The sequence below is a fragment of the Vipera berus genome (genome assembly GCF_964194415.1).
Source record: "Vipera berus genome assembly, chromosome: 4".
Taxonomy (NCBI): domain Eukaryota; kingdom Metazoa; phylum Chordata; class Lepidosauria; order Squamata; family Viperidae; genus Vipera; species Vipera berus.
The window spans coordinates 9,721,445-10,009,802 of record NC_138206.1 but is presented as its reverse complement, the minus strand read 5'-3'; the positions used below and the strand labels follow the sequence as shown (position 1 = coordinate 10,009,802).

Sequence of the window (288,358 nt, the reverse complement as noted above, 5' to 3'; positions counted from 1 at the left end):
TGCTCCAACAATTAAGGTTCTTAAGAAGAGACTGGACAACCATTTGTCTGAAATGGTGTAGGGTTTCCTGCTTGAGCAGGGGATTGGACTAGGACAGTGATGGCGAACCTTTTAGAGACCGAGTGCCCAAACTGCAACCCAAAACCCACTTATGTATTGTCAGGTGCCGGGTGGGCATGGCCCATTGAGTGGGTGTGGCCAATTGGGTGGGCGTGGCTGCCGTGGTAACGGCAGACTGGGTGGGACTAAAAAGTTCAATCAATTCCAACTTACAAGGTCTTTTTTCCCCCGCGAGAAGTTGAAATTGATTGATTGATTGAACCTTTTTTTTTTGCATACGGTGGCGGAGGCCTAAAGCGAAAAGGTTTTATAAAACCCAGCTGAAGGCCTACGACTGGGGCAACGGTGCGGGTGCCCACAGAGAGGGCTGTGCGTGCCATCTATGGCACACGTACCATAGGTTCACCACCACAGGACTAGGACCTCCAAGGTCCCTTCCAACTCTGTTATTTCATTCTGTCCCTCCTTTTTATCCTTTCTTTAATGATTCTATTACATCATTTCTTTGTTATTAAGTATAACCTTTGGCTGGCAATGAGTTGTCCTGTGGCAAGTTAGCTGTGGCAAGCTGTCCCGCAGCAAGTTGGCCAAGGTGAGTTGGCCACAGCGAGTTAGCCATGGTGAGTTGGCTGAGGTGAGTTGGCCATGGTCAGTTGGCTGTGATGAGTTGGCCATGGTGAGTTGGCCACAGTGAGTTGGCAGTGGTGAGTTGGCCACGGCAAGTTGGCTGTGGCGAGCTGTGGTGAGTTGGCTGTGGTGAGTTGACCATGGCAAGTTGGCTGTGACAAGTTGGCTGTGGTAAGTTGGCCAAGGTGAATTAGCTGTGGTGAGTTAGCCGTGGTGAGTTGGCCGTAATGAGTTGGCCACGGCGAGTTGGCCATGGTGAGTTGGCCATGGCAAGTTGGCCGTGGTGAATTGGCCATAGTGAGTTGGCTGTGGCAAGTTGGCCATTGCGAGTTGGCCACAGCGAATTGTCAGAGACCCCAGAAGAAAAACTTGAAGGAGGGAGACTTTGTACTTTTCACCTTGAAATAGGAACACATCCTATCTCAGTGGCTGTGAATTCACAGCACCATATGCTATGACAGGGCTCACTGTGCAATTTCATTACTTCCATAAACACAAACCCAAATATTCCTTGACAAATGCATTAATGTACAAGGTTTTGAACTTGGCTTCGTCAGCCCTTCTCTCTTAACGAGCGCCTTTCTTACTGAAGTCATCTTGCTAGTGCCTTCTTTTTATTAGGAGCGCAGCTTGGTGTCATTTTGCCTTCTAATCTAATTTCCAGAGTCAATTATGATTCCATTATCTCCGTGATTGTACGGTGGTCGGCTTGCACACAATGTTTAATCGGCAACTTTCAGGCCTTATGGTGTAAGTGCTTCCCATTATTTAGAATTTATGTGGAAATGAAATGCTACGATTTTGCATGCTGAAAATTTATCTATCATGAAATCAACTTTATGACGGTTTTTAAAAAGCTATTCAGCTGCTGTTTCCCTTCTTCAACCACTCGTAGGGAGAAGATACGTATGTATGCATTTATGAACACATGTATACACCCATGTGAAGTGAAGAAGAACTAAAGAGCCTCTTGTTGCGGGTGAAGAAGGAGAGTGCAAAACTTGGGTTGAAACTAAACATTAAGAAAACCAAGATCATGGCATCCAACCCTCTCAATTCCTGGCAAATAGATGGGGAAGAAATGGAGGTAGTGACAGATTTTATTTTCCTGGGCTCCAAGATCACTGCAGATGGGGATTGTAGCCAAAAAATTAAAAGACGCTTGCTCCTCGGGAGGAAAGCCATGACAAATCTAGACAGCACACTAAAAAGCAGAGACATCACCCTGTCAACAAAAGTGCGTATAGTCAAGGCTATGGTCTTCCCAGTTGCAATGTATGGCAGTGAAAGCTGGACCATAAGAAAGGCTGAGCGCCAAAGAATTGAAGCCTTTGAACTATGGTGCTGGAGAAGACTCCTGCAAGTTCCTTGGACTGCAAGGCAATCAAACCGGTCAGTCCTAGAGGAGATCAACCCTGACTGCTCTTTAGAAGGCCAGATCCTGAAGCTAAAACTCAAATACTTTGGCCACCTAATGAGAAGGAAGGACTCACTGGAGAAGAGCCTAATGCTGGGAAAGATTGAGGGCAATAGAAGAAGGGGACGACAGAGAATGAGGTGGCTGGATGGAGTCATTGAAGCAGTAGGCGTGAGCTTAGATGGACTCCAGAAGATGGTAGAGGACAGGAAGGCTTGGAGGAACATTGTCCATAGGGTCGCGATGGGTCGGACACGACTTTGCAACTAACAACAAATACACCCGTGTATTTGTATTTCTGTGTGTATGTGTGTGTGTGTGTTTGTGTGTGTGTGCTATGAATGGTGCAAGCAGCCATGGAAAGATACACACTCGACATCAGAAGAAAAGATAGAAAGATCCACACATGGATTAGAGAGCAGACGAAAGTATACAATCTCTTCAAGAGAGTCAAAGAATTGAAATGGAAACGGGCTGGTCACATAGCAAGAAGAACGGATAGCAGTGGACCAAGGCAGGCATAGAATGGATCCCACTTGGTAAAAAGCATCTGAAAAAAGTGACTTATGACCATTTTCCACACTTACAACTGTTGCAGCATTCGCATGATCACCTAATCAAAATCTGGACACTTGGCAACTGGCATTATGATCGTTGCAGTGTCCCTGGGTCACGTGATCCCCTTTTGCAACCTTCTGAGCAAGCAAATTCAATGAGGAAGCCAGATTCACTTAACAACCCTGTTGCTAACTTAACAGCTGCAATGATTCACACAAGAAAGGTCATAAAATGGGGCAAAACTCACTTAACAACTGTCTCACTTAACAACAGATCTTTGGGGTTCAAAAAGGACTACCATTTTGTTGTGTTGATGAAGAGACAGAGATAAAGTGGTGAAGACTGGAAAATTATACTATTAATAAAACAGCTTCTAAGAATGAGGAATTACTTGAAAGTCTCCATAGCTCCTTGGCTGAAAAAACATCTAAGTCAAATGGAATTGGAAAGGAAGTCAGAACTCAATCTGTCTGGGCAAATTTCTCTCCAGAATTCAGTTTGAGCTTCAGTCTTGGCTGCTTTCATTTATTTAGCCGCTTTCATAAATATTATATTGCACAAACTTCAAAAATTCAATCAAACAAAACGCAGAGAGACTTTAATAATACAAAAGCAGAGCAAAGATACATATTCTGCACAGAACAATATTTATCCAGGCATTTGGGCCCATGAAAGCATCAAACATCAAATTAAACCGCAGAGCTAGTTAATCAATCGAGCCTTTATCATTAAAAAAAACAACACACATAAGACTGTATACCAACGTTTGGGAGGATAAAGATGCCCTATATAATTATTTCAAATATAGCCTTTTTTATACTTTTCCCAGGGATCTTGCATTATTTAAAAGCTACTCTTATCTCATATTGCTAGCCTAATTTGTTTGTTTGTTTGTTTGATAACAGTCCCACCTTTATTGCTTTATAAGTGACTTAAAGCAGTGAACACATCTAATACTCCTTCCTCTTCCTATTTTCCCCACAACAACAACCTTGTGAAGTGGGTTGGACCGAGAAAAAGAGACAGTCCCAAAGTCACCCAGTTAACTTTCATGTCCGGGATGGGACTCGAACTCACAGTCTTCCAGTTTAATCATTGGGCCAAACATGAATATTTGCTAAAATTGAAACAACAGTCACTCTGAGTTCTTTTACTCAAATGCTTGGAAAAGTTTTTGCTTAGCTACTTATTTTTCTTCATAACCTATCCCCTTGCCATTTCTAAATTAGCACCCAACATACAATTTACTGGCTATCATCTCTGCTGCAGGGATGGGCAAAGACTTCACTAGCATATCTAAAACATAAAGAGATTGGTTGTCCAGTCTCTTCTTAAAAACCTCCAATGATGGAGCACACACAACTTCTGGCAGCAAGCCTTTCCACTGATTAATTGTTCTCACTGTTAGGAAATTTCTCCTTAGTTCCATCATGTTTTCCCCAAAATAAGAAAATAAGTCCTACCATGATTTTTCAGGATGCTCGTAATATATCAATTGCTCATATATCAATTGCTCGTAATATATCAATTGCTAAGCACATTGATTTGTGCTTTAAATTGTAAGCTGCCCTGAGTCTTCGGAGAAGGGCGGGATATAAATGGGATTAAAATAAAAATAAATAAATAAGCCCTGCCCCCCAAAATAAGCCCCACTTAAGACTGTCAGCCAGATGGACACATTTTAGTAAAGTGTGCTAGTCGTTTCCAACTCTAGGGGCCGGTGCTCATCTCCGTTTCAAAGCCGAAGAGCCAGCGCTTGTCCGAGGACGTCTCCGTGGTCACGTGGCTGGCATGACTAGACGCCAAAGGCGCACGGAACGCTGTTACCTTCCCACCAGAGTGGTCCCTATTTTTCTACTTGCATTTTTACGTGCTTTCGAACTGCTAGGTTGGCAGAAGCTGGGACAAGTAACAGGCGCTCACTCTGCTACGCGGCACTCAGGATTCGACCCGCCATACTGCCGATCTTCTGATCGACAAGCTCAGTGTCCTAACCCACTGAGCCACCACATCCCTTTTTTAGTATCATATTTCCCCCAAAATAAGACCTAACTGGAAAATAAACTCTAATGCATCTTTTGGAGCAAAAATTAATATAAGACCTGGTTTTATTTCCGGGGAAACACGGTAGGTTGCATCTCTCCTTGGTTAGTTTCCATCCATTGCTTCTCATCCTGTCCTGTTCAGGTAGTCATCAGGAAAGCTAGGAGAGAGACTTGGTGGCAGATTTTGTCTTCTAAATTTGGAGATCTCTTTCCAAATCCAACAAGCAGACTCTAAAATATTCTGTGGGGGATGTGATGCCCTCTGTAGATAAGATAAGATGACCTTTATTGTCATTTTTTTACTGTGGGCACAATGGCACCCATCAAAAACAAAACTTAGTTGCCTGCTCTCAAAGTGAATGCATACATGACACACACCTAAACATACTACATACAACATATGTATAGACCCACACCCCTACATATACATAACAAATAAATATTAAACACTGTCCATCTTGAACATATAACGGAAGGAGGAAGCTTGAGAGTTCAAAGGTTAATGCTGTATGGAATGAAACTGTGACTGAATCTGGATGTTCTGCTACGGATAGCATGAAGCCCCCTCCTCCCAGAAGGCAACAAGGAAAACAGGTTGTGAAAAGGATGGGTAGTGTCCCAGATTATCTTGCGGACCCTGCTCAAGCAATGCTTCTGTGCTATGTCCTGGATGGGAGGGAGGGAACTGCCAATGATCTTTTCAGCCATCCTCACCACTCTCTGCACCGCCTTCCTGCCTGAAGCAGTGAAGCTTCCAAACCAGACTGTGATGCTGTATGGCAGGATGCTCTTGATCATCCCTCTGTAGAAAGTGGTCAGGACAGGGGAAGGAAGATGTGCTTTTCTCATGAGATGCAGAAAATGCAGGCGCTGCTGTGCCCGCTTCACCAGTGTCTTGCTGTTGAGCGACCAAGCCAGCCTACTTGTGAACTGCACACCCAGGAATTTGATGCTGGTAACCATCTCCACAGGTGAATCATTAATGCACAGAGAAATGTGGCTGTGCCTGCTTTTTCTGAAATCGACAATGATCTCTTTGGTTTTTCCGGTATTTAAAACTAGGTTGTTTTCCTTACACCAGTTCACCATATAATGAAATACTTAGAGCCTGGACATTCATGTACCTTTGTTTCCTATAAGACTGCCCAAAACTGGACCTCAGTTTTATACAGACATTTAATTCTGTAAATCTTTCCAAAGCTCTCTTTATCTCTCTAGCAGAAATCCCATGTGATATGATTATTATGCCAGGCATGTTTAAAGTTCATTGCATTATTTGATCTGAAAAATCCATCAGCCTAATTTAATGGGACAAACTGATGTTTAATTAAACCAGATGTCATAAATGGCAGCAAGTTGATTGAGCTAATGTAATTTATTTTTTGTAATTTGGTATGCTATGGATGTTTTCCAATGTAGACAGTGTTGATTGGGGAATTTTAATAATCTTTAACTACACATATTTGCATGACTATCAGATGCATAAATATTCTGTTCATGCTAATAATAATCAATAGGAGCCCTATAGCTCAGTTCTAATGACATTTCTATTGCACCATCATTTTTTCCCCCAACATATCACAAAACTCCATTGAAGATTTGCTACTGCAGGAAAATATAATTACTTCTAACATCTCAAAGAATTGTCTGCAATTTTGCTTAATTTTTTGTTCACATCAAAATGAACGGGATGGCCGCAGCTTAAGAAAATGTGTTTAGGCTTTGGCATCTTTACTGGTGCAATAGACATGCTTTAAATTTTAAAATGTTGTAGTTCAGCTTCATGGAATATTGCATAAATATAGCGGACTTTGAACCAAGTAAAGATAGGATGGAATTTTATCATTTTGACCCCGCAGGTTTTCAGAAAATGTCCCTGTAGTCCTTACAAATTTTACAGCTCTCTGAATAGGTCATCTGAAGGTGAAGCAGAAACTTCAGCATCTACAAATTCTGCTGATATTAATATAAAAATGATTATGTTTGATGAGTATGAATGGAATCCAGATGTCCACCAGGGAGAATATCTTTATTACATTGCAAATCATTAAAGTAAAAGCTCATAACATTTTTGTGGTCCTGTTACATTTCTAGAATTAATTGTGTCTTTGCCTAATTACCCTAGAAACTGTGGAATCCAGGATTTGAATCCTGCACTCCCTCTTGTAACTCATATTCCCCAAAAATGTATACAGTAGATAAATGGATGGGTAAGTACTTGAAATACCTTTTCCCCAACCTGGCATCCACAGCTTTTCTGGATTACGGTACTATTGTCATAATTACTTGAGTGTCGGGCGCAATTAGCCAAGAATGGGAATAAAGTAAAATTGTGTGAACTCAACGATTCTAAACTGATGACAAGTTTAACTCTGCCCTCGGGCTCAGCCTGCTCATCTCCTACACAGAAGGTATGCTGATGGGGCAGATACATTATGAACTTTGAAGAACAAATTTCAGTGAAGAAATAGTGTGGATTTTTGAATTGCTTCTTAAATGTCCAATCGGTTGTGTGTTTACATTCAGGAGAAAACTGAACAAATTCTTTTCTACCAAAAACCAAGAAGTGAGAAACTAAAAAAAAAGCTTAAGGAAAACCAGATCCTAAGCTCCCTAAAATAGATGCAATCAAGCAGTTTACCAACCTTGAATTCTTTCTTACTGTTGTCACTGTGCCCAAAAGTGTATAGATATTCCTTGACTGATTACCGTAATGGCTTCCCTTTCTCTTTCCCATCCCTTTTTCCCCTTCCCCTTTCCCCTTCCCTCTTTCCCTTCCCTTCCCTTTTGTCTTTTACTTGATGTATGTATGCAGTGGTGGGATTCAAATACCTGAACAACTGGTGCTCTGCATGGATGGAGGCCTGGGCCTCCAAGGCCTAGAACAGAATTCCAGAATGCCATCCATGCACTTCCGACAGGGCATTCTAGGCCTGGGAGGTGGTCCCTAGGTCTCCAAGGTCTAGAAAGGACTTCCGGAAATGGCATCCACACACTTCTGGTGGGCCATTCTAGGTCTGGGAGGCCTCCTCCAGGCCTCCCAGGCCTAGAACGGACTTCTGGAAGCAGTGTGCATTCAGCCAGTTCTCCAAACTCAACAAAATTTAGCTAGCAGTTCTTCCGAACCGCTGCAAACCGGCTTTAATCCCACCACTGTATGGATGTATGGATGTATGTTGTGTTCCTGTTACCTATATATATATATATAAAGACTTCATATCCATATCATTGCCAAGAGAACTGCATGGACAAAACATAGTTTTCAGAGTCGGTAGAGGGAATCTTTACCTTAATCCCTAAATCCTTTCTAATGCTTTAACACCCATCATACCAAATGTTCAAGAGCTGTAAAAAATGTGCCAACTGGCATGGATCTGTAAAGTGGGAGGGGACTTCTTGATCCATGTTAGAACATGCAAGAATGTGCAAACGACTTGATTCTAATGGACGGTGCCTTTCAAACTGACAGGTGTTCCTGCTCAACTCATTTAAATGAAAAGCAAGGGGATTTGCTCTGGCACTCTGGCTGAGGAATTTTGGAAGTTGAAGTCCACAAGTCATAAAAGGGCCAGGTTTGAAGACCCCTGGTGTAGCCCCATGATTGAAATGGCCCTGGGGAAGCCTGGGACCCAGAGGGCCTACCTGAAGTAAGGAAAATTGGGGAAGATGACTGTAAAAGGAAAGACAGAGCTTTTATCGCCATACAAGTTGTCCTCGGCTTACGACCACAATTGAGCCCAAAAATTATTGCGTCTATTTTTTATTTCATATTTTTTATTTTATTCAAGACAAAGTTAAAATACAAAATACGAAACTCACCGAGAAATCCAAAAAAGGACAAAAAATTTTAAAAACAAAAAACAAAACAGGCAGGATAAAATGTGTATGGGGAGAGGTTTTTTGATGCACCTTTTTCTTTTTCGATGTTTTCATTGTTTTGAATGTTTTGACCCCAACATTTCTGTTGCTAAGTGAAACGGTCGTTAAAGGAGTTTTGCCCCATTTTCCCCATTTTCCAGCCTTTCTTGCCACCGTTGTAAAGGCAATCACTGCACGGTGGGTAAAGCATCCAGTTTTTGATCGTGTGACCACGAGGACGCTGCCACGGTTGTAAGTGTGAAAAACGGTTATCAGTCACTTTTTCCAGTGTTCTTGTAACTTCAAATGACCACTAAACAAATGCTTATAAATCAAGGACTACCTATACTGGTAGTCCTCGACTTACAACAGTTCATTTAGTGACCGTTTGAAGATCCCCTATTTGTTCCCTGTAGTTGTGCCCGAACAGGTTTATTGTAGCAAACGTGTTTGTAAGTTAGAATCTGTTTAATCAGAGACACGAAATCTTCTGTTGTACGTAAAACCTACAGCTGTGCTCAAACTGGAGTTTATTCTTGCAGCTTATGACCACAAGGCCTAATCGCTGACACTTATTCCCTCCTTATTCCCAGAATTCCCTCCTCACTCGATCTTCGCTGAAATGTTTCTTCAAAGCTACCTTTCTCTAAAGCCACTTTGCTCTTCTCTCAGACTGAACAAAAGACTGTGCGTTGCCTTTTCATCTACTGAGGGAGTAGCTGCAGACATAAAGTCCCCCCCCCCGCCCCCCAGACTGGAGACCCAAAACAGAAAAAGGTTAGGAGGCCTTTGGCTATGCCTCAGCAATGAAGGAAGCATAATTGCATGAATGGTGTGTGTGTGTGGGGGGGGAGGGAAACCCAGAGTGATCTAGGAGAACTCTGGGACAGAAAGGAAGCGTTGTGGATTGAATGTGACATTGTGGGTATTATGTGGTGGGTTCTGGACCGCATGGAAGACAGCAGACAGATGAGTATGGCAACAGCTCTTTATTGTGGTAGGACTGTACTGAACAAAGGGGGTTACCTGTACCCCTTATATACCTTGCCAGGTACGCTCTCGGCCAATCCCTTCATCTAAATCTCCCGCCGAAGCTAACCAGCCAATCCGGTTACGGTACAGCGCCACCTGGTGGTATTTGCTGAGCTGCTGCTTAGACCCCATACATAAAACCGGGTTTTCAACCCTCTGTCCCTAATGGCAGGCACATGCAAGCAGCCCACTGATTTGTCACGTCAAGTTTGGAACTGCCCCAGTTCAAGCCTGAAATACAACAGCTGTCAACAGCCCCTGAACAATTTCCCTTTAATTAAAGGAAAGATCTTGAGTTGCAACACTGAAGCCAATCATAGCATATGCTTGGAGACTGGACATGTGTGGCTCATGGTAATAGGCAACAGGTTAGCTCGGCTTGAATATCCCAAAGTTGCTTTTCAAAAGGCAAGTGGGCGTTCTCTCGGGCTTTTGTTCTTTTCTTTGAAATCGTTTCGCTTCTCATCCAAGAAGCTTCTTCGGTTCTTGAATGAGAAGTGAAACATTTTCAAAGAAAAAAAAAAACAATGAAGTCCAGTTGCCTTTTGAAAAGAAGCTTTGGATGACTGAGAACCAGTGGTGGGATTCAGCCGGTTCGCACCGGTTCAGCAAAACCGGTAACTAAATTTTGCTGAGTTCGGAGAACAAGCTGAATGCACACTGCTTCCGGAAGTCCAGTTTAGGCTTTGGAGGCCTGGAGGAGGCCTCCCAAGCCTAGAACGGCCCACTGGAAGTCCGTGGATGCCACTTCCAGAAGTCCATTTTAGGCCTGGGAGCTGGAGGAGGCCTCCCAGGCAGGGGTGGGATCCAGCCAGTTTGCACCAGTTCGGCAGAACCAGTAGCTAATTTTTTGTTGCCTAGGCCCAGAATGGACTTCCGGAAGCGGCATCCACATAGAGAACCGGTTGTTCACATATTTGAATCCCACCACTGCTCCCAGGCCTAGAACGGCCCACCGGAAGTGCATGGATGCCACCTCCAGAAGTCCATTTTAGATCTTGGAGACCCAGGCCTGCATCCAATAAGAGAACCAGTTGTTCAGGTATTTGAATCCCACCTCCATAGGCATCTAAGCTTGATTAAGAATGCCTGCTGTTGTGCACTTGGGAGAAAGGATCACCCCTAGAGACAAAGCCCACTTTCCATTTTCATTCATGTTTTTCCTTCTAAAGCTGAAGATTCACACAAGATAAAGACAACCTTTAGAGATCTCTTTCCAAATCCAACAAGCGGACTCTAAAATATTCTGTGGGTGATGTGATGCCCTATGTAGATAAGATACGATAACCTTTATTGTCATTTTTTTACTGTGGGCACAATGGCACACATCAAAAATGAAATTTAGTTGCCCGCTCTCAAAGTGGAACACATACATGACACACTTGTGACACACTCATATATAGTATGGTTAGGTAACCATACTATATACACAGATGTAGACCCACACCCCTACATATACATACAAAATAAATATTGTATGAAATACTTAAGTTGAACTTAAGTGACGGTGACTCTATGGATAAAAGGTAAAGGTAAAGGTTCCCCCGCACATACGTGCTAGTCGTTTCCAACTCTAGGGGCCGGTGCTCATCTCCGTTTCAAAGCCAAAGAGCCAGCGCTTGTCCAAGAACGTTTCCATGGTCATGTGGCCGGCATGACTAGATGCCAAAGGCGCACAGAACGCTGTTACCTTCCCACCAGAGTGGTCCCTATTTTTCTACTTGCATTTTTACGTGCTTTCAAACTGCTAGGTTGGCAGAAGCTGGGACGAGTAACAGGCGCTCACTCTGTTACGTGGCACTTGGGATTCAACCCGCCAAACTGCCGACCTTCTGACTCTATGGATACTTCCATGCAAAAAAAAAGGCACCGGGTTTGTCACTGCTATTTTTAAAGATACTTTCTTGACTTCCATATCTACTGATAGTCCTGGCATTTCTTATTGGTCTTCCATCCAAAAATTAATCAGGTCTGATTCTGCTTAGCCACTGTGTCCCCCTACAGATAGTCCTCTGTGAACATTCAAAGTTACAACAGCATTGAAAAAAATGACTTGTGACCACACTTAACAACCGTTGCAGCAGCATCCTCATGGTCACAGGATCAATATTTGAATGCTTGGCAACTGACTCATCTTTATGACGGTTGCAACGTCCCGGGTTCATGTGATCAGCTTTTGAGACCTTCTCACAGGCCAAGTCAACGGGGAAGCCAGATTCAAATTAACAGCTGTGTTACTAATATAATAAGTGCAGCGATTCACTTAACAACTGTGGTGGTAAAATGGGGCAAAATTCACTTAACAGCTCTCTCGCTTAGCAACAGACATTTTCGGCTCAGTTGTGGTCGTAAGCCGAGGACACACCCTCGTGTTTCAATTGCTCCTGCTAATTAGTGAGGAGGGAATCAAATTCTTGAATCTTATTTCAGGTTTGTTTTTCCTCCTCTCCCTTCAAGCATGCTGGAGAGCTTGTTTATCGTTCGGTTTTGCTGGCCGAGTCCAATGTCTACCACCTCATTTTGCTTCTCTGAACCTGACATGTTGGGAGAATAATAGCCCGGGTGCCATCTGGGTAGCGATGATGCCTCTAAGGCATCTCAAAATCGGTCCCAATGGCACCATCTAAACACTGACTAAGAGAGGAAGGAAATTATTAATGGAGTTTAGTCTTACCAAATGCCTTGCTGGAATGGTGAAACTCTACAGCCCGAGGCAAGGAGACTGCTCAGATGGAAGGCTGTTGTGTCTCTTTTTTTATGTCATGGAAAGTACCAAAGACCCAGACAGAAACCTTGAGGCTTTCTACAGACGCTGGTTCGCTTAAATTGTCACTGCAAATTTGCTAATGGAAGCAGCAGCATCTCTTCCAAAAACAAAACGAGCTTCTGCTTCTTCTCAGTGCAATTCCATAACAACTGGAGATGAAATTCAACACCATCTATTAGTAAATCCTGAAGGAAATCGGCCCAAGTAGTCCTCGACGTACAGCAGTTCATTTAGTGACTGTTCAAAGTTACAACAGCACTGGGAAAAAAATGGACTGATGACCTGTTTTTCACACTTATGAGCATTACAGCATCCCCATGGTCATTGGATCAAAATCTGGACGCTCATATTTATGACGGTTGCAATGTCCCAGAGTTATGTGATTCCCTTTTTCTGACCTTCTGACAAGCAAAGTCAATGGGGAAGACAGATTCACTTAACAACCAGTGATTCGCTTAACAACTGTGGCAAGGAAGGTTGTAAAATGGGGCAAAATTCACTTAACAACTCTCTCGCTTAGCAACAGAAATTTTGCTAAACGATGATGATGATGATGATTGATGATGATGAATGATCATTATGATGATGACAATTCTACTACTCCATTCCAGCTCCTTTCCTCTCTGTTCTTCTACCTGTTTGGTTCTACCCACCACTAGCAGTCAAGACTCATTCTTGGCCAATAAGCGTTTTTGCATATTGCAGGATTCTCCCAAGCCATGCATTGTCTCTGTGTGCATGTGTGCACATGCATGCATGTGTGTAATTGGCACCACAGGCAGCTAAACACAAGGCAGGTGGTGAAAAATAAAAAGGAGAGGTGGAGATCACAGGAAAATTAATTAATCTTAATTATTAATGTCCTTTTCAGAACTTGCAAGATTGTGTCTCAGGAAAGACTTTCATTTCCTCTTGCTTAAAAAGGTTAAGCCATGAGTCATTTAAGAGACAGCTTATTGCGTTATAGATATAACCAAGGACAATACAACTGGGTTCCCTCTAAGTTGTTTGCTGAAGTGACCTCTTCTTATGAAGAACCAATAATAATATTGGATAAGTGGATTTGATGGGTGATGAAGACACCTTGAAGACACCTCTACAATTTAACACTGCAGAGTTTGTCCTTTTTCCTGTAATTCGTCTGATGAGATTATAGTAATACGTTGGCTTTTTTTATCTCACATAAATAACTATGCAGAGGATGAGGCAATCAAGCTGTTAATGAAATGCTGAGTGTAAAAATAAGGAAGTAAACAGTGAATCTGACTTTGTAACTGGGGTCACCATCATGCTAAATCAAAGCGTGGTGCATTGTTTAGACTGCATGTGGGGGATATGAACCTCACCTTTGATTACTAATCCATAAATATTAGATATTTGAGCTGATCTCTGCCTGGGAGACTTGGATCAGCCTGAACAGTAGAGACATAGCATCCTCTCCCTCTCTCCCTTTTTCCTTCTCTCATGCTTGAGGGCACAATCACCACCTCACATATTGTGCAGCTGCTTTTGAGCATGGTTTTAGCACATTTTCAGAATAACATTGTGTAGGGGTTTAAAAGAAAGCCCCCAGATAAATGACAAATAGAAAATAGAATAACACGATTGGAAGGGATCTTGGAGGTCTTCTAGTCCAACCCTCTGCTCAAGCAGGAGACCCTATATTATTCCAGACAGATAGCTGTCCCATCTCTTGAAAACCTCCAGTGTTGGAGCACCCACAACTTCTGGAGGCAAGATGTTCCACTGGTGGATTGTCCATTGACAGGCAATTTCTTCTTAGTTCCAGGTTGGTTCTCTATTTAATGTTCTTCCACCCATTACTTCTTGTCCTGTCCTCGGGTGCTTTGGAGAATAGGTCAAATGGCTGTCCAGTTGAAAACCTCCAATGATGGAGCACCCATAATTTCTCAAGACAAGCTGTTCCACTGAATAACTGTTCTCACAATCAGGAAATTTCTTCTTAGTTCCAGGTTGGATGTCTCTTTAATGGTCATCCATTCATACTTCTTCTCCTGCCCTCAGGAGCTTCCCCCTCTTCTCTGTGAGAGCCCCTCAAGTATTGGAAGACTGCTATCATGTGGCTCCTTGGTCTTTCATGCTTCTTGGAACTACCTTCCCCAGTACCTGTCAGTTGTTTCAGACTGGCTCCAGACAAGTCAATGCCTTTCTTCTTGAACTCTGGACACATCTAACCTGGTGGTAATTGTTGTGATTCCATGCCAGCCTGTGCTCCCAACAGCTGAGTCTGAGGGATTTGAGGAGGAGGAGGAAGAGGAGGAGGGGTTTGGAGAGCCTTCGGAGTCGGAGGGAGGCTCTGATGCATTACAGGACTCACAGTCAGAGGAAGAGCCAGGCCCCTCCAATCATGTTCTGTATGAGGCTCAGCTGTGTAGGGAGGATGATTTGGACTCTGAGGCTTCACAGATGAAAGTATTTATAGATGCTCGAAGTAGACGGCAGCTTAGCAGAGCAGGTCAGAGAAAGACTATGTGGCAACTCAGCGAAAAGAGGAGAAGGCATTGAGAAGCCACGCCTTGGGGCTGCTAATAAAAGGGAAGGTGTGGGCGGTGCTGGTTGCTGAAGGCAACCGTTTGTAGAACTCCAAAGGAAATCCTGGTCTCTTTGTGTTCTTGCTGAACTTCTTGTTTAACTAATGGATGAAGAGCGCTTTGAATTGACCGCGGAGAAAAATCCAAAGACTACATAGAAGGAGCTTTTTGCTTATTATTTGACCTCTTAACCTCCCTAGGGATCATAGTATAAAAGGTGCAAAAAGAGTCAAAGCTAATGGAGCTACAGGGGTGTGATGGCTCAGTGGTTAAAGACTCTGAGCTTATCAGCTGGAAAGTTGACAGCCTGGGTTCGAGAGCCGAGTGGCACACAACGGGGTAAGCTCCCATTACTGCCCACCTAGCATTTTAAAAGCGTGCAAATGAGAGTAGATAAATAGGCAGCATTTTGGTGGGAAGGGAATAGCGTTCCATGCGCTTCGACGTATACTCGTACTGGCAACATAACAGAATAACAGAACACCAGAGCTGGAAGGGACCTTGGAGACTTTCTAGTCCAACCCCCTGCTCAGGCAGGAAACCCTATATCATTTCAGACAAATAGTTATCCAGTCTCTTCTTTAAAACCTCTAGTGTTGGACCATTCACAACTGCTGGAGGCAGGTTGTTCCACTGATGAATTGTTCTCCGTGTCAGGAAATTTCTTCTTAGTTCTAGGTTGCTTTTCTCTTTGGTTAGTTTCCATCCGTTGTTTCTTGTTCTGCCTTCAGCCTCTTTGTAGAATAATTTGAATCCAGAACAGGATCACAGAAGTGTCTTCGTACAACGCTGGCTCCCTCGGCCAAGAAATGAACAACGCCCTCTACAACCGGACATGACTGGGCAGGGAAATCCTTATCTTTAACTTTACCGGGGTTACATCCTCAGCAATTGTTTCATTGGTCAAATTCACTTTAAACGAATTAGTTCCATCTTTCATCCAAAGTTTGATTTTTTTAAAAAAAAAATAATTAAGTCCTATTAGGATACTGAAAGAGCACAATGCTAATCTGATAGGTAAGCGGCTATAGTGTTGAGAATATAAAATGACTCTGAAGTCTGTTGTTCACTACTCATATTCAGAAAGATATGCTTTTTTTTCATGACTGGTTGATATATATTACACCATCTGGAGTGGCCAGCTGGGCTGGAATAATTATCAGAGACCATCTGGGGATTAACTCAGCCGATTGCATTTTGAACAGCATTTTGATTACAAGTAATGGATGGGTCAAGAGCCACCAGCATCTCCAGTCAAGGAAATGGTGGCATCTGCTGAAAATTGAGATTTTTATTTATTTATGTATTTATTTTTGTAGAAGATGATATATAGATCTTACAATGATCAGAAATGCTGGGGAGGAAGAGAGATGAAAAGACATCTGTGTGAGTTCCTACACCGATATTTATTTTTATTAAGCTTGTTGAGTTCGTACAAGATTCGGTCCACCAGGTTCAAAAGGCCATACATCTGTCTCAAAAATCAAAGCGGAAGAACATGCAGCATGAGCTTCATTTGCAATGAATGCTTGCTAATTCATATCTCTCTCTCTCTCTCTCTCTCTTTCGTTCTCATTCTCTCTCATTCTCTCTCTCTCTCTCTCTCTCTCTCTCTCTCTCTCTCTCTCTCTCTCTCTCTCTCTCTCTCTCTCTCTCTCTCTCTCTCTCTCTCTCTCTCTCTCTCTCTCTCTCTCTCTCTCTCTCTCTCTCTCTCTCTCTCTCTCTCTCTCTCTCTCTTTCTCTCTCTTTTGCTTTTGGGAAGTCAGGCAGGTGACAGTCACTACTCCAAGCTACTTATTTCAAATGTTGCAGCTTAGGATTCTGTGTCTCATTCTGCTTTGTAACCTTTGGGAGGGAACCTCAGTCTTGGTTTCACTTTTGATCATGCCGATGCTATGTAGCCAAATAAAGATGTTCTCCAAGGAAACCTTTTGCCTTAGAGTTCTGCTTTTACTGGTCTCATCTATCGGAACCATGACACAGTTCATATCAATGGTATTTCAACTCAATTGCAAATATCGTTTGCATAACACAGCTCACAAGTGACAAGAATAGAATAGAATAGAATAGAATAGAATAGAATAGAATAGAATAGAATAGAATAGAATAGAATAGAATAGAATAGAATAGAATAGAATAGAATAGAATAGAATAGAATAGAATAACAGAGTTGGAAGGGACCTTGGAGGTCTTCTAGTCCTAAAGGAAATCAGCCCTCACTGTCCTTTGGAAGGACAGGTACTGAAGATGAAGCTCAAATATTTTGGCCACCAAATGAGAAGAATGGACTCCTTGGAAAAGACCCTCCTATTGGGAACGATGGAAGGCGAAAGGAGCCAGGGACAGCACAGGAGGAAATGGGTAGTTAATGCCATTGATGCAAGGAATGTGAATTTGGGTTAACTCCGGAAGACGATGGAGGACGGGGGTGGGGCTGGGGGCTGGTGTGCTATGGTCCATGGAGTCACAAAGAGTCGGACACCACTTAGCGTCTGAACAACAACAATAACATGGTCTTCTATCTATTTCCACACTGAATTCCAACTCTCTCTTTCTCTCTATCCTCTCTATCACTGGCCCTTAGTGACAAATATGCTATTCTGGATTATTCCCCAAAGGACTTTACTTACTCTTCTGTATTCCAACATAGTGTTTGTGGTTATCCTGGTGCCGTTTCTTAATCGTTCATTTTAGACAAAAGAGTTAGATTGAATCGCAGAAGCAGAAAGGGCCTTTAATTTGGAAAGGGCAGATCGGAACAAATGAATTGCAAGGCTCTATTGATTGTTTGACTTCCTCTAAATGAATGAATGTGTGAATATCAATTTGATGAATTAATAAGTTTTGGAAAGATGGAGCCTGCCCAATATACCAAGAGCTTAACTTAGTGCTAATGAGTGATCTAAAATAGGCTTATTAAGATCAAAGATCAAAGATTCATATAATGCAGTGTGAAGATTCATCTGCAATTTTACCCATTAAAATGAAGATATGATGGGTGAGAGAGGAATGAACGGCTTAATATAGAGCTGCGTTTGATGATAATTTTTAGCCTAATGAATAAAATTAATTGCCATTTCCTCCAGATAAAATAAAAACAGGGTGAAAATGCACAACATATAGAAGTATATGAATTTAAGGAATTCTCTGCCAGGATTCAACGCTGACCCCTAAAATCAAAATCTGTCATGAGGTAAAAATTTATTATTTTGATATAGTGGCCTCATTCACAAAGGCCTTTCATCATATACCGTATTTTCCGGCGTCTAAGACAACTGGGCATATAAGACGACCCCCGACTTTTGAGAAGATTTTCAAGATTTTTCGTCTTATACACCGGAAAATACTTACATGCCAGTTGCCAAGTGTCCGACACAAGCCCGATTCAGCCCCGTCTGATGCAGATGGTACAAAGCCTCCATTTTGAAGCCCAAAGTGGCTTTTCCTTCCACCCACCCTTTGGAATAAACGCAAGAGCTGCGTTCACACGACGCACTCTTCCAGGCCAGACTCTGCAAACGGCACACCAGAAGCCGCAACCACCGCGGGAACTCCGAGTCCCCGCCTTTCGGCAGCCTGCACGACCGAGCGCAATCCGGCTTTGAGAGTACATTTGCAGACAGAGCAGCTGCCACGTCTGGAGCCAAGCCCCGCCCAGGAGGCGGTCAGCCAGGTGGGCCCGGAAGACGCGATGGAGAGCCAGGCTTGGGGCGGCCATGCCGAGGCCGGCTGGCGAGTCCCGCTGCTTGGTCTGTGGGCGAGAGGGGCGCCAGGCCGCCAAGTACCGCTGCAGACTGCCGGGAGAGATAGCGGGTAGCAGGGCGTCATCTGCTTATGCTCAGATGCCTCTTGGGGGAGGGGGAGGGGCTTCCTGCCACTCCCGGGGTCTGGCGTTTGCAAGGGGGAGGGGAAGGGGCTTAGAGGTTCTTGGGGGTGGGAAGGGAGAGTCACGTTGGAGGGGGGACTGGACTAAGGAGGCTTGAAGTTGCTTTGCAAGAACGGGGGCGCTCGATTGATTTATGTACTATTTTCCGGCATATGAGACGACTGGGCGTATAAGACGACCCTCCAACTTTTGAGAAGATTTTCATGGGTTAAAAAGTCGTCCTATACGCCGGAAAATACAGTATATAATCTGCCTATCCTTTTTGTTTGTATAGATCTCTTCATCAGAAAGGGAACAGATGTTGAAACCTTGGATCAGATTTGTCACTTGCTACTTTTGATTAATTTCCCTTCACTATTAATTTGTGTTTGTGGAAAATTGCCTGAGCAAAATGGGTTTTGGGTACTTTTTCCCTCCCAAGCCATTGAAGGATGGAATATGATGATATATTTTGCCTTTCAAAAAAAGGGACCGGCTCCAATCCAATCCAAGTATTTGTGTGAATGAAATGAAGTATATTCTTAAATAATATTGGACTCCAACGGTTTCTGTTAGTTACTCTTCAGCTTTGTGGGGGTGCTTCAGGGCTGAAATTCAAATGTCTATATTTCTAATACATTTCTAATATCTATATCAGTGTTTTTCAGCCTTAGCAGCTTTAAGATGTCTGGACTTCGACTCCCAGAATTCCCCAGCCAGCACGTTTCATTTAACAACTATGTTGTTAATAACCTTAACAACTGCAGTGATTCACTTAACAACTGTGGCAAGAAAAGTCATAAAATGAGGCAAAACTCACTTTAAAAATGTCTCACTTAGCAACAGAAATTTTGGGCTCAGTTTGGAGTCGTAAGTCAAGTATGACCTGTAATTCAAAGACGATCAAATCTAGCCAATAACAATTATAAATTCAACACAATCATAATATTGTCAGAAAATGTCATGGTTTCTTGCACCCAAGAAGTCAGAGGCAGTTACAATTTTTATCTGGCTAGATTTGATTATCTTTGAATTATAAATAGTCCACGATTTACAACCTTAACAGAGTCCCAAATTTCTGTTCCTAAGCAAGACAGCTGTTAAGTGAGTTTTGCCCCATTTTATTTTATTTTATTTTTTATTTTAATCCCATTTATATCCCGCCCTTCTCCGAAGACTCAGGGCGGCTTACAAGCTTAGCAGTAGCCTTCATTCTATGTATATGCCTGCTTATTAGGGTTTTCACACACACACCCCAAGCGGCATTATTACAAAGTCAGCTTAATTGCCCCCAACAATCTGGGTCCTCATTTTACCTACCTCGGAAGGATGGAAGGCTGAGTCAACCTTGCCACAGTTGTTAAATGCAGTTAAGTTAATGACATGGTTATTAAATGAAACTGGCTTCCCCACTGATTTTACTTGTCAGAAGGTCGCAAAAGGTTGATCACATGACTCTGGGAACACTGGAACCGTCGTAAATATGAATCAGTTGCCAAGCATCTGAATTTTGATCACGTGACCAGGGGGATGCTGCAAAGGCCGTCAGTGGGAAAAACAGTCATTTTTCTCAGTGCCATTGTAACTTTGAATGGTCGCTAAATGAACTGTAAATCGAGGACCAGCTGTATTCTAATGTACTGTATGTACGCTTCTGCTGTAAGCTACAACCGGAATAGGACAATTTGCACGGTCAACTCGTTGCAGTCAACTCGCCATGGCCAAGACGCCACAGCCAACTCGCTGCAGAACAACTCTATGGGGCAACTCGCTGCGGGATAATTTAACAATTCTACTTAATTATTTAAAATAAATAAAAAATAGTTTAATTTCTGCCACTCACTTTTCATTCTGCCCTCCTTTTGCTCCCTTTCTTCAATGATTCTATTCCACTATTTCTTTGAGATAGATAGATGATAGATAGATAGATAGATAGATAGATAGATAGATAGATAGAGATAGAGATAGATTAATAATAATAATAATAATAATAATAATAATAATAATAAGAAGAAGAAGAAGAAGAAGAAGAAGAAGAAGAAGAAGAAGAAGAAGAAGAAGAAGAAGAAGAAGAAGAAGAAGAAGAAGAAGAAGAAGAAGAAGAAGAAGAAGAAGAAGAAGTTGGAAGGGACCTTGGAGGTCATCTAGTCCAACCCCCTACTAAGGCAGGAAACCCTATACCATTTCAGACAAATGGACTTAAAAACTTCCAGTGTTGGACCATTCACCACTTCTGGAGGCAGGTTGTTCCACTGGTTAGTTGTTCTAACTGTCAGGAAGTTTCTCCTGAGTTCTAGGTTGCTTCTCTCCTTGACTAGTTTCCATCCATTGCTTCTTGTCCTGCTTTCAGGAGCTTTGGAGAATAGCTTGGCTCCCTCTTCTTTGTGGCAGCCCCTGAGATATTGGAACACTGCTATCATGTCAGATAGAGATAGAGATAGAGATAGAGATAGAGATAGAGATAGAGATAGAGATAGAGATAGAGATAGAGATAGAGATAGAGATAGAGATAGAGATAGAGATAGAGATAGAGATAGAGATAGAGATAGAGATAGAGATAGAGATAGAGATAGAGATAGAGATAGAGATAGAGATAGAGATAGAGATAGAGATGATAGAGATAGAGATAGAGATAGAGATAGAGATAGAGATAGAGATAGAGATAGAGATAGAGATAGAGATAGAGATAGAGATAGAGATAGAGATAGAGATAGAGATAGAGATAGAGATAGAGATAGAGATAGATAGAGATAGAGATAGAGATAGAGATAGAGATAGAGATAGAGATAGAGATAGAGATAGAGATATATATAATGTCACTCTTGTCCTGCAGGAGGTTGGCTGTGTCAAGTTGTCCTGCAATGAGTTGAGCATGGCAAGTTGGCTGTGGCTAGTTGGCCACGGTGAGTTGGCCACAGTGAGTTGGCGAATTATCATAGACCCGCTGAGAATGGACATAATGGTACCTTGATTGGGCCGCATTGTACTGTTAGCTGGTTTGTCTGAGTTGGTAGTTTCTTGGTTAGAATGTTGTTTGCTTCTTGATGGTTGATCTAATGTTCATCTTGGTGTGAATTTCTGCTCCTTTAGGTGTTGATAGCTGGTGAGGAGATTTTGGGGGCTTTTTTGTTTCCTTTTGGGCTTTTTGATTCTGTCTTTGAAGTGGTATGTAAATGTTACTTATGTGCCTGTTGATGGCCAATTTGCTGGGGTGGCAAGCTTCCAGGAATTTTCTAATGATTTTTGGAGTTGGCTTGTTCTGGGATGCTCACCTTTTTCCCAACATGTTTTGCCAAGGGAGCCCCCTCTTAGCCTGTGTTTTATTTGGTTAATTCATTTTTCTTTATGTCAAAGGATGAGAAATGAGGATGGGAAACAGCAGATCCAAGAAAAGGAAGATTGTTTAGGATATTCTCTGCAGTCCAAAGCCTCTCTTAGCCTTCTCAATGTGACAATTACTTATTTAATTCCTCTCTAGCTTCTGCAGTGATAACTGCACAGAAATCAAAGGGGAGCACATTTTGACATCTTAACATCTTCAGACAGCAGGTTGGCTAAGACTTTGAATAGCACTGAGTTGAAAAATCTCAAAAAAAAACCTATTTGTGATGTATTTTGCTTTATTTTTAGCTTTATCTTTTTTAAAAAAAATCATAAACGTTCCTCAGTTGACCAAGTACATTTTATCGGAGATCAGGCGGTTAATGACTGTGCTCATTTTCCTCTTGGGAAAATCAGCATAATAAATACTATTGACTCTGCTAATAAAGAAAAATGAGAAGAGTGGAGTTATTTGGAGTGGAATCGGTCTTCCCTTTCTTCAACCAATCGAATCTAAACCTCATGCTTGGATCTCTTTCTTTGCCTATGTATCCCATCAACATCAATCAATCAATCAGAAAAGAGCTGGGTAGGGACCTTGGAGGTCTTCTAGTCCAACCCCCTGCTCAAGCCCTGTTACAACACATTACAACTCATGCCATGTTACGTTACAGAAGGGATCTTCAAACTTGGCCCTTTTATGACTTGTGGACTTCAACTCCCAGAATTCCTCAGCCAGCATGACTGGCTGAGGAATTCTGGGAGTTGAAGTCCACAAGTCATAAAAGGGCCAAGTTTGAAGACCCCTGCGTTACAGCATTTGATTCTTGCTCGCTAAAATTAAAACACCTCTACCCAAAAGCTGAACATGAGTGAGACATGGCAGGAAAGGGGCTAGAGCTGCTGATTTCAAAGGAATCGGACTGATTAATTTTCAAACAGTGCTTCAAATAAATGATAGGAATCGCAACATTAAGTCATAAATAAAGTCACAGAGTAGGCATCCCTAGTTTTGCGGGGTTAATGAATACATTTGGAAATTTGGGAACCCACTTCTATCTTCAGTTTGTTATTTTCTGGAGAAAGAAGCACCCTCACAGAATAACAGAGAAGGAAATTTGGAGGTCTTCTAGTACAACCCCCTGGCTCAGGCAGGAAACCGTACAAAGTAAAATATTATTACCGCTTTATAAAGCCCTAGTAAGACCACACCTCAAATACTGCAGCCAATTTTGGTCACCATATCACAAAAAAAGAGGTTGAGAGTTTGGAAAAAAATCAGAGAAGAGCAACTAAGATGATCAAAGGCCTAGAGTCCAAAACCTATGAAGAACAGCTGCAGGACTTGGATTTGGCTAGTCTAAAGAAATGAAGAAAGAGGGGAGACATGCTAGCAGAGTTCCAGTATCTGAAGGGCCGCCACAAGGAAGAGGGGGTCACATTATTCACCAGAGCACCAGAGGGAAGGACAAGAAACAATGGTTGGAAGCTGATCAAGGAGAGAAGCAACCTGGAATTGAGGAGAAACTTCCTGACAGTAAGGACAATCAACCAGTGGAACAGCTTGCCACCAGAAATCGTGGGCGCTCCATCACTGGAGATTTTTAAGAAGAGACTGGACAGCCACTTGTCTGAGATGGCATAGGTTCTCCTGCTTGAGCTGGGGACTGGATTAGAAGACCTCCAAGGTCCCTTCCAAGGTCCCTATTCTTCTATTCTATTCTATTCTATTCTATTCTATTCTATTCTATTCTATTCTATTCTATTCTATTCTATTCTATTCTATTCTATTCTATTCTATTCTATTCTATTCTATTCTATTCTATTCTATTCTATTCCAGACAAATGGCTGTCCAGACTCTTCTTAAAAACTTCCAGTGTTGGAGCATTCACAACATCTGGAGGCAAGTCCTTCCACTGATTAATTGTTCTAACTCAGGAAATATCTCCTTAGTTCTAAGGTGGATCTCTCTTTGATAAGTTTCCATCCGTTATTACGTACAACTGAAGTCAAAGTGAACCTTCAGTTTCTAAGAAAGATTTGGGAGATAAGTAGATAGGCTGAGAAGTCTAATGGGTGCCAAGGAAAACATCACATCATTCAGCGATGGGTATAACAGAAACAGCTCAAGTGACAGATTTTATCTAATCGAATAATAACATTCATAATGTGTCCATACTTGATGTGATGGCTGCATATTCCATCACTTCTTACGTCAACAAGGAGGCGCATATCCACGGATAAGGCCTTTGTGTTCTAAGCTTTTCAGTGTATGCAGAGTTTCCAAAATTAGCAATTAAACCAAGGACTGAGCTTCTGTGTGAAGAAGCTCACAGATCTTGCTTGCACCTGATGGGGAGAAGATTACCTTGATCCCCCAAAACAAAATGAAAAATGTGTGGAAGGGTTCTTGGGATTATCTACGTATATGAAACCTTTTCAAGACAATTTTGATGATCAACCATAAATTGGAAAACTAGTTTAGAAGAATCGTAGAAGGTCTTCCTTGGTTTTCGGAACCTGACCTGCTCAGTGCATTGTGAAAACTCAGAAAAGGTCTACAGGTAGTTCTCGAGTTACAAGAGTTTGTTTGGTGGCCATTCAAAGTTACAACAGCCCTGAAAAAAAGTGACTGATGACCATTTTTCACACTTATGACCATTCCAGCATTCCCCCGTGGTCATGTGATCAAAATTCAGACACTTGGCAATTGACTCCTATTCATGACGGTTGCCGTGTCCCGGGGGTCATGTGATTTCCCCCTTTTGCAACCTTCTGACAAGCAAAGTCAATGGGGAAGCCAGATTCCCTTAACAACTGTGTCACTAATTTAATAACCGCACCGGTTAACTTAACAGCTGTAGCAAGAAAGGTCGTAAAATGGGGCAAAACTCGCTTTAAAAATGTCTCACTTAAGCATTGGGCTCAATTTTGGTCGTAAGTCCAGGACCACCGGTACTATCCTTGCTTATCTGGGTGAGTTGAACGAACATAACCCCTGACTGTGCAGTGGTTAGAATGCAGTATTGCAGGCTAATTCTGTTCTGTACCAGCCTGCTACCGGCCTTGCAGAAAAGGCAACCCCTTTACAGACGGCAAGAGGCTGGAATACGTCTGCCAAATTTATTACAAAAACAAACAAAACAAAACACAAACCAAGATACCGGAGCTTTGAAACACTATCTGAGCGGTTGCTTTCAGCAAACCAGCCCTCCCCACACAAGTCCTTTATAAAGAGTTCAGGGCGTGGCTTCTCTCTCCCTCCTTCCGAGAAGCCCCACAGCCTTCCTCTGTTTACTCCTACTTGACTGCCTCCTGCGTCGGGCGTCCTTGAACAGGGCCAGCTGTGGGTCATCTTCATCCACGCTGTCAGGCTCACACAGCTGGGTCTCCACCAGGTGGGAGGGGCCTGGCCGGGGGCTCTGCGGAGCCTCAAAGCCATCATCAGCAAGCTCTTCAACACCCCCCTCCTCCCCCTCATCTGAGTCATCCGACCCAACCGCCGAACCCACAGGCTGACCCCGAATCACAACAAATTCTGCCGACTGCCCGGAGTTCGATCCTGACCGGCTCAAGGTTGATTCAGCCCTTCCATCCTTCCGAGGTCGGTAAAATGAGGACCCAGATTGTTGTGGGCAGTAGGCTGACTCTGTAAACCAATTAGAGAGGGCTGTAAAGCACTGTGAAGCGGTATATAAGTCTAAGTGCTATTGCTATTGCTACTCATAATTCCAATGAAATCTAAAAACTCAAGGGTACCTTTTTTCCAGATAACCCTGTTCCAACAGCTCACTTTTGGTCTGGTTTTAAGAAGGGGATGGAATTTAAATGAAAGATCATGGCCACGCTCTGGGCTCATTTAAGACATTAATGGGATCCGTCCATGTTTGATACCAAGGAGAATTGAACCAGACAAAGGTCTAGAGCTTTAATTTCACCCGCTTTGTAGTTTGGGGTTTTATAATGGAACACGTGCCATAAGTTTGAAAGCTGATTAGAAGGTAATTTTAAATTGGAATTCAGTCTAGCATTTCATCTCAGACTGCTGTGATTGTTGTGCGTCTGTGATTGTTCAGTGAAAAGCATTGATGTGTGTAAAACCCAGTTGGAATATGCTTGGTCTCCAAGACGGTTTCCACAGTCAGCTGCAGTGAGGCATTTTGAATTTTTCCTCGCAGTTTCTCAGGCATGTTCTCGCCTTGTGAAAGAGTTTTTTTTAAAACAAAAACAAAAACAAACAAAACGATATTTTCAGGAGGCTTAAGACTTTCCTTGAAGTTTTCCCACGGATGTTTTTGAGCTTAGAACTAGCATAAATGCCATTGGGGATATCATTGATTCAACTGGCAAAAACCTCCATTGCAGCTAGTCCTCATGACCACAGCTGAGGCCAAAACTTCTGTTGATAAGTGAGACAGAGGTTAAGTGAGTCTTACTCCCATTTGATGTCCTTTCCTGCCACCACAGTTGTTAACTGAATCACTACAGTTGTTAAGTTAGTAACTGGGTTGTTAAGTGACTCTGGCTTCCACATTGAGTTTGCTCGTCAGGAGGCCACAAATGGAGATCACGTGATCCTAGGACCCTGCAACTGTCATAAATAGCTGATCATATGACTCTGGGAAAAGGTGATCATGTGACAAAAGGTGACCATGTAACTCTGGGACACTGCAGTGGTCATAAATGTGAACCAAAAAATCTGAATTTTGTTCATCGAGATGCTGCAATGGTCGTTAAGTGTGAGAAATGGTCATAAGTTACTTTTGTTGAAATTCTGCTTACGAAATGAAATTCAAAATTAATTTCTCTTTCATCAAATTGAGCGACAATTGGTAAGAAAAATGAGGAAGAATTTTTCTTGATTTATTCATTATGTGCCACCAACTTGTTGTTGACTCTCAGCAAGTACATAAATAGGTTTCCTCCATGAAGAGAACTCTACTATGTGACTCTAATTTGTATAATAACATAACTTAATATAGTAATTGTAAAAGAGAAAACCCGAAGTGCTGTAGTTGTTTGTTGATGGAATCCTGAAGAATGATTTGAGAACTTCTGGAAGTGGGGATGCAATTAAAGCATTATTTTTATTGGCGTTCAATCAACACTTTCTTGGAAAAGGCAAACCTAGGTCCAGTTCAAATGTCATGGGATAGAATTATCTCCTTCCTCTGGCATTCAGACTGTTGGCCAGATTGCAAGAGGTCCTTCTGCCTTAGAGAAAGAGAGTCTTGTGTTGTCTATGAAAAACCAGGAAACAGTCACCGTTTCTAGCATCAGATGGGCCATCACAAGATCTCAAGTGATGGACAAATTGATCCCAGCCTCCAACTGCACAATCCTCATGAGACCGCCAGGTCCTGCAAGTTCACCATGTGACTCTGGACTACATTCCAACAAACAAACACACACACACACACACCAGAAACACACTCATGTAGTATATGTTTATTTTGACTATTCTCATGGAAGCCTATAGTTAGGTGCTAGGCTTTCCTCATCTATATACAGTATCTATATCTATATCCAGGGCTTTTTTGTCATAGAACGCTCAGAACGGAGTTCCGGCACCTTTTTGGGATGGAACCTTGTAGGGTAGGCAAGGCGGGTTGTATGACATATGTGAGTTCTGGCACCTTTTTCTTTTACAAAAAAGCACTGTCTATATCTATATCTATATCTATATCTATATCTATATCTATATCTATATCTATATCTATATCTATATCTATATCTATATCTATATCTATATCTATATCTATATATCTATATCTATATCTATATCTATATCTATATCTATATCTATGTCTATCTATATATGCCAATATCATCTTTCTTTCTTTCTTTCTTTCTTTCTTTCTTTCTTTCTTTCTATCTCTCTTTCTTTCTTTCTTTCTTTCTTTCTTTCTTTCTTTCTTTCTTTCTTTCTTTCTTTCTTTCTTTCTTTCTTTCTTTCTTTCTTTCTCCATGGTGGTGCAGTGGTTAGAATGCAGCATTGCAGGCTAATTCTGCTGACTGCTGATTGCCAGCAATTCGGCAGTTCGATTCTCAAAGGCTCAAGGTTGACTTAGCTGTCCTGTACAGTGGTTAGAATGCAGTATTGCAGGCTAATTCTGCCGACTGCCAGGAGTTCAATCCTGACCGGCTCAAGGTTGATTCAGCCCTTCCATCCTTCCGAGGTCAGTATAATGAGGACCCAAATTGTTGGGGGCAAACAGGTTGACTCTATAAACTGCTCAGAGAGGGCTGTAAAGCACTGTGAAATGGTATATAAGTCTAAGTACTATTTCTATTGCTATTCCTATTTATTTATTATGAAATTGGTTTGCTGCCCATCTCATATCCAATGACCCTGGGTGCTTACAAAATAAAAGGTAGTAAGTTATTCACGTAGTCCTTGACTTACAACTACAAGTGAGCCCCTTATTTTCTGTCACTAAGCAAGACAGCTGTTAAGGGAGCTTTGCCCCATTTAATCACCTTTCTTGCCCCAGTTGTTCAGTGAATCACTTTAGTTGCTAAGTGAATCATTGGGTCATTAAGCAAACCTGGCTTCCCCCATTGACTTTGCTGGTCAGAAGCCAGCAGGGCAAGTTACAAACGGTGATCACATGACCCTGGGACATGCCATGAAGAAACTGGCATAAATACTTGCCAGTTGCCAAGCATCCAAATTTTAATCATGTGTCCATGTGGATGGTGCAATGGTCATCATCAAGGAGAGAAGCAGCCTAGAACTAAGGAGATATTTCCTGACAGTGAGAACAATTAACCAGTGGAACAGAAGTTGTGGGTGCTCCAACACTGGAGGTTTTTAAGAAGAGATTGGACAGCCTGAAATAATATAGGGTCCCCTGCCTGTGTAAGATAGGGACGCGGTGGCTCAGTGGGTTAGGACGTTGAGCTTGTCGATCAGATGGTCGGCAGTTTGGCGGGTCGAATCCCGAGTGCCGCGTAACCGAGTGAGCGCCTGTTACCCATCCCAGCTTCTGCCAACCTAGCAGTTCGAAAGCACTTAAAAATGCAAGTAGAAAAATAGGGACCACTCCGGTGGGAAGGTAACAGCGTTCCGTGCACCTTTGGCGTCTAGTCATGCTGGCCACATGACCACAGAGACGTCCTCGGACAAACACCGGCTCTTTGGCTTTGAAATGGAGATGAGCACCGGCCCCTAGAGTCGGAAACGACTAGCACGCATGTGCGGGGGAACCTTTACCTTTACCTTGCCTGTGTAAGGGGTTGGACCAGAAGACCTCCAAAGCCCCTTCCAGCTCTGTTATTGTGTTATTCTGAATTATGGGACTTCATGGAGGAATGCCAGGTTAATAGCCAGGTCAAGCGAGGTCAGCCACTTGTCTGAAATAATTTAGGGTCTCCTGCTCAAGCAGAGGTTTGGGCTTGAAGACCTCTAAGGTCCCTTCCAATTCCGTCATTCTATCTTCTAATCTGTTGTTTAGTTTAATTCAGGTTTTGCTGGATTTCCCAGTTTGAAATAAATCCTAAATACATATCTGCGTATTTTCTTTTGCCTCTTGATAGCGCTACACTTTTACTTTTTTCTGTATTTAGCTGTTCATCCTTTGGGATATAGCAGCTTTATTTGTTTAGTTTGTTTTCTTATGCTAGTATGCATTGAGAAATCTGTAATTTTTTATGGTGCTGCAGCCACAGGAATGCACTCAGCCTGTTTATTCATGTTCAGCTCACAACAGACAGAGATTTACGTGTTTGTGTGTGTGTGTGTGTGTGTGTGCACATGCATGTGCGTACAAAGGATGAAACGTGTCTGATGATATCACCTGAAGATGCTGCAACGTACAGATAGTCCTCAAGTTATGAACACAATCGTTGCTAAGTGAGACTGTGGTCGAGGACTACCTGTTCTTTAGTACTGTATTTTCCGGCGTATAAGACGACTTTTTAACCCATGAAAATCTTCTCAAAAGTCTTATACGCCCAGTCGTCTTATACGCTGGAAAATACGGGTACATAAATCAATCGAGCACCCCCGTTCTTGCAAAGCAGCTTCAAGCCTCCTTAGTCCAGTCCCCCCTCCAACGTGACCCTCCCTTCCCACCCCCAAGAGCCTCTAAGCCCCTTCCCCTCCCCCTTGCAAACGCCAGACCCCGGGAGTGGCAGGAAGCCCCTCCCCCTCGCCCAAGCGGCATCTGAGCAGAAGCAGAGTGCGCCCTGCTACCCACTATCTCTCCCGGCAGCCCGAACAGTGGTACTTGGCGGCCTGGCGCCCCTCTTGCCTGCAGACCACACAGCGGCCCTCAACAGCCGGCCTCGGCATGGCCGCCCCAAGCCCGGCTATCCAGCGCGTCTTCCGGGCCCGCCTGGCCAACCGCCTCCTGGGTGGGGCTTGGCTCCAGATGCGGCGGCTGCTCCGTCTGCAAATGCGCTCTCAAAGCCGGATCGCGCTCATGTGTGCAGGCTGCCGAAAGGCAGGGACTCGGAGTTCCCGTGGTGGTTGCGGCTTCTGGCATGCCGTTTGCAGACTCTAGCCTGGAAGAGCGCGTCATGTGAACGCAGCTCTTGCGTGTATTCCAAAGGGTGAGTGGAAGGAAAAGCCCCCTTTGGGCTTCAAAAGGGCAGCTTTGCACCATCTGCATCAGACGGGGCTGAATCGGGCTTGTGTTGCAGCCGGATTCAGCCGGAGGATAAAACATACAAAGAACAGTTGCTGGAATTGGGTATGTCTAGTCAAGGGGTAGGCAACCTTGGTTCTTTTATGGATCGTGGACTTCAACTCCCAGAATTCCTGAGCCAGCCAGGAATTCTGGGAGTTGAAGTCCACATAGCCGTGTTCCAATATCTCAGGGGCTGCCCCAAAGAAGAGGGAGTCAAGCTATTCTCCAGAAGCAGTTTTCCAAGTAGAAACAAAAGTACTTACGGTATATTCTTTTCTTTTATCAGAACAGTCAATTTAGTCATCTCTGATAGGATTGGCCCACTCCTAATCCTTTCCTCTAAACATTGCCATCTGGCAGGAGTTAGAAAGTGTGTGGGGGGGTGTGTGTTGGTGACAGCCCCTGCCCTATGCAACATTCTGCTCGGTGGTGGGATTCAAATAGGTGAACAACCGGTTCTCTGGGTGGACGCCACTTCCGGAAGTCCATTCTGGGCCTGAGCAGCAAAAAAATTAGCTAATCTTCTGTAAAGCTTTGAAGATCTGGCTTTCCCCCAAAAATGCTCAAAAGAAGATCGGACAATTGCACATGAGAAGGTGTGACCTGGCACCAACTCTTTGGGGTTGTTTTTTTTGAATGTTTCAATCTGTTTAGTTTTATGGTTTTAAAATGATTTCATACGTTCAGCCCCTTTTCTACCTGCAAGTGATGACAGGGAGAAAGTTTACATTGTTAATAGTGTGTTGCTGCTTTAGCTATTACACGTACACATACACATACACATACACGTACACATACACGTACACATACACATACACACAAACACACACTCTTTGCAGATCCCTCTGGTTTAAAGCATCTAAATTTCAAGTGTTTAGCAAACTAGGAAATTACCCTGCTGTGTTCCTGTTCCTCACAGTCACCTCCAGAGGTGTCCCCAGAGGCACCAACATCTCAAAATACCTCTTCACATCTGCAGCCAGATGTTTTCTTTGTTTCATCTTCAAAATTCTTCTTTTGTTCCTGAAAGAGCCCTTCTGGCACTGGCAAATGAGTCTGTGCTGACGTTTACGTCTCTTGTTTTTTTATTGTGGTCTTGTGTTCATATTCTTGACTTCTTTCATAGCTTTTTCCTATGTCTTTAGCTCTTTGTTCTTTTTCTGAGTTCCTCCCCAGTTCCAACAGCTGCCTTCTTCTGTTGCCAAGGCAACACCCTTCCTTTCCTCACTTTCTGCTTAGGCTGGTAACAATCCACAGAACCCCCCCAAGTTCTTGGCAGCCTTAAACTTTATTTCTTTTCAAGATTTATTGGTTGGCTTCCCTGATTTACATGCTGCCTTTTGGCTTGGAGGACACAATCAAGGTGGTTTAACCTTGAAAGCAACTCTCCCTCAACACACAAGCATGATTTTAATTATATCGAACTGAAGATTCCCTTCAGCCAAGCTCATGAGAACATAGAATAATAGAGTTGAAAGAGATCTTGGAGGTCTTCTAGTCCAACCCTCTGTTCAAACAAGAGACCCTATACCATTCTGGACAAATAGTTGTCCAGTTAAGAAAGCTCTAGTGATGGAGCACCCACAACTTCTCAAGACAAGCTGTTCCACTGAATAATTGTTCTAACCATCAGGAAAATTTCTTCTTAGTTCCAGGTTGGATGTCTCTTTAATGATCATCCATTCATACTTCTTCTCCTGCCCTCAGGAGCTTCCCCCTCTTCTCTGTGAGAGCCCCTCAAGTATTGGAAGACTGCTATCATGTCACCCCTAGTCCTTCTCTTTGTTAGAATAGACCAGGGCTCTTTTATGACTCGTGGACTTCAACTCCCAGAATTCCTGAGCCAGCATGGCTGACTGGAGAATTCTGGGAGTTGAAGTCCACGAGTCATAAAAGAGCCAAGGTTGCCTACCCCTGGACTAGACAAACCTAGTTCCCTCAATCATTCATTTGCCTACTTCTTATATTTACTGATTAAGGGGTAGAGGGAGTTCCTGATTTACAACCATTTGTTTCGTGACTCGGATGAACAGTTGAAGGAGCTAAGTATATCTAGCCTATCAAAGAGGAAGACCAAGGATGACATGATAACAGTCTTCCAATGTTTGAGGGGTTGTCACAGAGCAGAGGAGATTGACTTATTTTCCAAAGCATCTGAGGGCAACTTGTTAGTGAGGGATCCAACCGAGAAGTTAAGGAGAAATTTTCTGACACTGAGAGCAATTAATGGGTGGAATGGTTTGCCTCCTGGAGTTGTGGGTGCTCCATCACTGGAGGTTTTCAAGAAAACCAATAGGGTTTCCTGCTTGAGTGGGGATTTGGACTAGGAAGACCTCCAACATCCCTTCCAACTCTCTTATTCTGTTAAGTTGGCGACTACCTGGATATTTCTCAGAGGTCTACATTAGTGTTTCATATGGCTTCAGGAGTAAAAGATCACTTATCACACACTCACAGTCTATAGCAACATACGTAAGTGTGAGTTGAATAACTCTGGAGGGAGAACTGCCTAACAAGCTACCAATCTCATGCAGATTGGCCAAGTATTCCACAGATAACAGAATGTGCTCAGTCTCTTTCCAAAAACACAGCAAGTCTAAGAGCTGTTGACTGATTGGGAAATATGGAGAAAGCCATGGAGTTGAATCTACACCATCAGCTTGGAAGAATATATGGTGAGAAACAACACTGTTATCACTGCAGGTCCTGGCTACAGAGGTGAAAAGTTATATCAACCAGATCCCCATCTACAATCTCCACATAATCCAGTTTTGTTGGTTGGTTGGTTTAAAGTCTTCAATATGGCTGATAGTTTGGGTCCAGGTAGATCTGGAATAAACTTCTCCCCACTGAATTCCAGTGAGGACTTGTAACTCGAACAAAACATAGATAAGAATGTTATTTCCTCTCCCCATCCAATCTCTTGGGTCATTGAAATTTGGGAAGCCAAGAGTAGAAAATGCTCTCTAGCTATAAGGAAGGCATTGGCAGAAAAAGGGTGAGTCACTAGCCAGATCTTCCCAATTTCCACTGTCTATGATGAGCAATAACGACTCTGCATTATTTGTTATCTGTTGGGGGAAATGAGAAAAAACACCGGCTTGGTTCCAACTTCATAAATGAGGCATTTGGCATTTGGAAATGACCATTTGTCCATGTGGCACCTATGATCACAATCTGCCCGCCTGCAGGTTTTGGGGGAGAAAAAGATGAAATGAAATGAAATAAAATGAAGATGGAAATGGAGATGGAGATGGAAATGGAGATGGAGATGGAGATGGAGATGATGGAGATGAAGGTTAGCAAAGGGTAGAAGGTCTTTGGTCAGAATTGCTCAGAGTTCATTTCCTTTTTCCTCCAATTTAATTATGCACAGATTTTTGGACATCATGGTGGAAACTTTAGATATCTAATGAATGATAGGATTTGATTGCAACAGCCCTTTCATGATAGCATTCCAAGACACCACACACGTCATCAGTCAGAGCACTTGATCAAGATTGTATCCAGTTTTGGTCACCAAGATCTAAAAAAGATGTTGAGACTCTAAAAAGAGTGCAGAGAAGAGCAACAAAGATGATTAGGGGAGTTGAGGCGAAAACATATGAAGAACGGTTGCTGGAATTGGGTATGTCTAGTCTAATGAAGAGAAGGACCGGGGGTGACACGATAGCAGTCTTCCAATATCTCAGGGGCTGCCACAAAGAAGAGGGAGTCAAGCTATTCTCCAAAGCACCTGAAGGCAGGACAAGACACAACAGATGGAAACTAATCAAGGAGAGAAGCAACCTAGAACTGAGGAGAAATTTCCTGACAGTGAGAACAATTAACCAGTGGAACAACCTGCCTCCAGAAGCTGTGAATGCTCCAACACTGGAAGTTTTTAAGAAGAGAGTAGACAACCATTTCTCTGAAATGGTATAGGGTATCCTGCCTGAGCTGTTGGTTGGACTAGATGACCTCCAAGGTCCCTTCCAACTCTGTCATTCTGTTAACCTTATTCTAAGACTTCCTCAGATCGACATCATGACTGAATCATCCTTGGAGATTTTACTAGGCCTCATGTGATGTTGTGTCATGTCATTACTGTGATCCTAGCACAGAAACAGACAACCAAGGTACAGTTAGGTCTTGGCTTATGACTATAACTGAGACCAAAATTTCTTTTGCTAACTGAGACCTGTGGAAAAGTAATTTTGCCCCATTTTACAACCTTTCTTGCCACAGTTGTTGCAGTAAGTGAACCACTATAGTTGTTAAGTTCACAGCACGGTTGTTAAGTTAATGTGGCTTCCTCCGTTGACTTTGCTTGCCAGAAGGGCGCAAAAGGGGATCTCGTGACCTGGAGACACTGCAAATGTCATAAATGTGAGACTGTTGGCAAGTGTTTGAATTTGGATCATGTGACCAGGGGGATGGCGCAACGGTCATAAGTGTGGAAAAACGGTCATAAGTCACTGTTTTTCCACTGGCTACATCCACTGCAGGTGATCGAGAAAAGAATGATCCTATGCACATAACTGAGCAACAAAGTCTCCTCACGAGAAAATTCTCCTCACGAGAAAATTTCTCCTCAAAAGACAATAGCAAACCACTTCCAAAAATGTTGTCAAGAAAACCACAGGTACGTGTCGTCTGGAGTCGAGAACAAGCTGAAGGCACAAAATAAATAATATCCCACTTTTACTTGGGTCACTGGAGTTTGGTTTAGTTTGAGACTATATTCTTCGTAAGCTAATGAGAGGAGACATCAAGTGAATTGCGGAATGCCACCGGGAAGCAATTTTCCCTCAAATGCCAACTCTGAAGGAAGAATGTGATTATTTCCTTCTCAAGGTTCATCACGGTGAGGGCGCCGTCTTTGGGTCTGCACTCCCCTAACAAATGGCTGGGCCATGTCCAAAATTAAAATGAAGATACCTGAAGAAATTGAATTTAAGGTACAAAATATAAATCGCAAAGGGAAACACTTGACTTTTGTGACAAGGCAAAAGCTCGGTGCATCCACTCAGACTTCTTAATTGCTCCTTTTTGCACTTCCCGGTGATCAGACTTTTCGTATTTTACTAATCACGTCGACAATTCGATTCAGAAAGCAAAAGGGTTGTTTGATTTTGGCTAACTCTCCTCTTAGCTCCTCCTTCTATGTGCTGTGGCTGATATGAAAGTATTTGGACTTTCTCACGGATGCAAAATGATCCACTGGACTCTGTTTCAAAGTCTGCAGTCCTCATTTTGGATAGAGGGGACCATTGGTTTGAAAGAGGGCAAAAGAATCCATCTATGTTAGAGTTGAACATCCCTCCCTCAACAGAGGGCGAGGGATATGACACCACCTAACTCCAATTTACAATGCAGCCCTTGCAGCAATTCCAAGAAGATTCCACAACCAACTGCACCCTGATTCAGGTGACCCTGAAGGCAAAAATGAACCCCCAAGTGGCCCCGAGAGCCCTCAGGGAGAGTACTAATAACCAGGTGATTGCAAAGAAATGCAATCCTTCCATTCCCTGCTCGCATCCTATCAGAACCCATCCTTCCATCTCCCCACCATCCAGTCTCAACTGTCAGCATCTATTCTTCCATCCCTCCACCATCAGAACTGATGAAGCTTCTTAGATGAGAAGCAAAATGTTTTCTTCTTCCTCCTCAAAGAAAAAAAAATCCATCCAGTCACCTTTTGAAAAAGCACCTTTGGGACAACTACTGTCAAGGGTGGAAATTTGGAAGCTACATGCCTCTTTCAACTGGGTTCGTTAGAAAAATGAAACCTCTCCACTTCTTCGACAGTTTGTTGAGGGAAGGCTGTCTGGAAACCTTTCAAGGACATTTTAGCAGGTGTGAAGAAGATGGCAGACGGTTTTCATAAAAAAGAGAATTTGTTTACATGAGCTATGTGGACTTCTGGAGGGTTTGGCTGGAATGTCATTGTTATATGCTTTGGTTAGATATCTTTGGATTTTAGAGTTAGTTTTCCTTCACCTATACCAGGGGTAGGCAACCTTGGCTCTTTTATGACTCGTGGACTTCAACTCCCAGAATTCCTGAGCCAGCAATCACTGGCTCAGGAATTCTGGGAGTTGAAGTCCACAAGTCATAAAAGAATGAAGGTTGCCTACCCCTGACCTATACCATGCCATGTATTCAATAAATGAAATGAAAGTAATCCTGGACTTTATTTGAATATTCGAGCTGGAGATTGGCAACTACAACCTGGATGACTGAGAATCTCCGTAGACATCTGCAATCCCCAACACTGCCAAGAAGAAATAATTTTCTCTTTGAACACTTCACTAGCTCCTGAGTCTAGGACAACTCACTGTGGCCAACTCACCATAGCCCACTCACTGTGGGACAACTCGCCATGGCCATCTCGCCACAGGACGATATTAGAGTTACACTAATATCAAATTATTCCAAATGCTGGAATAGAATCATTACAGGAAGGATGCAAAAGGAGGGACAAAGTGAAATGCAAATAACAAAAAATAAAATATTTTTAAAATTATTTTAAAAAATGAAATTGTATTGTTGAATTGTCCCCTAGCGAATTGGCCCAGGGAGAATTGGCCACGAAAAGTTGGCCCATTCTGTGGCCGTGGTAGTTATAGGTCCAGATATGGTGGAGGTAAAAAGACATCCAGATCCTCAATAGCTCTGGTTTTTCTTGCACACCTTGTCCTCGACTTACAATTACAACTGAGATCAACATTTCTGTTGCTAAGCAAGACAAATTGTTAAGTCCGTTTTGCCCTATTTTGTCATCTTTCCGGCCGCAGTTGTTAAGTGAATCACTGCAGTTGTTAAGTTAGTAACATGGCTGGTAAGTGAATCTGGCTTCTCCATTAACTTTGCTTGTCAGGTGGTCGCAAAAAGGGATCACGTGACTCTAGGACACTGCAACCGTCATAAGTACATGCCAGTTGCCAAGTGTCCGAATTTTGATCATGTGACCATGGGGATGCTGCAACGATCATAAGTAGAAAAAACAGTCATAAGTCATTTTTTGTAGTGCTGTTGTAACTTCAAATGGTCACTAAATGAACAGTTGTAAGCTGAGGACTACCTGTAAAGACAGGACAGAAGTCAAGAAGTCTTGTTGCTATGAAGACATTGGGGGTACATTTGTGCTGGCTTTTGGCTCAGTAGCAAAGCAGAATTTCCCTTCTAAGCAGATTTAAAAATACCCCAAGTAGCTTTCTTTTTATTATCCCTTCACTCAATCCCTTCAGCGTTGGCTATTTTTATTTTTCTTCTACATCTGCATCAAACCTGCCAGTTGGATATTCCTATTTCTTAAGACTACTTTAGCTTCCCATTTTTCAAAAATGGAAGATGCATTATTCTCCGTATTATTATCTGCTAAACTTTTGCAAAAATAGGCTAATTCCTCTGTATCGGATGTGCCTAACTCAGCAAAAGTTGCAAATCTGTATTCTTACTGTCCAATTATAGGATGCTATTTTGATTAAAAGGGACGCAGTGGCTCAGTGGGTTAGGACACTGAGCTTGTCGATCAGAAGGTCGGCAGTTTGGCGGATCGAATCCCGAGTGCCATGTAACAGAGTGAGCGCCTGTTACTCGTCCCAGCTTCTGCCAACCTAGCAGTTCGAAAGCACGTAAAAAATGCAAGTAGAAAAATAGGGACCACTACAGTGGGAAGGTAACAGCGTTCCGTGCGCCTTTGGCATCTAGTCATGCCGGCCACATGACCACGGAGACATCCTCGGACAAGCGCTGGCTCTTCGGCTTTGAAACGGAGATGAGCACCGGCCCCTAGAGTTGGAAACGACTAGCACACACGTGCGGAGGAACCTTTACCTTTATTTTGATTAAAACTCCAGATCATCCTCTTGGTGATTTTCTGGCAGTGATTTCTTTAGAAAAGGGGTAAAGTCTTTTACTTTCTCTGATCCATCACCAGGCAGATTAATAAGGTATGGTCCATTTGTGGGAACAATTTTAATAATTGTGGAATGAATTTCAAGGAAGGAAGGAAGGAAGGAAGGAAGGAAGGAAGGAAGGAGAGAGAGAGAGAGAGAGAGAGAGAGAGAGAGAGAGAGAGAGAGAGAGAGAGAGAGAGAGAGAGAGAGATACCAGATAATATTGAGGAGACATACATATTAGTTAAAGTGTGAAGAAACCACAGTAGCATTCTTTGGAATTCAGCGCACAACTTTGATATAGGGGATGTCTCAGGACTAATTGTTATTCTAACACACCAATCTGGGGTTTCAATGGAGACAGGGAAAAAATCAGAAGGAAACTACTGCACTTGCTCAAATCTAGTGAGTCCCCCTGAAGACAAAATTACTTAAGAATCTGGGGGCCATTGGCACAGCTACCAAGAGCACAAAGATTTTTATTGCAAATCAAATGAACCACTGAAGAAGACTGAATATTCTAGATACACACTCAGATGTAAAGATCAGTATTGGAATGTGCATAATTTATTTTTCCCAGAGCAATCCGTTTCCATAGATGCCTCCAGTGTTTTGAAACAAAGGCAAGATGGTTGGTGGTCAACAATTGATCAATACAATTTCTAGGCAGTCCTTGATGTCAGTGCTGAGACTGAGCATGGCTACAGCCATTTTCCTGCTCATTCTGGTGTTGCCACATAGAACAGAAAGAGAGGGTTGTCCAGGTGCTTTGCTAGTCATAATAATCTTTTGTCCCATGGGAAACAAGATCATTGGTTGCTCCCAAGCCTGCAGGCTGGGGGTTGTCGAAAAAGCCTGCCAAATGATTGCATTGGGAAACGTAGTTGCTTGCAGAGTTTTACGGGTGGGATTTTAAACTTTATATTGGGGAACTGTTAATGTGTGTATCCAGACTTGGTTTCACTCTTGACCGTGCCGATAATTTGTAACCAATAAACTCATACTTTGAGGAATCTGCAAGCCTCGGAGTTCTGCTTTATTCATCTCTGTCTGTTGGAACCATCATACTTGACTTCAGATCACAATTAAGCCCAACATTTCTATTACTAAGCAAGACAGCTGTTAAGTGAGTTTTGCCCCATTTTATGATCTTTCTTGCCACAGTTGCTAAGTGGATCGGTGCATTTGTTAAATTAGTAAGTCAGTTGTTAGCTGACTCTGGCTTCCCGTTGACTTTGCTTGTCAGAAGGTTGCAAAAGGGGATCACATGATCCCAGGACACTGCAACCATCATTAATACGAGTCAATTGCCAAGCATCTGAATTTTGATCATGGGAGTACAAGGATGCTGCAATGGTCGTAAGTGTGGAAAAACGGTCATAAGCCACTATTTTCACTGCTGTTGTAACTTTGAATGGTTACTAAATGATCTGTTGTAAGTCGAGGAAAACCTGTATGCTGGTATAATATTCTGCCTAGAATGAATAGACAGCTTTTCAGCCTAGCAAAAAGGGTGGGCCTAAAAGCTATGTAGGCTTAGCATAAACATAGTTAGGGTCATGTGACAAAGCTCTATGAAAGGACAATATGGAACACAGAACTGGAAGGAAGATTTTATCTCATTGTCACAATGTTAGAATTCATTGAAAATTTAGAGCTTCAAGGGTTCAGGATGGATAAAAGGAAGCACTGTGGAAAATATTATCATCAGATATCATGGCCGCCAGCTTAGATCTTTTAAAAGTGGAGTGGGCATTTCATTGCTCTGGGGAAGATTTTGTAAATTTGTCACAAAATCATGGAGGCTCAGGCTATCCGTGACCATGAATAAATAATACTTATCATTTCTCATTCACCATCTTACATAAAAGAGCATATTTCTGCAAGTCAAAAGGCAGAAGCATTGCAACAGAGTCCAAAAAAAAAATTAAATAAGGAGTTGGAATTTAAAAAAGGCACCATCTAACTATGCTTGGGTAGCCAAAAGGCTAAACCGAACAGCAATTTGAATCCAATTAAGAACTCCTTAAAATGACTGAAAACTGGCCTCAGCTTAGAGCTAGCTGAGATCTAAAATTACCATATTTAAAACTGCACCCTACTCCTTGAGTTGTGAAAAATACCAGCCAACCTCAACTCCACTTGATTTGCTTTAAATAACAGAATCCTAAAGGTTCAAGATGTTTCAATAGCTTCTGTTTCATTAATCAATATAAAGATGCACTATAGCAGAGTCAAACTTGTGGTATACCACAACATTCTGATTTATTTTTTTTTGATCTTGCTGATTTTGATAATCCATTCATTTTCATTCTTTTTTTTAATGTCCCTGTTTTGTTGTTTGTAAAAGTCAGATATCTGTATGTCTATGGAGATTTTCAGTTCCCAAAGGTGCTTTTTCAAGAAGCAAACGCAGTGGCGGGATTCAAATATGTGAACAGCCGGTTCTCTGTGTGGATGTTGCTTCCGGAAGTCCGTTCTAGGCCTGGGCAACAAAAAATTAGCTACCGGTTCTCCCGAACTGGTGCAAACTGGCTGAATCCCACCACTGGGCAAACTTCATAAATGCATGGACAACATAGGAGAAGAGGACAAGTTTCAACGCACAGTCGTTAAGTGAAGCAATGGTCCACTATGGGTGAGTTTTGCAGAAAATGAGAAATCAGTGTGTCTTAGTAAAACCATGTGACTATACATGGCCGAAAATGCAGCCATGTTTCCAGGCGCCTTGAGTTTGGCCATGTGAACAGAAAGAGGGCTTAACCATTAGAATTTCAAATCCAGGTAATAAGTTCCCTTTTTCAGGTTGGTTGTAACTTTGAACAGTTGCTGAGCAACCGGTCATGAGTCAAGGACTACCTGTTTTCTGAGCCGTTCTGTGTTAGACCATTTGTGATAGAAGCACCCTTTCCAGTAAAAGTCCATCTTCTATTGGGCTTGCTCCAGTGGTGGGATTCAAATCCCTGAATAACTGGTTCTCTGCATGGATGCAGGCCTGGGCCTCCAAGGCCTAGAACGGACTTCCGGAAGTGGCATCCATGCACTCCGCTGGACCGTTCTAGGCCTGGGAGGGCTCTTCCAGGCCTTCCAGGCCTAGGACAGACTTCCGGAAGTGGCATCCCCACACTTCTGGCTGGCCATTCTAGGCCTGGGAGGCCTCCTCCAGGCCTCCCAGGCCTAGAACGGACTTCCAGAAGCGATGTGCATTCAGCTGGTTCTCCAAAGTCAACAAAATTTAGCTACCGGTTCTACCAAACTGGTGCGAACCGGCGGAATCCCACCACTGGCTTGCTCCTTTCATCTGGACATGTCCTTCAACAGATCCCAATTTTAAATGAGGTGTTGATAATTTGCTCATCATACTTTAAATAATAAATGTGCTATTTAAATGCTACCCTTAGTCCATTGAAATCCTGTCTAATTCTTGTGTCAGAGTGATAATGTCGTTCTTCTCCCCAAAGAGAACATGATGCCATGGAGAACAAACCTTGAACTTTCAAATCCACAGGAAAAGGGTCACTGGGTTCAGTGGACAGTGGATATAATTCTACATGCCTGCTAGCAAACAAGCCAATGTCCACACACACAACACAGTTGTGCCTGTACACTGGAATGTGGCGATCCGTGTGCTTGCTTTTCCAGCTATTATTATCTCCATTTAGAGCTGATAATTTGTATGGATTGTGATGTGTGAAATAATTGCAACTTGTGCTACAGCTTTCCAGAAGCTCATATGAATAGAAATGAATTAGCACTGAAAAATCTGCAGTGAGTTGTGTAAAAATATGGCGTTGGAATTGTTCATTGGCTCAAAATGCTAGATTGCTCAGTTGGAGAGGGGGGAGAAGGAAGGAGGAGGAAGAGGAGGAGGAGAAGAAGAAGAAGAAGAGGAGGAGGAGGAGGAGGAGGAAATAATAATAATATAATATCAGCAACACATGTTTGCCCAGTTTACCTATTTTTGCAAACCAGTGTTGCAACCTGTACCCATTTTAAACATTTGGAAAGGGGGGAACACTTAATGGAAATCTGTACCCCATATGTCAGCAGTGATTCTGCCTGTGATGAGACAGAACTAAGCCTGGATGCCAAATGGGAAGGAACTCTAATGGAAATGTATAGATCAGCCTTCTCCCATCTGATGCTGCAATAGATCTCTGAGACAACAATTCCCTCAATCCCCATCAGTGGCAGCCCATCGTAGCGGCAGCCCACGCAATACTTGAGCAACACTAGCATCTACACAATGCTGCAAGGCTAGTGCGAGTGGGGATGTTGCGCTTGCAGCGACAACAGCACCGGCATTATGCCTTGATGCTATCACGAGTGGGGGGGGTGAGTTCATGGCGATGCTAGTGCCCTCCTGATGCTCACGGCATTGCTTGCGCCTGCACGACACCACAATGCTAGCGCAAGTGGGGGAGTGTGAGTGTGCACCAGTCAGCCACTCATGCAGCCCAGTGGCCAACAGCCCACGGCCCAGTACTGGGACGTGGACCACAGGTTGGTGACCCTTGCTTTAGACATTAACTCAGCCTTCCATCCTTCCGCGTCTAAACTGTACAGTATGCTGACTTTAGATAAGGCTGTAAAGCACTATGAAGTAGTATATGTCAGGGGTCCTCAAACTTGGCCATTTTAAGACTTGTGGACTTCAACTCCCAGAATTCCCCTAATTCTGGGAGTTGGAGTCCACCAGTCTTAAAGTGGCCAAGTTTGAGGACCCCTGATATAAGTCTAAGAACTATTGCTGTCTAGTCCAACTCTTTGCCGAGTGCAGGACAGCATGTTTGGCTTATGTAAGATGGACTGAATTTGCTTCAGTAATGACTTTCAGGTGACCAGACTAATTGAATCACTCGCTGTCACTCCAGCTGTCCTCTCTAGCCTTTCCAGCACTTTACTGGAAAGGCAAAAGAGAGCTTCAAAATTACCAGAGATGCAAAGCAAATCAACATGACAACTTGGCATTATTCTGTAGAATAAAAGATTGGCAGAGCTTCACGAACATCAGGTTTAAACATCAGCTGAAGCATCTTCGAACCAAATACCCCTTGGAAACTTGGAAGCGTCCTTAATCACAAGTTTGATGTCATCATCAAAGGTTAAGGTGTTTTTTTTTAAGAAGAAATTTGTTTGTAATCGTATAGAGTCTCCTCCTTGAGTGAGGAGATCGACTAGAAGACCTCCAAGGTCCCTTCCAACTTGGTTACACTGTTACTGGTAGAGTCCATTCTTTGTCTAAGAGAGAATAAACGTTCTGATAACCCTTTCCTTCATTAAAACTGGTAGCAATTTCCTTTGCTTGGTTCTGCTTTTTGTACAGTTCTAATAAAAGCATTTATGCATGCTTTTAAGTCCATGCAATTTGTATCTTTTAAGTACATTTTTGCCCATTCAAATTTATGTCGATTCGGCCACTGGTTTTGCTAGAGTATGGATGGACCCCTTAGGAAAAGAAGGGAGGGAGTAGAATGTTTCAATAGTAACATATCAGGACTCAACAATCTGTGTTGAATAACCCCTGTAATGTACTGGCCTTTTGATATGCTGAAATTACTTGCTTGTCTGTACCGTTTGCTAACTGCTCTATTCACGTGTATGTTGTAACGGTTGCTGGGCTGGCCTAGACTGGCTGTCTCCAGCCGGCTAAGTAGGTCTTTGGGCGGGAAACCACTGCTTTAAACCTATTGGTCGCCACCTGTTGGCCAACCGTATAAATACCTGCATAGCAGCTCCTATGTTGCTTCTATTATGTTCTGACCTTCAATAAAGCCTGTTGTTGTTTGAACCTTCCGTCTCACACAATGCCTGCAAAAACCGACTACACAACAACCCCCTTAAGAGAAATTGTATTGAAGAGTAACAAAACACAGAAAGCAATTCATTTCATGTTCTTCTGACAGTCCAGTATGATCTTAAACATTTAGAATCTAGAGATGTGGGCAGGTTTGGGTTAGATCTCTGACTTAGAGCAAAGCTGGTGTAAATGGTGAAAAAAGTAAGGTTCTACATTTAGGAAAAAATAACCAAATGTACAGGTATAGTATAGTATAGGTGGTACCTTGCTCAATAGTAGTAACTGTGAGAGGGATCTTGGAGTCCTAGTGGACATTACTTAAATATGAGCCAGCAGTGTGCTGCAGCTGCCAAAAAAGCCAACATAGTGCTAGGCTGCATTTTCAGAGGGATAGAATCAAGAACACATAAAGTGTTAATACCACTTTGCAATGCCTTGGTAAGCCCACACCTGGAATACTGCATCCAGTTTTGGTCACCACGATGTAAAAAAGATGTTGAGACTCTAGAAAGAGTGCAGAGAAGAGCAACAAAGATGATTAGAGATCTGGAGGCTAAAACATATAAGGAACGGCTGCTGGAATTGGGCATGTCTAGTTTAATGAAGAGAAGGACGAGGGGGGATATGATAGCAATGTTCCGATATCTCAGGGGTTGCCACAAAGAAGAGGGAGTCAAGCTATTCTCCAAAGCGCCTGAAGGCAGGACAAGAAGCAACGGATGGAAACTAACCAAGGAGAGAAGCAACCTAGAACTAAGGAGAAATTTCCTGACACGGAGAACAATTCATCAGTGGAACAACCTGCCTCCAGCAGTTGTGAATGGTCCAATACTAGAAGTTTTTAAGAAGAGACTGGACAGCCATTTGTCTGAAATGGTATAGGGTTTCCTGCCTGAGCAAGGGATTGGACTAGATGACCTCCAAGATCCCTTCTAACTTTATTGTTGTTGTTGTTGTTGTTGTTGTTGTTGTTGTTGCTGCTGCTGCTGTTGCTGTTGTTGTTGTTGTTGTTGTTGTTGTTGTTGTTATTATTATTATTATTATTATTATTATTATTATTATTATTATTATTATTATTATTATTATTATTTGGGCTACTTGCTTGCAAGCGCTTCCAAGCATCTTCGGTTGTAGCTGGGTCTATGACAATTCGCCACGGCCAACTCACCTTGGCCAGCTCATCACAGAACAATTCGATGCCGAAAAGAGTAACACTAATATCAAAGAAACAGTGGGATAGAATCAGTGAAGAAAGGATGCCCAAGGAGGGACAGAATGAAATGTGAATAGCAAAAATGTAAATATTATTTTTTATTTATTTTAAATAATTCAATAAGAACTGTTAAATTGTCCCGCAGCGAATTGTCCCATGGCGAGTTGGCTGGAGTGAGTTAGCCGTGGCGAATCCATTCCCAGCGACGCTCACAAAGCAAGCCACTAGTATAAGGTTGACTCAGCCTCCCATCCTTCCGAGGTAGGTAAAATGAGGACCCAGATTGTTGGGGGCAATAAGCTGACTTTGTAATAATGCCGCTGGGGTGTGTGTGAAAGCCCTAATAAGCAGGCATATACATAGAATGAAGGCTACTGCTAAGCTTGTAAGCCGCCCTGAGTCTTCGGAGAAGGGCGGGATATAAATGGAATTAAAATAAAAATAAAAAATAAATAAAATAAGAGCAAACGCTCTTCCTCACTAGCACTGATTATGTCATCTAGTTTGGTAGTAAAACATCTGCAAGAAAACCAGCAAGCTCAGAGAGCACCAAGGATCCCACACAGCAGCAACAACCTATTTCCAAGGACCCAGGATTATGGTTACACCAGCTCCAAGTGATGGAACATAAAACAACACATAGGTTGGCTCCAGACTGCCAATTTAGCAGCTACCCAATACATCTGTCTGTATATCAGAGTATTGTTAAGAAAATGAGTAGCTAACTGTGAAGTGTAGCAACAAATCAGCTAGTCAATAATACTACCTAGGCAGACATTCTTTGTTTTCCTCTAAAACCTCTCTTTTGTTTTATTTACCTTTTCCTTCAACACTAACACAAACTTTCCCTTTTTCCTTTCCTCTCCCCTCTATTCAGACAGCTCTACTCTCTGCATTTTAAATAATAATAATCTTCCAGTTGATCCAACAGGGATCCATTTAGTCGATCAAGTCTTATCACCCCTGAGAATCAAAGGGAAACAAAACACCGTATCTTTCCAAACATGGAACTTATTTTATCAGTGGTTGGAAAAGCGAAATAGCGAGTAAGAATGTAATCTTTTTGACTAGGCAAAAATTAACCCAGATGACACATTGTTTATTAAGCACAAATAAATTGTAATGATAGAAAACTAATAAAATACTTTTTTAAAAAAGTCTTATCACCCTTAGAAGCTTGCTCCGATGCTACAATAATCAAAGCAATAGGTTGCTCTTAGGTACGTAGATCTAAGCCAGGAGTAGGCAACCTTGGCTCTTTTATGACTCGTGGACTTCAACTCCCAGAATTCCTGAGTCAGCCATGCTGAGGAGAAAGAGAGGTTTCCAAGCTGAGCCATGCTGGCTCAGGAATTCTGGGAGTTGACGTCCACGAGTTATAAAAGAGCCAAGGTTGCCTTCCCCTGACTAAGCAAATAGCAGTAGCAATAGGACTTAGACTTATATACCGCTTCACAGTGCTTTACAGCCCTCTCTAAGTAGTTTACAGAGTCAGCATATTGTCCCCGACAATCTGGGTCCTCATTTTACCAACCTCAGAAGGATTGAAGGGCTGAGTCAACCTTGAGCTCCATCAGGATCAAACTCCAGGTTGTGGGCAGAGTTATTCTGCAATACTGCATTCTAATCATCAACAAATGTTGTACAGCTTAATTCAATTTGCAAGGAAGGGAGGGGAGGGGAAGGGAAGGGAGAAGGAAGGGGAAAGGAAGAGAGGGAGGAAAGGAGGGGAGAGGGCACTCCAAGTATCACAGCCCTATGGAGCTGGGGATTCCTATCAGAAGGGGACTGAGCTCTGAAAAGAGCAGCAGATTAATTGAAGCTGGAGTACACAAGCTTGAAACGGGCTGGGAACATCAAACTTCGGTACTCCGGGAACGGTGAGTGGTCCACACCGGTAAAGGAGCTAAGCAGAAAGTATGGATTTGCCCCACAGCCTCTTATCCTTCAACAGAGAGGTGAAAGCTTCCTTAATCCTCCCTCCTGGAGGAATCAGCATAAATCTCTTCTTCTCAAAAAAAAAAAAAATGTGAATTCACCACAGGAGGCAATCCTTAGCCATGTATTCCATTTGCAGATGCTAACTAAAGCCTTTATACTCCACCTAGTGGTACCCCAAAGATATGGCAATGTTTTATGTACCTCAACTTCCTACTTCTTATTTTATTTTGAATCTCCTGCACTGAATCTTCTGATCTCTGTAGATACCATACATTAAATGAATGAATGGATAGATAGATAGATAGATAGATAGATAGATAGATAGATAGATAGATAGATAGATAGATAGATAGATAGATATAGATAGAATATGAATTGTATTTTCTCCAAATCCAAATACATGGATTATGTGCACTTAACTCCCAGGAGCAATAGGTAAAGGTAAAGGTTCCCCCGCACATGTGTGCTAGTTGTTTCCGACTCTAGGGGCCGGTGCTCATCTCTGTTTCAAAGCCGAAGAGCCAGCGCTTGTCCGAGGACGTCTCCATGGTCATGTGGCCGGCATGACTAGACGCCAAAGGCACACGGAACGCTGTTACCTTCCCACCGGAGTGGTCCCTATTTTTCTACTTGCATTTTTACGTGCTTTCGAACTGCTAGGTTGGCAGAAGCTGGGACGAGTAACAGGCGCTCACTCTGTTACGCGGCACTCGGGATTCGACCCGCCAAACTGCCGACCTTCTGATCGACAAGCTCAGCGTCCTACTAGGAGTTTATTTGCATCTGCAAATGGAATACACGGCTAAGGTTTCCCTCCTGTGCTGAGTTCACTTTTCTTTGAGAAGAAGGGATTTATGCTGATTCCTCCAGGAGGGAGGATTAAGGAACCTTTCACCTCTCTGTTGAAGGATAAGAGGCTGTGGGGCAGATCCATACTTTCTGCTTAGCTCCTTTACCCATGTGGAACACTCACCGTTCCCTGAGGTCATCCTCCATTCCTTCCCAGCCCGTTTCAAGCACCTCGTGCTTGTGTACTTCAGCTTCAGTTCCTTCCTTCAGAGTTTGGTCCCCTTCTGACAGGAACGGCCATGTTGCCTAGGGAATGCTGGAAGCTGAAATTCACACAGAGCTTTAGGCTACAGAAGGTCTACAACAGGGGTAGGCAACCTCGGCTCTTTTATGACTCGTGGACTTCAACTCCCAGAATTCCTGAGCCAGCCATGCTGAGGGGAGAGGTTTCCAATCTGAGCCAGGCTGGCTCAGGAATTCTGGGAGTTGAAGTCCACGAGTCATAAAAGAGCCGAGGTTGCCTACCCCTGGTCTACTACAACTCACTGCAGCCAACTCACCTCGGCTTACTCCCCGCAGCCAACTCTCTGCAGGACAACTCATCACGGAACAAGAGTTATGTGGAATGGAATAGAATCATTACGGAAAGGATGCCAAAGGAGTGATGAAATGAAATGTGAATGACGAAAATTAAAGTGCGGTTTTAACTGTTTTAAGTGATTAAATTGAATGGTTGAATTGTCCCGTAGCGAGTTGTCCCGTGTGGAACTGGTTGTGGCAAGATGGCCTGTGGCATGTTAGCTGCGACAAGTTGTACCATTCCAGGCTGCAAAAGATAAGCCCTGGGCTCAAACGGTTAGTGGAGAAGAAACATAAGTCGACACAACAATGAAATAACCAAAATAATGCTAAATATCTTTTTTATCAAGATAACATAGCATGTCTCCCACTATACAGGTAGCTCTCGATTTACAACAGTTCATTTAGTGACTGTTTGAAGTTACAATGGCACTGACCATTGTTCACACTTACGACCATTGCTGCATGGTCACCTGATCAAAATTCAGATGCTTAGCAATTGGTTCATGTTTATGAAGGTTCCAGTGTCCCAGGGTGGGTCACGCAGTCACCTTTTGCGACCATCTGACAAGCAAAGTCAAGCAGATTCAAGTAACAACCATGTTACTAACTTAACAATTGTAGTGATTCACTTAACAACCATGGAAAAAAGGTCATAAAATAGGGTAAAATTCACTCAACCAATGTTTCACTTAGCAAACAGAAAGTTTAGGCTCAATTGTGGTCGTAAGTTGAGGACCGTCTGTAGTGAAACGCTCCAGTCCTTCTAGTAAAGAAAAAAGGCTGCTCAAATGTGTTTGGTTTTCTTCTTCAATGAACAATAAAGTGATGAAGCATTGGACAAAGCAAAAAAAGTAATTAAACAATCTGGACCTTTGCCCATCAATCATCTAGATTTTCTGGGTACAAGACCTGCGCTGTGACGCTTTTGACTGCCAATTTTGCAGCAAAACATTAAAAAGCAGAGATGTGAGATAACGTGAGTCCTTGAAATCAATTCTCTACAATATCCGTTTCTATCTGAAATGAGCATTGTCCCTGCCAACGATGGGAATAAGAAGTGCCAGAAAAACAAATCCTATCACAGTTTTGTGGTGGGCTATTTGGATCCTGCCAAGTGTTTTGTCATCGTTCTTGTGATTCTAATTGGCGGTAATTAAGCTCCTTAGTCCGAATGAGAGCTGGTCAAAGGTGGGTCAACAGAGATTCAACCGGGTCATGGACTCAAACTGTTTTAAAAACAATCTAGGTCACCACTGCTGAGTAAAAATGGTAATGTCTGTGAAGGGGTCATGAGAACCACCATCTGCTGGAGAAGGTCTTGGCTTGTTTTTGGAGCGACACTGGGATTCGCGGAAAGAACTGCGGATGCAGCTAGTCCTCAATTTGCTGCCACGATTGAGCCCAAAATTTCTGTTGCTGAAGCAAGACAGTTATGATGTGAATTTTGCTCCATTTTTACAATCCTCCTTGCCACGGCTCAACTTTTGCAAGTTTTTTAACTTCTTGTTAGCTGGCATCACTTGAGCTTGATTTGGTTATAGGATTAGGGCATTTTGTGCAGCCCTGTATTAAGCACAGTGGACTAAATCACCCAAACCAAGACTGAGTACATCCAACGTGCGCACCCATTAGGAAAAGCTTCAAGATTAAATTCAGTCTAGGAAAACAGGCTGTGCAAATGTCACCGCTAAATCTTTAACCAGTCTAAACTCAGCGGTCTGAAACAAATATAAATATGGCGGAAAACTGAACGGTGGTTTTGCTAATTCGTTGGACTGGGCCTGATTGTCCCATTGTCTTTCTTCTATTCAGCTCTTCTGTGACATGTTCGCTCTGAGGCAGGAGACATTCTCCTTTCTACGTATAGCTCCCTTGGCACCTCAAAACCATAACAAAGTGACACCGACAAAGTTACAAACAATCTCATTAATGAGGATGTTGGAAGCTTGCATAATTTCTCTCCTAATTTTTGCAAAGGGTCCTGGCATCCGTCCGTCCATCTATCTATCTATCATCTATCTATCTATCTATCTATCTATCTATCTATCTATCTATCTATCTATCTATCTATCTATCTATCTATCTATCTATCTATCTATCTATCATCTGTCTTTCTTTCTTTCTTTCTTTCTTTCTTTCTTTCTTTCTTTCTTTCTTTCTTTCTTTCTTTCTTTCTTTCTTTCTTTCTTTCTTTCTTTCTTTCTTTCTTTCTTTCTTTCTTTCTCCATGGTGATGCAGTGGTTAGAATGCAGTACTGCAGATTAATTCTGCTGACTGCCGATTGCCAGCAATTCGGCAGTTCGATTCTCACCAGCTCAAGGTTGACTCAGCCTTCCACCCTTCCGAGGTTGGTAAAATGAGGACCCAGATTGTTGAGGGCAAAATGCTGACTCTGTAAAAGCTGCTTAGAGAGGGCTGTAAAGTACTGTGAAGTGGTAGGTGGCAATAGCACCTAGACTTATATACCACTTCACAGTGCTTTACAGCCCTAGGTGGTTTACAGCAGTGATGGCAAACCTTTTAGAGACCGAGTGCCGAAACTGCAACCCAAAACCCACTTATGTATCGTCCTGTGCCGGGTGAGCGTGGGCCATTGGCTGGGTGTGGCCAATTGGTGGGTGTGGCCAATTGGCTGGGCATGGCCCATTGGGTGGGCGTGGCTGTGGTGGTAACAGCCAACTGGGTCTAAACTCTTCAATCAATCAATGCCAACTTTGCGAGATCTTTTCTTTTCCCTGCAAGAAGTTGAAATTGATTGAACCTTTTTTTTTTTTGCACACGGCGGCAGAGGACTAAAGCGAAAAGGTTTTATAAAACCCAGCTGAAGGCCTAGGACCGGGTCAATGGCCCGTGTGCCCAGAGAGAGGGCTCTGCATGCCACCTGTAGCACGCGTGCCATAGGTTCGCCATCATGGGTTTACAGCGTCATCATATTTGCCCCTAACAATCTGGATCCTCATTTTACCGACCCCGGAAGAGTGGAAGGCTGAGTCAACCTTGAATCTATAAATAGAAATAGAAATGCTTCTGCTATTGCTGTTTGTTTGTTTGTTTATTATGAAATTGGTTTGCTGCCCATCTCACATCCAATGACTCTGGGTGGCTTACAGCATAAAAGGTAGTAAGTTATTCAGGTAGTCCTTGACTTATAACCACAAGTGAGACCCTTAATTTATGTAGCTTGTTGTTAAAACAATTGTTAAGGGAGCTTTGTTGTTCAGTGAATCACTTCAGTTAAGTGACTCATTTGGTCATTAAGCAAACCTGGCTTCTCCTGTCGACTTTGCTGGTCAGAAGCCATCAGGGAAGGTTACAAATGGTGGTCACATGACCCTGGGACATGAGTCATGAAGAAACCATCATAAATACCTGTCAGTTGCCGAGCATCCAAATTTTAATCATGTTTCCATGGGGATGATGCAATGGTCGTAAGTGTGAAAAACGGTCATAAGTCACAATATTTTAGTACCATTGTAACTTCAAACGGTTGTAGGTCCAGGTCTACCTATACTCTCATAAGTTGTTTGGCTTTGCTCTTTACAAAGTACTTGTGCTTTCATTGTTTCATTTGTCCTTCTCAACTTGGTAAGGCCACACTCTGAATGCTGCCTCCAGTTTTGGTCACCACGATATAAAAAAGATGTTGAGACTCTAGAAAGAGTGCAGAGAAGAGCAACAAAGATGATTGGGGGACTGGAGGCTAAAACATATAGGGAACGGTTGCTGGAATTGGGTATGTCTAGTTTAATGAAGAGAAGGACAAGGAGTGACATGATAGCAGTGTTACAATATCTCAGGGGCTGCCCCAAAGAAGAGGGAGTCAAGCTATTCTCCAAAGCGCCTGAAGGCAGGACAAGAAGCAACGGATGGAAACTAGTCAAGGAGAGAAGCAACCTAGAACTAAGGAGAAACTTCCTGACAGTTAGAACAATTAACCAGTGGAACAACCTGCCTCCAGAGGTGGTGAATGCTCCAACACTGGAGGTTTTTAAGAAGAGACTGGACAGCCATTTGCCTGAAATGGTATATTGTCTCCTGTCTGAGCAGGGGGTTGGACTAGATGACCTCCAAGGTCCCTTCCAACCGTTATTCTGTTATTCCAAATTATGGGACTTCCTGGAGGAATGATGTTTTAATATCCAAGTCAAGCAAGGTCATGCTTGCGTTTGAATAAACTTTCTTTTTATGGATCCAAAAGAAAAGAAACAAATGAGGGGGAAGCTGATGAATGCTTTCCTCATTGCCTCTGATTTTGAAAAGATTGAAAGCAAAATAAACTGAAGGCTTCTCAAAAGTGGTCAGACAACCACAGAGTGGTTTCATTAATTATTTCATGTCGATCCTTGCTTTGCCTCTGAGGTGGATGATTAATGGAAATTGATTGGCCTATTTAGAAGTAAAAGAGTGGCAGGATTTTAAAAAATCAGTGAGATGAGTATAAGCTTGCATGTTTTCCCTGTATTTTATTTTATAGTAATTTTATTAAAGATTGCAATTTCAATAAACTTGGATCCTAGTGCAAAAAAAATCAGTTTTCCCTATCCCTGAATGAGTCCTCTCTGTGGGCGCATGCACCATCGCCCCAGTCCTAGGGCTTCAGCTGGCTTTTATGAAACCTTTTCGCTTTAGGCCTCCGCTGCCGTGTACAAAAAAAAAGTGGTTCAATCAATCAATCAATTTCAACTTCTCGCAGGGAAAAAAAAAGATCTCACAAAGTTGGAATTGATTGATTGAACTTTTTTAGTCCCACCCAGTCTGCCGTTACCCAATGGGCTATGCCCACCCAATTGGCCACACCCACCCAATGGGCCACGCCCACGCAGCACACAATGATACATAAGTGGGTTTTGGGTTGCAGTTTAAGCATTCGGTCTCTAAGAGGTTGGCCATCACTGCCCTATATCATTTTTGAGAAATAGCTATATATTCTCTTCTTTAAACGGTTTGCCCACAACTTCTGAATGCAAGCTGCTCCTCTGATTAATTGTTCTCATTGTTAGGAAATTAGAATAGAATAGAATAGAATAGAATAGAATAGAATAGAATAGAATAGAATAGAATAGAATAGAATAGAATAGAATAGAATAGAATAGAATAGAATAGAATAGAATGGAATGGAATGGAATGGAATGGAATGGAATGGAATGGAATGGAATGGAATGGAACGGAACGGAACGGAACGGAACGGAGTGGAGTGGAGTGGAGTGGAATGGAATGGAATGGAATGGAATGGAATAGAATAGAATAGAATAGAATAGAATAGAATAGAATAGAATAGAATAGAATAGAATAGAATAGAATAGAATAGAATAGAATAGAATAGAATAGAATAGAATAGAATAGAATAGAATAGAATTCTTTATTGACCAAGTGTGATTGGACACACAAGGAATTTGTCTCAGGTGCAGAAGCTCTCAGGTACATACAAACAACAATATAATATAATCATAAGATACCAAAAGGAGAAGGTAGTAGGAAAGATGTTAAGGGTAATAGTAATACAGTCCTACTATAAGGGTACATATCCTGCCATAAGACAGTGTTGTGAGAATTATGTGCTCAGCAGAGTGATCGCACGGGAGGGAAAAAACTGTCTTTGTGTCTAGTTGTTTTGGCATGCAACACCCTGTAGCAGTCTCTTCAGAAGAGGAGTTGAAACAGGTTATGTCCAGGATATGAGGCCTCTGTAGATATTTTTTCAGCCCTTTTTCTAACTCGTGCAGTATAGAGTTCCTCAATGGAAGGTAGCCTGGATTACATTTAAATAAATTTCTGCTTATTTCTAAGTAGGGTCTCTCTTTGATAAGCTTCTGTCCACCCCGATGTATAACTGAACGCTAGTTCTCAAAACCATCCATAGTCATGTGTGTGAAAATATTTTTTTCTTTGCATAGGCATCTCCCAAGCAAAATGTCACGTAAAATTGGTAAGGTTGTGACAAGCGCCCCAAATACCCTATGCAACTAAAGAAACAACTTTGACAAAATTAGAACAACTTGATTCATTTGCTCACTGGAGTACTCAGGTAGACTCATAGCTAAAATCAATGACCAGCCCAATAGCCTGATCTAATATCAGAGGCTCTGGCATTTACCAAATGTTGTTTTCCTCCAAGAAAATTTGGGATAAAGACTAATATTTAATTCAGCAAAAGCCTGGGGTAGGAACTGACTTCTGAGCTATTGCAATTCAAGTGGATTGTGGCAGATGAAAAATATGATGCATTGCTCTGATAGTATTAAATTTATAAAGTGCATTGTCTGCCTAACCAGCCACTCAGGGCCAACCTGTAGCAATAATATTGATCAAACTTTAACATCAAACCGAGGATCACAGGATGTTGAAAAAGTACAAAACTTCAGAAAAGCATTAAAATTAGCGCTACCAGTTCACAAAATGTTATGGGGCAAGTCTTTTCTGACTCTTTAAGCACTGTATGAAAATACCGAAATTCATTTCCCTTCGAGGGAGTTTTATCCTTAAGGTGCAGCTACCGAAGGAATAGATGCCTTTCCACAAAGAAAATTTTATATACTGTTTTTGTGCTTTTGATATTTTATCGTACACCACCCCCAGTGAGGGAGATGGGTGGTTCTTATATATATGATAAATAAATAAAATAAACAGGAAATAAAAAAATGTAAATGAGCTTAAGTAGGAATTGGTTACATTAAGCTCTGATTATCAGAGGAAGGTTTGCTGAAGTTTCTGGGAACAGAAGCAATAAATAAAGATATTTACAATGGGGACATCATATGTCCTCCCAGCTCAGTTTTCTGCTGACTTTAAGGATGAATGGAGAACATTATAAGTTGATGGTGTAAGATCCATTGTGTATGATAAGATATAAACATAGGAGTCCAACTTTGACTCAGTCCAACTTTTGGTACCCCTAGCCAGTGGTGGGATTCAGCCGATTCACATGACTTTGGCAGAACTGGTAGCTAATTTTTTGTTGCCCAGGCCCAGAATGGACTTCCGGAAGCGGCATCCACACAGAGAACTGGTTGTTCACATATTTGAATCCCACCACTACCCCTAGCTCAGTTTCTGTAGAAGAGCAGGCAGAGCTGAGGGGGCAGGGTTAAATGTGTCATTAGCTCAGAGTCTTTACATTGTCACAAACGATTCAAGTGCTCACTGTTAGTTGACTAGATGCTTGTGTATAGGTTTGGGAATAAACCTTCTATGTTGCATTCTGACGAGTGGTCCTGATCCTTTGCACCTGACAGTTTTGTCAACTCCAACGAGATACGTGGTTTCAGGTAGGCATGTTGATGGCCTTGATTTGAGAAATGACAAACTGCATCTGGGCTCTTTGGAATGGCTTGCCTTCAGAGGTGGTGACTGCTGCAACACTGGAGGTTTTTAAGAAGAGATTGTGTAACCACTTGTCTGAAATGATATAGGGTCTCCGGCTTAAGCAGCGGGTTGGACAAGAAGACCCCCAAGGTCCTTCTAACTCTGTTATGTTGTTATTCTGCTAGATTTAATGGGACTACTTGTACCCACGCAGGAGAATTTCATGTTATACATATGTGTTATATTTTAAATTGTCCTTCCATGATAGAAGGACTCCGACTCCTCCTTCCTCCATTCCACAGACCCCAATCCCTTCTAGCACTGATGATGTTACCTAGTTTGGTAATGAAACACCTGCAAGAAAACAACCAAGCTTAGAGAGCACCAAGGACCCCACAGTCCCCTTCCTCCTCCTCCTCCTCCTCCTCCTCCTCCTCTTCCTCCTTTCCACAAACCCCACCCCTCATGTCAACCCTGAGCTACAAATATTCTTCTTTATTGGCAACTGGATATATTTCTACTCTCTTTCTTCCACAGCAGCAACTGGGTTTTAGCTAACTCCCATATGGTGATTAAGATGTTGGCCTTGGACTGCAGAATGAATCGGTGCTTTGGGAGAATGGAAGATATTAGGTCTCAACGCTGTGACAGTGGATGTTGTCGCTCTGACAACTGAGAACCAGCAGCCATTTTTACTTTTGCTTCTAGCCTGCCTTTTCTATTCTTTTAGAGTTCAGATGTAGAAGGGGGGATGGGGTGAACGCTTGAGGATTTAGCCAGCCATAACAATGTAGAAGTGTGGGAACTGAAGGACATGGTCTGATAAGGTTTTGGCAGGCGGAGGGGCCGGTGAGAAAAGCCCGCTTGCATTAATTGGGGAATGCGATTTATGACAGCATTTGTGAGGTGGGAATTGCAACTTGTTGCTTTGTATTTGCGGGGAGGAAATCTCAGTTTGGGGTTCGACCATGTAAGTGCCGATACTTTGTTTCCTAAAAAAAATGTTCTTTAAGGAAGAATTCTTGCCCTGAAGTTCTTTTACTGGATTCATCTATCGGAACCATGACATTAGGATAATTTGCTGAAATCTTCTGTTCTCTTTTGGTATCCGAACATGGTGTTCAGATATAAATAAAATACAGCTCATGAATTCTGAAAGGACAATGGGCAAGTGCGCGTTGAATCACTCATTGCTTCAACTTGAGATGTCAGGAAGCAATTATTTTGAATTACACCTAGTTTTCTACTCTGTCAAGTTTATAATTATCCCCAAATACAGTATTTTATCACTGCAATAAGGTTTCCAGGGATATCTAATCCTTTTTAAAGTAATTTCCTTGTTGCCCATCATGCCATAAAGTGATGAATTCCTTAAATTAATTAAATATTGCATGATCTTAGGTGTGCTTATTTGGCTCACCTTGGAGCAATTTGTTTGGTGGAAAATGATAGCATTCCCCACTGAAGGTCAATATTTTGTGGCATTTTTGAGAATGGAATGCTTCTCTCCCTTATAAACAGATGTGGAGACTCTGGAAAGAGTACAGAGAAGAGCAACAATGATAATCAGGGGACTGGAGGATAAAACATATAAGGAACGGTTGCTGGAATTGGGTATTTTATTTTATTTTTATTTTTATTCCATTTATATCCCGCCCTTTTCCGAAGACTCAGGGCGGCTTACAAGCTTAGCAGTAGCCTTCATTCTATGTATATGCCTGCTTATTAGGGCTTTCACACACACACACACACACAAGCGGCATTATTACAAAGTCAGCTTATTGCCCCCAACAATCTGGGTCCTCATTTTACCTACCTCGGAAGGATGGAAGGCTGAGTCAACCTTGAGCCTGGTGGGATGCGAACCTGCACTAATTGCAGGCAGCTGGTGTTACTTAAGGAGGCATTAGCCCACTGCTCCACCAAGGCTCTAGCTCAGGGGTGTCAAACTCAATTTCATTGAGGGCCGCATCAGCATTGCGGTTGCCCTCAGGGGGCCGGGTGGGTATCGCCAGGGTGGGCGTGGCCTACTGGGTGGGCGTGGCCAGAGTGCGTATGGCCTACTGGGTGGGCGTGGCCAGCTCTACATCGTTCGCATCAAGGGTGCCTATGGGGGCCTGGGCAGGAGTGGGACAGATCTGAGGGTCTCTGGAAGAAGGAGGGTCTCTGGGCCAGGGCCAAGGCAGTGGGAGCCGTTCCCTCACTGTTTCCAGGATGGCTTCGCAGGCCACATGAAACCACTTCGCGGGCCGGATCCGGCCCCCAGGCCTTGTGTTTGACATGTCTGCTCTAGCTTAATGAAGAGAAGGACGAGGGGGGACATGATAGCCGTGTTCCAATATCTCAGGGGCTGCCCCAAAGAAGAGGGAGTCAAGCTATCCTCCAAAGCACCTGAAGGCAGGACAGGTTTTTGGGCACTTGGTCTCTAAAAGGTTCGCCATCACTGCCCTATAAGCATTTCCAGATTTTTAAGAAGAAATTGGACAACCATTTATCTGAAATGGTGTGGGGTTTCCTGCTTGAGTAGGGGGTTGGACTAGAAGACCACCAAGGTCCCTTCCAAATATCAGTTATCCAAATCTGTTAAATTCTGAGCCAGACTTATGGTGGAGCAGTGGGCTAATGCCTCCTTAAGTAACACCAGCTGCCTGCAATTAGTGCAGGTTCTCATCCCACCAGGCTCAAGGTTGACTCAGCCTTCCATCCTTCCGAGGTAGGTAAAATGAGGACCCAGATTGTTGGGGGCAATTAAGCTGACTTTGTAATAATGCCGCTTGGGGGGGTGTGTGAAAGCCCTAATAAGCAGGCATATACATAGAATGAAGGCTACTGCTAAGCTTGTAAGCTGCCCTGAGTCTTCGGAGAAGGGCGGGATATAAATGGGATTAAAATAAAAAATAAAAATAAATAAATGTCTTATTTTCTCCTTCTCCTTCTTCCCAGTTCTTCATCTTTGCTTTTGCTTTTGTTTTAGTTTTCAGTTCCCTTTCCATCACTGATAATTCAACAGTTGAACTGACTCTAAGGGGAACTCATCATTTGGTGCCAGGCAATTCATTTGTATATCTGTAGTTTGCATGCTTTTTATATGCTGAAGTAAGTCAGCCCTGTGCGATAAGAGCTTTTAAAAGTAAAAGAAGGAAATAGTATTGTGGAGACACAGCGCCATCATGTGGACTGAATGGTTAATCACAATGTTCATTAAATTAATTAGATTATTTTTTTCACAGGTAGGGTAGTTCTCGACTTACAATAGTTCGTTTCAGAAGCATTCAAAGTTACAGCGGCACTGAAAAATGTGATTTATGATCTTTTTTAAACTTATGACCGTTGCAGCTTTCCCACGGTCACGTGATCAAAATTCAGACGCTTGGCAAGTGACTCACATTTATGACGGTTGCAGTGTCCCGGGAGTCATGTGATCCCCTTTTGCAACCCTTCTGAACAACCAAAGTCAATGGGGGAAGCCAGATTCACTTAACAACCGGGTTACTAACTCAACAACTGCAGTGATTCACTAAACACAACTCTGGCAAGAAAGGGTATAAAAAAACGGGGCAAAACTTTTTTTTAACAACCGTCTTATTTCGCAACAGAAATTTTGGGATCAATTATGGTCGTAAGTTGAGGACTACCTACACTTGCTTTCTAAGGTAGTCATCCGTGCATTCTGTGACCCTGGGGCACTGCAACCATCATAAATATGAGCCGGTTGCCAAGCATCTGAATTTCGATCACATGACCCAGGGGGAATGCTGCAATGGCTGAAAAGAGGGTGAGAAATGGTCCTGTCACTTTTTTCTGTGCCGCTGTCATTTCAAAACAGTCACTAAACAAATGGCCATAAGTCGAGGACTACCTGTTTACAATTCTTCAGGGGTTGGACTCAGCACCCCATTTTTTAAAAAAAATCTTAAGGATGCTGAGAGCTCATTCTTCAGCCAAGATTTTGCCAGTTGAGTTCCTGCAACAGTAGTGGTTTTGCCGAGACTTCCATTGTCGGTGTTGCATATAATAATAATAATAATAATAATAATAATAATAATAATAATAATAATAATAATAATAATAATAATAATAATAATAATAATAATAATAATAATAATAATAATAATAATAATAATAATAATAATAATAATATCTGGATAGTGGACATGGCAGTGCCTGGAGACAGCAGAATAGACGAGAAAGAACTGGAGAAGATAACAAAATACAAAGACCTACAAATAGAAATAGAAAGACTGTGGCAAAGGCAAGCAAGGGTAGTACCAATAGTAATTTTTTTTTAAATCCCATTTATATCCCACCCTTCTCCGAAGACTCAGGGCGGCTTACAATTTAAGCACAAACCAATGTGCTTAGCAATAGCCTTCATTCTATGTATATGCCTGCTTATTAGGGCTTTCGCCCCCCGCCCAAGCGGCATTATTACAAAGTCAGCTTATTGCCCCCAACAATCTGGGTCCTCATTTTACCTACCTTGGAAGGATGGAAGGCTGAGTCAACCTTGAGCCTGGTGGGATGCGAACCTGCACTAATTGCAGGCAGCTGGTGTTACTTAAGGAGGCATTAGCCCACTGCTCCACCAAGTAATAGGCGCCTTGGGTGCAATCCCAAAACAACTGGAGCACCTCTTGAACACCATTGGCATGGACAAATTCGCCATCAGTCAATTGCAAAAGGCGGCCTTACTAGGAACTGCTTCCATCCTGCGACGATATCTGCAGTGCCATCAAACACCCACATCTGCCTATCCCAGGTCCTTGGTAAGGACTCGATAGGTAGACAAAAATGCCAAATCCAGTCTCAACATCTGGCTGACTGTGCGATGATCAGTAACAACAATAACAATAAAGTTGGAAGGGACCTTGGAGGTCATCTAGTCCAACCCCCAGCTCAGGCAGGAAGCCCTATGCCATTTCAGACAAATGGCTGTCCAGTCTCTTCTTAAAAACTGCCAGTGTTGGAGCATTCACAGCTTCTGGAGGGAAGCTGTTCCACTGATTAATTATTCTAACTTTGTAATTTTTGATCACTAGAGAAGCAAGTGGCCCTTTTGTTGTCTGGATGTTTAAGGGCATAGTAATCCCTGAGGTTTGCTAGGCTGGCTTCCCCTTCTCGGCCTCCCAGGCTGTCAGTTCTCTGACGGACAACGTTCTCCGAGCCCAGCCAAAATTCCTCTAGTGAAACTTTCCCTTATATCTCTCTCTTCAGCCTGAGGGGGAAACAGCGTGACTCAGTTTCCTGCTTGGCTAGAAGCAGAAGGAAAAATGAGGAAGGTGGGGGACAGGGGGAGGGCTGGATCGAACACTTCCTGTAGACCCGAAGAAGTGGAGTGTTACTGTAGGAGTCTCTGCCAAGACTTAAAACTAGCTAAATTGCAGTGAAATTGTTGACTGGCATGGAGAAATGAACTTCGCCAGCTGTTGCGTGGCAAGCAGAAAAAAGAGAAAGAGAATTTGAGCTGCATCAGTGAAAAGTCCACGAAAACGGGAGAAAGGCTGCAAAACAAGCAGGAGAAAGAGCAAAAAATGTTGAAGGCAAAGTCTTTCGTGCACTTACACAGGCAGTTCTCAACTTACAACCATTTGTTTAGGGACTGTCTGAAGTTACACCACGCTGAAAAAAGTGACTGACAACCAGTCCTCACACTTAATGATCATCGAGGCATCTCCCCCAAATTCAAAATTTGGGTGGGTTGGCAACTGGCATGTATTTATGACAGTTGCAGCATCCCAGGGTCATGTGATCACCACGTGTGACAGTGGCGGGATTCAAATACCTGAATAACCGGGTCTCTGCGTGGATGCAGGCCTGGGCCTCCGAGGCCTAGAACGGACTTCTGGAAGTGGCATCCAGGCACTTCTGGTGGGCCGTTCTAGGCCTGGGAGGTCTCCTCCAGGTTCCCCAGGCCTAGAACGGACTTCTGGAAGTGGCATCCACGCACTTCTGGTGGACCGTTCTAGGCCTGGGAGGCCTCTTCCATGCCTCCGAGGTCTAGAACAGACTTCCAGAAGCAGCCTCCACACATGCATTCAGCTGGTTCTCTGAACTTAACAAAATTTAGCTACCGGTTCTGAATCCCACCACTGATATGTGACCTTCGCCGCTGGTTTTCAACAAGTAAAGTCAATTCAGGAAGCCGGATTGGCTTAATGATAGAATGATTCACTTAACAGCTGCAGTGATTTGCTTAACAACTGTGGCACGAAAGGCCATAACATTGGGCATGAGTTAAGCACTGCCTTCTTAGCCGTGGGAATTCAGATCCCAATCGTGGTCATAAGAGAGAGAGAGTGTGTGTGTGTGTGTGTGTGTGTGTGTGTGTGTGTGTGTGTGTGTGTGTGTGTGTGTGTGTGTGTGTGTGTGTGTGTGTGTGTGTGTGTGTGTGTGTGTGTGTGCATCTCTGAGTAAAAGCAAGGTGTCTGCTGATATTTATTGGATTAAAACAGTTATGCTTTTAAATTGAAGCAGAGCTCTGAAACATTGCAAAGTCTATTAATAAGTAAGAAGACAAATCAATAAGAGCAAACCTTAAAGTAGGCTCAGGGTTAGTACTTCAATGGCTGGATTTGAATAGTAAGAACTTACAGGTAGTCCTTATGACTTACGACCACAGCATTTCTGTTGTTAAGTGAGACATTTGTTAAGTGAGTTTTGCCCCATTTTATGACCTTTCTCGTTACAGCTGTTAAGTGAATCACTGTAGCTGATAAGTTAGTAACCCGGTTTTTAAGTGAATCTGGCTTCCCCCCATTGACTTTGTCAGAAGGTCGCAAACGGTGATCACGTGACTTGCAACGGTCATAAACATGAACCGGTTGTCAAGCATCTGTTGACTCTACAAATGAGCATGGCTGCAGCCATTTTTCCTACTCTTTTTCAGTTGCCACATAGAATGGATGGAGGGCGGTTGTCAGGTGCTTCGCGAGTCTAAATAATCTTTTGTCCTGTGGGAACCAAGGTCATCGACTGTTCCCACGAAAGCAGCCTGGGCTTTGCATAAAAAGCCCACCAAGATGTATTGGGGAATGTAGTTGCTTGCATAGTTTTAGGGGTGCGATTTTTAACTTTGTATTGGGGAATTGTTATGTGTGTATCCAGACTTGGTTTCACTCTTGACCGTGCCGATACTTTGTACCTAATAAACATGTTCTTTGAGGAATTTGCAAGCCTCAGAGTTCTGCTTTATTTGTCTCGTCTGTCAGAATCTTGACATGTGAATTTTGATCATGTGACCATGGGGACATTGCAATGTTCTTAAGTATGAAAAATGGCCATAGGTTACTTTTTTTGGTGCCATTATCACTTTGAATGGTCACTGACCGAACTGTTGTACATACCTGTAGTATGCTAAGGTAAAACTGTACCAACACTGGCCCATAATTGGTCATAGCCTTACCAAAGATATAATGAGATAAGGAGATACATTCATAAGAGGAACAATTCTGTATTGTGAAAACTGTGATGTCTTTAGTCTTGTGGTTTCAGATGAGTCAGCTTCATGTCTGGCCCTGATTAAATATCATTCTGGAGTGCAAGCTTGAACAAGTCCACCAAAAGTTGCTTCAGACCACCTGTTTGTTTTTTTCCAATTGCCCTGTGACTAGAACAAACCGATTCCTAGCAAGCATGTTTTTATCCCTTTATAATCAGTATCTTCCAAAAAGCAATTATTTCTGCAGAATTCCCCAGACTTGCCTTTCAAGGCAGGCAGGGAAACCACTAATAAAAATTGAGGGCCAGGGATCTTCAAAGAAAATGCAGTGTAGTGTACAACAGACTGCATTCTACAATGCAGTTTCTCCTGAAATTCTGAATGGTTGGACAAACTGTTGAAGTTCATTGAGAACGGAGTGGAGTGGAGTGGAGTGGAGTGGAGTGGAGTGGAGTAGAGTAGAGTAGAGTAGAGTAGAGTAGAGTAGAGTAGAGTAGAGTAGAGTAGAGTAGAGTAGAGTAGAGTAGAGTAGAGTAGAGTAGAGTAGAGTAGAGTAGAGTAGAGTAGAAGCTGGAAGGGACCTTGGAGGTCCAGCCCTCTGCTCAAGCAGGAGAACCTATACCATTTCAGACAAATGACTGTCCAGTCTCTTCTTAAAAACCTCCAGTGATGGAGCGCCCACAATTTCTGAAGGCAAGCTGTTCCACTGGTTAATTGTCCTCACTGTTAGGAAGTTTCTCCTCAGTTCCAGGTTGCTTCACTCTTTGGTCAGTTTCCAACCATTCCAATAAATAAATAAGCAAACATATGGTTTGGGAGAGTATCAGGAAAACAGGCCATCAAAAGACACAATGGCTGGACACCATCAAAGCTGACACCAGCCAGAGCACAGAACAACTCAAAGAAGAAGTGCAACTTTGTAAGATGTGGAGCAGGGGGTCTTCAAACTTGGCAGCTTTAAGACCTGTGGACTTCAACTCCCAGAATTCCTCAGCCAGCAATGGCTGGCTGAGAAATTCTAGGAGTTGAAATCCACAAGTCTTGAAGTCGCCAAGTTTGAAGACCCCTGATGTGGAGATACCTGGCTCGTAGGATCACCAAGAGTCAGACAAGATTGAATGGATAACATCAACATCATCATGTTGTTAATGTTGCCTCCTCCCATGTTTTATTGACTTCTTCAAAAACTGGACAGAAAATGGGACTTGAAAACTGCCTTAACAGGAATTGCTTTCCCCTTTCTAATCTCAGGGGTTCAACCGGAGTCCTTTTTAGATTCAAAGAAAGTGGAGGAAAAACACAACCCACCTAACTTTTAACATTTGCCCTTTGCTGCTGACTTTACAGAGGGGTGAACGCAATCCCCCTTGTCTTTGTTATATCAATATAAATATGTGGAGTTCCTTCACAGGTTCACGGCAAGGGGAAGGGTTTGTAGATGGAAAGAAAGGATCAGCAAAGCCATAGGGTTTCCTGCCTGAGCAGAGGGTTGGACTAGAAGACCTCCACGGTCCCTTCCAACTCTGTTATCCTGTCATTTCCTCACCACCAAAACTGTTTTCCAATGTAACCAGCAGAACAATCTTCTGGGCTATGTGATTTTCATAAGGAGTCCAACTAAACAGAGATTTCTTAAAAGAAGTGTCTCTTTATTAAATTAATTCAAGAGCAATCAGCAAATGTTTAAATAATCAGGATTGAGAGAACTGCAGGACTCGCTGTTTATTTCCAACTGTTCCAGTCAAAACAATAACTTCACTCCTTTTTTTAAAAGTCCTTTTATGTTACACAAAAATCCATCGTCGCTATGAAATTGATAGAAGTGCTTCCTGCACATACACACTACTTAAGGTTTTATGTGGGAAAAGTCCAAATGCCTGACCTATATGCTGCTAGCTCCTAACTCCTAAGTGTATTTATCTGGAAATTTAATGGTTGGAGTAAAGAGGGTGTCTTGTCTGTTTTTTTTTAAAGTGGAACTTTCTCTTTCCTCAGCTGATGGAGGAATTGTGCTCTCTCGTGAGGGAAATGAATACTTTTTATAAGAACTATCCCTTGCAGTCATATTTTAGTTCCACACAAGAAGCTTAAATCGGCCTGTTAAAAATCATATATAAATAAAAATAGTATTTTCAACTCCCACTCGGAAGTTTGCCACAATGTGCAAAGTTCAACATTTTTTTTTAATCCAGTGTTTTCCTCAGAGTAAGGCAAACTTCTTCTCGTGAAAGAAACACACCCAGAGAGTCCTCTGTTCTTTTAGACACAGGTGTCTCCTTAACAGTCAGTTTTCACTTACACATAATCCGACACAGCTTTATGAAACATCTATGATAGTGGATATAATCAATGGGTTATAGAAATCAATCTTCTGCGAGTTGCAATTGCAGATATTAAATTTCTGAAGTGATTCTATTTCAAAAAAGCTGAACAACATCTGCTATTGGCAATTTAAGCCTACCTGAAAAAGACAGTAGTAAGCTTCATTATGAAGAAATGTAAAAAAATAAAAATAAAGATCTAGGCTCAGTACAAAGATCTACCTTAAGCCAAAATGCAAAGAGACTATTAGTCCTTGCAAAGATTAAGTTCTTTATTTGCAACTCCCAAACTAATGTTTTCCAAATGAAGACAAATAGGAAATATATACTTCCACAGAACACCCGTGCATTTTCATATTTGTCTTCCCTTCTGCCATGTGACCCAAAATGACTCTTTTGGCTTGGCATCTGGGCATCTGAGGGAACCACCCTCTCCAACTGGAATCGGCACAACTGGCCAGATTATTTAGGGAGAAGCTCCTTGTTGGTCCTGAAACTGAAGCCAGTTTGGGCCAGCCCCTCCCTGAAGACTTTTAGAAAGACGTTTAAAAACCGAGGCAACTTTGGAGAGAGTTCTAGATGAGTTCACGACTTGCATCTTCTTTTATTCCTATTTTTATTCGTGGCCTTCATTATATTTTTGTGACTGTGGCCGAGAGGATCGTTATTGATTTATGGCTTTATGATTTAAATTTTTAATGTTTAACGTACCTTGGAGGTTTAAGTTATTATAATTATGACTATTATTGCATCATGGACGTTATGGAGAGCTTTGGGATATAAATGTGGTATCTAAACAAATAAATGTGGTATCTAAACAAATAAATCACACAACAACTATGAACGTTCAAAGAGCTTGGGGCTGTGGTACATCATAAACCTCTTCCTGCTCAGGTCGTCAACTGGAATTCTCTGCGCTTTGCCCCTTCCCCAAGTTCCCCATACAGGTAAGATCTCCCATGCTGTCCTGAGGTAAAAAAAATTTAAAAAGAGTAAGAAGAAAGTGCTCAAACACTTGGACATCCTTCTGGCTCTTTCACTCCCAATGCTGACTGCAGATGTCTCCATCCCATTCCATCTCACTTCTCCTGGCCCTCAAGTTAATCTATGGATGCCATAGACGTTTTTCCTTTCAGGAAATTAGGATATCCAGAGAAAAGAAATACTGATGTTTGGAGATAGGATTAAAAATAAATGCTGACCAGGCACTTGTTCTGTTTATTTACTCTTCTACCTAGCCCAACCGGCAGGCATCGGACTAGAAGAGCTGCAAGGTCCCTCCTAACTCTTGTTATTCTATGTACTTTGTTCTTCCAGGCATTAACAACTGCCCTACATTTTTATACCGTTTATATTTTGGGGTATTTGTATTGTACCAGCTTCTTCAAACTATTTCAGCAGACTTCAAAGTCACGGGCAAACACATGAGATGGGAGCTGGATAGACCCCTGAGTTCTAAGCTTACTTTTGTGAAGTACTTGCTCTACTGCAGAGGTCCCCAACCTTTTGGGCACCAGGGACCGGTTCCATGGAGAGGTGTTTCCGCAGACCAGAGGGGGCGTAGTTTTGTATGCCTGCCTGCATCCCACAGTTGGGGCTATGCTTGTCTGTGCTGACTGGTTGCTGGCATGCCGCAGCCCGGTAGCAATCCACAGACCGGAGGTTGGGGACCCCTGCTCTATTGCCTTTCATACGGAATATGAGGTTCACCATTCACCCCTACCTGGGACATTCAAACTTTCTGCTCATCTAGCAATTGACAATGCATCACTTCCACCACACAACTGGCAGTGACAAATTTTTAGGGCAGCCATCTGATTTAAACAACCTAAGATAACACTGAACAAGTATAATCAATAGTCTCTTAAAACAGCAGGCCCCAACCTTTTGGGCACCAGGGAACGGTTCCGTGGACGGAGGTTTTTCCGTGGGCTGGAGGGGGTGTGGTTTCGTGTGCTGCCTGCATCCCGCAGATGGGGCTTCCCTTGTTTGTGTACGCCAGTTTCTGATCCACAGACCAGGGGTTGGGGACCGCTTATCTTAAAAGATTGACATATGATTTCATTCCCCAACAAAGACAATAAACAGAGTGAGTCCTGTTAGTCCAAACAACAACTGGAACACAAGTGCAAACTTGGATTGAAATATTATCTCACACCAGAGAGAGATGCTCTACGGTATGATGTAATATAGATTTTTTTTCCCATTCCACTTTCCTTCCATTTCCATTCGTTCAGTCTGAATGACAATTCTGACAGGTTCTTTAGGATCAAAATTAAAAAAAAATATGCTCCTGTCCTGTGAATGCAGCATCATCGTTACAGAGAGTGAGATAAGAATACTAATTAATTTGTGTGCATGTTCAAATCATATAATAGATGGGGGGGGGGAAAATACATTTTTACAGAAATTAAATCTAGTTCCAAGTAATCTCTCTCCTTCTGATACTTTTGATAACAGGATCTTTCAGCTTTTAAGAAATCATACAGATCTAAGGTGGTTTTTTTCTTTTTCTTTTAATCTCTCACATGCTTTGAAAGTCCTTCTCTGCGGTTCATGTGCAACTATACTAAGGTGACTGATAAAAGCAGAAATCAGATAATCCATCAAGGGAAGCGACTTTGTGCAATGAACAACTTACATTGTCACAGGCTGGTCAGAAAAATCAGCTAACACAATCTGTAGATGTAGATATCACCAACATTCTCAACATGTTCCCTTTATCCACTAAATGTAAGGTCTTGGATTCACTTTGAACGTTACTGGAAACCAACATTAAAGTTTATAAAATCAAGACAGCTGTATGTTCAGCGGTGGCATATTCACTTTTCTGAAGAATGTTGTTAGAACAGTGTCAATTTTTTCCCCCTTCAATTTACCTGTGCAAAAAACTGTAAACTGCTACATTCCATCTGGCGCTGATGATTTTCTATTATTTTGCAAGACCTCTTAAAAAGTCCCAAGTGTCCAACTTTTTCCCCCTCTCTTACCTCTCCGTGTGCAACTGGGTTTGGAGAGCTGATGAAGTTGGATATAAACAGTGCAGTTGTATAAATAAAGTACCGATATTGCCAATTGTCAAGAGCCATAATAATCTTTTTTTTCTAAAAAAAAATCTATCTAAAGAAAATCATTTTCACTAGAATCTGATCTGCAAGTATAGCATACATATACATATATGTCTTACATATCTTTTACTTCTAAATGTAAAAATATCATTTTTTTTATATAAAAGGCTACCTACTGGAATGAGACAGAGTGAAACTGTGGATGGTATATCTTTTAAACCACATCTGGGCATTTTTTTTAAAAAAAATTTCTTTTTTCATATATTAATCCATCAATATATAATGTCATTTTTTAAAAAAAAAAATCTACCAGGTTGTGTCGACCAGCCACAGTGACCCAGAGCTTCTATCTAAGAAGGGAAGTGGAATTAAGCCACAACTTGCTAGGGTGTTTCAGTATTTTGATTTGTATAACATAACTCACTGAAACAATACTGATGTGGAACACAAGCACTCTTCCATCTATTTGACTGTTAACTTAATTAACTCTTTAGGACAGCCATTGATTGGCCAGACATAATCACAAACGGATATCTCAGTTCCAAAATTTTTCGACGGGTCTCTCTGGTGGAAAAATTGTGTATCTTGGGTCGAGTTCTGGATAGAAATCCTTAAAATGCTTAGACGCTTCAGTACCAAATGCGTCTAATATTTTTCTGTTCATGACACCAAATCTAGAAAAGGAAAAATCCAAAATTAATTTAACTATATAACTCAGGGAATAAAGCAACATAAAACAGGATTATGATCTCCGAGGTAACGAATTTAACTTTTCTCCAGCAAAGTTTAGGGATTAAAAACTATGTTCATCCCACTAAAAAAAACAATCAGGAAATAATATATATTGCTCAAAAAAAATAAAAGGAACCGAAAATAAGACATCCTACTATTAAATACAGTACATTGTGTTGTTTAAGTGTTCCCTTTATTTTTTTTTGAGCAGTATGTTTATTAAAAGAAGCATGCAGTGATCTATTAAGAGAAATATAATAAATATAATAAACGTACTACTATGTTTATACACTACAGTGGTAAAATGATAAGAAATGGCAAAAATATTTTCAAATAAACCCGACTAAAATTGTGTAAATTGGCCATCTCATCATTTAACACAAAATGCCTTCAAAATTCCTTTAAAAAAAAAAGCTGGTATCCACAATGTTTCTTACAGAAATGAACAATGGTAATCTGTGAGACCCAAAGGTGTGTTTTGTCAAAAAGCAAGTGGACTTTCTTCCTTCCTTTCCTTCCTTCCTTTCCTCCCTCCCTCCCTCCTATCCGTCCTTCCTTCCTTTCCTCCCTCCTCCTATCCGTCCTTCCTTCCTTCCTTCCCTTCCTTTCCTCCCTCCCTCCTATCCGTCCTTCCTTCCTTTCCCTCCTTCCTTCCTTTCCTCCCTCCCTCCTTCCTTTCCTCCCTGCCTCCTTCATTCCTTCCTTCCTTTCATCCCTCCTTCCTTTCCTCCCTCCTTCCTTCCTTTCCTCCCTCCCTCCTTCCTTTCCTCCCTCCCTCCTTCCTTTCCTCCCTCCCTTCCTTCCCTCCCTCCTTCCTTTCCTCCCTGCCTCCTTTCCTTCCTTCCTTTCCTCCCTCACTCCCTCCTTTCCTCCCTTCCTTCCTTCCTTTCCTCCCTCCCTCCTATCTCCTTCCTTCCTTTCCTCCCTCCCTCTTCCTTTCCTCCCTCCTTCTGTCCTTCCTTCCCTCCCTCCTTCCTTTCCTCCCTCCCTCCCTCCCTCCTTCCTTCCTTCCTTCCTTTCCTCCCTCCTTCCTTCCTTCCTCCCTTCCTCCCTTCCTTCCTTCCTTCCTTCCTTCCTTCCTTCCTTCCTTCCTTCCTTCCTTCCTTATGAAAGCATTTCATTTCTCAAGCTTCCAAGAAAGTTCAGTTGCCTTTTGGAAAAAAGCACCTTTGGGACAACCATGACCTGGGTAATAGACATGTAACCACTGGGAGTTACTCACCTTCCTTTTGTTAATCGCAATAGGAATTTCCAGTATGAAGGTCTCAAGTTCTGGACTTCCATCACAGCCTAAAAACAAAAATTCTGGCTTTAACTTGGGAATTCAACTGAACGTTTTGCTATAGTGAAACCCCACTCCATCAGACGCTGGGCAGCTTACAAATCCCCCTTCCCCCCAGCCCCAGCCCCCCACCCCCAATCAAAGCAGCCGGGGCTAAAACAATCAGAACAGTAAACACCACAAATATATGAACGTACGCATGAAACCCAGCTTGGGACCAGAGTCGGATCTTAAGGCTTCCTCGGAACCCAAGGAGAACGGGCACCATCCATACCTCAGGGGAGGCACGTTCCAGAAGGCAGTAAAAGCATGTTTCCTCAGTCCCTCAAGATAGCAACGTTTAATTGAAGGGAACTGGACTGCATTCACTTGTCCAAGTGTATCAGGCAGGCAGAAACATCGGGAGAGAGATGGATGCCCAGACAAGAAGGTCCTGTGCCACGAAGGACTTTCTAGGTCCCTGGTGGCGAACCTATGGCACGCGTGGCCACAGGTGGCACCCAGAGCCCTCTCTGTGGGCACACGTGCCGTTGCCCCAGTCCCAGGCCTTCAGCTGGGTTTTACAAAACCTTTTCGCTTTAGGCCTCCGCCGCCGTGTGCAAAAAAAAAAAAGAATCAATCAATCAATTTCAACTTCTCGCGGGGAAAAAAAAAGATCTCGCAAAGTTGGAATTGATTGATTGAACTTGTTAGTCCCACCCAGTCTGCCGTTACCACCGCAGCCACGCCTACCCAATGGCCCACGCCCGCCCAATGGGCCACACCCACCCAATGGGCCACACCCACCCAGCACCCGATGAAGGTTTGCCATCTCTGTTCTAGGTGCATCTTGAACTGCACTCAAAAGCCTACTGGCAACCACTAAATTGTGCAGCCGTGGTTGCCAGTGCACATGGGCATAACGTGAAGAGAGTCTACGAAAATGCACCATGGCCAACTTGCCACGGCCATCTCGCCGCTGCCAACTTGTTGAGGTCCAACTCAAAGTGGGGCAACTCGCCATGGCCAACTTGCCGCGGGACATTATTTACACGACTATCGAAGAAATAGTCAAATGGAATAATTAAAGAAAGGGTTCCAAAGGAGGGCCGAAATAAAATGTGTCTATGGAGTTGCTCAGTCGTCCCGGTCAGGGGTCCCCAACCACCGGTCCGTGGACCGGTACCGAGCCACGGCATGCCAGCAACCGGTCTGCACAAACAAAGAAAGCCCCATCCGTGGCATGCAGGCAGCACACAAAACCACGCCCTCTCCAGTCTGCGGAAAAGCCTCTCTCCACAGAACCAGTCCCTGGTGCCCAAAAGGTTGGGGACCCCTGCTCCAGGTCATGGTTATCCCAAAGATGCTTTTTCACGAGGCAACTGGACTTTCTTGATTTTCCTTTGAAGACATTTTGCTTCTCATCCACTGACACCAAACTGAGAGAGCAGCAAGTATCTCTCAATTCCATCCTGCACTACAAATATTTTCTTCTATCAATGCGGTTGTTTGGGCTGTTGGAACATGTCCCCAGCCAGGGCGGGTTTGATCATCACTTCTTCTCTAGCAACATGTAAATACTAACAAACCTCTTAAGGTGCAATAGAGTCAAGCAGCTATTGCATGAATGAATGTCCGGGACAAACTGCCCTACATCCTTTTGCTTTACTTAATGAGCAACCTTAGACATAAACAAAAAGAGTTTGAACCTAAAAAACAGAAACTTACAGCTTGGAAGCAGATGGCTGTGGATACAGCATAGATTATACTGTCCGCATGAGGGAAATAAGGAACCTTTCCAGCTTCAATGCCTTTGAAATACATGGTCTATAAAATTAAAAACAAAAAGATCAAGCAAGCAAGTGAATGAGTTTCCAAAAAGACCAGTGATGTAAGGCTGGGCACAAGAAAAATGACCCATACAGGGACTTAACCCTACCAGGCTTTTTAAAAAGCAGCTGTGGAATCAACAGACTATATCCTCCAGTGCAGGGGTGTCAAACTCCCGGCCCATGGGCCGGACGTGTCATCCGGAAGCCACGAATAGAATAGAATAGAATAGAATAGAATAGAATAGAATAGAATAGAATAGAATAGAATAGAATAGAATAGAATAGAATAGAATAGAATAGAATAGAATAGAATAGAATAGAATAGAATAGAATAGAATAGAATAGAATAGAATAGAATAGAATAGAATAGAATAGAATACGGAGTAAGAATAGAATAGAATAGAATAGAATAGAATAGAATAGAATAGAATAGAATAGAATAGAATAGAATAGAATAGAATAGAATAGAATAGAATAGAATAGAATAGAATAGAATAGAATACGGAGTAAGAATAAAATAGAATAGAATAGAATAGAATAGAATAGAATAGAATAGAATAGAATAGAATAGAATAGAATAGAATAGAATAGAATAGAATAGAATAGAATAGAATAGAATAGAATAGAATAGAATAGAATAGAATAGAATAGAATAGAATAGAATAGAATAGAATAGAATAGAATAGAATAGAATAGAATTCTTTATTGGCCAACTGTAATTAGACACAAGGAATTTGTCCCTGGTACATAAAGTCTCAGTGTCCATGCAAAACAACAAAGTAATAATAATCATAATAACAATAACAATGGACTTCAAACTCTCAAGAGTTCGTCAACAGCCTCTGTAAGAAGCAGGCCCGCCGACTAGCTAAGAAACGGGATCCTAATATTTCTGAATGGTGCTTTCTACTCATCTAGAAAATCCATGGTTGGGGAGCTTGACTCGGAGAATCAAGGGATGAAACCAATTCTGCCATTCCTGAGGAAAAGATATTCTGACTGCACAAAGAGGCTCACCTCTACCAGTTTGGAAGCCAGGTACATTGAAATAGATGTGCTTCTGTAAAACATCATTGACAATCCTGCTAGGGACCCTGTGTGGTTAAAGATATATATATATATAAAGTAAATTAGCCAAATTCTGAATACTGGACCACATGAAATTCTACTATAGCAGTTCCCAAATACATGGAGAGAAAGGGAGTCCCGCTGGATTGAATAAAAAAAGATTTATCTAGTTCAGCATCCTGTCTCACCCTTGTGGACAACCTGAGGCCACTGGGACATCTTTCCACCTTGAAGGTTTATAAAGAGCTCAGGTACTTGAGGTAAAACAGATCATCCTTCCCTTTCTGATTTGCTGCAGGGAATCATGTTGGAGAAGACTGCTCCCTTAGTGGAGCAGTGGGCTAATGCCTCCTTAAGTAACACCAGCTGCCTGCAATTAGTGCAGGTTCAAGTCCCACCAGGCTCAAGGTTGACTCAGCCTTCCACCCTTCCGAGGTAGGTAAAATGAGGACCCAGATTGTTGGGGGCAATAAGCTGACTTTGTAATAATGCCACTTGGGTGTGTGTGTGTGTGAAAGCCCTAACAAGCAGGCATATACATAGGATGAAGGCTACTGCTAAGCTTGTAAGCCGCCCTGAGTCTTCGGAGAAGGGCGGGATATAAATGGAATTAAAATAAAAATAAAAATAAAATAATACATCACTGTGAGGGCCAGGAGTCACTTAAAACTTGACGCTCTATCTGTCTACTCCTGTTTTGAAGCCACTGCGAATTAGGTATAATCACATCACTGGTAGAAAATGTTACACTTCCGCCAGGTGCTGCGTGAAGTGATTCCTTTGGTTTGTCCTAAAATTTTCACCATTCAGCTTCATTGGATGAATGCTGATTTTTAACACGAGAGAGAGAAAAAAAGTGGGGGGAGGTATCACAATCATCAACATATCCCCCCCCCATCTGTTAACTCATATATTCAAGACTTGCAAACCATTCTATCCTAGGCGCCTTTCTTTCTGTGTTTCTGACAATACTTCCTTTCTGTGCCTTTCCAAGTTCTGCTGGGGTTGCTTCTGTTCCTACAATCTGTTCTAACATTACTCTCGTGATGTTAAAGAAACTAACTTGATGTTGAACATGATAACAGCAGCACGGTTACTGGTGGGACAATATCGGAAGAAGGATAGTTTGCCCACTATAGAAGAATGGGTGTTTAAAGTTTCGAATCTTGCAGAAATGTCTAAGATTTCTGCTTATTTGAAAGATCATTCACAGGAAAGATATATTTCAGTTTGGAGGAGATGGATAAATTATATTCAGAACAAATATGGGACTAAAAAGTTCCATTTAGCTTATGAGTAGATTTTAGTGGGATATTGTTATTGGTATTTTGTTTGTAGTTATGTTAAAGGGGAGTTAAAGCACATTATGAATTTGGTTAATTGTATATTATGCATAATTTTTATTTAGAATATGATTATTGTAACTATAATCCTGTATTTAGCTCTGGGAAGTGGGGGGGGAAGTGGGCGGGTTTGGGGTGAGAGGGATTTGGGGATATATAGTAAAATTTTGTTTTTGTAAAACTCTTTAATAAAAAAAAAACATTACTCTCATCCCGAAACACCCACCCACCCTCATGATTTTTTCAATACTGCAAACGTTCTGTTCCAGACATGGTCTCCACACCACCTTTGTGTAATTATGGTAACTAGCTTTGTAATTTATCAAGGCTTCCTTGCAATCATTTATGGAGCTTCCACGCTATAAGATCATAATCGTAGTAGTAAAGTTGGAAGGGACCTTGGAGGCCATCTAGTCCAACCCCCTGCTTGGGCAGGAAACCCTATACCATTTCAGACAAATGGCTGTCCAGTCTCTTCTTAAAAACTTCCAGTGTTGGAGCATTCACAACTTCTGGAGGCAGGTTGTTCCACTGGTTAATCGTTCTAACTGTCAGGAAGTTTCTCCTTAGTTGCTTCTCTCCTTGACTAGTTTCCATCCGTTGCTTCTTGTCCTGCTTTCAGGTGCTTTGGAGAATAGCTTGACTCCCTTCTTTGGGGCAGCCCCTGAGATATTGGAAGACTGCTATCATGTCACCCCTCACCCTTCTCTTCGTTAAACTACACATACCCAATTCCAGCAACCGTTCCCTATATGTTTTAGCCTCCAGTCCCCCAATCATCTTTGTTGCTCTTCTCTGTACCCTTTCTAGAGTCTCGACATCTTTTTTACATCGTGGTGACATCATTGCATCGTGATGCACAACATTATTCTCCAGAAAGCATCAGAAAGCTTTTCACTCTTAGGGAGATGCATGGAAACTACTAACTTTGGGAATCTGAGAGAGGAAATGTACATTTACCTGCAATAAGTGCGTGTACTTCATCGTCCAGGTTCCGTACCCATCGCAGGAAACAGCTTGTACCCTGCATTTTAAAGGTAATCATGGCAACATTTTCGTCACTGCAACACAATAGATTATTGTTCCCATAATAGATCCCAATAATAGCCTTAAAATTTAATCAGGCAAAAAAACCCTGCTGATTATGGCTTCAGCTTTGATCACTATTTTATAGCTACCCTGTGCTATGACATATAAAATAAACTAAACACTGTATTTGGGGATATATTAAAAGATTGACAAAGCTTCAGCCAAATCCAAAGGGGTAGTAAGAGTCTTTGCACGCATGCAAATGTATGTGTTCGTCCCTTCTTATACAAACATTATTCAGTTATTTAATAATTAGCAACCTGTTATCTTAAATATCCTCCTCACACAAAGAAGCCTGTATATTTCTTATCTACTTTAAACTTCTATTATGGAGAATTTGCTTCACCATTGTGTACATTTAGAATACCTAAATGTACACAATGGTGAAGTAAATTCTCCATAATATATAAAAACTATACATAGTAACGCCTTACCTCTAAATTAGACTTTTTTAGTTTTAATCGTAATGTAACATGTGCGAGCAAGCGTTTTAAACTTAGTGTAAACTGCTTTAAACTTGACAGTAAAAATTTTGATTTTTGTAACAGAGTTGTCAAAGTCTGGAATATGTTACCTGATGCAGTTCTCTCAGCTACTAACTTTCACGGTTTTAATTCCAACTTAACTTCTGTGGACCTCACCCCATATTTAAGAGGTTCTTAAGGGGACATGCGTAAGTGCACTAACATGCCTATCGTCCCCCCAGCCGCCGTCACGTGCTAATTGTTTTCATTTTGCTTGTTCCAATTTGTAATTTTTGTTTCACAAATAAGTGTAAACAAATAGATAAATTTTAGCCAGGCAGCTAAGAAAGTTTGGTGCAGTAGTTAAAAGTGCTGGCCTAGAACAGGAGATGGTGACTTTTAGTCCCACATTAGGCATCAAAAAACCAGCTTTGGGCCAGTCGCTCTTTCTCAGCCCAACCCACCTCACAGGGTTGTTGTTGTGGGGGAAATAGGAGGAGGAAGGTGTGCTGTATATGTCTGATGCCTTGAGTTAATTATAAAAACAACAAAGGTGGGATATAACCACATAAATTAATAATGAAAAGTGATAATCGAGCACAACAGAACGCAGGTGCCATTAGGCATTTTACATCGCGGGCGTCAAACTCGATCACGTCACGTGACGTATCGTGACGTTTTTTGCCTTTGCAGAGCCGGGATGGGCGTGGCCTGTGCGTGACACATCCGGCCTGCGGGCTGCCAGTTGGACACCTGTTTTACATGAAGGCAGCATTGCAAAATCAGAAAGCATTTCCTTCCGCTGATTTCTAGTCTGAAGTTCTACCGTTTCAGCCAATCCATTAGCTGAGTGGACAGTCTGCCTGTTTTGATTCCTATACAAGCTTGTAGAAAGAAATAACCTTCACAAAGCAACTCTTTCGCTGTGCTAGGGGAAAAAACAAAAACCCAGGCATGTAGAGAAAGTGGGACTTGCTTGCATAGTAAACCTATTTGTAGTTACGTGAGGAAAATTAGGAGGAGGAAGGAACATTTTGTGTGTTCGCTTTATTTGTAAAAATAATGGCAGCGGGGAATGAATGAATGAATGAACGAACGAACGAACGAACGAATGAATGAATGAATGAAATTGATTAAAAATTAATTTTAACCAAACTCATTAATAACATTCATTAAAATTCAAGCTAATTGAAAATATTAAGGGTGGTTTTATAACAACCACTTAGCTAAACTTCTATTTACTGAGCCATGACAATACCATTTTTTTTTAAGCCTCACATTTTTGCGACTCGATTTAAGACTCACATTTTTGCGACTTGTTGTTCCCTCTGGGCTTACTGAGTAATGGAATGTTATAGGTCAGAGAAAGTGAAATCCTGTCAATTTCCACCTTGCCCCTAATTAAGGAGGTTATGCATTTCTGACTCAACCCACCAATTTCCCTCTAATGCTCACTAAAGCGCATTAAGTCTTTATCCACATTAGGTTAAAAATGAGGTTGGATAATGCCACCATATAAACATATATATATATATATATTCCCTCCAAAACTGTTTGCAGATAACACGTTTCATTTCGCTTCAAGAGATACTCTGCTCCGGAACAATCAAGGTACTTAACTAAAAGGTTGCAACAGCAGCAACTGCCAGATGAGGAGCTTAGCATAATTGCGTTCTAATTTTTTCAGCACTTTTGAAACTTACTTTGTATATACTGACAAATGACCCCAGGAAAGCTCCAAGCTGGAAATTTTCTTTGTTGTAGAAAAGCGAGAGAAGCCGGGATGGTTTTGTAAACAGATGTCGGAACGTGGATGGGATGCGAAGGCAACACTGGATCAAGTATCCAACGCTAAACATCCTAATGAAGCCCTAGAAAAAATATTCAGAAGGTGCCACTGAGAGGAAAACAGTGTCAGGAATTCCACAAATGAGCTTCGCAAGGAACAATTGAAATGATTTCCGCTCTTTGCTAAATAGCCTTCTGGTTCCGATTTGTTTTTATCTCAAAATGTTATTATTGGATCAATCTGATTTGTATTTCCCAGATAGTCTGCACAGTCTATTGTAGTAGTCCTCTACTTACGACCACAATTGGGCCCCAAGTTTCTGTCGTTCAGTAAGACAGCGGTTAAGTGAATTTTGCCCCATTTTATGATCTTTCTTGCCTCCGTTGTTAAAGTGAATCACTGCAGTTGGTAAGTTAGTCGTCCGGCTGTTCAGTGAATGGGGCTTCCCCCCCCCATTGACTTTGCTCATCAAAAGGTCGCAAAAGGGGATCACATGACCCCGGGACACAGCAGAGGATCTTAAATATGAACCAGTTTGCCAAACATCTGAATTTTGATCGCATGATCATGGGTAATGCTGGAAAGGTCGTAACTGTGAAAAATGTTCATAAGTCGCTTTTTTTTCAGTGCCGTTGTAACTTTGAGCGGTCGCTAAACAAATTGTCATAAGTTGAAGACTACCTGTCCAGCTACACCTCAACTTACAACCATTCATTTAGTGACTGTTTGAAGTTACAATGGCACTGGGGGGGAAAAGTGACTTATGGCCATTCTTCACAGTTACGACCACTGCAGCAACCCCATGGCCACGGGATTAAAATTTGGGAGTTTAGCAAATTTAAGTTTAGTTTATGACAGTTGCAGCATCCCGAAGTCATGTGATCATCATTGAAACCTTCCCAGCTGGCTTCCAACCAAAAAGTCATTGGGGGAAGCCAGATTCACTTAGTAACCACGTGATTTACTTAACAACCACAATGAGTCACTTAACAAGAGGGCCAAAATAGATCGTAAAATGGGGTACAATTGGTTTAACAACTGCCTTGCTTAGCAATGGAAATTTTGGGCTTCATTGTGAGAACTATCTGTATGAACTCTAGCCCTTTTCAGATATTTTGAAATAACTATTTTTTTTTCCTTTTATCTTATTGAAGGCTGACTTTTGCGTTTTATTTGTTGGTCTATGACCAAATAAAGATTTGGCTTGATTTCAGCTTCCCTATAAAACTCGCTTTTAATGTCAAGACTTGAGATGGACAGATTTCATTTCTACCTGGAAGCCACAGACCTGAAACCATGTTGTATTTACAAAGTTTTCAATTTATGGGAAAGAATAATTACTGGTTGACATTACATTTCCTCCAGAAACCTCCAAGTTGTTGTTGGCTCTTCTCTTTGGACACCTTTAGAAAAATCTTGGGAGGCCAATGAGGCTTGGAGAGGCTGATTGATTTGCCCAAAGAGAACTTTGAAACTGACATTGTTGGGACTGAGTAACAATCTGAACCTAGGTCAGCTTTGTCCCAGGGCTACACAGAGATCTCGAGGCTATCACTCTCCAAACATTCAATAACTCCTTGGGGAAGAATGAACTTCTTGATTCCCAGCTCAGCTATTTATTTTTAGTAGACCTTGAGCGTTTCCTTTTCTTGGGAATTTGGGCAGCTACTCATGGCCTACAACCACGTAGCTTTGCAGGGATTCGCTGGTAGCACTACAGATAAAAATTAAAAACAAGCAGCTCGAGGAATATTTCATTAACTCGTCACACACCCTTCCCTGGCATCTTAAAAGCAGCGTGTTACATTTCCCCTCTCTCTTGTGAATCAATTTGTCCAAACAAATTAGCTCTATCAGTCAATTCATCTCTGCTTCGCTTTAGTGGCGCTGGGGCATTAGTTTCACTCAAAACAGAAAGTCAAATCTCTTGCTCCTTAGTACCGTTGCCCGTGGACCAAACCTCCGTACTGGGTTGTGAAACAGAAAGGGAAGCATTGCGGTGAGAAAGATCTTCTCACAAAGTTAATATTGGGTTGGGGGGGAAATGTGACCAGGGGATTTGGGCAGGCTGGTGCAATGTAGGCCATTGGAGGTGGGCTTCTCACCTTTCGCTTTGCTAGCGAATGTTCCAAAAAGGGTGGCGTCTGTGCGAGCACAAAGCCACGGGCGAGAATGTACCAGCACCACAATGTTTAAGGGGAAAAACTCAGAACACAAAAGATATTTATGAAAGCATAGGAACTAGAATTCACACTCGAGCATTTTCAACGCTTCAGTTCTTTCAGGAACTACTTTGCAAGGGATACCCCTGAGCGAAAGGAGATTTAGGTGTTGTAAAGAGTTCCAATTAATGCTAATTAGCGGATTTAATGATTTGTTTCAATATCTAGACCACTTTCAGGGCTCTGAATACGTGTGCAAGCTATTCTCTAGAAGAGGGCACGCTGGCCTAATGGTTAAGATGCTGGGCTTGTCAACCAGAAGCTCGGCAGTTCGAGATCCTAGAGCCACGTGATGGACGAGCTCCCGTTCATGCCTCAGCTCCTGTCAATCTAGCAGTTCAAAAGCATGCAAATGCAAGTAGATAAATAGGTACCACTTCGGTGGGAAGTTAAGAGCATTCCATGTGCCTTGGCATATAGTCATGTTGGCCACATGAGGATGGAAGTGTCTTCAGACAATGCTGGCTCCCTCAACTAAGAAATGGAGATGAACACACACACACACACACACACACACACACACACACACACACACACACACACACACATTTGGACACGACTGGACAAGGGAAACCTCTATTTTTACTTTTGTTATTCAGACCTAGCACCTGCCTTTCAGATTTACAGCTGTCAGAATAAGTGACTATATCTTGTATAGTACTTCTTCACAGATTCACAGTACGACCTCAACTCATTGGGAATACTACCTTGGCAGCTAGTAAAGTTGTTTGAGAATGGGGAAGTCTGTCTAAACTTTCATATTTACTTGAAATTCGGTATTCTGCAAGCAAGGAAGAGAAAGACCTGTTTTAGCAGTGATGTCAGCAAGTAGCAAAAACAATAATGCCATAAAAGGCTCCGGTGCTGAGAAGGGTAGGCAAGATCCTAGATGTCTACTCATCCATATGATGTCACTGCCTGTCTTACCTCTGTTTGTTCTACATATCTCCGTGTCATTCCCATACACCATAATGCTTTTCAGGAATGTTCTTCCCACCTTCTACCTATGCGTTAAAGCAGCATTTTAAAAACGTGGCAACTTTAAGATGTGTGGACTTCAACTTCTTGCACTGCTGGCTGGAAGTCTAGAAAACTGAAATCCGCCTAGCTTAAAGTTGCCACGTTTGAAAAACATTGTAGATTTTTGCTGTCCTCTTTCTAATGGCCTGCCATTCTGAACATTTTTCTTTTAGCTTTCAAGTAATGTGATTCTTGGGAATCTGTAGGAGTCCTTTGTAAGGCTGTCAAATCAGATTTCTAAACCCTTCTGTCTCACAAATAAACTAGTGTCAACATGGCTAAGTGAAAGAGCATAGTACAACTTATCGGAAAGCAAATAGCTCCAGATCTCAAGCTACTAAAGGGAGCCAAACCACACAAGTAAAGAAAAAGGCAAAACAATTTCAGAGTCATTAACCTCAAGGAAAATTCCTCTTGGACCCCAAATGCAGATAAAAGTTGCACATGTAAAAACAGTTTAAAGAAATAAATATTTTTTGCAGAGTTAACTTCCTTCCTATCTAAAAAAAAACCCCAAAAAACTGGATCCCTCAGCTAGGGAACGAAGATAAGCAACACCGCTAGAATTGGACACAACTGGACCGGGGGAACTTGTGCTTTTCTCTATCTAAATGTACTGGATGGCCACCAGTTCATTTAGAATACAGGTAGTCCTCGACTTATGACCACAATTCAGCCCACAATTTTCTGTTGCTAAGCAAATAAAAAGTTGAGTGAATTTTGCCCCCCCTCCCCCATTTTATGACTTTTCTGGCCACCGTTAAGTGAACTGCTGCATTTGTTAAATTAGTAACACGGCTATTAAGTGAATCTGGCTTCCCCCATTGACTTTGCTTGTTTAGAAGGTCACAAAAGGGAATCACGTGACCCTGGGACACTGCAGCCGTCATAAATATGAGCCAGTTGCCAAATGTTCAAATTTTGATTACATGACCATGGGGATGCTGCAACGGTCATAAATGGTCATGTCACTTTTTTCAGTGCTGTTGAAACTTCAAACAGTCACTGAACGAACTATTGTAAGTCAAGAATTAGTAAAGGTAAAGGTAAAGGTTCCCCCGCACATGCGTGCCAGTCGTTTCCAACTCTAGGGGCCGGTGCTCATCTTCGTTTCAAAGCCGAAGAGCCAGCGCTTGTCCGAGGACGCCTCCGTGGTCATGTGGCCGGCATGACTAGACGCCAAAGGCGCACGGAACGCTGTTACCTTCCCACCGGAGTGGTCTCTATTTTTCTACTTGCATTTTTACGTGCTTTCGAACTGCTAGGTTGGCAGAAGCTGGGATGAGTAACAGGCGCTCACTCTGCTATGCGGCACTCGGGATTCGACCCGCCAAACTGCCGACCTTCTGATCGACAAGCTCAGCGTCCTAACCCACTGAGCCACCGTGTCCCTTCAAGTCAAGAATTACCTGTACATATATTGTGAGTTTCATTCCACTTAAACACAACTAGCACACAGTTAAAGGTGAAGAACCTGGGTATTCCGGAAGCCATCAGATCCCTCTACCGATTGTGTGAAGCACAATCTGATTTTATTTCTTTGGTCCTCTAGCCAAGATATTTTAAATGGCTGGCAGGAAGGAATTAGTTGTCTTGTGCAGTTCCACAACCGAGAGATTTAATGTACTTTTCTCTTCCAGCATTAGAAAAATGCAGCTGATTAGGCGCAGTTGCTAGAAGTAAACAAAATAACACAAACCCACACGTTTGTGGTTTTTTTCAATCGATCCGATCCAATGTCTCTAAAATAATATGTATTTTGTCGTAGTTAACTAGAATAAGAAAATTTTCTCGATACTTAAAAGATAGAAAGGGGTCAACTGTAGGTTGCCCCACTTTGTTCGCTAGTGAAGGAGGGAATGCCAGAAAAATGTGACGCATAAAGAAGTACAGCAATGGCAAGTCAACCTCTTTGGCAGGAAGAAAAGCTATGACAGATTAGAAAAACTGCTAGTAGCTGTCCTTTCCAGAATAAAGAGGCAATTGTTCCATTAAGAAAATAAAACCACATCAGGCTTTCCTTAGCAAACAGCTGCTGCTGATTCCGTCCAAAGATCGCCTTAGAAAAATATCAGAATTGCTTGTCTTCCTCTTAAAAATCTTAGTCCACGTGTTTCCAACCAGAAGGAAATGGCCTAAAATACTGATTTTTGCCTCAATTAATATAAAATAAGGCCATTAATCCAGACTGGCCAACAACTCCAGGATTCGGTTTGGCTAGAGTTCCTTAACATGAAGAAGGCACCATCACCCCTGTTCTGGGTGAGCCCTTGGCTCTTAATCTATTTAATTTTTGTAATTGTAATTCTTCCTATATTTATAATTGTTTCTATACCTCTATTTTTATTGTATTTTAAGCTGCCCAGAGTCACTCTGGACAGCGAGATGGGCAACATATACAGTGAACCAATGAGTAATAAATAAGCAGGCAGATTTCCTTTTAAACACTCCACTTTCAACATGTGGCACTCTGGGTTTTGTGTGTGTGTGTGTGTGTGTGTGTGTGTGTGTGTGTGTGTGTGTGTGTGTCCTGCTCAAGATTTCCCAAAGGTCTTGGTTGATTATTGTGAGAAAGGGAACACACTACACCATTTACAATGACCCTTTCAATTTCTTGACTTTCAAGGAGGTTGTCTTCTATTTTTAAACAGAGCATTTAAAAAATCTTGATGATTTATTTATAGTGCTGATTACTGTGTATTACTTTACAGGGTCAGGGTACAAGAATTTTGGGTGTGATTAAACAGGCCAGTGTGTGCTGGTAGCAATGATGGAAGTAATTGATGAAAATATGCCTATGCAATGAAATTTAAGACCACTTACGTGAGACTTAAAACAGACTATTGTGAACGAAGTCAATGCATAAGTTGCAACTAAAGCTGACCAACAACCAGCCTCTTGTGTGGAGTACTAGACGTTTGGATTGTACTGGTATGTATGTGGCTGGTTGTAATCTGCTATGGTACAAGAGCTGACACACAGGAAGTAGAAAAGACTTGCTCAGCACAAACACTCAACAAACGCACTTTGTCAAAATGTGCAAGCTACTGAATTGCAACTTGTCTTCCATATGCTGGTATGTTTTTTTTTAACCCGCTGTTGAAAAAACCAAAACCACTTAACTCTGAATGGAAGAAATAACAGGGCAAATAAAACATTTTTCTTCAAAAGCCAGTTTGCCCTATAAATATTACTTTCAAAATCCAAAATTTAAAATCTGCCGGAGTCCCACCAAAGCAAGTAGAAGCAGGTGTGCCCACTTATCCTAATCAAATTCCAGACAAAATAATTTCCCTGCAGTTACGGAAAGAAAACGCTATCACATTCTGGGCAAGGATAATTTATATCCCTGGACAACAATTGCTCTTCCTGTAAGCAACAACTCTGTATTTTCTCCCATTCGCTTTAAACTATATTCACAGGTTGACTTCAAAAAAAAATTGTCCCAATACGTAGAGAGGCACAGCTGTATGGATGCTGCTAACTTGAGCTGCTGAGCACAGCACATTCCCAATATTTGAGCTGATCTGGGGGACCGGTTGTACGTGGGATCTGTTACATACTTTCTGGCCTTGATTAAATTAGTCAACACACACAAGATCTCGCTCTTCACTCACTTTAAGAGTTTACCGTTGACACTAATAATGAATTGTTTCTTCCACCTGCAAGACAACAGTAGCCCCCAAAGGAAAAAGTCGCTTGTTAAAGCAACATTCTTTTGAAGATGCTTGCTTAAGGAGGGTGGTCACCCAAAAAGGTTACTCTAACTAGAGTTGCAGAAGCTGCTAGTTCACTGCACCTGTTAGTGTAAACCTCCTGATGCTTTACTTAAAAAAAATACAGTTACTTCGATTGTTAACAATCCAGTATTTTCTCCAACCATAAGAAAGGCTGAGCGCCAAAGAATTGAGGCCTTTGAACTATGGTGCTGGAGAAGACTCCTGCGAGTCCCTTGGATTGCGAGGCGTTCAAACCGGTCAGTCCTAGAGGAGATCAACCCTGACTGCTCTTTAGAAGGCCAGATCCTGAAGTTGAAACTCAAATATTTTGGCCACCTCATGAGAAGGAAGGACTCACTGGAGAAGAGCCTCATGCTGGGAAGGATTGAGGGCAATAGAAGAAGGGGACGACAGAGAATGAGGTGGCTGGATGGAGTCACTGAAGCAGTAGGCGTGAGCTTAAATGGACTCCAGAAGATGGTAGAGGACAGGAAGGCCTGGAGGAACGTTGTCCATGGGGTCGCGATGGGTCGGACACAACTTCACAACTAACAACCACCACAACAACATTTTCTCCACCACAACAATCAAGCAAATGCCTCAAAATAATCAAGGCTGGAAAGCCATTTTGTTTGTTCCGTGGCTATAGCATGAGGGATAAAATCTCCACTCAACTTATACTAAGGCAGGGGTGGCCAACCTTGGCCACTTTTAACACCTGTGGACTTCAACTCCTACAATTTCCCAGCCAGCATGGCTGGCCAAGGAATTCTGGGAGTTGAAGTCCGTAAGTCTTAAACTTGCCAAGGTTGAATACTCTGCTCTAAGAGACTGGAGAATCTGCGTTGTTTAAATATGTCCTGGATTTTTTGGAGGAAAAACTTAAAAAGAAGATGAGACAGTTATTGAGGAAAAAGAATTCTTTGGAAAGGCATCGCTAAGACACCCAGAACTACAGTAGTCCTTGACTTACAACCATCACTGAGGCTACCAATTATGGTCATAAATCATGACAGTTGTAAAGTGGGTCACACAGGTAACCAACCTGAATTTACGCCTTTTTTTGTGGTGGTTATTAAGCAAACACCATGGTCATTAAGTGAAACTATTGTTTGCCATGGGACCCTTTTCTCAGAAACTGGAAGTAAACCCTGTTTGTGTGTGTGTGTGTGTGTGTGTGTGTGTGTGTGTGTATGTGTGTGTAAATATTGTAAACCAGGGGTGTCAAACTCAATTTCATTGAGGGCCGCATCAGCATTGCGGTTGCCCTCAGGGGGCCGGTTGGGTGGGGGCAGGTGGGCGTGGCCTACTGGGTGGGCGTGGCTAGAGCGCGTATGGCCTACTGGGTGGGCGTGGCCAGCTCTACATTGTTCGCATCAAGGGTGCCTATGGGGGCCTGGGCAGGAGTGGGACAGATCTGAGGGTCTCTGGCAGGAGGAGGGTCTCTGGGCCAGGGCCAAGGCAGTGGGGGCCGTTCCCTCACTGTTTCCAGGATGGCTTCGCGGGCACACATGAAACCACTTCGCGGGCCGGATCTGCCCCCCGGGCCTTGTGTTTGACATGTCTGTTGTAAACTGATCATGTACAAATGGGGAGCGCGGGAAATTTGGAACCAGTTCATAAATATCTTTCGGGGGGGTTCATTATAACTCTGAAAGATCGCTAAGTAACTGGTCGTAAGTCGAGGATTACCTGTATAAAATATAAGATAAGCATGCTTATTGCAAACTCCTTATTGCAATCCAATTTATGCACATCTCTCAGCATCTATGCCAGGGGTGTCAAACTGTCAGCCCAAAGGCCGGATGTGTCATGGCGAAACGGCACCCACCCCATTGCCAGCAACGGGAAAAAAGCTGCGATACGTCATGACACATCACGTGATGTTGCGAGTTTGACACCCCTGATCTATGGGCTGTCTAAAGTTTACCCAAGCAATAATTTAACTTGCATTCTTAAGCAGCTAACATACCAATGAATCAGACTTTTGTGCAGAAGAAAGAAAGAAGTAAAAAAGAAAGTAAACAGGGCAATATCCACAACATTTTTATTTGTGATCACAGCTGGTGTCTTGCACTTCAGCCCACTGCCATCTATAAGGGTTGCACAACAAACCCTGCTTACATCCGTGGGAATTGCAGACAGCTGTTAAAGATCATGTGTTCATTTAGCCGATAATCATACACAAGGCAGTTTTAGTCTATATATTCTGCTCATGTGCTGCAGGTGACACATAGCTAACATACCAAGATGAGATATACATACCAAAGTTTAATCAACTATGATATTGATCCTGCATTTGCTGGGCTTTCTGCAACACAGCAAACTATATCCCAGGAATTCATCCATTTTTCTGCTTAGAACCATACCTGGATCCATATGTTCTGCTCTAATAGTAGAGCAGAATTTGTAAATTAAGTATTGAGTGTTTATTGGAGGTAAAAATAATCGGAAACTGGTGGCTAGTGATATTCATGGCATATAAAAGAGGACTGCCTGCAAGAATATCTAGAATTTGGTGGGAGAAATAAACTAAAAGAAGGATCGTAACAGGATTTATGATGAAGCAATCAGAATGATTGAACAGAAAAGAAATATACTAATATGATTATTGTTTTTAGGAATATTGGGGGGGGATTATACATTTAATTGTTATTTATCAAAATAATAAGAACTGTATTAAACCAATGCTTGCAAAAGAGGTTATTTCGGGGAAAGAGGAAATCAACTAAAATTAATATGTGGAATATGGATTATAGAAATTAATTGTTAATGATTCATTTACAAATGTAACCCAGACAACGCACTGTTCACCAATTATTGAGTGGGGGGAAAAATCAATTTTTTTTAAAGAGGACTGCCTGTGTTTTATCTATTGCCTATCTCTGCCATAACTATGGTTTACTAGTTACAACTGCGATGTCCACCTAATCCATTAAGGCAAAAGGACATGGCTTGAGAGATTGTCTGACAAGAATCATGTATAATTTAACATTCCTTCTAGGTCACCATATCCATTTCTAGACCACAGATTAAGGATTTAGAGCGGGAACAACTCCATCAGAACTTTCATCAGCTTCTGTAATTTCCCTGTTAATTTTTAGATTTCTCTCTGCAAATGGAAGGGTTAGTGTTGACTCACTTTAATACAATATGAGAAGCAATTATCTTCATAGTGCTTACAGCATCTGTGCCTGGGACCATTTTTGCATCTGAAAAAGCAAATAAAACAGTGTTGACTCTCTAGATTTCTTCTGCATTCCACAGGTACCGTACATGTTCCTTTTTTTTCCTCCAACACATACAAAGTATTCTCCTATCAGTCCTTCATTATTTGTATTTACCAAGGTTTTATTTACGATACTTAGATGTAGATACCTGTAACAGTAAGCTTTGAAAATGCGGCACAACTCATACAAATAAAGGCACAATGGGATATCACAAAGAAACCCACGTATAGGATGTAAGAAAAGCAGGATTTGATGAACTCACTGCTCACTGCCAGCAGTTCGAGTCTCACCAGCTCAAGGCTGACTCAGCCTTCCATCCTTCTGAGGTTGGTAAAAATGAGGATCCAGATTGTGGGGGGGGGGGCAAATGTGCTGACTCTGTAAACCGCTTAGAGAGGGCTGTAAAAGCACTGTAAAGCTGTATAAAAGTCTAAGTGCTATTGCCATTAAGAACTATATCGCCTCCGATATGCAGCCTATGAGCAGAAAACTATGCTTTCAGCCTTATTACTAATTCTAACATCAATTCCTTCTGCGTCTTTTTTTTTTAAAAAATAGCAGTGCAAGAATGTATGAATATGTATGTGTTCATTTCCCCCCCCCCCAAGAAAAATAGACCAGGCTTTCTCCCATGCCTTCACTTGGACATCAGAACCTTGTTGCAAACAACACAATCATCCTGGACAGAAAGAAAAAAAATCTCAGTGACATCCTACAGCTGCGTTTTAAAGACCATGTAACCCCAATATTCATTTCTAGGTTAAGTTTATGGGGAAAAAGGGACCCCATCAGCTGAGAGAGCAGGTAGCCAGGAATGTGTTTGGCACTGTTATACACCTCCCTGAAGAAATACCGCAGAGAAAGGGCACAAAGTTACTTGGGAGATTATATATTTGGCTTTCCAGTTCCAGCAGAGAATCTGTATATGCCTGCCAAATTTGTATTCTTCTGAGTTCACAGGACTTCACTTTCCATAAGCGTTAGAACTGTGCAAATCTGTCATGGGGGATTCCAGCAGTTTTATGGCAGAAAACTGGCAGAGGAATGGAAAATGATAAATACTTCATGGAGGGCTATCCAGTTGTTAGACATTATCAGCTGGAATGACAAGGAAATCAATGTGATCCTGGTTCTAAGACATGAAATTTTCTTGCACTCAAATATTGGTAGTTGCACCACAAAACAACATTACTCAGTCTTCATACCGTGCCAAATATTTTTGGAAGCTTTGAATTATGTGCTGCAAAGGCGTATTAGTCATAAATCATCTATCCGGGTCCCTTTTGTGTAGCAAAAATGGTAATGAGGACATGATCAAGTTACAGACATTTAGACTTAGCTATATCTGAAAGGAAACATATGGGAGAGAAACATGATAGAGGATTAGGATTAAGAACTCAATGGTTTTTTGGGACATGTGCAAATGGGACATTAGAAATACCAAAGGAGGTTTATTCACCTTGTTTGCTGAATGTTCAGGACTTTTTTTTTTAAAGCCCAGCAGTAAGAGGTTTTTTTGATGGAGCTGATATTGACTGAGTAGTGATAGCTTTTTGTAAGGCTTTGGGTAATTTGCTGTTGAATAAAGTTTCTTACCTGGATTAATCCAAACATGTACCAAATTGAGCTCTTCAGCCTACTAAAAATGGAACACTGGGTCTTTTTTTTATTTCTGGAACTTTACAGGCTGGTTCATTCAAGGAAATATACCATGAAAAACCAGGAATCTTGAGAATTCAGACAGTAAAATGTATCTTGACATATTTTCTCTTCTGCTACGGAAACTAGCAACAATAAGCTATTTACTGGCTGGTGCTCCATTCTGATTTAGGGCCATCCCACTTCACAGGTTTTCCATTCTACGTCAGAGGGCACATGATGGCAAACACACCTAATACAGGTAGTCCTCGATTTAGTGACCATTTAGTGACCATTCAAAGTTACAATGGCACTGGGAAAAAGTGACTTAGGAACATTTTTCACACTTATAACCATTGCAGCATCCCCATGGTCAGGGGTAAGCAACCTCGGCTCTTTTATGACTCATGGACTTCAACTCCCAGAATTCCTGAGTCAGCTGACCCTGACCATGGTCATACGATCAAAATTTGGATGGTTGGCAACTGGCATGTATTTATGACGGTTGCAGTGTCCCGGGGTCATAAATCAAGGATCATCCGTACTCCATCCTTTTCCTATTTTCCCCACAACGATAACCTTGTGAGGTGAGTTGGGCTGAGAAAGAGTAACTTCCCAAGGTCACCCAGCCATATTTTCAGGCATCAGGCAGGACTAGAATTCACAGTTTCCTGGTTTCTCGCCTGGTGCCTTAAACCACCAGACCAAAGTGGCTCTCAATTTATAGAAGACCAAGTGGGTCCTTTAATTGAAAAGACCTGACCCCAATCCTAATTTTTCCATCTAAAACCAAAGTAGCTGTTCAGCATCTAAACCAATCCTTGATGTCAACAAGTGAACGAAGGGGAAGAAATTAAAACTTAATCTAAAGAACCGAGGTTCCAGTTCTTTTGAGTAGGATTATAAACTTGGGAGTGGCTTCTAGATTTAATCCTGAACTTAGATGCCAAAAGTTCTGGATACGGAGGTAGAGGGTTTCATAGTTTGGAGAAGTAGGCCAGCTAGGCCCATTCCCAGAGATCTGTTAACTGATCAATAACTAAACTATATCAGCATAGGTCTATTCCTGTCCCTATCCCTATCCATTCTACCATACCCTTATTCTATAATAGTTGGGCTATTTTTAAAGAAGTGTTTGGAAATTTTTACCCAGCCCAGAATGTACTTGACGAACTTTAGTCACCATCACCAAAAAAGATGTTGAGAGTTTGGAAAAAATTCAGAGAAGAGCAACTAAGGCAGGGGTGTCAAACTCAATTTCATTGAGGGCCGCATCAGCATTACAGTTGCCCTCAAGGGGCCGGGTGGGGATGGCGAGGGTGGGGATGGCCTACTGGGTGGGCGTGGCTAGAGTGCGTATGGCCTACTGGGTGGGCGTGGCCAGCTCTACATCGTTCGCATCAAGGGTGCCTATGGGGGCCTGGGCAGGAGTGGGACAGATCTGAGGGTCTCTGGCAGGAGGAGGGTCTCTGGGCCAGGGCCAAGGCAGTGGGGGCCGTTCCCTCACTGTTTCCAGGATGGCTTCGCGGGCCACATGAAACCACTTCGCGGGCCAGATCCGGGCCCCGGGCCTTGTGTTTGACATGTCTGAACTAAGGTGATCCAAGGCCTGGAGACTAAAACATACAAAGAACGGCCGCGGAACTTGGGTTTAAATTAGTCTAAAGAAAAGAAAAAATAGGGGAGACATGATAAGCAGTGTTCTAGTATGTGAGGGGCTGCCACAAGGCAGAGGGGACCAGGTTGTTCACAAAAGCACCAGAGGGAAGGACGAGAAACAATGGTTGCAAACTGACCAAAGAGAGAAGCAACCTAGAATTAAGGAGAAACTTCCTGACAGTGAGGATAATTAACCAGTGGAATAGTTTGCCTCCAGAAATCGTGGATGCTCCATCACTGGAGATTTTTAAGAAGAGGCCAGACCAGGGGTGTCAAAATCTCATGCTGAAAAAGGGCCACCTTATATTAGATTTGTCGATCTCCTACCACCTGGCAAGATCACCTTTTTGGTTTTTTAAGATCGCTTTATTGATGTAAGTTTCACTATGGATTTCTATCTATTTCTTAGTTGTAAATAAGTTTTAATGTGTTTGCTTTAAATATTTAATTATAATTGTACAGCTTGCCTTTTACTTTCTTCTTTTTTTGTGCACCATTTATAATAGAAAGGTTAGATATGAATCACCTGCTTGCTCCCTGGTAACTAACTGCCATGTTCATTAATTAAAATATTGATTTCTTTTCATTCAAGGCAGTTCACTGTATTCTAGCTCCCCGATACAATCAAGTATAAAACAAAACTGGGGGGGGAAGAATTGCAAAAGGAATTTAAAAACCACATGTGATCTTTTGAGGCATTACTACTGGAAAAAAAACAGGAAATCAATCAATTGTTCATGTGCAATGTACACTCATTACTTGCTCTAAAAAAGGCCATTCCCTGACAGATTTGTGAAATAAACATTAATAAATGGAAAGATGTACGCATGCACAGAATGGGTTCCTCTGTGTGTATGCAACCGTGGCAGAATGAGATATGTAAATATTTCAGGTAATCAGCACAAATATTGGGGTCAAAATAAAAAAAGAGGCAGTGTAAGGTTATAATTGCACAAGATAATGTACAGATAAAACAAGACATTACAAAGAATAAAAGTTTTACACTCACATGTTTTCCACAATTTTTTTGGTAGCAGCAATAAAATTCATTTGTTGTGTTATATCTTTGCAGTGTTTTATTTTTCTTTCTCGCTTTACAAAAGCGCCTTCTGGTACATACGAATGGGTGGGAATTTCTTCTTTCCCTACAATGAATCTGATAAGAAAAGAGAACACATTTATTAGCTACCTGTGCTCCATTATTCCTTTTATAACATATATTACAACGGCTTCTAAATTATATAACAAAACGGGATATTTACAGTTTAAAACTTTTATGGTAAGGGTTTTAACGTTTTGCTACTATGTTAAGACATATTAGCTTTTTTGCTAATATGTTAGATTCACATAGGTACAAAATGATGTGTTTATTTTTTAAAAAATAGGGAACTCTGCTTATTATTACAAGACTTAATATTCTATTGTAAACGTACCACTGATGACAACAAGAGTTTGGAAAGTAACAAAAGAATGTACTTCTCTATATATGAAACATGTACAAATACTAACGTCTGGGTTTTTTTTATTTGTGTGAAGTCATAACAACTTTATATATCGTGGCCATCCAATATAGAAATGAGGTAACCAAGAGAAAGTGAGTTGTGGGAAGATAATGCAGGTAGTCCTTGATTTATGGCCTGTTGCTTAGTGACTACGCAAACTTAGTGACCTCCCAAGGGCTGCTTATAAGCCAGATTCAAAGTTTTGATGCTTCCAACCCTATGGTCATGTGATCCCATTTTGGGACCTTGGCAAACAATTTGCATTTATGGTTTTTTGCAGCATCGGGTGGTCGCATCATTGCAATTTATGATTTATTTTGGCAAAACCGGCATTTACTCCTGGTTTCCAGGCAAAAATGCTCGCTGCAGAGAACGGATTTGCTTAATGAACGTGGTGTTTGTAAAGAAGACAGATATTCACTTAATGACTGCCACGAAAAAGATTGCAAAATTGGGGACAGTTTGCACTGTGACCCACTTAATGAGTGGCACAACTTACGACTGTAATTCCAGGCTTAAATTATGGTCATAAGCTGAGGACTCCCTGTAATGAAATTCTGGGCTTCTAGCCCTGACCCACAAAATATTTATTAGTCAAATTTAGATACTGCCGATCTTCAAATATCAATGCAAATGAATCCCCAAAAGAGATTTTCCTAGTCTTTTGAAAATTTATGAGCAGTCTCAGCACCTCTGAGAAGCAACTTAAATACATGTGTCTTGCATACTATTTAATTTTCCCCCTGTTTCCCCATCCATAATCTTGTTTGGTTTGAGGGCTCCACTTGTTCTCTAAATGCAGTGACACAGATGCAATCCAAAAAACATGCACGGCTGGAAAACTAAAGCTGATTTCATTTAATTCAAACCCAACTAGCATCAAATCTGTGGTTTGATGACATTCACATTACAATTCAAAGGCAGGTTTTGCCAGGCGGTTCTCCATTTCTGGATGGCCACATTCTGCCATACGGGTTGGGTTGTTGCTTGTGCACCAGATTAAATTTGCACAAAATTTCACTCCATCTTGAGTTGGTCAGGCTATTAAGAAGAGACTTGCTTAGATTTGCTTACTTTAGTGCGGAGAATGTAAATCCTTTCAAACCATCCTTGCTTCTGAAATAAAAATCACATATTTGGGGTATGAGTAACCAAGAACAACCTCACTATAGAGGCAATTTACAATATCATAGCCTTAAGAACTTATTTCTCACAGACTTCCAGCCAGTCAGCTTAGGATAATATGTCTGCAGTTACTGGGTTTTTATTATATGTTATAACTTTTCAAGAGCACATGTAATGCAAACAGGAGGACGAAAAAACATTCCAAATGACATTAGCAGCTTCAGCAAGTTTTTGCAAAGCCCAGCTTTTTTGGGGGGGGGGGGGGAGTTGTTCTGATTTCCATTTCAACATTTGCCAAATAGTTCCAACATTCTGCCAGCAGGTGTCCCTAATCGGCAGCAATTAATCTTAAAATTACATCAAACTAATAAATTCAATGTTTAGACAAGAGTACAGATGGACATTTATTTACACTGACCACTTTCTCTGAGATGTTTAACACATTTAGTATATTAGCCACCAATTATGAGAGCTGGAAATATGCTTCAAATACAGATTTCCTCTTTAAAGGCCATTTTACCTGAGGGACAATGAGTAATTGCATTTTGTATCTAATACATTTTGGAGCTGGGTTGAGCCAACAGTTTAAAAGGGAAATTGCAAGAGCATTAAAAATATTGCTTATATGGTACATGAGTGTTCTCCGAAAGAAAGCCCATAACTCACCATCAGTAATCACCCCGACAACTACCAAGGCAAGAATACAAATGTATACAAATACAAATCAAAATAATAGAAAAAAATAACAGAGATGGAGGAGACCTTGGAGATCTTCCAGTCCAACCCCCTACTCAAGCAGGAGACCTTATATATACCATTCCAGACAAAATGGTTGTCCAATCTCTTCTTAAAAACCTCCAGTGATGGAGCACGCACAACTTCTGAAGGCAAGACATTCCACTGGTTACTTGTTCTCATTGTCAGAAAATTCCTCCTTAGTTCTAGGTTGCTTCTCTCTTTGATAATTTCCATCCATTGCTTCTTGTCTTGCCTTCAGATGCTTTGGAGAACAGGTTGACACACACACACACATACACACACACACACACACACACACCCTTTCTTTGTGGCAGCCCCTTAGCTATTGGAACACTGCTATGTCACCCCTAGTTCTTCTTTTTTCATTAAAAAAACAATTCCTGCAACTGTTCTTAAGTTTTAGCCTCTAGTCCCCTAATCATCTTTGTCTTCTCTGCACTCTTTCTAGAGTCTCAACATCTTTTTTATACTGTGGTGGCCAAAATTGGATGCAAATGTGGTCTTATTAAGGCTTTATAAAGAGGTACCTCACGTGATCTTGATTCTATCCCTCTGTTAATGTAGCCTAAGACTGCATTGGCATTTTTGGTGGCTGCAGCACACTGCTAACTCCTATATTTATTTTATTTTATTTTTATTTTTATTCCATTTATATCCCGCCCTTCTCCGAAGACTGTAAGTGATTGTCCACTAGGACTCCAAATCCCTCTCACAGTTACTGCTATTGAGTCAGATACCACCTATTCTGTACCTCTGCATTTGGTTTTTCTTGCCTAAATGTCTTTGAATGCCTAAATCAGGGGTCTTCAAACTTGGCCCTTTTATGACTTGTGGACTTCAACTCCCAGAATTCCTCAGCCAGCGTGCCTAGCTGAGGAATTCTGGGAGTTGAAGTCCATAAGTCATAAAAGGGCCAAGTTTGAAGACCCCTGGCCCAAACCATTGAATTTCATTTTGTAAACTGAGGGAGCTCCAGTTACTTAAAAGTTACTTGAATATGTTCATGCAGTGTGCAATTTGTGGCCCTTACTGTGGGATTTGCCTGCTAGCAACATGAATAATCAGATATGTGAGTTAAGGACCACCATCTGCCCCATTGTGTAATATTAACAGCAGTTTTTTATAATTAATTAAATAAGTCTTTTATGTGACAAACATTAAAATCTGGAGAGGTATTTCTAAACAAAAGCCATCTTGGGTCTGTGTGTACAAAAATGAGGTCAATTTATTATTATGTATACATGTATAATATATAATATAAACAAAAGGAACATGGATTTGGCTAAGGTTTTGCAAAACAAACACAACAATATTTAGGAAGCAACAAAACCTCTGTATAAAATGAAAGGGATCAAACTTCCCTTATGAATGAGAAAAAAAACCCCTATGTACTCCAGATCGTTCTGATTTTAATACAGATTAGCACTGGTTCCAGTCTTGTTCCCTCTAAGTCTAAGATAAACTACTAGCAATCTTAATGGCTGTCTGCTTCTGGTATATCCTTCTAAACGTGAACCAATCTGTGATAAGCAATGAGACACATTTCTGCACAAACCAGTTCATATGGCTGAGATGGGAACTTGCCCTGTTGATGTTGCTGAATTTCAGTTCCAATTTAATTTTGTTGGCCATGATGCCTGGGGACGTTAGGAGATTTAATTCAACATCTGCTGAGCCACAGATATCTTGTGGAGTAGAGTACTGCAAAGGGAATATCCTTTAAACTTTAAACCCAGATGTTGCTTAGGAAGACTTACATTTCTTTACCAGGCATGTTACAATGTGGCCAGAATAAACCTGTCAAAAGGTTTTTGCTCTGACAATGTCAGTGAGAGTTTAAAAAGATCAATCCTGAAGATATTTTTATGCTGTATCTCTCAAGCCAAGACGCTTTGAATTTGTAGCCCTATTAAGGGATTAAGAATATCTGAGAATAGACTAAATTCTTTCCAAGGACAGTGGAATTGAAAGCAAAGTACGTATGTTAGTTACATATACTCAGCAAATAATAATTTATCAGGCTATAATTTGCTGTTAAACCCATCACCATTTTGCATTACCCAAAGAAACTGTCAAGTTGTTTCGAGGCTGCTGACACCACCTGTCAGGTCTTCTTCTCCAACCTAGCACTGGCATTCCAGATGTTCCAACCCATCTGGAAAACTCATTCCTGCTGAGTTTATTTTAAGTGTAGAATCAAGATGAAAAGTTTCACTCTACAGTCAATCACTACGTTAACAAACATTGCTTTGTCTGTAACTGCCTACAGATAAAATCCCTTATATATATCAAGGAATTCCCAACAGTGAAGCTGAAATCATGGCTTAGCCTTGCAACGTTTTGAATCAGCAAAATAACGATTATGGCTTGTTAAATCGACAAATCTGTACCTTAAGGGGATCAACTCATCTTTTAAAATCCTGCCAAAACTCACTTTCTTCTTAGAGAAAGTCACACAGTTGTATCCTCGGCCCAGTATCCCTCTTGTCTGCTAAGAGAAGTTCAAATTAATTTGCCAGCAGTTTCTTCATAAAAGTGAAGTTCTCAGTTGGCAAACTGTAGAAAAAGCGGAATTGCTCATGTGTAACTACATCCTTTCAGAATAACAGAGTTGGAAGGGACCTTGGAGGTCTTTTAGTCCAAGCCCCTGCTCAGGCAGGAGGCCCCCATACCATTTCAGACAAATGGCTGTCCAATCTCTTCTTAAAAACCTGCAGTGTCGGAACACCTACAGCTTCTGAAGGCAAGCCATTCCAATGGTTAATTGTTTTCACTGTTAGGAAGTTTCTCCTTAATTCCAGGTTGCTTCTCGCCTTGATTAGTTTCCATCCATTGTCTTGCCTTCTGGTGCTTTGGAAAATAGTTAACCCGCTCTTCTTTGTGGCTGCCCCTCAAATATTGGAAGACTGTTATCAAGTCACCCCAATTCTTTCTTTCCACCCCCCCCCCGAAACTAAAATTGGCTTATGAGCCAGACACAGGTACCACAGAAACCTGTCAAACAGGTGACCGTATTATGCATTTGAATCGTATGGAGGCAAGAAGAGAGCAAGTGACTTATGACCATTTTTCACACTTACGACCGTTGTGGCATCCCCATTGGTCATGTGATCAACATTCAGACACTTGGCAACTGACTCATTTTTATGAGGGTTGCAGTGTCCTGGGGTCATGTGATGACCTTTTGCAACCTTCTGACAAGCAAAGTCAACTGGGAAGCTGGATCCATTCAACAACAGTGTTGCTAACTGAACAACTACACAGTGATTCACTGTGGCAAGAAAAGTCACAAAATGGAGCAAAACTCACTTAAGCAACTGTCTCACTTAGCAACAGAAATTTGAGGCTCAAAGTTTTGTCTTAAATCGAGGATTACGCAAGAATAGATTTATGATTTTTCACCCTAGAAATGATTTAAGAGATGTTTCTAAACCAGCTCGAGTCCTTTGCTTTTCTTTTCGTTGACTCTGGTTGCACCACGTATTAAATAAAGTTTTGTGTTGGTTTTTTTTTAAAAAAAGTAGGATTTTAAAACAGCTATAAAATTGTGTGTCTCTTAAAGTTATCTGAAGATTACTCAGCTCCACGCTTCTTTATTACATTTAGAAACAGTTGTTTCCTCTCCCAAGAGTATCATTATGCCAGATGTGAATGGAGGAGAAGAAGCACATTTACAACAAACACAGATGGACCAAGCAAGTAAGCTTCACTGGGAGATACAGGAAAAATCCCGTGGTGACCAGCAACCAGGGCCAACAGGGATACTGTCTAAATTTAGTTACAATTGGAGAAATGGGGAGTGGGGTTGGAGTGGGGAAAAAAACTTGGAAAAGATTTTCTAACTCTCCTTACTCAAAGGATACGCAGACAAGTATACAAGTACAATCTGCAGCTGCTGTATAGGCACATTTCTGATTACAGGAGCTATATTTGCCTCCAGTAACTTCGGACGTGCCAATGAGATCTAACCATTTTGTGTCTAGCCACCGACCAAAACTAATTGCTTTTGTACTGGGAATGCGGGTGTACTAATCCTCTCTCCACACCCCCATTGTGAGCAAAGGCAAGAGGTCTCCACACCACTTTGTAGGGCTAAATGTCACCAATTAGCTTTTCCATTTTTTAAAAAAAATGTGTCTTGTTGTAAACCTTTCAAAAAATTCTCATTTAGAGGGTCTGTCCAGGGCTCCTCTGGTGAGGCATAATCACTTTCGTAGGGAACAAGCATCACACGCAGTGAAAATTACAAGCATTATAAGACAGAGAAACGATTATAAAAGTAAAATGTAACTTTCTTTACAAGAAAGCTGTAATTATGGTTATTTTCAGGAAAGCGCAGCTCCGAGCCTGCCCTTTTTTACTTTTATTGTAAGCATTTTCATTCTGTTCTGATTGGGGGGAAAGGGGAATGGGAAATTCACAATAAATGTCACGTCAAAAGAACGGTGCATGTTTCTGGAAGAGAGAACTTTCTGTTATGTTTTGGTACTGTTCCTACGTCTTCTAAAACATGCCATTTCGGAGATTATGTTTTAGCTGTCAGAACTCTTTTACCCTAATTAATAACAATTGCTGTTGTTCTTGCAACAGCATTTAAATTATAAATGGATATAAACTAAGCAAGTCTAAAGTCATATCGGTACAACGCTTTCAAGGTGAAAGCAGAAGAGATGCAAATTAAAAGCAATGTCACAGTTCATCAACAATCTCAATAAATAACATGAAAGTCAACGGTTGACATTTTGGATCTATATTATGGACATTCAGAAGCAGTGTCTGTATGGATGCAAGAATCTCTAGCTAAAGCAGGCTTATCACACAGCCATTTCAGGATATAATAGTATTGCTAGTACCTTTATAGTACCTTTATAGACAGGCATACATTACCTTGTTTACAAACTTCCTCAAATTAACAAACATCATATAAGAGCTGCCCTGTCTTTGGCTTTCTGGGAGTTATTTCAAACTTCTTAACTATTTGCGTTTGCAATGAAATGATTGTGACATAAAATATATCCAATTCCTTTCCCCCCCCCCCCCGTGCTTTCACCTTCGTATATAAACATGCCTGACAAAACAAACCATCATAGCAAGAACCAGGAAACAACCAGTCAAGAGCGATTTGCTTGGGTTTTCCAGGTCCTCCATTAAAAGAAAAAAATATATGGGAGAAGACAAATTAACAAACCCTTCCAAATATGATCAGTCTTGCCAACTTTTTTTTTTAAAAAAAAAAAGATTCGAAAAGAAACCGTAGTCCAAGCAGTCGACACAAACTGCAAGAAGGAACAGAATCCAGACGATAGGGGGAATGGGTAGAAAGAAACAGGAATTGTTTCACATTTTACTGTAGCTTATTTTTCATTTTGAAATATTGTTCTTCCAACTGGGGCAGCAAAGAAACTTTCTGAAATTACCCATCAAATGTGAAATATCTCCCGGGGTGAAAAACATCCTTCAGATGCTGTTTTTCATTCTAGATTGAAGCACTCTAAAGCTGCTTTAGTTAGCTAACAGACAAATGCATTGAGTAAAGATGCCAAAAAGAGCTCTTTTACAGAGGTCAGGAAACAGGGATTAGAACAAGATCAACCGTCCAACATGGCGTTCGCCTCTTGCCCTTGAAGTGAACAAAAAGCATGCTATAATCTTGGTTACACGGAAAGCTTCGCCGCTTCTGAAGGAACTTTGTTTATCTTATGTCAGACTCGCCTAACCTGAACCCTCTCAATATGTAAGACATAACTCCCATAATTCCCAGCTTTAATGGCCTCTGGCTGTAGGAAATTCTGACACACTAGCTTCCTTTCCTGCTGATTTTAAATCCTTGCCATACTTGTTTTCTTTTAGTCGTGTTTTTTTTTTGTTTTACCATTAATGGCTTTCAGAAGTCTTCAGACTGAAAGAGAACTATTTTAATAGTTAATATAAAAACCCAAGAAACGAAAATATTAAATAAACCAAAGAATATGCAAGCCAGCTCCAAACAGATGTGGAAACTGACAAGAGAAAATAATCCTCTCTGCTACGCTTGCGATGAAATACGAGAAAGACACTCGTTTTTGGAGAAAACCACCAGGCATGTTACAAAGTGTAATGTTCCATAAATACTATACCATAAACACCATAAATACTATTCATTTGGGTGCTTGGTGCTCTCTTGGTTTTCTTGGTGCTCTCTTGAGTTTGGGTGTTTTCTTACAGACATTTCATTACCAAATTTGGTAACATCATCAGTGCTACAAGAGAATGGGCTTTGCCCTTATATTATATACTACTACTACTACTACTAATAATAATAATAATAATAATAATTTAATTTGTATACCGCCCTTCTCCCGAAGGACTCAGGGCGGTGAACAGAGCAGTACAATAAAATACAATATACAAAAATTAAAAAATATTAAATACAACAGCCCAATTCAATAACTTAAGATAATAATATTAAAATACCCCTAAACCCATCAGACCAGGCCGGCTTGTTCAAATAAATATGTTTTTAGGTCACGTCGGAAGGAGCGAAGGTCGGGAGCCATCCGGAGCTCAACCGGTAAACGGTTCCAAAGGTCTGGCATGCCCACAGAGAACGCCCTCCTCCTGGGGACGGCCAGTCGACACTCTTTGACCGACGGCACCCTGAAGAGGCCCTCTCTGTGGGAGCGCACTGGACGAAGGGAAGGTGATGCCGGCCGCAGGTGCTCCCGTAAGTAACCCGGACCCATGCCATTTAGGGCTTTATAGGTCATAACCAGCACCTTGAATCTTACCCGGAGGACAACCGGAAGCCAATGCAGCTCGCGGAGTAGAGGTGTTACATGGGAGTATCGGGAAACCCCCACCACCACTCGGGCAGCCGCATTCTAGTCGTTTTGCCTTGCCAGGGTTGATAGGACTGATCTTTCTGGTTCCTTGATTGGGTTGTTGTTTATTGTTTAGCTTGTTTGTCTGCATTGGCAGTGCCTTGATCAATCACTACCAATACGGACAGGGCAAGCCACTGCTATATAAAATGAGAGCAAATCCCACTCTCTGCTAGCACAGATGATGTTACCTAGTTTGGCAATGAAGCGCCTGCAAGAAAAAACAAACCAACCAAATTCAGAGAGCACCAAGAACTCCATAGTTCAATCCTGAGCTACAAATATTCTCTTCTATCAGTACTATTTATTGCACCTGTTATCCCCCAGCCACCTTTTTTGAAAGAACTCAGGGTAGCTAATATGTGTCTCTTTCTTACCACTTTTATCCTCGCAACAGCCCTGTGAGATTGACTTTGGTAACACTAGATCAGGGGTGTCAAACTGCCAGCCCGCGGGCCAGACACGTCAGGTGGAAGCCGCACCCACCCCATTGCTGGCCGTGGAGAAACCATCCCGATACGTTGCGCGATGTCACGTGACGTCGCGAGTCTGACATGTCTGCACTAGATGAACAAAGTAAAGTTAGTTTCTCGGCCGTGAAGAGATCTGAACCAACTTCAGGCCTCAAACATCACCACACTATGCTGATTTTTCACCTGTTTCTTCAAACTTACTAGGATTCTCAAGTAGGGATGTATTTGTCTTAGGTAACACAACCCCCTTTTGTTTTATTTTTGCAGATTTTATATCTGAGATACCAAGAATAATGAAGGGATTCATAACACGGATTAGGATGTTACAAATCATCTGTGACATGTGAATGGGGGTTTGTTTCGAAGTGGGCATTTTAATTTCCGAATAAGTGAACAGCTATAGTCAGGAACATTCTTTGGAAACAGCACTCCTGACAATACACTTACTACATAATTACTTTACTACCAAAATATGTCTACAAACGTGTCTCTTCAATTAAGTCTTGAAGTAAGGAATTTCATTAAGCAACAGCAAATAAAAGGTACTATTTTAAAATGAGAAAGTTAAACTGGCTGCACAAATATTACTTTAATACTATTTTTTTCTTTTTTAAAAAATATTGAGGACAATTTAAAGGACAGTTCAGAGGAAAGCTCTCATGAAAAAAAGCCCTAGGCAGCTTGGAAAAATTTATTGCCTGTGGAAAACAAAATGACAGCTTGTTCTCATCTCACATTCAGAAATGAAGGACTGGAAGAAGAAATGTAATTCAACTTTGACAATGACACAGTGCCCTCAAGACAGCTATGCAGTATATTCAGATTTGTCCTCCAATCAAGTAGAGTAGATAGAAATAGGAGGAATGCCCCAAAGTATTCTACTTTTCAGGATATCCCCAAAACTACCATCATATCACTCAATCTAACGGTAAAGATGATCTTGCAAAATCTGATTGAAAAGAACGCAAATTATTACAACAGTAATGAAATCCAAATCTGTCTACTACAGTCCTCGAGATATGACCGGAATTGAGTGCAACATTTCTGTTGCTAAATGAAACATTTGCTAAGTGTCTTCAGCCCCAATTTATGACCTTAAAGCGAATCCCTGCACTTGTTAAATTAGTAATAGGAGTTGTTAAGTGAATCTGGCTTCCTCATTGACTTTGATTGTCAGAAGGTTGCAAAAGGGGATCCCATGACCCTGGGATGCTGCAACCGTCATAAATACGAGTCACTTGCCAAGAGTTCTGAATTTTGATCACGTACCAGGGGGATACTTCAAAGGTTGTAAGTGTGAAAAACGGTCATGTCACTTTTTTCAGGGCTGTCGTAACTTTGAACAGTTGCTAAATGAACTGCTGCAATACTATCTGTATTCTCTCTGTTTTGTTTTGTTTTTTAAATCCATCGGTCATAAAAAAATAATATTTTTATTAGCATCTGGTTGTTTTTTTCCTCCATCTTGATCTACTACCTATGGAGATTTTTAGTCATCCAGGTCAGGACTGTCTCAAAAGTGCTTTTCCGGAAGGCAACTGGACTAGGGGTTTCCCCCCCACACACACCTTTGAGGAAGAATATGATGTTTCACTTCTGATCCAAGAAGCATCATCAGTTCAGAACTGATGAAACGTTTTGGATGAGTAGCGAAATGATTTCTTCTTCCTCAAAGGGGGGTGGGGAGAAACCCCTAGTCCAGTTGCCTTTCGAAAAAGCACCTTTCAAACATCTTGCTCTGCTATTCTGTCCCATAAGCAGGCTTCCCAAATCGAAGACAGTCAAGCAGCTGGAATCCAGCTTAAATAGAGACAACAAATCAAACATAAAGTAATGCTGTTTTGCCACAGTCCAACTCTTCCAGTGCCACACAGGCATTTAAAAAAAAAAGTCTATGTCAAAAATTTGGGATTTGGAGGAATTAGGCTCAAACCCCAGATCCTCACAAGTGACAAAAACAAAGAAACCCCACTGATGACATTAACATCCCAGGTAACCAATGTTTACTAGCTTTGTAGCCTCAACAGGAAAGTACACACTGAATGGAGCTAGCTGATAAGACCCACCGCCCCATTGCACACACCACAATCTCCTCAACCCTAAGGTCACAACCTTTACCCTCACATCAATCACAGAAGAGAGACAGGGCTCCTTCAGTGAAAACCTTTGTAATTATTTGCTAGACACTTCAGTAATTGAGAAAGCACACAGACACAATTCACTGCTGGTGTTCTCCCACGAAAACACACTCCCTCCCTCACACACTGGGATGCCAAGTTACTCCTGAGAAAAAGCAAATGTACTGTTTATGTTGTAAACATGAAGAGTTCACCTCAGAAATAATCACTCTCACACGTACACCAATTTACTTTGAGACAGTGCACCTAATATGACTTGAGTATAGGCAAAATCTTTTGAAAGATCACTGGTTCAATTACACCTTAATGTCAAAATTCAGAAAGCCTGTGTCAATGTGACAACTGAGATATTAGAATTTCAGTAAGAGTTATGCAATCAGTAACCAACTGTATAGTATACTGAGGAAACTTTGTTTAGGCCAGTGTTTTTCAACCTTTTTTGGGCAAAGGCACACTTGTTTCATGAAAAAAATCACGAGGCACTCCACCATTAGAAAATGTTAAAAAATTTAACTCTGTGCCTATATTGACTATATATAAAGTAATTCTCTTGAATAGGAATCAAATAAACACAAAGAAAGTATTTTATAATTACTTTTCAATTTTTCCCACGGCACACCAGGCAACATCTCGCGGCACACTAGTGTGCCGCGGAACAGTGGTTGAAAAACACTGGTTTAGGCGGAACTACATTTCAAAAGAGTAAAGGTTCAAGCAACCTGAATTATCTGTGACTGGTTGTTTCTATTGTATAAATCACATGTAAATGTAAAAAGGAGTAGCAATTAAATAATACAAGGTTTATATCTTATCTTTTCACATTTTCCTTAAGAGCTCCGATAGCTGTACATGTTTATATCTATCTTTGGTTGTTTAGATTTGTAATATTACAATTCTAAACAGAATTTGTTAACAATCTAGCCATTCCTCCAGGCCAATTTACTTTAATTGAATTTACTTTATGTAAATTTATTAGCTGCCCAATCCAATAACTATCCATACTGATGGGTGGCATAGATAGATAGATAGATAGATAGATAGATAGATAGATAGATAGATAGATAGATAGATAGATAGATAGATAGATAGATAGATAGATAGATAGATAGATAGATAGATAGATAGATAGACAGACACAGACAGACAGACAGACAGACAGACGTGCCTAGATCCAGCTGGAACCCCAACAAAGGTCCTTTTCCTAGAGAATAATAATAATAATAATAATAATAATAATAATAATAATAATAATAATAACAACAACAACAACAACAACAACAACAACAACAACAACAACAACAAAGTTGGAAGGGACCTTGAGGATCATCTAGTCCAACCCCCTGCTCAGGCAGGAAACCCTATACCATTTCAGACAAATGGCTGGCCAGTCACTTCTTAAAAACTTCCAGTGTTGGAGCATTCACTGCTTCTGGAGGCAGGTTGTTGCACTGGTTAATTGTTCTCACTGTCCGGAAATTTCTCCTTAGTTCTAAGTTGCTTCTCTCTCTTTGGTTAGTTTCTATCCGTTGCTTCTTGTCCTGCCTTCAGGTGCTTTGGAGAATAGCTTGACTCCCTCCTCTTTGTGGCAGCCCCTGAGAGATTGGAAGTCTGCTATCATGTCACCCCTAGTCCTTCTCTTCATTAAACTAGACATACCCAATTCCAGCAACCGTTCCTTATATGTTTTAGCCTCCAGTCCCCTGATCATCTTTGTTACTCTTCTCTGTACTCTAGTCTCAACATCTTTTTTACATTGTGGTGACCAAAAATGGATGCAGTATTCCAAGTGTGGCCTTACCAAGGCATTGTAAAGTGGTATTAACACTTCACATGATCTTGATTCTATCCCTCTGAAAATGCAGCCTAGCACTGTGATGGCTTTTTTGGCAGCTGCAGCACAGTGCTGGCTCTACTAGACCACCAAGAGAGTACATATGGCCACTTGTGATGTTTTTCCAATTCAAGATATAAATTCCTGGCAAAATGAATCAAAGTACATACAGCATTGCCTGGTATCAAGCTTAATTCCAAGCCAAGCATCTTAAGCATGAATCGTCATCTTGACTCTGCAGAAGCAAAGAAATTCCAGTGAAGTGGCTTATGACTGCAAACTAGCGAGCTGTTGAGATTTTCATTCCAGCTATCACTTTGTAGTCAATATATAAGTCATCTTTAAAAGAACATTTTGGAGAAGAAATGAAAACCACATTTTTTTAGCACATCCAGATTCAAAAAAGTATAACTGGACAGAACAAAGATAACCAGTGAGATCCATTTATCCCAGAAGAAGAAATGAGAGGGCTGGGTGGTCTGCATAGCGTCCAGGAACAGATGAATTTGGCATCCTCGCAAAGAAAATCTTTTTCACAGACACCCCAAATTGCTTTTTTATCCTCACAGAGTAAAACAGGTTGCAATAAATGCCGGGTGATGCTTCTTCTATATAAACTATCCAATGTTTTGTACAGCCACAGCATTAACTTATCTTGAACAAAAAAAAAATCTCATTTCTGTCTTCAAACAGCGAACCATCAGGGGACTGAAGAAAAGTCTCAGACATTACAACACACGTATAACTTAATAAAGTGGCTATGGAAATGAAATTTAAAATGTAATCTAGAAAGCAGATTTTCCACTGCTATTTAGCTGTGTATTTTAAAGTCAACAGTCTGGTCTCTATTTTGTGAAAGGGCTGGCAGGAACTAAAATCTTGCTTCTTCTTTCCTGCTGAAAAAACATAAACTTCCCATGGAAGGCTGATAAAATGATTGCTAAGCCTTTTCCCGCCTGTCACAGGACTAATCCCTCTACTTTGCAAACGCGCAACACAAACCTGAATTCCAGAACCACAAACATCACTTCTGCCCCAAATCTCACCATAATTTTATATGTATAGTATCTGAATAAGCCAAAGGTGTCTTGGGCCTGATATATATATATATATATATATATAAGGTAAAGGTTCCCCCGCACATGGGTGCTAGTCGTTTCCGACTCTAGGGGCCGGTGCTCATCTCCGTTTCAAAGCCGAAGAGCCAGCGCTTGTCCGAGGACGTCTCCGTGGTCATGTGGCCGGCATGACTAGACGCCAAAGGCGCACGGAGCGCTGTTACCTTCCCACCGTAGTGGTCCCTATTTTTCTACTTGCATTTTTACGTGCTTTCGAACTGCTAGGTTGGCAGAAGCTGGGACGAGTAACAGGCGCTCACTCTGTTACGCGGCACTCGGGATTCGACCCGCCAAACTGCCGACCTTCCGATCGACAAGCTCAGCGTCCTAACCCACTGAGCCACCGCGTCCCTTATATATATATATAAAGTAAAGGTAAAGGTTCCCCCGCACATGTGTGCTAGTCGTTTCCGACTCTAGGGGCCGGTGCTCATCTCCGTTTCATAGCCGAAGAGCCAGCGCTTGTCCGAGGACATCTCCGTGGTCATGTGGCCGGCATGACTAGACGCCAAAGGCGCACGGAACGCTGTTACCTTCCCACCGTAGTGGTCCCTATTTTTCTACTTGCATTTTTACATGCTTTCGAACTGCTAGGTGGGCAGAAGCTGGGACGAGTAACAGGCGCTCACTCTGCTACGCGGCACTCGGGATTCGACCCGCCAAACTGCCGACCTTCCGATCGACAAGCTCAGCGTCCTAACCCACTGAGCCACCGCGTCCCATATATATATATACACAGTGCTTTTTTTGTCATAGAACTCACCAGAATGGAGTTCCAGCACCGTTTTTGATGGATTTTCCAAGTTTTAAAAGTAACTTTTGAAAATTTGATGTTTGGTCCATGTGGACTTGAACCGCCCTGTCGAGCGTTGCAGGTCGGCGGCAAAAATCATTAAAACGGTGCATGCGGGCTGCTTGTGTCAAGTCTGATGCATGCATACTTCATCCAACTGCTCGGCTTGTGGCACTGCTCGGCTTGTGATTGGTCGTGTGGTCGCGCACTGAGTGCTTACTGTGGGCAGCGACCATTAGGTTTCGTGGCACCACTGACGCGTGTGGGTGCGTGTACAGTGATTGACTACGTGCGAAAGGTAAATAAAAGATTAACAACATGTGAGTTCTGGCACCTTTTTTCGTACAAAAAAAGCACTGCGTATATAATTATGCATGTAATTGGATGCATCACCTCCGGCTCAGCTGTGTTGGTTAATGTATGCATAGCCCTCATTGTCCTGCCCCCCGCTGCATGCTTCCAAGGCTGTGTGCGCCTGCCCCGTGATGTCAAACTGTCAGGCATTATCCCACAATTGCTCTCCCTATTGTGGTCCGGTGCGCTACTGCCGGTTCTTGATACAAACATTTTTTTTTAGGATGTCTTACCTTGCATCTCTGAAAAACATTGAAAATTACTGTGGTTTGCTTGTACATCACAACGCTTTGATATAACTTTGCTTTAGTTATGGTATCAACCGACAGGTTGATACTTAATGGTACTTTTTGCATGCCAGGTTCAAATAGTAAGTGTAGTGGGGGGGGGGGAAGCCGAACTCAATGAAATGAATTCATTTGGAGCAGCAGTGTGCAACTTTTCCACCTTGGCAGCCCAGCTCCCTCCGCTCAACAAACGGAGCTTCACGTGCGAGCAGAGGGTGCTTGCAGTCACACGCAAACCTCCCCTCGGGCGAGCAGAAGGGCACTCGTGTGTGAAACTTTGCACAACTGGAGCTTCACTCGTGTGCTTGCCCGTTTCTCCCACAGCCTGGTTTCGAACAGGCCGTGGCCCAGCGGTTGGGGACCCCTGATTCCAAGAGTTTCTCATTTAATCCTCCTATAAATAAGCTTGGAGCCTTCTCAAAGGGTTCAGAGACTTGCATACTTGAAATTGTTTTTTGGACTGAAGAGGGGGGAACCTGGCATTTCACGGTCTGTCATCTGGTATTCCTGAGGGCTCTTAGGGTGGGGTACGTTATAAATGTGCTAAACAACCCAACCCCCCCCCCCCAGTTTTATAGCAAGTTTAGTTGCTGCAATAAACCTACTGATACATCTCAACATGTCAGCATGGGAACAAGAAGGGAAAGAAAGGAAAAAAAAGCAATGTAAAAGATGACCATTAATCACTTGGCAAATTTGAAGATCTGTGGGAAAGAGTCTGCTTTGTATCACTAGCTGTTTTCGTATAATTCACCCTGCAATAATCTTGTACTGTACTTATCTCGTGGCAAGATGCCCAAAGAGGAAACCACAAACATCTAACCACAAAATAGTTGTTCTTTTCCGTCCCTGGGTTTACAGGTTAGCTCACTGGAGCAGAATCCTAGGTATTTAGCAGTGGCCCTGAAATACTACATATTTCTGAAATACTAATTTCTAGTAATCTCTTAAAACCTGCAAATGCTTTCCGAAACATGTGCAAACCTGATTTAAACTGTATTTCCAAGATAACTGCATAACAAAAATGGGTGGCATCTAAAATTTATGTTAGAACTCACACTGTGATGTTACGAAATACACACATTTGAATTAAGGGTCTAAATGAACACAAAGACAGTTATGCACATTTTATTTAGTTATCTAATTAAGTTTGTATGCTGCCCATCTCTCTACCCAGCGATTCTGGTTGGCATCTTAATTTTTTTTAATGTAATAATAAATATATATGTTAATCACGGTTATGGCTCCTATCCTTTAATATGAACTTCAAAATCACAATGGTCAAATTTTAATTTTGTAATAAAATGTTTTGAAAGAAATATATGAAGAAGATAAAGAAAGCTTTTGTCTTTCAGCAAATTTAAAATGGCATTAGTAATGTTGCTGAAAGATAGTTTTATATAATTGTACGGTTGATGTAGTTTTTTTAAAAGCTGTTTGGACATTAGACGGTATCCAAGCTTATTTAAGCATATGACAGATGTACATGTAGTCCTCGACTTAACGACCATAACTCAGCCTAAAATTTATACTGTTAAACAAGATGGTTGTTAAGTGAGTGTTGTTCCATTTTACAACCTTTCCTGCCACCGCTGTTAAGTGAATCACTCCAGTTGTTAAAAGTTAGTAACATGGTTGTTAAGTGAATCTGGCTTTCCCCATTAACTTTACTTATCAGAAGATTGCAAAAAGTGATCACATTACCCGGGAAACAGCACACATCACAAATATGAGCCGGTTGCCAAGGGTCTGAATTTTGATCACATGACTGTGGGGATGCTACAATGGTCACTAACTGTGAAAAATGGTCTGACACTTTTTTCAGTGTTACTGTAACTTCAAATAGCTACTAAACGAATGGTTGTTAAGTTGAGGACCATCCGTCAATAGGAGCCACGTTCTATTGACACTAGAAATTGGAATCCTAACGCATCCCAAGAAGCACTGCACTGGGAAATGATGGTTTAATAAACATGCATCTTGAGCTCGGGCCAATTTACCTATAAGTAAATTGTGTTTAACGTATTGAGGTACATTCCCAAATAAGCACAGCCCAAGGATTCCAGTTCATAAAACTGCATACCAGAACAGAACTGCCACCAGATGTGTCTATTTTAATGAGAGGATCTTAGAAGATGTGATTAAATTACATCTTCTTGTTGCGGTGAAGCTTCAAGCAGGAAGGCAACAATTCTGATTAGGTTTATAAGAGATAACGAAAAAAGAATAAGCCCTTTTTTTTTGCCTGATGGAAACTTGGATATGATATGATAGGGGAACCTGAAAAAGCACCACTTGGTTATTTAATCTAAAAGCTTTCCAAGCATTTCAAGTACAGAGCCTTGGTGGAGCAGTGGGCTAATGCCTCCTTTAGTAACACCAGCTGCCTGCAATTAGTGCAGGTTCGAGTCCCACCAGGCTCAAGGTTGACTCAGCCTTCCATCCTTCCGAGGTAGGTAAAATGAGGACCCAGACTGTTGGGGGCAATTAAGCTGACTTTGTAATAATGCCGCTTGGGGTGTGTGTGTGAAAGCCCTAATAAGCAGGCATATACATAGAATGAAGGCTACTGCTAAGCTTGTAAGCCGCCCTGAGTCTTCGGAGAAGGGCGGGATATAAATGGAATAAAAATAAAAATAAAATAAATAATAATAATAAACCTTTATTGTCAAAGTACAACATGTGTACATTGAGATTAGCTGAGCCTCCCCCCCCCCCGTGCTCTCTCCCCCCAACACACAGTGACAACAAACCCTCCATCCCACCACACTATGTGAACCAACTACACCACACACCGGCCTCCCAAGTCAATTCTGCATAAGATTATGTCCCATTTAAAAGCCTAACAGCCCACGGATAAAAGCTATTTTTCAGCCTGTTGGTACGGCTGGCTATATTCCTATAGGGTGAAATGCTACTTTTAAACTGTTAGCATTGCTTCCCCCCCCCCTGGGGCAAAGAAAGAAACCAAATCTATAAAATTCAAATGTTTTCCCCTCCCACCCTTGTAACATCAGCCACGTTCTCAGCAGAATCCACGAACTGAGAGCTGCGACAGGAATGTGACTCATTGTTAGTGACCCAGTCCTAACCATTCCAGGCAACTGGGGCAGAGATAGCCCCAAGCAACTTATATCCTCAGGGGCCTGAGAACCAGACCAGCTATTTCTCCTCTCCCCCCACCACCACCACCACACACACTATTATTTTGTATCTGGGGATGACAGAAACATGATTAACAGCCAAAGGCCGGTCACATCATGCATTAAAGGGACAAAAGGGCTTTGTGACTGACAGAGGCAGTCTTAAAAGGAAACCAAACAGCCCCCACTCATTCTTCCTGGGATGGCTGTGTTCGGAGACACCCGAAACTTTAGCCCTTAAAAGCTTCTCCCATTACTGCCAGCTCACCTTGCAAGCAAACACCTTCCTGAGGTAGAGAATCAGTCACCTACTGGAAATGCAACCACTGTTTAAAGTCAGAGATAATGCTTGTAATTCGGGAATGCTTGTCTCCAGCACTGATTTCCCCCCCTCTGACGACGTCACGACATAACTTTATCTAGCAAAATGAAAGCCATATAAGCCAGCGAGGTAGAGTTAGCTTCAGGAGTGGGTCTCCCAAACAAGGAGGAAGTTACATTTCTTTCTGTCTGTGTTTTGATCTTTTTTTAAATCCCAACTTTTATTACTTAATAAATAACTCAAAGCAGTGAACGTATGTTAATAGTCCTTCCTCTTCCTATTTTCCCCACAACAACAATGTGAGGTGGGTTGAGCTGAGAAGGACTGGTCCAAAGTCGAAGAAGAAGGAGGAGGAGGAGGAGGAGGAGGAGGACGAGGAGACCTTGGAAGTCATCTAGTCCAACCCCCTGCTCAGGCAGGAAACCCTATACCAGTGATGGCGAACCTTTTAGAGACCGAGTGCCCAAATTGCAACCCAAAACCCACTTATGTATCGTCGGGAGCCGGGTGGGCGTGGCCCATTGGGTGGACGTGGCCCATTGGGTGGACGTGGCCCATTGGGTGAGCGTGGCTGCAGTGGTAAAGGCAGACTGGGTGGGACTAAAAAGTTCAATCAATCAATTCCAACTTTGAGAGGTGTTTTTTTCCTGCGAGAAGTTGAAATTGATTGATTGAACCTTTTTTTTTTTGCACACGGCGGTGGAGGCCTAAAGCGAAAAGGTTTTATAAAACCCAGCTGAAGGCCTAGGATTGGACGACATCATGCGTGCCTACAGAGGGCTCTGTGTGCCACCTGTGGCACGCATGCCATAGGTTCGTCACCACAGCCCTATACCATTCCAGACAAATGGCTGTCCAGTCTCTTCTTAAAGACTTCCAGTGTTGGAGCCTTCACAGCTTCTGGAGGCAGGTTGTTCCACTGGTTAATTGTTCTAACTGTCAGGAAGTTTCTCCTTAGTTCTAGGTTGCTTCTCTCCTTGACTAGTTTCCATCCGTTGCTTCTTGTCCTGCCTTCAGGCGCTTTGGAGAATAGCTTGACTCCCTCTTCTTTGGGGCAGCCCCTGAGATATTGGAACACTGCTATCATGTCCCCCCTTGTCCTCGGCTGTTTGGTAGGTGGGACTAGAACTTACCATTTCTTGGTGATTGGCCCAGTCACCCACATAGCTTTAATGCCTAAGTTGGAACTAGAACTCACCATCTCCTGGTGATTGGCCCAAAGTCACTCAGCCAGCTTTAATGCCTAAGAGAACTTACAGTTTCCTAGTGATTGGCCCAACATAAGTCAGCCAACTTTCATGCCTAAGGCGGGACTAGAACTCACCATCTCCTCATGATTGATCCAAAGTCACCCAGCTGGCTTTCAGGCCTAAGGCAGGACTAGAACTCACAGTTTAGTATTTTGGGTCCCTTGAGAAAGCTGCATCCCATGTTCCCACTGAATGCAAATGCTGCATCTATTTAAATGCAGTGTTTGTGCTATTATTTCTGCATGTTGCCCTCCTCTCAGAACCTGAACTAGAAGATAATAAATGTAATTAATAAACACAAACTTGAAACCTCTGTGACAACATCAAACCACTGATCTAAGGCAGGCATGTCAAACCCACGACGTCTCTTCCAAATGCATGTGGCATGGATATTGTTGTTGTTTATTTTGTCCAAAGGTAAAGGTAAAGGTTCCCCCGCACGTGCCTGCTAGTCGTTTCCAACTCTAGGGGCCGGTGCTCATCTCCGTTTCAAAGCCGAAGAGCCAGCGCTTGTCCGAGGACGTCTCCGTGGTCATGTGGCCGGCATGACTAGATGCCAAAGGCGCACGGAACGCTGTTACCTTCCCACCGTAGTGGTCCCTATTTTTCTACTTGCATTTTTACGTGCTTTCCAACTGCTAGGTTGGCAGAAGCTGGGACGAGTAACAGGCGCTCACTCTGTTACGCGGCACTCGGGATTCGACCCGCCAAACTGCCGACCTTCTGATCGACAAGCTCAGCGTCCTAACCCACTGAGCCACCGCGGTCCCAAACCTGAGATTTATTCTGTGAGAATAAACAATGGCCTGACACAGTCAGCATTTATCAGAGGTAGGAACAGACTCCAACTCTTTGTCAGAATGACACATCAGATAGCACAACACAAGCTCTACTCTTTATTACATGGCATCACGGCACAAATAGAAAAAGGGGCAGGGCTTCCATTGTGTTACTTCTGTTGTCATTTGGCTCTGGCTTTCTCTCTCTCTCTCTGTCTGCCCACAAGCAGTATGGACATTGGGTGACAAAATGCCTATTTAAGAGGGACTCAAATCAAGATTTATTGCATCTGTCTAATGCTGCCTGCTATCATTGGAGAGGCATGATGAGAATATGAAAGCAGTATTTTCTGCTTAGCTTTTCAGGTTGCATTTTTTGCTGCCTTAGAACCGGGCACTATACTCAGAATGTTGTATGTTCTTTTCCTAACAAATACAGTATGATCACTTATTGGCAATCCTTTAATACTGCGACCATATAATACTAGGAAGAGGGGAGGGGAGGAGAGGGGGAGAGGAGAGGAGGGGAGAGGACAGGAGTCTTTATTGCCTAAGTGTGATTGGACACACAAGGAATTCGTCTCCAGTGCATAAGTTCTAAGTGTACATGCAAGCAATACATAAACTTTTATAAATATATTTCCTTTCAATTCCAGCTGTTTAGAAAAGGAAGCAGCTACTACAGAAAGATCACGGTCTTACATCCCACAATTTCTGCCATTTCTAAAGAAAAAAATTTTTTTCAGAGTTTCTTGGTTTCGGTCTCCCTTGAAAAGCCAAGCAGGCCAAACCAAATACGGTTTGGTTTGAAAAAGCCAAGCAGACGAGGCCAAATCAGGCCAGACCAAATACGGTTGTGATGCAGCTGTGAAAGGCCTACTACAGAACCGAATCCCAGAGTATACATAGGCCATAAAGCAGACGTCTGGGGCTAAATATTCTTCAAGTTTCTTCCAACATTGCAAGCCTGATTTTGTATTCAAGTTATATTTGTCTTGTGAGAATTTCATCAGGGAGGACGCATAAGCTACGGGAACAGGAGCATTCTTTGAAAGGACTCCAAGGAGAATGATCAACAAGCTGAAATAACTTTTTACCGACAATCTAAATTTTTTTTAATTTTTTTTTTAAATTTTAATTCCATTTATATCCCGCCCTTCTCCGAAGACTCAGGGCGGCTTACAAACTTAGCAGTAGCCTTCATTCTATGTATATGCCTGCTTATTAGGGCTTTCACACAACCCCCCCCCAAGCGGCATTATTACAAAGTCAGCTTAATTGCCCCCAACAATCTGGGTCCTCATTTTACCTACCTCGGAGTCAAGGCTGAGTCAACCTTGAGCCTGGTGGGATGCGAACCTGCACTAATTGCAGGCAGCTGGTGTTACTTAAGGAGGCATTAGCCCACTGCTCCACCAAGGCTCTGCTCCACCAAGGCTCATAAACCCAGCTGAAAGAAGCCTTCCTCTCGGTGCTAAATTTTCCAGAAATATTTTTAAAATAACAGGCAGATGGATTTGAAACTGAGGTGCCATAAAAACATGCTTCCATTCCTTTCTATTATGGGGTGGTGGTGGTGGTGGTTGTTTTAAAAAATGCACAGTAGCACTTACTTGCTGTAAGAAAACAGCCTCTTAAACGTCCATTGCCTGATATTAGAGCCACCGCAGGGAAAGTGGAAGCTTATTAAATTGCACCTTGCATAATAAAATGTTCTAAAAATGGATCTTGGCTTTAGAAATAGAGTATCAAAGGTGCTTCTCGCTGACATAACTGATGGAATTACCGCCACAGTTAAATTTCATCCAGTTTCACTTCAGCAAACTTTGCAGAATTCTAATTTTATGTATGATGCTAGGAGGGCTACCTGCACAATTTTTCAGAAGGGTGTGTGTGTCTTGTCACCGTGGAAATGGCAAATAGCCGCAAAGAGATAAAACTAAATGCATGGTCAGGGGTGGGCAACTATTTATTTTATTTTTATTTATTTTATTAATTTAATTTATATACCGCCCTTCTCTCAAGAGACTCAGGGCGGTGAACAGGGCAATACATAAAAATTGGATACAAAAATTAAAATTATTAAACCATGATTAAACAATGCCCATAAATAATACAAATTTAAAATTGAAGTCATAATAAAAATCCCACCCCGTCCCATCAGGCCAGGCCCGCTTGTTCAAAGAGATGGGTTTTAAGGTCGCGCCGGAAGGAGCGGAGATCGGGCGCCATCCGGAGCTCTACCGGAAGATGGTTCCATAAATCCGGTGCACCCACAGAGAACGCTCTCCCCCTGGGGGCCACCAGTCGGCATTCTTTGATCGGCGGCACCCTGAGGAGGCCCTCTCTGTGGGAGCGTACTGGGCGGAGGGAAGTTGACGCCGGCTGCAGGTGCTCCCCAAGGTATTCTGGACCCATGCCATGGAGGGCTTTGTAGGTCATTACCAACACCTTGAACCTCACCCGGAAGACAACTGGCAACCAATGCAGCTCGCGGAGCAAAGGTGTGACACGGGAGTATCGGGAAACCCCCGATACAACTCTCGCGGCTGCATTCTGTACCAGTTGGAGCCTCCGAGTGGTCTTCAAGGGTAGCCCCATGTAGAGAGCGTTGCAGTAATCAAGACGAGAGGTCACGAGCGCATGAGTGACCGTGCGCAAGGCATCCCGGTCTAGATAGGGCCGCAACTGGCGCACCAGGCGAACCTGGGCGAACGCCCCCCTAGTCACAGCTACAATATGGTCTTCTAAGGAGAGTTGTGAATCTAGGAGGACTCCCAAGTTGCGAGCTGTGAAGTGACCTGTGAACTTCAATTTGAAGTGACCTGTGAACTTCAATTTGAAGTGACCTGTGAACTTCAATTCCCAGAATTCCTGAGCAGCTGGCTCAGGAATTCTGGGAGTTGAAGTCCACAGGCCATAAAAGGCAACAGTTGCCCATCTCTGATCTAGGTGCAATGGAAATCTTATTTTTAAAGAAAACAAAGTTTGGAATGTGAAAAATCTCATGTTTTTCTTATTGTTATCAACAAAACTGATCAGTAAGTGCAAAGATAAATTAAGTCACTTTATTGGTGAGATGGGTGGCATATAAATTAGTAAATAAATAAAATAAATGGAGAATGATAACCAAATCCTATAATCTAAGTTGTCCCCTTTTTTGCTAAATACTACCTTTCCTATTTCTTATTAAATCCTAAATATCTAACATCAAATGTTTAAGTATTTCATTTAAACTGACTTTTTTTCTAATCATATTTTTCATCACAATATGAAAAGTAATCCCCATATGATGAAAAATACTATTGGTCTTTCATGGTTTTTATTAACTGCAATTACTAGAGGCATTTTATCAAAATTAACCTATCTAATATTGTTTATTTTAGATGTAAAATAATTTCTACTTATTATTTTTACACTTTTGCACTCTTTTCACTGATGCTGTTTCTTTCCTATAGTTTGCTGTTTATTTTATATCGCATTCTATTTTTTTATTCTATTTGTCTAAGTGTTTATGTTTACTTAACATACATCATATTGCCGATATTTTGAGGTGTCATCAGTTTTGTTACCTTTCAAAAAAATCTGCACAATTTCTTACACTACATGATAGCAGTCTGTCAGCCATGATCTTAAAGAAATAAAAGTTGATTCTTATGACAACCTAGGCCACAGAATATTTTCACATGTTTTCACAAAGGAAAGACTTTTGTTTGTTGTACCAGTCTGGAAGAGAATACAACTTGAATAATTAAAATGCCCCTGGTCAAAAAGAAAAATTAGTGTTAAAAAGCATCTAAATCTCTAAATCTTTCTTTTTGCTTCTTTTTTTTAAAAGCAAGCATAAGTGTTCAGAGCTAAATGGGAAAGAGGGAGGGGGAAAGCCTACAGAACGTCTAGGGTGAAAGATGGCTGTCTACATATTGTGTTTTGAAAACAAAAGAGGATAAAAGATTGTGTTACCCGAACCACAGGTTATTTGGTCCTATTTAACTGCTTTGGCTCATATTTCATTAAAACACTCCCTGCAAAAATTGTAGGAGGATACATGAGGATATGGAAAAGGAAAGGGGAAAAAAATCAAATAAGCTATCCTTAAATTTTTTTATCAAATGGGCCCCAATCTCAAATTTCATTAGAATTATAAAAACTCATTAGTCAGAAAGCAAATCTGAAATGAGTAAAATGACAACTCATATTTACAAAAGTGGATTTGACAATTTTAGTCTCAGTCTCAAATGAATCATTTTGGGATACAATGTAATATATACATTAGCAAAACTGAAGAGCCAAATATTTAATTATAAACTACATAGTTAAGTTCCTTTGTATATACTTATTTGCGCATATATGTGTATATATGTATACGTATGTATATATTTGCATACATTAAAAAGTAATCCTTAACGATTCCTTTCTGTTTACAACTCTACCTTTACACTTCTCTTTCCAATGTTTAGTACAAATTCAGACACATCCAGTGTGAATCACTACTAAGGATTTATCACCATAGTAACTAATCTAGCCTATTGTACGTGCAACTTAAGAAAATTGCTGGATGTCTTAAAGCGATGTTGCAATGGATTTGCATTAAGTACATGTCATGAACAAAATGAAATATTTAGCCTATAAAATTTTACTGGAATCATTCAGCAAACACAAGAAGCTGTCCAATACTTTGGAATCAATTCCCGAAAGGTGATTTGCTGTATATGTGGGACAGAGCCAACAGCACATCAGTGTGCAAGTTTTAAAAACAACCATATCTACGGCTGGAATCATGTCAAAGCTTCAGAATGCAGAAAAAGATGTGTACGCTTTAAAGAGTTTCATGTTGTCATGTCTTCCAAAACTCTAAGAATGCGTAAAGATAAAGCAAAAATATTTAGGACAAACCAGATGGAAAGTTAACGTACAGCATTCTTTATATATTATGGGGATAACTTTAGAAACGTAAGAATATCATATGGGTCTTAACGCTCTCAGCAACCAGCCTAAAAATTCAACTCTTATCACAAATTCAGTTGGACATTTAAGACTCACTTATTTGATAACCAATTAGTGCTTCCAATCTGAAAGCCCAACTCAAGCTAATCATGAGTTTTTAGCACTATTGCCAATGGCAGTCAGGGAAGCAGGGGTCCCACTTCTTTTTTTACAAATTATATCAAAATAACTTAGTGCACTTGGTGTCAGTAAAGAAGTTAAAATAGAAGCCGATGAATAAGATTGATAAATGTAGTAGTAGTCAATTTGTTTACTGTGTTTATAATAAGAGGCCCAACAAGGAGTTTTGAGGAATGTCTATTGAGAAGGGGAAAGATTGACAAACTAGGCCACTCAGTGAAACTAAAACACTGCATAAGATAAATAACGTTGACAGCTTCTGGAGGAAGGTTGTTCCACTGGTTAATTGTTCTGACTGTCAAGAAGTTTCTCCTTAGTTCTAGGTTTGCATCTCTCTTTGGTTAGTTTCCATCCGTTGCTTCTTGTCCTGCCTTCAGGCGCTTTGGAGAATAGCTTGACTCCCTCTTCTTTGGGGCCACCCCTGAGATATTGGATCACTGCTATCGTGTCATCCCTCTTCCTTCTCTTCATTAAGCTAGACATACCCAATCATCTTTGTTGCTCTTCTCTGAACTCTTTCTACTCTTGAAATCTTTTTTACATCGTGGTGACCAAAACTGGATGCAGTATTCCAAGTGATCTCGATTCTATCCTTCTGTTAATGCAGCCTAGCACTGTGTTGGCTTTTTTGGCAGCTGCAGCACACTGCTGGCTCATATTGAAGCGATTGTCCACTAGGACTCTGAGATCCCTCTCACAGTTGCTACTATTGAGCAAGGTATCTCCTAAACCAGGGGTAGGCAACCTCGGCTCTTTTATGACTCATGGACTTCAACTCCCAGCATTCTTGAGTCAGCATAGCTGGGAGTTGAAGCCCATGAGTCATCAAAAGAGCCGAGGTTGCCTACCCCTGTCCTAAACTATACCTGTGCATTTGGTTTTCTTGCTCTAATGTAGAACCTTACTTTTTTCACTACTGAATTTCATTTTGTTAGATGGGGCCCAATGTTCAAATCTGTCGAGATCCTCCTGTATCTTAAACCTGTCTTCTGGAGTGTTGGCTATTCCTGCCAGCTTGGTGTCGTCTGCAAATTTGATGAGTTCCCCATCTATCCCCTCACCCAAATCATTGATGAAGGTTCAAACCATTTAAATGCTGCACTGGTAACACTAAGACAACTCAAACATGCTTTTAACGTCCAGGGGTCCAAGATGTCAAAAGCTGCAGATACAGTTAACCACAATAAGACTGATGATAGGCACTTTGCCTTGGCCACCATAAGCCATTAACAACACAACCTAATGCAGATCCTATAGATTATCTGACATGAAAACCCAAATGGGATGGATTATCTACTGAAAGATGAAGTGAGAATTGAAAAGGAATGATTCTTTCAAGAACTTCAAATAAAAAGGAAAGGACACTTGGTGACTATAAGGATAAACAAAAGGATCAAATGACGATTTCATTTTTAATGAAGATCACACATAAGCATGTTTTCAGGAGTCAGCCGCCGCCCCGCCCCCCCCCCGCCCCCCCAATTGAAAGAAAACAGTTCACTAGCCTCATACCAAAAAGAAGGAAAGAAGGGAGGCAGGATAAATGGGGGGGAGAGAGAGAATAATCCTGATAAATGCTAGCTAGAATTAGTAAACTGTTAGAACTAAGCTTTGATACAAATACAAAACAATTATCAAAATCACCTGGTTTCAAGAACAGTTGGTAAAGGTGAAGATAGAAATGATGGGAAAGCAGCAAATGTCTTCTTGGGAGATTTTGCTTGAGTACATATTAAATTTCCCCTCCTCCAGTCAATCAAAATATGCAGAGAGGTTGAGATTTGGAAAGATTGAATAGAGATAAATGCAATGGATCAAAAAAAAAGATGAGACACATATAAAACCTCCACAGGGTTGGAAGCCATACTGTTCACTATATTCCTAACAATATTTAATGCTGCAGATATTCCCCAACTTTGCTTCCAAGCAATCTTACTTAATTTTAACACCAGTCTTTCCAAAGCTGATTCCAATATGGCTGGTCATCCTACTGCTTTACAGTCCATGAAAATTCCTAGCTAAACTTTCCCTATCCCGATGCCCTCCAGATGTGTTGGAAAACACAGCCTTAGATCATCCTGGGTGGGAACCATGAAAATTGTAGTTCAACACATCTGGAGCACGTCAAGCTGGGGATAGTTGTTTTAAAGTAAAAAAAACGAAGTTGCTACTAGCTCTTGTGAACCCTTCAATACATGGCTGGGAAAAGGGAGAGCAAAGAATCCTTTAAGGAACTCTGTTTGGCCTAAAACATCCTTGGTGGGTGGGCTAGAGCAAGAGTACTATGAACTTGGCAACTGAAGATTAAATCTGTTTTAACATCCAGATTAAACTCTGTTAACTACAGACTTTGAATAACAAACACCAAGAAGCAAAGTTGGTTCTGAGCTATATTTGTTGGTGATTGAAAGACACCACGGTCCAACGCAACTGGAAAATATCATGTTGTGAAAGGTCGAACAAGGGTTTCCAGGGAAAAGTTGGCTTGAACTTTGAAAAGTTGCAAATTTACAAGCTTTCAGCTACTAAATGTTCCAATTCTGAAGATCTTGAGCCTGGCAGAGTAGGATATTATGGAGCCAAGCAAATTATTATTTCTTATGGGACATAAGAAATAAATCTAATTTCCAAGTTTAACGATATGAGGTCTCAACTTCCAAGGAAGGAATGGTGAACCAAAGACATCTCTAATAAAATGACTGCAGTGGAATGAAGAGCTGGAAAATAGCTTAAATTCCTCTCTGGATAAAGAGATGATTTGAGATTGCACACAAGTGCTCCACACAGTTTACTCCTCGCAAGGAGATTAGAAGACAGCGGCAAGTCATCTCTTTATATATTTCTTCTTCTTTTTTTACTATGTTCTTATATGTTCTTTCTTTTCTATTTTCCTTTCTATTTTGTCTTATCTGCACCTTCTATTTCTTTTCTTTTCTTTTTATATCTCAGAAGAGCATTTTCTAGAGCACATTTTGAACAGCTAGATCTCATGGTAAGATATGGGAGGTTTCTTGGAGTTTAGTTTGAAGAAAGACTGTATTTGTGGAGCACCAGTTGTTGAAGATATATTCTTTCTGACTATATAGACTGTATTCTGCAGAAGGGGCTGCTTATTTAGATTCTTACTTAAAAACTTAAAAAAAACAGGACATCCAGGACAAAGTGTCTTACTCTTTTCAGGGAACAAACCAGCTTATCATTACTAAGGCCACACCCTTTATTTCAAAGGCCATTTCAAAGAGGAGGGATATTTAGACCAGATTGGTGTTAAATGTAGGGGTCATAACTTGATATGAAAATGTCCTATTGTTCTCTTTGGATCTACTTGCATATTTGTATTAGTTTTATAGTTTTGATATGGCCAAATGACAATATCAATAAATAAATATTCCCAGGACTTTTTCTCTCATAGAACGCTCAGAACGGAGTTCCGGCACCTTTTTTGGATGGAACCTTGTAGGATAAACAAGGCGGGTTGTGTGACATGTGTGAGTTCCGGCACCTTTTTCTTTTACAAAAAAAGCACTGAATATTCCTATTCTATTCTAGGGACGCGGTGGCTCAGTGGGTTAGGACGCTGAGCTTGTCGATCAAATGGTCGTCAGTTTGGCGGGTCAAATCCCAAGTGCCGCGTAACAGAGTGAGCGCCTGTTACTCGTCCCAGCTTCTGCCAACCTAGCAGTTCAAAAGCACGTAAAAATGCAAGTAGAAAAATAGGGACCACTCCGGTGAGAAGGTAACAGCGTTCCGTGCGCCTTTGGCATCTAGTCATGCCGGCCACATGGCCACGGAGATGTCCTTGGACAAGCGCTGGCTAGTCGAAAACGACTAGCACGCATGTGCGGGGGAACCTTTACCTCTATTCTATTCTATTCTATTCTATTCTATTCTATTCTATTCTATTCTATTCTATTCTATTCTATTCTATTCTATTCGAATGAGCTATACAAATCAACATATGGTTGTTTGTGTTTTAATTCTAAAATAAAATAAACTCTCCTTACCTTATTACTTTTAAGTAATATACATTTCACCTTAGATTATACATTATTGGTGCAATATTTAATATTCTTTCTTTAGTTTTAATTAAAAAACTTATTTAAGTCATCCGCCCGACTGCCTAGAGCAGATTTAAAGTTGCATAATAAAATGTTTAAACCAAACACACAGAGAGAGTTGCCAGAAGCCAAAGATCCAACGTCCAAGCAATGCAATCATCGTGACCGAGCCAAGTCAGAAGAAAGCAAGCCAAAAAAAAAAAGGCAGACAGAATTATGACTGCTTTTCTTCTTCGTAGATCCCATGAGTAGGTTTAGGAAAGGTTTACTCAATTTGCCTAACTTAGTTGCCAAAGTTTAGACGGTCTTTTGTGTGTGTGTGTGTGTGTGTGTGTGCTCATCCCCACAAAAAGTCAATAATAGAAAAATCCAGAAGCAAAATCTCAAGGAAGGCATTGGCTTCACTGAAGTGAAGCAGCTAGGTTATGAATACAACAATGTTCCAAAGGTTAAGCATTGCTACAGAAATGCAGCACACCCATGCCCCAACTGCAATGAGAAAGATAAGGAATATTAGCCAGTAAGTAAACTAAGTTGATTCTGGAGAACGTGGTCCTAGATCAAGGGTAGACAACCTTGGCTCTTTGATGACTCATGGACCTTTCCCAGAATTCCTGAGCCAGCATGGGGGAATTATGGCCCCTTCATGACTTGTGGACTTCAACTCCCAGAATTCCTGAGCCAGCATGGCTCAGCTTTGGCAACCTCTCCCTTTCCCCTTAGCGTGGCTGGCTCAGGAATTCTGGGAGTTGAAGTCCACAAGTCATAAAAGAGTCAAGGTTGCCTACCCCTGTCTTAGATCTAAGAATGTTTTCTGTGTAGCATTATAAATTGCATTATAAATTCAAACCAACACTTTGATTTCCATTGGAAGCCTCTTGAAAGCCAGTGGACTGACCTACAGCATTTGTGTCATGTGCTCTTGCAACATGTACTAATTAACAATTGCACTGTGAATCAACTGCAGCTTTCGAGCCATCTTCAAACGCATCTCTGTGCGGAACGTATTACGTATTCTTTCTGTCTGCTAGAATACTGATGTTGAAAGCAGGGGATAAATAATAATATCCCTCTCAATCTCATCAAACTGTAATATTGGTTAATGCCATTGCTTCTTAGGAAAAATAAACGTGAATAATTACTGTAAGTCCGCACAACTCTTACTCCCAGAATTGTATAAGCCACACAAAGAAAGTAAAGGATTTTTCAACTCATGGTCTCCCATTTTCTACCTTGGTGCTTTATCCACTACTAGACCAAACTGGCTCTCCTTATTTTAATTCTCCTTATTTTATTCTCAGGGTTAGAATTTTCTCTTTTTTGCAGAAATTAAGTTAGAATAAAACAGAATGCCTTTGTAAAATTCCATGCTTTTAAATGGAAGAGCAAGGGAAAAAAATATTATATGTACATCCATCATGGTATGTCATCACAATCTTTCCCCAGAGAATTTGTTTCTTGGCTGTCATGTTAAAATTAATAACCATAAGTGGTTTTGGAGCTAGCAATAGGTGGTTACAGAACTACAATAGTAGGAAATAAGTCATATGCAATGGATGTTTCATTGTGTTAAAAGCAAATGAATAACTAACTCCTTACTGGGCACTCTCCCAAAGTTTCCTGAGCTTTCTTATACATGGTGTTATATAATATAATCCCAAGAAAATTAAATTTGCAATGAAATCTAACTATACTTCAGCAGTTTATTTTTTTTTCCCTTTCAGAATAAGAACTTTCTGTTTGGTCGAAGATATAAAAGCACAGCGCTTTCCATTTTAAATAAACTTTTAACATAAAGTAAGAAAAGTATTGGCAACATACCTGAAAAAGAACATAAACAGGGCAGCTGTTACACAGAACAAAAGGACCTATAAAAAAGGAAAAAGAACATTATTTAAACAGCTAATCCCAATTAAGTACTTCCAAACCAAGATCAGATTTCAGGAAGTTTTAAATAATTCAAAGACCTCATTAGGCACCTTATAAAAAGTGAAATTTACAGTGAAAAATATCAATGACGATGTTACAAAGAATAGGGGTTGGGCTGTTTTTTTGTTATTTTTTTTTGTCCTTTTGGTATATGCTCAACAAAATACAGACTATATAGTAAATTAAAAATTTGGTCTTGTTTCTTTGACTGACTATGACAAAGTCCACCTACCCTAGCTTTGCTAAACATGTAGGCCAATGTGAAGATTTATGTATATTTTTAATCAATTTTAGATAGCCACTCATCTCAGCAAAGGATGCTCTGGGTGACGAACAAGAGTCAGTAAGAACAATTAATAGAAACAAAAAAGTACAAAATAAAAAAAATTAATAAGTATCAATATCACAAAAGTGAAAATACAAGCCATAGGAGGAGGAGGATAAAGATGGCCACCTCAGTATTTATTTATTTATTTATTAATCAAATTTATGTAGCTGCCAACCTCACCTAAGGCAACTTTTGGATGGACAGATGGACAGGAAGTTTGTCCTTGGGTCTACCTTGAAGTAAAGGAGCAGAAGGCCAACAAAGTGATGGGAACTGGTTATTGCACTGGCACAGAAAAGACCAAATTGCTAGGTCACAGGGGTAGGCAACCTTGGCTCTTTTATGACTCGTGGACTTCAACTCCCAGAATTCCTGAGCCAGCCACGCTGAGGGGAAAGGGAGAGGTTTCCAAGCTGAGCCATGCTGGCTCAGGAATTCTGGGAGTTGAAGTCCACGAGTCATAAAAGAGCCAAGGTTGCCTACCCCTGGCCTAGGCCTAGGTCGCTTTATGACTCATGGACTTCAACTCCCAGAATTCCTGAGCCAGCCACGCTGAGGGGAAAGGGAGAGGTTTCCAAGCTGAGCCGTGCTGGCTTAGGAATTCTGGGAGTTGAAGTCCACGAGTCATAAAAGAGCCAAGGTTGCCTACCCCTGTGGGAACTAAAACAAAACGTTTTATAAAATAAATAAATTCATTAATTAAAAATTAAAATAAAATAAAAAGGGGTAAGAGAAGGAGGTGATGGCAGGTTCCTAGGGGTTCTAGAAACAGGATTTATAAAAGGCAGAAGGCCAATGTGGCAGGATGGCAGCCTCTTTGCCAGCGCTTCATGCAGACTGTCAAGAAGAAAACGCATGAAATATAAACTGAGGTGAACTATATGAAGATACTGGTGTTTCCTACAATAAAGACCATGCTTTTCTGCAAAGTCTTGGAAAAGAAGACTGCAATAGTAGTCAGGTATTTGGGTAGTGGGGTGGGGTGGGAAGGCAGCCCTTGAATTAGCCAACACGATTTTGTTTAATTATTGCCTATTATTGTGATTTTTAGGTACATTTTGTTGTTTTATGGGTATGAGCCATCTAGAACCCATGAAGGAGCAGCCTTGACTGAAAGAATGAAAAAAAATTAATAAAGCAGAAGTGTATACCAAAGACAAGATTGTGAATGATTACCTATACACACACATATCAAAAATATAATGGAGAATTCCTATCATTATACAACGCAAATGTGCAAGAAATTGAAAGTAAATAAAAAAGCCTTAATTTTTTATTGCTTCTAGTCTTGTATCCACCTGCACCCATCAATGCACTGCATTGGAGCTTGCATCTGGATTTACTATAGATTAAGCAACAATTAGCAAGAGTCTACAGATGTGGCCAAATTGTGAGCACTCACTGACTTGAATTGCACATATAAATACTTCTTGCAACTCCCTGCAACAAGTTCATGTGTTTCCATTGCTACCCATTAGCACAAGCACACTAACACACTTGTATTTCAGCGTGTCAGTTCAATTGCTTATTTTATTTTATCTCAGCAGTGGGTGATGTTGGCAGGCGTTCAAATGGCTACAAGGCACTTTTTGATCATTAACAGCCAACATGGGAGCATGTGATTAAATAAAGCCTGGGTTCAGAGTAAGCTCCTTCACCTTTTTTGAAAGTCAAAACTAACTTGTGTTACTTTTTAATTGCTGTTCTAAAACAAATGTGTTTATAATTGTTAGTGCTACTTTGATAGTCCATAAAAAGAAAGATTAGATTTTAAAAACTCTTTCTTGCTTTCTCCACTGCCGATAGGATTAACATTTTAAATTTAACATTTGATGTTTACCAACCCTGAAAAGCCTTTTTTTTTCCATTCGCTTAGCTTGAACGTTAATTAAAGTTACAGGTTTTTCCCATACAGTCATATCTGACTCTAGGGGGCAATGCTCATCTCCATTTCTTGGCTGAGGGAGCCAGAGTTGTCCAAAGACATTTTCTGTGGTCATGTGGCTAGCCTGGCTATACACCAAGGGGCACAAAACGCAGTTACCTTCCCACTGAAGAGGTTACCTATTTATCTACTTGCATTTGCAGGATTTCGAACATGAAGTCCAACAATTTATAAGATTAACATAATACGGGTAGTCCTCAACTTACCACTCTAATTGAGCCCAAAAATTTATGTTGCTAAGCAAGACAGTTAAGTGAATTTTGCCCCATTTTCTTGCCACAGTTCTTAAGGGACTCGCTGCAGTTGCTAAGTGAGGTTAGTAACACGGTTATTAAAGTGAATCTGGCTTCCCCATTGACTTTGCTTGTCAGAAGCTCACAAAGTGTGATCCCATGACCCTGGGACACTGCAGTCGTGATAAATATGAGTCAGTTGCCAATCATCTGAATTTTGATCACCTGACTATGGGGGTGCGGCAATGGTCGTAAGTGTGAAAAACAGTCATAAATCACTTTTTTTTCAGTGCTATTGTTAAGTTCAAATGGTCACTAAACAAACTGCTATAAGTCAAGGACTACCTATACCAAAGATTAAAACTCAACTAAAAACTGAAGAAACAAGCAAAAAAAATATATACTATTTTCCTCTATGAGTTTTAATCATAGTTCATGAATCAGAGAAGCAATTTCTCATTGTGTTACTTAGACCTGAGTTCCCCAACCTTTCCGGCTTTGCGGACCGGTGTGTGTGTGGGGGGGGGGGGGGAGGATGGTTCTGTGCGAGCGGTCAGCAAGTGCGCATGCAGCTCCATTTGTGCGAGCAGCATGCACAAGCGCCAGCTGCTCACGCAAATGAAGTGTGCATGCACACGCTCGCTGGAATCGCCCACTGTTTCCACAGCCCAGTTGCAAACACCTCAAGGCCCACTAGTGGGCCATGGCCCAAAGGTTGGGGACCCCTGACTTAAGCCTTTTTAAGTGTTGAAAAGATTATGTGGACAAAAAAAGGCACAAAGATGCCATCTGCCCTCAGCAGCCATGTACAGAAGCCAGATCCCAAAGCAACCAAGCAAAGAAGAGCTTTTAAGGGTGTTTAGCGGAGGCGATAAAGGAAGAGAGGCATTATGTCTGTCTGCTGTTCATCTGAGAAACGTGGAGATGGAGGAAACCGTTCTCATGACATGCACAGGATGTGCCCATGTTTGTTTTCTGGCATGAAGAGGACCAGAATTACGAAAGCTGATTATCCTCCTGGAAGAGAAAGTGAGAAGCCTTCCCCCCCCCGCCGCCCCCCACCAAGATAATAAAGAAAGGTGAGAAATTCTAGAATGGAAACAGAACACACTTATGGAAAGTCAATGGTATCATGAAGCTTCCCACAAAAAGATTTTAAAAAAACAAAAGAGTATGGAGAGATAGATAAGGCATGAACTAAAGGCCTAGGGACGCGGTGGCTCAGTGGGTTAGGACGCTGAGCTTGTCGATCAGAAGGTCGGCAGTTTGGCGGGTCGAATCCCGAGTGCCGCGTAACAGAGTGAGTGTCTGTTACTCGTCCCAGCTTCTGCCAACCTAGCAGTTTGAAAGCACGTAAAAATGCGAGTAGAAAAATAGGGACCACTACGGTGGGAAGGTAACAGCGTTCCATGCGCCTTTGGTGTCTAGTCATGCCGGCCACATGACCACGGAGACGTCCTCGGACAAGCGCTGGCTCTTCGGCTTTGAAACGGAGATGAGCACCGAACCCTAGAGTCGGAAACGACTAGCACGCATGTGCGGGGGAACCTTTACCTTTACCTTTAAAGGCCTAGGCCCGTCAAGATGAGCTCTCGTTCTCTGGAGTTTCAGAGTCTCCTAATCAATATTTCTGCTGGATAAATGCGACAGCCATGAGTCTCAGGCATTAAGGAAAAGACCTCAATGCACTGCACAACAAGAGATTTTTACCTCCGCACTGAAGAGGACTGTATTATTAGAGATGCTGAGAAGGATAAAGCAGCAATCTGCCAACTGGATAGTCCATTAAGAAAAGTGTGCTGCTTTCCTGGGACATACAACGGGGATGTGATGGAAATGTTGCTAAGCTCCCTTATTTGTTTATTTCTTCGTATCCTGCTTTTATTATTTTTACAAATAATTCAAAAACAGCAAGTGTATCCAACAGACTTTCTTCCTCCTAGTTTCCTCACAACAACAGCTCTTGTGAGTTGGGTTAGGCTGAGAGAGAATGGCTGGCTCAAAGTCACCCAATTGGCTTTCATGGCTAAGCATACACTTGAACTCACGGTCTGGAGGCTTAGCCACTGGACCAGTGATAATTATCCTTTACTATCCACCCAGAAACAACTGGACAACTTCTTGTCCAGTAGGCAGGACAAGAAACTATGGGGTTAAATTATAAGAAAGTAGATCTCTTACATGTTCCTAATATGTAAATATCCTTATATAATCTCCTTATGAAAGATCTGTCAAATAAACAGCCTGCCTATGGAGGGAGTAGGCTCTTACTTGTCGGAATTTTTAATTAGATGGCTGGATTTCCACCGCTGGGCATACCGTAGTAGTAGATTCTTGCATGTAGCAGGGACTAGATTAGATGACCTTCGGGATCCCTTCCAACTTTTTAATGATTCCATCATTTCCTTACCCATATTTCAAATTCTAAGCCTAAGGTTGGAATTAGCTGTTGCTTACTTACAACAGTAACAAAGTATTCCCAGGTTGTGTGATATAATCAAAAGCAACTCTGCAGTTGTTAAGACCTGTTTTGTTCCTGCAGAAAGAAAAGCTATAGAAAAAAACACAAATAAAATCTCACACACAAAAAAAACACAGCACCATCTGGACTCTATAAAATTCTATTGTAGAACCAGGTCCACGGCATGTTAGAATTCCTATCTTTAAAGTATTTTAAAAATATAGGAATCTCCCAGATTATGCCAACAGCCCATCTTGTCCATACTATAACTAGACAAACACTTCTGAAATATTTTTAACAGGGGCAAAAGGGTCATCAGATCCTTTCAAAAGTGTGTTTTTCTTACTGCCCTTAATCAAGTGCTAATTAATTTCACTGAATTGACTCCCCTGTTCTGGCATTACCAGAGAAGGTTGGGGGGGGAATCTATTTCCTCCACATTGTCCTGTTATTTCCTGTTGCCTTTATTTCTCCAACCAGTCTCTTCCTCTATTACCTTTAAACAGGCCCCTTAACTTCTAAATATATTCAGCACAAGTGATTTAAAAATATTTCTGTTGTTCTTATTTTTATTTTAGTTACACCGTACTTCTTGGGAAAACAACGTTATTCACATTTAGAAAAAGAAAATTGCCATAAATGTTCCAAGGCCAGCTTTAAGAGGATGGTAAACGCAGACAATCATATAGCTGCATTAAAAATGATGGAGAGAACAGGAAAGCTTTCCTCCAGAGACTGGAAAAAATAGAAGAGGGATCTGACTTATACTGAGCCACATGTTGTCGTTGTGTCCGACCCATCGCGACCCCATGGACAACGTTCCTCCAGGCCTTCCTGTCCTCTACCATCTTCTGGAGTCCATTTAAGCTCACGCCTACTGCTTCAGTGACTCCATCCAGCCACCTCATTCTCTGTCGTCCCCTTCTTCTCTTGCCCTCAATCTTTCCCAGCATTAGGCTCTTCTCCAGTGAGTCCTTCCTTCTCATTAGGTGGCCAAAGTATTTGAGTTTCAACTTCAGGATCTGGCCTTCTAAAGAGCAGTCAGGGTTGATCTCCTCTAGGACTGACCGGTTTGATCGCCTTGCAGTCCAAGGGACTCGCAGGAGTCTTCTCCAGCACCATAGTGCAACTGAGCCACATACCAAGACAGAAATCAGGCTTTCTAGATTTCTCTACAAAGTTAAACCCTCTTCCCCCTTGTGTTACACATGGTGGTCTGAAAGAATATGGAGGCACAGCGGGACTCGACAAATGTGTTCCATTTTAGAACATAGGAATCTTCTCCTCCGTCTTTAATTTATGCTCTATTTTTCTGTAACAGAATTGTGTACAAATGACAAACACGTAATTAGTAAAATGCATCAACTTGTATTCAAATTTGAAACATAAGTAAACATGCAAAACTATGTATGATAAAGCAGATATATCCTTTAGCGGATATGTCTCTGGGCGGCTTCCTTCTCCAAAAAAAAAAAAAATCTGAAATCTGTACAAAAACATGTACTTGTTTGATTATCCAGAATGCTCTTCCAGGGAATGTACCGATTACATTCGATGTTATCAGCATACATAATGTTTCAGATGGCTTCTGCTGAGACAACATCCTCTTATAGCTAGCTGTTCCCAGAAAAATAGATTTGGGTAAATAATCTTAATCTGAGCTCTCCTTGGTCCTGTTTTTAATCCACGTTCTAAGTAACGTGAGTGGGTCTGCAACCCAAAACGCACTTATGTATAGTCAGGTGCCGGGTGGGTGTGGCCCATTGGGTGGGCATGGCTGCGGTGGTAACAGTAGAGTGGGTGGGACTGAAAAGTTCAATCAATCAATTCCAACTTTGCAAGAGATCTTTTTTTCCCCACAAGAAGTTGAAATTGATTGAAGCTTTTTTTTTTTTTACAGACGGCGGTGCAGGCCTAAAGCAAAACGATTTTATAAAACCCAGCTGAAGGCCTAGGACTGGGGCAACAGCACGCGTGCCCACAGAGAGGGCTCTGCGTGCCACCTGTGGTACACGTGCCGTAGGTTCACCACCACAGATCTAAGTCATTGAGAGGTGAATCATATACAAATTCAATAAATAGTCTTTACAGCAACAATAGCATCGACAAAAACTAGAATTACAAGCATCCCTCAAATGCCCATTGAGCAGGAAAGACGGAAGTGGCACAAGGAGAGTATGTCAAGAACTCTTATCGGGATCGCATAAATAAAGGAAAAGAAATTGAGAGAACCAGAAAAATGATCTAGAAGCGTTCTAATCCACAGCTGACCAAGAAGATCTTATCTATTTTCAGATAAATAGTAATAAGTTAACGAAAACTTGTAAATGCCATTCAGAATCCTGACTCTTCCAAACGAATTGGCATCACTGTCTATTACTGATGTAAGGTGACTTCCCTTGAGAAATGTTTTCCTCACCGAGATCAAGGCTTTCCTAACCTTGGGCCTCCACTGTGCATATTTGTTGAAGGCTGAATATACTGCTGTCAAGGGGGCGTGATGGCTCAACAGTTAAAAGACGCTGAGCTTGTCCGCTGGAAAGCTGACAGCCTGGGTTTGAGACCCAAGCGCCGTGCAATGGGGTGAGCTCCCGTTACTTGCCCCAGCTCCTGCCCACCTAGCTGTTCGAAAGCATGCAAATGCGAGTAGACAAATAGGTACCACTTCAGGTACCACTTCCGTACGCTCGGCATATGCTCATGCTGGCCACATGACCATGGAAATTGTCTTTGGACAACTTTGGGTCCCTCCGCTAAGAAACGGAGATAAGCACCGTCCCCTTGAATCAGACATCAGCGGAGAGAGGAAACCTTTCCTGACAGTGAGAACAATTAATCGGGGGAACAACCTGCCTCCAGACGTTGTGAATACTCCATCACTGAAAGCTTTTAAGACGAGACTGGACAGCCATTTGTCTGAAATGGCATAAGGTTTCTTGCTTGAGCAGGGGGTTGGACTAGAAGACCTCCAAGGTCCCTTCCGTTATTCTGTTCCGTTACATCTTTTTACTGAAATCCAATCCCATTTTTCTATAGGATTAGCAACACAAATACACAACACACAACTGCCACACAATAGCAAAAGGATATAATCTCTCATGGTGGTGTGGGAAACTAACAATTTTGCTTCCATCTGATCCCCTAAGAATGAAGACCCCGAAACTTTAAACAAAACTAATGTAAAAATGCTCAGACTCTGATTATTTACATACATACATACATACATACATACATACATACATACATACATAATTTTATTTGTATACCGCCCTTCTCCCGAAGGACTCAGGGCGGTGAACAGGGCAAACATATAAAAATACAAAATACAAAAATTAAAAAGGAATTAAACAAGATGCCCAAGTTAACAATAGATTAAAATACATTTAAAACAACAATAAAATCCAAACCCATCCCCCATCAGGCCAGGCCGGCTTGTTCGAACAAATAAGTCTTCAGATCGCGCCAGAATCCCTCAATAAAATGTCCAAATATGAACATATGGATAGGATTCAGTTAGCCTTAACAACGAAGAAGCGAAGCAATCATGAAACAAAGAAAAATGCATTCTAAAAACATTTTGTGTCTTGAAAAAAACTGAATGGGAGATGGTTTTTAGACTTATGTCCTGCTTCTCCTAGTACCTGATAGATGACGGATCGTTGGAAGATATTTCTACACTAGAAGAGCCATTTGACTGAGCCAGCAGAACACTTCTAAAAAACTTTAAAAATGTTTTATATCGCATACAATCATAACTGTGTATTCACCAGCAACCAAAGCTGTAAATGACCCAATGGTCTGCTGGAATTTTACTTCCTTTTTTTTCTCCTTGCCATGACCCATTTATAACTGATTGATGTCTCAAACCTAATAAAATGGGAGCTCTGCAAGAGAGAAACCTTGAGATCTTCCAGCTGTATAAATAGCTCTATCCAACAGAAAAAATGGAAGAATTTTGAACTATTGGTGCATTCTTTTAAGTTATCTTTATAGTTAGCTTTTCCTAGATTGTGTTACTAGATGTTCCTTAAACAAGCAAAAGCTTTTATACTGCCTGATTCATTCATAAGCAAGCTTGTTCATGTAAGCAGAACTGAAAATGGATGAAAATTGATGAATTTTTAACAAATGGTTTTAAATTTTATTTTATAGGTTCAATATATTAAAAAGCAACCCAGATGATTAGGGGCCTGGTGGCTAAAACATATAAAGAACCATTGCTGGAATTGGGTATGTCTAGACGCGGTGGCATTAATTAATACAACAATATACTGAGGCATACACTCTGTTTTCCAGTATTAACTAACACCATTCCTCATGCTTACAAATGTCAGAAAAATACTTGTTCTATCTTTCAGATAATTGCCAGCATGTCTTGCAAAGAAGAGCAGAGATAGATTTAACCTGGTCATAAGGACAACTGTAAGCACAATTTAAGGGACGCAGTGGCTCAGTGGGTTAGGATGCTGAGCTTGTCAACCAGAAGGTTGGCAGTTTGGTAGGTCAAATCCCGAGTGCCGCGTAACAGAGTGAGCGCCTGTTACTCGTCCCAGCTTCTGCCAACCTAGCAGTTTGAAAGCACATAGAAAATGCAAGTAGAAAAATAGGGACCGCTCCGGTGGGAAGGTAACAGCGTTCTGTGCGCCTTTGGCGTCTAGTCATGCCAGCCACATGACCACGGAGACGTCCTCGGACAAACACTGGCTCTTCGGCTTTGAAACGGAGATGAGCCTCTACAGTTGGAAATGACTAGCACGCATGTGCGGGGGAACCTTTAACTTTACCTTTACCTAGTTTAATGAAGAGAAGCATGAGAAGGGACATGATATGTTGGACTCTTCAATAACAAGCTTTTCCATAGCTTCTACAAATTTAGGCACATAATTTTGATAATTATCAGTAAGACCTAAATATCAAGTGCTCATAATAACAATTTCATTTTAATTACACTTTTAAAAAAAATCTAACAGGAAGGAAGTTGAACACTTGTACATTTCTGGGAGTATGAGGCTATTGGAGGTTATTTTTTAAATTTCTTCCCTCTCCACATATTATTATGCAGCTGCTCTGGGTTTATCTCTGAACAGCTGCTTTGCTGATCACTGACAGGCCCAGACCAGCATCCGAGCTGAATATGAAATGTGACAAGCAGGAAGAGAGAGACAGTCTGCCCAATAGTCTACAAGCACAACCAATGTAGAAATGCTTATTTTCCTCCTATAAGCAAGTAACAAAATAAGGGGAAAAACCAGGAATGTACCCATACAGCTCCTGTTTAAACGGTAAAGTAGTAGATTAAAAGGAAGGGAAGAAATCAGCAAGGAAATTTTAAGATCTGCACTGTAAGATCTGCACTATGAAAAAGCATTAATGTCCAAAGTTTTTAAATATTTTAAATAATAAAATTTGTTATAAAATTTTAAAAAAAGAAAAATCATTAATAATAAATCCTCTTTGCTTCAACCATTTGAAAAAAAGCATGAGGGTTAGAATTATTTGAGACCACCTGCTCCAAAAGAGTTGTGTGTTAGTGGGTTAGGACGCTGAGCTTGTCGATCAGAAGGTCGGCAGTTTGGCGGGTCGAATCCCGAGTGCCGCGTAACAGAGTGAGCGCCTGTTACTCGTCCCAGCTTCTGCCAACCTAGCAGTTCGAAAGCACGTAAAAATGCAAGTAGTAAAATAGGGACCACTACGGTGGGAAGGTAACAGCGTTCTGTGCGCCTTTGGCGTCTAGGCATGCCGGCCACATGACCGCGGAGACGTCCTCGGACAAGGGCTGGCTCTTCGGCTTTGAAACAGAGATGAGCACCAGCCCCTAGAGTTGGAAACGACTAGCACCTTTACCTTTACATTTTACCTATGCCTGGTTTTACTTGCGGATAATACTTTCACATAGTTTGAGATCTTTGTAGCAGCATTCCAAAGTACAATTTTTTGCTTCATTACCCTAACCCAGGGGTGTCCAACTGCCGGCCCACGAGCCGGTTGCATCATAAGGAGGCCACACAAACCCCCAGCTCCACCAATGCAAAAAAAAGTCATGATACGTCATGACCCATCACGAGACGCGGCGAGTTTCACATCCATGCCCTAACCTACTTTTAGACATGTTTCCTCACCAGACAGCAAACTGTAAAATACGATGTTTACCAATTTTGCCAAAAACAACTGCAGTTCCTGTGGGACGTTATTCCCATCATAAGCATAGGTCTTCCCTGTTTCTCACTAGAAAGGTCACCTTTTTGAGTCAGGATGTCACAATAATGTCAGAAGAAAAGAACAAAGGACAATATGTGTTCTGAAAGCCAAAACATCTACAATCTTTTGTATCAAAACTGTAAGGTCTATCATTTGGAATGCAATGATTTGGGGACAGACCTAAGCAGTAGAGAAACCACCTAATCCTCAGCAGGCACACATTGGGAGGACCTAATTCACTGTCTCCCTTACAGTTGTCCCAAAGGTATTTTTTTCAAAAAGGCAACTGGATTTTGTTTTTCCCTGAAGATGTTTTGCTTCTCTCATCCAGGAAGCTTCTTAAGTTCAAAGAAGAACTTAACTTAACTTAACTTAACTTAAACTTACATTTAAGCAGGAAAAACCAAATGTACAGGTATAGTAGGGGGTAACTTGCTCAATAGTAGTAACTGTGAGAGGGATCTCAGAGTCTTAGTGGACAATCACTTCAATATGAGCCAGCCGTGTGCTGCAGCTGCCAAAAAAGCCAACACAGTGCCAGGCTGCATTAACAGAGGGATAGAATCAAGATCACGTGAAGTGTTAATACCACTTTACAATGCCTTGGTAAGGCCACACTTGGAATACTGCATCCAGTTTTGGTTACCACAATGTAAAAAAAAGATTTCAAGAGTAGAAAGAGTGCAGAGAAGAGCAACAAAGATGATTAGGGGACTGGAGGCTAAAACATATAAGGAATGGCTGCAGGAGTTGGGTATGTAGAGAAGGACGAGGGGGGACATGATAGCATGTTCCAATATCTCAGGGGTGGCCCCAAAGAAGAGGGAGTCAAGCTATTCTCCAAAGCGCCTGAAGGCAGGACAAGAAGCAACGGGTGGAAACTAAACAAGGAGAGAAGCAACTTAGAAGTAAGGAGAAACTACCTGACAGTGAGAACAATTCATCAGTGGAACAACCCGCCTCCAGAAATTGTGAATGCTCCAACACTGGAAGTTTTTAAGAAAAGACTGGACAGCCATTTGTCCGAAATGGTATAGGGTTTCCTGCCTGAGCAGGGGGTTGGTCTAGATAACCTTCAAGATCCCTTCCAACATCATCATCATCATCATCATCATCATCATCATCATTATATTATTATTAAGATTCTTGGATGAGAAGCGAAACAGTTTCAAGGAAAAACAAAGTCCAGTTGCCTTTTGAAAAAGCACCTTTGGGTAAAAACCTGATTGTTCTCCCTAGCTTTGAGACATGGTGGCTTGTGAAGCCACATTTAATTATGTCTGCTTTATGATTATTCTCCCGGTTGGCCGGGATCTCTTTTTTAAATATATTGTTTCCCAAGGTCTTCAAGGAGTTGAGCAGCCTTGAAATTTGGCTAATGAAATACTAAACGTGATTCCTAATTTGTTGGTGTTTTTGCTGCTGTTCTCTGGATAGCATAAAAAGGGACAGGGAGGTTACTTTGCATTCAGGAGTTGGTTTCAAAATTCATTCAGCTTCACTTTCAAAGGGCTGAAAAGAAATACCCTTGCGAAAGATATTTGCACGCAAGTCAAAATTCTGGAGTATTTCCCCCTTCCGCATCTCTGCAGCTTATCGGGAAGCTCTTTTGGGTGCTGCAGAATTATATCAAATGTTTTTCACTGTCTCTGTTGTCGGCAGTTAGCAAGCACTTGCCCTGTAAGAATTGCGAAGCTTCTTTGGACTTCTTAAGATCAACAGTCAGGCTGCTGTCCAGAATTTCTCGTACTGTTCCCGTTGCACGCTGAGGGAAAGGAGATATACTCAAGAGACAATTCACTGCAGCTTCTTGACCTTTTGCATGAAAGGCTAGCTTGACCTTCGGCTGAACATTTCTAAAATTGCTTCATTTCTTTTTTTTAAAAAAAAACTGCAAGAAGTTGGAAGGCAAAAATACCGGCTAAGTGAATTTTTTGTTGTGAAACCCAGACTAAATTAGAAATACAAAGTGAGAATTGGAAGCTAGCCAGTCCCAGGTTGAAAGCTTCCTATGTGAAAATCCACCTCTGTTCTAAGCAGCGCTTAGCAGGTCTGGCTTCAGAAAAATCTACCTAACTGTTAGCCTAAATCTGTGACGGCAAACCTTTTAGAGACCGAGTGCCCAAACTGCAACCCAAAACCTAGTTACGTATCGTCGGGTGCCGGGTGGGCGTGGCCCATTGGGTGGGCGTGGCTGCAGTGGTAACGACAGACTGGGTGGGACTAAAAAGTTCAATCAATCAATTCCAACTTTGCGAGATTTTTTTTTTCCCCGCGAGAAGTTGAAATTGATTGATTGAACCTTTTTTTTTTTTTTTGCACACGGCGGCAGAGGCCTAAAGCGAAAAGGTTTTATAAAACCCAGCTGAAGGTGTAGGACTGGGGCGACGGTGCGGGTGAGAGGGCTCTGCGTGCCACCTGTAGCACGCGTGCCATAGGTTCGCCACCATGGGCCTAAATCTTCTTTCTTTTAATTCCAACCCACCGGTCCTTATCCTGCTGTTAGAGAACAGGTCCACTTCCTCTTGCCTATGACAAACCTTTTAGACATCCGTTTCCTCACATTATCTGGAAACAATGATTCTTATCTGCAGCCCGAGATTGCAGTGAACTTTTTAACTGATGCGTCACACTTTTCACCCATGTTCAGGAGATAGTCCAGATATTTCTCACGAGCATTTCCATCAGCTAGGTTTCACCAATTCTGTAGTTATGCATTTGATTTTTTTTTTCCTGACCTAGGTGCAAGACTGAGTACTGTATTTGTTGCCATTAAACATCATTCAGCTGGATTTAGCCCAATGTTTAGACCTTGTCGAGGTTATTGTGAGTAATGGTTTTCTCTTCTAAAAGTTATTAACCAACCTTCCTAACTTGTTGTCACCTGCAAATGATATACTCTTTCCGTGGTATCTTTTAGATGAAGAACGATTTACAAGGGCTCTTTCAGTCATTGGTTCAACGAGTTGCAAATCTATTGGATTCCCCCCCCCCCCCGGTGTTAATTTGTTTTGTCCAAAACTGGGAGACTACACTGCATTACAGAAATCAAGATATGCTACATCTACAAGCATACCTCTGATCTATCAACTTGTAATCAAGGAGAGAAGCAATCTAAAACTAAGGAGAAATTTTTTGACTGTGAGAACGATTAATCAGTGGAATGGTTCGCCTTCAGAAGTTGTGGATGCTTGATCACTGAAGGGTTTTAAGAAGAGATTGGACAGCCACTTGTCTGGAATGGTAGAGGGTCTCCTGCTTGACCAGAGGGTTGGACTAGAAGACCTCCAAGGTTCCTTCCAACTCTGCTACTCTATTAGTAATAGGCATAAAGATAGACGGGCACAATTCTGCCTAAGTTGTTTGTACAGAGATTCCATTGAACTCAACAGGATTGGCTTGTATTTATTTCCATCTGCGATGCCACCTGAGATTACAAACGTGGTTTACAAGCGAAAACAAATTCAAAATATAAAATAGATAGGAAGTGTCACGAATGAAACTAAAAGAAACAATCTCCCTGTGTATATAATCCCTTTAAATTTGCTTTACCATCCCATCAGTTCAGCCTTAACATTTGTTTCAATCTACTACAAAACATACTTCTGGCCACGGTCTCACATATGCTTCATGCTGAGGCATGCAATATTTACAGGAAATTAAATAATAAAGCATTTGGGTTCCCCCCCCCCAAAAAAAAGCCCAGTGCAACATTTCCATTTTTATGGACCTTTGAAAAATAAAGAAATAAAGTCATTAGGAGGAGGAAATCTCAGTCAGCCCTTTGATTTTCAACTTCCCAGCTCAAGATTCTGGAAAGGAATAAAACTGGCTAAAATCCAGGTAGTCTGCATAGTTTAAGCAGCCTCCATACAAAGTTCTATGTCTCGTTTTGTTACAGCCATCAGAAAATGCTATGCAATTTTTACAGTTATTTGTTAGTTTTGTTTGGATTAATTGGGAAGCTGCGTGGAACGGTAATGGATCTGGGGCAATTGGTTTTAATGGCTTAGTGGATTTTATATGTGTTCCTATAAATCATTTAGAGTCCATTTGGAACAAGTGGTATACAAATATTTATTCTGCAGTATTTATAGCCCACTCCACTACAAGCACACTTTGAGGGAAGAACTGTAAGAGCAAAGCACACAAAATTAAAAATAAAAACAGTATGCAAACCAAAATATCATTGTAAAAAAAAATCAACAATGGGCATCATAAAGGTAAAGGTAAAGGTTCCCCCGCACATGCGTGCTAGTCATTTCCAACTCAAGGGGCGGGTGCTCATCTCTGTTTCAAAGCCGAAGAGCCAGCGCTTGTCCGAGGACATCTCCATGGCCATGTGGCCGGCATGACTAGACACCAAAGTCGCACGGAACGCTGTTACCTTCCCACCGGAGTGGTCCCTATTTTTCTACTTGCATTTTTATGTGCTTTTGAACTGCTAGGTTGGCAGAAGCTGGGACGAGTAACAGGCGCTCACTCTGCTACGCGGCACTCGGGATTCGACCTGCCAAACTGCCGACCTTCTGATCGACAAGCTCAGCGTCCTAACCCACTGAGCCACCGCGTCCCTTATAATGGGCATCATAGGCACCCATAAAAAGAGACAAACCAAACTAAGAAGCAAATGATATGCGGGCGAAAGACTGATTTTATCTGCTTATGAGACGCCAGTAAAACTGGGGTCAGGAGTACCTCTAGGATGATAGTATTTCACAAAGCAGCGGCCACCTCTGAAAAGGCATTCCACCTGTTCCATATCTCAACAATCTCAAGAGGAAAGAGAATCTGCAACAGGTCCTCTCTTTTGATGATGGGACCACCAGATCCAGTTCAGTTACTTGCTATGTTCCAGTGCTGCACGGTTAAGTACTGTAGAAGCCTACCTGGTTCATTTTGTACCTGCTGTAGCTTCCAGGTCACCTCCAAAGGTAAGGTGCTCTAATGTAGAGCACGTTAGAGCAGTCCAACAGAGTTGTAACAACCCTTGGGCCAAGATGCCTTGGTAACAGTAGCCAATGATTTCTTGGACTGCTGTGACGTTCTCTACATGGGGTTCCCATGTCCAGAGACTCCAGCTTGTCCAAAAGGAGCAGGCAAATTTCTGACAATCCCATCAGAGTACAGTGAGACTTATTTTGAAACCCCTCCACAATTGCTAGCCCAGTTCAAAGTTTTGGAGATTATCTTCTGGCAACAACTTGCCAGAAATGAAGCTGCTGGTCTAGTCATCAAAAGAAAACCCACTCCCCATGAAGTGACCAATTCACATGCTTTCCTCTTACAGATGAGGCAAAATACCACAATGTGGGAGTTTGCCGGGGGGGGGGGGATATAGAGAAATTATATTGCTTTAATGAAACACCAATACTGGAAAAGGATGGAATTTTGTTAGCCCTACTAAGTTTGGTCTCTTCTGAGATCACTGAAATTGTTCTTATATCTCAGTAGCTTAATTAAAGCTTAGGTATTGTGTACAGTATAAATTACTTTTCACTCCGTGGATTGACACCTGAATACTAGACGGGTGTTGATAAAGGAATATCTCAAATGTGAGTCCTAAGCATTCTGAAATATAATGCACTCTGGTAAATATTTGTCATCGCTTTTCAGGCCCAAAGTAATTTAATAGGAATCAATGATTGCTCGGCATCCTGAATTCACATGTTTTATGGGAAAGGAATAAAACAATTTGTCAAGCATAGGTTGGGCTCTCAGCCAAGCTACGCTACACCTACCCCACCACAGCTGTTAAGATACTCTTGAACATATCTGCCAACAAGCCTCAAGTGAGCGGCAGAGAGATAAGATCAAAAGGATGACTAATACATGATATTAAACAAAAGATTATGTAGATTCTTGTTAAAGCAATGTTGTCTGATCACAGTGAAATTATTAGAACTGGCAATTAAAGAACGCAACTGAGCCAAAATGGAGAACACCTGTCATTAGAGAAGGGAGGGAGAAGCAAACATCTGATTAAATCCCTAGATTTTATGGTTCGCCAACCTTACATAAACATACAGGTTTAAGTACTAAATCAATATTTTATGAACACAGTTCTACTTGACAATTCTTAAAAGCTGATATGTTTACCTCTCTTGATCCAGATAAAGACAAACAGAATAGATAACCACAGAAAGACGAAAAAGCCTTGCTGTTGTTTTCGCTGCCCTCAAGTGCAAGTTCATTTTTCAAACTACACCTTAAGGGCACAGATCAAGAGGTCCAAGCAATAAGCACGCTGGAAATAGAGCAAGCTTTAGATCTAGGCATGGTAAGTGTTTTTTTTTTAATTCTGATCCTACCTGAAAGTAAAATAGACCATATATAACATTGAGGGCTTTATACATTTGCATTCAATAGCCTTGAACTCATAACCAAAGCCACATGCATTTACTCCCAAACAGAAGTCATATACGTATAAAGGTAAAGGTAAAGGTTCCCCCCGCACATGCGTGCTAGTCATTTCCAACTCTAGGGGCCGGTGCTCATCTCCGTTTCAAAGCCGAAGAGCCAGCGCTTGTCCGAGGACGTCTCCGTGGTCATGTGGCCGGCATGACTAGACGCCAAAGGTGGGAAGGCTGTTACCTTCCCACCGTAGTGGTCCCTATTTTTCCACTTGCATTTTTACATGCTTTCGAACTGCTAGGTTGGCAGAAGCTGGGACGAGTAACAGGTGCTCACTCTGTTACGCGGCACTTGGGATTCGACCCGCCAAACTGCCGACCTTCTGATCGACAAGCTCAGCGTCCTAACCCACTGAGCCACCACGTCCCTCATATACATATACACAATTCATGTGTCTTTTATGTGGCAGAATGATCTATTTTATTGTACGCCTCTCTTTTTTTCACTACCATTGTGTAGCTTAACCTTTAGGCAGATAGCCTTGTTTATAGTAATAATCATGTTAAGCTTCGTAAAATTTGAAAACTGCATTTCATCCCAATGCTTGTGTTCTATTTTTCCTTCCAAAAAGCAGCATTTCAGATACCAAATACACTCAATGACAAAAATTTATCTATCAACCAGTTTCAGATTAAATACTTAGGGAAGAATAGGACCATTTCAAATGGTGGATGCATAAAATCCAGAACTATGAAAGAAATGTGTGAATTTTTATGTTACGGTTAAAAATAGTTTAGGAATAGCGTCTGACTCAAATAATTTGTTTTTTACAAACTAAGTATATAGGGCATCAATAGGCCCACAAGACATAATTTTCTTATTGTTCCATTCTTATAAACCTGAAGATTTAATTTGAATCCATTTCCACAAGATCAACTACTCAACACAATTTTCAGAAAAAACACACAAACATATTTTCACTATTGATGAGATTACTTTTAATTATTGCAAATTACAAGAAAAAGAGATTAATGTTGTATATTTTCCAGTCATTTCAAGCTAGGGAAGAAATGGATTTTGCCAGGCTTTTTAAGGTGGTCTACAACAGGGGTCTTCAGACTTGGCCTTTTTAAGACATGTGGACTTCAATTCCCAGAATTCCTTAGCCAGGAACGCTGGCTGAGGAATTATGGGAGTTGAAGTCCACAAGTCATAAAAGGGCCAAGTTTGAAGACTCCTGGTCTACAATAACTCATTTCTCATTGATACTGATAAACTGCACTTTCTCCTTTTTTTGTATATATTACAATATGAGAACCAACTAAATTAAATGTGCATTTAACTTTTGTCAGGAAAGCTAAACTTTACTAAAAACAAAAATCAAGACAAACAGTTGATTCTCTATTCATGCATTCAACAATCTGACAAAAACACATTCACAGAGTAAAAAAAAACCAAAAATAAAAAAACACTACTGAAATATGTCCTTGGATTTCAAATCTTATTTATTTATTTATTTATTTATTTATTTATTTATTTATTTATTTATTTATTTATTTATTCATTCATTTATTTATTTATTTATTTATTTAATATACCGCCCTATTCCTGAAGGACTCAGGGCGGTTTACAGGGCGAATTAAAACAATACAAATAAATACAATTAAAATAGAATTAAATTAAGACTAGCCCACAATTAAAACAAATTAAAATTTAAAATTTAAAGTTAAATTAAAACCCCCTCAGTCCAGGCCAGAAAGATCAAATAACCAAGTTTTCAGGTCCCGGCGAAACGAGCGAAGGTCTGGGGCAGTCCGAAGTTCCAACGGCAGTTCATTCCATAGGGCAGGCATGCCCACAGAGAATGCTCTCCCCCTTGGAATCACCCGCCGGCATTCCCTAACCGGCGGAACCCTAAGGAGGCCCTCCCTGTGGGACCGCACAGGACGATGGGAAACTGATGCCGGCAGCAGGTGTTCCCTTAGATAATCTGGACCCAAGCCATTTAGGGCTTAATAGGTCATCACCAGCACCTTGAATCTCACCCGGAGGGGAACTGGAAGCCAATGCAGCTCGTGGAGAAGAGGTGTTACATCAGAGTATCGGGAAACTCCCATTACTACTCGCGCGGCTGCATTCTGCACCAGCTGAAGCCTCCGAGTGGTCCTCAAGGGCAGCCCCATGTAGAGAGCGTTACAGTAGTCTAACCGGGAGGTCACGAATGGAATAAGAAAAATTTAGCAGGATCTCAGCATGGCAGAAGAACCCAGAAGTTTACAATAACTGAAGTTGACTCATACGGTCATGTTCCTTTGCAACTCTCAAGCACCACACCGAAAATCTTCTTTTACCTTTCAGTAGCTAGCCATGTACAATAAAGCATGTCTAATTGTGCTGATGGGTGATGCAAACAGACACCGTGTTGAGCCATGTTCACGGAGGAATCTTACAAGTGGATAAAAAAGTTACGTTTCTAAGAATTATCAAGGAGAGAAGGAGTAACATATTTGTATAAATACAGAAGGAATGGTGGCAAATACCATTCATTTTACTAATGAGAGCCAGTTTGGTGTAGTACAGGGGTGGTCTTCAAACTTGGCCCTTTTATGACTTGTGGACTTCAACTCCCAGAATTCCCTAGCCAGCGTGCCTGGCTGAGGAATTCTGGGAGTTGAAGTCCACAAGTCATAAAAGGGCCAAGTTTGAAGACTCCTGCTGTAGTGGTTAAGGGACCAAGCTTAAAAGTAGTTCTAGTCCTGCCTTAGGCACAAAGCCAGCTGGCTAACTTTGGGCCTATCACTCTTTCTCTCTGTCTGCCCAACCCATTTCACAGGTTTATTGTTATAGGAGGAAATAGGAGGAGGAAAGTGTGTTATTTGTAAAAAAAAAAATAATAAAGGTGGGATATAAGTAAATGAAGTAGGGACGCGGTGGCTCGGTGGGTTAGGACGCTGAGCTTGTCGATCAGAAGGTCGGCAGTTTGGCGGGTCGAATCCCGAGTGCCGCGTAGCAGAGTAAGCGCCTGTTACTCGTCCCAGCTTCTGCCAACCTAGCAGTTCGAAAGCACGTAAAAATGCAAGTAGAAAAATAGGGACCGCTACGGTGGGAAGGTAACAGCGTTCCGTGCGCCTTTGGCGTCTAGTCATGCCGGCCACATGACCACAGAGACGTCCTCGGACAAGCGCTGGCTCTTCGGCTTTGAAACGGAGATGAGCACCGGCCCCTAGAGTTGGAAACGACTAGCACGCATGTGCGGGGGAACCTTTACCTTTACCTTTATAAGTAAATGAATAAATGTTATTAATATTTCAATGGAAAACCCCCTGAGCAGAGTTGATGGCTCCTGGTACATTTTGTATGGAAGTTAGGGGAGCTGCCCTGTGCATGCATTCCCCATCCTTCTAATGAAATTGCTGCAGCATTGCAAGGAGCCGGATCTAGTTCAGAGAGTTTCCTAGAAAATGCTAGAAAATCAAGACATAAAATGATACCAGGATCATCACAATATGCTATGAAGTGTTCTACAAATCAATCCATATTCACACCTAGGAAGCTGCTTAACCCCAAGTCTCAAGAGTGCTTACAGTATATAGCTGCATCGTTTAAAAAAATGTTTTTAAGTTGTTTTAAATTACTGCCAACAGGTTAGCGAACCTGTCGTATGGCAAGAAGGTGTAAATTTATATCAATATGTCTTTCGGGGATCTTTATCTGATCACAAACTGTTAAGCCTTGGTGGAGCAGTGGGCTAATGCCTCCTTAAGTAACACCAGTTGCCTGCAATTAGTGCAGGTTCAAGTCCCACCAGGCTCAAGGTTGACTCAGCCTTCCATCCTTCCGAGGTAGGTAAAATGAGGACCCAGATTGTTGGGGGCAATAAGCTGACTTTGTAAAAATGCCGCTGGGGGGGGGGGGGCGAAAGCCCTAATAAGTAGGCATATACATAGAATGAAGGCTATTGCTAAGCACATTGATTTGTGCTTCTTAGATTGTAAGCCGCCCTGAGTCTTCGGAGAAGGGCGGAATATAAATGGGATTAAAAAACAGAAGGATCAAATTAAAGTTAAAAATGGGTCAAGGAAGTTGCCAAAAAAAAAAACACCCAGCCACCAAAGGACAAAGCCTAAAATAAATAGAGAATTGCTCTTATCTGTACATTTGCAAATACTCCATTAATTATATTGTCATCAGTAACGAAAGGAATACAGGAGTAGCCTAAGTTTGTGGTCATATCTGAATATCACTTTCTTTGGGATTAATAACTGCTATCATATCAAAAGTGATTAAGAAAGGAAAATACAGCATGGCATATGAAAGAGATCGTGTTCTAAGCTATTAGCAGGAAATACTGTATGCTGCATGTAAATCAACCAAGGACTGCAGGCTGAATTTCCGTCCTTAAAAATAACAGGAATAGTGACAGAAACACCCAGTGTCCTTTAATGTAGCACCATAACTCATGCTGGTGCCATAGTAGAAGGTAATGAGAAGTAGAGTGAATGTAAACAATTAGATTTCTGCAATAAAAAAGAGTTCCCATAATCCTGAATTTGGCTAGCGGAGAGGTGGAGGGAAGGAAAAGCAATTATCAGCAGTGCAGTTAATATCTAATTCCAGTTTGCCAGGTGATGAATGCTAAATTAATATTAGGAAAAGAGAGAGCAGATAAAAATCGGAGAATTTCTTTTCAGAAATTAAGCTGCACTTCTTCCTTTCGCTAGGGTAATGAATAAGGTAATAAAATCTCCTGAATTACTGCAGGATAGCAACAAGTGAAGCAGTACATTTCCATCAAAGGGTCCCAATGACATCACAAGCCACAAGAACAGAGGTGGAGTTGTTTGGATGGTAACTAGACCCCAGAATTAGAGCTTGGAACAACAACATCCGTGACTGACTTGATTGAGCTTGCCCTTCTTCTGTGACTGAACATAATTGCAGTTAACTTACGCAAACATACCGGGTTTTCAGAAAACCAGGCAAACGTTTTCAAGCAGCACCTTCACTGCCGGTAGCTCAATCACAACTGGTTTTAAAAGCCCAGTTCCTGGTGAGATTAATTTAAATTCATTCAACGCGCTATGTCTGAAATGGTGTTCTTTCTTTCTTTCTTTTTCTTTCTTTCTTTCTTTCTTTCTTTTTCTTTCTTTCTTTTCTTTCTTTTTCTTTCTCTTTTTTGGCTTAGGAGCAAAAAACAAAACAAAAAAAACCCCTAAGGTATTGAAGTTCACTTGGTTTCGCCAAAGCTTGAATTGTTGTGTGCTACACCAGGGGTCTCCAACCTTGGCAACTTTACGACTTGCGGACTTCAACACCCAGAATTCCTCAGCCAGCAGCCATTCCTCAGAATTCTGGGAGTTGAAGTCTGCAAGTCGTAAAGTTGCCAAGGTTGGAGACCCGTGTTCAAACACTATAATCCCAGAATATCAGATGATTAGGAGACTGGAGGCTAAAATGTACGAAGAACGGTTACAGGAATCGGGCATGTCTGGTTTAATGAAAAGAAGGACTAGGGTCTTCCAATATCTGAGGGGTTGCCCCAAAGAAGAGGGGGGGTCTCCAAAGCACCTGAAGGCAGGACAAGAAGCAATGGATGGAAACTAATCAAGGAAAGAACTCTCTGTATAAATGGGGCACAGTATCCTGCTCTCAGTATGACTATGGTATCCCACATCAAATTGTAGATCACATCGTGACCGTACGTTGAGGGCATACATCGGTCCAGTATCTCTCTAAACACTCATGCTCATTGGCTACAATCAGATGAAGGAAAGCTACCTGATGTCAACCTAAGAAAGTTGTGCTTCCTTTTTCAGGTTATTTGGCTATAACTTTTCATAGAATACAGTACAAATAATTGAACAAACTTTGTTGCATCGCATTCTCAATTAAATTATCTTTCCATTGATATATAATTTTATGGTTGTTGTTAGTTACGAAGTCATGTCAGACCCATCATGACCCCATGGACAATGTTCCTCCAGGTCTTCCTGTCCTCTACCATCTTCTGGAGTCCATTTAAGCTCATGCCTACTGCTTCAGTGACTCCATCCAGCCACCTCATTCTCTGTCGTCCTCTTGTTCTCTTGCCCTCAACCTTTCCCAGCATTAGGCTCTTGTCCAGTGAGTCCTTCCTTCTCATTAGGTGGCCAAAGTATTTGAGTTTTAGCTTCAGGATCTGGCCTTCTAAAGAGCAGTCAGGGTTGATCTCCTCTAGGACTGACCAGTTTGATCGTCTTGCAGTCCGAGGAACTCGCAGGAGTCTTCTCCAGCACCATAGTTCAAAGGCCTCAATTCTTTGGCGCTCAGCCTTTCTTATGGTCCAACTTTCACAGCCATACATTGCAACTGGGAAGACCATAGCCTTGACTATGCGCACTTTTGTTGGCAGGGTGATGTCTCTGCTTTTTAGTGTGCTGTCAAGATTTGCCATGGCTTTCCTCCCCAGGAGCAAGCGTCTTTTAATTTCTTGGCTGCAGTCCCCATCTGAGATGATCTTGGAGCCCAGGAGAATAAAATCTGTCACTACCTCCATTTCTTCCCCATCTATTTGCCAGGAATTTTATGGTACTACTCCAAAAAAAAGTGGTGTTATTAGCCATCAACTTCAAAAATACACAATTTTGCCCACTACTGTATGTAACAAAGAACTGCTGCCATTTCCATCTATTGGAAAAATCTATAGTCTTTCCATCACTGGACATAAGTGCATTTTTTTTCACTCCCAAGCATACAAATAACACAAAACACATTTCATGTAAGCTTACAGCTTAAACCAGATTCTTCTATCAAACCACGAAGTCCACAGACTTTTTGTTTAAGTGGCAGCTTCCTGAGAACATATAGGAAGAGCGAGGGAAATCCAAAGTGCAGAGTAAGCACAAACTTAAAATACCTCTCAGGTTTCCCATGACAGGAAACTTCATAATGGACAGCTGATGTTAGCTGTCACCATAGGATAAAATTAACTCCCAGGATTTATGAAGCCTCCGAACAATTAACTTTTCACATTCAGGGATTGGGCTTTGGAAACCTTCAGAACTGAAAGAATTATTTTCGAAACGAAAATGGTGAATGAAAATTTGGAAAGAATAATTTGGTTGCACCCACGTTAAAAGAAAAAAGTATTGTACAATGGTGCAGATACTAGGAAGGACTATAAATAAAGCTCTTTTTTCCAAACAAATAATTAAAGCTGTTACTTTAATGTGCAGAAGAGTACATTACAATTATAATTGCATTATAATATTGTTCTCTATTTTAACAAGGGAGGGGAAAAAACATGGGTTACTGGGTGAAATCTGACAGAAGAAACAGCAAAGAGTTTTCTTACTCTTATTTATTTACTAAGAGTATAATTCTAGATGGATTTGACATAAATGATCAGAGCATGACATTTAGAGACAATGTATGGAAAGGAAAAATTATTCTAAAACTTAAAAATTTTAATATTTTAAATTAAATTCCATACCTTCAGACATGACAGAATCAGCTGTTTAGCAATCTAAAGTTAATTCAAATCAGGTTCAGCAGCTTCTAATCACTAACATACAAAACTCTGCAATTTCTGCAGAGATCACAATGGATTAATTCCTTAATAGAAAGAGCACAATTTCTGAGAGTTGCTAAGAGGATAAATGATTTTTACATACCAGGCATGGCACATTCAACAGAACGTGTGCAACTGATTTACCTCTCAATAAACATAATTCCTGCTATACAATATTAATGAATCTGTAATATCTTCTAGCAGTGTTTTCCAACTTCAGCAAGTGTAAGCTGCACAGACTTCAACTCCCAGAAATCCCCCAGCCAAAACATTGCCCTCAAGGATATAAAACCTAACCTTAATAAAATGAACGTTCTTTTAATTTCAAGTAGAGAGAATATGTTTAAAAACAATTAGGGATGATGTAAAGCAGTGGTTCCCAGCCTTTTCTATACCCCGCGCCCCTAGAACACTTCTGATATATTCTCGCACCCCTTACAAAAGATCAAAATAACGGCAACAAATTATGCATATACACTATAATTTTGAAAACCCAAGTTTTCGTACCTCCTGGAATATCGTCTCACACCCCCAGTTGGGAACCCCTGATGTAAAGGGAGGCTACTAAGGTCTCCAAAGCAATGACAGATCATTTTGTATTCAATTTTTATAGAGTCAGATCACATACTCTCTGCTTATCCTCTGCTAAAGCTTTATCTGAGCCCAACATATACAGGTGAAACTCGAAAAATTAGAATATCGTGCAAAAGTTCATTTATTTCAGTAATGCAACTTAAAAGGGGAAACTAATATATGAGATAGACTCATTACATGCAAAGCAAGATAGTTCAAGCCGTGATTTGTCATAATTGTGATGATTATGGCTTACAGCTCATGAAAACCCCAAATCCACAATCTCAGAAAATTAGAATATTGTGAAAAGGTGCAATATTCTAGGCTCAAAGTGTCCCACTCTAATCAGCTAATTAAGCCATAACACCTGCAAAGGGTTCCTGAGCCTTTAAATGGTCTCTCAGTCTGGTTCAGTAGGAATCACAATCATGGGGAAGACTGCTGACCTGACAGTTGTGCAGAAAACCATCATTGACACCCTCCATAAGGAGGGAAAGCCTCAAAAGGTAATTGCAAAAGAAGTTGGATGTTCCCAAAGTGCTGTATCAAAGCACATTAATAGAAAGTTATGTGGAAGGGAAAAGTGTGGAAGAAAAAGGTGCACAAGCAGCAGGGATGACCGCGGCCTGGAGAGGATTGTCAGGAAAAGGCCATTCAAAAGTGTTGGGGACTTTCACAAGCAGTGGACTGAGGCTGGAGTCAGTGCATCAAGAGCCACCACACACAGACGGATCCTGGACATGGGCTTCAAATGTCGTATTCCTCTTGTCAAGCCGCTCCTGAACAAAAAACGACGTCAGAAGCGTCTTACCTGGGCTAAAGAAAAACAGACCTGGTCTGTTGCTCAGTGGTCCAAAGTCCTCTTTTCTGATGAGAGCAACTTTGGCATCTCATTTGGAAACCAAGGACCCAGAGTCTGGAGGAAGAATGGAGAGGCACACACTGCAAGATGCTTGAAGTCCAGTGTGAGGTTTCCACAGTCTGTGTTGATTTGGGGAGCCATGTCATCTGCTGGTGTTGGTCCACTGTGCTTCATTAAGTCCAGGGTCAACGCAGCCGTCTACCAGGAGATTTTGGAGCACTTCATGCTTCCTTCCGCAGACGAGCTTTATGGGGATGCTGACTTCATTTTCCAGCAGGACCTGGCACCTGCCCACACTGCCAAAAGCACCAAAACCTGGTTCAATGACCGTGGGATTACTGTGCTTGATTGGCCAGCAAACTCGCCTGACCTGAACCCCATAGAGAATCTATGGGGCATTGCCAAGAGAAAGATGAGAGACATGAGACCGAACAATGCAGAAGAGCTGAAGGCCGCTATTGAAGCATCCTGGTCTTCCATAACACCTCAGCAGTGCTACAGGCTGATAGCTTCCATGCCACGCCGCATTGAGGCAGTAATTGCTGCAAAAGGGGCCCAAACCAAGTACATGCTTTGCATGTAATGAGTCTATCTCATATATTAGTTTCCCCTTTTAAGTTGCATTACTGAAATAAATGAACTTTTGCACGATATTCTAATTTTTCGAGTTTCACCTGTATATAGAGAGAGATCAAAAGCTCACAATAAGGCAAGTCAGAGGTTATAATGCAATTTTTTAACAAGCTACAATAAACCAAACAAAAAATTTAGCCTATGAGACAGATTGTCAAAGGGACGGAGAACAGCCGGAAAGGTGCAAATATAATTCAGATTCAGTTTGTTTTCCCCTTTTCTGTTGAGCGAGGCAGTGATCCAAGGAAGGAAGCAAGGGAAGAGTTACTGATGTTCAAACATGTCTTTGACCCCTTCATTAGTGAGAGAAACAATCAAAACATCTCAGCTTCTTGCCCTTCTGCACGTCCTGTATTTTTGCCTGGTTTCTGAATTTCTTTCTTTATTCATGTCAGAAGCACAATTAAAAAAAAGGCTTATTATACGACATAAAATTAAAATAAAATATACAAGATTAAAATGGGTACAAGTTAAACATGTTTAACATGTTTGCCAGGAGATCCTCAAGTGTACACTGACCAGGACACAAAGGACCTCTCTCCCTCTCTCTGTGTGTGTTTGTGTGTGTGTGTGATTGTCTGTATGTCACCACAATCAATGGATTCTGAATAAATCATTAAGACTTGACCTAGGTCAGGGGTCGGCAACCTCGGCTCTTTTATGACTCGTGGACTTCAACTCCCAGAAATCCTGAGCCAGCATAGCTGGCTCAGGAATTCTGGGAGTTGATGTCCACGAGTCATAAAAGAGCCGAGGTTGCCGACCCCTGACCTAGGTTGTGCCATTAAGAAGGCGGCCTCTCAAAAAAAAATGAATAGGTATCCTCCTTCATTTTATATGTGGAGAGCTTCCACCAGAAAAGTTCTCTATTTGAAGGGGTATCTGGTTTTTAAAAATAAAACCACGTTATTTCATAATCATTCAAAGAAACTTAATGGACTTGAGGTAGCCCAACTACTATAGCAAACTCACAGACACCCAGGACACTTAAAAAATGAAAAAGAATGTGGCACTATTTTATTTTATTTACTGCAAATCTGCCACTTATTTTGACTTTTTATATTACTGAAAAGGTTTCTCTTATGGAAAGGTCTGTAGATACTTTATCCTTCAGTATGGGCTGTACTATTGTAATTAGTACAAGCTGGGTTGGCCATCTTTTAACAGACGTATAACAGACTAACAGAGTTGGAAGGGACCTTGGAGGTCATCCAGTCCAACCTCCTGCTCAAGCAGGAGACCCTATACCATTTCTGACAAGTGGCTATGCAGTCTCTTCTTCAAAGCCTCCAGTGATCAAGCACCTATAGCTTCTGAAGGCAAACTGTTCCATTGGTGGATTGTTCTCACTGTCAGAATATTTCTTTCTAGGTTGAATCTCTCTTTGATCGGTTTCCATCCATTACTTCTTGTTCTTGTTTTGGAAAATAGACTGACCCTTTTCTGTCTGGGACAGCCCCTCAAATTTTGGAATACTGTTATCATGTCAGCCCCGCTCCTTCTCTTCATTAAACCAGCCACGCCCAGTTCCTGCAACCATTCTTCATATGTTTCAGCCTCCAAGCCCCGAATCATCTTTTGTTGATCTCTTCTGCACTATTTCCAATGTTTCTCCATCTTTCTAGTAATGTGGGGACCAAAACTGGATGCAGTATTTCAGGTGTGACCTTACTATGGCTTTATAGAGCGGTACTAGTACCTTGCGATCTTGATTCTATCCCTCTGTTAAGGCCACCTAGGATTTGCGTTGACAGACCCCTGGCATTTGCAAAAGTCAAGTTGTTCCTAATCGAGGTGGCTAGAAAAGGAAGAAGGGTGGTGGATGCTGTGCAATAGCAAAGACTGGCTACAAAATGGTGCTCATTAAATGTTTAAGGCATTCCTTTGAAATGAGAAACAACAGCTTTCGACATTACCACACAATTAATCATGGAGATATCCTTGATTAGCTCTGGACAGTATAGTCTTGTCTTACAGAGGTCAAACAATCTTGTTTCAAAAATTCCTCCTTTTAACTTATCTAACTAGAAATGTGAAGTTGCTTTTATGTGTACAAATGTGAAGATTTCCCCATAGTTTTCTGACAGATTCTCTACCCTCCCATTTCTTTGTCAGATTACTTTGCTCTCAAGCCTCCATCTGCCCATATAATATCACTATTATAAAGCTGAACATGATATATTACATCACTAGTAATTCCAAAATATACTGTTTTATTATCCAACTTTTTGATAAATTCCCTGTAAGCTCTGTTTTTTTAAAAAAAAAAACTTTGTTAAAATGTACGTTTTACTTTGGGGAAGTCTTTTAAATATCTGGGAATACTTTTCCCAAGGAAACTTTGCAAATGTCGCAACGATGCAAATGAATCAAAAAGCTTATCTCTGATCAAGATGAACATAAAAACAGTTTAAAATCCCAGTGACTTTATTGTGAAAGAGAATGTTGTTGTTGATATATTAAAATATATATGATATATTAAAAAAGAAGAAAAAACAGCCACTACCACACACTTCTCCCAAAAGAACGAAGCTGAAGTCACCAGCCTGAGGATGACGGATGAGATTTCGTCGAAACATTGCCCTGATACCTCCAATTCTACGTGGGGAAAAACCCGAATAACCAAAGATCTACATACAAACACCCGCGAAAACCTAAGGGCAGGACAAGAGCCTAGATTAAAATTAGGGTTAGTTGATAATTCCAGGTTTAACTTTCCTCGTTTTCAGCTTTAACATTAGGCTTTACATTTCATCTTCAATTTCTTTATACTTAAAAATAAGTGGACTCAATTGGAACCCTCCATTATCACAGCATGGCCCCTGTTCCTTTTCAGCAACACCTCCATTGTATTTCCTGCATTAAAGGCTCCAAGGCCTATTTGAAAAATGCTGGCTCAAAAATCTCATTCTGACCCTTCTAAACTTGATTAATTTACACTTTAGGGACAATCCCAGATAACCTTTAGTAGTGGCTTAATTTCACCATCGCAAATCTAGAGATGTACCTAGTATGTATTTTTTTTAACCAAATACCCCTCTTTTTCTCTCAAAGGTGCTTTTTCAAAGTCAGTCAGAACACTAGTCAGAACTAATCCTTCCCTAGCCCCTACCATCCTGCCAGAACCGATGAAGCTCCTTGGATAAGAAGAGAAACTACTTCTGCTTCTTCCTCTTCTTTTGGGCACCCGGTCTCTAATAGGTTCGCCATCACTGTCCTAATCCAACACCATCATCACTAAATCCAATTTTATTTTATATATTCATAGTGCAGTTAGGGGTCCTTGGTGGTCTCTGAGCTTGCTTGTTTTCTTGCAGACGTTTCATTACCCAAACTAGGTAACATCATCAGAGGACTGATGATGTTACCTAGTTTGGGTAATGAAACGTCTGCAAGAAAACCACCAGGCTTAGAGAGCACCAAGGACCCCTCACTTCAACCCTGAGCTACAAATATTCTCCTTTATTAATGAAATTTATTTATTTATTTATTTTATTACATTTATATACCGCCCTTTCCTGAAGGACTTAGGGCGGTTTACAGGGTAAATTAAAAACCAAGATACAAAAGTTAAAAACAAGTTTAAAAAGAAATTACATTTGTCCCTGTATAAATAAAACCCCAGTTAAAATAAAATTAATCCTCAGCCTGGGCCAGAGAGCTCAAAGAGCCAGGTCTTCAGGTCCCGGCGGAATGAACGGAGGTCGGGGGCAGTCCTCAGCTCCACTGGCAGCTGGTTCCAAAGGGCAGGCGCCCCCACTGAGAAGGCCCTATCCCTGGGTGTCGTCCGCTGGCAATCTCTTACCGGTGGCACTCTGAGAAGACCCTCCCTGTGGGAGCGCACTGGACGAAGGGAACTTGATGCCGGCAGCAGGTGTTCCCTCAGATATCCCGGACCCAAGCCATTTAGGGCTTTATAGGTCATCACCAGCACCTTGAATCTCACCCGGAGGGCAACCGGAAGCCAATGCAGCTCGCGGAGTAGAGGTGTTACATGGGAGTATCGGGAGACCCCCATCACAAAAGAAAAAAAACAAGGAAAAAAAACAAGCAAGCTCAGAGGGCACCAAGGACCCCCTCATTTCAACCCTGAGCTGTAAGTATTCTCCTTTATTGGTAGCACATATGGACATCAAACGCTTCCGAAAGCACACAAAAGGGGGGAAAAATTGCTTGCAGGGACACTTTCCACTTAGGATATTGCAGTTACTTTTTTATTGTGAGTATGCTGAGAAGGGACTGAACATTAGATTGTGTTCAGTTGCAATATTATGCTCATAGGTGTGAAGTTTGAAGAAAGGTCATTTTATAGCAAGTGATCTTCGAACACTGAAGTTATTTGGAAACAAAGCTCTAAATAAGTCTTCAGTTTTTCATAATCATGCGTGACCCTAATATTACCAGGCTTGCGCCCAAATTCCAAATCTTTCTCTTCCCCTCCTACAAAACAATTTAACAAACCCTGTGTTTAAAAAATGTTGTCGTTTTGTTAAAATCCTCCGAAGGAAAATGAATCCAATGTTAAACCCAATGCATTCTTCTTGACCTCTGTGAGCAAATTCAATCCTTGCTGAATCTTTTTTTTTAAATCACTGCAGTATCTAGTTCACAAAGTTGTAATGTGAGGACTGGTCAGCATTCACTCATTATTATCAGAAATGCCATTCATATGGTCCAGATTCTGAAACTTTTCATATAAACGTAATTATTCGTGTAGTTATATTTTTGGCTTCATTTGACCTAAGTCAGTGTTTCTCAACCTTGGGCCCTTGAAGATGGGTGGACTTCAACTACCAGAATTCCCCAGCCAGCCAGTCTTTAATGGTAATTATCTTTAACTTGGCTTGGGGAGGGGGGAATATCACTGTTCAGGCCAAGATCCCCAACAAAACATTGTAAATCATCCTCAGGATCTCATCTTTCTCACTAGAGGCTCAGGACTGACTGCACCCTAACTACAAAATATTCATATGGGGCATTCCAAATGCTTCCCACACTTATTGGATGTCACTCAACAACTGTCCCAGTGTACATGATGTGTTGAAAGCCATATACAGCCTGAGTAATCCCCGAGAAGGAGAGAAGCAATTCTCCCAGATGAACTAAGATCAACTTGGGTGAGCCAGGCTTCAAAATTTGTCATTCTCCATATCTCATTTCTGAAGCATAAAATTGAATGGAGACTAACCTTAATGGGAAGCTACTATTTAACCAAGTAAATATAATGTTTAGCAAAGCCTTTGGTAGCAGCTGACAGTGCCCTCCACTGCAGTGGAGGTGGTCTTCTGATTTTTACATCCAATGTTTAATTTTATGAACCTGGTCTTAATGTGGTCAATTATAGTTTTTGATGTGTAGATGGAGAATGAATGGGACACGATGGCTCAGTGGTTAAAGATGCTGGAGCTTGTCAGCTGGAAAGCTGACAGTCCCTGTTCAAAACCCGAGTGCAATGCGATGAGGCGAGTTCCCATTACTTGTCCCAGCTCCTGCCCACCTAGCAGTTTGAAATCATGCCAATGCAAATAGATAAATAGGTACCACTTCGGTGGGAAGGGAACAGCGTTCTGTGCACCACAGCATATAGTCAGGGTAGCCACGTTATCATGGAAGTGTCTTCAGATGAACGCTGGCTCCCTTGGCCAAGAAGTGGAGATGATGGAGCACTTGTCTAGAACTCTTTAAGGCAACTGTGTCTCCTGGGATTGAGTGGCTGTCAAACTACAGTTGGGATTAGTAACTCGGTTTTGAAGTGAAGTGAAGTGGTCACAAAATGAAACCGCAACTGTCTTTATTTCAGCTTTCCTTCACTTTACAGACCTGAAAAGGTTGTAATGTGAGGATTGGTCATAAAATTACTTTTTCATCACCACTGTTAACTGTAACTGATGACTAAAGAAGACAGGTGCTGAATGAGGACTACCTGTGCATATTTCCAAGACATCATGGAGAGAGAGAGAGAGAGAGAAAAAAATAAATTCATCATGAACAGCAGTAAATGCTTCTTCTTTAAACAGTACTTACATTTTTGCTAAGAATTGCCTTCAGATACCTAACATTTTACCATCCTGGTATGTGGGCTGCTTCTCTGCATAACCTTCACTCTCTGTATAATACTTAAATTTTTTTAAAAAATGATAAAAGAAGGAGCACTATATTTTACACTGGGCACCAACATTATCCCAACGTTTCTCAACTTACTTCTCAGAAACAAGCCGTGTCTTGCAGAAACATGAGGATAACACATTGCGGCACAGTATTGTTTTACCAGCAACTTGTCTCAATGCTTCCTGACAAAGAGAGTAACAGAGATTTTTGCTAAAAAAAAAATCTCCTAAGTATAGAGGGTGCTCTGTTTCGTAGGGGATAGTGTTGCACAAATCCTCACCAAGCAGATGTGTTGGACTAAATAACATGTTTTACTGGGCCTATGTGGGCTCTGAGCAGCAATTAACTAACAATATTATTCCCAAACTGTTCTGATTTCCTCTTCACACTCCTGAATAGAAATGCTGCGTAACTGGAAACAGGCTTGCAAGCCCGACTTGATTGAAAACACGAGGAGAAAAGCACATGCCAAAAGGAAACGGGTAAGGAAAACGCAGCGTCCCTTCCTTGCATCTTTCAGACAATATTCAAAACAATGGGAAACGTTCTCTGAACAGTCCGGCAGTCCCAGTCTGAGCTCAAAGATAATTTTTGAACTTTGCTCTTTATTTCGATAAATCTGCAGTTAAGATGGCCAAGCACCGAAAACATTTGCCGGAAACAGGAAACATCAGAGAATTCTTCATGTGTGTCACAGATTTTTTTTATTCATTATTTTTTCTCTAAACTGAAGTATAACCTGACCTCGGGAGGACCTTAATGTTTATAGGCCAAAGGGAATAATTACCCAAAGTGAAAACAACTCAGTCAAAAGCAAGAACAGCCCAAGCAGGCGGCATATTGCCTTAAAACAGACAGAAATCTGACTGGTGCATGCTGGATGCTGACGTGTTTCATCGCTTTGCATCAGTTGCAAGGTATAAATGGATATTCAAGGCTATCGTATTTAATTTAATTAATTTAATTTAATATTTGCATTTGTATACCGCCCTTTCCCTGAGGACTCAGGGCGGTTTACAGGGAATTAAAAATCAAAACATACAAAAGTTAAAACCAATTAAAAAGCATTAAATTCACCCTGTACATTAAAACCCCAGTTAAAATTTTCTCCTCAGCCTGGGCCCGAGAGCTCAAAGAGCCAGGTCTTCAGGCCCCGGCGGAATGATCGGAGGTCGGGAGCAGTCCTCAACTCTACCGGCAGCTGGTTCCAGAGGGCAGGCGCTCCCACTGAGAAGGCCCTATCCCTGGGTGTCACCCGCCGGCAATCTCTCACCGGCGGAACCCTGAGCAGACCCTCCCTGTGAGAGCGCACTGGGCGAAGGGCGTTTGATGCCGGCAGCAGGTGTTCCCTCAAATAACCCGGACCCAGGCCATGTAGGGCTTTATAGGTGATAACCAGCACCTTGAATTTCACCCGGAGGGCAACCGGAAGCCAATGCAGCTCGCGGAGTAGAGGTGTTACATGGGAGTATCGGGAGACCCCCATTACAACTCGCGCGGCCGCATTCTGCACCAGTTGAAGCCTCCGAGTGGTCTTCAAGGGCAGCCCCATGTAGAGACTGGGGGAGATGCCATCTTTTCACACAATATTATCTTCAGAATACAAGCAGATAGTTTTAAATGTCCTGCCTCGGGACGCAGGGTGGCTTGGGTTCGAGCTAAGGAATTCTACTACGCTCTTCTTCCAGCAAGCATAATAAATACTTTTGATTTAAAATTGCATCTGTAACAGACCATCTAGTATTAGGTGGATGAAAACTAGGCCACTGTTGTGCATGGGAAGAATCTTCTGGCTGCATAGTAATTTTAAGGAAGTCATTCTATCCAGCTCTAAGTGAGAAAAAAGAGCAGGTAGCAAATCCCACTGACAAGTTTTTATTTAGATAGTTATTGATTAAGAAGTCAGTTGCCATTGATTTGCCTTTACTTCTCTGTTCCATGTTCCACGTATAAAAAGGTTCCCCCGCACATGCGTGCTAGTCGTTTCCGACTCTAGGGGCCGATGCTCATCTCCGTTTCAAAGCCGAAGAGCCAGCGCTTGTCCGAGGACGTCTCCGTGGTCATGTGGCCGGCATGACTAGACGCCAAAGGCGCACGGAACGCTGTTACCTTCCCACCGTAGTGGTCCCTATTTTTCTACTTTCATTTTTACGTGCTTTTGAACTGCTAGGTTGGCAGAAGCTGGGATGAGTAACAGGCGCTCACTCTGTTACGTGGCACTTGGGATTCGACCCGCCAAACTGCCGACCTTCTGATTGACAAGCTCAGCGTCCTAACCCACTGAGCCACCGCGTGCCTGTAAATAGGAGTAAATAAAAGTATACATAATAAAGCGTCCCACAAGAGAAAAGTACTAAAAAAGCCATGCACAGTAATTTTCAAATGATGTATATTGTGGCATGCAAGAAGCAGAGAAAAAGTAAGAGAAATCCTGCATTGTTACTGAACATGACTATAGTTAACGTGTACAGTGGAAACACATTGTTCATAGTTTAATGATGCAGACATGATTATCATACTTCTAGTAAACTAACTGTAGTATCTTTCCATAGTTCTACTTATATTCCAATTATATTAAGAACAGAAAATGGCACTGAATTGTCAAAATAAACTATTAGGGAATTGCAATAAATGGATTCCAAATAGTTTTTCAATTAATTCAACTATTTTGGAACTATGAAAGATGGCAAGCCAGTCTATTAACCAGAGGCCATTTTCAGTCAGCCATTTTTGTGGACTGAACTGGTAGTAATAAAAAAAAGAGATTGAATGAAAATAAAGATGAACTTCGTTAAGCTGATTTGAGATTTGCAACTGTAGATGGCAACAGAGCACATGGTACTTTAGAATCCATAATTAAAAGCAATGTTCTGATGAACTTGTGACCTTTTTTCCCCCAATAACATATACAAAGGTACACAGGCATGATTGTATTCTTACTTCTAGGTGAGAAACAATGAAAGTGGAGGAAGGTGTCATTTAAAGAATAAATCTGAATGCAAACTTAAATTTCCGAGCTGCAAAGCATATCTCAGCTTGCCAGCTGGCAGAACACCTAAAGAAAATAGAACGTATTCATCTGAGACATGGAAAACCTCTAAAATCCTTCAAGAGCACTTGGTAGCCATGTATTAACTTTATGAAATCAAGATAAAATATCAGCAATACACTGTAGAGGTTTCTCAGTGTTGTTATTCATGAGCAGCTTTAGTTTAACATTTGACCGCATTTATTTCATTTTTAAGAGCAATATCTTTATAGAAATTTTTCAAAACATGCAAGAAATGGGAAAGGAGAAACTTGAGGAGGAACAGCCATCTTCAGAAACTTCAAAATATGAAAAAGATCAAGATTTTAAAACTCTTTCTCCCGTAATCTTTTGACCTCAGTCTGGCGATAGATGCCCTAGTAAAAAGCCCTTTAATGTAGTCACATCCTATGTCATTTTAGCAGTTCCGCCACCACAAACCCAAATCATGCTTTTTAAAAAAAATTAGAAGTTGATAACTTGAAATCACAAAGCAGGGTAGGAAATTAACAAAAAAAAACAACAGGAATATGACAATTCCATTCACTGTTATGCAGAGCAACTGCTATCAACCGTCCAAAAATACAGAGTTAACAATTGGTAAGCCTACATTGCTAGCTGGTGATCAGCCAGAATTCAGAACTCTGCTTGAGGGGCAGAATATATTTTAGAAGAGAATATCTGTAGCTGAACTGTGGAATCCTTGGTGCTCTCTGAACTTGATAGTTTTCTTATGGACATTTCATTACCCAACTAGGTAACATCTTCAGTGCTAGAAGGGAGTGGGGATTGCTTTCTGTTTATATACAATGGCTTACCCTGAGCATCCTAGACCAGGAGTCCACAACCCCTGGCCCGTGGACCATACCAGGCCATGGCATGCCAGCAACCGGTCCGCACAAACAAGCTAAGCCCCATCCATGGGATGCAGGCAGCACACAAAACCACACCCCATAACCGGTCCCTGGTGCCCAAAAGGTTGGGGACCTCTATCCTAGACCAAACAAATCCCAAAAAAACTGTGGAATTCCTGGGAGTCTGGTACTCAAACAAATCAGCCATCGTCAGGCACATAAAAATATCGATATTAATAATAATAATAATAATAATAATAATAATAATAATAATAATAATAATAATAATAATAATAATAATAATAATTTATATACCGCCCTTCTCCCGAGGGACTCAGGGCGGTGTACAGGGCAAATACAATAAAAATACAATATACAAAAGTTAAAAAGGAATTAAATAGTGCAGCCCAATAACAATAAAAATAATACAATTAATATTAATATTAATTAATTAATATTAATATTATTCTTGGAGACAACAAGTCTGGCTTAGTCAGTGACCATATACCACTCAAAAGAGACAATCAAAAAGCTAAGAAGAAAACAAAAAACCCAAAACATCTCTTCCATAGCAATCAACATCCAGATAAGCAGGGATTAATACCAGAATTAATAGCAGACCCAATCAAGGAACTACCAGTTCAGATGAACAATCAACGAGTAAACAACAGCCTAATCAAGGAAACACCATGAAAGCACCAAGCAACACTAACAGGACAAACACAAAGAGAATAAACCCCTCTCCCTTCCAGGACAGATGATGTTACCTAGTTAGGTAACGAAACGTCTGCAAGAAAACAATGAAGCTCAGAGAACACCAAGGACTCCAAAGAACATAATTTATCCGGCAGGAAAGGGAAGGGAATAATATGTCACGCCCAAATTTCTTTCTCCACTAAATTATTTCCAATATTTGGCCAACTTCCTCTGCACCGCAACTGACAGCTTGTTCTCCTACCCGTAAGAAAAAGACCCCTTCTTTCCATTTTTTTTCCTACTTCCATTCTCTTTATTTTCTGCTCCATCTCTGCATTTATTTTGGAAAAGCAAAGCTGACATTTTTTGGAGGAACAATACCGGGGAACTACTCCATCCTTGGTGGAGGAGTGGGCTAATGCCTCCTTAAGTAACACCAGCTGCCTGCAATTAGTGCAGGTTCGAGTCCCACCAGGCTCAAGGTTGACTCAGCCTTCCATCCTTCCGAGGTAGGTAAAATGAGGACCCAGATTGTTGGGGGCAATAAGCTGACTTTGTAAAAATGCCGCTGGGGGGGGCGAAAGCCCTAATAAGTAGGCATATACATAGAATGAAGGCTTTTGCTAAGCACATTGATTTGTGCTTCTTAGATTGTAAGCCGCCCTGAGTCTTCGGAGAAGGGTAGAATATAAATGGGATTAAAAATAAAAAATAAAAAAAAATCTTATACGGCATTGCATTCTAAATGCAGCCTCAGATGCCTGGTGGCTACTGCAGACTGGACTGGCTTGAAGAACAAGGAAGTTACCTCTAACCTGGTAGAGGTAGAAACCACCTGCCCTGTGATTCTTTGTCAGACAGAGGCATCAAGATAAATCCTCTGCAATCTTAAATCATGTTGAATCTCTAGGTAAATTAGCAATTTAGCTAAACTGGCAAATTAGCAATTGAGATGTTAAAGAACATGCAAATTACCTTGTTGTCTCCATTCAAAGGTTTCCTAACTCTCAGATTTGCGTAGTGTGAGTAATGTTAACCTGGGAGCAGAAGATCGGAAACTAGGCACGGTACACAACTTTCTCCCCCTCTTGAAGGACCACAATCAGGTGCAATTAGAGCCAAAGAAAGAGCAATCAACAATCACTTTCCTTTTGCGGTATTTTTAAAAATTATTCTCCCCCCCCCCAATTTGGTTCTCCCAGATGCTTTGAACCAAAATACCCAGCTTTACTGGCTAAAGGGTGGGGTGACAAAAGTCCAGCATATTTTTTAAAAAAAAATGGGATTGGAAAATGAAAAACTGGTAGCAGCACAGAGTAATTAATTCCCATTACAACAGTATGAACATAGGGAGGCTAATAAGTTACATTTCTTTCATTTGTGAAGATTAGAAAGGCAGGCCTGTTGCTATAAAATGGAGTTGCTATATAGGATGCTAATTAATGCCATATGTTTTGTGTAAATTACTATAACAGATGTATTCCTTGAAGTGAAAAGGAGAAAAGGTATTTCAGTTTTGCCCCAAAAGTATATATACGACTTAAAGAACAAAGCCATTTAGTGATCTTACCAAATATACCACAATTGTCATTTCTTGCTGTTTTCTTAACATATATTTACTCTCTACAGAAATAAGCTAATCACTGCACTGTGGAGTGGTGTTGTCATAATTTCCAGGGAGAAGCGCCAATGGCTGAATTTCGATAGAGTAAGAAAAATATTTAGGCCAGCATTCAGTGACCTTCTATACAGTATAGAACGAGCTGCACACAGCTTTGCCTGACTCACTTCCTAATGTTATCCGGATGTTCTGGATTTTTTTTAAAAAAAATGCTTTAACCTCTTTTGAATATCTCTGCCAAGGTCATTTTCCTCACTTTCTGCAAAGGGGAAAGTGGCTAATGGTATGACAATGTATCCAAAGGGCACATTTGCAAGAAAAAGTCCACAGTTCAATAATAATGAATGACTGTGATTGGCATCAAAGTTTGAAGGCCTTAAACCTTGAGGAGGTTTCTAATAATCATTGTTAACTTGGGGACGGAGTGCATTTGAGTGATTCCTGACTCCTGGCAACTGCCTGAGCAAGTCCCTGGAAGATTCTTGGATATGTTTTGGGAATGGTTTGCTATGTCGCCTTCTACTAGGGCAGGGGTAGGCAACCTTGGCTCTTTTATGACTCGTGGACTTCAACTCCCAGAATTCCTGAGCCAGCATGGGGGAAACTTTGGCCTCTTCATGACTTGTGGACTTCAACCCCCAGAATTCCTGAGCCAACATGGGGGAATTATTGCCCCTTCATGACATGTGGACTTCAATTCCCAGAATTCCTGACCCAACAGGGGGAACTATGGCCCCTTCATGACTTGGGGACTTCAACTCCCAGAATTCCTGAGCTAGCGTGGCTCAACCTGGAAACTCCCTTTCCCCTCAGCATGGCTGTCTCAGGAATTCTGGGAGTTGAAGTCCACGAGTCATAAAAGAGCCAAGGTTGCCTACCCCTGTACCAGGAGCTGCCCAAAATCACGCAGCTGGCTACATGTTCAGGGCAGGACTAGAAATCTTCATTCCCCAATTTCTAGCCAGGTGCATTTAACCATTACACCAAATTGGCTATCCATTGTTGACTAAGTATTGCCAATTGGTGTGTCTAGAAAAGTTTCAGACTAAATTCCCATTAGTCTGACTTAAGAGAATGGAAGGGTTTTTAACCAGTAGGCGCTAGGTTGCCTTCCCCGTGTGGACAATACTGAGAACAATAACAACAATATCTGATTCATTATGAGAGTCTTTAATATTCTTTTAATGCTCTGACAAGTGAACGCAGGAGTTTTAATTTTATTTTTTGGAGGTGTGGGGAGGGACCCAAATGTTGACATACACATCTGTTGAGTACTTGCAGATGAGCAAGCTTGTTGCAAGCTTCAACCATCCCTAGAGCATTCAGATATATTTACTTCCAACTTCAGTGTTTGGGGTCACTGCATTTCCCAGCACATATAGATGCAATGATGAATTATTAGAATCTCAGAGAAATACTTTCAGCAGTTTTTCCGCAGGAGAAGAAGCCAAGAGTTTCCATTCTCAAACCAACAGAGACTTGTAATTCCACGTCTGCCAATTAACGTCTCATTATTTCTTGGGTTTATTGGACAGGTGGAATGCAAACCATGCAGGCTGCTCCAGCAAGTTGTCAAAATACATAGAAGAGAGCATTTGAAATTAACTCCTCAAGAGGATTTCCAGTCTGCAACATTTTTGTAGTCATGTGTATAAAATAGTTTTCAAATGGCACTCTGATGAGCAAGCTAATTAAGTACATAAAGAATGGTCATCAGTTAGAAAGATTATAGCTGACTTGGAAAAAGTATTTAAAGAATGCTCCACAACAGTTCTTCATAAAACAAGAGAAAAGGTCCCAGCCTACTATTCCTCAGGTTGTTGTTGTTGTTGTTTTTGTACTATTGACTTGGATGAAAACACCACGAAAGCTTGAACTAGATCCCTCAACAATGAAAAATGATCAACCACTCTTCCAAAGCTATCAATGAAAAGCTTTGTGTAACGTTTCTCCAACACCTCAGACCACCAGCAAAATTGACAAGAAGCAGTCTTCAAAACAAGGGAAGATGAAGGAGGACGACAATCAGGTAGATTAATTAAAAAGTTTAGTCTTCTACAGATTTAAGCTAATGGGAAGATATCCAATGGAAGGTCCCCACAAGACAAGAGGAGAAGGAAGTTCATGCTGTATCATCCAAGCCAAGATATACCTGGATACTGTCAACAAAATATGTCTGGTACACTTTAAAAAGAGAGTAAGAGATCAGAGAACACAGAGACAATGTATATACTGTAGTATGAACAGAAAGGAGGCAGAGCCCCAAGGAGCACACATGGTGTGACAGGATGTGGGAAAGACTGGCCATAGGAATGGATAGATAAGGGACAGCATAGCCTTCAGCTATAAAAGAGATGAGAAAAGGGGGAAAGTTCCAGGCTCCATTTTGGTTGTAAGCCAAGGACTGCCCATACTTTTCAGACTTACAAGATTCTGTCAATGCAGCTTTACAATAAAGTAGAATTAGCTCATCTGGTTGTAACTCCTATCTGGTTTACCTCACAGGGCCAATACATAGGTACTGTAATACGAAGGGCTAAGAGAAAGCCTTTCAACTGGCTTATAAAAATTACAAATAATCTAATAGGTACTAATTACATATAAACCTGGCTTAAGCTATTTCAAGAAGAAATGCCAACACAGATGCTTTACGGAATTCAGTTACTCCCTTACTTCGAGCACGGTACTCCGTGCCTTGTGGTATGCCCATAATACAACTGTACATTTTGAGGTAGGCATGGTGAACCATAGAAGGTAGAGACAGGGTAACTACATTTAATCATAGTTCTAAAGCTGTTCTGTTACCCTATGGGGGTAGCTTCCTCAACCCTCAATGATGGTTTTCAATTCACATGGGAGAAGACATTGATCTTGAAAATTAATATTCCTAGGGGTTTTTTTTTCTGTCTAACCTATACCTTTTCAGGCATTAAAGGTTTGCAGTTATTCTGCAACAGCAAATTATAGCCAATGAGTGGCGGTGACTTAACTAGGTACCTAATCAATTATTCAAAGAAAATCCAAAATTTACAATAGTACCCAGCAGTGTAACACTTACACACTATGAGCCTGAATCTCACCCGGAGGGCAACTGGGAGCCAATGCAGCCCCCACCACAATTTTAAAGCTATAAGAATAAATAAAATTTTAGAATTAGAAGAGCACAACGCTTTCAAGAACATTAACAGCATTACTGATGTCTACAAAAGTTTTTTTTCATATAGTCTGATCAAGCATTCTTTATAGTGCTTAGTTTTCCATGAATTTTGAGAGAAGCCCAAAATACTTCAGCTCACAGGGTTGTGTTCTTAAACTACTCTATTTTTTTTAAAAAAAAATCAATTCTTAAGCAACAGCATGTTAATATGCCATAATTATATAACAAAAAATTGCAGTATGAAGGAAAAATAAAATGAAAATTGTTATCTTCTCCACAAATTATCACAACAACCAAGTAGTCAGACAACAGCAACGAAATTAGAGATGATGAGCTAGCCGTGAGAACAGAACTTTTGAACCCACAGAAATAATGGTATCTTTGTGATATGAATGAGAAGGGTGAAGAAATCGGATATCTGGGATCACATCACTATTTAGCTCTGAAATATGCCTGTGACTAAGGCCTGCCGTGTCCTCAAGCTAGAGAGAGAGGGGGGGAGGGAGGGAGGGAGGAAGAGAGAGAGAGAGAGAGAGATGGAGAGAGAGAGACTTGAAAAGTTTAAATTAGAATCAGCTTTTAAGATACTTTCACCGTTTCAGGCAAAAAACAGTTTTCCCTCAAGCATGTTATAGGTACTTTCTCAAATTCAGTTCATTACACTAACTCAAGAATTAAAGATAAGAAACGTTATAATAATTCAACACTATCAAGAATCACCTCCTTCCCAAAAGAAAACACAACTTGTTTAAAAGTAATGCACCGTCATTATCCTTTTAATATTATGTATCACATAAAAAGGAACTCAGTGGGTTTGGCTATTTAATTTTTTTCATTTGTATGTACCAAAATACAAGACTTTTTTTTTTACGCTTATGTCCAACCTTTTCTCCATGGAATGCAGACCTTTTAAATCTACACTAGCCCTTTGAAGTAAGAAATGAATTTAAAATGCACTAAATGAATTTAACATTGTCATTGCCCAAGATTAACTGGTTAGCTTCTTAGGATGGGATTTATTTATTTATTTATTTATTAGATTTATATACCGCCCTTCTCCCAAAGGACTCGGGGCGGTGTACAGGGCAATTAAAACATGGCATACAAAGTTAAAAATAAATTAAATTAAATTTAGCCCCAAACCAAGTAAATCAAATTCTAAAATTTAAAATCCAAATCCCTCAGTCCAGGCCGGCAAGCTCAAATAATCAGGTTTTCAGGTCACGGCGAAAAGAGCGAAGGTCGGGAGCCATCCGGAGCTCAACGGGGTGCTGGTTCCAGAGGGCAGGCGCGCCCACAGAAAATGCTCTCCCCCTGGGGGCCGCCAGCCGGCACTCCCTGACCGACGGCACCCTGAGGAGGCCCTCTCTGTGGGAGTGCACAGGACGATGGGAAGTTGACGCCAGCAGAAGGTGCTCCCGTAAGTAATCCGGACCCATGTCAGTTAGGGCTTTGTAGGTCATCGCCAGCACTTTGAATCTCACCCGGAGGGCAACTGGGAGCCAATGCAGCTCGCGGAGAAGAGGTGTTACATGGGAGTATCGGGAGACCCCCATCAGAACTCGCGTGGCCGCATTCTGCACCAGCTGGAGCCTCTGAGTGGTCCTCAAGGGCAGCCCCATGTAAAGAGCATTGCAGTAGTCTATTCGAGAGGTCACGAGCGCATGAGTGACTGTACGTAGGGCATCTCGGTCCAGATAGGGCCGCAACTGGCACACCAGGCGAACCTGGGCAAAAGCCCTCCTGGTCACAGCTCCTATGTGATCTTCCAAACTGAGCTGTGAGTCAAAGAGGACGTCCAAGTTGCGAGCCCTATCTATGGGGGGTAACACCTCACCCCCCCATAGTTAAAGATGGAATAGGCTGGATTACCCAAGATGCCGGTATGTACAACCACTCGGTCTTATCGGGATTAAGCCAAAGCCTGTTCCTCCCCATCCAGACCCAAACCGCCTCCAGGCAACGAGACATCACGTCGAGGGGATCACTGGGTTGATTTGGGGTGGAGATGAAAAGCTGGGTATCATCAGCATATTGATGATACCCCACCCCAAAACCACGAATGATCTCACCCAGCGGCTTCATATAGATGTTGAACGGGAGGGGCAAGAGGACTGACCCCTGAGGAACTCCGCAAACGAGAGGCTTCGAGGCCGACCTCTGCCCTCCTGCCAACACCGACTGTGAACGACCCAGGAGGTAGGAGGAGAACCACTGTAAAACAGTGCCACCCACTCCCAACCCCCTGAGGCGCCACAGTAAGATACCATGGTCGATGGTATCAAAAGCCACTGAGAGGTCTAATAGGACTAGGGCAGAGGAACAACCCCTGTCCCGAGCCCACCAGAGATCATTCACCAGCGCGACCAATTGGGTGACATGTATTTTTATTTCTACGAAGGGGGTTCTATAAAATACTACTTAATTTACAAGTGCTTTTAATTTTATTATCTCTATTCATGTCTTAAAATGCATTAAGCCTGGAATTAAGGACAAACCCACAGATATGTCAGAAGATGTTTGATTCTTGTTTTCTGCCCTCCAAACTGGAAACTGATTATCCAGTTTTTAATTCTTCACTCTCTTCTACAAATATTCAAATACAGTCCCATATTCCTTTCACAATAGTGGCAATCTTTTAATTTTCAATCATATAACATAAATCGCACACTGTGATTTGTTCCTATTTAGCATGGTAATGCTATCATCTCATATGACTAAAAATTCTTTTTTTCCTCAGTATACATCAGCATATACCTCACTTGCCACAGGCCTGTTCAAACTGCATGAATCCTTCACATTCCTCTCCCACACTTTAAACGGAAGAGACAGAAAAAAAGGAATATATTGATGTCCAATACAGTTTGAAAAAAATGTACGGTAGTTAAAGACTTTTAAGTTTTGATGTCTTCTTCAACTCCACTCAACACTAAATGGTGATAATTGGTGGAGAAGTTTTAAAAGTGTGAAAAAAGGATAGACAGCATTCCCATTTGGAACTTTTGAATAAGGTTATTAGATTCTGGCTTGGGAAGATTTTCAAAAATATTTGGTCCTTTTATTGGGAGAATCTGCTAGGCAGAGTAACGTTCTTAGAAGATGCATATTAATATCTGAATTCAGTATACGAGGAGACATTTAGATAAGGAATTGGTGCACTTCTACCCTGAAGATTTATTTAAGTTTCCAAGATTTCCTGTGTACTTCTAAGTCTGATACTCTGTTTTCATCAGGTAAAAGTTATAGGTTTTCCTATCCACTCATGTCTCATTCTAGGGCGCAGTACTCATCTCCGTTTTTTGGCTGAGAGAGCCCGCACTCTCCAAAGACATTTTCCACACTCATGTGACCAGCATGGCTATACACCAAAGGCACATGGAACACTGGTACCTTCCTTCCAAAGTGGTACCTATTTATTTACTCACATTTGCATGCTTTTGAACTGCTAGCTAGGCAGGAGTTGAGGCAAAGCACGGGAACTCACCCCGTTGCGCGGTCTCGACAAACTTAACATCTTTAATACTGAGCCATTGTGTCCACTTTTTTCATCAGGAGAAATGCATAAATTTTCCGTTGCATAGGTACTGCCAGTTTGAAAATTAAACATAACTTTAATTGTTACTGCAAGGTAACCATTAAAGCAGGCTTGCCCTTGCTATTATTTCAATTAGCTTCTCTTCCTGACCAATAAATCTGCAGAAGGCATTTTTGAGATAAGAGGAAGAAGAAAGTTCAGGCTCCATGTTAGGTTTGAATGCAGGAGAATTATGTGAGAATCAGAGTGTCTGACCAGGTTGGGTATTTTTTTTTAATCAGTCTGCCTGTGAGACGAGTTGATGCCTTTGTAGGGGACGTTACAGAGCCCCAAAGCATAGGGGCTTTGGCAGAAACTCGTTCACAAATAGCTGCTGAAATAATGCATCAACTCTGGCCACCTCCCAGTTGTTCCAGTGCCCCAAGCAATCCGATCTGGGTACCAGTGCCAAAGCAATTAGTGTTTCCATTAACAACAGAGATACGCAGCAAGAGAAACATGGCTTTAATGACAAAGGAAGAACTAGAACTCACAGTCTCCCAGTTTCTAACCTGGTGCCTAAACCACTAGACCAGGGGTAGGCAACCTTGGCTTTTTTATGACTCGTGGACTTCAACTCCCAGAATTCCTGAGCCAGCAGCATGGCTCAGCTTGGAAACCTCTCCCTTTCCCCTCAGCATGGCTGGCTCAGGAATTCTGGGAGTTGAAGTCCACGAGTCATAAAAGAGCCAAGGTTGCCTACCCCTGCACTAGACCAAATTGACTCCTGGTGAAAATACTTTAGTAAGGAGGAGAGAAATGTGCTGAGTCATCAAGTCAATTATATTCTTAAATTTCATTATCTCCCCTGGTACGATTAGACTTCTTGGAGATCAGTCAACTCCATGGCTGTAACATGTCCTGAAGTAATTTTTCAGCATGCAGTAGATGTTGTTGAACAGGATCACCATTCCAAGAATTATCTGCCTTGCTTGGATGAATGACACTTGGCAGCCCCAGTTCCACACCCCGTGCCAAAACCTTGTCAATAATGCTGTAATCCGTGCAAAAAACAGCAAACAACCCCACGTTAGCTGTAAAAGATGACTTCTTCTATGAAAAGCTTGATAAAAGAAATACAGCCAGGGAGACGAAGAAGCTGAATTATCCCAGCACACAGAAAAGATGAGAGAAGGAACCAAGGGAAAGAAAATATCCAGTGTTATAAACTCCACATCCATTTGACTCTGGAAACACGCCCAAGTCTGGAGAGCCCTTACGGACTCGTTTGGTTTGAGTGCTATTTTTCAAATCAGCTCACTCTGGCGCAAAGTGGGGGAATCAAATTATTAATTCAAGATTATTCTTACCGTTCTTTTGTTTGCTAACACTCAAACGATCACTTAACCAGTCAGGAGAAACGATCATTTTAAGTGGGTTTAATCGTTTCCCACGGACAATGTTAATACAAGACTGCATCCACAGGTATGTGTGGATATAGAGATAGGTGACAGACAAGAGATATATTTCCTCTGTTCAATTGTGTCTGAGTCTCCGAGACACCCTGGGCAAGATCCCTGCAGTTTTCCTGGCCAGTTTTTCAGTTGTGGCTTGCCACTGCCTTCTTTCTAGGGCTGAGAGAAAGGACCTGGCCACAGCTGGCCTAAGTGATTTTGGAACCAAACACACATACAACCAAACTCAAGTGAAGTCTTACTGTAACTGACTCAGCTCTAGCGAGTCAAACTGCATGAATGCTAACATGTTCTCTGGGCGTCCAAACTAAACATTTTGCTTTGCATCCCACATGAAAATCACAAGCATTCTAAAGCCTTCCGGAGGCAACAGACCTTTTTTTTTTTCATAAACATCAGCTGCTGTACAAGTCAGATCCCTAACAAAATGCTGGAGAATAATGGCCCTCTTCAGTATCCCAGCCAGTCAACGTCTTTCAAAATAATCCATTCACTTCACCGCCAGCCCACAAAGGCAAGAGTCTCTAGAGACGGACGGAGCTGGCCCTCTCGTTTGCTGAACACTCGTTTTCTTGTCGATGTGGCTTCTTCGTGCATAATTAATCTGCGAAATCCATCACCGCAGGATGAGGTTGTAGCCACTAACCTGACCCCACCTTTGCAGACAGTCTGTCAAAGCAAAAACATCCAAGGGAGGGGATTGTGTTTGATACGATGTGTTCAGGGGAGGAGAATTCAGATTCAGGCATCTATCCACGCCGTGCCGATGCTTGGTTCTCATTATTACAGACTTTTTAGAATAAACAATGCCTGAAGATTCTTTGAAGTGTTTCATTAGTCGGAACCATGACATCGTCTTTGACTTATGATCACAATTGGGACCAGAATTTCCATCTCTAAGCAAGAGTGAGTGGCACCCGATTTTTCTGCCACAGCTGCTAAGCGAATCGCTGCACTTGTAGGTGAATCAGATAGTCATTAAGCGAACCCAGCTTCCCCCTTTGACTTTGCTTGTCAGAAAGGGGCTAGGACCGTCACAAATGGTGATCGCACAATCCCAGGATGCTGCAACTATCATAAATATAGGCCTGTTTCCAAATCCCTGAATTTTGATCATATCACCATGGGGAAGCTGTGGCTCTCACAGGCATGATGACTGTATATAAGGTCACATCATCTGGTCACTAAACAAAACGATTTTAAATCAAGGATTACATGTAAAAGGAAATGACTAAATCCATGCAGAACTAGGGAATTGAGGGCAATTACTCATGAAAGCAATTACTATAATTACTTAGCAATTACTATTGCTAAGCACATTGTGCTTTAGATTGTAAGCCACCCTGAGTCTTCGGAGAAGGGCGGGATATAAATGGGATTAAAATAAATAAATAAATAAATAAATAAAATGAAAGGTCCATGTTATCTTGAGGGGAGATAATATGCCTCCCAATGCTTGCTGCAGGAACAATGGCAGGAGAGGAATATATCTAGATCTCCTGCTTCTGAGCAACCAGGGGGAAAAATGCTGGGCTCAGAAAGCAGTCCTATCCTTCAGTTCTTAAGATGGTGTCATTTTGTCTTTTTAAAAAATCTGTATGTCAGCTGCCACCTTATGCTGCTATGTGGTAACAGACTGCCATGAACTGTGCGGAAGGGGAATGAAGGCGGGAATGTTTGGGGAATCAAAAGTAAGTTCTGTATCTCCTTGAGACGCTGCCTCAAGGTCTCCCAAAAGTTGGAAGGAGGAGGGGGACGCATACCAAACTGCACTTGGATTGACTGTTATGAAAACGTCTTGCCAGAACCTGACTGGTTACCGTAGGGTGGGAAATGAGAGACAGTTAAGGGAGGAAAAAGTAGAACTTAAGGATTTGGGCACACAATTTTCAGTTTTGGGTTTGTACTACTGCAATACGCTTGATTTCTAATGAACTATACCTTTCTCAACAAATGGAGCTAAGGGTCGTTTCTATTTAGAGGTTTAGGTTGTGTGGTAGGTCCGACACTATACAAGGATTAGTACTCACCCTTGAACTGCTAATTAATTGCAGAGATGGCAATCGTGAGAAAGCAGTGATAGTTCTATTTTCATTTCTCAGGTATTTCTATCAGCCCTCATCAAATTCACTTTTAAAACAATACCACACAGGTGAAAAAAGTTTTACCTCTCCATGTCTTAAAGGAGTAATGTGTCCTCTTGATACTCCCATGCGGAATAGAGTTTCTGTGGCCTGCAGACAAAAAAGAGAGAATATATGAAAGAAAATATTCTGCTTTTTGAAGTTACATTCACAATACGGCGGAATTCAAAGGGATTTCCTCTTTTAACACATGCTTTGGTAAAAATCCTTACTATTCATACTATTATAATATTTTATACCATGCTTACATAATACTTGACAAAAGGAGGACTTTTGGACGATATTCTGTGTCATGGTTCCGATAGATGAGACCAGTAGAAATAAGAACTCTGAGGCAATTGCTTTCCTCAAGGAACACATTTAATGGCTACATAGTATCGGCACGAACAAAGGTGAAACCAAGACTCAAAGTTACCCCCCCCCAAGGTTACATGGAAACAAGTTGAATTTCCTACCCCTGCAATATGTCATAAATCACAATCCCCAATTAATTACTTTGGAGGGCTTTCTAATGGAAGCTCCAGTCTGCCAAAATTGAGGCAGCTTGACCTTGGTTCCCACAGTAAAGTTATTTTTATGGCTATACTAGAAAAATGCATCTCCCCCCCTCCCATTGCTGTGGCAACTGAAAACAAAGTGAAGATGGCTGCAGCCAGAATCATTTGAAGGTTGACATTCTGCTTTGTTTATATGACAGATTAGACAGCAAAAGGGTTGTTAAAGCATAAAAATTCAAGACAATCCATATACCTACAAAAATGCCTTCAAGACCAATTGGCTTTGGTATCAGCCCAACCCCTCGCCTCAAATCCGGGAATTTTCCTCCTTTAGCCTTAGGAGCGGTTGTTCTTTCCATTCAAGTGTGGTGGGCAGCAGAGAGTCTTCTTGGTTGCTCTTCCCACTCAAGGCTGGTGGGCAGTAGGGAGTCTTCTTGGACTCCCAGCTCCTGTTCAAAGACTACCTGCCATCTATGGCATAGGAAGCCTTTGCATAGCTTCGTCTTCTGTGACAATTGCACCCCTTCCTGGATCAGCAGGCCTTTCATCTACTCACACTTGCCCTAATCTTTCTGCTTGACTATTGCCATGCATTCTCCATGGGCTGCCCTTGAAGAGTATTCAGTAACTTCAAATGGTCCAGAACATAATGGCGTAGATGACTGATGGACATGATAGCAATATGTCCATGTAGCATCATGTTTCACAAACTGAATGAGTTGCAGGTGTGCTTTCAAATACTGGTTATTACCTATGAAGCCCTACATGGCATAGAATTACGTTATTTGAGGCATCACCTCTCTTTCATAGTTTCTACCCATTCAGCAAGAGCTGACAAAATGATGTACTCTGGGTCCCTTTAATTAACCAATGCCCCCTATCAGGACCCAGGAATGTATCTTCTCTGGTGTGAAGCCTATTCTCTGAAATGAGATCCCCCATAGATTCATGTAGTTTCAACACCAAGGATGTTCCAGAAAGCCTTGAATGTCCCCCCAGACTTTGGAAAAAGGTGGATATAATTCACTTTTTCTGCACTGTTTAGTTGTGTTGTATTTTTTTATTGTTGCTTTTGTATTATGAGCCTCCCAATGTCATTTTTGTACGACAGAACCTAAATCTCTTGAAATAAATTAACTACATTTATAACCAGCTTTAAATCTATCTCTTGCAAAATTCAAATGTGAAAGAGAAAATTCAAAATTTCCAAACAAAGATAATTCTTTTCTCAACATTACTAACACTAATGAAAACAATATAGAGAATGGTCAAATAAAACACTGCTTCGATCATGACACAAGAATTCAATGGTTAAGAGTTACAAAAACTCATAGTACGTTAAGAATACAATGGGTTTGTTAACATTTAAAATATGTAGGAAAAGAATTCTTAAAAAGCAAACGCTATTTTTCCTTAAAGCAATTCTTTTAAATTTATGGATTACATTTGTACCTTAACTCCTATGTTTCAAGAACTCTTAATGCACTTTTATTTCTTTGTACTTTCAACTATGGATGAGATGGGGCAAAGAATCATCTGCCTAGTCAGCGACTCATTTATTTGTTCATTTACACCCACAAGAAGTTGCAAGCCAGTCTCAAGACGTAATTCTACATTCCCTTGAAGATTAAAGGGGTGACAACTTCATGCAACCTTTTGTGTTCATAAAAGCTGGTTTCTTTCATCAGTTCTTCCTATCAACATTTTGAAGATGTTTCAGCAAAATAGAGCATTCTGTCAATACTGCTAAGCTTCTTTTGTTTCTATTGAGAACCAATGATCTATGTAATTTTCCTTCTTCTTCAACTGATAAGAGAACTCCTTTAATATACTTGTACTCGCAAAGCTAAAACTCAGTTGTCAAAGCTTCTTAGATAAAAGGGTGTTTCACAGCTTGGGTGAGCCCAGGACTGTGGAGTTCTTGATAGAATCACCATTCACATATGCTAAGAAGATTAAGTATATTTCTGAAGTGTTCTGTTTAAACTAAAGTTGGGGAAAAGAAGGCTTATCACAGCCAAAACATCTCAATAGTAAGCTTTATTTAAAAAATAGAGAGGATTATGTAATTAGATAAGACAGAAGATGGAATTTCTGACAAGTGAAAGACAGTATTAACAGAAACATTAAATGACTGCATAAAAAACGGGAAGAATGATTTTAAGACAGAAGATCTAAAAAATATATATAAACAATGTAGGTTTTGGAGAGATTAAAAATGAATAACTGGATCTAAAGAAAAATATTGCTAAAAACAAACATGGTCCTGAAAATATCCGTGCAATAGAACATCACTAAAAATCTCTTTCAAATGTTAATAGTATAATACACTGAGACACGTTTTCAACACCCCGGCAAATCTGTATCAAGGAAAAAAAGTACTAAGATCTTATAAATTAAAAAATAATCTTTCCTAGCAAATCTAAAGACATAATTCAAAAATACATGTCTGCTGAAGAAAGAATTTCTTTCTTCAAGTAAAAGAAATCCCTTGGTTCCTGATGTATAACTATACATCAGGAACCAAGGGATTTCTTTTACTTGAAAAAAGAAATATTTGCTTCCAGGGAAAGATAATGAATATAAATTCAATAAATCTAATCTAATCTAATCTAATCTAATCTAATCTAATCTACTCTTCACAGCAGCTACTAGGGGTGTCTAGGAAGAGTGCCACAGCATGAGAAAGTTCCCCTAAAACAGGCATGTCAAACTCGCGACGTCACGTGACCTCGCGCGACGTATCGGAACTTTTTCCCATTGCCGAAAATGGGATGGGCGCGGTTTTTTCGTGACGCTCCAGCCCGCGGGCTGGCAGTTTGACACCCCTGCCCTAAAACATTGTCCAGTTCCATCTTAAAGATTAGCCAAAGAATAAGTAAGGCATTTTTTTTCAACTTTGCTCATCAAAAATAATTTTAATATTATTTGTATCCACCTTTCAATCTTACCCAAGATTCTCCAAAGAGCATCCAAATTACAATGAAATTATAAGCTACAAGTAAAAGGATGACCAATAATTATACAATAATGAATAACCTCAAATGAGGTTATTTAAAACAAAATATTGCAAAACAATTTCCTAAAAGCAGTGATTGCCTATAAAACGTTTTCATCCAGCATCTACATCTAAACAGATTTGGGTCATCCCCAACCTTGGCAAAATGTAGTGAAGCAGAACAATTTCTTCCTGCGAAACAAAGCATGAGGTTATAGAATAGTGGCAGTAAATCATGGTGCTGTCATGAGATGAACTCAATGAGAAATGTGTCCTGTGCTATATAAATAGAATGCCCTGTAGAATACCATATAGTAAGTATCCATAACCATCATCATCATCATCATCAATTCTAGCCACTGTCTATCCACTGCAGGATGAAGGCCTCTTCCACATGTTTCCAACCAATATGGTCCTGAGTTTTCTTTTGCTAATTGGGCCTGCAATATTTGCTGATGCCATCATGCAGTCTTGTTTTAGGTCTCTTTTGTGAATGCTTTTTATGAAATTCTATAACTGCCTTGGTCCACCTGCCATCAGCTCTTCTGGCTATGTGATCTGCCCATTTCCATTTCAATTCTTTTACTCTCTTGATAATATTGCATGCTTTCGTTTGTTCTCTAAACCATGTGCAGGTCTTTCTATCTTGTCTTGTGATGCCCGGCACGCATCTTTCCATGGCTCTTCGCACCACTCATAGCTTTCGTGCTGATTGCGACGTTAGTGTCCATGTTTCACTGGCAAGTGTTATAACAGGCAGCACACCCTGATCGAAAACTTTTCAGGCATAGGAGAAAGTTGTTCTTGAAAAGTGTGCTTAACTTGCCAAATGCCTGCCAACCACACTGAACACACCGTTCAATTTCCTTTTTTTTAATCCCCTTCCATTGTGATCCATTGACCAAGGTATATGTAGTGGTCCACTATATCTAGTTCATACACACACACACACACACACACACACACACACACACACACAAACATATTTCTTTAGTGTTTTTATTAAACATAACCTGCTCTTTTCCAGGTTTATTTTTAAGCCAAATGGTTCTCCTGCTTTGTGCAGCTCTTGCGTCTTTGTAACTCTTCTGAATCTTGTGAGAAGAGAACAATATCGTCTGGAAGTCTTAAGTGGTTTAAATAGGTGCCATTAAGTATCCGTAATAATTCAGATTAAAAAAGGAAAAAAACAAAAGTGAATGCCCATATAGAGACATCCAGAAGTCACTTTCAAACAGCCACACAAGCACGCGGAAAAAGGACAGGGCTGCTTTAACAATCTGAAATGGTACTTCTGAAGCAGTCTCAAATCATCTACACAGCCCTAGGGAACAATTCTTGACTCAAATCCTATACTTCCAGAATAAACTGCACATTACTGTTTTTTGAAACACTGGTTCGAAGTGAAAAATAATAGCATTCTTTTGCAGAGATTAATATATCATGACTGCATTCATGCTAGTTTCTTGACAGCCTGGTGTGCAATTCTTCTACAATTTCTTTTTTTTTTAACTTCCAAGTTGAATTAGCTTTGGGATTCAAGGTTCTAACGTATCTAAAAACTATTCAAGATGTCACTGCTAGGTCTCCAAGATCAGACACGTTGGCTAAGTGATGCAGTCTGTAAATCCCATTTAGTGCACTGGATAAGTTAATATTGTGTTTGCAGGCCAATGTGCTGCATATTGTTTTAGGCATTAATTAATACAACAATATACCGAGGCATACACTCTGTATTCCAGTATTAACTAACACCATTCCTCATGCTTACAAATGTCAGAAAAATACTTGTTCTATCTTTCAGATAATTGCCAGCATGTCTTGCAAAGAAGAGCAGGGATAGATTTAACCTGGTCATAAGGACAACTGTAAGCACAATTTAAGGGACGCAGTGGCTCAGGACGCTGAGCTTGTCAACCAGAAGGTTGGCAGTTTGGCGGGTCAAATCCCGAGTGCCGCGTAACAGAGTGAGCGCCTGTTACTCGTCCCAGCTTCTGCCAACCTAGCAGTTCGAAACCACATAAAAATGCAAGTAGAAAAATAGGGACCACTACGGTGGGAAGGTAACAGCGTTCCGTGTGCCTTTGGCGTCTAGTTATGCCGGCCACATGACCACGGAGACGTCCTCGGACAAGCGCTGGCTCTTCGGCTTTGAAACGGAGATGAGCACCGGTCCCTAGAGTCGGAAACGACTAGCACGCATGTGCGGGGGAACCTTTACCTTAAGCACAATTTTGATTAAAAATTCTGAATAGGAGCCAGACTTGTCCAATTCTCACCCTTTCGCTAAAGAACATCATTAAATTTAAACAACACACACAAGTCCAATATATTTGTGCATATTATGCAGTCATGGTCCCAGCCTGTCATCAGTCAAATAAGCACTAATTCAGTCCAATAGAAATGGGTTTATTTTTTACCTAGGGCGATCTATTGCTCCCTTAAATACAAGATGAAAATGCCACCAGGTGACAGTGTAATGTTTCTTCATTCCGTTTAAATAGCATGCCAATTATTTTTCACGATAGTATGCCAATTATTTGGTTGAGATCAGATTCCTATCAGGCATGGCATGAATTCAACAAAGTATCTGCAAACTCATTATAACCTCTAATTCTATTATCTGAAGTCTATTTTAAAAAAAAAGCTAACACGACTGCTCTCAAAGACACAAAATGTTATAAGCTACAATTTGACCTCAGGACAAAGAAAGATTGAAAGTTGAGGCTTTTCTAAAGGGAGTGAAAAACTGGGGAAGTTCTTTCAAAACAAATAAATAACTAGAACTTATAATTTGAAGGAAGCTTCACGGGGGGGGGAAAAGTATCAGCAGTTGAAATAGTCAGACTCGTATGTCACCTATATCTTATGTTCCAAAAGTCACATAGATAAAAGGGAAGCCACTATAAATCACTTAGATAAATAAACTGTAGGAACATAATAAATATGCATCTAAAAGAGATGCACATTTGTTTCTGAGAAGGAAGAAAAGAAGGAAACCAACAGATAAACATGCATGGAAAAAGTAAAAATAGGCAGTCCTCGACTTACAATCCCAGTTGGGACCAGAATTTCCGTTGTTAAGCAGGACACTTAAGAGAGCGGCAACGAATTATACAACTTTCTAAGGAGATTCTCAGTCATTCAGATCATGGTTATCCAAAAGGTGCTTTTTAAAAAGGCAACTTGCACTTTCTTTGTTTGGCTTGCAGACGTTCACTTGTCATCCAAGAAACTTCTTGGATAAATAGTGAAACCTCTTCAAGCAAAACCAAGAGAATCCAGCTGCCTTTTGAAAAAGCACCTTTGGCACAATTTTACAATCTTTTTTTGTCACAGTTATTAAGTGAAATCTGGCTCGACGTTGATTTGGTTTGCTGGCAGGTGGCTGGGAACGTCGTGAATGGCAATCATATAGAAACAGGGATTCCCAACCTATAGGCTGCAGCCCACTACCGGGACCTGGCCTATTCTCAACTGGGCCACGTGAATGGTAGGGTGGCCAACGCACATGCATGTGCAGCCCTACTCGCACTAGCAGCGGACGCCGGCACTCGCAGCCCCACTTGTGCTCACTGCGGGCGCAAACACTTGCAGCCCCACTCATGTCCCTGCAGATTTTATTCCATTAGTTGTTGCCGACTATAAGGGGCAGTGCTCACCTCCATTTCAAGGCCACTGAACCAGTGCTGTCTGAAGACATTTCCGCGGTCATATGACTAGATGTCACAGAGCGCAGTTAACTTCCCGCCAAAGTGGTACCTATTTATCTACTCGCATTTGCATGCTTTCAAACTGCTAGTTGGCAGGAGCTGAGCGAGGACAGCAGCTCATCCTGTCGTGTGGCGCCCCGGGTCTCAAACCTGGGCTGTGGGCTTCCCAGTCGACAAGCCCAGCATCTTAATCATTGATGCGAAAGGTGGACCCAGAAATATGGTTACAATTATAATAGCTTCACACTGTATGATTAAAGGTAAAGGTAAAGGTTCCCCCGCACATGCGTGCTAGTCATTTCCAACTCTAGGGGCCGGTGCTCATCTCCGTTTCAAAGCCGAAGAGCCAGCACTTGTCCGAGGACGTCTCCGTGGTCATGTGGCCGGCATGACTAGACGCCAAAGGCACACGGAACGCTGTTACCTTCCCACCGGAGTGGTCCCTATTTTTCTACTTGCATTTTTACGTGCTTTCGAACTGCTAGGTTGGCAGAAGCTGGGACGAGTAACAGGCGCTCACTCTGTTACGCGGCACTCGGGATTCGACCCGCCAAACTGCCAACCTTCTGATCGACAAGCTCAGCTTCCTAACCCACTTAGCCACCGCGTCCCTTATGTCACCATTTACATTCTCCTAATATAAAAGCAAATTTATGTAGGCAATTCAATCATTTATGCATAAATTCAGACTGCTAAAAATGCATCTTGTATGATTACCACTGATTTACTACAACTTCACAGTACACAATACAGATTAAAAATTGCATCCAATCTGGTTGACAAATGAACCTTTATTTCAATAGTCATAAGCCTTACAAACCCTCCAAACTAATCAGAAGCAGAATAACAAAACTTAAACTATTTCACATTTCTTGGGAGTTACTGCTACCTTAGTTCTAGACTGATGGCTAATTAGAACTGAATCGTTTCTGACAAAGGATGCGTGTAATCTGATATAGAACTAGTTGGTGCAATATTTACTTTGGATTACTTTCAAAGTGAAACCAAAGTTTTACAATCAATTGGGTAAAATAGTTAAAAGGTCAGGCAACCCATTCATATGTTATGAGTGTTTCCTATTTGAAAAACTGATCTCTTTTTAATTTAATCTACTGCGATTTATAGCAAGGCTTAGAAGAACAAACTTTGAAAAATTCCATGAAATGAGTGTATATCTTCACTATAATATAGGATTTGAAATCAGAATAGCAATTTTTAGCTACCGATGATATATGGTAAATCTAGCATTCTTCATACAATTATAAGTTTTCATAAAGTTAAAGATTTTAAACAGTTGTTTCATTTCCCAATATCGTATTAAGAATAATTCCGTATTAGAGTGGTCCTTAACCTTTTCTTCAGCATGGACCCTTTTTAAATACCTTTTGTAACCACGGAAATGGCCATGGACCGCCGAGATTTAAATAATAATATTTCTTCAAGCTTTCGTGGACCTCCTATGACAATATCACAGACCCCCAGACCACCGCCATACTAGAATAAGTCTAAAAATTCAAATTGTGTCCCCTCCAAATATTACACAGCATAGAGAAGCTGAAGACAAACTCTTGCTAAACATCCTCTCTATGCCATCTAACAAGTACAAGAAATTTGTTCAACTGATTATATTCTATGAGGTAAATTTGGCCATTGGTGGGTTGGCTCCTTAACTTGTTCACACTACCAGTAGGAAAAATATTAGGCGTAATTCCAAAACATACTAACAAAAAATATCACCAATTACTACAGGGAGTGCAGAATTATTAGGCAAGTTGTATTTTTGAGGATTAATTTTATTATTGAACAACAACCATGTTCTCAATGAACCCAAAAAACTCATTAATATCAAAGCTGAATATTTTTGGAAGTAGTTTTTAGTTTGTTTTTAGTTATAGCTATTTTAGGGGGATATCTGTGTGTGCAGGTGACTATTACTGTGCATAATTATTAGGCAACTTAACAAAAAACAAATATATACCCATTTCAATTATTTATTTTTACCAGTGAAACCAATATAACATCTCAACATTCACAAATATACATTTCTGACATTCAAAAACATAACAAAAACAAATCAGTGACCAATATAGCCACCTTTCTTTGCAAGGACACTCAAAAGCCTGCCATCCATGGATTCTGTCAGTGTTTTGATCTGTTCACCATCAACATTGCGTGCAGCAGCAACCACAGCCTCCCAGACACTGTTCAGAGAGGTGTACTGTTTTCCCTCCTTGTAAATCTCACATTTGATGATGGACCACAGGTTCTCAATGGGGTTCAGATCAGGTGAACAAGGAGGCCATGTCATTAGATTTCCATCTTTTATACCCTTTCTTGCCAGCCACGCTGTGGAGTACTTGGACGCGTGTGATGGAGCATTGTCCTGCATGAAAATCATGTTTTTCTTGAAGGATGCAGACTTCTTCCTGTACCACTGCTTGAAGAAGGTGTCTTCCAGGAACTGGCAGTAGGACTGGGAGTTGAGCTTGACTCCATCCTCAACCCGAAAAGGCCCCACAAGCTCATCTTATGATACCAGCCCAAACCAGTACTCCACCTCCACCTTGCTGGCGTCTGAGTCGGACTGGAGCTCTCTGCCCTTTACCAATCCAGCCACGGGCCCATCCATCTGGCCCATCAAGACTCACTCTCATTTCATCAGTCCATAAAACCTTAGAAAAATCAGTCTTGAGATATTTATTGGCCCAGTCTTGACGTTTCAGCTTGTGTGTCTTGTTCAGTGGTGGTCGTCTTTCAGCCTTTCTTACCTTGGCCATGTCTCTGAGTATTGCACACCTTGTGCTTTTGGGCACTCCAGTGATGTTGCAGCTCTGAAATATGGCCAAACTGGTGGCAAGTGGCATCTTGGCAGCTGCACGCTTGACTTTTCTCAGTTCATGGGCAGTTATTTTGCGCCTTGGTTTCTCCACACGCTTCTTGCGACCCTGTTGACTATTTTGAATGAAACGCTTGATTGTTCGATGATCACGCTTCAGAAGCTTTGCAATTTTAAGAGTGCTGCATCCCTCTGCAAGATATCTCACTATTTTTGACTTTTCTGAGCCTGTCAAGTCCTTCTTTTGACCCATTTTGCCAAAGGAAAGGAAGTTGCCTAATAATTATGCACACGTGATACAGGGTGTTGATGTCATTAGACCACACCCCTTCTCATTACAGAGATGCACATCACCTAATATGCTTAATTGGTAGTAGGCTTTCGAGCCTATACAGCTTGGAGTAAGACAACATGCATAAAGAGGATGATGTGGTCAAAATACTCATTTGCCTAATAATTCTGCACTCCCTAAGATATATATTCACAGATAAAGTTAAAGCCGCTGGGTGAAATCATTCGTGGTTTTGGAGTGGGGTATCATCAGTATGCTGATGATACCCAGCTTTTCATCTCTACCCCAAACCACCCCAGTGATGCCCTCGATGTGATGTCCCGTTGCCTAGAGGCGGTTCGGGTCTGGATGGGGAGGAACAGGCTTCGGCTCAATCCCGACAAGACCGAGTGGTTGTACGTTCCGGCATCTTAGGAAATTCGGTCCATTCCATCTTTAACCATGGGGGATGAGGTGTTACCCCCCGTAGATAGGGCTTGCAACTTGGGTGTCCTCCTGGACTCACAGCTCAGTTTGGAAGACCATGTAGGAGCTGTGACCAGGGGGGCTTTTGCCCAGGTTCGCCTGGTGCGCCAGTTGCGACCCTATCTGGACCGGGATGCCCTGCGTACAGTCACTCATGCGCTCGTAACCTCTCGTATAGACTACTGCAATGCTCTTTACATGGGGCTGCCCTTGATGACCACTCGGAGGCTACAGCTGGTGCAGAATGCGGCCGCGCGAGTTGTGATGGGGGTCTCCCGATACTCCCATGTAACACCTCTTCTCCGCGAGCTGCATTGGCTTCCAGTTGCCCTCCGGGTGAGATTCAAGGTGCTGGTGATTACCTATAAAGCCCTAAATGGCATGGGTCTGGATTACTTACGGGAGCACCTGCTGCCGGCGTCATCTTCCCTTCGTCCTGTGCGCTCCCACAGAGAGGGCCTCCTCAGGGTGCCATCGGTCAGAGAGTGTCGGCTTGCGGCCCCCAGGGGGAGAGCATTCTCTGTGGGAGCGCCAGCCCTTTGGAATCAATTACCGGTTGAGCTCCGGAAGGCTCCCGACCTTCGCTCTTTCCGCCGTGATCTGAAAACCTATTTATTTGAACAGGCCGGCCTGGTTTAAGGGTTTGGGGTATTTTTAATTATTTATTGTTAGGGCTTAAATTAATTTAATATTACTTTTAACTTTTGTATGTAGTGCTTTTATTGCCCTGTACACCACCCTGAGTCCTTCGGGAGAAGGGCGGTATAGAAATTCAATAAAATAAAATAAATAAATAAACAAACACAAAATTGGAAAATAGATACCTTAACAATGATACTATACTGGGAACTTAAACTAGGAGAATATGCAGTAATGACAAAATGAAAAACAACAAAGCATATATTCAGAAGTTTAACCAAAGTGAAGCAATAATAGCTTCTATATATTGTATTTATTACGCAGCAAGTCAAATATAAATATGTATAGTTTTAAAAGGGGAAAAAGTAACCAAAGAATTGAAATTAGAAATACATACAGAAAATAATGGTTTATAAATATTGTACATCAGCCAGAATGTACAATGAAGGAAATGTTATAAACTAAATATTTATCTATCATGTTTTAACAGATTTTTGTATTTTAACCAAAAAAAATGAAGATTTCAGCAGTTAGCTCAGGAATTCAAATCCTTTCTTATATTGTTAAAATATTCTGTCTTTTATTAATTTCTTACAATGACATTATCAATGACTATAAGCACTAGCTGTACAATCCTAGTAACTCCTTTGACCACTTACTAATATTTTATTTCTACTTTACTTTTTTTTCCTTTTCTCTTTTTACTTATTCTTTTTCTTCTGTTAAATAAATGAAATAAGAATTAAAAATAACCTGGCTTTTTTCTAAGGCAATGGTACCAAGGCAGTAGAACCCAATACACATGAGCTATTCTGTAATAAATAACAATATTTTATCAATTAGCCATAGGGCATCTCAAAATACAAACTACAAAAATATAAGGCTATGGTAACAAAGCAACTGTGGCAAGAAAGGTCGTAAAATGGAGCAAATTTCATTTAACAATCGTCTTGCTTGGCAACAGAAATTTGGGGCTCTCTTGTGTCTGTAAGTCAAGGAGTCCCTATAATCCATTTCCAATTGTTCTGATTTAACACTAGTTCTCATCAAGCAGAACTTGTCAGCTGTGAAAAAACTAAAGCAAAATAATATACTGGAGGGGGAAAAAAGCAGCAAGTTGGTGTGTTTGTTTTGAAAACTGTCTCTGGTAAGCCCACCAGCCTGATTATCATCACCAAAATCTTTGAAGACAGACATTAATGGCTGACAACTTTATTCCCAGTGAGGCAGCTCAAGTTAAACATGGGCGGAATATCCATCAAAACAATTTCAGTTTTTAAAATATCTGGAATCAATTAGATGAGGGGGAAGTTTCCAAAAGGCCACCCATTAATAAACACAAAATAATTTGTGTCTGCTGTCTTGTTTGTGATAATTTTTTATTGCTACCTCAGTTTTAGATGACACAGTAATGACTTCCACATTCTGATTAAAACACGAATTGAAGACACATGTTAAAAGACAGCTCATCAAAAGTGCAGGAGTAAGCATAATTTTCGTAGCTACTGAAACACTGACAAGCTAAGAAAAGTGCTGCCTCATGAACTATTTTTTTTTAATTACTTAGCCAACTTAGCTCCAAGGTTTCGTAACCTGAAGCAGTAAGCCATTGTAATAGCTCCTAATTGAATTCCTCCAAAAGAAATTACCGGTAGCTAACCCTTCAATGAGAGTATCACAAGGTTCTGAAAGCTTTACAATAATTACAAGATTAAGACAACTATCAAAAGACAGCCAGTGTGCTTCTGGGACAAGGAAAAAGACCCAACAAATTTCTCTTGTTTATTATTCATTTTTTTTTGCCACTGCAAATCAGCCAAAGTTTAGGTTTAAGAGGGTAACAACTATTTTGTATTAGAGAAAAGGAAATAACAGCCATAATGTCCAGGACCTCAGGATAAAAATGATGGGTAGCATGGAAAGAGAAGCAAAGAGTCTGAGTTTTTCTTTCTTTCTTTCTTTCTTTCTTTCTTTCTTTCTTTCTTTCTTTCTTTCTTTCTCTCTCTTTCTTTCTTTCTCTTTCTCTTTCTTTCTCTCTCTCTCTCTCTCTCTCTCTCTCCTTCATACAAGGGATTAAATATTTGCAATGGTGATTGCTGGGAAGATAGGCGTAAGAAGGGAAATTAATTCAATGTGTATTTTAATACACATCCACCCACCTGGTTTATATTTGTCAAATTAATGCAATCAAAATCAATAGAATTAAGCAAAATTTAAATACCAATCATTGTTTGCATTTATCTGAACTGTGTTGCAATTCTCAGTCAAATGTTGTGCATATCATATGAATATGTTAGAAATTATATATGTGGTTTATTCCATTACGAGAAATTTGTTTGCAAAAAAAACCTGTATACATTAGGAGAAACGGAAATGAGAGATTGAAAATGTGTATGATTTTCATGAAACCTTTTGTGAAACATTAAAATAAAAAGAAAATATTAAAATGAGAGGTACTGAAGTTATCACACTCATTTATCATTTATGGACTATTAAAGACTGAAACTTACAAGATACTGTGCAATTGTCAGCCTCCCTTCATCTGCCTAATTTTCTTTGCTGCTGTTAACAATTCCAAATAGGGAAGCACTATTTGTCTGTAACAGACTAAATATTTGAAGATTTAATTAATGGCTAGCACAGTCAACCTGTTTTGGCACCTCTATTTATATTACACCTATGAAACGAGTGGAACTGCAATTCAGCAGCTTCCCAGATTCAGAGGTTGGTATCATCGCTGTCCACCTAGAAAGACGCTTTTTAATCCTCGCACTGATGTCTTGATAGCTTAAACACCCAAGTCATACATTGTTTGCATTCAACATTTAATTCTGTATGTTTCAGGTTTAATAACACCTCATATTTACAACAAGAGATGGTGTTCACCTGCAACAAAAATACAGAACAAGCTATAATTACTATGAGCCAGTGTCAACTGTGCTTTTAAACTGCATGCTGTATCCATAGTTAAGGTTCTTTAATAATTAAACAACCCCCAAGCCTTCCAAAGCTTCTGAACAATTTTAGTGGAACATTTAAGGAGAAACACTGGCCATAGTGACAAGCGTATGTAAAAGGAAGAATACAGATATCAAAATGGAATGTCAAATTTTTTTATTTTTTTATTTATTTTTTATTTAAATCCCACTTTATTATTTTTAAACAATTTGTGATTGTTTGATGTACCAAATCTGAGCTACTAAATACATCAAAACATTAGCAATGCGTACAGGCAATAAAAAAGATAAAAGTTTTCCAGCATTGTCCAAAGGGACTTCCATGTCCATGCGGTCAGCACGAAATGCTGTTACTTTCCCACCAAAGTGGTACCTAGGTATCTACTCGCATTTGTATGCTTTCGTGCTGCTAGGTTGGCAGGAGCTGGGACAAGGAAGGGGAACTCATCCTGTCACAGGATACCTGGGTCTTGAACTGCCAACCTTCTGGGTCGACAAGCCCAGCATTTTAAGTGCTAGGCCACCACACCCCTCAATACGGGCAGTTAACTTCCCCCCAATTTCTGTTCTTGTTCTGAATTTTATCTCCCAACCCAACTGAGGTTAAGAAAGCTCATTTTTTTAATCAAATAAAAACAATGTTATAAAATAATAGTATAGCAATTATTTAAAGCAAGGAGTCTTCAAATAAACTCAAACTGAGTGGAATCTAGGAATTTGTTTGGTTTGGTTTCCTAAATAAGATCTTTCCTTAATGGAACAAGTAAAAGGGATTTTATTTTCAGCTTTTGCAATGCCAGACTCCTTGAAAATGGAACTGCCTTCCATCAAGTTTGACTTTTACAATCTATGGTAGAGTCAGCCCCCACCCCCACACTCCCAACATCTAACCATTAATGAAGACCCAAGGAGTTTCTCACTGAAGATACGAGATCTCAAACGGTCAGCCTCCTCCATCTGTCAATTCAAAAAGCTGTTTACATAACAGGCCTAAATTCCTACAGGTTCAAATTCGGCATTCTATAATTGCTTTTTAAAAACTGGCTTTCTTACTTAAACTGTCAAATTTCTGAGACTTAGAACAACACTGGGAGAAGATTGGTGTTTTCCGTATTAAAAGTGGGAACAAAATTCAGGCTTTTATCTCAAGAGTGTTTAATTTAGGCTATAAATGCTGCAGTCAAAACTACTTTAAAACAGCCAACAAAGAAAATACAGCCTTGAAGTATGAAATCCTCAACTCAAAGAGCATCATGGACTACACATTTTAAATTACAGTATTAATTTACAAACTAAGTAAAATGCAATATAAATTTTGAGGTTTTCCGGGGGGGGGGGGCAACAGAGGGCAATTCTGAAAGTGGGTCCATGCTAAGTTTGTGGAAGATTGACTCTCTGAAATGTATTAGAAGGAGGAAGGAACTCTATAGTTCTTGTCGTAAGTATACACTTCTTTTTATAAGCACACACAATCAAATGTACAGGTTTATTTGTTTTCAATGAACATTTTCTTTCTGGTTTTACAATAACATGCTGCATTCCTAGCAAGGGAATTGGCAGTTTTACCCTGGAGGCAGGAAATCCAACTACTGTGTGCTTCTTTATCGGGAAGGGGGGGAAAATGAAGTAATATCATTCAGTGAAGAGATGTGCTAGGACCAGCTTTATTCCAGTGAAGATTGGCTAGAAAAAGGGAAGTCAAAGCAGGAAATCAGACAAAGATGCATCAGGTAGATTTTATTCCAAATGGAAAGTTTGTCGCTTCAATTTTTCTTATTTCAAGCTGGGAGTTCCCAAACAGAAAGTAGCTAAAGGGCTGTCTTTATTTACAAACAATAAATCAGGGGTCTTCAAACTTGGCCCTTTTATGACTAGTGGGCTTCAACTCCCAGAATTCCTCAGCCAGGCATGCTGGCTGAGGAATTCTGGGAGTTGAAGCCCACGAGTCATAAAAGGGCCAAGTTTGAAGACCTCTGCAATAAATTGTCAGGCGTTCACATTTCAGGGACATCCCAGACAAAAGCTATGTTGTTCTCACTAGGAAGGACACTTCTCAATTCTTCTCAATGAGGTCCATCTGTCCATCAGCGACATACATTTTTGTTTGCTTTCCTCCCTTCTCCATCACATGCACGCCTCTTGTGCATTCACTCACTGTGGAAAAACATGAATGAGCATTCAAAAGAATCCCTCTCGGAAGGTAAGCATTTTTAGATTAAAAATCTGAAAAGGGTTGCAGGAAAGCTAAAGGGAAGCAAGGCTGCCCTGCATAAGAACAAAGGAGAGAAAATCTTGAAGAATTTCTCTGGCTCATGTCAGAATTTTCGGTGCTGAGGTGACAGATGAGGTTTCCTGGGGCTAATATGCCCATGCCAATTAGCCATGTCAATCCACAAGTACACCAGCTGCAGGGATCTAACATTATTAGTGTATGATTTTTTAAAACTGAACGCATCAGCAAATCTTAGGAGTTCACATAACCCCTAATTCTAAAACTTGTCTCAGAAAGATTTGCTGTAGAGTGGCAGCAACGACCTTAACTCTGGCCTTTCAGAAAGCAAGAGGAGTGCTATTCATTTTCTGTAATTTGATTATACCATGCACTGTTAATCAAATTAGCTTATATTACAACCCTCCAAAAAATATCTGGATGATCAAGTCATTTCCCCCCCCCCCCGCTTATATTTCATAAATCTTTCTTATTTTAAGGGTATCGGTTCGTGGTAGTATTGTCCTTGCTCTATTCCAAACTGCTTATTCCACAAAATATGAGATCTTTAATATATACATGGCTAACCATTGAGGGCATCAATTTTCAAAGAATAAAATGACTTGTCGGGAAGCATACTGAGCCTTTGCAAGCTAACGTAAAACATGTTTGCTCTGTGATTGCTTTAAACATATGTATTTCATTTTTAAAGACAGTTTTCAGCATCGGTGAGCTCCTTACCAAGTTACCAAAATAGTTTATTTATTATTACATTTATTTGAGAATGAAATCAAAGAGACCAAGGTGACTTATTGCTCACCTAAACTATAGCTCAATGGAAGAAATAAAAAAACCGTTAGTGAACTTAGAGTCTAAGAGCAATTCATTGTAGCCACAAATTACTATGCCTGTTTATGATTTAAACCAACGTTTATAACATGCTCTAACTCCTTGATAGCTGCTAGAACTTCAGTAAATCAAAGTTCATCCCTTACAATTTAGCAGCTGTGATTGGGCTATCTATTTACTCTTTCTTAAACATTCTGAAGGGAGGCGGTGGTTAAGTGGGTTAGGACGCTGAGCTTGTCGATCAGAAGGTTGGCAGTTTGGCGGGTCGAATCCCGAGTGCCGCGTAACAGACTGAGCGCCTGTTACTCGTCCCAGCTTCTGCCAACCTAGCAGTTCAAAAGCACGTAAAAATGCAAGTAGAAAAATAGGGACCACTCCGGTGGGAAGGTAACAGCGTTCCGTGCGCCTTTGGCATCTAGTCATGCCGGCCACATGACCACGTAGACATCCTCGGACAAACGCTGGCTCTTCGGCTTTGAAACGGAGATGAGCACCGGTCCCTAGAGTCGGAAACGACTAGCACGCATGTGCGGGGGAACCTTTACCTTTACCTAAACATTTTGATTCTTCGTTTGAGAAGTTTTTTGCAGAATTAATTCATTTCACTGAAACATCCTCCATGTGGATATATTTGGAACACATTTATTTTCTTTCTGTGCAACCCTACACATCGTGATTATGATTAACTTTACAATTAAGATTCTGGACTAGGACTTATTATTACATTGAACTTTATGGAAGACCAGGCTCTGGTCTACTAGATATCAGAATACAGAATAACAGAGTTGGAAGGGACCTTGGAGGCCTTCTAGTCCCCAACCTCCAGCAACCACTCCTTACAAACAAGCAAAGCCCCATCCGCGAGATGCAGGCAGCACACAAAACCACGCACCCTCCAGTCCATAGAGAAACCTTTCTCCATGGAAACGGTCCCTGGTGCCCAAAAGGTTGGGGACCTCTGCTCCAGGTGACCCTATACCACAGGTCTGCAACCCGCGGCTCCGGAGCCGCATGCGGCTCTTTCAGCCATCTCCTGCGGCTCCCAGGCTTCTGCCATGTGCAGTCCAAAAAAAAAAAAGTGGGACTAAAAAAGTTCAACCAATCAATTCAAATATGCAGGGTAGGTGCATATCTCGCCTTGGCTCCACTCTTCAGTCAAACCCATGCACGTGCGCATGTATGCGCATGCGCACACATTTTTTGTGGCTCCCAGTTTTTCCTTTTGTGAGAGAACCGGTTCTGAATGGCTCTTTCACTGTTTCAGGTTGCTGACCCCTGCCCTATACCATTTTAGACAAATGGCTGTCCAGTCTCTTCTTAAAAACCTCCAGTGTTAGAGAACAACTTCTGAAGGCAAGCTGTTCCACTGGTTAATTGTTCTCCATCAGCAACTGGAAAAGACTGGTCGCATAGGTCCCTCCTCCCTGCTGTGGGGAACAGGCACAGAAAACTCCTAGGTTAAGAGGGGGTAATCCATGCCCAACAAGGGACATGGATGACAACATCAAAATCACATTGCCACTGCCCTGAAGTGTAAAACAGTTCTAATATATTTTGTTGTTAGCTGCGAAGTCGTGTCCGACCCATCGCGACCCCATGGACAACGTTCCTCCAGGCCTTCCTGTCCTCTACCATCTTCTGGAGTCCATTTAAGCTCACGCCTACTGCTCCAGTGACTCCATCCAGCCACGTCATTCTCTGTCGTCCCCTTCTTCTCTTGCCCTCAACCTTTCCCAGCATTAGGCTCTTCTCCAGTGAGTCCTTCCTTCTCAATTAGGTGACCAAAGTATTTGAATTTCAACTTCAGGATCTGGCCTTCTAAAGAGCAGTCAGGGTTGATCTCCTCTAGGACTGACTGGTTTGATCGCCTTGCAGTCCAAGGGACTCGCAGGAGACTTCTCCAGCACCACAGTTCAAAGGCCTCAATTCTTTGGTGCCCAGCCTTTCTTATGGTCCAACTTTCACTGCCATACATTGCAACTGGGAAGACCATAGCCTTGACTATATGCACTTTTGTTGACAGGGTGATGTCTCTGCTTTTTAGTGTGCTGTCTAGATTTGCCATGGCTTTCCTCCCCAGGAGCAAGCGTCTTTTAATTTCTTGGCTGCAGTCCCCATCTGCGGTGATCTTGGAGCCCAGGAAAATAAAATCTGTCACTACCTCCATTTCTTCCCCTTTTATTTGCCAGGAATTGAGAGGGCCGGATGCCATGATCTTGGTTTTCTTAATGTTAAGTTTCAACCTAATATATACCCCCCCCAAAAAAAATTTGGCCTTGAGGGTATCTGCAACAGAGTTTGCTGCTCCAGCATGGGATGCATCTGCACAGGCAAAACAAGATGATATCACCCTCAATGAAGCAGTACGCTTAGTGACAGGTTGTCTCAAACGGACACCAATTAAGAAAATATATCCTCTTGCTGACATTGCCCAATTAAGATCAGGAGAGAACTAGCAGCAGACGCTAGGAGAACTAAGCAAGAGAATGATCCTCAACATCCTCTGAACAGACATATGCCCCAAGCTTGTTGATTCAGATCTAAAAACAAAACGCAGCTCTATGGCAAGAACAAACACAAGAAGGTACACAAGAACAAAATCAAATTAAAAGATAGAGGAAGGAGACTATTGAGCAAGGAATAACATTGAAGGAGGATACGGCTGAAGGATCAACAATCAATCAACCTTTATTATCAGAGTACAACATGTTTACAATGAGATTGGCTGAGCCTCCCTTCGTGCCCCCCCACAGCTCACAGTGACAACAAACCCACCATCTTGTCACCATGGGAGCTAATTGCACAAGGTGCCGGTCCTGCAAGTCTATCATACATGGAGTTATTTCCCGTTCAGGAGCCTGACAGCCCATGGATAGAAGCTGTTCTTCAGCCTGTTGGTATGGCTGGCTATACTCCTGTATCTCCTACCTGATGGTAGGAGAGTAAAGAGATACCATCCAGGGTATGAGTCGTCCCTGAGAATTTTCCTCACTCTTCCAAGGCAGCGGGCCCTGGCAAGGTCATCAAGTGGTATCAGGGGACAGCCCAAGATGTTTTGTGCTGTGCTCACCACCCTCTGTAGTATCTTTTCTATGCGCGGCTGTCAAGCCAGCATACCACACCACAATACAGTGTGAGAGGACGCTTTCAATAGCAGACCAGTAAAAGAAGGTCATCAGCTGTTGTTCCACCCTTATACTGACCTCCCTTATACTACTTGGAGGAGCCAGAATAGGTTGAGAGTTGGAGTGACTAAATTGTAAAACCAATATGCTCAAGTGAAATTTAAAAAAAAAAAACACCCTGTGTTGGGCCAATAATTCGGATCATGGTCATGGTAGCCATCAACTACCAAGCTAAATGAAAACAGGTTGAAATCCACCAGCACCGTATCCCAGCCTGGAGAACGCGCCTACCAGCCAGGCCCAGAAATGGAGAGAATACTCAAAATGAAGTTTTTTCAAGGCAAATCAAAACATTCTAAAGTTACGGATTTTTAAAAAACTAAAGAGAGAAAAACGTGCTTTGTATAAATAATAAAAGCAGAGGCAGCAGAAACAAATTTGTTTAAAAGCTCCCTTGCTTGGCGAGCACTTTATTATTATAACAAAAAAGATAATGACCACATTTTATTTTTTTTCTGAAAGAACTATCTCCCAAAAATTCCAAACCAGGCTAAACCCATTAATACCCAACAGGGATACGGGATTTTGTTTCAGACATTCTGTTAGCTTTATTCCCAGTTCATTGTTTTATAGAAGCTAAGTATTATTCTATGTGTTTTATTAAGTGTGTTAAAAGTTTCAAGCAAGGAAGTAGAACAAAGATTAATAAAGAAATGTGCATAATCTCAAATTATTCCACTGAATAACACTACTCACACACAACACTTTCAGTACTGTTCTTTCCCACCCACTGATATATTTTTTTTCCTTGGGCTTAAATATTTGGGATCTTCTTTGATGCACTTCGTCAATTTTTGGCCAGCTTTTTACCTTCTATGTCTTTTACTTTCAAGAGTGATCTGAGGCCCATTTTTTCCTACCTTATTAGATAAAAATAACTGCTGTGATCACGTATCATTTTCTCCTCTAGCTGGAATCTGGGGTTCTCTTTGATCTCAATATATCTTTAGAAGGGTCGTCTTAGACACATATATGTTACCAATACATCCCTTTTCTGACCATCTTAAAAATGTCTTGCCGTCAACATGTGCCATCCAAAATAGATTTGGAAAGACTTGTGAACAGTTTGTCCAGCCTCCGGTACCAGCTACGATCATTTTCAGGTCCTTGGTATTACAGAAATGTTGATTCGTTGATTGCAACTGGTTCAGATTCTACAGTCCACGTTCCTCGCTACGTTAGAGCTAGTATTATTTTACGGATATCTTTTTGTACAGGCTCCTAATGAGATCATTGGCTGTTTCACTAAAACTGAAGACCAAAAGGCATCTCCCTACCTCAAGAATGAGGAATCTGTGCTGGCCCAGGTAACTCTCAGTGGTATCAACCACCAAAACAATGAAAGACAAGATACTAGGAATCATCAATTTGCAACATCTGGAGCGTCACAGGTTCCCAAATGCAGACTTTGACACGTGTAGAAATATAAATCTTTTTTAAAAGCAGTCATTTCCAGAATTGGCAAGATCTCCCTAAATACAATGGCGGGGTGTACATTTCAAATTCAGGGCCTTGGTATGTAGTAGCTATGAACACTTGATAATCTCCCAGAAACTCTACAATAAAAGAAGATACTATACTTCTAAACCTTGGCCATAGTCAAATGTTTCAGACATGATCCAGAAAATATAGGATCTTTACACCTTGCTGAACACCTACAGTAACAATAGAATAGAATAGAATAGAATAGAATAGAATAGAATAGAATAGAATAGAATAGAATAGAATAGAATAGAATAGAATAGAATAGAATAGAATAGAACAGAACAGAATAGAATATAAATTCTTTATTGGCCAAGTATGATTGGATACACTAGGAATTTGTCTCAGATGCATGAGCTCTAAATGTACACACAAGTAACAAGTAATAAATTTATTTATTTATTTATTATTTGTTTGTTTATTGAATTTATATACCGCCCTATTCCCGAAGGACTCAAGGCGGTTCACAGGGCAAGTTAAAAACAATACAAAAAGAGAGAATAAAATAGAATTAAATTAATACAAGCCCACAAAATTAAGATAATGTTAAAATTGAAATTTAAAATTAATTTAATTTAAAATCCCTCAGTCCAGGCCAGACAATTCAAACAACCAGGTTTTTAAGTCCCAGCGAAACGAGCAAAGGTCAGGGGCAGTCCGAAGTTCCATCGGCAGTTCGTTCCAAAGGGCGGGTGCACCCACAGAGAACGCCCTCCCCCTGGGAATCACCCACCGGCAATCTCTAACCGGCGGAACCCTAAGGAGGCCCTCCCTGTGGGCACGCACAGGACGATGGGAAGCTGATGCTGGCAGCAGGTGCTCCCTAAGGTATATATTTTATATTTAGATTTATTAAATTTTTATAACGCCCTTCTCCCGAAGGACTCAGGGCGGTGTACAGGGCAATAATCCGGACCCATGCCATTTAGGGCTTTATAGGCCATCACCAGCACCTTGAATCTCACCAGGAGGAGAATTGGAAGCCAATGCAGCTCGCGGAAAAGAGGTGTTACATGAGAGTATCGGGAAACTCCCATTACTACTCGCGCAGCTGCATTCTGCACCAGCTGAAGCCTCCGAGTGGTCCTCAAGGGCAGCTCTATGTAGAGAGCAATCTTCATAAATTATAAGAGATGTTCTCTGGTAGTTTTGCTGTTTTTTATTATTGACATGTAATGCAAGTCACATTATATACTTTTTCTCCAAGCAAAATTTATTATCAACAACTTCAATAAATAACCCACTGCTGCAAGAAAGCCGCATTAGATAAGAGGACTGAGTAATACGACCTGATAATACTCTTCAGCCCAGAAACCTTATTTGTCTTTTTCAGCCCCAAAAGAAAGGTGGATCTGGGCTCTAGATATCACTTAAGCCAATGAAGGGACTACATCTCATGGAATTGAAAGCAGAATTCAGTCTATATATTTATACATAGCTTTCATGCTTATGTATACTGCATTATAATAGCATTACTTACCAAATTGGCCATATAAATTGTAAGCAATCCCCTCCTGTAAACCAAAACAAAAAAGACAGAGTAATTATTAAGACATTCAAAACTCAATTCTCATATCAAACACAATGCATTCAAGAATTCCGTCATATATAAAAGGAAATTATGGCCATAGCAATAAAAAAAATACCATCCTGTTCCTTCAGTGGTATTATTACCATGTACAATAAAACTGCCGGTTGATGTGATCAAACTTGCTGTATTGTTCTTGTCAATTCTTTCTTAAAGAATGCCTAGCAAATACTAGTATTTAGGGTCAATGCAAGCTAAGAACCCAAAGCCTAAGAATTTGTGGTGGAATGTAGTCTGGAGTCACAGGAGGAAAAGACAAAGAGACACAGAGCTGGAATATCTGCTGGGCAAAAGAGGGCCAGAGCTGGAATATCTGCTGGGCAAAAGAGGGCAAGGACAGATCCTCCCTAGCAATTCACAGAGTGTATCTATAATTATGCAAATAATTGCTTTAGTCTGGCATTTAGTCTGACAGTAAAGAAACTGTTCTTGCCTCCAACAGTGGGTGCTCCATCATTAGAGGTTTTCAAGAAGAGATTGGGCAACCATTTATCTGTTTTCACATACAGAATGCCCTTAGTTTAATCTGGACAGGGCTGGGAAAATTTCCATTGGGAATCTGAAAAGCTGCTGCCCGCCTGCGTAGACAAAACACACAAGTATAGAACCGACAATCTCATTTAAGATAAGGCAGATTCTTTTGTTCCTATCTGACGATCTTTTACCTTGATGCCCTTTCAAAGTTGTCCAATTTATTAAAAGTGTATTGTCAACTATATCCAATACGTTCTTAAGACGGATGCACTCTCACAAAACATGACTCGTGTGTTGCAGAATACAGTAATAGCAATAGCACTTTAGACTTATATACCGCTTCACGGTGCTGTGCAGCCCTCTCTAGGCAGTTTACAGAGTCAGCATATTTTCCCCCAACAATCTGGGTTCTCATTTTACCAACCTCGGAAGGAGGGAAGGCTGAGTTAACTTTGAGCCGGTGAGAATCGAATTGCTGACAATTGGCAGAACTAAGCCTGCAATATGGCTGTGAAAGTTAGACCATAAGAAAGGCTAAGCGCCAAAGAATTGAGGCCTTTGAACTATGGTGCTGGAGAAGACTCCTGCGAGTCCCTTGGACTGCAAGGCGATCAAACCGGTCAGTCCTAGAGGAGATCAACCCTGACTGCTCTTTAAAAGGCCAGATCCTGAAGCTAAAACTCAAATACTTTGGCCACCTAATGAGAAGGAAGGACTCACTGGAGAACAGCCTAATGCTGGGAAAGGTTGAGGGCAAGAGAAGAAGGGGACGACAGAGAATGAGGTGGCTGGATGGAGTCACTGAAGCAGTAGGCGTAAGCTTAAATGGACTCCAGAAGATGGCAGAGGACAGAAAGGCCTGGAGAAACGTTGTCCATGGGGTCGCGATGGGTCAGACACAACTTCGCAACTAACAACAACAAAAGCCTGCAATACTGCATTCTAACCACCGTGCCACCATGGCTCCTTTACAGTAATGCAGTTCTGTAAACCTTTACAGTTGATAAAAGAAAAGGGGCAAATATATTGAACTAACAATTAAGGTAAAGATAAAGGTTTCCCTGTCCAGTCGTGTCCGACTCTAGGGCATGGTGCTCATCTCCGCCGAGGGAGCCAACATCGTCGGACGACATTTCCATGGCTATGTGGCCAGTATGACTGTATGCCAAGATGCATGGAATGCTGTTACGTTCCCAGCAAAGTGGTATCTATTCAGCTACTCACATTTGCTGCTTTCAAACTGCTAGGTGGGCAGGATCTGGGGCAAGTAATGGGAGTTCACCTCATTGAACAGCACTAGGGTCTCGAACCCAGGCTGCCAACTGTCCAGCTGATAAGATCAGCATTTTTATCCACTGAGTCTTCGCACCCCCACCAAGAAGTAAGACACCTACAAATCCTGTACTACAATTTTTCTCCTTCTGGTTCTGTGAATGCCCATGCCACTGTGTATTATACTTCTGCAGTAATTTGTCTCATACTGTATTTCTGCTAAAGAAAAACACAGTTCACAATACACATATTACAAGGACAAATCTTTGTATAAATTGGCTCCAACAGGAGGCAGTTTATATGTCTGTTTTTTTAACGAACTTTAATTGCACAAAACTGTTTGCAACAGGGCTGCTTCAGAAGATAGAATCTAATCTACAAACGCCACCATTTTAAAAGTTAAATATACAAGTTAACCTGCACAATTAAATCAAACAGCAAAAAATTACGGTGACCTCAAACCCATAATCAAATCAAGAAATCGCCAATTTATTCTCTGGACGGCTGCCTAAGTGATTGGCCCACAATTCCATATCTGGAATTACGATGGGGTTGGTGGGAGGGAAGTCTGAAATAACAAAGCATTATAGTTGATGTTTAGATTATGCTTAATCACTCACACCCAACTATTTCCTTCTTTCAACTGAAGTCTGACAGAGAGACCCCGGTGCAAAAGTTCACATAAAACCAACAAGAATAGCTAAGCTTCAAAATAAGAGGACTAAAAATGCAGACGAGGTAGGGAAATTTCAATCTAAAGAGAACCCTTGTAGTGAGGCTGTAGTGAAATAACTTACAGTGAAAACAAGTATCTATCACAAGATATAGTTTACAGATTCCCAACCAGTAAACCCAAGAAACAATTTCAAACAGCTAAAGCAACTTCGTGCAACATTGGCTATGCATTATAGTAGAATACCACAAGACTTATTTAAGTTAGCTATTCATCTTAGCAATGAAGCAAAATAATTACTCTCTGTTAATACTGAAAAAGGTTATAGAGTTTATGAAAACATAAACTCTATTCAAGGACAAAGTATTGTATTTGAAATATGTTAGAAAAACTTGCAAGATTGCATTGTTACATATTTGTATAAATAGATCTATTAGAGTCCTATTAGCATTGTACATCAATTTTCATTTAAAGATGAACTTGATCTGTCTGATATTCTTAGTGTGCCCATTATTTTGCGCAAACCAAACTTTCCTTTGGGTAACATTTACAGAACCTCTAACTGACAGATGTATATCTCATGAATGAGGCTACCATACGAGGGCAAATTATGCATTGAAAAAGATCATTTGGAGGTGGGAGATACTTCCAATGTAATCTAACAGATCCCCTGTGCCTATGTAGGACAAATGGGGACAAAGCTAACCACCAGATTGTTAAGAACACAAGCGTGCGCTCAGACAAGGTGACCCAAACACATTGGAAGCCTCACACTACAATGAACAAGAACGCACATTTAATTTCGCAGCAACTAAGATTGTTGGCCATGCAGGTACAAAGATAGCCAGGGAAATGATGGAAGCCTGGGAAATGAGACCCTTGTCAATCAACAGAAGTGCTGATTTACCACCAGCTTGTCAAATACCTTAGGAGCCAAGGACTTGGCAGCACAAGGAAACAACAGCCGATCTGCCAGCCATCGACACACCAATCAGCCAATAGGAAGGCACCACATAAACACGACTAACAGAACAGCCCAAAGCCCCTATTCCAGGGTGAGTCGGAAAGCTCTGAAGAGTACATCTCTGGTCCCGGTGACTGACCCAAATTCGATCTCACATCAGCTGTATATCTGTTGCTCATGGTTTCCTCTGTTAACCGTAATACATTTGATACCTAGCAAGTATGTGATTACCGTATATACTTGAGTATAAGCCGAATTTTTCAGCCCACTTTTTGGGCTGAAAAATTCCACTTCGGCTTATACTCCAGTCAACAAAAAAACTTACCGAGGACTTGTGCGCGGCCGAGGCTTTGGTGCTTCCGGGATCGCGCGCACCTCTCCCAAGCCACCGCCGTCCGGAGACCTGCCGAAGTTTGGGGAGGTTTGGGGAGGTGCGCGCGCACCTCCCCAAACCTCCCCAAACTTCAGCAGGTCTCCGGACGGCGGCGGCTTGGGAGAGGTGCGCGCGATCCTGGAAGCACCGAAGCCTCGGCCGCGCGCAAGTCCTCGGTAAGCTCCGGGCGGTCACTTGCTTCGCGTCTCCTGAGGGAAGGGGGGGCGACTGGAGCGGGCGTGTTTCCTCGCCTGCTGGGCGCCGCGATTTGCCCGGGGAACGCGCGGGCCCCGAATGGCAGCGTGGAGCGAGGAAGCGGACAGCCAGGGCTTCCCCAAGAGCCGCGGCCACACAGGGTATTCCTGTGTATTCAGGCTTGCAAAATGGCGGATCGGCTTATACTCGAGTCAATAACTTTTTCCAGTTTTTGGGGGTGAAATTGGGGGTCTCGGCTTATACTCGAGTCGGCTTATACTCAAGTATATACGGTATATAGCTATGGTACATATTATTATTTATAATTTATCTTGCCCTAATTGACATCATATAATTAGCAATGTAGGAAATTGACAGTCTGATTTTGTTATCATTTTCTCTGTTTATCCTTTATCTTTCTGATGCTGGCATCAAGGTTGCATGCCTTAGTTCAGGGATAGGCAACCTTGGCTCTTTTATGACTCGTGGACTTCAACTCCCAGAATTCCTGAGCATGGCTGGCTCAAGAATTCTGGGAGTTGAAGTCCACGAGTCATAAAAGAGCCAAGGTTTCCTACCCCTGCATTCCTCAATAAGCATTGCATAATCATGCTGTTATTTCTATCAAAGTCCTCTTTCTTAATAAACTACAGGTTTGCCTCATTTTAATGCAAATTTATGTTATCGGGATTTGTTATTTTTGTCCAGGAATTGGCCACACTGCACAGTTCCTCCCCATTGTGGTTTTAATTTAGACTTAATTACATTTTAGACTTGAATTAATTAAATTAAATTAGTCTTTAGTCCTTTTGTGTCTTTACTGGTTCTTGGAGCACAAAACATTTGACCTGATATTGCTTTATGGGGAGGGAAAGAATTGCTATGATGCAACTTGCAACGCAGGACTGGAAATATGCCAAGACTTTTCACCTAAATACATCCCAATAGATGTGTCCTTATTTAAGTGAAAGTATACAAATCTGATGAACAAGATGAAAGGGTATTTGAGGAAGGTTACAAACCAAATAGGCAATACTAGGCCTGATCTGTGAAAACAACTGACTTTCTTCTTTCTCTCTTTGTAACAACATTGAAAAATCCAAATATTCTGAAGATGAAAAAAGAAACGATGAGGACGAGGGCAGTCTTGTCGATATTATCTGGGAGGAGTTTGATCCTGTGACTCCTGAAGATGTGGACAGGATCATGGGGAAGCTGAGCTCCACCACGTGTTTGTTGGACCCGTGCCCCTCCTGGCTGGTTTATGCAGCCCGGGATGGGACACGAGGCTGGCTCCAGGCAGTGATAACTGCTTCTCTGAGGGAGGGTAGTTTTCCCGCCGCCATGAAGGAGGCGGTGGTGAGACCCCTCCTCAAGAAGCCTGCCCTGGACCCAGCTGTATTAAATAACTTTCGTCCGGTCTCCAACCTTCGCTTTCTTGCGAAGGTTGTTGAGAGCGTGGTGGCGCATCAGCTTCCTCTGTTCTTGGAGGAAGCTGATTATCTAGACCCGTACTAATCGGGCTTCAGGCCCGGGTACAGCACGGAGACGGCATTGGTTGCGCTGGTAAATGATCTCTGGCGGGCTCGGGACAGGGGCTGTTCCTCTGTCCTAGTCCTATTAGACCTCTCAGCGGCTTTCGATACCATCGACCATGGTATCCTGCTGCGGCGCCTCAGGGGATTGGGAGTGGGAGGCACAGTTCTTCAGTGGTTCTCCTCCTACCTTCTGGGGCATTCGCAGTCGGTGTTGGCAGGAGGGCAGAGGTCGACCTTGAGGCCCCTTGTTTGTGGAGTTCCTCAGGGATCGGTCCTCTCGCCTCTCCTGTTCAACATCTACATGAAGCCTCTGGGTGAGATCATTCGTGGTTTTGGAGTTGGTTATCATCAGTACGCTGATGATACCCAGGTTTTTATTTCAACCCCAAACCACCCCAGTGATGCCCTCGACGTGATGTCCCGTTGCCTGGAGGCGGTTCGGGTCTGGATGGGGAGGAACAGGCTTCGACTCAACCCTGACAAGACTGAGTGGCTGTATGTGCCGGCATCTCAGGAATTCAGAATATTCCATCTCTTTCTATGGGGGGTGAGCTATTACCCCCCGTAGATAGGGCTCGCAACTTGGGGGTCCTTCTAGATTCACAGCTCTCCTTAGAAGATCATATAGGAGCTGTGACTAGGGGGGCCTTCGCCCAGGTTCGCCTGGTGCGCCAGTTGCGGCCCTATCTAGACCGGGATGCCTTGCGTACAGTCACTCATGCGCTCGTGACCTCTCGTTTGGACTACTGCAACGCTCTCTACATGGGGCTGCCCTTGAGGACCACCCGGAGGCTTCAACTGGTGCATAATGCAGCCGCGCGAGTTGTGTTGGGGGTCTCCCGATACTCCCATGTTACACCTCTGCTCCGCGAGCTGCATTGGCTGCCAGTTACCCTCCGGGTGAGATTCAAGGTACTGGTTATGACCTACAAAGTCCAGATTACCTACGGCAGCACTTGCTGCCGGCATCAACTTCCCTCCGTCCAGTGCGTTCCCACAGAGAGGGCCTCCTCAGGGTGCCTCCAATCAGAGAATGTCGATTGGTGGCCCCCAGGGGGAGGGCGTTCTCTGTGGGCGCACCAGACCTGTGGAACCGCTTGCCGGCTGAGCTCCAGATGGCCCCTGACCTTCGCTCCTTCCGGCGCGATTTAAAAACTTATTTATTTGAACAATCTGGCCTGGTCTGATGGGTTTGGGGTTGGATTTAGTTTTAACACACTTTTTTTATTGTATTATATTGGGCATAATTATTTAATTCTTTTTAACTCTTTTTTAACTTTTGTATTTACATTTTGATATTTATTGCCCTGTACACTGCCCTGAGTCCTTCGGGAGAAGGGCGGTATAAAAATTTAATAAATAATAAATAATAATAAACTCCCTACATCTTTGGTATATGAACAATCATTTAAAATTCCCAGGACCTTCATGAAAACTGCTTCAATGGTCAAAGGCTTTCGACCATCTTCCAAGCAGTGAGTGGGAGCATTTTTTTTTAAAAAAAGACAAATTGACTGAAAGCTCCCCACACGTATTTTTCAGTAACATGCAAGCTTCTATTCTTTGTTCCTCTACACAGATAACTCACAAAGAGTGACAAATTCAAATACCTAAAACATGAAACGGCATTTCAGGCAAACTAAATTTTTATACATATATTTCCATTCTGAGGTTTGCTTTTTTGCCAAGAACACAATAATCATATTTTCACCTCCAGAGTCATCCCATTCCATCATAGCTGTAATGGTTGCTGCAAGGCACCAAATAGCCTCAGCTGTTACAAAGCCAAGAGCTGTGTACAATTCTGTTACATTGTGGGAAACACCACGGTTAACTGTCTCAATAAATTACAAACTGTGCTTGTGTTTTGGAACATTTGCTCTCCCTTCCTGAGGAAAGATAAGAAACTAAAACAAAAGTTTAATTTCCTGGTCATCAAGAGGTCATCAGGCACTAATTAAAAAATAATATTTTTATTTAAACTAAAACTGAGATTCCCACTGTGGGAATACTGATGTCTTATACTATCTTTATTGAAATTTCTTTGGGGAGTCTGTAGTGCAAAGGCAGGACCTGCAATTTAATGAATTACATTCTGGTTCAGACTTGTTTAAAATGGGGGGGAAGGGGGTGAGGGGAAAAAATGCCAAAACAAATTTAAGATACAGGCAACCACAAACATAAAATATACAATAACAGTTTTGCCAAAGTGCAACTGATGTTGAAACTGTCAAATCTACAAAAGCCACCTTAACTTCGTAGTACCTAACTGACCGTCTAAGTCAGGGGTAGGCAACCTCGGCTCTTTTATGACTCATGGACTTCAACTCCCAGAATTCCTGAGTCAGCTGACTCAGGAATTCTGGGAGTTGAAGTCCATGAGTCATAAAAGAGCCGAGGTTGCCTACCCCTGGTCTAAGTACTGCCATCTCCTAAATATGCTGTGTGCCAAAAACATTCTAATATTTGATCAGTTAATGAAGTGTTTTTCTCTATCACTTGGATATCCAAATTCAAAACTCTACACTGTTAAAATTCCAAAATAGGCAACATGGTTTTTTAACATACACATCCACGTCTTTATTAATTTTAGCATTTAAACAAACTCATCTACATTAAAGGTAAATGTAAAGGTTCCCCCGTACCTGCGTGCTAGTCGTTTCCGACTCTAGGGGCCAGTACTCATTTCCGTTTCAAAGCCAAAGAGCCAGCGCTTGTCCAAGGACGTCTCCGTGGTCATGTGGCCGGCATGACTAGACGCCAAAGGCGCACGGAACGCTGTTACCTTCCCACCGGAGTGGTCCCTATTTTTCTACTTGCATTTTTTACGTGCTTTCAAACTGCTAGGTTGGCAGAAGCTGGGACGAGTAACAGGCGCTCACTCTGCTACGCGGCACTCGGGATTCGACCCGCCAAACTGCCGACCTTCTGATCGACAAGCTCAGCGTCCTAACCCACTGAGCCACCGCGTCCCTCATCTACATTATATAGCATGAAAGTTATGCGCCACAGATTGGGAAGAGAAGCTCGTGAGCCTTTGAAAGGTGGCAAGTATGAAGATAGCCAAATGCCTTGAAAATATTAAACCCAGAATACAGGAGCTGCATCAGGAACAGAAAAGGGTTTAAGATTTTTCTACCCCCACCATTATTATTTTTATAAATAACTCAAAACAGCAAACATACTCCTTCCACCTCCTATTTTACCCACAAGAGCAAACCTGTCCGATGATTTGGGCTGAGAGAGAATAACTGGCTCAAGGTTGTCCAGTTGGCTTTCATGGCTAAAGCGGGACTAGAACCCACCGTCTCCTGACGATCGACCCAAAATTACCCACCTGGCTTTCAAGCTAAGTCAGGACTAAAACTCACAGTCTCCTGGTTTCTAGCTTGGTGCCTTAACACTAGACGAAACTGGCTCTTGAATTAAAAAGCGCTGGAGATAGCCTAAGGAATATTTTTGCGGCAAAAATCATAAAACCTCAACACAGAACTTACAGGGATGTTGCCTGCTGTGTAGTAATGCATTAGGTACCACTATAATGTTAACAGACCCAGTGTAAATACTTAATTCTACCTAGAGGACACTTGAAGGGGGACAAGAGGAAACACACAAACAATTAGGACTTTTCAAAGCCACTTCAAAACTTTACTTTCATTAGCTGAGATTAGGTTTCTTTCCCAGTGTTCACAGTGGTGTAATTAAACAAGGAAAGACTTACAGAGCTGGTCTCATAAGTCAAATAATAAAACGATTGTCTTTTAAAGAGAGGCCTAATTTTCTTGTACATGGTGTGCCAAAATTACTACACTGCTTTTTTGGGGGGGACATATAACTTTACTGAATTTTAAAAAAAACAACAAGAAAATAAACGAGCAAGAGGGGAAAAAGGAAAAAAAGGAAAAGTTGGGAAAAAGCAAGATAAAAGTGCAAAAGAAAAGAGAGAATAGAAATGTCTACCAACTTCCTTTGGTACAGACATAGATAAAACATCAAACTCTTACTCTGAAATTCACAGTAGTCTACGTTATTTCTATAATCCCACATAAGTTTAATCATCTACTCCCAAAATCAAATTTTCATTTCTTTCATTTTTCTCCAAAAAGTCCAAAAGTGTTTTTCCCTGTAGAAATATTTTTATTTATTTTTTTTATAATTGATGGAAGTCTTTTCTTTAATCAAAACAGTCAATTTTGCTCTCTCTTCACCATCCATTCTTCCAGTGTAGGTATTTGCAAGTCTTTCTATCTCTGTTCATAAAGAAGGCTCATTGCTATTATCATATAAAAAACAAAGTTCCATATGATCTTTCGGTCTGTTTGTCCATTAACCCCAAAGGAGAAATATCTGGTTTCATTATTTTTAAAATACATTTGGCTTATTAAATATGACTTAGAACAGACATGTCAAACACAAGGCCCGGGGGCCAGATCTGGCCCGTGAAGTGGTTTCATGCGGATCGCAAAGCCATCCTGGAAACAGTGAGGGAACGGCCCCCACTGCCTTGGCCCTGGTCCAGAGACCCTCCTCCTACCAGAGACCCTCAGATCTGTCCCACTCCTGCCCAGGCCCCCATAGGCACCCTTGATGCAAACGATGTAGAGCTGGCCATGCCCACCCAGTAGGCCATACGCACTTTAGCCATGCCCACCCAGTAGGCCACGCCCACCCAGGCCACACCCACCCAGCCCCCTGAGGGCAACCGCAATGCTGATGCGGCCCTCAATAAAATTGAGTTTGACACCCCTGACTTAGAATCAAAGGTAAAAGAAATTCATGAGCTATGAAGACTGGAAGAGATATTAATCTACCTATTGGATCATTCTAGGTCACGGGTCGACAACCCACAGCTCCGGAGCCGCATGCAGCTCTTTCAGCCGTCTCCTGCGGCTCCCAGTCCTCCTCTGCCATGTGCAGTCGTGAAAAAAAAAAGTGGTAGTCAAAAAGTTCGACCAATCAATTCAAACTTCTCACGGGGAAAAAAAAAATCTCGCAAAGTTTGAATTGATTGGTTGAACTTCTTTGGTTTGTGGGACTGCCCACAAACCTCTTTTCTTCTTCGGACTCCACATGGCGGCAGCGGAAGGAGAGACTGGAGGTTCTGCTGGAAAGGTGAGTGGGCCCTTTTTCCGTCTGCTGCACCTTCCTTGGGCTCCCCTCCTCCGAACACACTGCTGCTGTCTCGCCCGACTCTCTCCTGACCTCACAGTGGAGGAGGGAAGCCCGAGGAAGACGCAGCAGACGGAAAAATGGCTGAAGGGCCCTGCTGTGAAAGAGTGGGGTGGGGAGAGAGTCAGGCGAGACGGCAGTGATGTGTTCGGAGGAGGGGAGGCGAAGGCAGCAGCTCCGCCAGCCTCTGCCACCCGCTTCCACTTCGTTGGGCCAGGCAGCGGAGAGAAGAGGAAGGCGGAGGCTGGCGGAGCTGCTGCCTTCGCCTCCTCTTACTTTGGGGCAGGCAGCAGAGGGAAGAGGCTGGCGGAGCTGCTGCCTTCGTCTCCTCTTCCTTCGGGATAGGCAGTGGAGGGAAGGGGGCGGCAGAGGCTGGCGGAACTGCTGCCTTCGCCTCCTCTTCCTTCAGGCCAAAGATGGCGAGCGCAACGGCTACCACACCGGGCCTGGAGCACCTCCAGCGTCTCTCAGCGAGCGCACTAGGCCACCCCAACAGCAGCAGCCACTGCCGGAGCGATTGCTCGGCCCTTGGGGCCCGCTGCTGCCATGGGGGCCAGCCCGGGAATTTGTTTCTGCGGGGGAGGCGGAGGCTGACGGAGATGCGGCAGACCTCCAGCATCTGTCTCGCCGCCGCCTCCACCGCTACTGTCGTCGGCTTCCGCTACGGCCGAACCCGGGCAGCCTCCTCCACCCCCAGCAGTGCCATCCGGGGGTTCTCCGGTTTCATCGGAACCAAGCAGCAAGTGGAAAAGTTAGCAGTAGCAGGGCTACCAGGAGCGGTTTCAGTTGTCCCCTTCATTGCCAAGCTTCCCCATAGAAGTCAATGGAGGCGCCGTGGCTGGCCTTTCGAGTGAATGAGAGCAAGAGAGAAGCATTTTCGAGCAAAGTGTGAGTGAAGGAGAGAGCAAGAGAGAAGCTTTTGCAAACGAAACGTGAGTGAATGAGAGCGGAGAGGGCAGGGCGGGTGCATGTCTCGCCTTAGGCTCCACTCTTCAGTCAAACCCTGTTCTGCGCATGCGCACACAGTTTTTGCGGCTCCCAGTTTTTCCTTTTGTGAGGGAACCAGTTCCGAGTGGCTCTTTCACTGTTTCAGGTTGCCGACCCCTGTTCTGGGTGCCATTTCACCTATGTAACTTCACATTGTTTTCAAGAGAAAAATAGCAATGTTATAGTTGTGTGAATTGTCAGATAAACAAAACTATGCCTCATATAATGCTTAAAGGGCCAGAAAATAAAAGCATGCTTTTGCCTCTTTGTGGTCTTCACACACAAAAAAAGAAGAAAGAAGACTTCAGACTCAGTAGGGTGCCTTGATTATCTTCAAAATTGGATTGTAAGAGAAATGGAATAAAACACTGCTTATCCCCTTCCCCAAATTATTGGATCCCCAGATTCTGTCTCACTGGAGAACAACTCTAGAAACCCCAATTACTGGCTACTTAGCACAGAACTACTGGAATCTGGTCACGTTCTCTAGGGTGACCAAAGTTACTTCTCATGATGGAATTCATTAAATTCTCAGTAACAGAAATTGAAGTTATCTGATTATCCCGTTATTGCAAATAATATTCCTTGGGGTCACTGTGTGAAGCAAGCCTCAACCCTACTCCACAAAATCTCAGGCTGCGTGGTCTAATTTGCTTCGGCCTGGACATGGAAAGTACATCCAGCCCAGAGTTCTTACACTTTACAGGTCTATGTACATTCTCCATTCTGCAGTTTCCAAAAGTGTTTTAAATACGATTAAGTCTAGAATTTTCTCAGAGTAAAGAATAAGTCCTACAGAACAACTCTGAAACTTACTTTTACAAAAATGTACGTAAAATAGGCATAGGACAGTTTGATGACTTTTAACAAAAATATGCAACATGACTGTTTTCATGTTACTCTTTGCTCTTTTATCTGCAAGTACACATGTTAACATTTCATAACTGATTAATTCACAGCTTTTGCAACAGCGATAATCCTGGCTGTTTTACAAACATATACGCAGAAGGACATACGAAGTTGTATGTATACTCTATGCTGTCGTTTGTGTGTTCTGTCTTTCTTTGAAGTATCAGTAGGGTAGTGCAATACAATGAAAATTATCAAGAAATCCTTTGTTAAGGGCATTGTTTGTCCTATATCTCATCACCTTAAGGCAGGGGTAGGCAACCTTGGTTCTTTTATGACTCGTGGACTTCAACTCCCAGAATTCCTGAGCCAGCCGTGCTGAGGGGAAAGGGAGAGGTTTCCAAGCTGAGCCATGCTGGCTCAAGGAATTCTGGGAGTTGAAGTCCACGAGTCATAAAAGAGCCAAGGTTGCCTACCCCTGCCTTAAGGCAAAGATACTTTGTCTGAGATCAATTGTTTTTAAAACCCAATATTCTTTGCTCCTACATAATTGCTAAGCTAGCTCAGCATGACCCACATTTCCGAGGAAGTCCATCCTCCCTTCTCCTGGTAAATTGTTCCGTTAAAATGACTCTCTAGAACAGCCTTTCCCAATCCAGTGTTTCCAGATTTAATGGAGCCCAGCTACCATATTCCTTTGCAATAATGAACTTCTGAATGCGGTGATGGGAACTCTGGATGATGGGGTTCTTAGATCAAAACAGCTGGCAGTATACTGGAAAGACTATCCTTTATGGTTAATAAATTATAGCCACAGTTAACAAAATCAGGAATGTGCCTGGATGTTTTCCTACTAGACTAACAGACTCCTGCTCATGAGTGGAGTAGATAAGAGCTTATTAAGCAAGAGCTCAAACTTCCATGTAGAATAGACAGAAGGATCAGGTATTTACAGAGCCTTACCAAAACACCCTCCTTAGGTAGTGCAGTCATTGATACCCCATGAGGAGAAAGTTCGAACTTATATGTCAACATAAGAACTCTTGAAAACCCAGGGCTAAAATCCCAGGACTTTTCCACTGATCAACATTTGCTCACAAACAGATGCAGGAGGCTGCTAAGTTGGATTCACTCAGTAGTATCTCTTATTTTTCCACAAAGGGATCCAAAACCAGGTGGGGATAACAATTCAAGAATTACAAGCCTAACCAAATAGGAGGAAAATATATTTCAGGCTATTTTTTTTTTCATAACTGATTTCAATCAAGTGGATGTTTACGCTATTGAGAAAACTTTGCCAGGAACTTCTCTACTTTTTCACCTTTCTCTGTGGTAGCGACCGGAAAAGAGCCTTATTCCTTCCCATAATTATTTCTGACCCCAAACTAGAAACAGTGAGGAAGAAAAGAAAGCATCAAGAGCTGCATCTCATAAATGCAGGCAGAGACAAAAAGACACACAAAATTCCCGCTGCAAAGAAAATTTCAAACAGAAACCCCTAAGGAGGTTTTTAAGAGGGGATTGGACAACCAGTTGCCTGAAATGGTATAGGATCTCCTGCTTGAGCAAGGGGCTGGACTACAAGACCTTGAAGGTCCCTTCCAACTCTGTCATTCTAGATGCAATAAGAACAGAGAAATAATTATTCTTCCCAGCCTTTTGATTATATTTGCTTCTTCTTTTCCCCTAATATTGCTCTAGGCATCTCTGCCTATTTTATTTCCTGGAGCTCTTCAACAAACCAAGAAGATCTATGGGATCAGGAACTGGGGACGGGCTGTTTCAAAAGGATCCTGTCAAGCACCTTTGTATTCCAGTGGTTAATGTAGTACCCAATAGAAATGCCTTTCAAACGGCTGGATGATTCCTCAGGTGCTACCAAATAATCTACTGGATCCATCAGAAATTTGGGGCAGACCATCTTAATAGGTTCTTCCTCCCTGCAGAACCTGTTGGCTCTAGGTAATCTTATACTTTTGAGGAAGTGATCTGTTCCTAATTGGCCTTGTAGCTACATGGAAGCATTTCTTCATCTGCCTAATAGTCTAGTCCAGGGGTAGGCAACCTCGGCTCTTTTATTGACTCATGGACGTCAACTCCCAGAATTCCTGAGTCAGCTGAATCAGGAATTCTGGGAGTTGAAGTCCATGAGTCATATAAGAGCCGAGGTTGCCTACCTCTGCCCTAGGCCATTTTTAGTCTAGAATACTTTGGAAAAATAAGAGAAGGAGGTGAAATAATGTTCTTCCAACAAAGCATTAAAAGGATCCTAATGTTCTCAAAAAAAAAAAAGAGTATGAAAATTTGCTGCCAAGCTCTATATTTTTGCTTAAGAACTTAGGTGTTTTTTTCACAAGGTTTTTTTTTTCTTCCTGTTTTAGACGTGCAAAATAGCGAAGTTCAAATTGTCCTTGGCACAAACACTGAAAACCATACAAATTCTACTTACGGGATGAAACAATAATGCTCAACAAAGTGACATCATCTTAAGTAGTTGACTTACAGAAGCCCTACTAATCTAATACTGTACCTCAAAAGCTGTCACACAATAATATTAAGTAAGAATTCAATCATTTGAAGCAGAAGAAAAAAAGAGAAGGAATATCTTTTTTCAGGAATTAATTTCAACAGGTAATACAGTTCATCTTGCAGAAACTGAAAGGTTTTTTTTTTAAGAATGGATGATTTAACCCTTCAAAAACTAACTTTCAAAACTGATTGGTGCTTTTAATAAAATACATTTAGCGGATACCCACAGCTGAAATAAGGGAATTAAAATTGAAAGTTTTCCCCTTTGAACAGGAAATATTATCTGAAAATCTCTGCAAAACCTGAACTAAAATTGAAGGGGAGGAGGGTGATGTCACTGTGTAAGTGATGTGTCCTAAACTAGAACCCAATCTAGAAGAAATTCACCTGCAAATGAACCTGTGTGCTGTTTTGATGCTTTGCTTGCGAGAGCTGTTGATACCGGAGGGAAAAAATGCAAGGCAACCTCAAATATAAATAGTACAAATCCAAGCTCTGTTTCACTGCATTAAGCTGGCACCTGATGTTTATACACTTGGAATGTCAAGTATTCTCTTGGATAGGTGATCACCATTCAGTTGCTCACGCCAAAGGAAGAAAAGGGATGATTAAGCTTAGAGTTTTAATATTTCTGATATGAGGGGAGGCACAGCAAGAACACAAGAAGTCAGATCATGCAGGTGTTCAAACCAAGACGTTATCAGCATTTATCCCAGGGTTGGCAACTATGCCAATGTTATGACCTCTGGACTTCAACTCCCAGAATTCCTGAGCCAGCAAGGTTGGCTCAGGAATTTCGGGAGTTAAAGTCCACAGGTCATAAAGTTGCCATACTTGCCCACCCCGATTTAGCAGGTAGGAAATTCACTTTCTTTCCAACTGCAGTACAGGTAGTCCTTGACTTACAACGGTTCATTTATTACCCGTTCCAAGGTTACAACAGCACTGGAAAAAGTGACCTGTGACCCTTTCTCACACCTACAAATGTTGTAGCATCTCCATGGTCATGTGATCAAAATTAAAATGCTTGGCAACTGACTCATATTTATGACGGTTGCATTGTCCCGGAGCCATGTGGTCATCTTTTACGACCTTCTGTCTCGCTCAGCAACATAAATTTTGGGCTCAATTGTGGTTGTAAATTGAGGACTATCTTATATAAATGCCTGGACCATTGCAACCTAATTGAGGGGAAGCTTCTGAATCGGCTCCTTCTTCAGTCAGATGAAAGCTCGACCTGCCTCGGTTCATGGAAAATGCATCCAGTTCCAATCTGCGCTGTCCTATAGTATACAACAATGGAACTCTGTGTAGAGGAAATATATTATACTTAAAAGAGATCAAGGTGGATAAGAAAGACCCTTTAGTGCCTGCATTGTTAGGGAATGATTTAAAGTATTTAAATCATTTATTTTCAGCTACTGCCAAAATACAGGGAGTCCCTGTTCCGGGACCATTTGTTCAGAAGCCATTCAAAGTCAGGACAGTTCTCAGCAAGGAGACTTATAGTTGTAGTAGTTGCAGTTTTGGCATCATCCCTACAAACACTTCATTAAAACTCAGGTGCTTGGCGAGTGGCTCGCAATTACAATGTTCACAGAATCCCATGGTCACGTGATAGTAATAGCAGTAACAACAGCACTTAGGCTTATATGCTGCTTCATAGTGTAGACCGCTCTCTAAGCGGTTTACAGAGTCAAGAGTATCGCCCCCCACAATCTGGATCCTTATTTTACCAACCTGGAAAGGAATGAAGGCTAAGTCAACTTTGAGCCAGACAGGATCAAACTGCTTGGCAGTCAGCAGCATTAGCCTGCAGTACTGCATTCTAACTACTACGCCACCACAGCTCCTCACGATCCCCATTTGCAACCTTCACTGCCAGCTTCTGACAAGCAGTGCCAATGGGGAAGCCATCGGGAGGTTGTAAATGGTGATCATGTGACCGCAGGATGCTGTGACCAGGTGGGATTTGCCTAATGGCAGCAAGTGGAACTGCAGCAACTGGCATTGTCGGTACAGTTTAGAGTAAGGGTAGGCAACCTTGGCTCTTTTATGACTCGTGGACTTCAACTCCCAGAATACCTGAGCCAGCATGGGGGAAACTTTGGCCCCCTCATGACTTGTGGACTTCAACTCCCAGAATTCCTGAGCCAGCATGGCTCAGCATGGAAACCTTTCCCTTTCTCCTCAGCATGGCTGGCTCAGGAATATGTATATGTATATGTATATGTATATGTATATGTACGTATACGTATAAGTTCAGATGTTGTGGCTGCTGCATCACTGGAGGCTTTCAAGCAGAGACTGGAGAGCAACTTGTCTGGAATGGTATAAGGCAGGGGTAGGCAACCTTGGCTCTTTTATGACTCGTGGACTTCAACTCCCAGAATACCTGAGCCAGCATGGGGAAAACTTTGGCCCCCTCATGACTTGTGGACTTCAACTCCCAGAATTCCTGAGCCAGCATGGCTCAGCATGGAAACCTCTCCCTTTCTCCTCAGTATGGCTGGCTCAGGAATATGTATATGTATGTGTATGTATATGTGTATGTGTATGTGTATGTGTATGTGTATAAGTTCAGATGTTGTGGCTGCTGCATCACTGGAGGCTTTCAAGCAGAGACTGGAGAGCAACTTGTCTGGAATGGTATAAGGCAGGGGTAGGCAACCTTGGCTCTTTTATGACTCGTGGACTTCAACTCCCAGAATACCTGAGCCAGCATGGGGAAAACTTTGGCCCCCTCATGACTTGTGGACTTCAACTCCCAGAATTCCTGAGCCAGCATGGCTCAGCATGGAAACCTCTCCCTTTCTCCTCAGTATGGCTGGCTCAGGAATATGTATATGTATGTGTATGTGTATGTGTATGTGTATAAGTTCAGATGTTGTGGCTGCTGCATCACTGGAGGCTTTCAAGCAGAGACTGGAAAGCAACTTGTCTGGAATGGTATAAGGCAGGGGTAGGCAACCTTGGCTCTTTTATGACTCGTGGACTTCAACTCCCAGAATTCCTGAGCCAGCCATGCTGAGGGGAAAGGGAGAGGTTTCCATGCTGAGCCATGCTGGCTCAGGAATTCTGGGAGTTGAAGTCCACGAGTCATAAAAGAGCCAAGGTTGCCTACCCCTGGTATAAGGTCTCCTGTTTGAGCAGGGTTTGGATTCCTCCAAGGTCCCTTCCAACTTGGTTATTCTATTACTCCTCAGTGCTGAATGTACAGCAAGGATTTTAAGGGAGGGGCCAACTCAAGCAATCATAGCGTATTTTCCAGAACTCAGATCATAGCTCAAAATCTTTCCTCAATTGTCATTTTGGGATACAACCTGTCTCTGATTTTTTTTTTTCTTCTCCAAAACAGACTGGGAGCAGGGAGGGAAAGAACTGGGCATCAACGTAAGTCCCTGCAGTTGCTTTTGGTGGGGAAAAAATGGGCTTGGATTTACTTTGTGCTCAGGTGATGATGCGGTTGATTGCCTACAATTTACAGATGCCGCAAAAATTTGGTAGGCTCCCATGCTAGCAGACACGTATTTTGAGTGATAGATGATACATACCCCACAGAGCAAGAACAAATCACACCCACCGGGGGGGGGGGGGAAAGATAGCCCACCCATTTTCCCCTCGTTAATTCTTGGCGATCTCTATATGCCAAGCTTCTTGCCAGGGCCATTTCCTTTCAAGGAACCTCACAGGCCTTCGTGAATACTGCACCTGTTTCTCAGCTTAATCCCTTTTGCCCTCTCTTGTGACGCCTTCGGCTGTAAAGAGCAGCCAGAGATGAGAACAACATGAGCCTAGCGGGAGGGGAAAAGCACAGGGCTTCATTCCAAAGAAGGTCTTTAGGAGCCCTCAGGAGAAGCAGGTGATTGGAGAAGGGTGGGTGGTTAGCCCCAGTTATGTGGTGAGAACAAATGGAGCAACAGGATACAGAAATGAAGGGTGGTTTTCTGGACCGGTGAAATGTATAGCCGAGGGGCGCTGATGCATCACATCAAAAAAGCGAGAAGGTATGGTTGCATAGCCGTGGAAATGTGCTTGTTTAAAAGGCCATGGTTCTCAAAGAAGACCTTCCAGGAAATTATCTAAATCAGACAGATAAGAGTAAGAGGGAGTATCTTTTGATCATATATCCCTTCCCCACTCTAGGAATGTGACTATCTTCATAAATCCTCCCCTTCCACTAACAGGTTTAAACCTTAATGGACCATCCCCAGTTCTGTAATCTCTCTTAACACTATTTCCAGCAATACCATCTTGATATATTTATTGTGTGTAGTGTATCCTTGTGCAACTGTAAAAGAATCTGAAACATTATGAAAGAACCATTAAAAATTGTATAAGCAGAAACTAATAAAGATGAGTACTGAGGCTCAAACTGAACAAAACAAGGCCAGTATATAAATTCCACAAAGCACCCGAGGCAAGTTTATCTGGTTCAATATTGCATTTCTTATCAAATTCTTCTGAGCAGTCCACAAACAGGACATGATGGTAACTCCCTATTATTACATCCCAGTGTCTGACAGAAAAACATCTACTTCTGCTTCATTGACTATGCTAAAGCCTTTGATTGTGTGGATCACAACAAACTGTGGCAAGTTCTTAAAGAGATGGGAGTACCAGACCATCTTATTTGTCTCTTGAGAAACCTATATGTGGGCCAAGAAGCAACAGTGAGAACTGGACACGGAACCACTGATTGGTTCAAAATTGGGAAAGGAGTCCGGCAAGGCTGTATACTGTCGCCTTGCCTATTTAACATATGCAGAGCACATCATGAGAAAGGCAGGGCTAGATGAGTCAAAAGTTGGAATTAAGACTGCTGGGAGAAATATCAACAACCTAAGATATGCAGATGATACCACTCTAATGGCAGAAAGTGAAGAGGAGCTAAAGAGCCTCTTGTTGCGGGTGAAGAAGGAGAGTGCAAAACTTGGGTTGAAACTTAACATTAAGGAAACCAAAATCATGGCATCCGGCCCTCTCAATTCCTGGCAAATAGATGGGGAAGAAATGGAGGTAGTGACAGATTTTATTTTCCTGGGCTCCAAGATCACTACAGATGGGGACAGTAGCCAAGAAATTAAAAGACGCTTGCTCCTGGGGAGGAAAGCCATGGCAAATCTAGACAGCACAAAAAAAAGCAGAGACATCACCCTGTCAACAAAAGTGCGTATAGTCAATTTAATTTAATTTTAATTTAATAACATTTATATACCGCCCTTCTCCCTGAGGACTCAGGGCGGTTCACAGGGCAGAATAAAATAGCGAATACAAACATTAAAATAAGATTAAACAAATTGCCCTAGTTAAAAACAATATAAATACAACACTAAAAACCCCCAGAAAAGTTAAAAAACGAAAAATAAAATAACCCCAACACTCCCCCTCAGGCTAGGCCGGCTTGTACAAACAGAAATGTCTTGAGATCGCGACGAAAGGAGCGAAGATCGGGCGCCATCCGGAGCTCAACCGGTAGCTGATTCCACAGCTCCGGAGCGCCCACAGAGAAGGATCTCCCCCTGGGGGCCACCAATCGGCATTCTCTGATCGGTGGCACCCTGAGGAGGCCCTCTCTGTGGGAACGCACAGGGCGCAGGGAGCTTGATGCCGGCAGCAGATGTTCCCTGAGGTACTCCGGCCCCATGCCATGGAGTGCTTTAAATACCGTTACCAGTACCTTGAATCTCACCCGGAAGACAACTGGCAACCAATGCAGCTCACGGAGCAGAGGCGTAACGTGGGAGTATCGGGAGGCTCCCAACACCACTCTCGCGGCTGCATTCTGTACCAGTTGGAGCTTCCGAGTAGTCCTCAAGGGCAACCCCATGTAGAGAGCGTTGCAGTAGTCCAGACGAGAGGACACGAGCGCATGAGTGACCGTGCATAAATCGTCCCGGCTAAGATAGGGCCGCAACTGACGCACCAGGCGAACCTGTGCGAAGGCCCCCCTAGTCACGGCTCCTATATGGTCTTCCAAAGTGAGCCGTGAATCTAGGAGGACCCCCAAGTTGCGAGCCCTATCTACGGGGGGTAATAGTTCACCCCCCATAACTAGAGGTGGAATGTCCGAATAAACCCGGCTATGGTCTTCCCAGTTGCAATGTATGGCTGTGAAAGTTGGACCATAAGAAAGGCGAAGCGCCAAAGAATTGAGGCCTTTGAACTATGGTGCTGGAGAAGACTCCTGCGAGTCCCTTGGACTGCAAGGCGATCAAACCGGTCAGTCCTAGAGATCAACCCTGACTGCTCTTTAGAAGGCCAGATCCTGAAGCTGAAACTCAAATACTTTGGCCACCTAATGAGAAGGAAGGACTCACTGGAGAAGAGCCTAATGCTGGGAAAGGTTGAGGGCAATAGAAGAAGGGGACGGCAGAGAATGAGGTGGCTGGATGGAGTCACTGAAGCAGTAGGAGTGAGCTTAAATGGACTCCAGAAGATGGTAGAGGACAGGAAGGCCTGGAGGAGCGTTGTCCATGGGGTTGCGATGGGTCGGACACGACTTCGCAGTTAACAACAACAACAAAGTGTCTGACATTTGCAGTCATGCTGCCTCTGATCCTGTAGCAATGTCTTATTAATTATAGAATTGATATGAGTATATTACCAAGTAAAATTGATTTGAGTAACTCCCACGTAGAACAAGAACAGAAGCCAATAATCCTCTTTACAAAGTTAGACAATTGATTCTACAATAAAATAAAACATTTTCATGGGGACCATAAAAATACTGCAACATATACTGAGCATGACAAGTTAGAATAATTATGTTAAGTGCTGTTTTATCTGTTCATTGATTACTGTGGTTGAATCACACCCCAGCGAGAGATACAGTAGGTTATATAAACATAAAAGGAAACCAGGCCCTCAAAGAACACAGCGGCTGGACGCCACCAAAACTCACACCAGTCGGAGCACAGAACAACTACAAGCAGCGGTCCAAGATTGGAGGTCATGGAGAGAGACCTGGCCCACAGAAATCATCAAGAGTTGGACATGACTGAATGGATAACCTCATGACATAAATGACAATTCTGTTTGTTTGTTTGTAAAGGATGTAAAAACACATACCTGCTCTTCCTTTCAATAAGAATGGCTATATAGGATGCCGGTAAAGCAGCACCGAAGCCAGGAGACCAAAAATAGAATTTTCCCAGTATTCGCCTGAAACGATTAAATGTGGAATTAGTTGCATTCAACGTGGCCGGGAAAAGGTGGTCATATTTTCTTAAACAAATAAATAAATAAGTGGGATTCGCAGGCTGAAAATAACTTTGGATCGAGGGTTCCCCCATTAGCAGAACTATACTCCGCAGATGCTCCTACTAAAAGCAAGAAGGGGAGGTGATTTTCAGAATTCCTCCTTTGCCTGGCAGTCACTTGTGTCTCCCAAAACTATCTGCAGAGGATTAGGTTAGGATACTATGTGTGGGAGGTTGTAGTAGAAAGTACTAAGTATGCTTACTTCCTCCTCTTTGGTCCATCAGGAGTGTTCTTAACAACACTTCAAAGAACCTCATAGCATTCATAGTTCTAACACCTCCAGGAGGAACTTCAATTTTGCTGCCTTATATTATTTCAAAGGTTTACTTTAACGCAAAGGACCATGTGCATTTTCCACAATGATAAATCCTGTTTGTTAACACAGGAGAAAACTTTAAAAGCTGACCAAGCATTTACATTAGCATTCAATGAATTTATTATTTATTAAAATTGATGTTTACCCACCCCCCTCCCTTTTCAGGATGACATTTCCCCAACAGCGAACAATGGATATACAGAACCGTAAATAAAAATGCAATAAATATTCTGTAAAAAATAAGAAAACTGTTCGAATCCTTCGCATAGGGCAGTCAGCAAGTAGTAAAGGCCCGGGTGTGATGGAAGATGAAACCAGGTTATTTCATCGTCCTCTTGATTTGGTCAAAAAATGTATAATCAAATCACCTGAAAATGCAGAAAAACAGAATGTAAAGACTTCCATTTGCTGTAAGGAAGGATGTTGATTGCAGAATTTCAGGAAGCAGCTTGTTCAAATAATAATCAAATTTTCTTTTCCGGAGAATTGCAGCAATCTGAAAGAGATCCGTGAACCAGTTCAAACTATTTATTTAAATGTTAATTGTTTACCCTTTCAAATCCTATTTACAAATGAGAAAACCCCAGGTAAATAAAACTGTAAATGACATTGAGATAAAACCTGTCCCAGATTAATGTTCATTCTGTTAACTTGCCCCATTAGAGGACATTACAAACTTGAGACATAGTCCCTCACACCTTTTTTTTTAATACTGCTTCAGCAAGAAAGCAAATCCAGTTTTTCAACAATTTTCCAAAATTGAGGTCAATGAATCAGAAACATGACTTGCTCAGCCAGTACTAGAAGTAATGCTATGGTTACTCGCGTCCCTCCATTTCTGCTATTCCCTTACTCTTTTATGACTCTCCTTGAATTACTAGACCCCATCTGTGGGGAAAATCAGGCTTCAAGAATCCTTAAAAGGGGAAGATTTATACGATCTGAAGAGAAACCAGAATCCTAAATTTGTCCAAACCAGAGTCTTCAGAAAGTGCAAATTATGGGTACCAAAGCATTTCAAATTCCTATGCAAACTGAGGTAGGGGGGGGATTGTACTTAGGATCCAGTTTGCATTAAAAATGGGCTGGTTCTGATCCCTTTTAACATATTTCAAGTGCAAAATAGCTTTGTTTAAACCTCAAAACTTCCAAAATGCATGGAGCATTTTGGCAATCAGAACCTGTGAACACTCCAAGGGGCATTTTGAACATAGAACATGGTTCAAGTTCCAAGCTTTTAGACAGCCCTATTTTTCCCTTTACATTTTCATACAAAGGAAATTTGTTCCCTACGAATTTTAAAACACTGATTGGTCATTTCCCCATCCTAAAATATCCTGACGTGCATACTAATTTATTACCTTGGTTTCTGTGCAAATAACCTGTCTGTGTAGAGATAACGGGAAAGGGGCCTTTATTTTTCCTAACATTTCCACCTCTTCTACTTCCTCAAAAGTGTAACTTACGATATATCACAGCAAGACAAGTATTTATTTTATTTTATTTTTTATTTTATTAGATTTATATACCGCCCTTTCCCGAAGGACTCAGGGCGGTTTACAGGGCATTTTAAAATCATACCAGTACAAAATATAAAAGTTAAAAGACAATTAAAAAGATTAAAGTGTCCCTGAAAATAGAACCCCAGTTAAAATTCTCAGCCTGGGCCAGAGAGCTCAAAGAGCCAAGTCTTCAGTTCCCGGCGGAATGAACGCAGGTCAGTATCATTATCCAGGCTTATTTTATAAGATGTAAATTTAATAGTAAATGTAATTTATTAAACTCACATGCTGCCCAACGTGGTTTACAAATTGTTAAAAACATTTAAAAACAAGAAAACAACACAAAACAAAAAACCATCCTATAAAGGTAGTTATGATGGCCATATTCACATCTGCAGTAGATATTGTTTTACACAGTGTGGCACCCTTGATACTAAACTTTTCTATACTACCTAAGGACGATATCTCACCCTACAGAGGGAGGTAATAAGTTAAGACCTATTTGTTACAAGGATGTAGGGAAGTATTGTTGTTATTATTTGGTTGTTTCCAATGATTCTAGCAAAATGAATAGCAGCCCTCAGTAGTCTGAATTTCCACTTATCTTTGAGGGGAAACCTCCGGAAAGAAACAATTTACAAAAGGCTGCCTTAACAAGTTGTGGGGAAATGCCAAAATGTTGTTTGAACACGTTTAAAAGTTGTTTCTAATATTCTTGGATAGCTTCACTACGTTCTTTTTACAAGTGCTAATTTTAACCCAATCAGAGCATACAAATAACATGTCACCAACGGCATTTAAGACACCAAAACAGAAGCTGTTGCAAGATCCCCAGGTTGCGGGTCTTACACAGGCCAGTAACTGACACATTAGTTTAATTATTTAAATTTAATAATTAGGTTTGATTTAATTCTAATCAACCTAATTTAATTTTTAAAAGTTAGCAAACTACCTGTTCAGAATTAAATACTTTATTTTATAAAAGTAAAGGGACATGGGGGCTCAGTGGGTTAGGACGCTGAGCTTGTCGATCAGAAGGTCAGCAGTTTGGCGGGTCGAATCCCGAGTGCCGCGTAACAGAGTTGAGCGCCTGTTACTCGTCCCAGCTTCTGCCAACCTAGCAGTTTGAAAGCACGTAAAAATGCAAGTAGGAAAATAGGGACCACTACGGTGGGAAGGTAACAGCGTTCCGTGCGCCTTTGGCGTCTAGTCATGCCGGCCACATGACCACGGAGACGTCCTCGGACAAGCGCTGGCTCTTCGGCTTTGAAACGGAGATAAGCATCGGCCCCTAGAGTTGGAAACGACTAGCACGCATGTGCGGGGGAACCTTTACCTTTACCTATATGGCCACCCAACTTACTGTAAACGTTGCAACTCTGGGCAACAAAATGTAAACCTCAAAACAATATAAAACAAATTATTTTAATTAAAATCACAAGTATTAATAAGCAACCGGAGATCCATCATATGCACTATTGCATGTTTCCAGATAGGAATGGCCATCATCCAGGACCAAATGCCTAACAGCGTTTAGTCTTTAATATGCTTCTACAGAACTACAGGATGATGGTCAACTGGATACAAGACTGAGACCAGAATTTCCTTTGCTAAACAAAGTGATTGTGAAGTGAGGCATGCAGTTAAGTGAATCAATGCAGTGAAGTGAATCTCTGCAGTTATTAAATGAATTAAACGATCATTAAGCAAATACAGTTTGCCCCATTGACTTCACTTGTCAGAAGCCAGCTGGAAAGGTTGCAAATGACAATCACATGACCCTGGAACTGTGGTAAAATGCAGCTTGGAGTCCCAAAAGGGAGGGGGCTGCTTCCAAGAAACCAAAGGCGGTCTCGCCCTAGAAGTTTACAAAGTATATCTATAGTTTAGGCCAGGGGTCGGCAACCTAAAAAAGGAAAAGAGCCACTGGGAACCGGTTCCATCACAAATTAAAAAAAGTGGGAGCCACGTGCGTGTGTCCATGCACGCACATGCGCAAAAAGTTTTGCGCATGCGCAAAACGGTTTTTTGCGCATGCGCGGACTCACGCGGTTGCCATTTTTTTAAAAAGTGAGATGGAACCGGTTCCCGGTTGCCCGACGGCGACGGCCCGTCTGCAAAGCTGCCGCTTTCAGCAGCTTTGCAGACGGGCCGCGGCAGCTTCCTCAAAGAGCAGCGCCCCTGCCCATTCTGAGAGGTGCGCGCGCACCTCTCCGAACGACCGGAGGTGCGCACGCACCTCCCCAAACCTTTGGAGAGGTACGCGCGCACCTCTCCAAAGGTTTGGGGAGGTGCGCGCGCACCTCTCAGAATGGGCAGGGGCGCTGCTCTTTGAGGAAGCTGTAGCGGCCCGTCTCCGAAGCTGCCGCTTTCGGCAGCTTTGGAGACGGGCCGCTACAGCTTCCTCAAAGAGCGGCATCTCTGCCTGTTCGCACGGAGGTACGCGCGCACCTCTCCAAAGGTTTGGGGAGGTGCGCGCGCACCTCCGGTCGTTCGGAGAGGTGTGCGCGCACCTCTCAGAATGGGCAGGGGCGCTGCTCTTTGAGGAAGCTGTAGCGGCCCATCTGCAAAGCTGCCGAAAGCGGCAGCTTTGGAGACGGGCCGCGAAAGCTTCCTCAAAGAGCGGCACCTCTGCCCGTTCGCGCGGAGGTACGCGCGCACCTCTCCAAAGGTTTGGGGAGGTGCGCGCGCACCTCCGCCCATTCGGGGAGGTGCGCGCGCACCTCTCCAAACGGGCGGTGCCACTCTCCATTTGGAGAGGTGCGCGCGCACCACTGCCCGTTCAAAGAGGTGCGCGCGCACCGGGCGGCTGGGAGCCGCAGGAGACGGCTCAAAGAGCCGCATGCGGCTCCGGAGCCGCGGGTTGCCGACCCGTGGTTTAGGCTGATAGTTGTTTTAGTCTGGCGAGATTCTGCCTGTAGCCGAACAACAATAAGGAAACAACTCAGAAGTAACGCCACATAACCGAATAACGGAGTTGGAAGGGACTTTGGGGGTCATCTAGTCCAACCCCCTGCTCAGTGGGGAGACCCTATGCCATTTCAGACAAATGCTTGCCCAGTCTCTTCTTAAAAACTTCCAGTGTCGGAGCATTCACAACTTCTGGTGGCAAGGTAAAGAGAAGATTACTCAGCAAGGCTCATTAAATCTGTTCTGTAGAGAGAGATACGAGCACTGGGAGGGTTAGAGTACTTTTAACGTGCCTAGCACAATGGTTCCGTTTCTCATTAGTTTAATATAAACTTTCACCTGACATAGCTAAACTTTATATTTCTTGCACGTACAAAAGCACTTTTGTTTCCTATATGGTCTTTTAAAATGCTGACTGGTTACTTCCCCATCTTGGAATACCCTGACATGCATGCTAATTTATCACTTTAGTTTCTTTGTGCATGACCTGTCCATTCAAAGATAATGGAGAAGGGCATTTATTTTCCCTTTTAACCTAACTGTTTAACCTACTAGCTTTCTGAACTAATCACTTATGTAAACATAGGAGGACAGACTAGTTGCTTGTTGCAACTCAAGTTCAAGCAGTAGATACCTGGATTTTTGTTTATAGATTTTGTAGCAAAACATTAAATGCATTTAATAAAACTTAGTATCCTCCTTCACATTACATAACCAGAAGAGGAAAAAAATATTCTTGGTAACTTTTTTTTTCATTCAATTTCCACCTGCCACAATTTGGACACTGGATGACTTAGCCTGGTTCCGCTGAAGCATCCATTTAAAATTGATAGATTCTTTTACAATCATTATTATTCCCTGTAATTTAGAAAAATAATAATAATAATAATAATAATAATAATAATAATAATAATAATAATAATGAAGAAGAAGAAGAAGAAGAAGAAGAAGAAGAAGAAGAAGAAGAAGAAGAAGAAGAAGAAGAAGAAGAAGAAGAAGAAGAAGAAGAAGAAGAAGAAGAAGTTGTAGTAGTAGTTGGAAGGGACCTTGGAGGTCATCTAGTACAACCCCCTGCTCAGGCAGGAAACCCTATTACCATTTCAGACAAATGGCTGGCCAGTCTCTTTTTAAAAACTTCCAGTGTTGGAGCATTCACCACTTCTGGAGGCAGGTTGTTCCACTGGTTAATTGTTCTAACTGTCGGGAAATTTCTCCTCAGTTCTAGGCTGGTTCTCTCCTTGGTTAGTTTCCATCCGTTGCTTCTTGTCCTGCCTTCAGGTGCTTTGGAGAATAGCTTGACTCCCTCTTCTTTGTGGCAGCCCCTGAGATATTGGAACACTGCTATCATGTCATCCCTCACCCTTCTCTTCATTAAACTAGACATACCCAATTCTAGCAACCGTTCCTTATGTTTTAGCCTCCAGTCCCCTAATCACCTTTGTTGCTCTTCTCTGTACTCTTTCTAGAGTCTCAACATCTTTTTCACATTGTGGTTACCAAAACTGGATGCAGTATTCCAAGTGTGGCCTTACCAAGGCATTGTAAAGTGGTATTAATACTTCATGTGATCTTGATTCTATCCCTCTGTTAATGCAGCCTACCACTGTGTTGGCTTTTTGGGCAGCTGCAGCACACTGCTGGCTCATATGTAAGTGATTGTCCACTAGGACTCCGAGATCCCTCCCATAGTTACTACTATTGAGCAAGGTACCACCTATACTATACCTGTGCATTTGGTTTTTCTTGCCTAAATGCAGAACCTTACTTTTTTCACCACTGAATTTCATTTTGTTAGATAGCGCCCAATGTCCAAGTCTGTCGAGATCCTTCTGTATCTTAAGCCTATCTTCTGGAGTGTTGGGCTATTCCTGCCAACTTGGTGTGGTCTGAAAATTTGGTGAGTTCCCCATCTATCCCCTCATCCAAATCATTGATGAAGATGCTAAAGAGCACTGGACCCAGAACAGAGCCCTGGGGCACCCCACTACACTCTTCCCTCCATGTAGATGCATTTCCACTGAGGACCACATGCTGAATACGGCCCGGTCAGCTAGCTACAAATCCATCTGGTGGTGATGATATCTAACCCACATTTTTCTATCTTATCTAGAGCCTTGGTGGAGCAGTGGGCTAATGCCTCCTTAAGTAACACCAGCTGCCTGCAATTAGTGCAGGTTCGCGTCCCACCAGGCTCAAGGTTGACTCAGCCTTCCATCCTTCCGAGGTAGGTAAAATGAGGACCCAGATTGTTGGGGGCAATAAGCTGACTTTGTAATAATGCCGCTTGGGGGGGGGGTGAAAGCCCTAATAAGCAGGCATATACATAGAATGAAGGCTACTGCTAAGCTTGTAAGCCGCCCTGAGTCTTCGGAGAAGGGCGGGATATAAATGGAATTAAAATAAAACAATTTTTAAAAAATCTAGTAGTAGGTTGTGGTCTACTTTATCAAACGCCTTACTGAAGCCCATGTAAATTATATCCACAGCATTCCTCTGGTCCACTAATTTTGTCACTTGGTCAAAGAATGCAATAAGATTTGTCTGGCATGATCTGTTTTTGACAAACGACTAGCATGCATGTGCGGGGGAACCTTTACCTTTAAGTATAGCCAGCTACTGTACTTTAATGCTGTGGAAATATTTTACATAGCTAAATTTCAACATGGACACCTAGACATTCCAAAAGCTATTTACAAAAGACTTCGATCATCATTGATGTTATGTTTTTCAGTTAAGTGAGAGAACAGAACTTCTAAACTTTTTAATGGCCACGTTTGAGTAACAGGACTCCTTAAGAGGAGCCAATTCCACTGAAGAGATGTGGCTGATAGCTTTGAGTATAAGATCAGTTTCGATATAATATGTAATAATCCTCCTGCTGCAGATTCCTGACAGTTCCAAGATGTGTCTTAACTGAATCATAACATGTATGCACAACAGCCGTTCCTCCATGGCGTGATCATATAACAGATAAGAGAATAGCGCAAGCTTATTAGCACATTCAGTGACAAAGTCACTCCAGCTACCTGGTAATCTCACTTGTTGCAAAAAAATTACTGAAGATACCTGTCTATAAGCTGGTTAACATTTTAGCTCACCCGTAATGTTGACTGGTCTTAGCATGCCCTATTTTCTTGGCCTTCCACAAAGAGATCAAAACTTTGACTTGGCAGCCTTAGGTGGGAGGCACAGAGGGCCATACAAGTGTAGGGCTGACTGACCCCATGAGGAAACACACACAAACACACACACACACACACACAGAGAGAGAGAGAGAGAGAGAGAGAGAGAGAGAGAGAGAGAGAGAGAGAGCCTGTATTAACTAATACTAAATGACTATCTTGAAATAGATACTATGAAAATTCAACGAACAGTGATTTATTCAATTAAAATTTAGATAATTGTAATAGAATTACCCCTTACACCCCACAACACATACTTTTCTCTCAAGAGACTGTGCAACAATATTTTTATCTCCTTTTATACATTGTTTATATATTGATTATATTGTATACAGCCCAGAGCCCGATGGATGGATGGATGGAGACAGATACCGTAGTTTCCAGCGTATAAGACTACTTTTTAACCCATGAAAATCTTCTCAAAAGTCAGGGGTCGTCGCCGGGTGCTGAAAATTTAGGGACAGGGCTGGCTGGAAAACCTGGAGCGGATCTCCCATTTCGTCTGCGCAGGGAAAGCGGGACCAATTGGAGAAGAAGCTGCAGTCTGTGATTTTTTACAGGCTGGGGTCTGGGCGTCTTTCCTTCTAAAGTTGAAGAGCAGCTGTAGTATATCCCAACTTGAAAGGCAGGTGGGGAAGGCAGCAGCCAGAGCAGTGGCTTAGCTCTAAGGACACATTTGACTCAGGAACTGGGCGGGCTGGCTGGAAAACCTGGAGCGGATCTCCCATTTGGTCTTTTTTTTTTAAATCCCATTTATATCCTGCCCTTCTCCGAAGACTCAGGGCGGCTTACAAGCTTAGCAGTAGCCTTCATTCTATGTATATGCCTGCTTATTAGGGCTTTCACACACACCCCAAGCGGCATTATTACAAAGTCAGCTTATTGCCCCCAACAATCTGGGTCCTCATTTTACCTACCTTGGAAGGATGGAAAGCTGAGTCAACCTTGAGCCTGGTGGGATGCGAACCTGCACTAATTGCAGGCAGCTGGTGTTACTTAAGGCTCTGCGCAGGGAAAGCTTTAGAGTGAATTAGGAAAAGTGAAAAAGTGAATTAGGAAAATAGGGAATGGTTGCTGGAATCAGGGGCTGCCACAAAGAAGAGGGAGTCAAGCTATTCTCCAAAGCACCTGAAAGCAGGACAAGGAGTAATGGATGGAAACTAATCAAGGAGAGAAGCAACCTAGAGCTAAGGAGAAACTTCCTGACAGTTAGAACAATTATTTATTTATTTATTTATTTATTTATTTATTTATTTATTTATTTATTTATTTATTTATTGATGGGATTTATATCCCGCCCTATCTCCCAAAGGACTCAGGGCGGCTAACAACAAAACATATAATAAGTACAGAAATTAAGATAAAAATAAAATTAAAATCATCTGTGCAATAAATTAAAATTAAAAACTAAAAATAAATTAAAAATTCTAAATATAATTAATTAAAATGCCTGTCAGTCCAGGTCAGCCTGGTGGAAAAGGAGTGTTTTGAGGCCGCAGCGAAAGGATTGGAAATTTTGGGCCATCCGAAGCTCAGGGGGGAGCTGATTCCATAGGGCTGGCGCTCCCACAGAGAAGGCCCTCCCCCTGGGGGTCGCCAGCCGACATTGCCTAGCTGACGGTACCCTGAGGAGGCCTTCTCTGTGTGAGCGTACTGGGTGATGGGAATTTGTTCCCGGCAGCAGATGGTCCTGCAAGTATCCCGGGCCTAAGCCATGTAGGGCTTTAAAGGTAAGTACCAGCACCTTAAATCTCACCTTAAATTAACCAGTGGAACAACCTGCCTCCAGAAGTGGTGAATGCTCCAACACTGGAAGTTTTTAAGAAGAGACTGGACAGCCATTTGTCTGAAATGGTATGGGGTTTCCTGCCTTAGCAGGGGGTTGGACTAGTTGACCTCCAATGTCCCCTCCAACTACTACTACTACTTATTATTCTTATTCTTATTCTTATTCTTATTATTATTATTATTATTATTATTATTATTATTATTAGTTTAATCCACTTGCACTGTTTTATGTTTACATGTTTGATGACAAACAGCCTTATGTTTATAAGTGACAGTTTTCCTACTAAGCACCTGCATGTCATAAGCATTTGAATTAGAATTACCATATTAAAATCAAATCTGATGTTTTTAAATTTTTATTTGGTGTGCGTTGGAAGAGGGGTAGTCTTATACGGCGAGTATAGCCCAAACCCTATAATTTAACAGGAAATGTAGGGGGTCGTCTTATACGCCGGAAAATACGGTAGATAGATAGATAGATAGACAGACAGACAGACACTATGAAATTTAGACAATTGTAATAGAATTACCTCTTATACCCCACAAGACATACTTTTCTCTCAAGAGACAGTGCAACAATATTTTTATCTCCTTCGGAGAACCATAGTTAGAAAAGAGGCTCCTATCACAAGTCTATGCTGGTTCCTTTATATTCTTCAAAAGTGCTGGTTCTCTACAAAATATAAGTCACAACCCATATAAACTCACCATATTTACTCAACCCGAGGAATCTTGTTCAAGATTACGTCTTTAAGATTAGGCTCATAGGCTCCACTTCCTCATAGGGCAGTAGGTCTGGTTTTAACTAAACATATTCCATAAATTCATCCACTGTGGCTTGCAAGCTACGCTCCACACCTTAGCAAAATGAGCAATCCGGATTTTCATAATGACTGAAAGAACCTTAGTAAGCTGTCCAACCTTAACTACTGTTTGGATTCCTATCTCATATAGTCTGCTGGGCTCTCACTTCTATTTTGACCAAACAGAGCTACTACAGTTTACAAACTACGTGGCTTAATATGGGTGTGAATCCAAGTGTGGTGAAACCTACTTCTAGATATCTATCTACATAAACAACTGCCCAAATTATGGGTTATTAATTTGATCCCTTCCGATTCTTTCAGGTTACAGTTCTTCTAAGCCCCACCAATAGAGCTAACAATAGAGCTAACTATTGCAATTACTGCAATGCACTCTACATTTGTCTGCCCTTGAAGACTATCTGGAAACTTCCAACAGGTCCAGAATGCAGCAGTTCACACAATAACGGGGGTCCCTAGATTTGCCCAGGTAACACTTTTGTTGCAAAAGCTACACTGGCTTCCCATTTCTTTCTGGTTGCAATTCAATTCGTATATCGATGGGGCCAGGTTTCTGGCGGATTAACTTTTAAGATCAGATAGAATGGACACACTTCTACTCCCTTCCCCAGGGAGTTGAGATCCATGAGTCATAAAAGAGCCGAGGTTGCCTACCCCTGCCCTAAATATTGCCGTCTATTGGGAGCTAGGAAGCTTCCCTTTTGCCATGGCAGCCCCTGCCCTATGGAACTCTCTGCCCCCTGATGTTTGGCAGGCCTTTACCCTGAGGAAAGATTAGACAAAGGGACGCACTGGCTCAGTGGGTTAGGACGCTGAGCTTGTCGATCAGAAGGTCGGCAGTTTGGCGGGTCGAATCCCGAGTGCCGTGTAGCAGAGTGAGCGCCTGTTACTCGTCCCAGCTTCTGCCAACCTAGCAGTTCGAAAGCACGTAAAAATGCAAGTAGAAAACTAGGGACCACTACGGTGGGAAGGTAACAGCGTTCCGTGCGCCTTTGGCGTCTAGTCATGCCGGCCACATGACCACGGAGACGTCCTAGGACAAGCGCTGGCTCTTCGGCTTTGAAACGGAGATGAGCACCGGCCCCTAGAGTTGGAAACAACTAGCACGCATGTGCGGGGGAACCTTTACCTTTACCTTTACCCATTAGAAGTTCGACTTGGCACCAGGTTTTTGCTCTTTTGAATGTGTTTAGTTTTATAGTTTTAATATGGTTCTCTGTTGTTTTAAGTTTTGATTGAGAGCCCCCCCCACCCCAAGAGTTGGTTATAAGACGGTGGCTATAAAAATGTTTGAAATAAATAATTTATATGACTTAACAACACTTCGGTTTGGATGTTAAGGATCTTAAGGATTCAATTTGAAATTTTTCTATGTAAAGTATTTGTTTTAAACCGGTCTTTTGATCTACGCCTACAGCTATCACCAAGACACTATCAGCAATGTTCAATCAAAAACATTGTAATAGGCAAAAAAAAACTGAGCACCACACTGTACGCATAAACCTGGCTGGGTTCACATTTTGTGCTAAACCATAGTTTGATGACAAGTTTGCATAACTTCCTAAGCTGTACTTTTTAGCTGATAAACCATTATCCCACATCCCACTCAGTCAAAAATATCAATCATTATTACTTGGTATGATGTTTTATTTGGAGCATTGAGTCCTTTAAAGTTCTACAGTGGGAAGTATTTTTTTAAAAAAAATAGGTGGTTCTATAAACTACATCCAAAGTTTACTTTTAGCATTTCCGAGGCCAAAGGGATCAAGAATAGTAAATGCTTTTGCTTACTATTCTGAAGCGGGTCCTAGTTTACAATAAATCACTCAGGAATTAATAATCTTGAGCACCTACACAACAACAGTAGTTATTTCTCAGCTTACCTTCTTCACTATTATATTCTGTCCTCGCTATAATAACAAATCTTGCTTGTGTGAACTAAAGCCAAATACAATAGAGTCAAGGTCCTTGCACACAACTAATGTTGAAGCTGATAACTTTAAACTTTGAACATCCCCTGAGCTAGGCAAAGATAAACTGAGCGAAGGTCACCGGGAATTGTAGAGTCATCCTAGGAAGGTCTAGAGGAGACAGCAAAGAATTAAACCTGGGGACATAACTGATAGACATTTATCTTTGGGTCTTGTTTATTATTTGATTTTTATCCCATCTTTTATCATTTTTATAAATAAGCCCAGATGGTGAACTTAATACTTAATACTCCTTCCCCCCCTCCTATTTTCCCTACAACAACCCTGTCAGGGGAGCTGTACCGAGAGAGACAGCGACTGACCCAAAATCAACCACCAGCTTTCACGACTAAGGGAAGACTAGAACCCAGTCCCCTAGTTTCTAGGCCAGTGATGGGCGAACCTTTTAGAGACCGAATGCCCAAACTGCAACCCAAAACCCAGTTATGTATCGTCGGGTGCCGGGTGGGCGTGGCCCATTGGGTGGGCATGGCCCATTGCGTGGCCATGGCTGTGGTGGTAACGGCAGACTGGGTGGGACTAAAAAGTTCAATCAATCAATTCCAACTTTGCCAGATCCCTTTTTTCCCCCAGAAGTTGAAATTGATTGATTGAACCTTTTTTTTCCCCACAGGGCAGCTGAGGCCTAAAGCGAAAAGGTTTTATAAAACCCGGCTGAAGGCCAAGGACTGAGGCAACGGCGCACGTGCCCACAGAGAGGGCTCTGTCTGCCACCTGTGGCGTGCATGCCACAGGTTCGCCACCACGATTCTAGGCCACCACCTTAACCACTAGCTAAAACTGGCTCTCTTTCAATAGTATGTTCTTCTTCCAATAACCAGTGATTTTGTTTGTCTAATAGATAGCCGTCCGTCTCACAGAAACAGCTACTTACTCCTCTCAATTCAAACACTTGTATATACACTTCATATTGCTCAATATCTTTTGCACAAGTAACAAGGACCAGTGTCTGCTGTCATATTCTTATGGAAGCTAAATAGCTATGGGCTTAATAAAAGATCATATCTCCCTAGAAACCCTAAATCATTTTGACATTCTTGCAGGAAAAGTGAAACAAAAGCATAATAGGCAGGACTTTTTTTTTCCCCTTTCCGTTCAATCTTGTCCAATTCTCAGATATTGCCTGGGCAAGTTTTCTTGGCAAGGTTTTTCAGAAGTAGTTTAACATTGTCTCCTTCCTAGGGTTTAGAGAAAGTGACTGGGCCGTCACCCGTCTGGCTTTGTGTCCAAGGCAAGATTAGAACTCACGTTCTCCCAGTTTCTAGCCTCATGCTTTAACTACTATGGCAAACTGGCTCTTAAACAAGACATGTCAAATTCACGATGTCACGCAACGTATTTGGACAGGCAATGGGGTGGGCACAGCATCCATGTGACGCATCTGGCCCGCGGCGCTGGCAGTTTGACACTCCTGCTCCAAAAGGACTCTGCAGCACTTTAGATCCCAAGGGGAAAATGTGCTTAACAAGACAGAGAGATATAAATGCAGTACTATCTGCAACTCCTTAAAGCAGGCATGTCAAACTGCCGGCCCAAAGGACCGGATTGCATCATGCCGGAACCGTGCCCACCCCATTGCCAGCAATGGGGAAAAAGTTCCGATATGTTGCGCAACATTAGGTGATGTTGCCAGTTTGACATGCCTGCCTTAAAGCAACTGTGTCTTTTTCCAGGATTATGCTGCTTGTCATGTGATCCTGGCAAAAGACGCATTTCCTTTAAATCAGATAGAGACGGGTGTTACTTACACAACCCTGCAAACTCAGAAGCACCTTTTTGCCTTGGAATCTGTAGACTCATGGACAGCTTAAGTATAAGAGTGGGGTTTTTTTAAATAAAAAAAACTGTGCCTTTAGGGAAAAGAGCAAGAGTGCACGTCACCCAGCTCCCAAGTCCCATAAGATGACAAGACTTAAAACAGGGAAGATGGGGCAGGCCCTCCCTGTGAGAACTGTGGGGCAAGCAGATAATTCTCCGGAGAAGGCAATCCCTCAAGTCACCTGATCCTATGCATGTATACAGCAATGTACATACAAGACTTGAGAACCTCCATAGACACACAGCAATATACAGTATACACAGTTGGTAAAGATGCCATTATATCAGAGCTATTATAGAAGGTAGAATAACAGAGTTGGCTATAATGTATTCCATCTATTTTTTTTTAATTCCATTTATATCCCGCCCTTCTCCGAAGACTCAGGGCGGCTTACAAGCTTAGCAGTATTACATATGTGACAATGGGCACTTTTCTTTTTTCTTTTTTCTTTTAGAAAATAGCAGCCAGCAGGACTAACACAACAGAACTTAAGCCTCTCACTTGAGAGAGACCTGGAGGCCACATTAAGGAGCCTTGGTGGAGCAGTGGGCTAATGCCTCCTTAAGTAAGACCAGCTGCCTGCAATTAGTGCAGGTTCGAGTCCCACCAGGCTCAAGGTTGACTCAGCCTTCCATCCTTCCGAGGTAGGTAAAATGAGGACCCAGATTGTTGGGGGCAATTAAGCTGACTTTGTAATAATGCCGCTTGGTGTGTGTGTGTGTGTGTGTGTGAAAGCCCTAACAAGCAGGCATATGCATAGAATGAAGGCTACTGCTAAGCTTGTAAGCCGCCCTGAGTCTTCGGAGAAGGGCGGGATATAAATGGAATTAAAATTAAAAAAAAATAAAAAATTCAGATGGCAGGCAAGGCTTTAATCAATCAGAACGGAGCTGGAAGGGACCTTAGAGGTCTTCTAGTCCAACCCCCTGCCTCAAGCAGGAGACCCTGTACCATTTCAGACCAGTGACTGTCCAGCCTTCTCCTTAAAAAAAAACCTCCAGTGATGAAACTTGCATAAAATCTTGATTTATTTTCGGGAGGAAGGGGGTGTGTGTGTGTGTCTTTTGACAGTCACACCAACCCACTTTCCAGTCCAGCTGTGGCTGCCACAAAGGTGCCCTCACACCTGTACCCCACACCCAAGCCCTCTCTTTCCCCCTCCCGCTCCACGTCCATCCTCCTCTCCTTCCCCTCCCCAACCTAAGGTTAGGAGTGGGGGGGGGGGGTGGAGGTTGCAGGAAGGCAGGGGGGGGGCTCTCACCAGGTAAAGGGTCCCATAGATGCGGAGCGACTCTCCAAACGCCCCTTGGGTGATGTGCACTAAGGCTCGCCGGCAGTGGGGGTGCCAGGTGTGCCCGATCTCGTAGCAGTTGTGGGGGATGGACTTGCTCAGCGCCGCCATCTTGGCCCAGCGGCTGGAGCCGGAGGAGTGGAGAGGGGAGGGGGGGAAAGGGGGCGCGCGCGAGCCGGAGGCAGAAGTACACGAGACGAAGACGACCGGCGCGCGCGAGCGAGCGAGGGAGGGAGGGAGCGAGCGAGCGCGCACGCGCGCGCGCTAAGCCAGGACGACTGCGGGCCGGCCCGGGGTTACTCTCGATCAAACCACCCTTCTTTTTTTTTTTCCCTCCGCCCCTTCGCTTTTGCCGGCTCGCGTGAGCCCGCTCAGCCAATCCGGAGCCGGCTCTCGCCCGGCCGGAGGAAGGGGGGCGAAAGGAGGGGGTGGGGGGAGGAGGAGGAGGAGGAGGGGAAAAAAAAAGGAGCTGGCGCGAGCGCTCCCGACGTCGGGCCCCCTCGCTCCGCCCCCACCTCTCCTTCCCCCCCCCCGCTCGCGTGCGCGCGCGTGCGCGCGGGGAGGAGGGGAGGAGGGGGAGTTTGTCTTGCACGTGGATGCGGTTTTGCAAAAACCGCTGCGGTGGTCGGCAGGGTGTGGGTTGCGTTGTAAGGGACCCAGATTGTTGGGGGCAATAAGCTGACTTTGTAATAATAATAATAATAATTTTATTTATAAAAATAAAATAATAAAATAATAATGTCGCTTGGGGGGGGGGCGAAAGCCCTAATAAGCAGGCATATACATAGAATGAAGGCTATTGCTAAGCACATTGATTTGTGCTTAGATTGTAAGCCACCCTGAGTCTTCGGAGAAGGGTGGGATTTAAATGGGATTAAAAAAAGTGGGGGGAACCTGGGTGCTGCGGGGACAGCAAACTTGGAGGACATGCCCTCCTCCCAAAAAAAAGGCATGGGGAGGGGGGGGGAAAGCTTGACCTTGCACCAGTTCTGTTCGAGATAAACGTGGGAATGAGGGAGGGGGGGCGGGCTGGGAGGAAATGATAAGATGCCTGTAAGGAACCATAGGTGGCTCAGTGGGTTAGGACGCTGAGCTTGTCGATCAGAAGGTCGGCAGTTTGGCGGGTTGAATCCCGAGTGCCGCGTAACGGAGTTGAGCGCCTGTTACTTGTCCCAGCTTCTGCCAACCTAGCAGTTCGAAAGCACGTAAAAATGCAAGTAGAAAAATAGGGACCACTCCGGTGGGAAGGTAACAGCGTTCCATGCGCCTTTGGCATCTAGTCATGCCGGCCACGTGACCACGGAGACATCCTCGGACAAGCGCTGGCTCTTTGGCTTTGAAACGGAGATGAGCACCGGCCCCTAGAGTCGGAAACAACTAGCACGCATGTGCGGGGGAACCTTTACCTTTACCTTTACCTTTACCTTTAAGGAACCGTAACAAGAATAAGAATGCAATAAGCACTGGCAGTAAGTTTGGAGTCCTTGGTGCTCTCTGAACTTGGTTGCTTTCGTTACCCCAACTGGATATACCACCTTCACTAGCAGCACTGATGATGTTACCTAGTTGGTTAATGAAATGTCTGCAAGAAACAACCAAGCTCAGAGCATCAAAGATCCACTGCCGTCCTCTTTCTCCTCTGCAAACCCCACTTCCTTTTGCCATTGATGTTGCCTAGTTGGGTAATGAAACGTCTGCAAGAAAGCACCAAGGACCCTGAGCTACAAATATTCTCCTTTATTGGTACAACCGAGGTAGCAAGTTTGTTGCCCGCCCCGCCTGTCAGGAAATCATCAATTTCCCTTCATGCTGTTGAAAGTGGGGCAGCTTTATTTGGAGTAATAGACCTCAAAGGGAAAGTTTCCTGATTTCTTAGCTGCATGGGGGGGGAGTGGTGGATTCAGCCAGTTTGCACCAGTTCAACAGAACCGGTAGCTAATTTTTTGTTGCCCAGGTCCAGAATGGACTGGGTTGGCTTTTTACAACCTTCCTTGCCAAAGTTGTTAAATGAATCGCTGCGGTTAGGTTTTAAGTTGTCTCATATTTGTCTATGTTTTCTTCGTTCTGAATTGGCAGCTCTGATCCTTGGACTGTAATTATTTGTAAATGACAAGGGAGGCATTGCAAAAACTGTCACAAGGGGTGCATAGTACACGCAAGTGACATACGTTCCCTAAACACACCCACAGATCCTTAACGTTGGAGGAACTTGGAAAGATTGAGCATAGTTTTGAGGGATTTATTTTGCTCCTTTTTTATTACCTAATCCCAACAATTAATTCTTCCTGCAACTTGTCTCATTAATTAAGATTGAACCAGTGATTAAGGCAGCAGAATAGAAACCAGGAGACTGGGAATGCTGGCCCCACCTTTGGCATGAAACCTGACTAAGTAACTGGATCAGTTGCTCCTTCTCAGCACAGGGTTCTTTTTGGGGGGATGGGGGGAAATGGGACAGAGGAAAAGAGTATTGTATGGGTTTGTTTGTTTTTTAATCCCATTTATATCCCGCCCTTCTCCAAAGACTCAGGGTGGCTTACAATCTAAAGCACAAATCAACGTGCTTAGCAATAGCCTTCATTCTATGTATATGCCTGCTTATTAGGGCTTTCACACAACACCCCCCCCAAGCGGCATTATTACAAAGTCAGCTTAATTGCCCCCAACAATCTGGGTCCTCATTTTACCTACCTCGGAAGGATGGAAGGCTGAGTCAACCTTGAGCCTGGTGGGATGCGAACCTGCACTAATTGCAGGCAGCTGGTGTTACCCACTGCTCCACCAAGGCTCTATTTAGATTACCTTGCTAGGCCCCAAACATGGGACAAATCTTTATTTCCTGTTTCGGCCTAACCGAAGGCCATCCACATATAAAAGTAAAAGAAATAAATAAAAATAAAATAAATAATATAAAATAATAAAATAAAATATAAAAATAAATAAAATAAAATAAAATAATGGAATTAAATGAAATAAAAATAAAGGTGAAATAGATATAGATATAGATATATACACACACTCACTCACACTCACACGCACCCACCCACCCACCCACCCCCACACCACTATAGCTTTTCCTTCAGTTGTCCATGCACTGGTAGCTTCTTGTTTAGGCTATTACAATGTTCCTATATATACAATGGTCTACTTAATGTCTTGCATTTTGAAAAAGAAAGCACATGAAAGCATAGCCCACAGGTCTGCAACCCGCGGCTCCGGAGCCGCATGCGGCTCTTTCAGCCGTCTCCTGCGGCTCCCAGTCTTCTGCCATGTGCAGTCCAAAAAAAAAGTGGGACTAAAAAAGTTCAACCAATCAATTCAAATATGCAGGGTAGGTGCATATCTCGCCTTGGCTCCACTCTTCAGTCAAACCCTGTTCTGCGCATGTGCGCATGTACGTGCATGCGCACACATTTTTTGCGGCTCCCAGTTTATCCTTTTGTGAGGGAACCGGTTCTGAGTGGCTCTTTCACTGTTTCAGGTTGCTGACCCCTGGCATAGCCTTACATTTAAATGTTAGAAGAGTATTTAGAAGTGCCCCAGCACAACAAAGCAGAATTCCCAGCTACTGCAATTATGTCCTTGATAATTAAATGCACCTTCTTGAACATTCTCTTACTTCCTGTATGGAAAGATTGTGACTCCAATGCAGTAGGAGGGAATTGTTATTCAGAACATAAGTAATTCATGTGAGCCACATTTTAGTTAATAGAATAACAGAGTTGGAAGGGACCATGGAGGTCTTCTAGACCAACCTCCTGCTCAAGCAGGAGACCCTGTACCATTCCAGAGAAGTGGCTATCCAGACTCTTCTTAAAAACCTCCAGTGTTGGAACACCCACAACTTGTGAAGGTAAGGCATTCCACTGGTTAGTTGTTCTCAATGTTAGACAGTTTCTCTTTAATTCTAGTTTGCTTCTCTCCTTGATTAGTTTCCATCCATTGTTTCTTGTCCTGCCTTCAGGTGCTTTGGAGAATAGCTTGACTCCCTCTTCTTTGGGGCAGCCCCTAAGATCTTAGAAGACTGATATCATGTCACCCACTAGTCCTTCTTTTTGTCATACCCTGTTTCTGCAACCATTCTTCATATGTTTTAGCCTCCAGCCCCCTAATCATCTTTGTTGCTCTTCTCTGCACTTTTTCCAGAGTCTTTTTTGTAATATGGTGACCAAAACTGGATGCAGTTTTATTTGTTTGTTTGCTTATCAAATTTTAAAACTGCCCATCTCCTTCACAGAGGGACTCTGGGCGTCGTACAAATAAAATATTCAATACATAAGTAATAGTATATAAAATTTAAAAAGAGGCAAGCCATGTGAAAAATTAATTTAACGGTGGAGGGATGACTTTTATTAACACTTAAATTATACTACTTTTCTTTTCTTTTTTTTTCCTTTGGCCTGGCCAATGGCTATGTGGGACCTTTGGCCCAAAAACAAATGGTCAGCCTTGCTGGAAAGCAACATCTCCCAATGGGGCAACCATGTGTATCAGTCATAATTGCTTCTATAATTCCAGCTGTGGAACACATAGGCACAAAATCTGGGAGGAAACACCCTGACACATCTGGACAGTAGGGATTAAAGAAAGATGGCTAGTATTTTAACCAGGGGAAGACAACTGGGTGCATTCCAGATATGGTACACCTTGGTTTCTGCAATCTTTTACCATTAGCTATGCAAATAAGAATTATTGAAGTCTCAAACATCTGAAGGGCTCCTGGTTGCTTACCCTGCCTTATATAGATAGTCCTCAACTTACAATCTTGGATGGAAACTAACCAAGGAGAGAAGCAACCTAGAACTAAGGAGAAATTTCCTGGCAGTTAGAACAATTAATCAGTGGAACAACCTGCCTCCAGAAGTTGTGAAAGCTCCAACACTGGAAGTTTTTAAGAAGAGAGTGGAGAGCTGAAGGCTACTGCTAAGCTTGTAAGCCGCCCTGAGTCTTCGGAGAAGGGCTGGATATAAATGGAATTAAAATTTTTAAAAAAATTAAATTAAAAAAATTAAAATAAGTGACATGGTAGCTTTTCACACTTTACAAATCCGTAATTTTAATAAGCCTGTCTGAGTTTAGGTAGTCCTTGATTTACAACAGTTCATTTAATGCCTGTTCAAAGTTATAACATCACTGGAAAAAGTGACTTATGAGCATTTTTCACACTTATGACCACGGCAGTATCCCCTCGGTCACATAATCAAAATTTTGACGCTTGGCAACCGGCCTGCATTTATGATGGTTGCAGTGTCCCCCAGGATCATGTGATCCCCTTTTGTGACCTTTTGACAAGCAAAGTCCATGGGGAAGGCAGATTCACTTGATAACTCTGTTACTAACTTAGCTGCAGTGATTCACTTAACAACTGTGGCAAGAAAGGTTATAAAATGGGCCAAAGCTCACTTGTCAACAGTTTCACTCAGCAACGGAAATTCTGGGCTCGATTGTGGTCATAAGTCGAGGACTACCTGCATAGTATGAAGAGAAAACAATATGTGCTGTTTGGCTGTTGTATTCCACTCTTGGGAGTGGTTCGCCAGTGACTTGAGGGAGGGGGGAATCAGCCTCTGCTCTGAATTTCCTCCAAATAACAGCGTTAAACCCCAAAGACCTTTCACATGGTTGGAAGGGAATTTTTTTACCGCAAGTAGCTCTGTGTTATTTTCTCCTTTCTCTCCCTTTTAAAAGTAAAATATGATCTCAAAATACCCCTGTGTCTATGATATTTCAAGGTAAGGGAATTAAACTGGAACCCTTCCCATTTTCCAGATGTCATTTTTCCAAAATAAATAAGGGGAGAATTGTTATTCACAGCAGTATCCTGTAGTTTTGCAGAAAACTGGATTTTCTCCAATGATAAATGTGTATCCTTTTCAGCAAAGGTATTGTGAGAAGCCTCCCTCTCTTTCTCTAAATCATATATATTTCCCCCCCCCCATTTTTGAGAACTGATAATAAAATACTTTTCGCCTACCTGCCAATGATTAAATGGAAGAACCACTGCCCTTCATTATTGATCTGTTTATTTCCCCATCTTATCTATATAACTAAAGATCTCCAGTCCTTTCGCAGCGGCCTCAAAACACTCCTTTTCCACCTGGCTGACCTGGACTGACAGGGATTTTAATTATGTTTTTAATTTTTTAACTCTAATTTTTAATTTATTTTAATTTTAATTTTAATTTATTGTAGAGAGGCCTTTAATTTTAATTTCATCTTAACTTCTGTATTTATTGTATGTTATTGTTGTTAGCCAGCCTGAGTCTTTCGGGAGATAGGGCGGCATATAAGTCCCAATAATAAATAAATAAATAAATAAATAAATAAACAAACAAACAAATAAATAAATAAATAAATAAATAGCGATGGGAAAGCATCAGAGCCAGAGAGGCTATCCAGAGAGAATCACAAAAATGTGAATCTTTTCTTAAATGGTTAGCGGCCATCTTGTGGAAGTCCTTGCTGACCCCGGGGCCACTGCCACCACCGTAAGTACATGCCAGTTGCCAATCATCTGACTTTTGATCACGTGACCATCACGTGGCCGTAAGTGTGAAAAATGGTCATAAGTCACTTTTTCCAGTGCCGTTGTAACTTTGAACAGTTACTAAACGAGCTGCTGTAAGACGAGGACTACCTGTACTACCAGACAGCTTTATTAAAATTTATGGATTTGAAATTAGTATAGATCTTTCCACCTGGGTACGACGCAATCCGTTTATTTTGTATCATTTAACGGTTCAACGGTTGCATTTTGTTCTAGTTTTTGTTTCTGGCTACTCTTAACGGGCGTCTTTACACTGCTTATATATCTCAGTATAAACAAATATCAAAGCCATAGGACTCCTCACCAGGACAATTTCCCCAACATCCATTGCTGTACAGATAATTTTACTGTAACGAGTAATGCTAGCATTTTCCCACTTGCATAGTGAAGTGGTACAGTCTAAACAAGGGGTGTCCAGCCTTGGCAACTTTAAGACTTTAAGCGTGGTTGGCTGGGGAATTCTGGGCGTTGAAGTCTACGCATCTTAAAGTTGCCAAGGTTGAGAAGTAGTGGCTTAAACCCAACACTTTTACCACTACATTGAGAATTAGGTCTCAGCTTGGGATAATGAGTAACACACTTTATGCCTTTTAAACTCCGTCTACAAATCACAACCCTTCCATATTTGCGCGTACAATTTTCCCAGGCTCCTTTAAAAAAAAAATACCCCAGAGATGTGTCCATGGGGCCAAAATAACTAAAAAAAAATTGACTTTCTGGCATGGTGGACCTAAATTGCTACTTCCCATATTATTTTGGCTGCAAAGTTATCTCCCCGAAGAGTTAAACATTCCTGTGAGAAATATGAAAAACAAACACTGAAATTCACGTACACCACCAGCGTTATTCACGATTCTCCTGGGCAGGCTTGCAAAATGTTTGAATCGTCTTCTGACATAAATAAAACTCTTTTTTTTTCCAAAATAAGAGGTTGTTCAGGATTCCGATGTGTGTCAACAGAACCGTTTCAGAAGAAACAGAATTTAAGAGGAAGGATGAGTTGGGTTCCAAAAGTCTGGGCACACCACACTGAATATCTCAAAGTACCATTAGTTCCCAAATGAACTAAATAAGAAAATGCTAAACCAAGGATTAGGATTGCATGGGGAATGGTCATGTTGCATGAAATCCATTTAAAAAAAAATCTTCCTCACACATAATGGAAATAGGAAGAGACTCCTATGGGCAGCTTGGCGTAATGGTTAAGGTGCTGCCCTAGAAACCAGGAGATGGTGAGTTGTAGTCCCACCTAAGGAATGAAAGCTGACTAGGCCAGTCATCAAGATCCTGTGAGTTCTAGTCCTTCCTTAGGCATGAAAGCTGGTTGGCTAATCACCAGGAGACTGTGAGTTCTAGTCCCTTCTTAGTCATGAAGGCTGGTTGGGTGACTTTGGCCAATCACCAGGAGACAGTGAGTTCTAGTCCCTTCTTAGGCATGAAAGCTGGTTGGGTGACTTTGGGCCAATCACCAGGAGACGGTGAGTTCTAGTCCCTTCTTAGGCGTGAAAGCTGGTTGGGTGACTGGCCAATCATCAGGAGACGGTGAGTTCTAGTCCCTTCTTAGGTGTGAAAGCTGGTTGGGTGACTTTGGCCAATCACCAGGAGACGGTGAGTTCTAGTCCCGCCTTAGGCATAAAAGCTAGTTGGGTGACTTTGGGCCAATCACCAGGAGACGCTGAGTTCTAGGCATGAATTAGGACTGTGAATTCTAATTCAGCCTTAAGCATGAAAGCCAACTGGGTGATTTTGGGCCAGTCATTCACTCTCAATCTAACCACTTCGCAGGGTTGTTGTTGTGGGGAAAATAGGAGGAGGAATATATACCATGAATGTCCACCATCTTGAGTTACTTATAAAATCATAAAGGCAGGATAAAAATCAGGTGAGTGGATAGATGGTGGGAGGGAGGGATGACTGACAGGTGGTTTCTCTTGGGTTTTTCCTTGGAATCCTGAAATAGGGAAAGAAGAGCAATCCAGAAAGGAGAAAGAATTCACGGTGTTCCTATTCTGTAATACCTTCTACTATTCCCCAACTTGCAGAAGGGAAATTCAGTGTCAGCTCCTCACAAGAAAACGCAACGCAGCGTGAGAAATGCCCACTGAATGGAGAATTGCTCTTCCTTTTGTTTGCGATGCAATACCATGAACTCCAGCAAAAGGCAAGAATCACAAAAACCAGTGCTTTTTTTGTAAAAGAAAAAGGTGCCAGAACTCACACATGTCATACAACCCACCTTGCCTACCCTACAAGGTTCCATCCCAAAAAGGTGCCGGAACTCCGTTCTGAGCATTCTATAACAAAAAAAGCTCTGACAAAAACAAAGTAACATGGGGACTAAAGCCAGCTTCCCTAATTTTACTCAGAGCATTGAAAAGATGTGGACATTTTGCTGTCACTGGAAATGTCTCCCACTGAGTCACATTGAGAGCTTCTCCAGTGATAGGGCGACAAGGACAAATTTAACCAATTCTAAATTTTCTCTATCAGTTTTCAGCAAACTGTTGCCAACTGGATGTGTTATACTGGAGGTCCCCAACCTTGGCAACTTTAAGACTTGTGGATTTCAACTCCCAGAATTCCTCAGCCAGCCAAGCTGGCTGAGGAATTCTGGGAGTGGAAGTCCACAAGTCTTAAAGTTGCCAAGGTTGGAGACCCCTGTGTTATACTACATTTGTCATTCTCAGTGTGGTACTGATAGTTCATCATATCTAGGAAAGTCTCTTTACTTTTATACATCCAGAGAACCAAGTTTCAGAAGAACATCTCCACTCTTCTGCAATCACTTCTCATATTCCCATACCTGTAGTCTTTGACGTACAAGAATTTGTTTGGTGACCATTCAGTTTACAACAGCACTAAAAACAGTGTCTTATGACCATTTTTCACATTTACAACCTGTGTCTCCAGTGCTGAAACACTCATAACCTTCGGGAGGCATGTCATTCAACTGATTAATTGTTCTAACAGTCAGGAAGTTTCTCCTTAGTTCTAGTTTGCTTCTCTCCTGGATTCGTTTCCATCCGTTGCTTCTTGTCCTGCCTTCAGGGGCTTTGGAGAATAGCTTGACTCCCTCTTCTTTGTGGCAACCTCTGAGATATTGGAAGAGCCGTGATGACACTGTGGCTAGAATGCAGTATTGCGAGCTAATTCTGCCAACAGCCAACAGTTCGATTCTAACCAGCTCAAGTTTGACTCAGCCTTCCATCCTTCCGAGGTCGGTAAAAGGAGGACCCCATTAAACCACTATAAGTCAATGCTGTTGCTATTGCTACTGTATCATGCCACCCCACTCCTTCTTTTCATTAGACCTAAGCTGTGATCCTCTGGGATACATTTATTCAAGACCCGCCTAGTTGCCATTCATCAACTCCTCAAATGCCCATCAAATAATAGAGGGATTGGGATTTTTTGACACCCGTCTCCTACTTGGTAGTGCCTATATCAGGGCTTTTTTTCTCATAGAACGCCCAGAACGGAGTTCCGGCACCTTTTTTGGATGGAACCTTGTAGGATAGGCAAGGCGGGTTGTATGATGTGTGTGAGTTCCGGCACCCTTTTTTTTATACAAAAAAGCACTGTCCTATATAGAGACATTTCAATAAACCTTGAGGGAAAGAGCAGTAACGGACACTCTTGGGAGCCTCCCGATACTCCCATATCACACCTCTCCTCCGTGCGCTGCACTGGCTTCCGGCTGCCTTCCGTGTGAAGTTCAAGGTGCTAACGATGACTTACAAAGCCCTACATGGCATGGGTCCGGACTACCTTCGGGAGCACCTTCTGCCGATGTCAGCACCCCACCGTCCTGTGCGCTCCCACAGAGAGGGCCTCCTCAGGGTGCCACCGCTCAAGGAATGTCGGCTGGTGGCCCCCAGGGGGAGGGCATTCTCAGTGGGTGCGCCAGCCCTCTGGAACACCTTACCAACAGAAATCCGGATGGCCCCTGACCTCCGTACCTTCCGTCGCGACTTAAAAACTTTCCTGTTTCAGCAGGCTGGCCTGGCATGATAGCGTTAATTGGGGTCCCAGTTTGTGTTCATTAGTGTTTCTTATTATTTTTATTGTTCGATCTGTATACCTTCCTTCCTCTGTACACCGCCCCGAGTCCCTCGGGAGAAGGGCGGTTTATAAAAACTAATAAATAAATAAATAAATAAATAAATAAACGTTTCCCTAATGTAGTTCAGGTGCTTTGCGCAGCTGCAGAGATGTGCGCCCACCATAAAACTCAGCTGAACAAGAGTCCTTGAGGGAAGTGTGGGGATGGGTTAAAGGCTGCATTGTTTTGTTAAAGTGGCCAGAGTCTACCTGTGAATTTAAAGCATGATCTTTCATCCATTCTCCGCATCTGACATGCAAATGCTCGGGTGGAAGCATGGCTTCCCTGTTAAGTCATCTGCTAAACTCTCATTCCTCTAATGGTCAGCATGAGTTACACCATGAAATGCTTCTCTTCCTTGGGCACGCAATCTGCTGTGCATTAAATTAACAACTGTTTGCCTGCTTATTTTCACTGGACCTGTAATGTATGTGAGTGACATACAGGATAACAACTATAGGAGGCGCTGTGCTGGACAGCTCCAGTAAGGAGCCGCGTTCGGCAGGAAAACCTCACAAACCCATTGGTTGACAGCCTGGCGGGAAACCCAGGTTTGAATCCATTGGCTAGCGTTCACCTGGACAGGTACAAAAGGACTAAAAGTAACCTCCTTTCCCCAGTTCGCTTTGTTCCAGTCTGCCGTTCCAATAAAGACCAATTGTAACCTCCACATGTGTTTCTGTTACTGCTCCAAACATAATAGGACCCACACCAGCCCTTCCTTGCCGACCTCCCCACAATCCATGGTCATAAAGAACAGTGTCCTTTTTATTGTCGCTTCTTTCCACGCTAGGAAAAAGTTCACTTCCTGTCCTTCTACTCTGAAAGTCCCCCCCCCGCTAGTCTTAAAGGCCCAAGAATAGTACAACGTTGAAAGGATGACAAGCCTGCATTCTTAAAATTGCCTCCGCGAATCAAGATATTGTACTGTTGCTCCGACTTAGAATGTTCTAACTTTTTGAGCCTCCGCGGCTCTTAATTTATAGGAATGTTGGGACCAGAAACATCTTTGCCCAACAGCCAGACATTGCTGATGCAAACCTACTTCCTGCTTTGCATCTAGGAAAGAAATAAACATGTCCCGGCTACATTTCTTTTTCTGCTTTATCCTTATGACAGTTACATTCATCCCATCCTCAGCCCTTGTGTGAAAGAAGCTTGTTGTACTTTCTGCGGTGCTTCCCTGTTTAAATGGGCAGCATTCAGCAACACAGGAAGATAGTCCTTGACGTACAACCACAATCGATCTCATGGTCATGTGATCAAAATTCAGGTGCTTGGCCACTGCTCATATTTATGACAGTCGCAATGTCCCGGGGTCATGTGATCTCCTTTTGCGACCTTCTGAAAAGACATAAAATGGGGCAAAGCTCACTTAACAAATGTCTCTCTTAGCAACATAAATGTTGGACTCGATTGTGACCATGAGTCAAGGACTACTTGTAGTTAATAACATGGCATAATTGAGAACAAGGAACAGAGAAAGAACAGAAGAGAACAGAAGAGAACAAAATAACAGAATTGTTCTTACTGTCACTGTACCATTTCAGAAAAATGGCTGTCCAGTCTCTTCTTAAAAACTTTCAGTGTTGGAGCATTCACAACTTCTGGAGGCAGGTTGTTCCACTGGTTAGTTGTTCTAACTGTCAGGAAAGTTCTAGGTTATAAAAATACTCCCTCCCCTTCTTTCAACTGGCTGAAAATAAGTGAATGAACTTGTTCATGGTCACTACAGGTCCTTAACTTAAACCAGCTCATTCAGTGACCACTCAAAGATGCAACAGTACCGACAAAAATGACTTATGACTGTGTTTCACACTTACCACTGTTGCAGCGCCCTCATGGTTGTGTGATCAAAATTCGGACACTTGGCAAGTGACTTATATCTATGATGGCTATAGTGTTCACCTTTTGTGACCTTCTGACAAGCAAAGCCAATGAGGAAACTACATTCACTTAACAACTGTGTAATTAAAGAGTTGCAGGGATTCACTTAACAATTGTGGCAAGGAAGGTCGTAAAATGAGGCAAAACTCACTTAACTTGCTGTCCAGAAATTCTGAGCTCAACTGTGGTCGTACGTCGAGGACTACCTGGTCATCCCGCCATTTGGATTGCTGCAATGAGTTTTACATGGGGCTGCCCTTGAAGACTACCCAGAAATTTTAACTGGTCCAGATTGCAGCAGCAGTGCACACAGTAATGGGAGTTACTAGCTTTGCCCATGTAACACCTTTTTTGCGAGCTAAATTGGCTTCCAGGTTTTTTCTGGATGCAGTTCAAGATAATAGAACAGGACAGAACAGAATAACAGAGTTGGAAGGGATCTTGGAGGTCATCTAGCCCAGGGGTCCCCAACCTGTGGGCTGTAGCCCACTTCTGGTCCATGGCCTGCTGGCCACCAGGCTGCAGGACAGGCTGGCCAGTGCATGCACATCCCATTTTCACACTCGAGGTGCATCATCCTGTTTTTGCATCCCACTAGTGCAAGTGGGGGTGTGTGCGTACACACAGGAAGCAACGGATGGAAACTAACCAAAGAGAGAAGCAACCTAGAACTAAGGAGAAATTTCCTGACTATTAGAACGCATGTGCGGGGGAACCTTTACCTTTTACCCCCCTACATATACAGTACATAACATATGAATATTAAGCACTGTCCATCTTGAATATATAACAGAAGGAGGAAGCTTGAGAGTTCACAAGGTTAATGCTGTATGGAATGAAACTATGGCTGAATCTGGATGTTCTGCTACGGATACCACAAAGCCTCCTCCTCCTAGAAGGTAACAAGGAAAACAGGTTGTGAAGAGGATGGGTAGTGTCCCAGATTATCTTGCGGACCCTGCTCAAGCAATGCTTCTGTGGGCGGGAGGGAACTGCCAATGATCTTTTCGGCCGTCCTCACCACTCTCTGCACCGCCTTCCTGTCCGAAGCAGGGATGCTTCCAAAAAACACAGAAGAACCTTGACACTGCCATCCCTCAAATGCTGCTGGAGATGTTACCTGGCCTGGTAACGAAATGTTTGGGAAACAAATCCTCAAGCTCAGAGAACAAACCTTCACCCTCATCCATCTATCTACTCAAGCAGCAAATATTATTCACCTGCTAACATCTACAAATCAAGGTCCTTCTGCCAAAGGACTGGAGATGCTTTAAAAAAAAATTGGCAAGCTGACAATACTGCAGATTTACAACCAAGGTCTTTTGAACTTCTAGAGAAGGAGCCTGTGAATCTATGCAACATAATCCAATTTTTTGAGCTCCTTCAATCTGCAGGATGCAAGAATTGTGGCTCTCTGTATAACCGTGGTCTCCTGCCAGTTGAAGGGCAATGACTTCTCCATCACGCACCAACTACTCCTGCCAGGAAGCATCTCCCGTGTGGGTCATTATCTGCATAGCGAAAATATTAAATCATTTCCTCTTGCAAAGCTGGCTGGCTTTCTTGCTTTCTGGGCCTCAAGGTGGGAAAAGGCCATTCCCGGGCCATTTTAAAATACTAAATAATCTGGGAAGTCATTCCTGCTGCAGCTGAAAAATGCTTGGAGGGAATGCAGTTTCAAAGCCAAATTAAATAAGAGATGGGGAGATACATCCCTTTCAGATTTATTTGCCACCCACATCACGCTTCATGCGATCCTTGGCTCTTGGAACTCAATACAGATAGTCCTTGACTTACAACGGTTCATCTAGTGACCTTTCAAAGTTACAATGGCACTGAAAAAAGTGACATGTCTGTTTTTCACACTTACGACCGTTGCAGCATCCCCCTGGTCATGTGATCAAAATTCAGATGCTTGTCAACTGGCTCATAATTATGACGGTTGCAGTGATCCCCTTTTGCGACCTTCTTATAAGCAAAGTCAATGGGGAAGCCAGATTCACTTAACAACCAGGTTCCGAACGTAACAACTGCCATGATTCACTTACCAAATGTGGCAAGTAAGGTCGTAAAATGGGGAAAAAAATCACTTAACGAATGTCTCACTTAGCAACGGAAATGTTAGACTCCATTGTGATGGTAAGCTGAGGATTACCTGTATTTGGCTCAAGTTTACAAAGATGAAGAACGATAATTTGGGGAAGAAAAGAAGATTGTGTTTTGCCACACCTGGTACATGGGAAATTCAAGATGGGACCGCTACATTTTTCATCCAGAACTGCTTCTGTTTTTTTCATCAGAAGATTCAAAAATCCAAGCTCACAAGGGAATATGGATAGTCCTCAATTTACAACTGTTCGTTTAGTGTCTATGGAGATCTTAGTCATCCAGGTCAAGTTTGTCCCAAAGGTACCTTCTGAAAAGGCAGCTGGGCTTTCTGTATTTTTTCCTTGAAGTCGTTTCACTTCTCATCCAAGAAGCTTCTTCACTTCTGTTCATTTAGTGACCGTTCAAAGTTACAACGGCACTGGAAAAAGTGAATTTTGATCGTGTTTCACACTTATGACTCGTTGCAGCATCCCCATGATCACATGATCAAAATTCAGAGACTTGGCCATTGACTCATATTTATGACACATCCTGGGGTCTCGCAAACACCTTTTGCAACCCTGTGACAAGCAGTGTCAATGGGAAAGCCAGTTTCACTTAACAACCGTGTTACCAACTTAACAACTGAAGTGATTCACTTCAGCTGTGGTAAAAAAAGGTCGTAAAATGGGGCAAAAGGCAACAAATGTCTCACTGAGCAACAGAAATTTTGGGCTCAATTGTGGTCATAAGTCGAGGATTACCTGTATTTAGAAACTGCTTCTGAACGTTCTGTGTGAAAGAGAAAAAAAAATGACATTTGACTTTGGGTTTTGACAATTAAGTGGATTATAGATATAGAAATAGCTAGTGGTTATTATTTGGCATAACTAAAAAGTTGATATTATAAATTTACTACCTGTGTTTCCCTGAAAATAAGACCGGGACTTTTTTTTTTTCCTCCAAAAGAGGCACCAGGTCTTATTTTTGGGTTAGGCCTTACCTCACCTCCGGCACCGACAGCCCCACCCAGCCGGTGCACTTCTTCTGGGGCCAAAGTTCTGCAGCTGCATTCGGGCCTGCATTTTGCAGTCAGGCTGTTCCAGAAGGCCTAAGCCACCGAGTACTGAGCTATAGATTCAATCCATAGCCTGGTGCTCGGCTGCTGAGGTCTTGCAGAACCGAGCTATGGATTTAATCCATAGCTCGGTTCTTGGGTGCACAGGGCTTCCGGAGAGGTCTCTGACTGAGAAATGCAGGCCTGGCTGCAGAAGAGGCCTCAGAAGAAGTGGGCCAGTGAGTAGAGGCCTGGCTGCGAGGTAGGTGGTTGTGGTCCGGGTGGGGCAGCTCTACACCCCCACCGCCCGCCCTAGCTTGATTTTTAGGTGTGTGTCTCTCCCCAAACCTAGGGCTTATTTTTGGGGTAGGGCTTATATTAGACTCACCCCAAAAAAATCAAGGTAGGGCTTATTTTTGGAGTAGGCCTTACTTTTGGGGAAACACGGTATATCTCTTACTGTAGCAAAAAAAAGTTGGGAAGTCACTGCTTTTTGTTTCTTTTTTCCCCCTTCCCTCACGTTCCCCCTTCTATTCCCTTTCCTTTCCGGTTTTCCATTGTCTTTATTTCCATCAGTATTTTATATTACAAAAAAAACTTTAATTAAAAAATATATATAAAGAATATTCAAAAACCCAAGCCCACCCCTCACAAAAGAGAAATCAGGCTGTTGTTAAGTGAGAAATTTGTTGAGTTTTGCTCCCTTTTACAACTTTTCTTGCCACAATCGATAAGTGATTCACTGCAGTTGTTAAATTAGTAACACGGTTGTTAAGTGAACCTGGTTTCCCCACTGGCCTTGCTTGACAGGAGGTCACAAAAGGGGATCACATGACTCCAGACAGTGCAACCGTCATAAAAGTGAGTCAGTTGTCAAGCATCTGATTGTAAGTCGCGGGGATGCTACAACAATCGTAAGTGTGAAAAATGGTCATAAGTCACTTTTTCTAAAATGCTGTTATAACTTCGGTCCTTAAACGAATTGTTGTAAGTCGAGGACTTCCTGTAATGTTTTTGCACATTTTCTCTTTATGCAGAGGACTGAATTAAACTGCAACCCATGGCTGATTAGATTCCTTACACAAGTATTCCGAGGGCAACAACGCCATGCCCTCTTTTTACACTTTGCTAAAACTAACTGTGGTTACATGTGAAGCAAATCCAATTAGACGGACATAACGTAGTAAATCATGAGACAGGTTTTTTTTTAAAAAAAAAAGAAGGGGAAGGAGAGGAAGAGGAAGGAGGAGGAGGAGGAGGCTGAACCATAACATTATTTCGACAAGGCTTTTTTAGAAACCAGAAATCTTTCTTGATCAATGCTACTTATATCTGGGGAATGTGATGTCTGGAATCGCAGCTATGCTGAAATCCAGGATTTTTCAACTGATTCTTTGAATTAGGTTTTCCTGAAACGTAATTGAAAGTGGCTCGCTCTTCTTTGAAGTTTCCTGTGAAATAAAATCTGCCCCTTCCTGGCCATGCCAGGCTGATATGAGCTGCAGAAACACGGGAAGATCAAGTACTCTGCTGTTGGGAGGGGGGTGCCTCTTGCTCAAGAAAGCTTTAGCATGATTAAAACGGCCCATACAGGTAGTCCTTGACTTACGACTGGTTGCTTAGCAAATTAGATTTAAGGTGCTGGTACTTACCTTTAAATCCCTACATGGCTTAGGCCCGGGATATCTGCAGGACCGTCTGCTGCCGGGAACGACTTCCCATCGCCCAGTACGCTCACACAGAGAGGGCCTCCTCAGGGTACCGTCGGCTAGACAATGTCGGCTGGCGACCCCCAGGCGGAGGGCCTTCTCTGTGGGAGCGCCAGCCCTGTGGAACCAACTCCCCCTGGAGCTCAGGATGGCCCCGGATCTCCGGTCCTTTCGCCGCGGCCTTAAAACATTCCTTTTCCATCAGGCTGACCTGGACTGACGACAGGGATTTTTAAAATGTTTTTTTAATTTTTTTTTAATTTTTAATTTCAATTTCAATTTATTTTATTGGGGCTGTTAATTTAATTCTTTTTAACTTTTGTATTGCTGTATTTTATTGTTGTTAGCCGCCCTGAGTCCTTTGGGAGATAGGGTGGCATATAAGTCCCAAAAATAAATAAATAAAATCACTCCAAATTACGACTGAACCAAAAAAAGGGGATTTAAGAATCAAATAGAACAATAGCTTTATTGTCGCGTTAAATGTACGTTAATTGGCATGCATTAAAATGAGATTTCGTTGCAAACACCTCTCAAAGGGTAACCACCTCCAATACAGATAGTCCTTGACTTATGACATCTCGTTTAGGGACTGTTAGAAGTTACAACGGCCCTGAAAAAAGTGACTTAGGACCATTTGTCATGCTTATGACCGTTGCACATCTGTATGGTCACGTAACCAAAATTCAAATGCTTGGCCACTGACTCATATTTATGACGGTTGCAGTGTCCCAAGGTCACGTGATGCTCTTTTGCGACCTTGCAACAAGAAAAGTCAGTGGGAGAGCCAGATTCACTTAACAACCAAGTTACGAACTTAACAACTGCAGTGATTCATTTAGCAACTGTAGCAAGAAAGGTTGTAAAAATGGGGCAAAACTCACTTAGCAAATGTCTCACTTAGCAACAAACATGTTGGGCTTGCCACATTGTGGGGTGTGTGTGTGTGTGTGTGTGTGTGTGTGTATGTAAGGGACGTGGTGGCTCAGTGGGTTAGGACGCTGAGCTTGTCGATCAGAAGGTCGGCAGTTTGGTGGGTCGAATCCCGAGCACCGCGTAACAGAGTGAGCTCCTGTTACTCGTCCCAGCTTCTGCCAACCTAGCAGTAAAAATGCAAGTAGAAAAATAGGGACCACTCCGGTGGGAAGGTAACAGCGTTCCGTGTGCCTTTGGCGTCTAGTCATGCCGGCTACATGACCACGGAGACATCCTCGGACAAGCGCTGGCTCTTCGGCTTTGAAATGGAGATGAGCACCGGCCCCTAGAGTTGGAAACGACTAGCACGCATGTGCAGGGGAACGTTTACCTTTACCTTTATGTTGTATGTATGTATATGTATATATATTATATGCATATACCCAGATACACACACAGACACACACATATGACCCAGAGAAACAACACAGTCTAGTTCGGATGTATACAAAACAATGCAACAACCCAGATTTGAACTGCCAACAGCCAGACACACACACACACACCCCTGCAAAGTTAATTCTCTAGTTATAGATTAAGATCTAAAGGAAGCTATTGGCACGTTTGAGAAGGAAAGACTTAAGTCCGTATCAGCAGTCATCAATCACGTCCATGTCTCACTCAATTATTCCAGCAAGCCCTTTGAGCTATAGCCATAGTCTTTGAGATATTCAAGCATCCCCTGTGTATTAAATGTGCTGAGGGCGGCTGTGGCACGCTTCCTGGCCACAGATATATCGTGCAGCTTAACCTTGCCGTCCCCTCTTTTTCCTGCTTTGATCTATTTAAAGAACCAATTAAGCATGTTTTTTATCTGGGCTATAGAAGCACACATGAACCAGTTCCTATTGTCCCCAACCGCCTTCGTTTCCCCCCCCCGCCCCTTTAGCCAGGTTCCCGTTATGAAAGTACTATAACTGTGGGTTGTTTTCATTAACATTTTGTTTTAAGATCCAGTTATGGGGAATGAGTCATTTCAATGTGTGGAAGCTCCTCATAATAACTACTCCATGGTTGATGGGGCAACGAGGCAGATAATCGTTTGATCCTATAAATAAAGTTCAGTCCAAGGTTGCATAAAAAGAAGCTCAGTTAAGATCAACTGACAGTTGGAATTCCTCCTAGGGGGGAAGCACAATTAACCTCCCAAGGGTCAAGCTGTAGATGATGGTGATAAATGGGATTGTTCACCCAGAGATTTGCAAAGGAGATGTTTCCTCAAAAATTAGAACATTTCTTAAACTGATACCAATTTCCCCGACAGAAGAACAAAAGCTAAAATGCAGCTGGGGAAGATAAGAAAGACTTTCACCCATATAAGAACATCCATTATATAATGCAGATAAGTGCATGCAGGCAGTCCTCGATTTAGGATTGTAATGGAACAGGCCCATTCCTGTCATAAGTCGTGACTGTCATAGAGTGGGTCACCCACATGACCAACCCAATTTTATGATTTTTTTTTGCAGTGGTCGATAACAGTCATTAAGTGAACGCCACAATCATTAAGGTACCCAATTGTTTGTTATGGGGCTAGTTTTGCCCCCACACTGGAAATATAACTAGTCCTCAACCTATGACCACAATGGATCCCAAAATTTCAGTTCCTGAGCAAGATAGTTCTTGAGTGAATTTTGCCCCATTTTTTATGACCTTGACTGCCACGGTTGTTAAGTGAATCACTGCAGTTGTTAAGTTAGCAATGTGATTCGTAGGTGAATCTGGCTTCCCCATGGACTTTGCTTGTCAGAAGTTTACAAAAGGGGATCACGTGATCCTGGGACACAGCAAGCGTCATAAAAATGAGCTCAGTTGCCAGGCGCCTGAATTTTGATCACTTGATCATGGGGATATTGCAACGGTCATAAGTGTGAAAAACGGTCGTGTCATTTTCTCAGTGCCATTTGAATGGTCATCTCGTGCAGGGGTAGGAAACCTTGGCTCTTTTATCACTCGTGGACTTCAACTCCCAGAATTCCTGAGCCAGCATAGGGGGACTATGGCCTCTTCATGACTTGTGGACTTCAACTCCCAGAATTCCTGAGCCAGCATGGCTCAGCTTGGAAACTTCTCCCTTTCCCCTCAGCATGGCTGGCTCAGGAATTCTGGCAGTTGAAGTCCACGAGTCATAAAAGAGCCAAGGTTGCCTACCCCTGGTAGTGGTTAAGGCATCAGGCTAGGAAGCAGCAGACTGTGAGTTCAAGTCCCACCTTAGCCAAGAAAGCCAGATGGGTGAATCTGGGCCAATCACCAGGAGATGGTGAGTTCTAGTCCTGTCTTAGGCATGAAAGCCACCTGGATGACCTTGGGCCTCTCTCTCAGCCCAGCCCACCTCACAGGGTTGTTGTTGAGAAAAGGGAGGAGGAAGCCGTGTTGGATATGTTTGCGGCCTTTAGTTACTTGTAAAAATAGTAAAGGTGGGAGATACAGATAAATAAATAACATTCAGCGAAGCTTGAACCAAATTCCCAGCCTGGGTTCTCCTTGCTGCTCTCCCATCCAAATACTAGCCGGGTCCCAGTATGTGAGGGGCTGCCACAAGGCAGAGGGGGCCAGGTTGTTCACCAAAGCACCAGAGGGAAGGACAAGAAACAATGGTTGGAAACTGGTCAAGGAGAGAAGCAACCTATAATTAAGGATACACTTCCTGACAATGAGGACAATCAACCAGTGGAACAGATTGCCACCAGAAATCATGGGCACTCCATCACTGGAGATTTTTAGGCAGTCTGAGATTGTCTAAGATAGTATAGGTTCTCCTGCTTGAGCAGGGGGCTGAACTAGAAGACCCCCAAGGTCCCTTCCAGTTCTATTCTATTCAAGTTTCTGTTTGAAAGGTTCACACCAAACTGCATGTATTGTATTGTCCCAAAGGTACTTTCCCCAGATGTAACTGGACTTTCTTGATTTTTTTTCCTTGCAAATGTTTTTTCAGTTCCTAAAATAGCTTCTTGGATGAGAAGCAAAATGGTTTGGTTTTTTTTAAAAAAAAAGTCCAGTTGCCTTTTGGAAACGCATCTTTGGGACAAGCATGACCTGGAAGACTAAGAGTCTTCATAGACTCACTGTATTATTTTACTGAGGTAAAGAACAGATGCAACTGTAGTCTTTGGAAAAGGGGTGAACACAGTACTGGTCAGATGCATTTCATTAATTCCATTGCCTTTCTCTAACAGTAACTAAGCTTCATCCCAATGAAAAACTGAAAGAGCTGCACTCCTTGTAAACTCCAGCTGTGCTAAAATGTGGATTATCTTCCAACAGCCAAAAAGGGAAAGGATGGTGACCATCAACCAGAGCATCCCTTTCACAGCACCCAAGTCGAAACGGGCATCTCTCCTACGTGGTATGAGTTTTGCACAACAGCATCTGCAGAAGAATAACAAGCAAGATCATGAAATGTAGGACAATCGTTCCTTGTGTGAAGAAGAACGTGTGTGCCACTTTATAGCATACGCTAAAAAGTGACTGAGGGAGAAAATGATTTATGTCCCCAAGTTGTTTCTTTTTTTTAATGCATGCCTCCTGCAAAGCCACGGGCTTGCTTGACAAGTCAGAATTTATTGGACTTTAAAAACGTAACTTGGGTCATAAATAATTTATGGGCCTGCCGTGACCAGAAATCTTAGCAAATCTTGCTGAGTAAAAAAGAAAATAAAGTGCATTGTGCTTAGGGCAATCTTTCTCAATCGTGTCAATTGGGCTTCAACTCCCAGAATTCCCCAGCATGAGAAACATGGAGTTTAGAACAAGGTGTAGTCTATATAACCATGAAAGAATCCCAGAATGCTCTTTGAGGGGGACAAAATTGAAAAATACCAAATATGGCAACCTGGGTACAATAATAGAAATTCAGTAGACTTTTAGTAGCGCAATATTGGAAGAAGGAGGAACTGCCAACTATAGAAGAGTGGACTTTGAAAGTTTCTAACTTGGCGGAAATGGCAAAGATTTCAGCATATTTGAAAGAACAATCGCAACAGAGATACATTGTGGAGTGGAGAAGATGGATTGAATATATTCAGAATAAATATGGGACTAAAAAGTTTCATTTAGCATTTGAATAAGTAGTGGTTTTATATGATGTATTATTAGTTATTTGTTATCTGTTAGTAATATAATTATAGTAATATAATTATGACCATGGAGAGTTAAAGTGCGATGGAATTTATTGCCTTATTTTTGTTGTTAGCATATTCTAGCTTATGTTTGTATCACTATACCCTGTATTCAGCTCTGGGAAGTCGGGGAGGGGGGAGGGGAGGGGAGGGTTGGGGAGAGGGGAGGGGGAGGAGGGAATTTTTTGTATTTAAAAATGTATTGTAAAACTTTTCAATTAAAAAAAAAATAGAAATTCAGCCACTCAAATCCACTAAACCTCCCATACTCATTTTCTATAGGTAAAGGTAAAGATTCCCCCGCACATGCGTGCTAGTCGTTACCGACTCTAGGGGCCGGTGCTCATCTCCGTTTCAAAGCCGAAGAGCCAGCGCTTGTCCAAGGACGTCTCCGTGGTCATGTGGCCGGCATGACTAGAAGCCACGGAACGCTGTTACCTTCCCACCGTAGTGGTCCCTATTTTTCTACTTGCATTTTTACGTGCTTTCGAACTGCTAGGTTGGCAGAAGCTGGGACGAGTAACAGGCGCTCAGTTTCTATACTGCCACTCAAATACAGGTAAGTCCTCAACTTACAATCATTCATTTGGCGACCATTCAAACTTACAACGGCACTGAAAAAAGGCGATTTATGACAGTTTTTCCACACTGATGACTGTTGCAGCATCACCATGGTGACATGATCAAAATGCTTGGTGACTGGTTCATATTTACGAGGGTCGCAGTGTCCTGAGGGTCACGTGATTCCCCTTTTGCGACTTTCTGACAAGCAAAGTCAATGGGGAAGCCAGATTGGCTTAACAGCCGTGTTACTAACTTAACAACTGTGGTGTTTCACTTAACAACTGTGGCAAGAAAGGTTGCAAAATGGGGCAAAACTCACTTAACAACTCTTGTCGCTTAGCAGCAGAAATTTTGAGTTCATTTGTGGTGGTAAATTGAGGACTTCGTGTACTCAACCAAGAGAACCTTGTTGTCATTAGTATATATATTTTTCTCATCTGCCATTCTGGTTTTCCATTCCCTTTAAATATATTTTGTCCTTATGAACACCTCTACTGAATCAAGCTCTGGAGCTCCACTACCTGGTAGAATCTCCAGCTAGAACAGCCCCAGGAACATATGACTCTATCTCTCCCTGTTTCACAATTTACACTTCTCTTTAGCCTTCCCATCGCCACAATATAAAAAAGAAAGATATTGAGACTGTGGAAAGAATGTAGAGAAGAGCAATAAAGATGACGGGAGGCTAAAACATGGGAAGAACAGTTGCAGGAATTGGCTATGTGTAAAAAATTCAGAGAAGAGCAACTAAGAGTATCAAAGGCCTGGAGACTAAAACATACGAAGAACGGCTGCAGGACTTGGGTTTGGCTAGTAGTCTAAAAAAAAATAAGAAATAGGGGAGACACGATAGCAGCGTTCCAGTATCTGAGGGGCTGCCACAAGACAGAGGGGGCCAGGTTGTTCACCAAAGCACCAGAGGGAAGGACGAGAAACAATGGTTGGAAGCTGATCAAAGAGAGAAGCAACCTGGAATTAAGGAGAAACTTCCTGACAGTGAGGACAATCAACCAGTGGAACAGCTTGCCTCCAGAAATCGTGGGCGCTCCATCACTGGAGATTTTTAAGAAGAGACTAGACCAGGGGTAAGCAACCTCGGCTCTTTTATGACTCATGGACTTCAACTCCCAGAATTCCTGAGTCAGCATAGCATAGCTTAGCTGACTCAGGAATTCTGGGAGTTGAAGTCCATGAGTCATAAAAGAGCCGAGGTTCCCTACCCCTGGGCTAGACAGTCACTTGTCTAAGATAGTATAGGTTCTCCTGCTTGAGCAGGGGGCTGGACTAGAAGACCTCCAAGGTCCCTTCCTGATTCTATTCTATTCTATTCTATTCTATTCTATTCTATTCTATTCTATTCTATTCTATTCTATTCTATTCTATTCTATTCTATTCTATTCTATTCTATTCTATTCTATTCTATTCTATTCTATGCCATTCCACTCCATTATTTTCTATTCTGTTCTGTTCTGTTCTGTTCTGTTTCTATTTCTATTCTATTCTATTCTATTGATAAAAACAAAAAAAATCTACTTTCAGAGAAATACATCCCCTTTGCAGAATGCCCCATTCTGTTCAATGTAACGGGCTCTTAGCTCAACTGCTTTAGTTATAAAGTTAGTGGTCCTGCTCGTAATGCATACTTGAGAGCCGAAGAGAAAATAGGATGATCTGAAGGCTCGGCGGTGCTCTCGAAGCTTCCTCATATTCATACAAGCAAACAGTAAACAGCCCAACCAAAAAACCACCCAGATCACTCCCATTAACAGGACAAGCCATTAGAGTATACATTTGAGGGCAAATCCCACCCAGTAAGGCTAATGCAATAGTGGCGAATCTCTTCAATAGTGGCGAATATCTGTAGCTCAGGTGTAGGATGAGGATGAAGGTTTGTTCTCTGAGCTTGTGGCTTGGTTTTCAAACATTGCGTTACCAGGATAGGTAACATCTTCAGCGGAGTTGAGGGGGTGTCAGTGTCCGTATTCTTGTGTTTATAAGGGCTTCAGCCGTGGGGGTGTAAAGTGAGGGTCTTGTGATGGGATCAGGTGTGAGTCATCAGTGAGAGGCTTGTGTTGGGTCTTGTGATGGGGAAGTTACATCCGGTCAGTCATTGGGAGGTGAACCGGGGGGGGGGGGGGATTGTGTGGGTTCATTGAGAGTCACTGTTGTCTGTTTTTTTTAAAAAAAATATTTTATTATTTTTTTTAACATAATCACTTTAATATTTGGTAAACAGCGTTGTTGTCTGGGTTTATATTTACAAACAATCAATAACAATTACTTTCTATTATTCCGTAATCCACACAGTAGCTTTCCTTGATGTTTCTCTTCTTCCAATAATATGCTCTTTTATCAACCTCAAATTAGTACATTTCTTAGCATTTTAATAGATGACAATTGTATATAAACATTTTTCTAGTATTTCTACAAGCAACAACCCCATCAATATGAAGCTTCTTTTCTAATTAATCATCTTAATCATCCTGGTTTTAAAGTTCTTATTTCAAATTTGCTTCCCAAACAATGTTCAAAAACATTTTCACCTGTTAAGATTTTCTTAGAGCTAATTACACTTAAGTATTTAAGACTTTTTCCTCATATAAGCCATCCCAACAATTTTACATTTCTCATATCTTAAAACAAAAGCAAAAAAACAAACGAAAAGAAAGAAATAATATACTACTTGAAAAACGTGCCCCTCTTAAGCTAAAATACATTTAAGTTCAAAAAAAATTCTGTTCACTGCTGTCTGTGGTTGGCTGTGTGGTTGATTTGGATTCCGATTGTCGGTCGATGTGTTTGTTGATGGAATTGCTTGTGGAATGCCCAACTTCAATGAACTCACAAGCGCGGCGGGTGGTAGCCTGGATGATTTTTGTGTTACTTCAATCGAACTGGTGCTCTTTAGTGTCAGTGTGGGTAGAAATTAAGGATTTGGGATCGTGGCATTTGACTGCCAGCCAGCGTTCATGGATCCTGGTTTTTAATTGACGTGATGTTTGTCCCACATAGAATTGGCTTGCAATGGTTACGGTTGACTTTGCAGATTACATTGTTTCTTCCATCCTTCTGTATCTGATGAAAGATACAATGTAATCTACAAAATCAACTGTAACCATTGCAATCAATTGTGTGTGGGAGAAACATCACGTCAATTAAAAGCCAAGATCCTTTACACACAAGCTCAGCAAGCACCAAGGATCCCTCAGCAAAAATTGTCTAATGGCTTCTTTAAGTTCTTACTAGCACCTGCTTGGATCATTAACGATCATATCAATGAAGGAAAATATATGTGGCTCGGGGTTTAAATGAGACCAGGGTCCTTGCTGCTCTTTGAGCTTGGTCGTTTTCTTGCAGATATTTCATTACCCAAACTAGGTAACATCATCATGGCATGGGTCCGGATTACCTACGGCAACACCTGCGGCCGGCGTCAACCTCCCTCCGTCCAGTGCGCTCCCACAGAGTGGGCCTCCTCAGGGTGCCTCTGATCAAAGAATGCCGATTGGTGGCCCCCAGGGCGAGGGCGTTCTCTGTGGGTGCGCCAGACCTGTGGAACCGCTTGCCGGTCGAGCTCCGGATGGCCCCCGACCTTTGCTCCTTCCGGCGGGATCCAAAAACTTATTTATTTGAGCAATCCGGCCTGGTTTGATTTATTTTATTTTTTATTTTTTATTACATTTATATCCCGCCCTTCTCCGAAGACTCAGGGCAGCTTACAAGCTTAGCAGTAGCCTTCATTCTATGTATATGCCTGCTTATTAGGGCTTTCACACACACCCCAAGCGGCATTATTACAAAGTCAGCTTATTGCCCCCAACAATCTGGGTCCTCATTTTACCTACCTCGGAAGGATGGAAGGCTGAGTCAACCTTGAGCCTGGTGGGACTCGAACCTGCACTAATTGCAGGCAGTTGGTCTTACTTAAGGAGGCATCAGCCCCCTGCTCCACCAAGGCTCTATAATGATGGGCTAAGGGCTGGGTTTTTAATATGATTTTAATTACTGTTCATATCGGGCATAATATTTAATTGTTTTTTAACTTTTGTACTTCGTTTTTAATATTTATTGCCCTGTACACCGCCCTGAGTCCTTCGGGAGAAGGGCGGTATAAAAAATTTAATAAATAAATATATCAGTACTAGTAAGGAGTGGAATTTGCTCTCAGCTTGTATTCTGGTGGCTTGCCCTCTCAGTGTTCCTGTCAAACACACACAGACCAACACACACACACACACACACACACACACACACACACAAAGACACACACCAGCAATCAGAACTCAGATGAGCAGAGATTAACACCAAGATTGACATCAGACCAACAATCAAGAAATAATCAATCAAGGAACTGACAAAGAGCCTAACAGTAAACAGCCCAACTAAAGAGCTTGTAAGACCACCCCCCACCAACACTGACAGGGCAAGCCACTAGATTACAGAGGTGGGGAACCTTGGCTCTTTTATGACTTGTGGACTTCAACTCCCAGAATTCCTGAGCCAGCCATGCTGAGGGGAAAGGGAGAGGTTTCCAAGCTGAGCCATGCTGGCTCAGGAATTCTGGGAGTTGAAGTCCACGAGTCATAAAAGAGCCAAGGTTCCCCACCCCTGCACTAGAATATAAACTGTCAGTAAACCCCACTCCTTCCTAGCCCTGATGACGTTACCTAGTGTGGGTAGTGAAACTTCTGCAAGAAAACAAGCAAGCTCAGAGAACACCAAGGACTCCTCATTTCAACCCCGAGCTCCAAATAATTCTCCTTTATTGAGCTAGCTGAGCTGGCTCGGGGAGTTGAAGTCCACAGGTTGCAGAGTTGTCATAGTTGCTCACCCTTGCAATAAAATAACACTGAGCCTCTCAGAACACTTAGCTTCCACCTCCAGCTTAGGTTTACCCTACGTTGTCCTTGGGGACGATAAAAGCGGTCAGGATTTGTATATAGAACTCTAGGGGTGTGTTGGGAACCCTTGCACAACTATACCACTCTAGGGAAGTCTAGGGAACTCTTGTACTGGTTAACAGAAGTTGGAAAACTCCCATTACCAAAGGACCCTAGCCTACTCCCTAAAAGATTTTCTGTAAAGATAAATCAGATCCTTCAAGTAGGCCAGTGGTAGGCAACCTTGGCTCTTTTATGACTCGTGGACTTCAACTCCCAGAATTCCTGAGCCAGCATGGCTCAGCTTGGAAACTCCCCCTTACCCCACAGCATGGCTGGCTCAGGAATTCTGGGAGTTGAAGTCCATGAGTCATAAAAGAGCCAAGGTTGCCTACCCCTGAAGTAGGCCATAACCCGTCACACTGAAGCAGCTTGGCTGGCATCCAGCTGACTATCTGGGAATTCTGACACCAATTTTTAACTCCCATTGTGTTTTTCATAAATTCATTTCCCAGCCTAGATGGATGGATTGGCTTTCACTCCGGGCAAAAATGTTCACTCCTTTCTTGACCGGGCGCTGGACATTATTTTGTGGAAGGAATCACAATGCATCCTTTTGTATAAGCTTTAAACCTTATCAGTCTCAAGCGGCAATATAATTAATGAGCAAAATCCTCTTATCTGGACTGTAGAAGAATCTTATCTGGGAAAATATCCCCTGCAGTGTGTAAGGATTAGGGGCGATATGAGCAGAGGGAGGGGTAGCTTTTCACGGGCGTAATAATTTGCACAATGGTGTTTTTGCAAAGTAAACTTTTCCAATAAGGATTATTTCAGGTTCAGGTACAATCCTATATAATGTGGTATGCATAGAATAGAATAGAATAGAATAGAATAGAATAGAATAGAATAGAATAGAATAGAATAGAATAGAATAGAATAGAATAGAATAGAATAGAATAGAATAGAAAATAGAGAATAGAATAGAATAGAATAGAATAGAATAGAATAGAATAGAATAGAATAGAATAGAATAGAATAGAATAGAAAATAGAGAATAGAATAGAATAGAATAGAATAGAATAGAATAGAATAGAATAGAATAGAAAATAGAGAATAGAATAGAAAATAGAGAATAGAATAGAATAGAATAGAATAGAATAGAATAGAATAGAATAGAATTAGAATAGAATAGAATAGAAAATAGAGAATAGAATAGAATAAAATAGAATAGAATAGATTAGAATAGAATAGAATAGAATAGAATAGAATAGAATAGAATAGAATAGAATAGAATAGAATAGAATAGAATAGAATAGAATAGAATAGAATAAGGAATAGAATAGAATAGAATAGGAATAAACTCCTTTATTGGCCAAGAATGATCAGACACACAAGGAATTTGATGCCGGTAAGTTTTGTCCCATTTTAACCTTTCTTGCTGTAGTTTTTAAGTGAATTACTGCAGTTGTTAATATAATAACATGGTTGTTAAGTGAATCTGGCTTCCCCATTAACTTTGCTTGTCAGAAGGTCGCAAAAGGTGGTCTCATGACCCCGAAACACAGCAACCATCATAAATACATGCCAGTTGCCAAGTGTCTGAATTTTGAACATGTGACCCTCAGGATGCTGCAATGCTTGTTAAGTGTGAAAAATGGTCATAAGTCCCCTTTTTCAGTGGCATTGTAACATCAAATGGTCACTAAATGAATGGTTATAAGTTGAGGACTACCTGTATACTGGATATCTTTCATTATAACATGGATGTGGCCTTGTATTAGCTTTACTATAAAACGTTTCCAACAGGCAATCATAGATCTCTTAGAGCGAAAAGCTAAATCTTGGGCTAAATCTTGTTTAAAACAACTCTGGAGTTTAATGATAGAAGATGAATGACGTCCCATCACGGAGGTGGGTGTGGAAATTCTGTCCCTCAAATGCTACACCAGTGCCCCCCAAACCTTTGGGCACCAGGGACCAGTTCCGTGGAAAGGTTTTTCTGTGGACTGGAGGAGCCGTGGTTTCACATGCTGCCTGCATCCCACAGATGGGGCTTCACTTGTTTACCTGGACCGGTTGCTGGCATGCCACAGACCGGTGCCGGTCCGTGTACTGGGGGTCGGGAATCCCTGCTCCATACCATTTCAGACCAGTGGCTATACCAGGGGTGTCAAACTCAATTTCATTGAGGGCCGCATCAGCATTGCGGTTGCCCTCAGGGGGCCTGGTGGGTATGGCCTGGGTGGGCGTGGCCTAATGGGTGGGCGTGGCTAGAGTGCGTATGGCCTACTGGGTGGGCATGGCCAGCTCTACATTGTTCGCATCAAGGGTGCCAATGGGGGCCTGGGCAGGAGTGGGACAGATCTGAGGGTCTCTGGCAGAAGGAGGGTCTCTGGGCCAGGGCCAAAGCAGTGGGGGCCATTCCCTCACTGTTTCCAGGATGGCTTTGCGGGCCGCATGAAACCACTTTGCGGGCCGGATCTGGCCCCCGGGCCTTGTGTTTGACATGTCTGGGCTATACAGTCTCTTCTTAAAACCCTCTGTTTTTTGAGCACCCATAACTTTTGGAGACAAGCCGTTCCACTGATTAATTAGTCTGTCAGGAAGTTTCTCCTTAGTTCTAGGTTGCTTCTCTGTTTGGTTAGTTTCCATCCATTGCTTCTTGTCCTGCCTTCAGGTGCTTTGGAGAATAGCTTGACTCCCTCTTCTTTGGGGCAGCCCCTGAGATATTGGAAGACTGCTATCATGTCACCCCTAGTCCTTCTTTTCATTAAACTAGACATAACCAATTCCTACAACCGTTCTTTGTATGTTTTAGCCTCCGGCCCCCTAATCATCTCTGTTGCTTTTCTCTGTACTCTTTCTAGAGTCTCAACATCATTTTTTATATCTTGGCGACCAAAACTGAATGCAGTACAGGTAGTCCTCGACTTACGCCCACAACAAAGCCCAAAATGTCTGTAGTTCAGCGAGACATTTGTTAAGTGAATTTTGCGCCATCTTACGACCTTTCTTGCCACAACGGTTAAGTGAATCACTGCAGTTGTTCAGTTAGTAACACCGTTGCTAAGTGAATCTGGCTTCTCCATTGTCTTCGCTCATCAGAAGGTCTCAGAAGGGGATGACGTGACCCGGGGACCCTGCAACCGTCATAAATACGAACCAGTTGCCAAGCATCTGAATTTGGATCACGTGACCGCAGAGCTGTGGAAAGGTCGTTAAGCGTGACCAATGGCCCCCTAAGTCACTTCTTTCAGGGCCGCTGTAACTTCGGACCGTCCCTAAGCGAGCTGCCGTAAGTCGAGGACTACCTGCGTCGGCGGTGGTTACCCTTTGAGAGCTGTTTGGGTGCAAACCAAGGCGGTTAACCGTGAAAGAAACGGTCCTTAAGTCACTTCTTTCAGGGCCGCCGTAACTTCGGACCATCCCTAAGCGAGCTGCCGTAAGTCGAGGACTCCCTGCGTCGGCGGTGGTTACCCTTTGAGAGCTGTTTGGGTGCAAACCAAGGTTTTCAACCGTGAAAGAAACGGTCCTTAAGTCACTTCTTTCAGGGCCGCCGTAACTTTGAACGGTCAACCAAACCAACTGTCTTTAAGTCGAGGACCCCCTGCATTCCCGAGGCCCTATAAAACGGTACGAGCACTTCGAGTGCATCTTTTTTTTATTGAAAAGTTTTACAATACATTTTTTAACAAAGCAAACCCCCTCCCCACCCCCTCCCCTCTCCCCAACCCCTCCCTCCCTTCCCCCTCTCCCCTCCCCGACTTCCCAGAGCTCAATACAGGGTATAAAAATACAAACAATCATAGTCTACCTTATGCAAACAACAATAAACTATTAAATCTATCGCACTTTAACTCTTGTAAACTAACTACAAGCCATATAAATATCACCTCAATACTTCTTCAAATGCTAAGTGAAACTTTTTAGTCCCATATTTATTCTGGATATAATCAATCCATTTTTTCCACTCCACAATATATCTCTGTTGCGAATGGTCTTTCAAATACGCCGAGATCTTTGCCATTTCCCGCCAGGTTGGAAACTTTTAAAGTCCATTCTTCTATAGTCGGCAGTTCTTCCTTCTTCCAGTATTGCCGTACTAAAAGTCTCGCTGCCGTAATTAAATTCGAGATCAACTTAGTGTCCACAACAGTAGTGTCCGTAATAATGCCCAGTAAAAACAGTTGCCCAGTAAAAACAGTGAAGAGGAACTAAAGAGCCTCTTGTTGCGAGTGAAGAAGGAGAGTGCAAAACTTGGGTTGAAACTAAACATTAAGAAAACCAAGATCATGGCATCTGGCCCTCTCAATTCCTGGCAAATAGATGGGGAAGAAATGGAGGTAGTGACAGATTTTATTTTCCTGGGCTCCAAGATCACTGCAGATGGGGACTGTAGCCAAGAAATTAAAAGACGCTTGCTCCTGGGGAGGAAAGCCATGGCAAATCTAGACAGCACACTAAAAAGCAGAGACATCACCCTGTCAACAAAAGTGCGTATAGTCAAGGCGATGGTCTTCCCAGTTGCAATGTATGGCAGTGAAAGTTGGACCATAAGAAAGGCTGAGCGCCAAAGAATTGAGGCCTTTGAACTATGGTGCTGGAGAAGACTCCTGCGAGTCCCTTGGACTGCAAGGCGATCAAACCGGTCAGTCCTAGAGGAGATCAACCCTGACTGCTCTTTAGAAGGCCGGATCCTGAAGTTGAAACTCAAATACTTTGGCCACCTAATGAGAAGGAAGGACTCACTGGAGAAGAGCCTAATGCTGGGAAAGATTGAGGCCAATAGAAGAAGGGGATGACAGAGAATGAGGTGGCTGGATGGAGTCACTGAAGCAGTAGGCGTGAGCTTAAATGGACTCCAGAAGATGGTAGAGGACAGGAAGGCCTGGAGGAACGTTGTCCATAGCAGAGGTCTTCAAACTTGGCCCTTTGATGATTTGTGGATTTCAACTCCCAGAATTCCTCAGCCAGGCAATGCCTGGCTGAGGAATTCTGGGAGTTGAAGTCCACAAATCATAAAAGGGCCAAGTTTGAAGACCACTGGTCCATAGGGTCGCGATGGGTCGGACACGACTTGGCAACTAACAACAACAACAAAAACAGTTGCGGACAAAACTTTATCACTTCGAGCGGATCTTGATTCTACCCCCCCCCCCATCACCCCCGCGGCTGGAGAGGCCTGGCTGCGAGCTCGGCCGGCGATTCGCTGCCGAGGGAAGGGCAGCGGCTTCCCGCTCGGCGGCCGGCGCGGCGGGGGCGGGCCGAAGCGGCTCCGTCCCTCCCCTGGGCAGGTTTGCTGGCCCGCCCTCGCCCCTTCCTCGCCGGGGGGTGGGGGGTGGGCCGGCGCCGCCCTCTCGCCCAGCCAGCACCGCCTCGCCTGGTGTCAGAGCGCGCTGCGCCGGCGGCGGAGCCAGAAGGGCGCTCGGCGGGCGCACAGACGGCGCGAGAGGCGAGCCTCTCTCGGTTCCTGCTCCGGCAGGGCTGGAGCCGGCCGGGGCGGCAGGATCGGCGGCCAAGCCTGCCGGACGATGTGCCCGGCCGCGGGGCAGAAAGGTGCCCGGTGGTGGCGTCGGCGGCGTCGGTGGTCGCTGCTGCTGCTGCCGTCGGCTTTGCTTTGGCTGGCGGCGCTGGAGGCGGCGGGCGCTTTCGGCGACGAAGAGGAGCGCCGTTGCGATGCCATCCGCATCTCCATGTGCCAGAACTTGGGCTACAACGTCACCAAGATGCCCAACCTGGTGGGCAGCCAGTTCCAAACCGACGCCGAGCTCCAGCTGACCACCTTCACCCCGCTCATCCAGTACGGCTGCTCCAGCCAGCTGCAGGTGGGTGCCCGCCGCCGCCTCCTCCTCCTCCTCCTCCTCCTCCTCCTCCTCCTTCTCCTGGGGGTGACTTTCCCTTTCCTCCCTTCCTTGGGTGAATTCACTTTCTCCTTTCCGGGATGCAGAGGATCCTGTAGATGTCCGTCCCCTCCCGGGGTGGGAGCTGCTTACTCAGAGGTAAGCCGCGTGGAGAGCTCGGCCTTTGGACTGAAGATCCGTGTCGTAAAGGCTCGGGCCCCAGCGTTTTCCTGCAGTAATTTTTTTTTTAACTTTTTCTTCCCTCCGGAGTTTATTTATTTTATTTTATTTTATTTTATTTTTATTCCATTCATATCCCGCCCTTCTCCGAAGACTCAGGGCGGCTTACAAGCTTAGCACTAGCCTTCATTCTATGTATATGCCTGCTTATTAGGGCTTAGTTCCAAAAGGCCAGGGCGTTCAGCAAAAAGAAAAAGAAAAAGAAAAAAAGCGGATTTTTAACTCTTTAATGAGGCGGATGGGTTGAGAGCCGCCCTCGGAAAAAGAACAAGAAAAGAGCTTCTCGGGCCATGTGCTGAGTGCCTTTTCCGTAGGTCTGAGAGGAAGGGAAGCTGGCCGAGGTCGCATGTTGTAGTCCTTGCTGACATCCAAAAGACCTTGTGCGTTCTCTCTTCGCCCAACTAAACCCGGCAGGTTTAGGCAGATGGTGGGAACTCATCTTGCTTGACCAACACAGGCTACTAACCCAGAAAAGAAAAACAAAACACAACTCATTAGCCAACCGGGTCAAAAAGTGTGTTTTGTGGGAATTGTCAAGCAAAATTGAGTCTTAACAGGGAATGAGTTAACAGTCACAAGGCAGCTGTTTGGAAATTTTATCCTCTGGATCCGGGGACCCTTCTCTTGAGATCGGAGGAGCGACCATCCCTGGTTCAAAAGAACAGCCCCCTTTTTCCCAAACACTTTTGAGATTTTGCTCAGTCTTTCTGCTGGTGGGGGGAGTGGTTTTCGAAAGGCTGGGGGGTTCGAAAAGGGAGGCTTGGCAGACTGTGGAGAACTTTGCAAGAAATAGCCCTGCATGAAAGAACAATGACTCTTCCTCCACCTGATGACTCTTCCTCCACCTTTCAAACAAAACATGCTTTCTCGGAGGAGTGGAGAGCTTAATCCACTCCTGGGTGTTTCCAGACAGGAGGCTTTGGGGGGGGGATCAGGTGTACTAAGAGGAAGCTGGTACTTGGCAAAGACCCTGGGGGGGGGGCTGGAGGACAGTTGCCCTAGGGGGGGGGAGGGGGAGTGCCCAGCTGAAGAAGTAGAGTTGTCCTCTCCAGGGCTGGAGATCAGAATTACAATAGGGATCAGGATTATGCTAAGTTAAGTAGTTAACAGGGTGGTGGTGCTGAAAAACAAAAAAAAAAAGCAACTTCCAAGCTTGGAATTATGCCAGAGGGCATTGCAAATAAAGCAAGCAAAGGTTGGAGGGAAACATTGCTTGGAGGACCTGGGGCCAAAGATAGAAGTAAGTAAGGGAGAGAGAAGATACTACGACCAAGACAAGGGCAACCAGGACGATTAGGGGACAAGAGAAAAATTACAGATGGGAGGAAGGGTGGTTTTGCTTTTAGGTTCAGAGAGAGGGAAGGACACACGCACAGAAAACCCCCACAAGATAAGTATATAAAAATCTCACACAATTGACAAAAGGTAGGCAAGGCGGGGTCTCCCCCCCCCTCTAGAGGTCATCCATGAAAACAAAATGCTGGGAAATTCAGGCACCATGAAAAGGAGATATCTGTGCCACTCATTGCTCAGCCATGTAATAATAATAGTAATAATAATAATAATAATAATAATAATAATAATAATAATAATAATAATAATAATAGAGTTGGAAGGGGCCTTGGAGGTCTTCTAGTCCAACCCCCTCCTCAGGCAGGAAACCCTATACCATTTCGGACAAATGGTCGTCTAGTCTCTCCTTAAAAACTTCCAGTGTTGGAGCATTCACAGCTTCTCTCTCTCTCTCTGTGTGTGTGTGATGTGATCCCCTTTTGTGACCTGACAAGCAAAGTCAGTGGGGAAGCCAGCAATCGTGTTGCTAACTTAACAGCTCCAGTCATTACAACGGTGGTAAGAAAGTTGCAAAATGGGGCAAAACTCACTTAATGACTGCATTGCTCGGCAGAGGAAATTTTGAGCTCGGTTGTGGTCGTAAGGCGAGGACTACCTGTGGCCTTTGGAATCATGCATGCAACAGTGGAAGAGAAATATTTTACCTCCCATCCATGGTGTTGTGTTTAAAAGGCTCCGATTGGATATTATATTATGCCAAATGCTGGATTAGTTGGCCTTGGTTTAATCCAACAGAGCTTTTCTTGAATTCTTTCCTTCTACATAGTTTGCTTTCCTCTTTTAGTGTTTTTTCTTGCTTGTTCTTGTACCATGATGGCCTAAACCATAGGTCCCCAACCTTTTGGACACCAGGGACCAGTTCCACGGAGAGGGGTTTTTCCACGGACCAGAGGGAACATGGTTTCACGTGGTGCCTGCATCCCGTGGATGGGGCTTTGCCTGTTTGTGTGGACCGGTTGCTGGCATGCCGTGGACCATGGCCTGAGGGTTGGAGACCCCTGGCCTAAACCTCTTAGGTCATCAACATCCTACTTTCTACTGGTGGGTTTCAGTCCTGGAGTGGTGGTGTTTGCACACGGATATATCCTGGCAGTTTGGCGGGTCAAATCCCGAGTGCCGCGTAGCAGAGTGAGCGCCTGTTACTCGTCCCAGCTTCTGCCAACCTAGCAGTTCGAAAGCACGTAAAAATGCAAGTAGAAAAATAGGGACCACTACGGTGGGAAGGTAACAGCATTCCGTGCGCCTTTGGCGTCTAGTCATGCCAGCCACATGACCACGGAGATGTCCTCGGACAAGCGCTGGCTATTCGGCTTTGAAACAGAGAAGAGTTGGAAATGACTAGCACACACGTGCGGGGGAACCTTTACCTTACCTTTATATCCCTGGCACAATAGGTGTGCGTTGACATAATTTGGTGAGGCACAGCTTTGGTGAGAACTGGATGAGACTCCCGGAGAGTGGCTTTCCAGAAGACCTGTACACTTCAGTGCCCCGTGTGAAGGAGAAGCCTGCATCTCAGTTCAGTTCATAATTTGAGGCTGTCCTCACCCAATGTATGTATACACGCCTTCACTTTGCAGATCTTTTCCCTACCTGCATGTGAGAAACACATCAGGTACACAGGTAGTCCTTTAACGTACGACCCCAATTAAGCCCCGATTGCTTTGGCTAAGCGAGAACAGTTGTTAAATGAATTTTGCCCCATTTTACAACCTTCCTCGGCAAAGTTGCTAAGCGAGTCTGTGCAGTTGTTACATGAATCTGGTTTTCCCATTGATTTTGCTCGTCAATAGGTCGCAGAAGGTGAACACATGATCCTGGGACTTTGTAAGCGTCATAAATAGGAGCCACTTGCCGAGCATCGTTTAAATTTTGATCAGATGCTGGAATGGTCGTAAATGTGAAAAATGGTCACGGGTCACTTTTTTCAAACCCTGTGTAACTTGAATGGTCACTGGACAAACCTTTATAAGGCGAGGGTTGCATGTATCTCTTCCAGAAGAGAAGAGTCTGAATCCAGAGCACAGTGGATGTTCAGTATTACGAGGTCATGCAGCATCCTGCAATGAAGTCTTTGCTTAAAACACATTGAGAGATCCGCTGGCTTTTCCCTGGGAGCTGATCTGTCTCTCCACACTATTTTTAGGAGACTTAAAAAAAAAAGCCAGCTTGGGTCGCTTCCTAGACTTTCCTGTTAACCAGCAAGTAGCATGTCTCGGCTCTCCTCTGTTTTTGCAACCAACGATCAGCAAATGGTGCTTCAGCAAATGGTGCTTCTACTGCATGAAAACTCATCCGTAAGTCTCTTTCCCACTCATGCGAGGGCAATTTTGGCAGCTGAAGCGGAGAGGATGGCAGGTTGCTTTCAGAAGGGTGGGGGTGGGGGTGGGAAGGGAGAGAGAAATAAGGAAATGCAAATGTTGCTTGCGGTGAAAATCATAGCAACAAAAGTTTTCTAATGTTCTACTACGCCACCCGTTTTCTAATGTACCTACTCTACGTTGGGCGGCTATGTAAATTTATTCAATAAGTAAATAAAATAATGGCAACTTGAAAAGAAAGGTGAAAAACCTGACAGGCTTCAGATAGCCTTATGAACGTTTGAATTTTTGTCAAACTGCTGGAAAAATCTTTGTCTTCCGAAAGAAAGCACCCCCCCTTGCCTTCTCATCATGGCTTGTAATCCAACCTGGATTGGATTGCTCCTTGTGGTTAAGCCTTGTTGTTTTCCAAAATGACTCCTGGAAGTTAACAGCCAGCTCGAAGCCAGTGCATCTCAGGTCTGCAAAGTAAGAAGACCAAGAAAAGGGCCAAGATTGAATAAATTGCTTTTCTTTCCCACTACGCCTTCAAAGAGTCCTAAGTATCTTTGTTATTCTCAGAGAGTTTGATAGGTCTCTGCAGACTCTGCTATCCTCTTCATATTTTGTACCATTCCTTTAGTGCAGGGGTGTCAAACTCAATTTCATTGAGGGCCGCATCAGCATTGCGGTTGCCCTGGGGGGGGCGGGGGGTATGGCCTGGGGGGCGTGGCCTACTGGGTGGGCGTGGCTAAAGTGCGTATGGCCTACTGGGTAGGCGTGGCCAGCTCTACATCATTCGTATCAAGGGTGCCTATGGGGGCCTGGGCAGGAGTGGGACAGATCTGAGGGTCTCTGGCAGAAGGAGGGTCTCTGGGCCAGGGCCAAGGCAGTGGGGGCCGTTCCCTCACTGTTTCCAGGATGGCTTCGCGGGCCACATGAAACCACTTCGCGGGCTGGATCTGGCCCCCGGGCCTTGTGTTTGACATGTCTGCTTTAGTGGCTGTTCAAAGCGACAATGATATTGGGGTAGAAAAAAAAGTGGCTGTTTTTCGCACATATGGCTGTGGCAGCGTCCTGCACGTGATCAAAACTGGACACTTGGCAACTGGCATGTACTTATGGCAGTTGCAATGTCCCGGGTCACGTGATCACCTTTTGTGACCTTCCGACTTATTTATTATTCACTTAATAACCGTGGCCAGAAAAGTCGTAAAATGGGGCAACACTCCCTTAACACCTGTCTGGTTTAGCAGTGGAAATTTTGGGCTCAATTGCAGTCGTAAATTGAGGACCTGCTGTACCAGCAGGTTTTAGAAAAGGAATGGTGCAGACACATTTTTCTTGTTGGGAATAAAAAAAACCTGCAGGGCAAAGGAAATGAGCAGTAGCAAAGTTTTCCACTGGGTGTGAATCTGCCAAGATAAGAAACAGACTTACAATAACATCTAAATCCAGGAAGGGTCTGGTGGTGAGGGGTTGTTGTTTTTTTTTGCAAAACTGTAATGCAATCTTTCCAAAGATTTTCCTCCTTTTCCTTCTCCCTCTCTCTTTTCTTTCTTCGGGTTAATTTGCACAGGGAAAAAAGAAGAAGAAGCTGTTTGTCTTGAAAAGAAAATCTCAAGCTTGTCTTAGGAGATTGGCAGGTTATCCCTGCAGAGAGTGTGTGTTTGATCAGGTAGCTCAGGAATTTAGACAACCCGCACTCAGCTCTTTAACACCAGAGTGGGTGCTCAGAATTGACATTAATCAACAAAAGACAAACCAGCGGTTGCCTTTTAAATATGCCAGATATTTTCACCTTAATGGAGGCGAAATCCCTCCAGGTAACATACATGAAAACAAAAACGGCAGGGGAGAAGCAAGCAGTTACCCAGTTTAGGTCACGCTAAAGAAGCTCTTGCTTTTAAAAACACATTTGAAACAAGCTTCGCAGGTCAGACGCATTCAAGCATGTTTCTAGCCCGCATTAATAATTAGCGTGTTCTGAAACTGCAATAAAGCTTTCCATTTCCTTGGACACATAAACTGGTTTATTTGCTGGTTGCTAGCGACTAGATCGGGCCAGTTTTGGGTGGCTCTTTCAGGGGGACGGTAGAGTGTTAACCTGTTTATGCAAACTGCCCTACATAAAACTAGTGTGGAAGGAAAAATTGGGTCCAGTTCCAAGCGGGGAATAAAATGGAGGCTGCTTTTGAAGGTAAAGGTAAAGGTAAAGGTTCCCCCGCACATGCGTGCTAGTCGTTTCCGACTCTAGGGTCCGGTGCTCATCTCCGTTTCAAAGCCGAAGAGCCAGCGCTTGTCCGAGGACATCTCCGTGGTCATGTGGCCGGCATGACTAGACACCAAAGGCGCACGGAACGCTGTTACCTTCCCACCGGAGCGGTCCCTATTTTTCTACTTGCATTTTTACGTGCTTTCGAACTGCTAGGTTGGCAGAAGCTGGGACGAGTAACAGGCGCTCACTCTGTTACGCGGCACTCGGGATTCGACCCGCCAAACTGCCGACCTTCTGATCGACAAGCTCAGCGCCCTAACCCACTGAGCCACCGCGTCCCTTTTGAAAGAAGATCTCTATTGATGAACAGAACCAGTAGCAGCATGTGATTCTGAAAGAGCTGACCAAGTGCATTTGAAGACTACATGGATTTTTTACAGTTTCCACAGTATTTCATAATGTAGAGGCTTGCTTTGTGTGTTTTGTTATTTGGTTGGTTTTACTTGTTTTGCAAAGGCTCGTGATGGTTCTTAATTATCAGCTTCCTTGGTCCTAATCCTCTCAAACAAATGTAATTAATTTTAACCCCTTATCTTTAGTCTGTCTGTTACCTCCATTAAGCTCTGTTTGTGAATCAACAGGCCTGTTTCAATGATTCTGCTTCTTGAAATAGCCAGGGGCTTCATGAGTAAAAACATTGCTTCTGTATTTCTTTTCCTGAGCTTCAGTTTTGTAATTTGGGGGGGGGCATAGTAAAAAGGATTGGGGGAAACCCCCCCAATTTATATCTTCTTTTGGATCCAGAGATTGAGAGCATGGCGTGAATCAAAGGACTCTGTGTTCAGGTCAAACCTCTCTCTGCCTTTTTTGTTCAGCGCTGAATTTCTTGGTGTCTCCTATCAAAGTACAGGTCAGTCCTTGGTTCATTTAGTGACCATTCAAAGTTACAGCGGCACTGAAAAAAGTGACTTATGACCATTTTTCACACTTACGACTGTTCAGCATCCCCATGGTCACATGATCAAAATTCAGATATTTGGCAATTGGCTCGTATTTATGACAGTTGCAGTGTCCCAGAGTCATGTGTTCATCTTTTGTGGCCCAAGGAAGTCAGATTCACTTAACAGCTGTGTTACTAACTTAACAACTGCAATGATTCACTTCATAACTATAGCAAAAAAGGTCGTAAAATGGGAAAAAACTCAGTTAACAAATGTTTCACTTAGTGACAGAAATTTTGGGTTCAATTGTGGTCATAAGTTGAGGACTATTAGAAGACCTCCAAGGTCCCTTCCAGCTCTATTCTATTCTATTCTATTCTATTCTATTCTATTCTATTCTATTCATTTGGGGTGGAATCATGTTGGCTTAAGAGCTGCTATTTATGTCAATAAAGGAGAAGGACAAACACAGCCTTTGTACAATTATATTTATATTAAATTCAGTAGGTGTTTCTTGCCTTTTTTGTGTGTGTTTAAGCCCACACTCATATTTCCAAAAATCCAGTTTGGTGTAGTAGTTAAGGCATCAGGCTAGAAACTGGGAGATTGGGAGTTCTAGTTCTGCTTTTTAAGCATGAAGCCAGCCGGGTGACCTTGGGGCAGTCACTTTCTCTCAGCTTTAAGGAGGTGGCAGTAGCAAACCACCTTTGAAATCTTGCTAAGAAAACTGCAGGAACTTGTCTAGTCTGACTCAAAAGTGCAGCATACACACATACACACAAGGAAATCCATGGCCTGGCTTTTTCCAGGACTGAGTTTGTGATCCTAAGTAAATGTGCGTACTTGGAGGCAAGCATCAATGGTGACAGTGAAACTGACCTTTGAGTAAACATGCAAATGATGGTATTGCAAGTTAAATATATGAGAAAATGTTGAACAAGAACTCTTTGTTATCTAGTACTCTATGGCAAGGGTCTCAGTACTTGGCAACTTGTGACTTCAACTCCCAGAATTCCTCAGCCAGCCATGCTGGGAGTTGAAGTCCACAAGTCTTGGAGAGACCCCTGTCTATGAGCATATGCAGCAGGGGTCTTCAAACTTGGCCCTTTTGTGACTTGTGGACTTCAAGTCCCAGAATTCCTAAGCCAGCGTGTCATTGATTTGTGACCAGTTACAATGGACACCTTAAAAGCTACTTAGGACCCAGATTCAAAGCTCAGATACAGACACACACACACACACACACACACCACCATCATCATCATCACATGACCATAAATTTGAGCTCAGCAACTGATCTGTATTTACAGCCATTTGCAGGGCCTTGCGGTCACATTACCTGCAATTTACTATGTTTTTGTAAGAAACCAGCATTACTTCTGGTTTCCAGCAAAAATCGGTTGGGTTCACTTTACAACTGTCATGTTCGACAAAACCAACAGCAAAAAATGTCTTAAATTCAGGTGTGGTCATGTGGTAACCCACTTTATGACTGTCATGCCTTAACAACCGAAACTGGGGGTTCAGTTCCATCGTAAGTCGAGGACAATCTATATTAAGCCTGAATAAAAATGGTTCAGCTTCTTTCTGGCTCTAAAATAATCCCAGTTATTTCTGGTGGCAACTTCAAACATTTCTTGATCCAGTGAAGTTTTTATAAAGTTCTTGGCTGGGATATTGCCATGTATATACATGTTTAGCATTTGGGAGTGGACATATTTTTCTTCTGTGTTACCTGTGCATTTGTGTGCAAAATAACTTCCTATGTATAGAACAGTAAGCTAGGGAAAGAAACAACACCCCAACAAGCCAGTTTAAATTTCTAGAGAACTGAAACATGACTATCATCAACATTATCATCAATCCTGCAACTGTGCTCTTCCATTATAAAGGGTGGAGGTTAAGCAGGGGTATATTAGCATCATTTTCACTGAGTTTCTCCCCTTTTTTTAAAAAAAAGGTATATTTCAATATTCTTTCTTCAAAAACCGTATCGTGTTTGATGTGGTGAATTATAGGCCTGCATTAATCTTAGCTTTGTTGTGGTGAGCGAGCATATTTGGAGGGGTGGAAACTTTGAGTAAAATCCAGAATCTTTCAGTTCTCATTTTTAATGGGGGAACAAGCTTGAGTTTTTATCCTGTCATTCTTGGATAGGCTGATACAATACTCTCAAGCTAAGCAGGATGGGACCCGGCTAGTATTTGGATGGGAGAGCAGCAAGGAGAATTTGGCTGGGAATTTGGTTCAAGCTTGGCTGAATGTTATTTATTTATCTGTATCTCCCACCTTTACTATTTTTACAAGTAACTCAAGGCCGCAAACATGTCCAACACGGCTTCCTCCTCCCTTTTCTCAACAACAACCCTGTGAGGTGGGCTGGGCTGAGAGAGAGGCCCAAGGTCATCGAGGTGGCTTTCATGCCTAAGACAGGACTAGAACTCACCATCTTCTGGTGATTGGCCCAGATTCACCCATCTGGCTTTCATGGCTAAGGTGGGACTTGAACTCACAGTAGGCTGCTTCCTAGCCTGATGCCTTAACCACTACCAGGGGTAGTAGGCAACCTTGGCTCTTTTATGACTCGTGGACTTCAACTCCCAGAATTCCTGAGCCAGCCATGCTGAGGGGAAAGGGAGAGGTTTCCAAGCTGAGCCATGCTGGCTTAGGAATTCTGGGAGTTGAAGTCCACGAGTCATAAAAGAGCCAAGGTTGCCTACCCCTGCACTAGACCAAAGTGGCTCTCCAGGCTAGGAACTTGAAAAAATATTCCAGTAGTAGCAAAACACTGTTGCTGAGGAAAATACATGGATGGGTCTGTTACATCAGTAGGAGTTACCTCCATCTTTGGATTGGAGATTTCACTTTAGCTTCATTGATCTCTTTTTGTATACAAAACCTACCTGGGGTTAAGGAAGACAAAGGATGTTTTTTTTCTATACAGATAATCCTTGCCCTACAACCACATTTGAGCCCCAAATTTTCATTGCTAAACAAGACAGTTGTTAAGTGAGCTTTGCCTCATTTTATGACCTTTCTTGCCACGACTGTTAAAGTGAATCACTTTAAGTTAGTAACACCATTATAAAGTGAATCTGGCTTCCCCATTGACTTTGCTTGTCAGAAGGTCACAAAAGGGGATCACATGAAATCCGTCCTAAAACACATGCCAGAGTCAAGCATAATCATAACCATAATAGTAAAGTTGGAAGGGACCTTGGAGGTCATCTAGTCCAAACCCCTGCTCAGGCAGGAAACCCTCTACCATTTCAGACAAATGGCTGTCCAGTCTCTTAAAAACTTCCAGTGTTGGAGCATTCACAGCTTCTGGAGGCAGGTTGTTCCATTGGTTAATTGTTCTGTCAGAAAGTTTCTCCTCAGTTCTAGGTTGCTTCTCTCCTTGATTAGTTTCCATCCGTTGCTTCTTCTCCTGCCTTCAGGCGCTTTGGAGAATAGCTTGACTACCTCTTCTTTGTGGCAGCCCCTGAGATATTGGAATACTGCTATCATGTCACCCCTAGTACTTCTCTTCATTAAACTAGACATATTTAATTCCAGCAGCCGTTCCTTATATGTTTTAGCTTCCAGACCTCTAATCATCTTTGTTGCTCTTCTCTATACTCTTTCCAGAGTCTCAACATCTTTTTTTACATCGTGGTGACCAAAACTGGATGCAGTATTCCAAGTATAGCCTTACCAAGGCATTGTAAAGTGGTATTAATACTTCACGTGATCTTGATTCTATCCCAATTTTGATTTGTATGGCCTTCAACTCCCAGAATTCTCCAGCCAGGCTGGAGAATTCTGGGAGTTGAAGTCCACACGACTTAAAGCACCCAAGGTTGGGAAACAGAGAAGTCTAGGATGCAAAACATTGGGAAGACAGCATCACCTGCAAGCCCGTTTTTTCTAAAGTTGCTTTGTCCTTTCTTCCTCCTCCAGTTCTTCCTGTGTTCCGTCTACGTCCCCATGTGCACGGAGAAAATCAACATCCCAATTGGCCCCTGTGGCGGCATGTGCCTCTCCGTCAAAAGGCGATGTGAACCAGTCCTGAAGGAATTTGGGTTCTCCTGGCCAGAAAACCTGAATTGCAGCAGGTTCCCCCCACAGAACGACCAAAACCACATGTGCATGGAAGGGCCAGGAGACGAAGAGGTCCCCCTCCACAGCAAGGCCCCCTTGCATCCCGGAGAAGAATGCCAGAGTGTCGGATCAAACTCAGATCAGTACATTTGGGTCCGGAGAAGCTTGAATTGCGTTCTCAAGTGCGGCTACGACTCTGGCCTCTACAGCCGGTCCGCCAAGGCATTCACCGACATCTGGATGGCCGTGTGGGCGAGCCTCTGTTTCATTTCCACCGCCTTCACCGTCCTGACCTTTCTGATTGATTCCACTCGCTTTTCCTATCCGGAGCGGCCCATCATATTCCTGAGCATGTGCTACAATATTTATAGCATCGCTTATATTGTCCGGCTGACCGTAGGCCGAGAAAGGATTTCCTGTGATTTTGACGAGGCCGTCGAACCTGTTCTTATCCAGGAGGGCCTGAAGAACACCGGATGTGCCATCATTTTTTTGCTGATGTACTTTTTCGGCATGGCGAGCTCCATCTGGTGGGTGATCCTGACCCTGACGTGGTTCCTGGCTGCTGGACTCAAATGGGGCCACGAGGCCATTGAGATGCACAGCTCGTATTTCCATATCGCTGCCTGGGCGATCCCTGCGGTGAAGACCATCGTCATCCTGATTATGAGGTTGGTCGACGCCGACGAGCTGACAGGCCTGTGCTATGTGGGCAACCAGAACCTTGACGCCTTGACGGGCTTTGTGGTAGCTCCCCTTTTCACCTACTTGGTCATTGGGACCCTCTTCATTGCAGCCGGCTTGGTGGCTTTGTTTAAGATCAGGTCCAACCTTCAAAAGGATGGGACCAAAACGGACAAGCTGGAGAGGTTGATGGTGAAGATCGGGGTGTTTTCCGTGCTCTACACCGTGCCTGCCACTTGTGTCATTGCCTGCTATTTCTATGAGATCTCCAACTGGGGGATTTTCCGCTACTCCGCAGACGCCTCCAACATGGCTGTGGAGATGCTCAAGATTTTCATGTCCCTCCTGGTGGGCATCACGTCTAGCATGTGGATTTGGTCGGCCAAGACGCTGCACACTTGGCAAAAGTGCTCCAATAGACTGGTGAATTCGGGGAGGGTAAAACGGGGGGCGAAGAGGGCAGACGGGTGGATGAAGCCTGGGAAAGGAAATGAGACAGTGGTATAAAGAAAGGCCAGGAACCCAGAAAATTCTCTTTTCCTTCTCCTCCACGACGAACTGATGGAGATGGCCGGATCTGGAGAAGGAGGAGTGTTAGAGTCAATCCTTTATTGAGAAATATTTGAGTTTTTGCTGGATTTCGAAGGAGGAGAGCAGCAAGGGGGCTAAAGCAGGCTGTGGGGGAGCACAACTTTCACAATGGCTTCACAAAACTGTGAAGGTAAAAAGTAGAATCTCTTGGATTTCTATCAGCAAGCGGTGATTTTAGGATTCATGGGACTTTGCACCTCCTGGTTATACACTGTGTGCCTTCTCTCACTCCCTTTTCTTCCCCTTGGCCTGTTCCAACTCACATTTATCACTGTCTTGTCGAAGTAGTGCACGAGAACAAAATGGAGAGGGAGAAATTCCTAGGAATTCTTTGCAAGGTTTGGGGAGAATTGCTGGTGTCAGGGAATTTTGAATCCAAGGTCCTTCAATTTGGAAAGTGATGTACAGTTAGATGTCCAGAGCGTTTGGATACGGCAGAAAGTTGCACTTTAATGTGCCAACTTTGGAGTTCTGCAGAATTCCTTCAAACACAAACCAGAGAAAGTTCTGAGATTCAAGCCAAACCAATTTGCCTTTAGCCCCCCCATCTACTAAGCACTACGGTATTATGGAGTGAGCAAACAAACAGAATGGAAACAGGATGTGTTTCTAATCACCCTGACCCCAAAATGACATCAAGATGTCACAATGCAAGAGATAAGGTCATCAAATCCACGAACCCCTCTCGAAAGATTTATTTTGGTGGGAACCCCCCCCCAAGAAACTTTAAACACAATAGTTCCAAGAACCTTTAAACACAATAGTTGCAGGATTCTTTTCCTATTTAGTAGCAGCAGTTACTAAACAAGATTAACCTTCAAGCATCACAAGAGGATAGAGCAGTGATAACACGATCCCCTGCAGGGGCAACAGCTGGTTTTCAAGTCCTTGGGGAAATTTTGAGAGGTGAGGAAGTTTTTTCTTTAAAAAAAAAAAAAACCATCGAAGCATAATGCATCTATTTTGCTTCTTAATTTAACTTTCAAGTCTCACGCAGCCACTAAAAAGTTGGCGGAAGTTTGGCTCAGGAATTAAACTTTTAGTCTCAACGATCGAGGCGGGAGTTTAACATTTTCCAAGAAATGGAACAATTCTTCCTTTTTTTCTGTACTAACTCCCTACTTTAACAAATGTCTGGCAGCTTTTTCCAAATTGGGGGGGCCTGAAGGCATCCGATGTGTGGTGCTTCCTTTGTAGAGCTTATGGCTTCAAATGTTTAGCTGGTTTTTATTCTGAAAAAGGCTGAGGGTAGAGATGGGAAACCTCTCAATATCCATTGCCATCCTGACTGCCAAGCTTTAAATTTACCCATAGTATCTTCAAAATTAAACTTTTGGGGCCTATTTTCATGTTTCTCAACAGCATGCTGGCTAGGGAATTCTGGGAGTTGAAGTCCACGCATCTTAGAGGCACCAAGGTTGAGAAATACCGACTAGCCAAAGGTTCTGAAGAGATTTTTTTCACTATGCTCCTGTTCCTAGTCCTTATTTTCATGCTTTTAAGCTGAAAAATCCTACTAAAATTCATTCATTTGGCTCTGTTTTGAGGTTAAAGATAGACTTTAGCCTGCAGACATGCTGAGCCAATCCACCAGCGTGCACCAAATTAAATTCAAAAATGCAACACCACACTTTCTGACCCCTTTGAGGAACATCGTCTCTAAATTTCTCCAGCTCACAAGGACAAAAACAGTAAATTGGAGCCAGACTATAGCTTGTTATGGAGCTCCATGAATATTAATAGGAAAATTAATTGCACTACTCTGGCTTTCAGCCCAGAGGTGAGGTTAGCTAATTTAGCCAGGCTTCTGGCCTCCCCTAGGACATTAAAGCTATGACCTCTCTCCTTGGATAGCAACTTTTCTTTCATGCAACTATTTGTGCTGTTGCTTGTAGTTGCCAGAGAGAAGGAGCAGAACATGCAGAAGTTGTTCAAGAAAGCCTTGTAAACTCTCCTCCTGATTTAAGCAGTCCTTGCCCATAATAGTAAATGCCCACAGCATTAAATTAATAAGGCTGTCTTATTAATTCACTGTCTGCGAAATAACTCATTTGTCAAATTTCCCTTCCTCCCCCCCCCACTAAAATATGTTGAATCTGGCAGCAAAATGGGATCTAGGAAATTTTATATATTTAACGGCACTCCTGGATATAGGCAGCCCTGGTTTAGTGTCCAGAAATTGGAATCAACAATTTGGCCATTAGATGAAGCAGTCGCTAAGCGAAACATCACCTAAACGCAACTGCATAGCTTTTACGCAGGACAACGCGTACTGACTGACTATGATGGGAAACATACGACTCAGAGAGAGATGGCGCGAAGGTTCTGGATGTGGGCACTGGCTGCAAATTTACTTGGCCACCACTGTCATAACTATGAAGAGTCACTGTCTGAGGCAGTCACTAAGTGAGGACTACTTGTAATTTAAAAAAAAAAGCAGTATACATCCTGAACGCACCCACAGCGAAAAAACAAGCACATAGGGGTGCTGCCTTTCCCCCCACCCTTTTCTGAAAAAGATCTAGTGTTGCTATAGCATTGCAAATGTTATAGTTATAGTTATAGTTTATTTGATTTATATACCGCCCTTCTCCTTGGTGGGACTCAGGGCGGTTCACAGGGCATACATAAGAAACACTATACAAAAATTAAAAAGAATTAAATCCATGCCCAATTAAAACAGAAGTACAGATTAAAAACAATTAAAAGCCCATAATCCCCCATCAGGCCAGACCAGCTAATTCGAACAGATGGGTCTTCAGGCCCCGACGGAAAGTTCGAAGGTCTGGTGCCATCCGGAGCTCCACCGGCAATTGATTCCATAAAGCCGGAGCCCCCACAGAGAAGGCCCTCCCCCTGGGGGCCACCAGTCGACATTCCCTGACTGGCGGCACCCTGAGGAGGCCCTCTCTGTGGGAACGCACAGGGCGGAGGGGAGTCGATGCCGGCAGCAGGTGGTCCCTGAGGTAACCCGGACCCATGCCATGTAGGGCCTTAAAGATCGTGACCAACACCTTGAACCTCACCCGAAAGACAACTGGTAACCAATGCAGCTCGCGGAGCAAAGGTGTAACATGGGAGTACCGGGAAACTCCCAAGACAACTCTCGCGGCCGCATTCTGTACCAGTTGGAGCCTCCGAGTGGTCTTCAAGGGAAGCCCCATGTAGAGAGCATTACAGTAGTCAAGGCGAGAGGTCACGAGCGCATGAGTGACTGTACACAGGGCATCCCGGTTCAGATAGGGCCGCAACTGGCGCACCAGGCGAACCTGGGCGAAAGCCCCCCTAGTCACGGCCACTATATGCTCTTCCAAAGTAAGCCGTGAATCTAGAAGGACTCCCAAGTTGCGAGCCCTATCCACGGGGGGTAAGAGCTCACCCCCCATAGAAAGAGATGGAACATTTGGAATGTCCCGGGATGCCGGAATGCACAGCCACTCAGTCTTGTCAGGGTTGAGCTGAAGTCTGTTCCTCCCCATCCAGACCCGAACCGCCTCCAGGCAACGGGACATCACGGCGAGGGCATCACTGGGGTGGTTTGGGGTCGAAAAGAAAAGTTGGGTATCATCGGCATACTGATGATACCCAACTCCAAAACCACGAATGATCTCACCCAGCGGTTTCATATAGATGTTGAACAGGAGAGGCGAGAGAACCGACCCCTGAGGAACTCCACAAACGAGAGACCTAGGGGCCGATCTCTGCCCCCCTGCCAACACCGACTCCGAGCGTCCCAGGAGATAGGAGGAGAACCACTGAAGAACTGTGCCTCCCACTCCCAATCCCCTGAGACGCCGCAGCAAGATACCATGGTCGATGGTATCGAAAGCCGCTGAGAGGTCTAATAGGACTAGGACAGAGGAATGTCCCCTATCCCGCGCCCTCCAGAGATCATTCACCAGAGCGACCAATGCCGTCTCCGTGCTGTACCCGGGCCTGAAACCCGATTGGTAGGGGTCCAGATAATCCGCTTCATCCAGGACCAGAGGGAGCTGATGCGCCACCACACTCTCAACAACCTTCGCAAGAAAGCGAAGGTTGGAGACTGGACGAAAGTTGTTCAAAACGGCTGGGTCCAGGGCAGGCTTCTTGAGGAGAGGTCTCACCACCGCCTCCTTCAAGACGGTGGGGAAATAACCCTCACTCAAAGAAGCAGATATAACCGCCTGGAGCCAGCCTCGTGTCCTCTCCCTAGCTGCATAAACCAGCCAGGAAGGGCACGGGTCCAACAAACATGTGGAGGAGCTCAGCCTCCCCATAATCCTGTCCACTTCATCAGGGGTCACAGAATCAAACTCTTCCCAGATAACATTGACAAGACCGCCCGTGTCCTGATCGCCTGACTCTGCCCAGCTGGAGTCCAAACCGGTCCGAATCCGAGCGATTTTATCCGACAGATGATGACTAAATTCCTCGGCACGACCTTGCAAGGGATCCTCCCTCACCTCCTGATTGAGAAGTGAGCGAGTCACCCTAAACAAGGCGGCCGGGCGATTATCTGCGGACGCGATGTGCTGTTCTATCCTGTCCTATCCTGTCCTATCCTGTCCTGTCCTGTCCTGTCCTGTCCTGTCCTGTCCTGTCCTGCTTTGTTTTATGGGGGGTGGGGGGTGGGAAACCCTACCCTGAAATTTGATCTCGCTTTGCGGCCAGACTCTCCCTGTTCTATGCGATCTAAATGTTGGTCCCCCCCCCCACCTCGCCTTTTGAGATCAAAGAGGAAGTGTCCTTCAAATTAAACCCAACTTTTGATAACATGTTCATATGCGAAACCTCAGATAGCCATTAATCGCTTTTCCAACTAGCCAATTATGTCTTTTGTACTAAAAAGTCAGAAAA

At 42.4% G+C, this 288,358-nt stretch overlaps 2 protein-coding genes across 3 annotated transcripts; one reads left to right on the top strand and one right to left on the bottom strand.

Annotated features, from left to right (window-relative positions):
- Window positions 1-65,334: 65,334 nt before the first annotated feature.
- TMEM135 (transmembrane protein 135) lies at window positions 65,335-237,571 on the bottom strand. The gene is made up of 15 exons (XM_081327589.1): window positions 237,310-237,571; window positions 222,401-222,528; window positions 221,525-221,617; window positions 199,323-199,356; window positions 175,745-175,810; window positions 125,880-125,926; window positions 94,716-94,757; window positions 93,149-93,295; window positions 88,755-88,824; window positions 78,566-78,733; window positions 76,270-76,333; window positions 73,916-73,992; window positions 72,795-72,893; window positions 71,028-71,095; window positions 65,335-69,747 (listed from the first exon to the last, which is right to left on the bottom strand). Exons 1-15 carry the CDS (start codon window positions 237,448-237,450, stop codon window positions 69,609-69,611), a joined length of 1,383 nt encoding a protein of 460 aa, XP_081183715.1. The 5' UTR covers window positions 237,451-237,571; the 3' UTR covers window positions 65,335-69,608.
- Window positions 237,572-270,700: 33,129 nt separating this feature from the next.
- Window positions 270,701-286,039, top strand: FZD4 (frizzled class receptor 4). Of its 2 annotated transcripts, none has more exons than XM_081327586.1 (2): window positions 270,701-271,094; window positions 282,104-286,039. In XM_081327586.1, the coding sequence occupies exons 1-2, from the start codon at window positions 270,801-270,803 to the stop codon at window positions 283,433-283,435; spliced, it is 1,626 nt and encodes a 541-aa protein (XP_081183712.1). In that variant the 5' UTR covers window positions 270,701-270,800; the 3' UTR covers window positions 283,436-286,039. The 2 variants fall into 2 exon arrangements, with proteins under 2 accessions (XP_081183712.1, XP_081183713.1); XM_081327587.1 differs by lacking the exon at window positions 270,701-271,094 and adding an exon at window positions 277,631-277,668.
- The last annotated feature ends 2,319 nt before the right edge of the window (window positions 286,040-288,358 follow it).

Bases quoted from the DNA above. Each gene is read 5' to 3' on its own strand.
- TMEM135 (XM_081327589.1), bottom strand. From the start codon at position 237,450: ATGGCGGCGCTGAGCAAGTCCATCCCCCACAACTGCTACGAGATCGGG. The intron at 125,927-175,744 runs GTAAAACTTTTT...CCTTTTTTATAG, and splicing joins CTCCTTTAAGACATGGAGAG to GTCCTTTTGTTCTGTGTAAC. The intron at 88,825-93,148 runs GTGAGTGTAAAA...TTGCTTTTTCAG, and splicing joins AAAAAAATTGTGGAAAACAT to ATGCAAAAATGGTCCCAGGC.
- FZD4 (XM_081327586.1), top strand. From the start codon at position 270,801: ATGTGCCCGGCCGCGGGGCAGAAAGGTGCCCGGTGGTGGCGTCGGCGG. The intron at 271,095-282,103 runs GTGGGTGCCCGC...TTCCTCCTCCAG, and splicing joins GCTGCTCCAGCCAGCTGCAG to TTCTTCCTGTGTTCCGTCTA.